This window comes from Falco biarmicus, chromosome 11 (genome assembly GCF_023638135.1).
Source record: "Falco biarmicus isolate bFalBia1 chromosome 11, bFalBia1.pri, whole genome shotgun sequence".
NCBI lineage: Eukaryota > Metazoa > Chordata > Aves > Falconiformes > Falconidae > Falco > Falco biarmicus.
The window spans coordinates 8,745,714-9,034,071 of NC_079298.1; the positions used below are offsets into that span (position 1 = coordinate 8,745,714).

At 40.7% G+C, this 288,358-nt stretch overlaps 2 protein-coding genes across 4 annotated transcripts; one reads left to right on the plus strand and one right to left on the minus strand.

Moving 5' to 3' along the window:
• The first annotated feature begins 3,296 nt into the window (after positions 1-3,296).
• GLIS1 (GLIS family zinc finger 1) lies at positions 3,297-214,398 on the plus strand. 3 transcript variants are annotated; one of them, XM_056356532.1, is made up of 11 exons: positions 3,297-5,841; positions 6,622-7,005; positions 100,956-101,154; positions 107,426-108,527; positions 171,484-171,645; positions 175,075-175,185; positions 179,007-179,139; positions 187,651-187,801; positions 202,643-202,827; positions 210,125-210,292; positions 213,871-214,398. In XM_056356532.1, the coding sequence occupies exons 2-11, from the start codon at positions 6,654-6,656 to the stop codon at positions 214,005-214,007; spliced, it is 2,700 nt and encodes an 899-aa protein (XP_056212507.1). In that variant the 5' UTR covers positions 3,297-5,841; positions 6,622-6,653; the 3' UTR covers positions 214,008-214,398. The 3 variants fall into 3 exon arrangements, with proteins under 3 accessions (XP_056212507.1, XP_056212509.1, XP_056212508.1); XM_056356534.1 differs by having other exon boundaries at positions 187,696-187,801; XM_056356533.1 differs by having other exon boundaries at positions 175,075-175,173.
• Positions 214,399-250,567: 36,169 nt separating this feature from the next.
• DMRTB1 (DMRT like family B with proline rich C-terminal 1) lies at positions 250,568-261,785 on the minus strand. Its single transcript, XM_056356192.1, is given in 6 exon segments — positions 250,568-250,674; positions 253,785-253,929; positions 255,574-255,806; positions 257,447-257,838; positions 257,840-258,038; positions 261,707-261,785. Coding segments are annotated over 6 exon segments (1,155 nt in total).
• Between the last annotated feature and the right edge of the window lie 26,573 nt (positions 261,786-288,358).

Genomic DNA, 288,358 nt, shown 5'->3' on the forward strand with positions numbered 1-288,358 from the left:
AGAGCATCTAGCTGCACATTCAGCAGTCACTATCTTCAGTGCAGTGGATATATGGATCCCCAGGCAAAATAACTGTGGGAACATGTTATAATGCTAGTACTGTAACTCATTTATAGTAGATGTGAATCAAGGTTGTACCAGCAGTTCTAGACCTGGCATGTCCCAGTGCTGAGGACTGGATTTTACAAGCTGAACATTTTTAAGTTGTGCTGTCCTGGGTTTTTTGTTTGTTTATTTACAAGTTAAGTTTATTTTACTACCTCTGTTGTGCATGCATGGTGTGAGAGATGAATCTGTTTATGGACTGATGCTGAGAAATAGTACAGATGAACTTTTGAAGAAGCTAACTGCAGGTGTAAACAACCATACCCTGAATGGAGGCTGGTCAAACCCTTCTTTAGATGTTGTTTTCCTGAGAGTTGTCTAGAAAGATCTGCCCATTAACTGGAGAGGCAGGAGGGAGGGACACATCTGTAGTGTTGCAAGACTACAAGAAATGACGAGCATCTCCAAAAGCCACTGTAAGAAAGACGAAGGTGGATTCAAGATTACCGTATGATTTTTCCAAAATGTGCTAGCTATTGAAAAGACACTTGTTTTTAAAAGATAAGTCACAGTGAGGAATTTCTTTTTTCTAACTACAAGAGCTATAAACAAATCTGTAAGTTATGAGGCAATAGTTGAGGGCATTGCTAGATAATGTGTGGTCAGTTTGACCCTGCTGTCTTAATTTAGGAGGTCATTTTAAAACCACTATAAAGAGGGACTTTGTGCTGCCTTAAAGGGATATAGGCAATCTCTAAGAAGCGGGCATACTTATGGAGACAATCCCTTTGGCTCAGTTTTTGTTTGGTTGTTTCTTTTTTACTATCTGTGGTGCAGTAAATTAAAACAAAAACAAGTCTGGACTTGGCATACCTTTGTAAATAAACTGCTGTGTGTGAATCGACAGCTTGTTTGCAACCAGGTTATTTATAACAAAGTTGGTTATTTCTCCCACTGGAGAGCTTGTTTTGCCCTGTATTAACAGAATGCATATGGTAACACCTCCCACCTCTGTCTATACTGCAGCAGTTAGACAAAGGCCTCACAATTCCAATTGTGTCCTTTTGAAATTTAATTTTGTTGCCTGCTGGAGTAGAAGCAGGGATTTCAGTGGGTGAACTAGAGATTTAATACTTCAACTCTGCTTGTTTGCTCTGTGCAGCTCACCTTACCTGTATCCGTTCTGCTTCATTCCTCTCCTCTCACGGAAGAACTGCTTGGGGAACTGGAGTTTTCAGCTTCTATGAGTTTCTCGAAGATCCGGTTTGTGACCAGCTATAATGCTGAGGGCAGTTACAACCGTCCATTCCTGACAAAGGTAAAGAGCACATTTTCAAGACTGGATTTGGTGAGCTGGGGTCCCCTTCACATAATGTCTTTTTCCCCTCTCCTGCTTCCCTCTCCCTTTACAGATGATCTCTCATTGTCCTCATGTGTATTCATTGCCCAGGCAGCATCATCTCAAAGCAGGACAGCTGCTCCTCTGCTTGTGCAGCTGTGACCACAGGGGCTCATGCTGGCTGGAACAAAGAGGCTGCATGTCTGCAAAAGCACCTGTAGACCCTGAGAAAATCACTGTCATGGTGATGACCTGATCTTGGCTGGTATCAGCAGGGAAAAACTGAAGTATCTGACTTGTTTCAACTTTGTTTTTCTCCTCACTGCTCTGTGAAAGGTTTGAGTTGGGCCTGGTATGATACAACCCTGTGTGTGCTCACAGCACAGTTATGCTAACTGTGCTGGTGCAGGACTGCCTGCCTTCTGTGGCTGACACATCCAGGAGGTGGTTTTGGTGTCACAGCCTTGTCCTACCATCACCAATGCCCAGAAAACTTGTAGATGTTTCAGTGCTGTCAGGCTACAAGACACCAGTTGGCAAAAGTAGCCCAGTTGTGCCAGCGACTGTCTGTGTCCTGGCTTTTTCTTAGTTGCTGTGAGGTTTGATTTCACCCCAGCCTGAGCTAGTCTTAGACTATTGTTTTCTCTTTCTTTGGTCACCAACTAAGAGTTGAATGGGTGGATGGGTAAGTCTCTGGTTACCTATCGATTGTGTCCTACTCACTTGACCCAGCAAGAGGATATTCAGGCAAGCAGTTGCATTCTTCTGGATGTTTTTTGTATCCCAGATTGCAACCTCACCTTTCATATCTGACTTGAAATGAAGCAACCCCCAGGGGTTATCTTCAGGGACTGAAGATGGCCTGTCTGCCTCAACTGGAAAGTCTGCTTTGGTGATGGTGACTTAACAGAGGGAAGAGGCAACTGGGCTAGCTGTGGGTCATGTTATGACCCCTGACCACAGCCCTTGGCAACCAGAAATGTTGAACAAAAAGGCTAATATGGAGAAATCTCTTCCCCGTTCTGCTAAAGGGAGAGTATTGCTGTCATGGGGAGAGAGGCCAGTGACTGGTATTCACAAGGACACAAGGAGGGGAGACACCTGTCTAGCTCATGGATGTAGTGACAACACTGGGTGAATCAGTATTTGTTGTACAGCTTGTGCATACAGCGAAGTCATGGTGACCCAGGGCATAAAACAGTCTTAGCAGCCACGATTGCACTTGCTTGGCCTTTGTTCCAGAACCAAAACATACCAAGCGTCTTCTGATTCAGCAGGGAGAGAAGGGGAACTGCTTAACTCTTTCATCAGTACAATGATTCAAGGGGTACTTGTTCCTCCCATGTCTGTGGGCTTGCTGGAGGAGCCAAGTAATTGCTTTGGAACAGCTCTAGGCGTGGTGTGTCTATCAGGCACATCTTAGATCTGGAGGAGGATGTCCATCCACTGCCTGCTTCTCTTGCTCACACCCAGGGATGGGCACTCCCAGCCAGATACTCCCAGCAAAGACAGGGCAGCTGCCAAATGCCTCACTCAAAACTGAGGAAATGGTGGTGTAAGAGAAAGTTTGAGCCCGTGGGGCCTCATTTCCTATTGAAGGAATGTAGGAAAGCAGCTTGAGCTATGCAGTCTACATCTCTTTGAGATAATCTGCCATGGACAAATCTACCTTGCTGTGAAGGGCCTTAATCCTACACACTATTGAAGCTTGGAGCTGTGATGTGCTGCAGTCCGAAGCCTTCCTGGTTTTGTGTTTGGTTTTTTTTGTTTTGTTGTGGGTTTTTGTGTGTGTGTGTGGTTTTTTCTTTTTTCTTTTATTGGGGGGGGGGGTGTTGGTTGGTTGGTTTTGTGTGGGGTGTTTTTTTGTGTGTGTTTTTGTGGTGGTGGTTGTTTTTTTTTTTTTTTTTTTTTTTGGGCAGCTCAGAGGGTGCCCAGAGCTCGGGGCAGGCTCTGTGCCCCCACCTGCCCGCGGAGCAGCCCAGCCCTGGGCTATTGCTGAGCGAGTGGCGGCACCTGCCGGTATTTTGCAGAATATGCCGGATAATGGTGATCAGAAGAAATAGAATTAATCAGTGTATCCGAGCAGGATGCGCCTGGCCTGAGATAGGGAATGCAGAATGATGTGGGGTAACGAGGTCAGAGCATCCGAGGTGCCGAAGCTGTCCTTTTTCCTGCTTGCTGTGGGAAGATCCCTAACCATGGAAAGAAAATCTCTCTAGGAAGTTGCACCATATATGCAAAACTATGTGTTTTCTAGGAAACCCCCTCTAGTTTAGATATTTGGGCAGTGCGTATCAATATAGTTGTAATAATTTGCACAAGATGAGCCCGTGTCCAGGATCCACCTAAACACTACTTTTTTCTTGTACAGGAAGCAGTGGGATCACCCTGGTTACACTGTGTTCTGGAATAATATTTCCTTCAGTAAATTTTACAGCCTCTTCACGTCACTGGGGTTTAGACTGTTACCACAGTGTATTTGTGTCTTAAACTGCTGTTTCTGGTAGCATTGCCAGGTGCCTTTAGCATTTCCAAATCAAAGAGAAAGAGTGGCTTGGTCCTGAGGGCCCCATAGATGGATGGGACTGGGGAATGGATGTAGGTTAGCAGAGCACTGAGACGTGTTGTGTGGCTGTAGAGAACAGCCATGCAGAGTGATAATGTATGCTGGAAACTTTTACTTTGTTTTTAATAAATCCCCAGGATATCACCCTTAAAATTAAGTGTTTGTGCCAGCTAGCTGATATTTAGTTTTGTTTCCAGTAGAGGTAAGGTGGGAATCTCTCCCTTGTAGCATTTTGCTCCCACTAACATATTCTGAGGACACTTACAGGTTTTCAACTGCATTTGTCAGAGAGCCATTACCTTCTGACAATTTAAGATGTGGCCTTAGAGAATAAAAAGACCCTATTACTGCCCTTGTTGAGGGGAAAGGCTGGCAAGCTCCTCCTTTGGTAGACCTCAGGGCATTCACTCTGGGCAGGAAGAAGGAGAGGCACTGCAAATGAGACTTCATTAGGACTGCTGCTCCCAGAACTGCTTGTTCCATCTCAAGGTCTTGTGTCTTTTGTGGAAACTTGCCTCCACAGCATTCATAGCATTTGCCAAGAAAAAGTCATGTCCTCCTGTCTTGACCGTTCCTTTACTCCACAGGGTGGCATATGTTATTAAGGGGTTGGACAGAACTGCGAGCGAGGCACTCTGTGCTGCATGTGCATTGCCAAAAGATAAAGATATCTGTCATCTAGCTGTGGGACACTACTCAGGAGGGGCGTAGCAAGATGCTAGTTCAGTAGCTGTCCCTCCTCCTGCTTGTGCTAAATCTCCCAAGCCTCTGCTGTAGGTTTGATGTGAACAGGCATGATTTCCAGCTGGAGGTAGGTCTCATTTAGACCTGTGTAAATCAGATTGTAAATCAGACAGATCTGATTTACACCTGTGGAAATCAGGGGTGACTCTCAGTCACTCCTATCTTTGAGCTGTCCTGGTGTGTTACAGAGCTGCTGTGCTGATGGCAGCATGTAGGGCAGCAGGGCGCAGACACCCCTGAGCCAGCAGAGAGTGGGCTGGTAAACCTCGCTGGTGCAAAGCTGCACATCGTAGCTCAGCCTGCATTTGCTTGGAACCAGGCCCAAGCTAATAAACCCAGCTAGATTGCTTCCAGACCTGAGCTGGCCCAGGAGGAGCCAGCACAAATGTCACTGCTCTGTGCTGCATGCTCTGAGCTAGCCTCATTGTCCCTGCCGGAGCGGGCCAGCTCCAGGCACCTGTGGGACAGGAAGGGAGTGATGCATGGCCACCGTATAGAGAACAGCACTGAATGCACCCCAACCTGCGTCATCCAGGAGCTGCCTTGGCCAGGTTGTACCCCCCTCTGCCACATCTCCTGCTTCCCAGGCCCTTGGCCAGGCTTTTGCGCTCTCCCGCTGCAGTTGCTGTGGCTTTTGCACAGGAGTTGTTTATAGGGTGCTGGTGGGTGGCTGGGTGTTCGCGGGGGCCCTGTGGCACCCCGTGGTGCCTGCCTGGCCCGGGGGCAGCCGGGTGCAGGTTCCCTGGGGACTGGCACTGAGACCCGCGGGGCCTGCGGGCAGAGCGGGGGAAGGGTCCGGGCCTATGGGCGGGCACGGCGAAGGTATGGGGTGCCCAGCCCGCTCCCCTTCTCCAGCTGGGCGAGGCCGTGAAGGCCGGGCCGGCGGGCAGCCCCCGCCGCGCCGCTGTCAAAGCCCCGAGGGGCGGCCCCGGCGGCACAGCCCTCCCCCTGCCCGCCCCGACTGGCCCGAGCGAAGGGCTGGCCCCGCCGCCGCGCCGGGGTAATGGCCCGGGCCGCCTTCACTCTGGCAGCCGGCCCTGCGGTGGGGGAGCGGGGCTGAGCCCATGAGCCCGGCGCGGCGGCAGGACGAGGCGCGGGGGCGGCGGGAGCCGGCGGCCGGCGCGTCCCCCCGGGCGGCCCCTCCCAGGTAGGAGCGCGGGGGCGCGGCTGTCACAGCCGCCGGGGCGCTGCCCGTTCACACGCGTCGCCGCGACCGGTGACCCAGGGGCCGCCGTGAGCCCCGGCGTGAGCGCCCGGCGTTGGCAAACACGCCCCGCACGGGGCTGTGTGCGCTGCCGCCGCGTCCGCGGTTGCCTGGGCGGCCGCTGCTTGGATGCCTCAGCTGAAAGGCACCGGCCTCCGCGCAGCCCCGGCCGTGGGCCGGGCCCCCCGCCCCTCCCAGCCCGGTTCTCCTTCACGGGAGCGGTTGGGAAAAGCCCGGCGGTGTTGCCTAGAGAGGGAGGGAAGCGGACGCGCGGCGCCAGCCTCCCTGTCCCTCACGGGCGAGCGGCCACTCGGTTCTAACGACCTCCACGGCACCCCCCCCCCCCCCCCCCCCCCGGTTCTTCCCGCTCCGGCCGTATGCGCGTGAGAGCGCGAGCGAGGCTGTAGGCGCGCTGCGCGTCCCGCGGGCGGCGGTTAACGGCCGTTGGCGGCGCGCGCGGGGCTGAGGTGAGCGGGGGCTGAGGTGAGCGGGGGCTGAGGTGAGCGGGGCTGGAGGTGAGCGGGGCTGGAGGTGAGCGGGGCTGGAGGTGAGCGGGGCTGGAGGTGAGCGGGGCTGGAGGTGAGCGGGGCTGGAGGTGAGCGGGGCTGGAGGTGAGCGGGGCTGAGGTGAGCGGGCTGGAGGCGGCGGGGCAGAGGTGAGCGGGCTGGAGGCGGCCGGGCTGCGGCGGCCGCCGGCGCTGACACCCTGTGCCGCTCGGTGCAGGAGAGCGGCGAGGGCCCTGGCAGCCGGCGGACATGCACTGTGAGCTCTCAGGGGGTCAGAAAGCCAGCGCCGGGCCGGCCCGCTTCGAGGGGACCGATAAATGCCAGGGAGCGTCTCTGAAGGAACTGCCGCGGGTGACTCGTCCCAGCACTGGTAAAGCTCTCTTGAATCCTCAGATGTCCTTTAAAATAAGTGTCAGCAACGGCAGTGACCGTACGGAGACTCAGCAGAGCGCCCCTGAAATGTCAGCACCTCTGCTAGATTTCATCCCCAAAAGACCAAGCATATTCGAGAGGATCCCAATTCTGCCAAGGGCACAGGAGCTGCGATGTGCTAGAGGCTCTAAAGATTATTTTCAGCAGCAGAAACATCAAAGCATGAAGGGTGAGTTTAAAAATGCATGAACTGAATGCTAACACCACCAAAAAAAAATACTTACCAACCGACCAAAAACGTGTGTCGTGTTTTTAATTCCGCACACACCCGCGCCGATGTTTTCTAATTTGTTTATTTAACTGTAAGTTTTAAAACTTTTTTTCTGTGCACTTTGGAGCAGAGGATATAACAGTCTTTTTTTGCCATGAGAAGCAGAGTGTTTCTCAATATTCTTTAAAAATCCCAAGACCCGATGTTCTTTAGTTCTCCTGAGTGACTGCTACTTGGTTTGGTTGCTTCTTGGAGGCAGTTGTTTTGAGGATGGTGCTGAACACTGGGTTAGTCTGTCCTGTGCCTGAGCGTGCGTGTGGGGTGTTTGTTTGTGAGTATGCCTGACTGACAATAAATGCCTAGTTCTTATTCAGCAGTTTCACCACGGTTGCTTGGATTTATAGTTTGTATTTCAAGGAGGTGTTACAAATGCTGGATTCAGGCAGTGGCTCCTCAGACTTGGGATTCCTGGTGCCTGGAAAGGCATGCCGTAAGGTCAAATTCTGCTAGTTAACAAATGCCTAATTTTCATCTATCCATTGTTAAAGAAGTGGCGCTGAAGTTAGGTTAGGAATTGCCCACTAAAATCTGTAAGTTATCTGTTTGAACTAGAACTTGTTAATTGGCTGGAATTTGTTAATCGAAATTTAGTTTTAAAATAATCCCTATAAGGTATCACTGGATGGGATCAGAGGGAATTCAAGCATTCCTTTATGCTACAAAGCCACTTGCAGAGACACATGTGCATCTAAGGTTATTAATTATTAAAGCAATGTTTTCTGTAACATTAAAAAGGTGGTTCTCTTTTTTTTCTTCTCAGTCCTTTCTCATTCTGTTTTAGAGATGTAGATGCTGCTATCTTGTTGGTGTAAGACAGTTCCCACCAGGATTTTTTCAGTGCATCCCTTTCTATCCATTCTTCTTAAAAATAAAAGTAGACTGCATGCCCTTGAACTAGTAACATTTTCTTTTGTGAGCTTGTTACCTGGGGCGATAGCACCTTTCATTGCCATGAAGTTATGTTAATGAACACCTCAATCTGTGCTAGGTCTGTCCAGCTAAACTGTAGGATGTGTTTGTTCATCACCAGTGAATAGAGAGTAGAGCAGCAGGTTATAAATTACCTTTTTTATTTTTCTGTTTGTTAATGCTGCAATTGTCCTCTCCTGATTTAAAAAAAAAAGGTTGTTAATGTTTGGCAAGAATGAAATGAAGGTCTGTTACACAGAACCAGGTTTGGAGGGGGGAGAAGGAGGATTCACAAAGTATGAAGGGACGGCTACGAGTCTAGTACTGCTGTGCTGCTGTGACTGCTGCTTGTAGAAGGGACTCATGAGATGTTCAAGCCCTTGTGGTACCATGAGTGAGGTTGGTGCCACTTGACTAGGGTTTGTGCCAGCTTCAAATCCTACTTGTGCATTGCCCTACTCAAGCAGACTGTTGAAGCCCTTTCCTCCACCACCCCCCCCCCCCCGCCCCGGCCTTTTCCCTTTGAGCTACTTAGTCCTCTCTTCATGCATATTCCTCTTGTGCAGAGGGCAGGGGTGTAGGGAGGGAAAGAAGAAAAGAGTAATTTCCATTCATTTGGGACTTTTGTAGTAGGTGTAGGTGGGTGTGGGAGAAAGTTGCTAATTCATCTTTCCTGACTGATCAATTTCCCCTTTTCACCACTGGGAAAAAAATTGTGTTCTAAGTTTTGTTGCTGTTTTTTGTTTAATGTATTTTCTGTCCAGGGTGTTACCTTGTGGTTGCTTCAGTGTATGGGTGACTTGAGTCATGGGTCTAAGTAGGAATTATCCATGGGCAGGATAGGGTTCATTTACTGAGCATGGTGATTTGATGGATAATGTTGGATTTTTCTAAAGACAGCAGCACTAGGTTTTTTTGGATGGGTTTTTTTTGTTTTCTATTTGCTTTTTGTTTCTTTTTTCACTGTGAAGATATTTTCAGAAGCTAGGGAAAGTAAAATTTTAGGCTAGAGTCTGATTTGAAATGTGTGGGCTGTGCTGCTTCTGACCTGTATGGTGTCAGCAAGTGCCTTAATGTCCGCTTGGGCATTTTGGAGTTCTCCCACTGACTGCTGCAAGCTGCCAGCCCCTGCTCAGCACCCTATGCTTCTGAGTCAGCTCCACAAAAATAACAGAAGTCACTCAATTGCTCACTCTGAGCTAACTGTAAAGTCAGAGCTCTGTGTATCTGAAGCGAGCTATGCTGCAGATGAGAGCGCTGCTGATCTTTCAAGGAGTGGTGTAAACCATCTCCCAAGAACCTTGGTTCTCTCAGGAAGATAACGAAGCAGGGACAGCTGTATGTGGATACGATATAACAAGGTATAGCTAAGAAGTGGGAATGAGGGAAATATTCAGATTTACCTAGTAAAAGATTTTGGGAAGGAAACTGATGACAGCTTGATTTCAGATCATTGTGCTGTGCATCCCCTGCTTTCCAGCCCCAGAGTACCGTGTACCCAGTAATTCCCTCTGCAATCTGGGTTAGATTACAGAATGTGCCTCCTGGTTTTGGTTTATCCACAGTTGAAAGCTGCAAATAGGGAGGGTAAAAGACGCTCTTTAACAAGAGCAAAACCAATTTTTTATAGTTGTCTGTAAAAAAACCCCTTTTTTTTCTGAACATGCCTTTACTATTTTATTTTTTTTCAAAAAGAATGAATCAAAATGATACACTACCCTACTAATAAAAAGGTCAGCTTTGAAGTGATCACAATGGGGAAAATGCATCCTGCTGTTGTAATGTCTCTGTGCTGTTACTCCACTGCTTCACAGTGTTTAAGTTATGATCCTGCAAAATGCTTCCGTGCCTGAGCAAATCTTTTTGCATGAACAGCCAAACAAAAACTTGAGGGGTGGTGGTGAGGGTTACTTCTGGGAATCAGATCATTTGGGTCTAAACTTTGCAGTATGGAGCTGTTGGTTGTTTACCAAAAATATCAGCATTTTAGAATTGTACTTCATGTTTTGTTCTGTTGGGGAGCTGTTTAAAATAAACACTCAGTTTTCACCCAGCCTCCCCCTTCTGGTATGATTGGTTGTGATACACACCGTGCTTTTCTTGATCATTGATTTCCCTGCGTGTCACACAGCAGAGTAGTTGCACCCAAACAGTGCTTCTTAGAGGCATTTGTGGTCTGCTTGGTATAGAATAACTGTACCATAAGGTATAAAGTCCATTTTACGTTTTCCTGGGATTCTGTGGTTTTGGTTCTGTTTTGTTGAATTTCATGCTACAGTATTACCATTTTGAAAGTAACACAGGGCAAAATAATTATTGTCAACAGGAAAGAAACTTTTGGGAAAGAAAGGTTTGGTGGTGACAAGAGTGATCTATAAAGATATCAAATATCTCAGTTTTTTAAATGACATTGATTATGGTTGTTACCAGGAAACGCTTCTCCTTTTCATTCTTTTCCAGTTTCGTTCAGTGTACCTAATTTGTGACTCAGTAGAAATGACGAGATTTATCCTGTTAGTTGTGCCACTGGGAAATCATCCAAATGGCCCAGACCTTTGCAGTAACCACTTCAGATATTAACTTACAGTGGGCAAAACAATAAGCTGTTTGGGTTGCAGTACTTGGATATTTTCTTGTTGAGAGTATTTTTTATTCAGACAAGAAGAAAGTGGGTTGGGGTTTATTTTGTGGCATTTTTTGTTGGTTTTTTTTTTTTTCAGCTGTAGCTGCTTTTGGCAAACATACAATGTATTGAGGTGTATTAATTTTCCTCTGCTGTTGAGGAGGGTTGAATCTTGCCATTTCAACCCTCTGTGACTATTCCCTTGGTTAACAGGACAGTCCTTGGATAAGTAACAGCTTATACTGTTGGGATCTTGAGCAAAAGCATATGTTTTGATTATATGACTTATTAGGTGTATAAACTGGTCTTGGGCCTGATTCTGCCATTTGCTTTCATATACCTTGTCTGTGTTCACCTGAATTATCCCACTGGAGCAAATGGGACTGTCTAGAGTTGATAAATATTGTATGGGCTGATAAGGAGACAGGGAATGGGCTCACTGGTATGGAGATCTCTATAAACACTCTCAATTTTATATAGAGCTGTAGTTAAGAACTTTTTTTTCTTTTCACTGTAGTTCTCTTGCTTGCTGCATTTAAACTGTTCACTATAGAAAGGAATTGGAAGGTTTATTTGAATAGAACTTGCAGTTACAGAACTCCTTTTTATTTCATGGTCTGGTTTGTTGTTTTTTTTTTTTTAATTTTTTTTTTTTTGTAAGGGGGGAAAGGAGAAGAAACTGCAGATTGGAGAATGTGTGCATAAAGTCGTTTGGGATAAATTGTGACTGTCCTGTCCTTCCTTAAACTGGCTAAAATACTTACTTGTCTTGAAAAGGAAAATAACTTTCAGTTACTTGCTGCTGAAGGAAGTTCTAATGATTTGTGTTGCAAAATCAGAGTCACTGAATTGAAGATGACCCTTTCATGGATTTAATTTAAAAGAGGTTTAATTGTATCTAATAATTGAATTCTTTGTTATTTAAGGGTTGGTAGTAGAGAATATTTAGTAAACACAAACCAGAAGATCTGATGATTGACCTGTCATATAAAGGTATTCAGTACTTATATCATAAAAACAAAAAGCTCTCCTTTCTGCTTCAGGAAAAAATTACAGCTACTGGAAAAAATGAAGAGAATAAATATTGTATCTATCTTAGTATCATGTAGAAGTATATGTAACAACATAGATTATAGGAAATAAGTCTGATCTGTGGAAGAGATTTTATAACTTCTTGAGTTTTACTTGAAGGAATAGAAGTAAAAAAAGAATTTACTTGTTCTGGCTTTAAAATGTTAGTTTAACGCATGAAATGAAAAATGAGATAATTATATACTCTGCTAAATGGGTTGTGAAGAAAAGTATCTTTTTTCTTTTAAAGTAAGAAAAAATTTAAGATCTAAATCTTTCAAGTGCCTAAGTATGCACATTACTGTGTTCCTGTCAGTAGTCTCATCAACTACAAATACTTTGGCCTTAGAATATTCTAAATTATGTATTCAACTATATCTAAATGATTATTCGTATGTAAGAGTTCAACCCCGTACACATATAAGCTGTTAAAGTGTATGCTGAGGGTTTTTAGTAGATTTAAGATTATATTCTGGAAGTACTTCAAGGTTCTGTTTAGTAAAACTGCTAAAAGTAAAGTGAGTGTCTTCTGGGAGATAGTAGTACTTCATCGCAACAAAGTGTTTTGTTTTTTGGGTTTTTTTCCACTTGCAGTGGGCAAAAATGCTTAGTATGTTGAATACGAGGGACAACATTTTACTCTAAATGATTAATATCAGTAGGAATCTTGCCACTAACTTTTAGCTGGGTCAGTATTTCAGTCTTACAGAAGTTCTTTATCCTGTGTACAGGGAAAAAAGTTGTAGAACAAATAACAAGCTTGTATTAAATCCATCTGTAAACTGGGAAGTGGAATAATATATGGACTATAAAGAGAAATTTGTAGTACTGTGAATATAATTTCCATGTTCAGTACCATGATTACCATTATTCTAGAAATGTGAACCTCTGCTGTTTAGTGATTTTAGAACTGTTGAAGATGTTGATGGCAGAGTAATTGGAGAGGGAATATAGATGTAAACCACTACATTTTGTGCTCCAGGTTTCTATCATTATATGTCAACAAGCTCGAACAAGGCATGCAATCTAGTAATCATTTCACAGTGCATGAAACTGCTTTTAATAGATTGTTTTTGTTTGCTTTTTTTTCTCAGCCACCAAATGTTGTTTCCTAGCACATTGATGTAACTCAGAGTACAGGGTTCCAAAGCAAGGGCAGTGCTCACTAACTGTGGTACAGTGTAATCTTGCCCTACAAATGTGCAAACAATAGCAAAAGTATGTGTTTCTGAATATGGCACAGCTGTTATCTTCTCCTGAGAGCAGGGAGCGTTACAATGACATAGACAGAATGACCAGCTAAAACCGCTCGTGCTGGTTTATTGCGTTTAAATGGGGCATGTAAAAAAAGCAAGGGCCAGTTCTTCCATTCAGATAACTATCAGTTCAGCCTACTGCAGTACTACCTTTCTGCACAGGCTTTGCAGAATAGGGGCAAAGAATTTTCCTTTTTTCTTCCCTTGCTATTACATTTCTGGCATCCAGTATGTGAAATCTCAGTTGGAACCTGGAACTTTCTGTTCTCAGAATCAGCGCTTCACTAGTAACCTGGAACAAGGACTTTTTTTTTTTTTTTTTTTAATTGAGGTCATTAGTTTGGATATATTAAATGATTGTTAATGATGATTATTTGTAGAAAGGAGACTACTTGAAAAACAGATGAGGCATTGCCAGAGCTGCACTAAGAAATAGATCCAAATTCTGTGTTTTAGATTATTTTAAGGTTTTGAGCATTTAGGAGTTATAAGGTTGATCTCAGTGAAATCATCACAAAGTGCTATGCTTGAGCTCAATCTTTTTCTTTCTCTTTTTTTTTTTTTTTGGCAGTCTTTTTGCTTTAATAATTATGTCTGACTTTTCTGTCATTATGTCTGAATGTATGTGTGACTATTTTGCATAGTGGATTGGTAAGGAGCACTGTAATTGAATCTACCCGATCAAATTTATTCTAAGGGTTAAATGAATGCAAACCATCTTAAACTGCATTTAATTCTGGCATTTAAGTGTGATAAGAGGGCTTTGTGAGAGCTATAGATTTGCCAGTTGTTTTAGAATGAGGGGAAAGCAAATACATTCTTATGTGTTTTTTTGCATATTTAGCCAGAGGGAAAAACGACACTAAGGCGACATCACCACATACTGTAAAACTAACTTTTTAATACAGATCTCCATTGTTGTTTTAAGTGCTTAAGGGGTTGGTGGTTTGGTTTATTTTGGAACTTGCTGAACTATATGAAGTGTGTCTCTAGGGGCCTGGTATTTTAATACCTAGTAGAAGGTTGTATAACAGTAGATGATGTATTTTGCTTGCCTTCCAATGCTGTAAATAAATTACACGTGCTGGCTTAGGAGAACATATCTGAGGTGTAAATCAAAGGCTAATATAAGAGGAAAAACCCCAATTAGTAATATCTTGTAACCAATTAGGGTTTTTTATTCATTTATCTATAATCAAGAGATATAAAAGCAGTAATGTATATAACAATGTTAACATAAGGCGCTTCCCAAGAAGATGTAGAGGGTCTATGATTATTTTAAATAAAGTGCTGTGTTTCACTGCTTTTTCACAGTTTGCTGTGGTTATGTCACTTAAATACTGAAGTCAACAATCCCCTAGGCAAAAAAAGATAATATAATTTTAAGCGTATTGTAAAAATTGAAATTTGATAGCTTCCACTCTATAATCCTAACTAAGTTGTGGTTGTATTAAAAGGAAAGTAGATACATGTGTCAGTTTTGGAACATAATATTTTTTTAAGTTTAAAGAATGATAAATGTGCTTCAAACAAGCAACACAACAGTTTATTGATGTTTTGCTAAATATTACATGCTTAACACAATCTCCATTCCTTTATAATAAGTTTAAATATTAATTCTTTGGAATGCTAGATGCCTAAAGCTAGATAGTAATGCTGTGCAGTTTCAGATATCTAGGAGTGGGCTTGTGAAACAGGATATTTAACTGCAAGAGATGAGTAGCACATTTCAGAGTTATTAGGGCAGAACAACAATGCAAGAGGATGACTTAAAAGAAGTTACAAAATTTTCTGTGCATGAGGCTTAAATACCTTCGAGTTATTTATTTGAAATACAAGAGTAGATTTCCTATGTATGTAAGTTCTAGATTGCATTTACTTACTATTATTTTGTTTAACTTATTTTTAGCCGCCTGCCCCTCTCTAAAGCAGCTGGCTTTGATTTAACCTGAATCCTTCACTGAGAGCAAATGATCAGTCACTTACTGATGACTGTGTTATGCTCTTTGAGGGTACATCTCCATAGTGGAAGACACTTAAGAGAGAAGACTAAATAGGACAGGAAGGGTGCTTGAGGAATGCAGCAATTTGCATTCAGGACTCATTTCAGTCTAAAGCAGCTCTCCCTTACTGTTTGTTCCTTATGTAGGTCCTGCCTACCACCCAACCCCTGCCATCTGTGCTGGACAGAGAAGAGAGAGTTAAAGTGAGAACAGATAAAAGAGGAAATTTCTGTTTTAATACTCAGTATTTTCTGGGAAAATCCCAGAAAGGATTTAACATGAGGTTTCATAACTCTTGCTTTGCCCTGCTGCTCCTGCTGAAATTGCAGGGAGTTGTAGCATTGACTTCAGGAGGAGGCCAGTACTGAATGTTTTTGAAAGTCCTACCCATGCGCTTCTGGGGCACAGAAGAGAAGATGGAAGTGTTAAACTCTCTACCAGAGAGAAAAATGTGCCAGCAGAAGCAGCCCAGTAGCTCACATGCCATGGTCAGTCAGCATAGCACGTTCACCTTTAATTTTTCTTCCTGTTCAAGATCCTGCATGGGTCTAAAGCTGGTGTGATCTGCCATCATACATGAAACAAGCAAAAATGGTGAAGGATTGTGCCAGCAGTTGACATGGCCAAGTATGTAAATATTCTGGATGAAAAGAGTTAGGATGCTTGAATTCTGTTGTAGGCTGTACTACATTTTAGAGTAAGTCTGTGTACTGTTTGTGATATTTCTACTGCAAGAATGTAACAGAGCGTGGTGTAGAGAAAGACAAGCCAGTTTTAGAGCCAGAAACAGTGCAGTTGTTGTGGTACGCCATCAGGGCCAGCTTAATTTTTTATGCCGAGGGACAGTTTGTTAGTTCAGGTGCAGTGTTTGGGTGAGGTGGCTGTGCTCTGAGATCTGATCTGGTGTTGTTGCAGGATGCGGCACTACAACTTGTGGCTGTATCAGCCTGGGGTGGCACTTGCTTCAGCGTGGCTGCACCCCCCTTACACAATGTGCATGTGGACCAGATTTCTCTCTTTGTTATGTGAAGTATGTGGTACTTGCCCTTGTTGGTAAGTCTCCTTGAGTGTGGGTGGTGAAAAGTGCAAAATACATATTTTTTTCTTTCGGAGAGTAAGGTTTTTAATGGAACATTTTAGTCGGGCTTCTTACTGCTTGGCATCTGGTGTATGCTGCCAGTTGAAGAATTGTTGCTGAGGAACAAATTCTCCCATTTATTTTAGTGCTTGACACGCTGAGGTGAGGGAAAGGAGGCTACATTAAGAGAACTGTGTTGGAAATAGCCATTAATAAGTACCTGTTGGGAGGAAAGTCTCCCTCATGGTTTGCTGGATGAAGCAACTTCAGGGTTGCCCTTGACTTCCATCAGATGGAAAAGTCTCTTACGGCAGCTGTTCTTGAGGCAGAAATCACCTGGTAGATTGTATGCCCCGTGGGCTTGAGGTGCAGGTAGCTACTATGAGGTTCCCGAAATCATCACTCTTGCAGAACAGTTTGCACACAGCTGAGACTGTCCCCCAGGACTTGAAGAAAAAGCACCACTAAATTCCTCCTTTCTGGATATCTGATTGTTATAATGTTTAGTTTCCTTAAAGTCATCAGAGCTGGTTTATATTCAACTGAAATGGAGCTGGCCTGATTCCATTATCCCTAGCTCTGGTGCAAATCTGAAGTGACGCCATTTTAAAACCAAGATGTGGATAAAAAGGAGGCAGCCTTGAGCCTTCCAGGGCTCAATGCGTATAAGTTTTTCCTGTAAATATGGACTCTGTTCACTTGGCAAAAGAAAAAGATGTCTCACATTTTTAATCTGAACAGTTTTGCTTCTTATTTTTCCTCTTGCCAGCTCGCCACAAATTGGCTTATATTCTTTTTGTTTGAGTTCTTGAGTTATTCGATAAGGTTTGCTGACTTGACATATTTTTGTGGGGATAAGCTACAGAGTATGTGTGTGAATGGTTCTCTTTTCAAAACAAAGATCCCCATGCATTTCAGCATCTCTCTGATTTGAATGGGCGTGCAGGAAATTTAAGGGGATGTTTACCCTTAGAGCCCACTTGCTCTTTCCTTGCCCATGAGTCTCAATAAATTTTTCTTCCTACTCTCTTAGCCTCCTGCCTCTGTCTTTTAGTTTGCGCAACTTTGCTGTTGGCTTATTTTTAAATATATGTAAAGGATTGTAACTTGTATTGTGGGCTAAATATGTGGAAGTATGGCAACTGGTGTAAATAGCTTTTGGTCTGTTGAATGTGTAAATACTCAAAATCTGCCAGGGTGATTTGGCTAGCTTTTATTGGAAACATTATTCATATGAGATCTCCTTTCTCTTACTGCATCCTGTCAGAAGCGGTTAGGCAGAGATTACTGGCATATATACTCAGGCTGCTTTGTCAAAATTTGCTTTTATGCCTATTTGCTTGTAAGTTTGCTGCCTCCACAAATGCTTTTACATTTGTGTAAATTTTGCAAGATTAGTTGTAGAAAGCCAATATATAAAGGGGACCAAAATCTAGAAAGTGAGGGCAAACTGCTGGAATGACTAATCGTCAACAGTGTTTTGAACCCAAGTCTATTAGTGTCATTAGCTACAGGTACAGTTTATTTGGAAAGTTTGAGTGAAAACACTGGTGATTTGCAGAGGCTTGCTGCTTCAGTGGTACCCAGGTTAAGTTTCTCAAAATGGGACTAACCTGCTTGGGAAACTTTTCTTGCTAAGCGTTAGTGTTAATGCCAACAATAGAGTTTTTATTAGCTGCTGGAGAAGTTGCTGGGAGACTTGAAAATTAAGAACAGTAAACATTAGAGGTGATAAAGATGTTTTATGCATGGGGTAGATGTTTCGGCAGCAAGCAGTCACTCTGAAGTGACACAGAGGCAGTTTCAGAGCCTGGATAATCTAAGACTTGAGAGGAAACTTGGTGAAAAATAGCCTCACAACCAACTAACATTTAGGTAAAAATGAATTATGATACTAATTACCGCCAGAGAAAACAATCTGTAAGATGTGATATGGCTTCTAGCATGAAGGCTCCTAACTACAGCATTTGCTAGTTTTATGAGCAACCGAGGTTTAGAATCTAAGCTAGATACGAGAAAGACCTTCTAAACATGGAATCCACCAATTTATAGATCAGAGTTGTAATTCACATGCATGGTGCCCACACATCCTTCAGATGCATCAGTCTTGTTCTGCTGGCATGGGAGAAAAATCTCCTTTCTGAAGCCGAGTGTGGCTGTACGTTTTCCCTGTTGCTACCGAGTGTGAAATGCACCTGGTATTCAGCACATTCTCTCTCTTCTACATTGGTTTATTCTTCCACAGAGATTATGTGGGCACAACACTAGGAAGGATATTAACTAGGAGTATGCTTAGCTTTTGACATGGTGCCCAAGCAGCCTGTGGGTTGTTTGTCACTGGAGTTTTTAAAGACAGGCTGGATGGAAATCCTACTGTGGGACGTAACTGTTTGGGCCTGACCATCTCTTTCCTGTGACATTTTTAATTCCCACACTCAACTGCTTCGGCACTACAAAGAGTTACAAGATGTCTCAAACTGCGATGCTCCAGCCTTCTGTCATCTCTGACTTACTGAACAAAGTTCAAATCCCTCCTTGTCTAACACTGGTGTTTCTGGCCACTCATTTGTTTGTCAAGAAAACGAGAAAGCATACAATAAAAACCAGACTGAGTGAAGGGCTCTAAGAGCAGCAGTTGGGAGAGCCAGTGGTGGGACAACTGGGCATGGAAAATGATTGATTTTTATGTGCAAAGCAGTTGTGAAACATTCTGTGGCATTCTGGGGACATGCCATTGCTAGCAAATGATTGCCTGTTGGGGATAGAAAATGCCAACCATTGTTCAGAAGAAGGAAATAGCCTTATTGATACTGAATTAGGCTCACATTGAATTATTATCATTATTATTCATTCACAATGCATCCTGTTTTCCAAATACAAAAATTAACTGACCATGCTGAAGTCCTCCAGCATTATCGGCCTTTAAGTTGTTCGTCATATCTGCATCCTTATGGTCCATGTGGAGTTTAGACTGCTTAGAACTGGGGATGTATTGTGGTGGAAATCTGTATTAACAGAGCAGCTGAAATAAGCTTGTTTGTTTCTTACAACAAGCCTGGAGTGAGGCTGGCAGAGGTAAACTTGCTGGTAGATTAGACTTAAGCTTCTGGAATATGTTTTGAATTGTCACAAGCAGTGTTGATGACAGAAAAATGGTGGTATAGAAAACAATAATGTTGCCTTTTGAATGGAGTAAAAACTGACTTATCTATAGAAATGGAGATGCGTAACAATAATGTTTTGTACAGTGACAGTATTTTGTATACAACTCTGAAAGTTTGGGTTTTGTTCCCAGTGTTATCTAATAGTTTCTACTGAAATTCTGACAGAAAATAGAAAAACACTGCCAGTAAAGTTTGTCTGTTGCTTCAGATTAAGGGAATAATGAGTAAAAATTAGGAAGTGACTGGCGTGTGGCATGGATTTCTTAAGCAATGATCAGGAACTGGACAATGAATATTTTCATATGGTCAAACACTATACCTTGGTATGGGGAGTATCAACTCTTTTTATAGATGGGAGGCTGTATTGTCCTGGAAAGCAGTGATGCTGAAGAGGATTGGGATGTCATATTCAATTGGTATGACAAAATAAATTTCTAATGGGGTAGAAGATGGTATGACACTTTATTAAAAAGCATAGAGAAGTGATGTTAGCTTTCTGTTAAGCATCACTGTAGTTGCAGGAAGACAGATTAAAGCTCAAATGGCTTTGAAGTATCAAAGAATTTGTGGAAGAACTGGAAGGTTCTAACTCATATGTGGTACTGCTGAACTAATGAAAGATTAGAGGCAATGTGGTGGTCTGCTCTGGAAGCCCACCAGAGGAGAAAATATGTGATACTTGAGGGTTCTTTTGAATGCAGATAAATGCAGAACAGCATCTCATGGATGGAAACTGAGAAAGATCAAACAAGAAGGAAGACTTGTGTTTTTGACTGCAAGCATAGCAAAATGTGATAAATCCTCTGGTATTTGCAGTTGCTGATCCAGGTTTGGAAGTTCCAATGGAAGAAATGATTAATTGCAACCATGGACAGTTGCATTCAATGGTGGAATCACTAGATGAACAAGCTGGACCATCCCAACAGCTGCCACTTGCACTCTGTAAAAAATGGGATTCCAGGCCATCTCCTGCTGCCAGAACTGGCAGCATGTTTCTTCATGTGCTTTCTGCATTGCAATCTTTGGGCCTAACACCCATATTGAGACCAAATCTAGGACCTCATTCTGGGTTTCATGACAAAGAGTAGAGGGCTGGGGAAAGAGGAGCATTACTGCACCACAGTCACAGTTTTGACAGTAATTATGGTAAGGCAATCACTAGCAACTAATGTTTCCTCCAAACCCGCCCTTTCTTTCCTCTTGTTATGTCTCTCTCTTCAGCAAACAGCACCACTCCTCCTTGACTAGACTAGCCTCTATTCAGAGATCTTGTGATGGAACCTACCGTCTCATAGGACCTGGGCTGAGACCAATTAAAACCAAGTGCTGGGTTTAAAACCTGGACATGTGGGGAAAGGGTAACAGCTGTGATCTTCCTTTTCTTACTAAGCGCTGATGATTTTCAACATTAATGTCTTCCCTTTCTTTGCTTTCTGAAATGAAAACAAAGGCTCATAGCCTCCTTACTAGCATAGCAATAGTGACATACTAACACAGTTACTAGAGCAAACATTGTGGCCCTCTCTGGTCATGATGTTTTCTTTCTGTGGGGAGACTGAAATACTAACTCACAAATAATGTCTTTAGAAGTCATATTAGTCACACATTTTTAAGACATTCCAAAATCATACCAACCTCCTTCTGAGCTTGTCTGTTGCTACCAATGATTCAAAGTTTTGAAAACTCTCCTTTAGTTTTGATTTACATTTTGGTCTTGGGCACTTGTTATTTCTGGCAAATGCCAGCTCAGTTTCATTAAAGAAAAATCTGTTTTACAGCCACACGGCTCAGATCTGCTGCGCTTCTAATAATTGATGGCTGGTTTCCTTATTTCCTGCATTGTAGAAAAATAAGGACCTTGTTAGACCCAAACAAGCCTGCATAAAGTCACAGTGTGAAACATCAGGTTGGGGGTGAGCAGAGCAGCTGTGGGCAGGTTTTACAACTTCAGGCCACAGTTGATTGAGTCAGCCAAAGGAAACTGAGAGATACCCATGTGACTAAAATTCGGCTGAGTTCTTTGGCTCCCTGGCCTGAGATTTATATTTGTGACACCTTCCCCCTCTGTCAGTCCCTGGGCCAGACACAAGTCTATGTCTGTATATGTACTTAGGGCTCCGCACACCCTGTGGTGTGGCCGCTGTGCCCGTTGCTTGCCATGCCACCATGGGACATGGCTGTTTCCAGTGTTGGCTGTCTTGCTCCAACAGCCCACAACAGTATGAGTGTGTGCTTTGGAAGAAAGCAGCTGCCATGTGGTGGGGATGAAAAATCAAGAGCAAACACTTTCAGAATTTCTGCAAGTGGGCAAATTAATTTCAATCCGAACTGTCATCACAAGGGCCTTTTTTTCCTTCCCTTTTCCTTTGGGTGGTATCTTTGATTTATATTTCCAAATGGGGCAAGTGATTGCCTTTTGGTGCCCACTAAGAGCATGTGCAGTTCAATCTCTTTATAGACTATCAGTTACAGAACCCTATCCATTTCTTGCTTTATGTTAGTGTGGACAGGTTTCTTGGTGGTTTTTTGTTTCGTTTTAAGAGCCAGTGAAACGGGGGGATGCCTATGTTAACTGAAAACAATCTGTAAATTTTAACAAGCAGTTTGTGTCTGTCAGATATTCTTCGACAATGTCAGATGCCTCGTATTGTGTTGCCTCTCCATAAGCCCGGTAGTAGAGACAGGATCCTGCCTTAGAGATCCACAGGGTTGAATGGCTCCTAGGAAGCCAAGCAGTGACACCTGAACAATGTTATAAACGGTGAGCTTTTTTTCATCTACTTACCAGATCCAGTCTGTTTCCTTTGAGAACTGGATGGTTATTTTCCGGCAAGACAAGGTGGTGAGTCTCCTAGGCATTCCTTTGAAGGACTTGCTCCTCAAAGGAGGTGCTGAAGAATTTGTAGGAACTGTAGAACTGTTGAAAAAAAACCCAAGCCTTAAAGTTTGCTCTGCTAAATGTTTGATCCAGAGAAGGGGTATTTAGGCACCTAACTCCCATTGACGTCAGTGGAAATTGGGTGCCTAAATACCTCTCTGGATCTGGTGTTTAGACTTCTGGCATTGAATGTTACATAGCTCATGCTTTCTGTGGGTCTCCTTTTATGGCGTCTTCTGTGAGTGGTGCAATAGTATTAATTTTGTATTCTTCCCATCGTGAGTTCCAGCACATGATGCAGGCAGTTGCCTAGAAAGCTATGCCATGTAATAATCTGTTCCACAAAGGAGTTGAGGCCTTGTAGGCAAGCAGTGGGGTGGGAGATCGACTTGGAGAAAATACACAGCTCTTTTATTGATTTTGTGTTACTGAGGTGGGATGACTTTGACCTTGGGGGACTTTGTTGAGGGGAGAACTGAAGTGACATACTAATTTGTTTGAATGAAAATCTAGGGAAAAATAGATTTTTGTTGGCATTTCCTCTATTTAGTGCTGATCTTATCACATTGGTTTAGTAGCAGAGCTCCTTTGGCTCCTTGCCAGGTGATACCATTGGGGTCCACCTGAGATGTGCAAGATAAAAGATCTCAGGAAATTACAAGAAAAGATAAAAGACTTTCCTATCAAACTGTTCTGAAGTGTAGTTTTCTGACCCAGAAAATGAGCTTTCTTTTTAAAATTTTCTTATTGGAAAAAAAAGGAAACACAAGAGCTGAGAAGTGGAACCTGAGGTTTATATGGGCCCTGAGAGCAGCTGTAATTAATGCAGGTTTTTGGAAGAGACTTGTTCCTTTGCTAGCAAAGGACACTGGTGTTCAGCCAGGTTAGATGTAGCTTGGGAGTAAGCACTTGTGAACTGTGTACCATACACCAATTATGTGTCTGGCACTGAGAACATGAAGTGTCCTCTCACTGAACATATAAGATAAAATACTTCATGTACTCCCAGTGTGTTCTGTGAGACGCTTCAGAGGTCTGAGTTGCTGCCCAGCCATTTCAGCTGGTTTCTAAACTCTGACTTGTGATGAAGGGCTGCATCGGGGTGCTGTGAGAGTTCCTCTGCTGGGTGCTGTGATGATTATCACCCTGCTGTCTTGTGGGTGCTGTCTTGTGGTACTGTGTAATTTACAGTTTTAATATGGGCCCACAGGTCTGATAGTACTGCCAATTGAGCAATGGGAGAGTAGTTCCTGTGGTGACAGGAATATCCTTTGTCAGCCCCTTCCTTGCAGAGACTCACAATAGTGGGCTGTCAATCTGTTTTGATTATTTTCAGGTAAATTCAGTAGTGATGCTGAGCAATACTACAGGAATTTTGTGATGCTGGAATGCCTTTATGGCTTTGCATGAGATGCCAGCCACATCAGCATCACTGGCTGAATGTGAGATTTGCTTGCCCAACTCCTCCTCCCTTGCCTGTATCTGCTGTCATTGTCGTCTTCATGTGTTTTAATCACATGGCCTCTTCCCATCCCCACAACACCCAGTCACAGCTTTGGCTGACCTACGCTGGGACTGACCTGCCTGGTACCAGGAAGCCATGATTGGGAAACTGGAGGAACCCATAAGAAGGTGTATATCCCAGGTGCAACTTCAGACCGGCAGTGCTGTGAGTGCAGCAGAAGCTGAGGTTTGCTTGCTGCCCTGCACAGGTAAGCACAGTGTCATAAGGCACATGGATGTTCTTTGGGCAGTTTTAGTTGGAACAAGGGAAGTGGACACTCCTGCGACAAGATGTAATTCTGGCAGATTATTTAACAAAACACGGTTGGCAGAGATTTGGGTAAGTGAATGTTAGACCCTGGTAACTATATAGAGAAGTGCTGTACCTTACCAGTTCCTGACTAATAGTATTACCCTGTAATTCCAAATGCAGTGGTAGAGGAATCAGAGAGTTACTCAGATTGTAGATATACAGCTCCCATTTTTCAAAGGTGAATGTTTGAGAAAGGAATGAAACCTAGAAAACTCTGTGTGAGGACTTGCATAAAACTGTTTGACATTAACTTCAGCTGTTCCCCACAGGAGTGAATGCTCCAACTGCAGAGTTGGGCAGGGAGAGGCAATGTGTTGACCCATTTCTTTCTGAAAGGTGAATGATGAGCAGGTCAGGACACCCAGACAATCTGTGTACATTGTACATGATCTGTTGGTGGCTGAAGGGTTGGGAGAAGTTGAAGGTGGGATTGGACATGGGAGGGAGGGAACGCTGGGAAAAGGCAGGAGGAACAGGAAGAGTTAGAAACCAATGGAGATCAACTACTGTGGACATGAGTATAGATCCATCTGCACAAAGAGGTCAAACTGGACCTGCAGGAAGTAGGTGTGTGTGTGATCAAAGTAGTCATTAAGGAAAAAAACAGATATTCTTTATTTTCTTTTTAAAGCTTCAAAATTGCACTATTGATTTGTAGGCCGCTTGTTCCTCAGATTTCACAGTGCATGAGAGGAAAATGTTTGACTTCTATTCTCAAGGACTCTAGAGCTGTTGACAGTCCAGTTTCCCTGGTTTTAGCCAGGAATCCATTCACAACTTTCTAGATCCTGCAGAAGTCAGTGAGACCTCAGGAAAAGAATTTTGTTTCAGGCAGAGCTAAATTGAGTGAGCCACCTAGCAAGCTGGCTGGCTCTAGAGCACAATGGGCAGCATACTGCACAGAAAGGTGCTGGGGGATGGACAGGCACCCCAGTGAAAACTCTGGCCCTTCTCATTGTGCTGCTCTAGAGCAGAAGGATAGGCAAGGAAGTTGTCTAATCCAAAGCCCACTGGGTTGGTAGGAGCAAGGGGCTGTCTGTCCCACCACCCACAAGCCACAAAGCACTCCCCAACAGCCTGTAACAAACTGACATCATTAGTGGAAAATACCAAAAGCCACAAACTGCTGTGTGCCATAAAGAGAGGAGAGGCTGGAAGCACTGACCATGGCCTGCAACTCTGGAAAGGTTGGGAATTTCCTTAAATAAAATTCCCAGATGACCTAAACATCAAATTTGATCATTGGTGTAAGTACCAAAACTGAGTACTTCATGTTACTTGCATACTTGGAAAATCAGAGGAAAGGTGACAAACTGGTGCCCACCAGTGCTGGAGTGGAGGGGCCCCGAGGAGAGCTCACAGGGATCCTGTGTGTGCTGTCTGGACTCACTGGTGTTTACAGCAACCACATTTCTATCCAGCGCACAAGAGAAGGTGCTTTCTCCTCCTTCCCCCCCAACTCCTTTCCCTTTCTTCCCCTCTCTCTTTTAATAACTGAACCCAATGGCTCCTCTGAGTTATGAGGGATTTTTACAGCAGAGTCGCATGGTGGAGAGACCTGGTTTTCATTGTGCAGTCCGGGATATCAGTTTTAACCCAGAGGCAGTGATGTTATTTAACAGGTGCCTTAAAGGCATAGTGCTTATTTAATCACCGTCTCCATATCAACATTATGTAAATTGAAATTGCTTAGGTATGCAATTAATTGTGAATGCTTTAGACATTTTTAAAGGCATAAGACAATACCTGAAGTTCCATTTTAAGAATATCCAGGTCAAAGGACACACATGTTTTTATTTTCTTATTTGAGGTATAATGTGTTCAAGGCAGATTTATGGCACAACCTTTGTTTATTGACTTGTACTTTTCCACATGAAACTAATGGAACATGACAGATGATATTTATGAGGCATGTGTTCTTGATTAAATCATGTTAGACATTAAAACCTGATAAAAGAACGTATTTTAAAGGGTGGATTAATAGAAAAGGAGGCAGCATTGATTGGGGAGTTTACACGGAACAAGACACGTTGGTCTTAGACTGAGTATTTATAGGTGAGATATGTGGTTATAAAACTTTAGAAGCTGAACAGAAAAAGATTAATAAGCTTTTGCTCTTTGGAAACTTTGAGTTTTGTTTTTCTCCCTTTGTGAGCCACCGGCTACCTCGTATTTCTGGTCTTTCAAGTGAATTTATTCAGTTCTGTTTAAGAACTTGTGACCCTTTATGGCCTACTGATTTTACTGTTGGCCCTACATGTGTTCTGTATGCTTCAGGATTCGCAGTCAGAAGATCTGTGCAAGCAGCCTTTGATATTGCTACAAACTTCTCTGTAAACATGCTCTAAATTCAGTTTATACGGGTGCAAACTGGGTAAATCAGCAAGAGTCAGATGGAACTGCTTGTCCCCACCTTGATATCTGGGGCTTTGCACAGAGTTCTTGCTAATAGGTTAGTAGGGAATCACCCTGTCTAGTATTTTGCATGTCAGTGTAAGAGTACCCTTGAAGTATTTCCCATGGAGAGCAATTAGAGGATTTTTGGTGAACATAAGAATTGGGAACAGCTTGAATTTGTTTTCTTGTCTTAACTGGATATTAAGTCTAAAGGGAAAGCAGATACCTGCATTCTGCTTTCAGTTACACAGGTGCAAACCTGGAATATTTCCACCGATTAAAACTACACAGATATATCTAAGGACACATTCTGGCTTGGTGCAGCATTTTCACTCCTGAGCTTTAGCCTTCTGTGGCTGAATTTGTGCTAACCTGGATCCTCCTCAAAGCTGCATCTTCTCTAGGACAGAGAAATGGCTGCATGAGAAGATAGCCGTGAGTTCATAAGTTGGTTTCTATAGCATTTTAACTTCCCATCAGCTTAGACTTTTAGAAGCACCATTCACTACAAATATAAGAACATTTTAAGTATAGTTTTTATGACAACAAATTAAAATTACATGTTGATGTGCAATATTCACCTCCTTCCTGTAACCTCCTTTTCATAACTGAAAGACTTGTGCCAAATTAATAGCTGTTTACTTTTCATCTAAAAGCAGTATCTTTTCTGAATGAGATGGTAAAAATGTGTTAAAATTATAGGTTTCAAGTATTTAAATGAAAAAAATGCTTCAATGTCTTCTACAGGAAGGAATGCAAATTATAGGCACATGTATGATTTGCTTTCGCTTGGACTTATCAGGGTAGATAACTAAAAATATTTGCAAAATAAGAAAGCTATATAAGAAATAGTTTTCAGTGAATAGAGATGTTTTTATAAATTGTGCAATTTAATTGGGTTAAAGCAAGACCTTACACCTAGTATCATCAGAGCAAGTTGTATTTGAAAATGTTAGCTAAAGTACACTCCTGCTTTCCAACAAATCCAGTGGGAATTCTTCTTTGCCCCCCCTCCAGCTTGCTCACTAAAACATCGCTACCTATGTGAGACTTTAGAATAAGCCTTCTTTCCCTTTAGAAAGTTAAAATCTTCATAATGCAGATGTTTCTCTATAGAGATTTCGGCCCTCCTTCCCTTACCATATGGCATAAGCCAAAACAACAGATGTTAGAGAAGAAAAAGAAGAGAATATAAAATAGTACTGAAAGTAATACAATGTTGTTATATTAATATTTTTCCTCCTAAAGGATTTAGCAGAATTTAAAGGGCTTCAAAGATGGGTTGAATACTAGATCAGAGACAAAAAAAAAAAAAAGAAAGAAGCTGAAAAGGATGGGAATGATTTTGTTGGGAATTGATAGAGATTAGAGATGCACAATGTTGGTGGGAAAAAAAAAAGCCCGGGGGGGGGGGGGGGGGGGGGGGGAGGCGAAAATGTAGCTTAATACTGAACAAAATGTAGCTTAGTCCCTTAGTCCTACATAAAATGGAAAAATGTATCACTTTTAGGAAGATGGTAACTTCAAATAGGAAACTGAATACTCAATGGAAAGGGCAGGTAGAAGAGTATTTCTTGTGTTTTGGCTTATACTAGTAATGATACCCCTAAGTTTTGCGAGGACATCACAACTCTCTGCCCTTGTAGCTGGGTTGTCAGGTTCTCCTGGAAAATAGCACTTTCAGTCACCAGTGAAAATGGCTGGTGATGATGGCCAAAACTGTAGAGACAATAGACATCCTCCTTTCCGCAGCCACAATCAATGCTCCCCACACCATTTCTGGTAGATCTTTGCCAAGTCAATTCTTACATGCCGTGAAGAACAGAGATTCTCCATCCCCTCTATCTTAATGCTTATCTGTCTTTCACAGCCCTCTCCTTGATGTTTAAATTGTCTCATCTGCGAAGCTTGACTTCTGTCAGCAAAATTCATTTTGAGTTTTACATAGTGGTGCAAGTGATAGGACAGAAACTGGATCCAGAAATCCTCATCTTGACTTAGATTTTTCTATGTCTGTAAGTTGAAGGAAACCCAAGTTCCTCCAGCACCAACAGATACTGCTTTACTAGGAAAACTAGTTGCACTAGTTTTCATGTCTCATAAAAGAACTGTCCTTGGAGTCAAAGTGTTGGTACCAGGCTGCCAGGCAGGAAACCCTACCTCTCAACGTGGATTCCTACTGGAAATGCTCTTGCTGGCTCCCCTAGCTGTCTACTTCCTTTGCTTTGTCCTGCCATACTTTGCCAGAGCATTGTTCCTCTTTGACCTGTTACTTTTCCTTTGCATAATTTTTTTTGTTTACTGCTGATTCATGTTTCTGCATGTCCTTGCTGTGAAGGATGCAGAATGATGGTGCTGGGGCATTGCTGAAAGAATCTAAACAGGCTGGGCAGGAAGCCTTTAGAAGATGCCTGTAAAGCCAAATCATACATCAGGATCTCCCTGGATGGTGCTTGGGAAGCAAGGATGACCTATTGGCTGTGGTGGTGTGTCCTTGTACAGAGAGGGTTCTTGTAAGAAGAGGACAGCTCCAAGGAAACCCAGCTGGTATGCAGACAGAGACAGTCACAGGGGGTGCTGTGCTGCAGGATAACTGAGCAGTGGGTATCACTGAGGTAAAGTCCATGTCTAACATGCATCACTGTCTTCTGTGGTGTGTTCTAGATTGTAAGAAACAGCCCTATTGGAGTCCTTGTTATCAAGCATGTTCAAGGCACTATGTTAGAGAGAGATGTATACATAAATATATACATAAGTACATATACATATAGCACTAGCATTATCCCAGCTGTCTGTGCTGCTGGGAGGCAACACTGCCTGATTTCCCACCATTAGAGCTTACTGGATCAAAGAGAACAAGGGAAAAATACAAAATCCAGAGGTTGTAAGAAGTTTGTGTTTGATCTGCATTTCTACTATAAACGGAAAGAAAAATACATTATCAGCTTATACTGATTAATTATATCCTTGTGCTAGTGGCCAAGAATGGAGAGTATCATGCCATATAGAGTATATACAGCGTGTTTTTTTTATGAATTGGCCAGGGAAGGCATCCAAGTTCTTTCAGTAGGTAGGGTAAAGGGTTTGGCTAATTTTCAGATTTTGAAGCCATCTGGAAAAATGTAACCAAAATTATCTGCCTTGTCCCAAGATAAGTAGTTTTCCTACTTACACAATTTTCTTCATTAAGCTGGTTAGGTTAGGGCTGATTAAACCATGGTAGTATAACTCAGGCTCTTATAGAGCATTTTGTAGATACAGTTTTGGTGGTGAGAGTGATGAGCCCCATTTGAGAAAAAAAACCAGGAAAAATAGTTTCATGGAGTGGAATAAACACTCCATGAAACAGAAACAATTCTGTTCCGCTCTGTGTGGTTTAAGACATTGTCCTTTCTGACAAACCTTTTATCTGAACAGTTCAGTGTATACTGTAGTACATGTTTATATACTTACATATTTAAATGTACTAAATATGTGTAATACAAATAACCTTTTTTGTGAATAAAAGATACAGAAGTATCCTACATGTTGTTGCAACAGTAACAATTTTGATAAGCAACAGCAGATAATTCTCTTAAAAAAGGGGCTTCATTATATTCTTTGTCTCTTCTCTGCATTCTGAAGTAACTGAGAAGCAGAGGGAGAAGGAAGATAAAATGTGAATACTGTTCTTTTTTAAATTTTAAGTGAAAAGTAGTTGACGAACCTGATGCTGTGTATGCTGTAATGCTGTGTAAATGGAGACATAATTCAGTGGATATGAAATGTTCTTACATTTAATAATTCACTGTGCTACTCTTTATTTCCAGAATGTTTTCTAAAATTTTCTTTTACAAGGGCGTGTAGTAATAGGACAAAGGGTAATGGCCTTAAGCTAGAAAGAGGGTAGCTTTAGATCAGATATTAGGAATAAATTCTTTACTGTGAGGGTGATGAGACACTAGAAAAGGTCACCCAGAGAAGCTGTGGGTGCCCCATTCCTGGCAGTGTTCAAGGCCAGGTTGGACAGGGCTTTGAGCAACCTGATATAGTAGAAGGTGTCCCTGTGCATGGCAGGGCATTGGAACTAGATGGTTGTTAAGGTCCCTTCCAAGCCAAACTATTCTATGATTCTATGAAATCAGTTATTTCAGTTTTGGAAAGATCAGTCTCATACTCCAGTACATTCATTGTCCTTATATACTTGAGTAGTATTGCTGACTTCAAAGGTCTGCTTGCACAAGTGTGTTATTAGTGAGCTTGGATTTACAGATCAGGGACATCCTTGGGAATGGCTCAGAGTCAGTGTTTACAAGATTGAATCCTTAATTTAGCATTTTCGTTTTGCCAACAAAGGTGATATATGTTGCATCCTAAGTCCAGTAAAATTTATTATGTATGCATGGTATATAACCCAACTGAATGACATCTGTCTCTGTTTACAGTGCTGAAGTCTAGTCATGTGGCTGTGTGTCAGATCTGAGTTTGGGGCCCAACTGTACCTCGTCGTTACAATCTCAAATGAGTTGGGCTTCTCCATACCTTGGGCTTGCTGCTTATAGAATGATGCAGGTGATACTTACCAGCTTTTGCAAAGTGCTTACTGACTGAGGATAGAATATGTGGTCCAAGAGCACTGCATATAAGTAAATACTGTAACCCAGAAATCCTTAGAGCTCCACTTTTTTAGAAGAGTGCTCAAAAGTAGAATTTCACTTAATGTGAAACTGATGAAGCTATTCAATGCAGCAGCCTGTAAGTGCAACCAAAACTATGTGCAGGGAGAAAGAAACTTCTGGTGCCCATTTCTGTTGATGTCAACCACTATCCATCCTTCCTTTTATTTTTATTTTTTTTAACTTTGTTATTCTTCTCCTTTGGAATGAGGTTTTTGAATGCTCAGAATTACTCAAAGCTCATAAAACGCAGGGCTTGAAGCTACAGTAAGTAGTGTTTCCAGGACACCCATTATCACTGAAGATGATGGTGGTGTGTGGGGGCACGTGTGTCATTGTAAAATACTAGGGAGTCTTACCAGATGGAAGAGTTCTCTGAAGCAAAGCTAAGCTGGTTGACACACACTCACTTCAGGCATGTACTTTAAACATCTGCTAACACTTTAAAACTTAATTTTTTTGTTACATTTGTGCCTTAGGATCTGTATCCTAATGCAATTCCTCTGAAATGGGAAGACAGACTCTTCTCAGTGCTGTTTATGCTTTCATAAAGAAAAAGAAACAGAGCCAACCCCCTTTTGAATTGGGCTAACAATCTTTTTACAGGTTTGGAGACTTAACACTTACTTTCTTAGTTGATTTGCCATTTTTTTTGAACAGAGGTGATGCATTGAGCAGATTCTCTGAATCTTTGTGGGGCAGGTTCTGTAACAATGTTAGGGTTACATTGTGTAGGAGGTTCGCAACCCAGGTGGCATGAGAAGGATGTTTCTCATTGAAATGTCTGTCCCTGGTGGTGACAGTAAATGAGATCAAGTATGCCTCCTGTCTAGGATGAATAGCTGCAAGTCCAAGGCACAGGACAGGCCATAGTGACTGGTAGAAGAACCCTGAAGAAGCTGTATGGTGAAAGCAGAACCCCCAGCTTGCAGTCTTTTTGGGTTCAACCTGGGGTTAGTTTCTGAGCTAAGTCTCATAGCTCTTAAAAAAAAAAAACCAAACCCATATATATATTTGATTGAATTAGAGGGTTTCTCATCTCCTTTTAGTCCAGCAGACACTTTGAAAGTTCACCTCATTTTACCCTTTTAATCCCACTTTGATTGCACTTCAAGATACAGATTCTTTCTCTTGCCTGAGATCCCTTGATGTGATGGTTTCATTTCCACTGCATGTTTGTTTGTACATTATCTAGTTCTTTCATGTAAGTGCAATCTTGCAGATGCTTCTAAATTACTCTGTAGGCTTGAGAAGCTGCTGTTATGCTCATAGAGCCTTCTGGTACCTGTGTGTAACTGCCATCCAGATTGCATAAAAACATTTAGAAGAGGCTGCATCTGTTCACACAACACCTGCTGCTGAAAGACTGATCTTGACCAGACCCTATACAGCTTCTCTAATAGTAGATTAAGTAGAGTGCCAGATCGTTAAAATTGCAGTTTTGGGGTTGTTTCTTTCATTCCACATAGGTTATTCAGGGTCTGATTTAGAAATCAGACTCTGATATTTTAATACTCATGTCTAAATGCTTACTGAACTCTCCCTTCCTTGTAACATAATCCCTTTCTTGTCTGCTGCTAGTACTTCTTTGTTAAAGTGGGCTGAGAAGTTATTTGCATTTGGAAGGGAATAAATAAAAACAAACTAATGTTAAGGTGTGGTTGCAAAATATTGCAGGCCCTTTGAATGCTGGCTGTCTGCTTATTTTGGAGTGTTTGCTGGGCTAAACATAACATGAATTTGTCTGTGATGTGTCATAGACTTATCAAAGCCAAATTACTCATTAAAACAATGCTGAATTGGAAACGTAATGCAGTAAACTAGCATATAAATAAAAGGTTAGCAGAAAGGTAACTTGATATATGAAACCATAAAAGAGATTTCAGAATTAATGAGGGAGACAATATTTCTCCTGTAGAGACTTTAAGATTTGCTTGAAACAGCGTAACAGCAACACATTATTTATTTCTCATGTTGCTTTATTCTTAGGCCCGTGGGACCAGACAGGAAGGAATTAGAGAGCCCTATATTACAATTTAATTGCTTGAAGGAAAAATATTATTTTTTATTGTTAACCATTAGCTGCTTCTAGTTTTATTAAAGTCATAATGTCCATGCTGTAGCACCAACGTTTGCAGCATGCAGTCAGGGCTAAGAAAGTTGTTCATTCACTATAAACTCAGCTTTGTGGGGAAGGAAAAAAAAAAAAGAAAAGAAAAGATGGAGAGTTGGAACTAGACCAGTGGCTGTTCAGGTTTTAAATGTCAGAGAGCTGCATTTTCTTCCGTTTAGAGCAGAGTTGTGAAGAACTAGTCCTGATCTTTCAATGAGGAAGGGTTCATGTGCTACACCCACAATGTTCATGGAGTTGAGCCACTGGGAGCATCTTGTGCTCTTTGTTTTTTGTTTTCTCTTCTTCATGTCAGCTTGGAATTTCGTATAATGTAATGTATTTTTGTCACTTAAATTGATCAATTTTTTAACCACAGGTTAAAACTGTGACTTTAATTGGCCAGAGACATCCCTGTTTAATATACAAGTTTGGTTTTTTGACAAATATGGGCTTTTTTTGCAGGGACAGGGGACAATGAAAGTCTTCTGCTTTTGTAACTGTTGTTCATTTTTGCAAAATGAAAATTCTTATGTGCCAGCTACACTGATGACTGTCCCCTACTGTGCTCTTGGCCTGTGGAAATGGGGAGACAATGCAACTTAGTTTGGCTTACCATAGAAAAAATACTTGAGAGGAATGATCTCACACCTGCTTCAGGCTAAAAATGCTTACTCTATGGACAGACAGAATGGCTCAGCTGTTAAGCTGTGGTGATTTGACCACATGGACAGATAAGCAAAGCTGAGATGTGTCTGTAATGCACAAAGCAGCCTGGTAATGGCAGTATAGCAGTTCGGTCTGCCATGTATCCACACAGAAGGTCTGACAGATCAATGCAGTAATCCATTGCATTTTTGCATAGACTCGGAGAATTTTGTTTCCCTCCTAGAAGTAGATTTCTTCCCATGAATGTTTCAATCCCTGATCCTTTGCTTTGGCTCCCAACAGCAACGTTGACTTATGATGTAGTGAACTGGGTCCTTTCATGGAGGTCACCAGTTAGAAAGGGACCATAGTATTTCACCAACTGGTTCCTCTTCAAGGACAGGTTTGTCTCTGAGGTAGGCTTAGTTCCTCTGATGACTGAGAATGGAATGACTTTCCAACCCATAGGTAACATACCTACAGGAGTATCCGCAGAAGTGTTGTGCTTTCTTGTAAGTTCAGAAAATTATGGTTGTCTGTCTTCCATTTCACTGTTAAATTCACCCTCATGGAGAGGTATTTTTAGCATCTGTGGGTAAACTGCAGTGTGAAAGGAGCTGGCTAGATTACTGAGATCATGGAACTGTTGCAGCTCAATGCTGGTGACTGCTGATACTACCTGCAGCTGGCTTGGATTCTGTTTTAAACCAAGAGAATCTTCCAATCCAAGAGTATCTTGTATGTACTTGAATACAAATCATTCCCTTGTTATTACAGTGAAAGACAACAACAAAATTGAAGACCATCTCAAGATCTTTCAGTGACCTGTAGATCCCGAGGTCAGTAGGTCAATTGTGGTAAGAAGCCACTATCTACTGTTCCAGCAGTGAAACAGGGCTGTAGTATTTACTCTGTCTTAGAATTGGGTTTTGTGGGCTTCGGCTCATGTTGGCAACCCATTGTATATACGTAGGTCTCCTGAAAGCCTTGAAAGTTTACGCTAGGTATTTCTGTATGTATATATATGGATATATGTAAAACTTGCAGGGGTTCATTTCTCCTTAAAGAGCTTTTTTTGAAGCCCTGTGAGCTAACACTTTAAGTTGTTTAGGAAACATGATCTGCCTGACCTTGTGAAGCATGGTTGAAATTTGAAATATATTGTGGACATTGTGACTGTAATTTTTTTTTTTTCTGAGCTAGAGTTAGCTTGTTGATTACCAGGGTCAGCTCTGCTTTTCTATGCTCTTACAAACATTCAGTGGGGAAGGTGCACTACTTCTGATGAATACTTCCATTGTTTGCCATGGACTCTGGGCAATAACTTTGGCCTTACTGGGAAAGATTCCCATTCTTTGATGCTCCGATTCTTCAGCCAACTCCATTCTGTTGAATATAATTTTTAATCAAGTTTTCCTTTTAACTTGTAATGTAACAAGTCCCTAAATGTGTTACTATCCACCAAAAAGGGTTTCTTGGCAGAATTTCCAAACAAAAACAAAACAAAAAACCTCTATTCAGCCAAAATAATCTTAACAGATGAAGAAACAATTACTTGTGGCTTTGTGAAAATAGACTATATATTGAATATATTGTGGAGCAAGAGACCACGATGTGTGTAGTGATGATTTGAGGTATCAGGAAATTAAGTGATCCATCAGTATTGATGCTTGGTGCTAAGTATTTAGTTCAATGCTCCAATTTTCTACGCAACTGAAAATGGAAGTAGGGTTTTCAGGAAAGAGGGTCTAGTGGTTAATGAACTAAGCTGGACCTTGGTAAGTCTGGCTTTAATTCCCAAGTCTCACCAGGTTTCTGTACAACTGCGAACACGTTACTTGAACTCCCTGTGCCTCAGTTTTCCTCTTTCCCTCTCTCAGACTTTTTTTTTTTTTTTTTTAAAGTTCCTTTGGGAGGAACTGTCTTTAAGCCTTGCATATGTTATCTAAACAAAGGGTACTGCATCTCAATAGGGGCCTGGAGATACTTTGACCATAGAAAGATTTGTAAGTGTTCTGACAGTTACAAAACTGTCACGTACATACGCATGTAAGGCAAGCTGAGTTACGTATGCAGTAACGGGAAAAATTAGCAAGCAGAAATGTCAACCATTACAACTCCATGTTTTCATTTGAACATCTTGATTATGTGACTATTCAGACCAACTGCACCCATCCCTGCCCTGGTCTGTAGCAGTACTGTTCCCCCTTTGCACATGTTTGGATGAAGAGGTATACTTCCTTAGGAACGAAATTGTCTCATCCTTTCTGTTCAGAAACCCTCCTGGATAGTTCAGAAAGCATTCTGAGGCATAACACAAGGAGAGGCAGCTAGAGAAGACTGTGAACTTGAGGGAGAGCATTATTCTGAACACAGTCCTACAACCTGTCCTGGACTGATTTACTGAGTCTCCTTCTTCCAGTCCATCATCTGTAAAAGGCAGGAAGTTATATCTATCCTGATACTACCCTGAACTCTGTGCAGATTTGTTGATGTCTCTAGAGAGCATTGAATTCTGACTTAATACTAGCTGTTGTATTCAGTGGAAGTTGGGGGCTTGAATAATAAAGGCCTCCGGTTGGGTCATTACTGAAGTGCATTTGCAGAAGTTACTTCAACCAAGTTACACCAGCCTAAGGACAGCAGGCCAGGGCTAGGGTTCTTCAGCAAAGCTTGAAGCTGGGGAGGAAGCTCCTAGAGGTCTTCTCTGCTCTGCTTCTTCAGAGGTTTTGGCTCAGTGAGAGTAGGGAGTAGAGCTGTATTGGTCTGACAGAAAGAGAATGAATGTGAATCAGTGCTCTTCCTGCCATCTTCTGTTTTCTACTTTTAAATGCACGTTCTGTAATCCTATAATAGCTGTTTCTGAGGATAAGTCCTATAACATTTCCCAGTATGAGAGCACCACTTCTTCATCTATGCTAATTTTGGCTGTTGGAATAGGTAAGGAAGCCGTTTCCTATGAGTATCTAATTCAACATTACAGCTTAATAAAGTCAGACCTCCTTTCTGAACACAAGTGACACAACAGACAGATTAGCTAACTTCATTCAAGCTAAGGATTAACTTTTGGAATTAATTTTGTCATCATTAAAATGGTGGCAGTAACTACTTTGCAAGGCAATATTTCACACTCAGCCAGTGGGAAGGCAGGATTGAGTGTCATGTTTTGTTTTCATTAGCAGAATATTTTGTCATTGGACCTAGGCCTGAACAAGGCAATGATAGGAGAGCTGTTTATCTACAAGTAGGTTAGACATGCCTTGCTGAACATATGCATACCGTACGCCATGCAATTGCAGAAGAGTTTGAAAGTTGCTCTATATCTAGTGTTCAAACAAAGATTTGGCTGCTGGGGTCTAGACCAAATTACATGTGCTTGGAAGGCAGCCATTTAAGATCCCACTGGCAGACACCTGTGGAGCTAAGGCGATTAGGCTGCCTATGGTTACTTCCACTACAGAAGGGAGAGTTTTGTTTTGTTTTCAACAATGGGTAATAAGATCTCTTGTGGTGACTCCTGTTTCTGGAGATCTGAGTGAGCAGCACAACAGTGACCATTCATGAAGATCACATGAAAGTCTTTAAAAAAATAACCTGACAATCTTAAACCAGACTAGCTGTATAAACAAATTGTATGATGCTGGAGTGAGCTTTATTGTCCTTCCGTAAGGAGGACCTTTCTGATCTACTGATGGACTTTTACTATAGATCATCAGCTCAGTCCTTGTCTCTGAAGCATAAAGAAATCTCCAGGTTAGACCCACTCATAGTTTGTTCTCCCACCTACCTCTCATGGTAGAGTTAAATGACATTTTGGTCCATAGAAGGCATGGTAATATCACAAAGAAGGAAAGAGATGGAAAGCAGTGTTTTGTTGGACTTTCATGTCTTGATAATTGCAGCAATTCCTAGCTAGCGATCATCTTTGTATTTTATTCAGATGTGCAAGAAAGTAGATATACAAGCCCCATTAAGGAGGAATGAGATTTTAAGGTGTTCTAGGACTTCTTTCTAAAGGTGGAGTCCATGAGGATTATGGAAAACCTACTTTTCTAGAACGATATTGTACCAGCAGCCACAGTAATGCATACTACTTGCTGCCTGAATTTAAAAATGATAACTTGCAAATAAATACTTTAAATTACTGCTAGCATATTAAGGGTGGGAATAGAAGAAATAGATGTTTTGCAAAGTAAACATTTGCATGATCTTTTTTCAGATGCAGACTCAGAATCTGCTTTTTATGTGTGTATACGTTTTTGCCAACAAACGTCTGTAAGATTTTAGAATGGTCAATTTACTTCTTGTTTTTTAAATCTCTGTGGGAGTTATCTTGATTTCCAGCCAATAGGATCTGTCTGGCCCACAAGACTCTTCCTGACGGACAAGAGTGCTACTGTTTGCTTATAGCTGCTGAAAGAATTGTGGAATTGGAAAAAATACTTCGTGACAGAACTTTCATCTGCTCTTGTTTGACGCTTCAGTTAATGAATGTCTCATGTCTAGCCATGCAAAGAAGTGATGTTTGAAAGCCTAACCCAAACGCTGCATAAAGTTTTTCACAATTAAGGCAAAAGCATTATCTCATTGAGGACTGAATCTTCACACCTTGAAGGCCAAGTATGATGTCAGGAGTGTAGCCAGTTTGCTCATGTAAATACCCTAACTAGACTTCTACATCCTCAAATACTCAGTTTTCATCTGCATCTGACACACAGACAGGTGTGTGAATACAGTGACACATTTTGTGCATGGCCCCCAGTTTTGTCCTTTGAAAGCCCAGCTTTGAATCTGACCTTGTATGAGAGAGACTCAAACTGAAGCTTTTTGAATTGAAGGTACCTTATAGCAGAGGAGTGGTCCACCTCTCTGAAAACTCCTAGACTGTTGGATATTACAGATGGGTCAGGTGTCATGAACCAGATGGTATGAAATTTTTCCATTGTGCTGTAGTTCTTCAAAGCCAGCAGCACCAGCACAGTTATGTGCCGTACAGATGTTTTTGGGTGGTTGAAAGCACCTGATCTGTACCTTGGGTAATGCCTGATTTAAACACATTTCAAATGGCAGGTTATGGCACCAGCTCAGTCTGTAGCTAGGGATGTATAGACTGGGTTTTTTGGCAGGAGCTGTCTAACTTTTGTCTGTAATACATAATAAGTCTTTATAGTGTTCAAGACACATAAATCTTATCTCCCCCCAAGCTGTCAGTAGTTCATTTCCTTCGGGGATGGGGGAAGGGGGAAGTCCAGGTAGATGGAAGGACAATTTGAAGAAGAGAAGGATCCTGTGAAATCATTTGCGCATGAAATGTTGGATTTAAACAATGAAGTAGCTTCCTTTCCTATTCTATTTATCATTTTAATTGCTTAAAGCATATTTCTTAGAAATAGTCAAAATACAGACTCAGACATATTTATATTTTATGCATCCCTGCTGTTACGTTTTTTTGGATGTAAAATGGATCAGCAAAGCCCATGGAGATGTTTATACAGAAAACATAATATAATGAAAGTCTTACTGTGAATTTTGTGTTGATAGCATTTGTAATAAATCAGGAGAGTCAATTACTTTACTCTGTTATATGCACAGTAACTACTGTCACATTGCATGAAAACATTACTTATCTACTCACTGTAAAGATGCCAACTGTCTCTGGATCAAACTGTGCTGAACTATGAAGTCAGACTTCTTATAAGGAAGGAAGACTTGCAAATCATAGGAATATATGTGCTGGTGATAAAGCCAAGGCTTTCTGACAAACTGCTTTATGAGGATTTTTCTTATTTGTTGTTTTCTGTACTAAAATGGGAGAGGGAACACAAATCAGTTCCTTCAGTTGTTTATGTTGAAGTAGTTCCTATGGGACACAGAGGGATCAGGCATTATATATCTTAAATATTTACTGTTTGGCAAGCAGAGTCAAGGCATCAGTCTAGCAGGATGTCCTACAGGGAGAGAAATACTGGGTAGGTAATGGACACTCTTATTTTTGAAACTCTGGCCTTTTCTCAAAGTTTCCTCTGGTGTCAGGCTGAGCAGGGAATGAGGGACTCAAGACCAGTATTTTTAAACAAAAATGTCATGAAAGATGTTCTCATCTCAGCTTTTGAGCAGTCGTTGTAGTTCTAAAAATAGTAATACATGGCCTATAGACCAAATTGAGTATCTCAATGCAAAATTCAGGCTGTTAATTGTAGCTTTTATAAGAATTGAGGAAATGTCCCTTTCACAGTATGTGTGAACTTTAAATGCTTTAGCTGTAGAATAGAACCAGCATAGGCACGAATAATTTGAGGTTCTGAGGCCTTTAATTGTTTCAGAAAAAGGATTATGATTATAACCTAAGGAAATGCCGAGTTTGGAAGGGAAAGCTGTCTGTCTCGATAGGGAAGGGACTAGCCCTTTATAGCTCAAGATAGTAATTTGAGAGCCTGTTAATTTAGTGAAGACACTTTACCTGTCCCACTTACACAGGCGATAAATAGGGGAATGTGAAGAAAATGCTTGAAGACATTGTTGGAAGAAGGGAAGGCAGAAGAAACCTACGCCTTTTCCTGTAAGGTCCTGGGATGAGGCAAGGTGGCAAGGCTCCCGACATGCATGTGGTAGATGTTTAGAGAAAAAGTTGCCATTCTGAACAAGTACCTGTTTGGGTCAGGTGATTGTTTTGAGTGTATGAACTTCTGGAAGAAGAGGAGCCTTGTCTTACAGATACATGCTTGGAATAGGTTATTTCTGAAAGCTGGAGGAACAGATGAAGCAACTGCTCATAGAGCCACCTGAGCCTATGAGGAGGCACATCAGCATTGCTTTGTGAGATGACAAAAGGCTGTTTTTAAAATGTGTATAAAAGAAATGCAGGCCCCCAAAAGTTCTAGTCACCCATATTTGCCCTCCATTTCTTGGTATATTAGCTCCTCCAAAACATATGTAAGCTCTAAGTCATAAGTTCTGTTCTTATTTTTAAAACCATACAACACAAGAAAAAACTCTGTCATCCTGGATTGAAGCTGTATTTTTAATATGATAGAGAATGTTGAAACTGTACTTGCTTATAGCACTGATGGCTGGTGATATAAACATCAAAATTATCTTTATCAATTGTGCTTTTCTGGAAGCCAGCCTTGGCTGAGCCAGCTAAGATACTTCTGAACTGACTACAAGGACCTTTCTGTGAGCTTGCAGTTGGCTTGCAACAGAAGAGGCTGAGTAATCGGGCAATTACAGCTGAAATCAGATTCAGCCACTTGAAGCTCATTTTGGTTTTGTAGTTCTGTTATGTTTGGAGTTGTTATGTGAGTTTAAAGATCTTGAATAATTTTCTAAGCCTGTGCATTCAAACTGATTGAATACTGGATGCTATAAAAACAATTACTTCAGTACAGATACACAACTCCCTTCTAATTTTTGGTAACTGCATTCAGGCACTTCAGTAATCTTTGGTGAAAAGCCACTGGATACAAACGTGTTGTAACTTTTATCCCAGCTGGCTGACTGAAGGAAATCAATGTCTTTGTGTAGGAAAGTAGCCTTCTCTATTAATATACACAGCCCTTCCAGGGCTGTGAAAAGTTTGGTTGTTTACCATGTCTAGTATTCTTTTACTTACTTCAGTACCAAAGAGGGTATTAGTCTTTCTCATCTGAGCTGCTGTGCTGTAAATTCAAGATCTTGCACTATACCTTTTACATCCTCCCAAGTTTCACATGTGCAAAGCAGTTCTCAGAATATGAAGCTGTTCCTCTTGCTAGATAGGACACAGATGCTAGGTGATATATGCAACATATCCTTGTTAGTATGTTTTATCCCTTTTGGGTATTTCCAAGAAAGTTAAACATTTTCAGAAATGTCTGTATAGATAAAGGAAAATCCCAAGTAGTGAGTATTAATGACTTCTAGTTTTTCCTTTTGGAGTCAGGCTGATGCAAAGCTTCCCATTTTAACAGTGCTGTTGTAGCATTATCCATAGCATTGGATGTCCCGTAGATCTGCATGCAACATTCTAATTATTGATGGAATTTTGCCACAAGTATAGAATGGATTGCAGAATCTGGTGAACTCTGTATGAATGTTCATGCTGTCATCCACATACTGCAGACATAAAACCGCTAGCTGTCTTTTGGAGAAATCCATTGTTTCATCATTCATAATTGTACAGCACTTTCCAGAAATTTTCTCAGAAGCATCCCTCATGAGTTTTAGAGCCATAATTTCCATTATCTCATGTTGAGTAACTGGATTTGTGAATTTGTCTTGAGTCATTTTCAGCTACTTTGAAATATGAGGATGAGATTCCATTCGCAAACAAGACAGCTAAGATTGATTTCAACTTCATTCTTTGCTAAAGGGTATATTTTCAGTTTCTTTAGTTTAGTGGTCTTGCAGTGCAAGCCTTTGTCAGGCATGATAATATCTCCCACTTAGTGTTTTCATGAGGATCTTCCTGTTTACTTTTTTCTTTAGAGAGCATTGAAAATTTAGCGTTTCACCCACATGTTTGTGGTCTTTTGAACCATATCAGCTGCTTTGCAGTGATCTCGGATGGATTTTAAGATTGTTTTTTCTCCCAGCTGGAAAACATGGATGGCATAACAGCTTCATCTGCACAGTTAGTCAAAAGTTCTGGTTTTGGGTACAAGCTACAACAGTAGAAACCCCATGATCTGTGATCTCCTTGAGAATAGGAGAACTATGAAAAAGCTTCAGATTAGGGAGTTGTGCACACAGTCAATCGGATCAAGGAATTCTGGTTTTCTTGATGAGCTGTAGTGAGCTGTAGTTGGATTCTGCTGCAGACTATGTCAGATATAACTTTAGCCAGCAAAAGCTGAATCACATATTGCTGAAAGTTTGGTGGTTTTTTTCTCTCCCTTTTTTTCTGCACACACACACACCCCCCAGCAATCAGAAAGCTTTAAGTCATTTTCATTTTGGTGCCTGGAAGTTATACTAATTTTGTACTTTGTTCAGTCACTACTGACACAGTGATATAGTAAATATTAGGTTGTTTATCACTTAGGTAATCCTGTCTGGAAAAATGGAAGTTTTATATAGCTACTGCAGTCTTTGTAGAAGGAGAAGAACAATCCCTGTCATTTACAACAGAAGAACAAAACATAAGTGATGGGCTGGTAGTTCTTTGGATTTTCCTCTGGCATAGAACAACTACATTTAAGAGAGGAGCAAGAAATCCTTTGACTTCATGGGTATGGGGTTTCAAGCTGCAGGAAGTCTACTAAAAATCATGGTCTTACTGTTGGCTATCTGGCTGCTTATCATGCAGAGATAATTCTTGAAAGTTGGTGACGGGAGAAGAGAAAAAAAAGTCAGAGCAGAGAAAGTTGTCCAAACCTACACCATGCTTCCTTAGATAGTGGGTATCCTTGTGAACAGTGAAAAACAAGCCATTTTTGAGAGAAGCAGGGCAATAGTATAGAAGAAATGGGAGAACCAGAGGCAGGTAAATTTTAGCCAGGCTCAAATGGGAAGGCCATGTTGGGTTATTCTTCCAGCAGAAAAGGCCCATCCATTCACCATGGTTTTCCAACGGCCCCTTGACTCTGTGGGAGAAGCAGCAGCTGAGGCCATTGAAGACCTATGCATTTGAACTAAAGAAAATAGCAAACTGCATATCGAAGTGACTGATCTTGCTGACAGTAATAGAAAAAATGGTTTATCAGCCTTCCTCCTCAAGCTGTCTCTCCCCACTCCTCTACTCTATTTCACATGGAAACAAGTGTCTACACCCGTGGCAAATGATTTGCCTTAAAAGGAACACGTCAGGACCTCTTGCAGCACTGCTTATTCAAAGCAGACAGATTCTGAGGGCCAGCCGTAAGAAAAATGCTTAGGCACCTAACATGCCTTTTTGGTAGAATTTAGGAGCTGATGCTAGAAGGCTTTGTTGGCTGACTGCTCAAGTGGTCAGAGCCTGGAATTAGAGAAAAGCCAGGAAGAAATGTGCTTTTGGAGTGCTTTCAGTGCACTCTGACTCTCCTGAGGTACATAGTATCAATAGTGCAAGCTGTGGAATCGTTAACTCAGAACTAAGTATTCTATCGTAGAAACTTTTTCATGTGCTGAAATGGCACATGCTGATCCCAAACGTTAGAAATAATCAAAGCAATGCAACAGCTAGAAAACTTAGTATCAAAAGGCACAATCTCATCTGCATGTTACGTACCTTTTGAAAATGCAGAATCAGGGAAAAAATATTTAAATGGAGATGTCATTTCTAAAGTAAAAGTACAAAATTATGGATAATATAAGAGAGTAATGAGATGCATTTGGTTTATGTATTTTATGCAAAAAATAGAATAGGCTAGATCCTACTAACTGCATTGGCTAAAACTGTTATCTTGAGCTGACTGTGTACGGCGATGTGAGAAAATGAAGTATGGTCACTGAGGGGAAAATGACATAGATACAAGGTAATTTCAAGGAATATATATAGGAAGGAAATGGTGGATGTGAGTTGCTGTGTAGATCTTCATTTAGGCATGGTACTATGTAGGTGTCACTTTATTCTGAGTTCTGTCCCCCATTACAAATAAATGTAAGGATGGAGAGAGGAGTGTTATCAGTGTGATATACTTTTATGTCTGCACAATATGAGAGGATGAGATGCTATTTTCTAGTGTCTGGTGTGCCAGCCTTGTTGAGGGCGATCACAAGAAGAAAAAAGGGAATGGTTTGTGAAGCGAGAAAAACTTATCATTAATGTCAGTGGCCACTGATGTTCCTTATGGATGGAGTAACAGATCCAGCAGTGAGCATCCTTTTGGAAACATGTAACACATTCAACAACTCCATCTGGTAGTAAGCCTCAGAGTTATCATGGAAAAATGCAAAATGTCTGAGAACCAAAGGAAAAGAGTGCATCCTTTGAGCAAAGGGCATGTTCTCTGCTGACATAACTCACTGAAGTAGAGAAGTGCAGCATGAGAGAATTCAGTTCATACATATTCAGTCCCCTGCAGGGGCACAGGTCTGCCACTGTCTTTGACATAACCCTGGTCCCTTTTAAATAAATGTTTTGGGGAGTAGGCTACAGGTCTGGGAATCTGTAAGTAGCTTGTGTCAAATGACCCTTTATCGAAAGAGAATTGCATATGTCCTTACTAACTGTAATGTACTCTCATCGTCAGCCAAGGGATGATTATGTTTATGGTGCAGGTGGTGAAAGCTCAGTTTTAGCCAATACGTTTGTCAAGACTTACATAGTACCCATGATCCTACAGTGATCCATCATATGGTGATATTGTTGAAGCTGAAAATGGACCCTGTTGATTGCAAACAAATAATATATTTTTCCCAGCTGTACTTGACAGGATTATTTTCCAGTAGAAAATTTCAACTCGGCATTTTATTTTTGCATTACATCATTCCATGATAAAGAGGCCTCAAATCTATATTTGTGGTATATCTAGGTAACATAGGGGTTTGGGCCTATGTTCGAAAGGAGACTGTAAAGATGTTTTTATGGAAGTCCTGTTCTTTTTCTCTTCTAGATATATGTCTCAGGAACACATTTTTTGAGAAAAACTCTCGAATCTGGGTTCAGATTTTTGGTTTTCTTGCTGTACTAAAGGCAAAGATAAACCTTACCTAAAATTGTTGAGATGCTTTCAGGCCTCCAGAGAGTTGAGGTTTAGATCCCAGGTTGATTTGATACAAATCAAATCCTCTTGTTAGTTTTCCACAACACTGAGTGATTAGTAATGCTTGACTTCAAGATGAGGGGTTGATATCATGTAGGTGTGGTTTAGAACCTACCACTTCCTTGGTGTGAGAGTCAGTACATGACTGTGTGCCTGTTCTGCTTATGTCACAGTGTAGATGAGGTGAAGTTTCAGAAATGCACAGCCTTGATTTACAAGCAATATAAACATTTAATGCCATTGTGCTACAGTATTTCCCCTAGATTTGAAAGGTAAATTTAAGGATGTTTCTGTCAGTAAACATGACTGCCACCCACAATTACCGTTCATAATAATAATAATTTTAAAATAAGTTGGTGAGATGGTTGTTTCCTGATTTTTTATGTAACAAGGAACAAGATTTGACTGCAGCTTTTCTTGTTAGATATAGGAGGCAATGCCTAGCTACTTAGTATAAGATGATAGGCATGGATTTACTTGGGGAAGGAAGACTGTAGAAAGTCTAGCTCTTGGCACCATGATATGATATAGCTGAGGCAGAGTTGTATAGATAACATCTCAAGGAACCTTCTAATCTCTCTTCCATGAGACTGATCATTTTACTTGGTCCTTTCTGATGTGTGAACATCCATATTGGAATAAACTCCAATATTCTGTATCTTATTGGAGCTGGGAGCAAACGCTGAAGGAAGAGCAGAAGGGTGCATTCATGTAGTCAAACTTCCTGAATATCTTCTCCCAGTTACTAATAGTGTGCAGGCTAGGGACTCCTTTAATTAGTACCCATGTTACTCTGTTTTCTAGACCTTGACCAGTTTTACTGTCACAATTTTTTCTAATAACTTTTTGAACATATGCATTCACAATATTCACAATATGCTCTGATGGTAAGTCTCATAACTTAACTATATGGTAGTTAACCTCCCCATTAAAAGCTAAGCCATTCTGATTATACAGAAACTGCCACATGATGTTTTCATTTGACACCTCCTCTGCTTTGCACTTCATAGGAGAGTGAGTGGCATGGTCCATAATCCCAGTGCTGCTTAGTATTATTTTACTGGATGGATTGCACAATATTTAATGACATGTTAGGGAAGGAAACTTGTCACAGGATTGAACTCAGTTTGCTGGGTATAGACACACACTTGAATTTTATAGCATGACCTTTATGGCAGAATGAGATAATTTTAAAAGGCCATCTTGCTACAGGGGAGCCAAAATGGAGTGGGAAATGAGGGGAATCATTAAAAACATGAGTACTAAATTGTTTTTGCGCTGCGTTAGGCTCAGATATTTGTCCTAACATCTGGTTTCTCTACCACTTTCATCTTAAATCTAAGCTGGATTTTCTTAGTAAACAAGCATCAAATTCATCACTGTGAGCTTTCTAAAATGCGTTTTAAGTTATTTTAACTATCTTTTAAAATTTTATTTTAATTGCAGAATAAGCTTCCATTCATGACTAAAGATGCCTGCTGGATCAACAACCATTTTTCTTTCCTGCATTTCAGCTGTGTTCTGTGAAATTGGATCAAAAAATCTGCTAAATTAGATACACTAGTAGGAATTGATTCTGAAATGGAGAAAAAATAAATTATTATTCCTTCTGATATTCATACAGCTGTGAATACATCTTGATTCAATTTGTACCAAGTGGGGGGAAAACAATTTTTGAACAGTTTGAAAGCATTTAATAGTCCTGTGATGCACTGTTGATTTACAGCTGAACTGTACTGGATTTCAGTGCCATGTGTCCGAAAGTTTGAAGGTATGATATGGAAAATTATTACCTTCCCTGTTACTGTGAGTAATTGCTCTCTAATGGACTCTTCCAGCTTTGAGACTGTTTTATTGCTTAAGGTAACTGTTAGCTGATGCCAGTTAATACTGCTGATTATACACCAGCTCCTGGGAGGATATTGTCTGTTCCCTAGGTGACAGAAGCCCTGTGCTCTCTACCCCTTTTAGCTTTGCATTGCTTTCTTAAAACAGTTATAAACCAACTCAAATTTAAAAAGAAAAGCCCTTTCCTTGTAGGAGTGATAACTTACAATAGCAGGAACAAAGGACTTGGCCAAGAGATTTGGACCATTGACCCATCTAGTTCAGAGTCCCATCTTAGGTAGTGGTGAGTCCTGGATGGTTCAGAGGAAGAAATACTGCAGCAGGGTGGTTACGGGACAGTCTTTTTCTACTGAAGTTTTGTTGATCATCCTCTTTGTATGATAAGAGGAGGTTAGAACTAACTATTCCATGGTTAGCTTTAGACTATTTATAATGAACGTAGCTCGGTCACCTCCTGTTTATGTCTGGTTTTGAGATAAAATTCCAGATCTCTGCGGGATCTCTTGAGTGGAGGTATATTTTCTGCTTTTGCTCGTCTTTACCACCTGTGTCTGACATTCCTGCTGTTTCTACAGTGTCCCTTTTGGCTTGAGTGTTAACTATTTTCTTGATAAAAGGCAGCCATTGATACTTTAAACAGAGATTTTTGCTATTCTGATGTGTTCACTACCCTTAAGTGCTCTTCCAGTGGGTTTGTAGCATGGTGATGTGCCATCGGAGATTCCTTGTATTTACCAGTAGGACTAGTTTTACATACTTGACAAAGGAATGATTTTTGGGGGGTCACAGTTTTCTCCTGACTGGAAGTGGAGACTGTTCACCAGTCATAGATGTTAGAAAGTCATTAGTGTGGCTTGTGGCACTGTCGGAGTACATGGGAAAATTGTGCCTTGGATGAGCAAGTATGCATCTGAATAGGTACTTAGTTAAACATGCTTTTGTGCACTTATTCCATTCATACCTCATCCATCCTGTTCCTTCTATTTTCTTTTAGTCTGAGTGAGGAAGCAGATTGTTTCAGGTTGAAACTGCATGGGAAGAGAGAGGAAATATTTTAAATAATTGAGAAATAAGGTAGCTACAGCTAAGCTATGAATTACTGAATATGGCGTGAAGTGCTGAGAGAAAGAATAAACTGAGACTTCTAACATCACACAAAAACATCTGGAAGAGGAGCCTGATTTCATCACAAGGTGCTGAAGCAGCTGTGGAGGGCAGGTGGCAATAGAAACGTGTGGACATCAGCAGCAAAATGAACTCTGAAAATGCTATTGTTACCTGTATCTTTTGGAATATAAATGGTTTTGATCCTGGCAAAAAGGAATTCAAAGTGGCTTATCAATCACCTCTAAAGACTGGTGACCACTGATTTCTCAGCAGAGGAGTTCAAGTCTGCTCTGTGCTACCTAGCAGTTTTCCTCAAACTGATGCAGAGGTTTCCAGAGGCTTGGTGTATCTTACTTTTGGTATCTTACTCTTTTCTCATTTGTAAGCTCTTCATGGCAGGACATACTCCATCCTTACATAAGTCACCTCATCCTTTATAAAGCTACTTTTTGACTGCTCTTTGTTGTTCAGATGACTGGGCTTTTCTTCAGGAAAGAGGTAAGTTTCTGACAAGAATAGCTCAAAGAAAGGAGGTGGTCTTCAAGTTATTTATGAGCTGTAAGCTTGATTTGCTTATGAGATGATTACCTTGTCTCCAGAAACCTCTTCTGATTAATTTGAACAGACGGAATAGTTATCTGAGAGTCTGATCTTAGCACCACCTTCTTATTTCCCTTTTTTTCTTTAGGACTGTTTGGTATGAAAGTACTCCTGAGAAAAAGTACCCATGTAGAGTATGCTATGCAGGATGCAGTTGAACTATGGATTTCTTCTCTGGTTTAGTAAGGATGCAGTTACTAGTAAGGGAGTCTCTGGTTTAGTAAGGATGCAGTTACTAGAAGGCAGACCAGTTTGGGCTGGTGGTGCTGAGACATGGCTGAGCAAGCTGCAGTGTGGGGAGCTGTGGGCTTTTGGCTCTGCTGTAATCCTGCTGTGCAGGAAGGAGCATCACCTCTCAGCAACATCAAGGGAGGCCTCAGATTAAAAGCTAAGGAGAGGCAGGATGGGCATCTCTGGGATCAAGAACTGGCATTTTTTAATTGTTATTTTTGTTTATTTATTTGTAAGACTAATGAGCTGTTCAGTCTAAAACAATAGTTGTGGACCTGTAGGGACCCTCTCAGTAATGATTGTGGAGATAACAATTGAAGATCCAAGCATGCTTATTTCACTGTACTTGTGCTTGTGCTGTGATTAGGCTCTAGCTCGCTATATGCATTAAATGGGTTGAGATGTAATGATTTAACATACATCAATGGCCAGTCATCAAAGTGTTTCCCAGTACGGATGGTGAGAAGGACGGGCAGCTCTTTCTGCTTCAGAAGCAGTGCCTTTGACAGTGTTGGTGGTGGTGCAGTCCCATTCCTGTGGCAGTACAGGCACTATACTTCCCAGGCTTCTCCAGATCAGGCTTTTATCCCTGCTTTTTCCCTATTCCTTTCCAGGACATTTGTCCCAGGTAGAAAGATGGGAGGCTTGTCTGAGGCTTCTAGAATGCTTTTGGCTATTTAGTTGTCCTGGCTATCAGACATACTCAGAGAAGTACTACAGAGCCTATGATCAGTTTGTCACACTCTGGACATAACAGACTCGCTGTGTTTGAGAGTTTATGTACATGCGTTGTCCAGTGTGCAGGCACAACGTGGGGAAAATCAGAGGTGCCCTTTTTCTGAACAACTGAAAGAACAGCCAGTAATTCTTCTACAGGGGTACATAAATGCCCAGGGGCCTTTGTTGTGGCTTATTCATGTCCCATACCTAAGACTTTGTTTCCTGGATAACTTAATCTGCCTTAGGGGAATTCAGTGGCCTTTCTGAGGGGAGATAGGACTGGTGTGCAGGTTGGGAAGCAAGGGAGTTGAACTGCAAGGAAGGAGCTGCATCATGCTAAAGGGAAAGAAGAGAGAAAATAATGATGTTTTGAAACAGGGTGATACACATCTATAGAGTGATGCTGAGAATGGGGAGGAGTTTAGGGGGAGGGCAGGTGCTGTCACTGAATGATCCAAGCCATGGGAGACCTATCTAGTTAACAGAGCAGTAAATCTCAGCTTTCCTGTGTATAATTATTTTCACGTCACAATCTGTTTAAGCAAGAAAAGCACATTCTAATTGCATTCTAAACAAGGATTTCTCCTTCAGCATTTTACAGCTGTTTCTTGTATGCAGTGCCAAGCTGATCTTGGTGAGATGTTCTAGCACAACATGGACATAAGCCCAGTGGGCGGATGTTTCTTTTGCTGTGTTTTCATTCACTGTTTCAAGGGGCAGTTGAGAGTCTGTTTTCCTCCTTCACAATAGTTTATAATTCATGAAGCCCGTTACTGTGTACAGAACACTACATCTGGCATAGAAGCACTCTGGTGGCCAAAGAATATGCTCAGCAAGAAATAAGATGCTTTTGGAGTAAATGCTGCAGCTTGACTGGAGTTAACTGCATTTAAGACTAAAACCCAAAGATAATAGATAAGATAGTGGCTGCTGGAAAGGTGATACAAGGAGCTGAGCTGAGTTACAATACCTGTGACATCTCAGAGCAACGTGACATGCTTTGTGCTGTAAAGCTCTTGCATGCAGTTATAAGATACATGTGCAGCTGTGACCTAATGATTTGATCCTGCTGTCATTGAAGCTGGTAGGAGTTTGGCTAAGTGCAATGAGAGGATAATTGGATAATAGGGACAATTTGAGCAGAAATTAGAAATTTCTAACTTCATTAGAAAACTTGCTTTTCTGTACCTTCTCTGTAGTTATGTTTGAGGGTTCTTTGTTTCCTGGATTCTGAATTCAGAATGCTTCTGAAACAGAAGTCAAATCCATTTTATTTAGGAGCTGACATTGTGTCTAAGAGAAACTTTCCCATCAGGCGGTTTGAAGTCTTGAAATAGGAAGAAGCAAGAATTTGTACGGTGAAAGCAAGCCGAATCCTGCAGTTGTGTGACATGAGCCGAGAGCAGCCCTTTGACTGGGATGCCACAGAGCATGAGTGGAAGTCGCTGAGAAACAGCTGTGCTATACCTTCTGCAGCAATGCAGCTTGAGCAAGTCCAGTCCTGTGCTCGGTTGACTATTGCAATGTCATCCCACTAGAGGGATTTTTTCACTTGTTGAGCTCCCTCGCACTGCTCTGCACTCGTGCACAGGCTGCTGGTAGCTACAGCTGAGGCACAGGAGGCTTCTTCTGTTGCATACAGCAGGTTGCCTGCTTTCCGAATTGTCTAAAGTAACTTTTAGCAGTGAGAAATGGCACTGAGGCTCGCAATTTCAAACCAGAATGCAGTAAAGTTACATTCTTTGTCTTCATTCATGCACTTATATGAAAAGCCAGCTTCTTGGGAAGCAAAATTCTTTACGTTTAGGTGCTTGTAGGTGTCTGCTTGCAAAATGTTCATTTGAAAACTGTAGCCTATATTTATAAATTAAAAAAAACCAACAACCCAAACCGGTGATTCTGGAGATAAAAATAAGAGATCTATTCCAGCTGAAGAATCAAATACACTATAAGGTCCCTCTGGACTAAGACATCTTACTAGTGGCATCCCAGCTAAATTTAGACTTTCAAATTAAAACCATCTCTGCTGAGAGGCCAAATCTGCAGTCTTGTTCTGAACTTAATGAAAATACTTCCCGAAGGTTGATTTAGCCATCTGAGATCTGGAGTTGCACGTATATCTCTGCTGACTTTCATGCAAGGCTCTGTTGGTCCCAAATTAGACAGAATGAATTGCAGGACTGAATTTAAGTGTAAAGTTTTGGGTAAGCTGTAGGGAATTGAGCCACAGATTTTGATTAGCTTTCAAAAGAGGGTGGAGCCAGCCTGGTACTTCTCTGCACAAAAGGACAGATACAGATGAGTTATGGACATGAAGAATCTCAATAAAGGCTGTGAGGAAGTCCACATTAATCAAAACTGGCTTCAAAAGTTATTTTTCTAAAGTGGAATGGTATGGATCCCACTGACTTCCAATGGACGCTATATTCAGCTTCCTTCTGTGATCTATTGCCCATAGTATACAACGGTTCCTATACTTGTGTTTCTTGAACTGTCATCCTGATCAGTATGCTACTGCGGACAGCATCTCGGAAAGCCTTGCTCATTTAATAAGAAATTGTACAAAGCGCGTGAATGACAGCTCGGGGGAGGGGTGACAGACAAGAAGTTAGATGCTACATTTATCTTGGGAAGTGGCATCATTTGGAAGATTCACAGACTAGCTGCAGTGCTGACTATATTTTAGTTTTAAGATCATAACACACATACAAGCCTGAAGTGAGTTCTGTATGCAATATTAGGAAGACTAGGGATTCTTGTCAGAATAGCCTGACAGGAGATCCCCAATGGAAACTCTGGAGTATTCATTAATAGCTAAATAAAAGCAAAAATGAAACTATTATTTTAACAAGTTTCATCAAAACCAGGGGCACTGTCCTCTGCCAGTTCAATTGGAGGAGTTGTAAGAATCAGGCTGAGAGAAGACCAGAGGGGAAAGAAAATATACTTCAGTGGAGTCAATCATAATGCCATTTTATGGATGCAAAAAACCATCCCATTTGCTAAACAACAGATTTTCCTGCTTTGCTTATTTTCATGTTCCCATATCAGTCATCTACTGGCCTATTACCTATATAAAATTTTAGGTGTAAAATTGCCTTTCATTTGCTCTCATGGTGTGCACTGTATTTATTCTAGTTTCAGTTAGAATGAGAACAGAATGTAGCTGCTTTGTCGTGTAACAAATTAGTGTTCTCTACTTCAGCCTAGTAAGTACTTATTTTGCTTTATTTAAATATTATCATTTTCTTCTCCTCTGAAAAAAATGCAGAAGTTCTTTTGAAGTTTTGACTCACACCCAAGGGCTTAGTAAAAATGGAATGTGCAATTAACATAAAACCAATTCTTCCTATCTGAAGTTGTGGGGGAAAATGCAGAGTTGATTCTTGATGTCTCTCTTGTGCAACCCAGCATTCCCTCAGAGTAGCAAGATTCCAGTATTAGTGGAAAGCATTTTTGTAAGACATCCCAGCCCATGCCAGCATGGCATGTAATGCACACCAAACAGGCTAGCTCATGAAGAAAAACATGTTTACAGAAACTGAAATGACTCCTTTGTTCTTTAGTCGTGAAAAGGAGAATGGCGTCAGTAGTACTTCAAGTGAGAATCTAGCATTTGAATTACGACTGCAACAGCGTTCCACTGTGACTAGGCAGAATTTTCATGACCTTGAAACTGTTCTAGGAGCTGCTGAACAAAAATGCCCCATCAAGCAGTTGATCTGTTAAGCACAGAGAGAGGCAATGTCATCTAAATACAGGGTTGTACATACCGTGCTGCCCAGTCACCCCAGGGAAAGTGACTCACTGTTCAGTAAAAGCAAATGCTGCTCCATAACATCACCTACCTTGACAGTACTTCCAGAGTCTGCTGTCGTCTTTTGCTGATGGATCAAGCTCACTTGACTATTTCAGTGCTTCAGCATGTGCCTGAAGTTGTCTGAGATCATTAGTAATGTGAGGGTTTACGTGCAACGATGCTGCTTATGCTGATGCACACTGGCCCTTTTACAGCCCGTTGTAGAAATCTTGCTCCCAGTTACAGGATTTTGGAATTCCTCTGGTTATTTCCTGTTCACTTTTATCTGCTCCCCCCCAGGGATCTGTAATTGCCCCAGAATTGTTTTACCTGATAGATATGCATCATCAGTACTTGTTAAAGGGGTGTGTGTGTGTTTGTTTCTTTTGCTTTGTTTTGTTTTCCCTAAAGACTGATTTGTAATTCATGCAGTGGAAATATCTTTTGGCTCCAGGGTTGAGATACTGGAGATCCTACCCACTGCGGGCGCGGGCACTGTTTCATCTCTGTTCACCTGGTATGGAAGGTGTTAAGAGTATTGCCTATACAGTCGATCAAATTTGTGTCCTTCTGTTCCAGTAATAGCTGAGTGTTTACCAGGGTTCCAAGATCCATGGGTGTGCTGACAGTATATGGGCAGGAAGCAGCGCAAGGCAAGAGAAGGAAAAAAACCTGATGAAATTAAAAATACTGACCATAGAGGATGCCGAGCAGTAGGCTGTAGAGGATGATTTTACCTTCACCTCTTCTGGTAGAATAGCTGCCCAATAGAGCTTCCAGCTAGATGCTGGTGGAGAAGTTGTCACCGTGAGCAACATTAGTGGAAAGTATTTGTGTTGTGAATGTCCAGCCAGCACAGCTCTGAGTGAATTATTTGTGCAAAGAGCAGTACAGAAGTACATACCTTTTTTTTCTTTCTTCTCTCTATAAGAAGTAGGGAATGGGGAGGGGGGTGATTCACACACAAGTTAGACATCACTTACTGTAAGTGTGTTTCCCTTAAAGAGCTTACTCAGACAGTTCTGCAAACACAGCAGTGCCCTTGTAGGACTTGTCATATGATTTTAAGGTCCTCATCCTTTCATTTTCTTTCTGCTCCTGGGTGGTACTCTCTTGTCTTTGTTCCTCTAGGTTTTCTCCCATTCTCCACGGCATTCTATACTTTTTACAGCATCTTCTGTTACAGGCTCTCCTGGTTCTTTTTAAAGTTTACATTACTCTTGTGGCCTGAAGTTATCACTGTTTGTAAGAGGGGAAACAGGCACTGAGAATCACTCCACAGACCTCTTAGCTCTTCTTGGTGGGCCTTATATGCAAAGTTGTACAATGTGCCCTATGCTAACTTCTGTCAAAGAAAGAACCAAAGATTGAAGAGTTTGGCCAAATGTTCTTCCTCCTGCCAATGTGGGGTTTCTCTCTGTACTGTAGGTTTACTAGTGACTTATCCATATGGCCAAGGAGTGCATTTTCTGGAGAAACTTCTGCATAGATCTTCCTCATCAGGCTGCGTTTTCCTGCTTTCTCTCCTTAATTTCATCCCGTGCATTTATCTATGCTTCCCTCTTTAAACAACAATTATCAGTGTGTTCTGTAGGAGCATAGCTGTTCGCTTGCCTTCCTCCCTCCAACCACCTTCCCAGGATGTGTCTCCCATTCTTTCTCCCCAGATTAACTAAGCTCTGCTTTTCCAAACCAAATGTCAGATTTTTTTTTTTTTTTACTTTCCAGGCCTTTCTTCCCATTTCTTGTTATTTCTCTGACTAGCTAGAGTGATCTCTTCCTTCTCCTGGTGTCTACTCTGAAGACAGGAGCTACTCTGGTGCTTTCTCTGCATCAGCAGTGGGAAGTGAGTGACTGGATAATCATTGCCACATAGCTGTCTTGTGCTGCTCTCAGCATGGCCAGGAGACAGAGAGACTGGGACAAAAAATTGCAGGGATAAGATAGCTGGGTGCATGGGGGAATGTGAGCGTGAGTCACATGGGATCAGAAGTGTGACACAAAACGGTGTTGCAGCAGTGGCAACTGCTTCATCCTCAAAAGCTGATGGCTGATGGCTCTGTGGGAAGTAGATTGCATGTGACTCAGTTGGCTTTGCTGACTCCTGCACAAGTTTGAATGAAGCCCAGGCTGACCCCAGAGGTTTGCAGTGAGTTCATCCTATTGATGCATACAGCTGTGAGATGTCTGAATCCTGTCTCTGGTTGCAGTGTTGGCAGGAGTTCAGATTACTGCAGAACCTATGCTCGGAGCAGAGAGCAGAGCATGGGAGAAAGAGTCTTCCAAGGCTCACTGTGAAGCAGAGCTTCAGAAGAAGAAATTAGAGTAATGGGGATTTCTCAGAGCTCTCCTTATCTTGTTAAAATAATTACACTATATAGCAACCAAAGGATAGCTTTCCTGAGGTGTTCAATAGCCATGATAGGTTCTGATGGCCCCAGCTGCTGCTGCAGTATGTTCCCTGGATATTAAGCGGCTATTGACTGAATGAGTATGGGCAAGACACACACTCCACTTGTTTTCTTTCCCTCCCTCTCACCCCTTTTCACCTATCTTTCTGTTTGATCAGTGTGGACAAAATCAGTGGGTATGTGTCTTGTTTCTGGCACAAAGGAGCCTTGACTACCATGAATGCTGTGGGAGGCTGCTGCTATTTTGCATCACTAGAGTCAGGTCTTTGCTGAATGGCTCTACGGTAGAATAAGCAGGCAGCACAGCAGCATGGCTATTTGCTTTACACCTCAACCTTTTACTAACAGCATCACTGTGAAGCGGTAGCATGAAGTGGATGTTGGACTAATATAAAAAATGAACAAATAGGGTGGTGGTGGACCAGTTAGTAGGACTTCATATTTGGCAATATAATGGTTTGATGAAGTATTGAAGGATAGGCATGCAGTTAGTTTAGCATAGCTGTAAGGAAAGTGCATCTTGTCCGAGAAATCTGATGTCAGATTTACATGAGGTTATGAGGTTAATGCATTGAGGTTTTCTTAAAAAAAATCCTCAACAATCAAAAGCCAAAAAACCCCAACACACATTATATGATAGTGCTGAAATGTTTACTAAACAGATTAAGTACTGGCTCAGAGTAGCTGACAGTAGCAAGTAGAAAGTAGGTGGATACAGTGGGTTTGCATATGGGGTGGTTAGTTCTTTTTTCTATTTGAGGCTAGAGCTTTTAAACCATTGCTGATAGAAGTTTGTGCATGATGTGAAGATTGATCCAATGCCAAATAATGACAAGAGCAGAGTGGTGCAACAGCTAGATTGTCAATCACTTGACAAGTTGGAACCCACTGAGAAAAAATGATTTTTAGCACAGCTTGGTACTGGGTCCTGCACCTGCTGGGGAAACAAGACAGGCAGGCAGGCAGGTGGTATCTTCAGGAGAGGCATCTTGTCCTAGAAAGCCTGAACTCTCTAGGGGGTTCTGCAGCTGTGGGGAGCAGTGGTGATACATGGAGTGAGGTGTTGCATAGTGTTATGCTGCTTCCAGTAGAAATGATGACAAGTTGGAGAAAGCACATTAAAGAGGAAGAAACCTTCCTGGACTTGAGGGCTTTAGCTTCTAACTTAGCTTTTTTGGTAAGTAACTTGATGACAAGAAAACTCTGTACATTAAAGGATTCTTAAGGCAGCAGAGAAAAGCATACCAAAAACTGAGGGCTGGAAACTGAGATCAGACAAATAAAATGAAAAAAGTAATAAATTTGTAATAAAAGATGTAAAGAATCCCTGGAACAAGTGAAGGCTCTTGGCCTCCTGAAATCAAGACTGAATGCTTTTTTGGCAGTTCTGTTCAGAACATGAGTTTACAGGATCAGGGGTAACGTGAGAGGAATTCAGGGTTGGGCAATGGGATTCAATGGGTCTAGCAGTTTTTGGTTTTGTTTTTTTTTTAAGAAGCTGTGAAAAATTGTATCACCTAAGGCATTAGGGTCAGGTGCAGAGCCAGTTTTCTCTTGTGGATGGTAAAGGCAGATGCTAATCATATCACATTCCTGCTAACCTTTACCAGATTTTCTTTGTCATCCTTAAAAGGGTCTGATTTAGCTCAGTGGGAGGATTTTCATTGGCTTCAGTGAAAATGAGTGAGTCAAAATAGCATTACTCCCAGATAAGCACTCTGATTTGGTAGTGTTCACGTCAGATATCAAGTCCAAGGGATTCACTAACACATTCTTATACAGGCAGCCCTTTGCAGTTTTAAAGTGTTGGTATATAGTTACTTGACTGATTATCTTTCCAAGACCTACACAGACATTAGAATTTGGATATTACATTTTGCAGTGTCATTTGATAATATTTGAAATAAATTTTATGTATTCCTATGCATACAAATTCACTAAAAGATCAGAATCAAGACTTGTTTATATTTGCATGATTCAGTTGTAATTGCTTTTGTGTCTTTACTGTTCTTTCCATGGAGATCTCCTTGGGTTTTTGAGTTTGAAGAATTATTTTGAAAAAGGAAGTGCAGGGAGAAGGGGGAGGATAGAGGCAGAGAGAGTCAAAGCTTGTCTGCAAGGCAGGTTTTTTTCCAGGCTCGACAGTTACATTAAAAAGTACCTGGAGACAAATAAAAAGAAGAGGTATTCCTAGCCCCAGCACAGAAGTTACTGTTGCTCATAAATACGGCATAGACGGTGGTGCCTAACAACATACTTGGGCAGCTCTTGTTTGAGCATTTCACCAGGTTATTGTATAACGGATTATCCATGCTGTGTATCTCTTTCTGCCTGGAGGAGAGTCTGCCAATTCCTGATCAGAGTCCAAACTCCTGCTTTTGCTACCTGTTTCCCAGTGACTGTGAGAAGAGATGGTATTTCATTTGAAAATAGATTGTGTGCATTTGTTTGTTTTGCGTGCTATTTGGCGAGTATTCTTTGCAGGCCTCAGCAAGGATCTCTGTTTTCTGTTCGATGTGCGTGCAAAATTCCCATGAAAGCTAATGGATATGCCGTAGAAGAGGCTGGGGAGGGCTTTGCGGGTCGGTGCAGTGAGCGAAGGGACTGCCAAGTTTCTGTCTGTTGCTGTGTGCACAATGCACACTGCAGCCAGAAAGCAGACATAGCGTGCCATGAAGGCTAGCATGAAGTCTCTGCTGCCCTATCTTGTCTTAGTAGGAGGGATGTATTAGGAATTGAGGGGAAGGAGCTGTATTCCTCTAGGTGGTGAGAAAAAAAGCTGTATTAGGGACAGTGAGAGGAGCGGTAGGTACCTAATGGGCAATATACCTGAGCCTCATAGGCTACTGCCTCCTGGGAAATGGAGCCACAGGCTTGTGCTGGTGACTGCAAGGTCCCAGGCAGGGTGTTCCTGAGAGGCAGGAGTGCTCTGTGTGGTGCCCAGATGGCTTCCTACAGCTCTGTGAGAGAGGGAGATCTTTACTTTTTGTTTCTTACTATACTCCTGTTCCCCCAGAAGCTGCCACATTCAGACCAAACTTGGAGTTTGTCTGCCTTGATACTCTGAACGGAGAGGTGCCAGCAGAGTGATGGAAAGGAATGGGAGTTAAGCATGAGAATAGAGAAGGACAGGAGAGAAGCTGTCAGTTTAAGAGAATACCAGGAAAGTTGTTACGGACTCCATAGGCTCAGGGAAGTGCGATAGGGCTGAATGGATCATTTCAGGTGAACGTTTGCATGGGTCACTTCAGCTCTTTCTGTCTGTCTGAACTGCCTGGGACTAGAATTTATCCAGAATTTCACATACATATTTTAGTGTACAGGATCTACCTGCACACTCTCTCTTCAGCAAGGTCTTTCCATATTTCCTGGTGTTGGTAAACTGCGTGATGATGTTTCTGTCTTTTGATTGGCTAACCAGAGTACCTGTAGCTACAGGGCAAGTAGTTCACATGAGTATTGACATAATGCGTATTAATCCTGAAAATTTGCTAGAACAAAACAAAACCAGAAGTAGTAGCAGAAATATAATGTGTGCATGCTGCCCTTCAGAATTCCCTGGTCACCTGGATTTGAGGCAGAACGAAAGGAAAGAAGATGACTATTAATTTCCTGTGATTCATGTTGTTGGGATTTGTCTGATATCAGACTGTGCCTTTCTGTCCTCGGGTTTTCACTTGAGTTCTACAGCAGACACACAGCAAAGTATAAATTCCTCATGTTTCAGTGAATCAGGATTTAGCTTAGTCCAGCCACCAACATGTAGTCAGTCCCTTCGGCATGGAAACTGCTTCACCTTTCTCCTCATCTGAGTTTGAAGCATTGTTGTAGTTTGTCCAGGCTCCATCTGCATGTTGCCATGTATGTAGCACATGCTTTTTTGGAAGGGCACATAAAGATTAAATTAGTTTGTTAAATGACAAAAAGAGTGACATCTTCTGTCACTGAAAAAATGAGAAGAAATTATAGCAGTACAAACAATATTTCTCATGTCTGATTTTCTGATACAATGACAAAAAATTTGAGTCAGCCCTGCCTGTTAATTACACTAAACAAATCAGTGCACAGTGGGGTCTAGTGCAAAATTAAATGAGCTACAGTCTTACGGACAACCTAGAAATGCATTCCTCGGTGTCAGAGCCATCCACTGGTTCCTCCAACCTATTTTTCAACCACATAAGATTTAATTGTTGCAAATGGAATACTTGTTCTACAGAAGTCCAATAAATCTGCAGTCTGTCTTCCCAGTAATCAATCACAGATTGTGAATTGCATGAGGAAAAATCTATAAGATATGTTCTTCATGTCTAGTATGTTGGGTTATTTTCATGTCTTGTGGTTTGAATTTGGCCACTGTCATTTTAGAGGAATTTCCTGCCATCTGCATTCAATTGAATTTTCTCACAGATTTGGGCTTGCTTGTAAATACTGGGATCTGGCAAAAGGAGTATCTTTGTTCTTCAGGGGCATATTCAAAAACCGTTAACATGGTGTTGGCAGTGTGCTGGGTTAGGGAAGATCCAGGAGATGAAAAAGGTATAAATTCCTCCCTCCCCCTAACAGCTGATGATTTGTCTGGGAAGGAAAAAGAACAACGAGTGCAGGAGTTTGTGGCAGTGTTTATCTGGAGCTATCATGGTATTTGTAGTTTGCTTATTAGTAGGGTGTTGGTCTTACTGCCTGCTTGTGACCATGTACACAGGCAACGGATTGAGCAGCCAAAATATTACAGTGAATTCCTGGGGGATCTCATTGCACAGTCCCAAACAGATCAGGAGGCGATTTGCCACAAGCTCTAATTTGTGTTTTGGCTGTGGATTTTGCATTACGAGTTAATATCCAAACAGCGAGCATTAGTATATGTAGATTCTTAGAAATCATATGTACCTCCAGTGACACTGGGGCAAAGGGGCTACTCCATCCTCACTTAGGGCATCGCTGCAGTGTTACGAAATTCAAGGTAATCTCATCATCCTAACTGAAAGCTGGAGAAAGCCCTCTGCATTCCTTTCTGAGAAGAGTGTGTATAATCAAATAAAAAAAAAAAATCCAAATGTTGAGGATCAAGTTTAAACCAACAAAATCAAAACAGAATGGAGTTTATTGCTGTCTTGAGCTTAACCTCACAACGAGAAATAATAGATAAAATGGATTTACATGTGTACTCCACTGCATTACTCACTAGAGATGGAAGAGGTGTCCCAGCTCAAAAGGAACCTGTTTTAATTTATCTCATTTTGCATATTTCGATTTGTCAGACTTTGTGTTGTTTGGGCATAAATCAGAGTCACTTCCAACCTCGCTATGAAAAGTAGGTCTGTGAAAATAATGGCAAGGGCTTCTAGATTTATCACGTCTCTGGCTGCTTAACAGCTTATCCATTTGTAGATAGAAAGATGTGTTTTCTGACTGCCTGTTTCTCAAACTAACCTTGATCTTTAAGAATGAGTTATTTCATCTTGTATGTCACAGGGCCAAGATCAGATCTTCCCCAGTTCCTTTAAACAAGCATTATGCATTTAAATATGTGCAACTACCTGGAATTCAAGACAGTGGTCTGTTGATAATGTGGCAGAGGGAATCCTGCTACTGCTCCCTTAGTTCTGCAGGAAGTGGAAAACCAAGAGTTTTGGCCAGTGACGTCCTTAGAATGTCTCGGTATTGTTTAGCTTCTGGTTTCTGTAGCAAGCATTTTCCAAATTCTGTCGGTACCTGAAAACAGTCCAGTCTAAAATGTTAAACAACAGCTCTGGCCAGGGAGCTATAGGGTACATTTTTTGCATAATTTATCTTTTAGAAGAACTGCAGCATGAGAATCAATGTGGTGTTTTCAGTACTGCATTTTCCATGTGTGTGTGGAAATAGTGCCTATGAGGAGACTCCTTGCAATAGCTATGGACATGCTTAAAACCAGCAGGCTTTCTTACTGCAACCTCTGCTTTGCCCAGGATCACCGAGATCTGGTGGGAACAAAGCAGTTTGCTCTTAGTGGCATGAGCAGCTGCACTTGCATTTATGTCTCTGGGTGCTTTTAGGACAGACAGCTTTATCAACGAAGAATTGTTTATGCCCCGGTTACATGGGAAGCTTGCTGCTTCAAATGAATCCTAGGGAATATTTGGACTTCTGTGGTGGGCAGGCTGGCAGTGTGAGTAAATGGACAGAATTCAGCTGAAGCAGGTTGATGTTGTGTGGTTCTGCCTTGTGCCTTTTGGGATGCCAGCATGTAGCCCTGGCTGGCATGGACCTATTCATTGCCTGGGAGGAACCTCTTATGTGGAATATTCCCCCAAGGTTCAGCATATGTCTTAGCTCATCTTTCCTAAGATTTGAAAAACCTTACTGAGATTTTGGAGGGGTTATCCAGTTCTTGCTGTGCATATTTTTCTTTCCTCTTGCCCTGTTTCCTTATTTTTTTATACTAGTCTTCCTATCATAACATTAGTGTAGGTGTTTGTCTTTTTTGAGGCTATTTCCAATGATGTAACTGTATTTTAACTCATATTTATAATACATTGGTCAGCAGTGTTCTGGCTTAACCAAGATGCTGAGGCCACCGTTGCTTTATGAATAAATAGATGTTTATTCACTACTTCTATTTGTAATATGGCATGTCTATATTAGCAAAGATTACCTATTTGATCTTGACAGCAAAGCCCGTGCTAAACATCTGGAAACACACCTTCCAACAGGCTTTAAGCCATGACTCTGAGAGAAGCTTCTTTATTTAAGTAAAGTTTCCAAGATTCTCTGGATCACCAGTTTAATTTTCTTGTTTACCAAACAAAGGGTTGCATTTTACACAAGCCAAATGAGCCTGGCACTGCAAATAAAAAACAGATTACATTCGTTGCCATTAGTCACTCAAACTTAAAGGGCAGCTCCTCCCTGAAAAGCAGCTCTAAAAACGGCATTGAAGATTTCCATGTTTTTTGTCCCTTAATATTTCCAAAGCGTATGCACTAAAGCAATACTTTATTTTATTGTGTCAATCTTGCACAATTCTAGTGTGTGATAGCTGTGATGACACCTACCTTCATTTTCTTGTTTGACCTTGTACTAATAAAATGTTTTCACATCTGACAAGCCTGTCTCCTACTCGCTTATGCAGTCCACTCTGTCCACATTTTGTCCCTGATTATACTGAGCCCAATCTGGGTTCTGTTGCACTCGGGAAGAGTGGAACTGCTTGTTTTTCAGTGATTTTTTTTTGGGGGAGGGAGTGGATAAATGATGGGTGGCATAAATTTTCAGCATTTCCTCCCAGTGATTAGATCATATTGTGTCCTGAAAGAATCCTGCTGTTGGCTTTCAATGTTCCTCTGCTTTAGGTATAATACTTCTTGCCTTGTCTTCAGGAAAGTTGTTAATTTGCTTTGCTCCTGATCATTTGTCTTCACCACTAATCCTGTTACCCTCTTACTCACTCTATGGTGGCTTCACACATTAGGTTATTTTCCTGTGTCTGAAACAACTACCTCCCTTCCTTTAGATGGAATTCCCAAACACATGCCAGGCCATCACTGAATTCATCTACACGATGCTCTTCATCTGAGTCTGTGCTGGAGACCAATAAAGCCTATAGGGAGTTAGCTGACAAAGCCAATTGTTATTGTTATTTCCTAAGAAAACATGCTTGCATTTTCTTTTTCTTTCTCTGAATAGCTAAATGATCTTAACAATAGTTCTCTTGTTCTTTCTCCTTTATTCGCTTCTCCCTGCCATTTTGCTTCATGAAGTTAAACTACTGATAGATCTGTGCTGAAGAGCATCTTTTAGGCTTGCCACAGTAAGAAGTATGTCATGGTGAGATTCTAGGTCCTTCTACATAAGTTTAACTCTGACCTGCAATACATGTGGTTATTCTAGAAAAAAAGAGCATCACATTAAGACTCTGTATGATTCTAGCTTTCATAAGAACAGCATGTTTACCTTATGGATAGTGAAACATTCCTAATGGTCTTAATGATCCAGTCCGGCTTCCAGATGCTTGGGTTTGGTTGTAATTGTGGTACATATATAATTGTTGCTGGGAAGCTTCCCTGGATGGGGTCATTTCAATTTCATTTGGATCCTGAGATGTATCTCAGTAAGAATATAGACGATCCCTGCTGAGGTATTGTGTCTGAATGTGCATATGTATAGATACATATATACATACATACACACACACACATATATATATATGACTCCTGGGCATTCTCCAGGCAGAAGTTCCTGGTGTCAAAGGCAAGGTGGCCCAGCAACACGGAGAAAAATAATCTAGAGCCTTGCCTTAATCTCCCACTGCAAACGTTATAATTGCAGATGTTGATGTCCCCGTGAAATACTCATGAGCTACCTGATGAGATCAGATGAGCTGAATACAATTTTACACTGTTATCCAAATTCTGCATTTGTTCAAGCCAATCTGATGAATATTCCATTTCTTTTCATGTAACTGTCTGGAGAGGTTGCTGCTGTGTCATTGAAGGGATCATGTGGCTTAGTAGACTGAGCTTCAGAATATGTCATTGGAGACTGCTATGTTAAAACCTCCTGTAGTAAAAACCAAGACTAAAAACTAACATTCCTATTAGAGATTTCCACAGATCCTCACCAAAGGTTTCTATTAAAGGTGGCATAAATCTGTGTGCTTGAATTGCATTTACCTAGCTGAAATTTTGATCCGGGTGGCACTGATTATTGGAAAGTACATTTGCATTGCACTTACCTATCTTGTCTTTTAGAAGGCCAAATGCTTAAGTGCAAGCAGATGAGTAATTTAAACCATTGTGGACTACACACAATCCAGTGAATAAACAGCTCATTAGATAGTGTAAATCAGCAGTGAAGCTGTAGAAAAAAACATGCCAGCTAAAAGATTTGATATATTATCCTTATAGTTTTCAAAGACATGCACGTTTCATCCTGATACAGCCATCTTAATTTAAGCCAGAATTTGTCTCTGAACCCTGAGAGATAGAGGAGATGTGGGAAGCACCATTCAAGAGCGTGAAAAACTCCACAGTAGGGTATCTGTGAGTGATGCAGGGATCTCTGACTTTGGCCGTGTTATTACTGCCTTTTATGATGTGTGACTTGTGCTGTAACAGATTAGAAATATGTTGCTGGAAACTCAAAGAGGCATAGATAGATACAAGTTCTATGAAAGTGTTTAAAAATATGAGTGACATTTCCTAATTATATGCATTAATTTCTTCTAAAATTGTTGGCTATTGCTTTGTTATGTGGCTCTTGATAAACAATTGGTTTTATTTAAACTGAAGGTCTGTTCTCCCTAAACCCTCAACATCCTTGTGGGTTAGCTACACAACCCATCATTTGTGGCCTCACACAGTCACTGTGGGGATGTTCAGGAATAATGTTATCACACATGCTTCTTGGTGTTAAGTAGAAAAACTGAAGAAGCAGTTGAGGATAAAAGAGAAAGCGTGTATTCACAGAAGAAACTTATAACTTCACAGCCAGCACCTTTGCTTTGGAAAGATGAGAACCTCCCCAAAAAAGCAGTTAAAATGCCTGGTTAGGTCTGTATTGTAAACTCACAACAGACTGCAGAAAGCATGGGGCTGTTTTGTCTGTCTCAGCTCAGGACAAAAGCTCAGTCGCCCTGAAACCAGTGAAGGGGAGCCGAAGTCAAGGCAAACACCCAGCACAGACAACCTTTCGGATCTCATGCTTTGGCCAAAAGTTGCTCTGGGCTAATTCCCCAAGTGAGGCTGATACTGCCAAGAGACAAGAAGGCTGTGGCTGTTCCTCCTCAGCTATTAGTATTAAACTAGCATGACTGTGGGAGAGATCAAATTGTATCTGCTGGGAGAAAACCCTCTGGCTTATGCTCCCTTTGTGCCTGCTGGAAGATACAGTGTAGGGCTGCAATATTTGGGTAGTGAATGTTGCCATGCTGTCTTGACTTGCAAGCTCTTCCCATGTAGAGGTCCTTGGAAACGATGTGGTTAACAGTATGTTTGTTTAAGAGGTAAGGGGGGAAGGGAAATTAGTACCAGGTAAAAATGTATATATATGTGTGTATATATAAATTCCCAAAGCATTCACAGCCAGCTACTTAATAGTTTTCATTGAATCAATTTTAAAATGAGAACCTTGTTTCCTTTATTTAATAGAACAAAACGACTTCCATATTCTTGCCTGTAACTAGCAGGGTTTATATAGCATTCTGAAAACAAAGTAAGCATTAAAGTCCCTTTTGCCCATCTGTGGATTGAATAATTTTGTGCAAAGTATTTATTATAAGCACACTATACACTTAAACTTTTTACTGTAGTGGTGACAGATCCAGCACAGAACTGGATTGTTAAGTAGCAAGCACACCACACTTCTATACTGTATAAAAATTTACCAACCTTTCTAAAGGCTCATGAGTTCAAAGGAAAATGTTAGCTCACTTGGCTAACGTGGGTGCTACTTAAAATGATTCTGGAGGTTAGAAGTAAAGCATAAGAGGCTGTGACGAGTTTTAGTTAGAATTGCACAACTTCATGAAGGTGAAGGAAAAGGGTTGGGTCTGGTACACATGGAGACTGGCCACCTGCCTACTTCCTGGGAAATTGCACTAGGCACCAGCTGGGTACCACTGGGTTAGATACTAAAATGTCCTTGGGAACCACCTTGGGAAAACTTTAAGATTTCCCTGTTATTTGGCAGAAGTTGGGACTAACCCAGAGGTGACACGTCACAAGTACCTCCCTCTAACGTAGGTGCTTTTAGAATGATTTACAATGGGTTGCTCTAATTTATACACACAACAGTCATATTATGCTGTAAATTGAAGTAGTCTTCCCTTCTTTGAGCTGCACTTTTTTTTTTACATTCCGGGTAGTTGGTCCGAGAGTTGCACTCTTCCCCCACTCTAGGATTCAGTATAAGCTTAACATTCAACTTTCTTGTCAGATCTCAGGGTTTGGGCTCATCCTTCATATGGGTATATATGCAAAGAGCCAAATTCAAGGGGTGGGCTATGCAGGGTACGAGGATGTGTGAGTTACCCACAGGTAAGCATACTGGAGGGAGTCTGAGTGGAGATGATGCATAGGCCAAGGGCTCTTGGAGGTGATGTTAAGTCACACCACCATAGGTTTCCTGTAGCCTTGCTTATACTCATCCCTGGATTTGGCCCACTGACTCTCTGACGTGATCTCTGCAGAATGTCTTGGACGTGGCAGTATAGGCAGCTGTTTTAGTTTGTCTCTCATTGTACTGGTATTAATGATTGGAGAAAAAAAAAGAGCCAGGTTTAAGTTAAAGGTACTTTAAAATATATTTCAAATGTTTCCTGGCAGCCAAAGCACCAGACTCATTTCTCTTTATCTCTTCCAATCTGCTGCCCTCACCATTTGGAATGAGCTGCCTGCCATGCCCTTACATGCAGTCGCAGGGCCAGTCTTGTCTCCAGCAAACCCCCTCCCTCATTTAATTGAGCATCCCAGGGATGAGCATTTAGGGATAAGCATCTCAACTGATGCCTGAATATTTGCCTTTCTCCATATATCTGGTCCCATTTACAAGTGCTGTTTTCTGTTTGGTTATTTGAATCATATCTGCAGTCGGTGATAGGGAATTCATGCCACAAACCCATCATATATCACATCCTTTATTATCTTGATAGGGCTGATGCAAGTTTGCTGTATATTCTGCCCTCTGAAGTGAGGTTGCTTGTCACTGACATTTCATGTGTGAGGAGAATGTCTCTGACTTCTGTGTGGATATGTTCTGACTTTTATACTAAAAAAATGTCTCCTGGTTTTGCTTGGGTTGGGTTATGTCTGCTGTCTGGAAGGGCTTAGGCATGAAGAATGTATCCTTCCACTTTTCCAGCTATAGCTGGTGGTGGGTTGGCCTTGCAGCTATTCTGGAAAGCAGCCTTCTGGACATACAGCTTGTGAAGCAACTCTCAGAATAAACAATTCCTTTTTGCATCTTTGAAATACAGCTGAAAATCAGAGGGGTACACATGTGTGATAGAGGATAGTTGTTGTCCTTTATATGCAACTGCATTCTCTCACGTTATTTTTTCCCTCCAGATTATGGTTAGTAAAGAAGGTCCCCGGAGCCCTCTTTCTCACTGTTCAGCAGGAATGCTGCCTTTTCTTTCAAGCTTTGCTTCATGTAGTGTTCTCGCTATCATTACTGTGTATATAATGCTGCTTTCAGGAGAGATTTGCTCCCATCCTTGCCCAAATTGCAGACGGACCTGTAAGAAAGGTACAAAGCCAGAGGAGTCCTGAATTCCTGTATTCCCTTTCTGGATCAGAAGAGTGAAGAAGACATTCCTGAATGTATATGTCTGGATTAGGTTTCTGTTGCTCGTAAGTCTTTGAGCTTGCATAGGTGCTGGTTGAGCTAATGCAGCAGAGGGTAACTACTTCCCCAACATGTGCAGTTTGTCAGATTTCCTTGAAATCTTGTGATCGGTTTTGGAGAAAGGCTGGAATAACAGCTGTTTTGCTATGCCATTTCCGAAGTGTTCTCAAGAGTTACACTCTGCAAGGTTAGAGGTGTGGACAAATGTAGGGAGGGAGGAGCAGTGGGAATGTTTCATGTTGTTGTGAGTTTGGGAAAATGTCTTTGGTGTGCAGTTGGAGTTTATTGTTGTAACCAAGAACAATAAACATAATAACTGAGAATACAAAGAAGTATTTCAGGATGTTACAAAGTCAAAAAAATAAAATTATTTGTCCTATAAAAGCCCCCCCCCCCCCTTTTTTTTTTCCTGTTGGATAATGACCTAAACCCTGTTTATTTCCAAACAGTCAATTTGCACATCCGTTCTGATGTTACTGTCTAGGTTTGTTTGCTATTATTCTTTGATGGGAACACCTAAATTATTTACAGTTCACAGCAAGAGCTATTTAGTTGGGTTGGTTGTTTCTTCAGGTGTGTAAGACATTCAGGAGTTTGTTTGATATGTGGATGAGGGGAATCTGATGAAATACTATATAAGTGGTGAATGTGATTTTTACTTCTGTTGAATCTTGCACCTGATCCAATGTTAGCTAGAGTTTTAAATTTATAATGCTTGTGTCAAGGAGAAACTTGAAAATAAATCATGTTTTATAGTCTCGATAATGTGGTGTCTGTTCCAGCTGATACTTCATTTCTTCAGTCCTTTGATTCTTTCCATATGAAGGCAGCAAATACTTCCATCAGGTTGATATGGTCATTTCTTTTCTTAGAAGTTGGATACCTTCAAAATGGTTTGAGCAACTGCATCTCTAAAATTTGCATAAATAAATCAACTATGTACTGTGGCTTTTGTGATGTTCAGTGTCTTTTTATTATTTGATGATTAAATGTAATGCAATTTACTAATGAAGAGATGTATTTTGAAGAGCAAAGGTCAGGGCCAGATTTGAAGACTTCCATTGCCTGAAATGTCTAAAGTAATTTTAATCAGGGAATTTACTTGCCATCATCAAAGCACTTTTCCTTTCATGATTTGAAAAAGTCTTACTGCTGATGTTTATAATTATGGAACACCACCATCAAACCCTTTACTCATCAAACTTCATTACAATGATTTATTTGACATGCAGCGATACTTGTAATGCAGAACAGAAACAGGGCTATTGATTTACCAGCAAATTCATTAAAATTGTGTAAGTATTATTGCCAATAGATACACAAGGAACATAAATTATTTTATTCCAGTTTTTGAGTTAGAGAGTCTGTCAAGGAGTTCCATATAAAGCAGTGCAGAAAGCTAACATTTGTGTACATGAGCAGATACTACTGGAATAGCTTTTCATAGTTCAAGAGCTTGTACTGTCACATTTTGCTTAAGAAGGTATTTTGTTTGGTGCAGTCCTGTCTTGCAAGGACACATATTTTATGACCTGTAATGAAGTCAAGCATATGATGAATGACATATCAAGACTATTCTTTAGATACTAAATAGATGACATAATGGTAAGAAAAAATCATTTGCATTTTTTTGCATCACAAGTTTTGGGTTGATCCAGAAGCTACCATCCATTTGCTGGTATAAAGGATCCTTAAACTTGTTTTTATTTATATTAAAATGATTCCAGAATTGCATGGTAGTATGCTTGCTTGTGTTTTATCTCCAGACTGTTGTTTGTTTTGTATCTCTTAGATTGCATAGTATGTTATATAGCACCTGCTCCAATGGAGCTGCAATACTGACTGGTTCTTAACTGACGCGATCTGCCAGGAATTGTTGTTACTAACTTTCATCTTGTCATTAGTAAGTGCTTCAAGTTGTTAGTACTGTGCAGGTTGAAAAGCACCATGCTGTTATGCTGGTGATGGAACTATTTGGAGAAACGTGAAGACTTAGTTGGACTCCAGAGTGAGTCTGTCTCTGTGGAATTTTTCCAGTGAAAGTCAAATGTTTGAAGGGACTCGTGGTGCACTTAAACTGGGCTGACTTTAAGGGCCCATCTTGTTCTTTGTGTGTTTTACTGCTTTCCTTGGATTTTTTTTACTTTGCCGTTTTCTACAGGCAGCTCCATTTTGTGCGTATTGTGGTTCTGCCAGATGCCATACTAAACAGTATGCTTCTTTCCCCAGTACAGAGCATCTACACCACTGTTGTTTGGTTTCCTTGCCTAGCCTCAGGCAGGATTTGTTTTTTTAATTACAAAGTTAATTTTTTTCTTTGGACACAATTCAAACAGCTAACAGTAATGCTCATATATCCCCTAATGCCTATGACAGGTTTTCCGTGTAAACAAAAATTGCATCTGTCCTCAGGGACTAACTTCTATGAGTATATATCATGAAATGTTGGCTATTTTTATAAGGTATGTAAATGAAAATGGAAAATACTGAGAGGCTGTCCTGGAATGTGAAGAGCTTATATTTCTGTCTGAACTTGGGTAAGCAAACCTGTCCTTGCCTTTAAAAATGGTTGATTTATTTGATTCAGGACTTTGTTTTTGGCCAATTGATTGTATGTGGCCTTTCACCTCAGGCTGTATCTAACAGACTCCAGTGCAATCACAGAACTTGAGCAGTCAGGCGTCACATGAGACTACATGATAAGCAGATAGAAAGTATAAGCTGAATTACTCGTTAGTCCTAAAATTGAGTGTTCCTGCAGAAGGAACTGGATTAAATTTGTGGGAAAGGAATTAGGTATTCCAGAAACAGTTTTGTTTCCTCCACACCCCCCCCATCCCCTTTTTCCAAATGTAAAATCTGTTTTTCCTAGGAATTTGAAAACAGATATGAATGGATCCTTTCTCCTTTCCTTCCTCTCCTCCCTCGGCATGTGCGATACCAAGTTCAGTGTTCTGTGGGAAAAGGAAGACCATCGCACATTTCATGGCCAAGACAAAGTCTGCAGGAATAAGGGATCATACAGAGCTTATTCTAACCATCTGGATGTGGCATACATTAGTCAGTATTAGAAATGGAGCCGAGTCTCTGGCTGATGTGAGTTGTGGGATGGATATGAAACCTTATGGTTCTGCATATAACATTTAAGCAAAGGAGATAGGAAAAGATTATTTCCTCATTTGTAGTTTCCAATTTCCATGGTTAAGGAGCATTTCATGCCTCATCAAAAGCCAGACAGGTCAGTCCTTCCCAGAATAGCCACTGTAGCTATTTCCATTCATTGTCCAGGCTTTGCCTGAATGCCTAGACACCATAACATTTGATGTAGAGGCAGAGCAAGTCAGCGTAACTGTTTATTTGCTTTTCTGCAGTTGTGTGAAGCAGCTACATGTTTTTTTTTCAACTGATAATTCTTAAGCATTTCAGTGCAGTATTCTAAGAGATGCGTCTTTGCCAAACAACATGTCTCCTCTGTTTATCCAGTTATTTAAAGCAAAAGGGAATCTTCTCCCATTAGTCTCTCACTGCTTCTATAGAAGAAGGTATGGCAGGAACATGTTTCATGCAGTCTCTCACCTCATGCTTGGATGTTGAAAAATAATTGAAACTATTTTCTGAAGAGCAGAAAGACTTGGTGGATCCATTTAACCCATGGATGGACCATTTAGTTGATGATGTCTGCTTTTAGGTTGAAAGTGCTCTTTAGTCCCTATCAAGGATGTAACAGCTCAAATTCTGCCCCCTTCAGCTACACAGTGTTTGCCTCTGTGTAAAATTACTGTAGTTCACTCATCAAAGAGCCTGACTGAAGTAGAGGGAGTTTTGATGATTTGCATGAGCTGAGAACTGGTCCCATGGTCTCCTTGCAGTAGAATGTGACTGTGCTGTGCATGCATGTCTGTCAATGGAGGACAAGTTAGGCACCAACAGCAATTATGGGGATGTGTATTCTGATCAACTGGTAGGATTAACAGAACCATCGCGGGCAGGTCAGGCAGTCATTCATGGCACTGACAATATTTTCTTCCCAAGACTTTTCCTGAAGTTTACAGGTTTTCCAAGAATATCCCTTCCTTGTGTACAGTCATTGCTTCTGAGGTGCATAAATGTCTCTGATTCTACTAGGAGACAGATTACTGTTGTGTTGATGTTTCAGCTCTTTTAAAGAGCCTGTGGATAGGAGCAGAGGTGTTCATGGAGGCACTGGGTGTCAGGGCTTTGGCATCAGTATAGGTTGCTAGAGAGTAACAAATCACTGTGTGTCAGTTGCTCAGTTGTGGGTAACCATATGCACACTCTTACCCTGCTGCACCTCCTTGTCAATGGAGGGTACTTCAGCTCTCTTTTCCTGAAGGAAAGCTACCTTAAATTAGGTTATGCTTACTTAAGGAAAGTGCCTGTACAAGACAGTATGAAGTGGTCGGTAAGTAGTAGCTTGGCACCTTGCAGATACTTATTCTGTGTGGCAGAATTCTAGACCTATGAGTTTCTGTTTCCTTTTACTTCAACTATAGCATTTTTTCCCCCCAGTTCACAAAGAAATCAAACCCAATTTAATCTTCTTCATCTTTTTCTGACTTCAGAATGTGTTTGTATTTCTTTTCACTTTCCTTGGAAGTTCAAAAATGCTCTTGATACTCCACTGAAGAAATATCCTTCCTTAGAGGATTTCAGATAGAATAAAATTTTGGACATTTAATTTTCACTCTCTCCCAAACCACAGCATCCCCCTCAGAAAAATCGTCCTTCTTTTTCTTCCCTGAGTGCTCAAACAGAAGGAGAAAAAATTAGCAACTACTCCTTAGGTTTGGGCTTTATTGACTGAATTGGCTGATTTCCTTAAGGTCTTTCTCCAGACGAACATAGGACACGAAACTCAGTGTTTATCCCAGAATTGCACAAGTGCTCTGAACAGAAGGAAGTGAAGGAAAGGAACTGAGATGGGAAGAGGGTTGTCCTCCTTTTAAAGCAAGTTATTTCTCACAGTTGTTTTTGTTCCATGAGCATTACCAAATCAATCCAGCAGCAACACCTGGAGAAAGCTCTTTTCCACCTACCCTAATGTCAGCAGTTTTGAAGATCTGTATACTCAGTCCTGGTCAAAGACTTGTGTTTAAGTGAGGCTGAGATGCTTGGCTTTCTTCTTAGCTAGAATCTAGAACAGTAAATCATTGTCGGGAGGTTTATGATTAGAGGCCCTGGCCTGGGTATATTCTTAGTCTGTGAACAGTCATGGAGCAGAACATTTCCTGCAGCCATTCCTTCTTCTTGTGAGTGTCTGCTAGCAGCAGTCATTTTGATGGTCATGGCACAAACATACCATAGTCCCAAGGCAGGCTGGAGGGAGAGATGTGATAGTTTGGTTCCCTGGTGATGACAGGCCTTGAGGCCTTGCAAATAAGAGTGTGAGGGCTGGGATGATCCAACAGGGAACAAGCTGGGGAAAGGGAGGGAGGAAGTGGTGACAAGGGACTCCAGGGCTCCTCTTCATTCCCTTCCTTTTGTCCCTTCCTATTGTTTTACCCTGTGGATGCAGCTATGAAAATGTGACTAGGCCACAACTTAAGGTGAAAGGGAAGTTACTGAAATCTGATGCTACAAGAAAATGTGTTGGATTATTCTCTTAAACTTGACTTTCACATAGGCCCAGATCTCAGATTTGATTGAGCCTTGGGGATAACTGCACTGTGCCCCATTTCTGACTGCTCCTTGGCTTGAGCTGTTATTTTGCCCCCATCAAAACCCTAATTCCCAGAAAGCATTTCTCAGTCTTTTCTATCCTCTGATCCAACTTACTTGCCCTCAGTGAAACGTGCTTCAGCAAGGTTCTGACAAGCTGTCCTTTCGCTAATTGGTAATCTGTTGGGGAATGGTCCTTGCAGCACACAAGGCAGTGCAGTCTGAGCTAATTTGCCAAAAATGAAGACAGATTGTAGAAGGTATAGAAACCTACTCTAAAGAGCTTACTTTCTCCCTTTTTTTTTGCTTTTTCATCAGTTTATTTGTGATAGGAGGCATATCTGTGGGGGATACTTGCACTGATGTTTCCCTGAGATGCTTCCAAAGATCCTTACTTCTCCTTTAAAATTTACCATGAAGGTTTCTCCTGTCTGGCAGTGACAGCAGAGGCTTAGGAGGTTCAGGCTTAGCTCCAGTGAGTATCCCAAAATATATATGTGTATGCAGTTCTGGAGCCTGTTCGAATTATCCATACTTCTTCCTGACAAAGATCATGCAATTCCCTGTGTGCTCTCTGGCTATATTTTAATATACTTTTTGTGAAGGCTTTGTATTAGGTCTTGCCAGCAAATACATAAAGCATTGAAATGGAGGTGGCCAGACAGCAACAGATTGACAGTAACTTCTCTGTACAGGGTGATTGTATGGTCCTGTAGAACTTGGGTGTCTCTCAGCCTTTAATATATTTACTTTATTGGTATCCCTATAAGATACAGAAGTACTGTTACTCCCATTTTACCAGAAAGGTGTAATGTGCAGGCTGAATTCAATGACTTGTATGATGACCATCCAAAATGTGAACCTGTCAGCTCCAATATTTCAATCTTCGCTGTAATCCAGGGACCGTCCAGGCCTTCAAGTGGACATAGGCAACACAGTGTTTGAAGAGAAATCATATACTGTTGGTGGAAAACCTGAAAGTGCCCTAACTGTACCCTAATTAAGGTGTCCTAAGAAAACAACAATAAAAGACATCAGCTGTGATGGAAGTGTTGAGCTTGATAGGGAGGCCTGAAAGATTCAAACAATAAAGGGTTATTTTTGAAAGAACAGTAAAATAGATGGAACATATGGCAGATTAATTCCATTAATCCCTGAAAGCATATCAGTTCTATCAGTCATTTTTGTTAGCTGGCCATGCTAGTGGTTTCTGCATCAAGGTGATCCAGTAAAACTTAGAGGAATTTGTAAGGTTTATTTCATGTTACTGGAATCTGTCTAAGCTGGAGTTTGTACTGGACATCGACAGAATCTGCAGTTTAGAAAATCTGTGCGGCTTCTTGGTTTGCCTGTTCTGTTGCATATAATTGACCAATAGAGAGTTGTTTCTGCTGTAATCTGACATGAATTGAAGTGATCATAAGGTGACTTTTTTGTGCATGGTTGTTTTGGTTTTTTTCCTCTTATAGAGGAGTGCAGTCTTCCTGCATTGCAGTTAGTAGCTCTTGTTAAAAGATAATTTGCAAAAATAGTACTTAATTGTGTGTGTATGTGCACTTAATTCATATAGGCAGGACCTCTGTTTGCTATATAGATTAAGAATCGGTATCCTAGCAGCTAGTAATACTAAAACCACCCTGGAGCATCTGAAAGGCACTGATTGCAGCGGAACATGCAGCTTTCTAGGTGTCAGAAGCACTTTCTGTAGTGCCTGAGGCTTTCATGGACACTTCCCACCAAAACCTGACTGTTCAATGTTGGTTTGCTTGTCAAGTTCAAAGCATGGGTTCGTGTGGCAACAGTACTGATGCATCTGTGGAAATTCTGGCTGCATTAGCTTTGGCAAAGAATTATGAGTGGTTTTGAAGATTTTAAAAACATTTGGGGAATTAGCAGTCATTTTTCTCCACATAAAATATCTTTCAAAAAAAATATCGACTGTGTTAAAAAAAAACTTGGTCTCTGCTGAATTTCAACTGAGTTAATAAAAAAAAATAATCTTAAGACTTTTCCAAGCTACTGAAGTGTTGGCAAGATGAAAACCTAAGGAAAAAGAAGTAATTCCTGGCAGGATGCACTCTTTTTGTTTTGTGTTTTGTTACATTTATCCATGAGTCCATTGTTGCTACTTGCTTTCAGTAAAAGGCAGTTGTCATATAAACCTTACTGTGATCACTGAGCCAGCCAATCTGTAATCATAAAGAAAAGGTTAGAGTCAGGTAAATCAATTAACCTTATTCAGCATAGACTGTTAATGTTTAAGGGTTGCCTTGACTGACTGTAAAGTTTTCTTCCAGAATCCTTATTAAAGAATCAATAGAGCAACCTCGAGCACTATACCAGTAGAGAGGGAGAATTTAAAAAACTGAGTTGGTAGTGACTGTTCTTGCTGTATAATTAATACAGACTTCTGTCTCGCAGATTTTTTTGCATAGTTCTATTTTAATAAATGCTAATGCTTTACTGGAGAATCATTAGGCAACTTTCAGCAGTGAAATGCTCAGAAATGTGCATGGTGCACTGTTCATTCATGGGAAGTTAGAGCCCCTCTGCTAAACCCTATAAACTGTATGTAAAAGTGTATTGTTTTCTTTAAACTGAGGCCCCATCATTGACTTCAGCGTACGTCACATTGCAATAAAACTGTGGCCTTCAGTATCTTCTGAAAGCATCACTACTACAGAATTACACAATAGATGTTAAAACTTGATGGCTGGAGAACAAGATGTAACATGCCTTAGAGGGGCAGGGTCATAGTAAGTGTCAGATTTAGATGTAATGTTTCCTGGCAGGACAGCAAGACTTGCCATCCCTTTGGAGCAGGATGAGAAGGGACATTTATAGGTAGAGCGGAGCTTATCCTTGCAACAACAGTGCATCCTTTAGGGCTAGGAGTGGTGTATTTCTGTTGGCCAGTTGCACAGAGAGATTACAGGAAGGTAAAGTAATGTTTCTGGGATGTGGCCAAAGTTCTGTGATAGGTGGAAGTGCCAGAAGGAAAATAGTGGCAATTAAAATAGGTACAATTGAGGTAAAACACAAGAGTGAAATCCTAATACCCATACTTCTTTCTGATTTGGTTGTTTCTTAGGTAAAATTTTGTAGGCTTCAAAGAAGCTTTTGGCTGCAAGGCCAGGATTTGGTTCACTAAATATTTTAAATTATTCTTCGTAGTTAGTTTCTAATAAAAATGTGGATGATTAAGTCTGGGAGAGCTGTGATTTTAGACCTTGATTCTGCCTCACATTCTTGTCTTTCAGAGGGAACTTTGTCCAGTGTTTCTCATTTATAACAGTTTAGTACCAATATAGTTCTCATCCCCAGATGTCTGTGTATCTCTGAAAAAATACAGATGTGTCTGAGATACCATGTTTAATTTTATAAAAATTGCTTTTCCCTTAGTACAACTCTTAACTGCTTGAACTAAAGCAACTCTTCTAGGGTTCTCTAAATAAAACAAAATGTTTTAACTTTAAAACTTGAACAGACAAGGAAGCAGTACAGCAGGGTGGTGATAATGAAACACAGTGAAGATACTAAGAATAGACGTGTATATATGTATATATATTCTATAAGAATAAAGAGTGAAGATACTAAGAATGCTTCAGCAGCATCCTGTAAGCTGTCAGGTACCACTTAGTAGAGAGAGTAGCTACACCTGTGTGGTTTGTTTTTTTCTAAAAACAAAGGGTATGTTTCAAGGAAATATATTTATTCTAGGAAAAACAAATAACTGCACTTAAATAACAAACTAAAACAAAAAATTATTTTATCTTTGTGTAAGGTACGTTATTATTCATATGCATTTGTATCTTTTTTGGTCTCCTGTACATCTAAGTTGTCTGGGGGTAAGGCTTGTCTGTCTTGTTTTGTATTTGCACGTTACTAGCAAAAGGAAATTCACTTTAGGACTAGAGATTTCAGGCACTATGGCAATATGAATAATGAACAAGTACTGAGTTTCCTGTCTCCTTATCCCAATTGATCATGTCACTGTATTGCTATGAAGAGGAACTGTGTGTATGGTACAGTGCAAATTAGGAAACTGGCCTCAAAATACCTTTGTGTCTTGTGCTGAAATCCCATACTGACAGGCCATGCTGAATTTAGAGTGCTAGGTTATTAAAAATACAGGGTTTCTAAGCAACAGTGTTTATAGAAGGAACACTTCTTGTTCCCAGTTTTGCCTTTGACTGCTGTATCTATAAAATAGCTTAAACCAACAGTACTGAGGAGGTTTCAGTGTTGCAAAACGATTAATTTTGATACTAATGAAATGGGGCCCTGCTGCCTTCCTTGTGCTCCAGTGTACTTGCGCTGTTTATAGGCACGGTACAGGATCTTGCACTGAGTGAGTTGCTTTGAGCTCCCTCTTTATTTTACAAAATGTATTGTTTAGGTTGTTTTTGTGAACAGCAGTTCAGTGATCCATAAAATAACATAAATTATCTCGTAAGATAAGAACTCGAAAAGGAAAACCTTGCATTGACTAAAATCCTAGTTTATGGGATTTTATAAATACAATATTCTAAAGAACAGAAGAATGTGGTACTACAAAGTATGGAAAATGCTGTTTTACAAAGAAAACAAGTTCTGCTTGTCTTGGTGTTGTGTATCTTTCCCCTTCTTCCAGATGATTTATGTAGTGACTTTCACAAGCCTTATGGCATGTTGTTGAATTCCAAAGGAACTTTACTTATATAGAGATGTGTGTGATAGGATTAAAACTCAAGTATCTGCCATTTAAATGCTAATATCTCATGATTAGGAGAATTTGGCAGTAATTACCAGAGCCAGTGATGGTGCATACTGATTTGAGGTAATCAGTGATGTTGAGTGCCCTATGCTGGGAGTGGAACCAACACTGTCTTATGTCAGGGTCAAAGCAAAGAGAGATGTTTTTAATAGATACTGGCTATGGATGACTTTGCATAGGATGCAAAGTCTGTTTGCATAGAATGCCTGCTTCTTAGACCTTTGGTGTTGGTGAAAGGCTTTTCACTGCTGTGTATGGCTGAGCCCAGTGCAGGGTGGTGACAGGGTGTCAGCCTGCAGTCCTGTGAGAACTGGCCATCCTGTTGCGTTTTTGCCATTCTTTCAGCTGTGCAGTGGTGAGATCAGGCTGCTGCATACATACTATTTTATAAAATCAGTATGTTTATAAAATTTAAGTAAGAATAATGTATGAGATCACTTAAGAGGGGTACTGTGATCTGAAGCAGCTGAAAGAAAATGATGCCTGTTTTAATTCAAAATGGTGATTTCAAAGAGAGTCTGGTGAGATTTCATGATTATTCCTGATTTTGTTTCACAAATGAACTAAAATTTGGAATAGTTTGTGTTGGTTTTTTTTTTTTGAGAGAGAAATGGCAGAACAATTTTCATGAATCAGTATCAAATTTATTTGAAGAGAATTTTATTTCCCCATATGTCAGGAGTATCATAAAAGTATTAATCTCTCTGGAGTGTCCCAAATCCATGCAATATTCCCAAATGCTAATGTTTGTATTGGCACTTACATGTTTACAGATGTATGTGCAAATCCAGTCTTCTCCCTCCTGATTTGGTAATTTAGAAGGCTGCTGTGACAGCCATTTCTCCTGCAACCTGTGGAGGCTTCCTCATTTAGCCCTTGCCGAATTTACTGTCAGGTGCTATGATGATTTTGAATCATCATAGAATCATAGAATACCAGCTTGGAAGGGACCTCAGGGATCATCTAGTCCAACCTTTCTTGGGAAAAGCGCGGTCTAGACAAGATGGCCCAGCACCATGTCCACCTGAATCTTAAGTGTCCGATGTTGGGGAATCCATTTTGTCTGGACCTTGCTCTCTTTAGCGAGGTCATTGATGTCCAAGCAGAATGCATGCCATCAGATTGTGGAATATAATTTGTAATAAAATAATAATAAAAAAAAAGCCAAGAGGTGAAAGTTGTGGTATTGTGTGCAGATTTCTTAGGCCTTTTTTTTTAATTATGTATTCTGTAGTAACTAATTCCTCCAGGATAGTTTGTATCTAGATTTGTCCAGCTTCAGTGGGAGCGTGTTGAGTGAGCATGGAACAGAGTGCACAACACACAAGATCTAATCTAGCAATGGCATGTGTGCAAGCAAAACTTTGCATTCATGCGTTGCCCCAGGGATTTCACTGGGGCTCTGCCTGGGCACCCAGTCCTGCCTACATGGAATAAATGGCAAATAGGAGTCATGTGTCTGAAAGCAGCACAGAACTGTCAGATGCTTGTTTTAGCCAGCCTTTACTATTTGTATAAACACTGTAAGCACTCTGTTGCAAAGCTTGGAAAACATTTTGCTCTGCCTTCTTTGTTTTGGTTTGATTTTATTTAGATGCATCGTTTTACATTTTGAAGAAATTAACCCAATATAACCAAACAGATTGCACAGAACGTAGAGTAAGATTTTACAAGCAAAACTTGTTTCCTCGTGTCCTTTCTCTTCTGGAACATAATTTTACCACCACCCCACCCCACCCCCACCCCGATTCGAAACAGACACTGATTTGCTCATAACTAATGTTAAAAAAACCCCATATCCAGATATCCACTGGTTTGTGAATGCAGAGTCACACTTTATTGAAAATGCACTAGGCTCAAATGTTTATTTTAGACAACAATTCTGGGAAGTTATGTGTCTTACATACAAATATTAGGCTTTCATCTGTCTTCAGAACAAGCAAATACTGAGAGATGAACTTGCTCATACTTTCACTGCCGCTCGGGTGAAGTATTTTAGACACAGAGGTACAAATTTGCTTTTCATGTTGGCTTGTTTTTCTGTATGTCTTTGGGATAATAAATACAGAGGAAAGATAGATTCATTATTAACTTCCTAGGGACTGGCCATCTGATTTATGGCTTCAAAGTGTCTCCATTTAATCTGTCAAAACTGATTTTAAACTTCATTTGTCTTCTGTTTTTGGCAGCACATTTTACCTTGAAATCAACTGTTTGACATGCATTGTACCAGAGTCACATTTTAAAAACATTTACAGTATGTTGAAAAAAAGAACAAAAGTTTCAATTTGGTACATCTGCTTTCAATATTATGCATCTCTAAAAGTGAAAACAATTTGAGAGTTGGCATTGGAAATGTTCTTATTGTAGCTGTGAGCACAGCATTTAGGTAACTTTTATAAGAATAGAGTAATAATTACAGAAAATGAATTGTCACTGAATAAAATTCTCCTGTGATTATCACCAATTACAACTAACAGCTCCGGTGGCCTGCTGATTAGATGCAGAGAATAGTTTCCCCAAACTGAAAGATAGGCCATTTCTCAAAGATTTTTTTTAAAATTGCTTTCAGAGACTGCATTCCTGAGCATGCGGCATTAACAGGCCCTCAGGCTTTGCACAGGCACCTCACAGTGTAGGCTACCTCTTCCAGCAGGAGAGCCATCTCTGGAGCTGATAAAACTCTTCCTGCTCCCCCTTCGCAGTAAAGGAGCAGAGCCACAACTTTGAGCTTCTCTCCAGACTCTGCCTTTCAGGCACTGATCACCACTCATTCCTGACTCTGAGCTGTGGAGTTGGAATAGTGGGAGAACAGTGCATTGGAGGTGGAGGCGTGTGGTACAGCAAGAAGGAGTTAGGTACTTGGTGGTGAGCCCTACAACAGTGTTGTAGCTTCACTGAGTTGTAAGAGAAAAAATCTTTGGCAAGTACACGTACAGCTCAGTGTTCCCCTGCAGTCCTCATAGTTTTTAATCATAGCTGCATAGGCTTGTTTTTATGAGAACAGCCTTTCCCCATCTTGCATTTTTTCATCCCTACTGTCACTGTATATTAGTTGTTTCCTGCACTAGTCTGGATGATTATCAGTAGGGGAATAAAGAAAAAAGGGAGTAAATATCACATGAGAGGGTGTATTAGCAATAGAAACACAGGGTTATGGGGAGCTGGATGGATGTGCTGGCAGTGAGGTAGATCAAAAATACATTGTTTTAGGAATATTCTGCAGAAGGGCCTGAAAGTGAAGTGAGGGCTGAGAGTTCCAAGTCAGAGGTAAAACCTATGTTATGAAGACCTTGTGGTAGGGACTGTTCAAAGTAAGAGTGAGAGGAAGAAGCAGCCTGAAGGTGCAGTGGTCAGTTTTTTAGCTGGATGGAGCTACCTTTGATGACTTATCATCCATGAAGTGATATCAGAGACTGAATTTTTAAGTGGTGGTAGACAGACAATAGGGAAGACAGGGTGGTTATGCTTGGTTTTATAATTGAGATTATCAGTGTTAAGGTGAAGAGGGAGGAGAGAAATAAAGGACATGAAATTTTCATTGGAAATTAAGAGGACATGAACAGGATCTGTCCTCTGAACAGCTCACTGGAGTAGTCTTATCCCTGTGCATCACAGGGGTTACTCGTGTTTCCCACTAATTAAAACAGAATAACCTGGTGTTCATGTATGCAATCACCAGTTCAGAGAAGTCTGCTGGGGCTGAAGCTCCTGGCTTGCATTTGCCTTGGACCTGCCTGGTGTGGCATTGGGGGATTATTGCCTGTGTTCTCATCAATGTAAGGAAGGATTTAAGCAGTTTCATTTTTTTCTGTACGTGCCTGATGCTGAGCCTGGGGTTTTTATTCTTTCAATTATGCTCTGTAGCACTTGGAATGCTTAACTGAGCCAGGCACAGGCAGTGCATAGGGATGAGAGCACTGGAATAGAAAAATAAACAGCGGAAACCCACAGCTGAACTACCAGATGCTGGGGTTTGTCGAGAGTTTCTTATAAAAAACACAAGGATTCTGACTGGGGTCATTATCCCCACCAGCCACTTGTCAGAATAAGTCCCTCTTTTTTTTTTTTTTTCTTCTATCTTCACTCCTCCATGTAAAATGTTCCTGTCCAACCATGACTGAAACAACTGATTAGCTACTGCTTCCCTGGCAGAGAGTACTCACAGTGCCCACACACACAGGGGTGTGCAGGCCACGTGTCACCTCTGGAGACGTTGCTGTGACACAGGACTTGCCTTAGACTATATGAGAGCAGAGGGAGACACAGGTCACCAGATGATAGGATGTTTAGGAGGGACTTGTTTTCCTGCTTTACTAAAAGCACTGATGTGAGAATGTGATGGGTTCCCTATCTGGGAACCATATGTCGTCATACTGAGTATATGAACTGGGGGAAGAAGAAGGCCGGGGGGGGATATTTGTCACTGTGGCATTTGTCTTCCTGAGTATCTGTTACACATGATGGAGCCCTGCTGTCCTGGGGATGGCCGAACACCTGCCTGCCCATGGGAAGTAGTGAATGAATTCCTTGCTTTGCTTTGCTTGCATGTGCGGCTTTTGCTTTACCTGTTAAATTGTTCTTATCTCAACCCCCAAGTTTTATATTCCTTTTCAATTCTTCTCCCCATCCCTCTGGGTGAGGGGGGAGTGAGTGGCTGTGTGATGCTTGGTTGCCAGCCGGGGTTAAACCATGATATTCCCTTAGCACTAAGCACGAGTTGCAGGGACAGAACATGGTGTCTGAATGTGTGAGCTCTCTCCCTGCCTCTTCTCATGGTTCCACCCCTTCCCTAGTCTCCTGCCAACCATTAACTGCTGGTCTTCACTACCACAGCCTAATCCCAGCACCACAGTTGTTTCTATTGCATGTCAAGAGGTTTGACATGCTGTGCATGGCCTATGATGCAGACAAAAGACATAGAAACCTTAAGCTACAGTTGTGCCAAGGCCACTGCTGCTGTGCTCAGTGGCAGTGGCTCATGATTCCTTTGTGCTCTACTGCTTGTATCTGTCGGTCTCTTAGGCTGTGAACTTTCTGAAGCAGGAGTCATATTTTTCATTATTCCTGTGCAGAGTAAACTGTAATGGCATTGAAGTCCCTTGTACTTTGGCAATATTAATAAGAAAATAAGAGGGCATGCTGCAGAATTGCACATTTCTCACTGTATGTACAAAGAATGATCCCTTTTCCAGTGCTGAGTGGGAAGGAAGGGAGCAAGGTTCCCTCACAGTTCTGCCATGGCATGTGTTTGTGTTTTAGACAAACACTACCTGTGTTATAGAGGTAAAAGCTGGGGGCAGGTCCTTTGCTGTGGCTACACTGTGCGGTGAGGAGAGAGGCCATAGATGATCCCTGAGCAGACCACAGTAATTTTGATGCTCAGGCCTCTGCTAGGTGGATGTTTTGCAGCAAAGAAAGTTAAGAAATATCAATGGGCATTAAAGGGAAAGCAAAACCAGAGCAGGCAGTACATGTGCCTGACAGCAACTATAATGCGTAGCAGTCTGAGCATCAAGGGTCTGAGTCCAGAAGAAAGGTCAAGAGAGACTCCTACCAAAGCCAGTAATTGTTTGGTTTGGTTTTTTTGGTTTTGTTTTGTTTTTTTTTTTTTAAGCTTGTTTATTTTCTATGCAGTTAGCAAAACATGACTCTTCATTATGTGTGGTGTAACCAGTCATTAGCTGTATATACATGGCTGGGATTCAGTTACACAGAAACAAGATACTTTGCTTTTCCACATTGACTGAGAAGAGGAAAACACACTGACATACGGGGGATGTAGACCTGAGCTTTGGGAAGTCACTCTTGCTTGTGTGGGAGTAGTTGCTGCAGCATACTGGTGTTTCTGTAGAGCTTAGTGCTTTCTAAGCATATCCATGGAGTAAGCGCATGTGGCCAACAGCACAGCGCCTGACATCTGGGCTTGCCTTTGAACCAGACTCTGAGCAGTTTTGCCAGCGCTGCCCTGGACCCAGGCAAATACAGCCTCTGGAGACAGCCTTTCTTTCTGGGGGTTGGGATCCCCCCGGGTGTTACCCTGCAGCGTGAGGACTTGGTAGCTTAAGTCGTGCCAGCTTAGAGATCCCTGCAGCATGCTCTGAGGTGGCCCAGCTTTGCTGTTGCTGGTCCCTTCTTTTCCTTGCTTTGCTTTTTGGAAAACTACAGCTAATGATTTACAGTGCAAATAATGCATGATACTCGCTTCTGTCATATCACATGTAGTGATTTTGGAGCTTTGCTGCTCTCATCTTTTCCTTCTTGCTGGCTGCCAGGATCTATGCAAATGAAGGGCTATGACAATGCAAAAGAAAAATTCCTTGGTTTTCTCTTTTTGGGAGCTTGAGGTTGCATTCCTCCCTCTTCATCTCAGCTAATTTCGTAGTCGGCGTGCTTGAGATCACATGGATTTCTGCCAGGTAAATACAGATTTTTGTGAGCTGTACCCTGCTCTGTCGGCAATCATTTTAGCTGTAAAAGGCCATGGCTCAGCGCGGGGCTCAGATGACACACATGTTCAGCTTCCAGCTCCTTTATTTTTCAAATGGCTTCAGTTACTCCCTCTCTACTGTCTTTTGCAAACCAGCCATAGTGTTTAGATGTATTCTGCAGAACTTGTGCTAAACCAAACAAGGCAAACCTAAGAAAGGCTTAATTAAAACAACAGAAATCTCACACTCATTGACTCTATTGCTGGAGCCCTTTTTGCCTGTAAACAAAAAATTCAAATGGCTGGTTTTCCCCCCTCAGTTTCTTAAGTGGTTACTGAGCTTCTGCAGTTGCTACATTCCTTAAAAAGTTGTTATTTCTTTTTTGGTCACACACTGGGAGACTCCATTGTTTTCAGTGGTGCCTATTGAGTTAGGCCCATCGACAGCAGAACTCATTCTGGGTCATTAAGTTTGGAGGCACAGTAGTATAATTTGGTGACTTTATTCTGTTTCTTAGCAGAGACTTGTATTAAAGTCATGCACACACAAAACCACAATAACCATCCTCCTCCCTTCCACCAAACTCTGAGAGCGTTGAAGGACCCAGCATGGCAGTCTCAGGTAAAACACGAACAATTTGCTGGCTCAGTGAGAGTTCCTATTCTGATGCTACAGCACAATAATAACTAAAGAAAAAAAAAATGGAGAGCTGTATTTAGGCACATATCAGGCAGAAGTAGCAAAACAGCACTGCTGTCTTATGTTATTAATGATTCCAGTACTGTACTGTTCTGGTGTTGACAATTTAACAAGGTTCCTTGGAAAAACTGTCTGTGTTTAAGAGAAGATTCACACAAACAATTCAAGGTCTGGAGAATATACTATACTGTGAGAAAATGAGGAAGACAGCCAGTTAGTCACTGAAGAAAATGTAGGAACAAAGTCTAAAGTTATCTACAGAGGGAGAAAGTACCAGGTATGTCTTGTGTTTTAATCTAGCACACAAAGGCATAATGAGACCCAGTGCCTGGGAACTGAAGTCAAACAAGTTCAAACTATATAAAATATAGCTGAGAACCATGGAACAAACTGCCACAGAAGCAATTCTCCATCATTTAAAGATTCCACTTTGAGATTTGATGTCTTCCTAAAAGATACACTCTAGATCCAACAGCATGTGGTTAAACTAGATGCAGATATCCCACAGGAAATAAAACGCACCAAGCACACTGGCATTCTTTCAGGGTTCAGCCTGTAAACTGTGTGGTCTTTGGAAGTTACTTTCAATTCCTTTGCTATGCCTGCTATTCACGAACTCGGTCACTTCACCATAGGGTCTCCATTTCCCACTTAGAAGTAGTAGTGCTTATAGGGCACATTTCTGGCTCTTTGGTCCTGGCATTTAGGGAACCTCGCACACCTTTTAAACACACTTTACCTGCTATGGGAGCATTTCCATCTCCACAGCTTTTAATCTGGCATTTTTTCCCAGCACTAAATTCACATAGAAATGCACATTCCAGATACAAATCCTCATCCCTCATTATCAAGGTTAGCAGTGTGCCAAGGTGATGGGAAAGAGGAAAGGAATGGGATGTCTGCCCAGAGTTGTAACAAGCTCAACTTTCTGAGTCTGAGGCCCTCAAATCTGGTCTGACTAGAACAAGAAGATGATCATTCTGTCTGTGGCTCTCTGCTCAGTTTGGTTAATCAACAGTATTTACTGAGCTGCTGGCTGCAGTCTTTATATCTCTATTTGAGCACTGGAAGCTTTTATTAAATTGGAGGTGTTAGAATTTGCCCCTCCAGTGTGCATCTTTAGATACTCAGTTCTAGAAGACTTTGTAAGTCTGAGCTTGCGCCTTCTAGTTTTGTAGTACTGTTATTTCACTGCCTATGGATGTGAATCCTGATTGACAACCAGACAAGAACAGAACTGGACCTGGTGACAATATGATTGATGAATTGCTCTCAGTTTCACCGGGTCAGTTAGATCATTGTGTTAGAACGATTTCATGCCCTTCACGTATTCTTGATGGTGGGGACGGTCAACAGAAAAAGTGCTGTAAATCTGAAGTCAGCCCTACTGCAGTTTTGAGAATGCCATAACACTGGGATCTGGACAGTGTGCAAGTATGTGCACTTTCCTGAGAGTTTATTTCTAGTGGTTTATGCTGCTAAGTTGAATGATGGAGTGATGGGACCTTGGTGGAGGTAACCTTTACCTCTGCATGGATGTGTTTGGTAAGTTCTATACTGAGATTTCTGGGTATTTTTCGGAGGGCAGTTTAATGCAACAGTAAGAACCAACGGGAAGACTGGGTCATACCAAAGGTTCATTAATGTCATTATGCTGTGTCTTATCCAAGAAAAAAGATAGAATAATTCAGATGAGATTTAACTACTGGGTCTAACTGCCATTGTGCTGCTTCCTTGCTGGCTCACAGTGAAGGAAGTGTGTTACCTGCTACCATCTGCAAAGAACAAGATCTGATAGTGTAAAATGTAGAGAGAAAAAAGGGTAGTATTAAGTACAGAAAAAGGTCTGCTGGAGAGGGTTCAGAAGAGAGACAGAGGGAAGAGATCAGAGCTCTGGAAAACATGATTTATGAGAAAAAAATGAAATAATCAGGGCTGTGTAACACTGGTGAGAGAAGACTGAGTGAAGAAAGCCTTCAAATACACAAAAGGTTGCTGTGGAAGGCAAGAGAATGGACTCTTCTCCATGTCCAGTTTAGACAGGACAATATGTAACGGACTTATTGTGCAAAGGCGGCTTTACTTAGACATTAAGAAAAAAATTTCTAAGTGAAGTGAAACAACTGAATAGTTTGCTGTGAATGCTGGGGAATTGCTGGAGGTTGTAAAGGACAGATTGGCCAAACATCCCCTTCAGTTTGTGAGATTGGACTATGCTGTAGGGACACAAGATAGAGTAAATCACCTTCTGAAGATTCTCAGCCCTGTTTTCTGTGATTGCATAACATGTGTATCAGAGTAAAGAGTTTCTCATGATTACAATGACACTTATGTATCTGTTTCTTCACTGGAATACTCAGCTTCATGTAATCAACTGAGATACCTTATTCTCATGGCTTCTGTGGAAAGTGAAGACTCATTTTACAGAAGGATATAGAAGGTAGCGATGATAAATGAAAGTAGAGTGTACTCCATATACCTCCTAATCCACTGCCCACTACCATCACTGAAAGATTCACAGAGGACTTTTAGCAGGTGCTAAACTTATTGTTTATTCAGTATTCATGTAAGCCAGTGCAATTCATTGAGAACACTTTCCCTTTTTGAGCAGCCCTTGTACTCTTTAATCTTTCTGCATCATTCTATTTCTGTTTTTCTTATTCCTTGTGCCTTTACCTCTTCACAGGAGATTCCACAATAGCCTCATTCGTACCGTGTCTCACAGTCTGGTGAAAAAACCCCACAGAAGAACAGGTAATGGTGAGGGTGGCATGGTTATCACCAGGATCTGACTTTCTGAAGAGATTGGTAGAGCCAAGATGTTTAGTCCTCCCAGTTCTTGTCTGAAGCTGCCCCATTTTGGATAGACACCTGAACTAGTTATATTTAATTCCTAGAGGAGAGTTTTTCTTCTTACTATGTTACATCGCATATAGATGTTTATTGCACCAATAACTCGTATGTTTGACACTGGTGATGACATTAAGGGGTATGTTTAACATTGCAGTTACAGATAACTGCTATTCTCAGACTTCTGTAAAATTAGGGAGAGGTGCACTCTGTTGCGGAGAGCCTGGAAGAGGCCTCTTCACTGGCAGTAGGCACAGAAGGGTAAATAGAATTACTCCCAAGCATAGTTCTGGTAAAATAGAAAACAACATTGCAAATCACTTGATGTTAAATATATTTCAAATCAACCCTTGAAATAATGCCAAAATCCTGGCAGAAAGAAATGTCAAACAATGAAAACGACAAATGAATAGTAGCAGGGATGGGCTGTTGCTCTTTGCAGCATATATTGGGGAAACAGTTTGACTTGAATTTTCTTTCTGGCAGTGTTAATTCTAAGCTGCAAAGAAACCATTACTGTATTAGGTATCAAGTGTTAAATGATCAAGGACTTGCGTAGGTGAAATGGTTGCCTGTTTGTGGTAGCAATTCATTGTAAAAAATTTTACACAAGAGCACAAAGAGGTCGATAGCAATGTAGGTAACTGTGTAAGCAGATTGGTGGGTGTGAGAGATCAGCAGTGAATTTAGATGGAAGTTGTGTATGTTTTAATTAAATTAATTAAAATGTATATTTTAATAAGAGAATGAAGAAACCAATGCAGGTTGCATTAGGAGAATGTGCAGTCTTCAGCAATCAAATACCTTTTCACTGTACTTTTCATCACTCTGATACATAAAGAACCAGGAAAAAAGTCTGGAGAAAGCTTCTATAACAGCTGAGCTTGGAGCGAAGATATCAGTGATGAGGAGAGACTCATGAAGTCTATCATAGGAAGGGAACTGAGTTTGTGCTTTTTGGAGGGCCAGCAAATGGAAGCTGATGTGCAGTAGAGGTTTACTGACTCCCCTCCATTGTCTTGCCATTACATGTTGGAGCATTCCTATCACATAGCAATATGGAAGGTTCTTTCTAGATTCCCAGTGCATTTTGATTCCTATTATGAGTCATTTTCTGTCTCCTTTGACTATGAGTAGAGGTTTCCAAATATATGGATCCAAATTAGGTTCTTAAGACTAGAATAAAATAAAATAAAAAATATATATGCATCCCACCAGACATTTTCCTCCATCTAGCTTGCATTGAAAAGAACAAAATACTTTTTAATTACCAGTTTCTGCCTTTGTTTTAAAGTTTACCTTTTTTGCAAAATCCTGTGTGATTCTGGCTTTGTAGCAGTTAGTTTCTGTGGCTTTTACTGACTTGGTGACACTTACAGGCTTCTAAATCTCTGAGCCCAACATCTTGATGGAAATATTTTTTGTTGTGCCCTGTTGAGTGGTGGGTTTTTCCCTTTTTAATGTATATAGTGTACTGCTGAGCCAGGCAGACATAAAATTCCTTCTTGGGACATAGAGACATAGATGTTTACACAAGACACGTGCAAGGTGCCATATGGCAAAACCCCAGCTTTCATTCCCTGCACATCCTTGTGTTTCAGATATTTGGGAGAGCATATACCCCTGTGGAGTCTTTACATGGTCTGCTGGCTAGAACTTCCATGGAAAAGAGAGACTAAATGGACTAAGTAAAATATAGGGGACTGGAGATCTGGGAGTTTAAAAGTTCAGGGTTTAATAAGTAAATGGGAAAGCAATAACACACATGCAGTTCATAGTAGGCATGCTCTGGCTATTAGTGAATTAAATGACTTAGAGGAAAAAAACCAAAGGAATAGATTTCCTCAAACTGTGCGTGTATGGAAAGAACCTGTCTTCTCAATGAAGTCATATAATTGATGATGAAAGCATGTTATAATAGGAACAATTCAAGTACCCTCATCACAAAATGTGTGAACTACTGTCTTGAAAGAGTCACTCTGGAGTTCTTTTAACCTACAGGCCCTGTCTAACTACAGGCTGCTGTGAAAACCCTGGTGGTGTCCATTTAGAACAACAAAAAAGACAAACCAAAGGGGACAAGGGCAGGTGAGTGTGTATATAACCCTAAACAGTGTAGAGTTGTCTTATACCTTACACCAATATGCACAACAGAATTTATTTTGTGGGTGTGGATTGATTCATCCTGGTTCAGCTGGTCTCTGAGAGCACAGGTTGTTGATCAGTCTCATGTGTGAGAGCAGGGAGTTTAAACCAGCGTGGTGGGTTGACCTTGGCTGGACACCAGGTGCCCACCAAGCTGCTTTATCACTCTCCTCCTCAGCAGAATGGGGGGAGGGGGGGGGAAAAAACTCTTGTGGGTCAAGCTAAAGGCAGTTTAATAAAGCAGTAGCTAAAGTCTCACATGTGGAAGCAAAGGAAAACAAAAGGTGTTATTCTCTACGTCCCATCAGCAGGCGATGTTTGGCCACTTCCTGGGAGCAGGGCTTCAGTATGCACAGTGGTTGCTCCAGAAGACAAACACCATAAATAATGAATGCCCCCCTTTTCTCCTCCTTTCTCTTGGCTTTTGTATCTAAGAAGACATCATATGGTATGGAAAATCCCATTGGTCACTTTGGGTCAGCTGTCCTGGCTATGTCCCCTCCCAAGATCTTGCACACCCCCAGCCTACTGGTGTGTGTGGGGGGAAGGTTGGAGAAACGTGCAGCAGTAGTCAAAGCACTTGTGTGTTACCACACCAACACTATGAGGGCTGCTGTAGGGCTCAGCCAGACCCAGTACAACCAGACAGACTGACAACAGCTTCTGTATGTTATGCATGTTGCTCACATTGAAAAATACAGTTGTCTGGTACCCAGGTAGTGTGACCACCTTCAGCTAGGGTTAGAACTTGTGCATCTCAGTAGTACAATGGATTTGGTAGAGCCAGATTTCTATGGTGTGGCAGCAGTTGTGCATCTAAGGCATCCTGGAACATGTACTGGAAGGTGAGAGACAGGTTGGAGAGGGTTAAAGATGGCAGTGGAAGAGAGAGTCTTAAACTGAGCTTAGAAATGAGAGGGAAATAGAGATGAGTGGAGAAGTGGGAAAGGAGAATGAGGTGGCTGTATTCCCGTTTCCTTTCAACATGTTTACTCATAAGGTGGCAGAGGCACCCCTATTCTCCTGTGTTTAAGAGAATCATAATGATATAACCTACTTATCACAAATATTGAGAATTAAACCTATTCCAAAAACGGTCTTCTTAAAAAAAGAAAAAGAATACATCAAATTTCATTGCACTGAGCTTATATTCTCCAAGTGCCCATTAGGAGGTTTTTAGGATTTCCATTTAATTAAAATAATGTTTGTTGAGCTTAATATTTTCCTAAAACATTTATTTTAATGTCTTTTCCCCCTGTTACTAAAAATCCAAGTAGTGAGGAAAGATAACTGACCACAAAAAAGGCCAGATGTGCTGAGAACAATATTTTTCAGATTGCCTGGCAACAGGCAAAAGGTGATTCCAAGCCGAGGAGACTCTGTAACAATGAAAGTAATGACAAGACCTGTGTTTCATCAGGCTGCAAAAGGTTTTGTACTGATTGCCACAAAAGAGGGTAATGGTCATCTTCAGTCTGCTCTCAGCTCTGTTTAGGGGCATAATTTAGAGTTCTGAGATCAAACAGGAAGCCAAGAATGTTCAGTTTCAAGTTTGAGTGTAGTGAAAGACTCCTTGTGATAGTAGACAGTTATTTTATTTCTCTGACAACTTATTCACTGTTGCCTAAAATGGTTATATTCTTTATGCATCTAGAGCCTAACTCAGAACATCAGCTAAGGCTGTGATGTCATTGAAACCTAAGCACCTGGCATGTGTTTTCCTGAATCTCAGCCATACTCACTAACTTCAAAAAGTGTTGTGAAGGTCTCAGCTGGAAGTCTAAACTACATAATATTGCAAGCCATTTTAGCAGTGAAAGATGTAGTGTGTTGTTGCTGCGTTCTTCACCTGCCTGTTGGACTCCAAGATTGCCTTTAAAATATCATGAAAAAGTCAAAATATGGGAGCCATATCTATCCACAGGCTCGAAGGTGAAAAGATTACAGATCTCTAAACTACTGAAATATTTTGAAATTGTTTAAGTTAGGCCGATATAAAATTAACCATGGTTCTTTATTTAGTAATGCCAACCCTACTCATTCACTTCTAAAATACTGTGTGTAGTCTGCAAAAAGAAGTTCTACAGAACAGAAATAAAATGCAATCCAAATAACTTGTTTTAAAAATAAATTGAACATGAAATAACAAATATAGGTGTAGCCAACACTTAGGGTCCAGAATTTACTAGAAAGACACACATGGGTTATATTTATCTTTCACAAGTTTCCAAGATTGATACTTGACAGTTTATTTCACTAGCTATGTTGTTTGAGTTTACAAGAGTTTTCTTAGCCCTTCTGTCTTCACTCATACATCAGTGTAAAAGTAAAGAAATAAGTATTTCTGTTACAGGATTTTATAGCATCGTTCAAAAAAATTTGGAGGAAAGAAATCCTTCTTTTTTTATTTGAATCTTATTGAATGCTGTTGGTTTTAACCCTGATCTTTTATAGATTCATATCACCTGTATCTATTTTCAGATAGGCAGAGGGTCTGCCACTTCTGTTTTGATACACAAATGTAGGACAATTTGGATCTTCACTTGACTCTCACTGTACAGTATGGTCTGCTCTGTAATTAAGAATCTTTTGGCTCTCACTGTGTTTTTATTAAGATACTGTACAAGCAGTATAAACAAGCGAAGCCAAGTCTGTAAAACGTGAACAGGCTGTAAATGATACAGAGATCTTGGGTGAACGTGGAATGTGGTGTGAGGTGCTTCGTTCATCTTTGAGATATGAACTCTCGAATCCAGCAGTGAAAATTTAGTGCTGCTCTTGTTAACCACTTCAGTCCTCAGTTAAGGACAAACAGCAACAAAAGGGACTCAGAGATCTCTTCTTCTGGTGCTTTGGAGAGAAAAAAATTGCCTGCCTTTGCCAGTCTAAATGAACCAAATGAGCTATGGGTGACAAATGGTCATATTGAAAATCAATGTTTGACCCCACGGGCTGCCCAATGTGCTTAAAGGACTGCACAGTTACATTTGGGTTGACTTTGTTTAGTAGTCACTAGTTGTTTCCTCAGCATGATGTTCAGATCCTGCATTTACTACCTGTGCATCACAGAAGACTCAGATAATTAATGGAACAAGGAAGGAATTCTGCCACCTCAGTGAACTGCTGTGGGACTGTTCATCTATAAGGGGTTTCTTGTCACCTTCTACCCCAGGAAAGAAACCTAGTGGTGCACAATATTGATAGCACACAGAGATGAAATCAAAACACAGAGAGGACTTCCAAAAATACACAGGGAAAAACTTAGCTTGTAATAAAAAGTTTTCAAAGCTTTGTGAGAGTATACATTTACATACGTGAAGAGTCATGGCTGGATAATCTGGGACCATACCATCTTTGTGTGATTTTCAAAAAATAATCTTTCATAGTCAAGCATTATTGGAAGTCTTCTGCTGAATTAGAAATTACTGCAAAGATCTCTTTAAGTGCAGAACTTCCCTCTTTCAGGTGGTAAGAAGCCCAAATGTCTAGAGGTTTGTTGTGTACCAGATAGTGCAAATGACTGCAAAGAGGTCAAGAAAAGATCTGAACATGCCCTCTTTTGGGTCTCCAGGCAAGATCTGGCAGTCCACCTTTAGGGTATCTTATGAGCTTGAAGATCTAAGTGAAAACAATGTTATGGTTCAGGAAAGTTTGCTTCAGTCTGTAATGTCATACATGGCTGATCACACCAGCCTACTAAAGTGTTTTTCCTTCTCTTAAGCTGTGTCCATAGTAGAAAAATTTAGACCCAAACTCATATCCCTTCTAATAGTGGTTCACTATTTTTTTTCTCCTTTCTCACTAAAGGAGAAACCATGTTTTTTCACAAGGTATAGGAAATCTGTCTACATGATCACACAGTTGAACTTGCCTTGTAGGAGGTATAAGAAAACTATAGTGCATGTTTTCCAGCCTATATGCTACCTTTCTGTCCCTTGAGCTTGGTGTTGCAGGGTTAAGACAAGCCTTCCCATTCACCACAGAGAATGGCATGACAGGCATAAAAACTTTGGGAAAGTTTTGATTTTGTTGTTGTTGAAAATGTTGAAAATGCTCTATGTTCATGAATCATTTTGAAGACACTGTGTTTTGAAGCATTCAGTTCATTCATTGGAGCCTTCAAGCAGGCAGCATAGTGCTGTGCATCTCTGTTGATGCTCTTAAATTACTGACCGTACAGTTGTGGCAGTCACTGCAGCCATACAGTAATGGAGATTATCCAGCACTAGTTATATGGAACAGGTTGCTAAGGTACAGTACCTTCCCTACAATACATGGCTTCACTGTGTTGGCACCTTTTGAGTTAATATTTTCTCTCAGTGGAGGGCTTCCATGCCCTCTTCCAGTGTGGATGATTTTCACTTGTTTGAGAAAATCTGGTACTGTTTGGTCTTTCACTCATCTCACGTGACTCATCCAGCTGCCAGTAACAGTGCTCCATTTCTCAATGCTGTCGTGGTAAATTTTGGATGTTGCGTCTAAACAAAACCAAGAATGGCATTTTTTTTTTTAAAAAAAGAAGTAATTAAAGAGAATGAGGCAGTAAAAAAAAAAAAAAAAAAAAAAAGGCAAATGACCTAGTTTGGTCTTCGCCGCAAAACACACAATGCTCTGGGGATATCTAACTATGTTAGGCAAATATTTCAAATCTATCTCTATTTTGAATGTGAGTCATTTCAATTATACATCATTTCAGTTATTTTCTCATTGGCTTTAATTAGGTAAACTCCAAAGCAACATGTTTATTGTTGAATAATTACCCTTTTGGTAAGTTCTTGCTCTTATCTTCCTAGCCTCAATAGCCAATTTTATCAGTAAGAACGAAGCCTTCCTGAATGGTAAATGAGGTGTTCCCCAGGGAAGACAGCTGTTGTCCTTTCGCAGGGTTGTTTTAACTTTTGATCTCAGTGTTATACAGACAGGTTTCCCTTTGTGTGAGGAGATGTTCTGTTTTCCTCTAGGAGAATTTACCCCTAGCAAGAAATGTAGGGCTGACTGCAGATCCTGAGGATGTGAGCCATCCTTCCTAAGGCATATAGCCTTATCACAATCAATGGGACCAATTCTCACATGACTTAAGCTGGCATAAATCCAGAAAAAACTCCCCCAAAGTCAGTTACACCAGAATGAAAGAAGCAAGATATCCAAAATTGAACTAACTTGATTACTCATATGGAAGGAATTGCCTGATTGCAGCCTTTGCACACTACTGTATCAACCTCTTCCGTTCCCTTCATGAGCATTTAAATGTAAAGATATAAATCAAAACTGCAGGACAGAAGAAGGGAAAGACAAAAGTTACCTTGATGGATTCCACTTCCATGAGATCCTTCTGGAAACCATTCTGCTTTTATTAGATTTACTCTTTGTAAATTAGGATTAGTTTTTTATATGGATTTATGAAATAGCTATAGTTCTACTGAAAGCAGGGTGAACCCTCTGGTAGAAGGCAGGGAGTATGTGCTCTTTTCATCTGTTACTGTTAAATTACAGTATGTAGGTTAAAGGCCCCTTGATACCAGTGAAAGAAGAGATCTAGTTCCAGACATGGAAAATGCTTAAATCTTTTGTATGCCAGCCAGTGATATTAATATTGTATAAACCAGCCAGTTGTCAAAGGGCCAGATTCTGTTCTCAGGTTTTTTTCTGACTTTTTTTCCTTTCTTTCAGAGGCAATGGATTTGCTTTCACCTGTGCTTGAATGGTTGAGTGTGACTCTGGTTGTCTGTGATGAGAGACAATCTCTAGATTCTTCTTTTAGTTGCTATGAGGGGAAAAAAAAGTGAGCTGCTGGTGTTGTTCCTTGTCTGTCATTGTTCCAACTCCCATGTGGTGGGCACATTTCAGAGGGCTTTGATGCAAGTGCAACTTCACTCAAGGCACTGTTGTGCAAGAAATTTTTAGCTCTTGCTAATAAATCTGTAAGGTACTTTGTGACAGCAAATGTATGGTGAATTGGCTGAAACATAATTTCATGGATTTAGCATAAGTGGTCTGTTCCTTTGCAGGGAGAAAATGTATTTTCTGATTTGACAGCTACAAGAGAAGATGATGATTTCTGACAACCCAGGGATAATGTTCATGTTATTCTAGGAAATATCCATCTTCACACAAATAGGAACTGGTGTGTGCTACAGTTGGTATTGCTGAACTTTGGTGGAAGCTTCAGGTTTCTGTGTTTTGTTAATATGATAAAATTGATAAAATGCATATTTAGAAAGCCCTAATGAATTTCAGACTTGTGTCATTTGGGGAATGAAAGAAAGTGTTTTTATTATGAATCCAGTATAAATCTTAAACATTTTTAAAAAATCCACAGTATTTTGGAGGGAAGATACACCTTGAATATATTCCAGGTAACATTGCTGATGGAAAAAGTGAGGAATTGTGAACTGAGTATTGTAAGTGTGACTGATTTACTAACTTCTTGGTGGTGTGGCCTTTAAAAGTGTATAAAACTTACTTCACCAGTGTTCTACAGTGTATTTACATACCCTTTAAATGTGATTTGTCTATACAAATTAACAACCACAAGTCTAATTATAGTCTTGCTAAGGTAGATACTACCACTGAAGTGAGTTAAATTATGATGGGATGAAGCCAGAATAGGAATGGAATAAAGCCTGATGGAGCTGTGGACTCCAGAGGATATAATGATTATTTATGTCATGATTACAAGCAGGGCAGAGCCAGTTGTGGCAGACACCCACTATAAGCTGAAAGGCATCCAAAGCTATCTTCTTAAATGCCTTGGTCCAAAACCACCGAACACAACTGACTGCCCTGCACAGGCCAAAAGATGCTGTTTTTGTACAGCTTCTTACTTTCCTCAGTCATTCAGAACAATCACATAGTATCACTGAATTCAGGTCTCTGAATATAAATCTGAAATAACTAGAACATATATATTAATTACCATGAAGAAGGCTAATGGCCTATGTTGTATAGTTTAAAAACAAATTGGTTTCTCTTTAAAATCTCATGTGACATTCCTAAAAAAAAAAAGTATGTGGGCTTTTTGTTTATATAAAATAATTCTGGCCTATACTTCCTAAGACTTACTGTATGCCTTGGTATTGTGATGGAGCTGGATAGGAAAAACCCAGTCTTGTTTTTCCAATGTTAAAGATTCTGACTTCTTAAAAAAAATAAAAATCAAATAAATAAATGGTCAAGAAATGTAGTGTATCAGCCAAACACTGAAAACTTTTAACTGGAAACAGGAAATTCTATTCTGTAAATGTCACAATAATGCCTCATGAAACTTGTAATTTGGGTGTCACATGTACCCACTCTTTTCTATGGGTCTGGATGCTTGCCTGGACTACGTCTTCATCTGCTATGGTCTTTCCTAATACAATGGTGCCGTGGAGCATGACGGGCAAGCTGTGGAGCCCAGCCAGTGGAGGAGAATGGACTTTTGTGCTGTGATCCTTTTCACAAATTCTCCAGTTACCAAAGACTTTTTCTGCTTTCCCTAGTCACCTGTTTCTTCTCATTTATACTTACCAAAACTGTGAATGTGATTCTCATTGCTTTCAAAGCATTCATAGACTGTAATTATAGAGGACCACAGCAACTCAGACTCTCCCACTTGCCTTTCGTTTACTGTAGGATTAGAATCATAGAATCATTTAGGTTGGAAAAGACCTTAAGATCATTGAGTCCAACCGTAAACCTAACATTGCCAAGTCCACAAGCATTAGCAGTTGTCCAAAAGAGGAAATGGGGGTTCATGTATGTTAAGGGTACCTTTGCTCTGAGTTACTGTGCTGACTAAAATGAGCACAATATCTGACTGGAACTTTGTAAATGATGTGACAAAACGGCAGCAATTGCAAAATTTCAGGAGTACAATTTTACTTACCCTTATATAATGAAAATATAATTAATGAATATTGTGGTATCTGTTTAATTATGTAATACATCTATAAAATATAGAATACCTGTATTATATAGGTATAAAGCTTAGTACAGACTGGGTGATGATTTCATTGAGAGTATAGCCCCACAGAGCAGGACTTGGGTATTGGTGAATTAAAAATTTTATATGAGCTGGCAGTGTGTGCTTGCAGCCCAGAAGGCCAACTGTGTCCTGGGCTGCATCAAAAGCAGCGTGGCTGGCAGGTCAAGGGAGGTGATTCTGCCCTTCTACTCTGCTCTCCTAAGACCCCACCTGGAGTGCTGTGTCCAGGTCCAGAGCCCCCAGTACAAGAAGGACATGGATCTGTTGGAGTGGGTCCAGAGGAGGCCACAAAAATGATCAAGGGGCTGGAGGACCTCTCCTGTGAGGAAAGACTGGGAGTGATGGGGTTATTCAGCCTGGAGAAGGCTCCAGGGAGACCTGATTGTGACCTTTCTGTATGTAAAGGAGGGCTTATAGGAAAGATGGATAAAAACTTTTTACTAGGGTCTGTAGTGACAAGGTAAGGGACAATGGTTTTAAACTGAAGGAAGGCAGATTTAAATTCAATATAAGGAAGAAAATTTTTCATGATGAGGGTGGCAAGAGACTGACATGGGTTGCCCAGAGAAGTTGTGGATGCCCCATCCCTGGAGGTTTTCAAGACTAGGTTGGATGGAGCTTTGAGCAACCTGATCTAGTGAAAGACGTCTCTGCCCATGGCAGGGGGATTGCACTAGATAGTCTTTGAACATCCCTTCCAACTTAGATAATTCCATGACTCTCTATCAGTATATACCTGCAGATATATAGACAGCAAAACTATGGTGAGATGAATCATGCCTTGTGATATGTTAATAAAGGACAAACCTTGATGCTTGTGAGCATCAGTGATTTGCATGAAACTGAGCACAGGTTTTATCTTTTTTGTCACTTTGACTGCAGAATTTGTTTTCTTCCTCAGTGTGCAATACTCAGTGCCTCCGTAGAGAATGGGCTAACTACAATGCAGTCTAGTTCTATAGTACCCATCACCATGAGCATTGGGTACAAGGGTGAAGGAGTTACTTTCTGGGCTCTGTATGAAAACTACAGAAATATGCTTTCCATTAGTATCTGACACCATTACATTTTGTCTCCATGAAAAAAACAGATGAGAGGGAGTTCTAGTATTTTAGGAGCATGTTTCATATACAGTAGTGAAAATGACGGTGAATGGCTATTGTACTTTTTTAGCTAGCCTCTGAAATACCTCTCACAAATACTTTTATACATACTTATCCATGAGTATTTGACTAGTTCACTACAGGTAAAGAACTCAACTATAGTTTATGCTTTAAATGGAATTGCTAGTGTTTGACCAATGCAATCAAAATTCTCAATTCCCTCGTTGTCCTCTCTTTTTAGCTAGATTATAATTTGTGGTTATATATATATTTCTAAAGATTATTGCTATAGCTCTAGTCTGTTTTTCCAAGTCTAGTAAAATTAATATCCACTAGAGCAGTGTGTATTATTATTATTAGTATGAGCATTTTGTAATATTTTACTTGGAAAATACGGTTTAAATATATACATCAAAACAAAGTTAGTTACATTTTTTCACACTGTTGACCTGACAGTAAAGTAAAACATGCCCATCTAAAGTCATAATCACAGAGATAATTGTCTGCAAAGAAAAACTTGACTTACGTCACTGTTTTCAGAGAGCTTCTCTCCCTGAAAATAAAGGGACTCTGAAACATCCCTCTCCAAAATTCAACACAGGCAAGACTCTACTATAGAAATACACAGAAGGAAAGGAAGCTATTAGACTAAGTTCTTCTGAGTTAGATTATGAAGTGTAAAATAGCCACAAAACTTAAAATGAGAAATAAACAGTCATAGTTCACAGATCCAAATTCCTTTGCAGTTAGTTTTTGGTTCCTTGTGAAACCTTGCATTTCCACTGCCACGTCGTTTACAGGAATTTTGCAAGGAGATTCAAAATGAGTATACAAAGCAATAGTCAGTGTAGAGGGTTCTTAGTCAAAGCCTTAAGGTTTTGTTGCTTTTTTTTTTTTTTTTTTGACAGTGAACGGTGGCTACAATCATTGTAATTTGATCTCTGAGAAGAAGAACATGATGGACATGGAGATGACAAGTAGCTCAGTACCTGTCTGCAGACAAGGTCTGTTCATCCACACAGGAAACTCACTTATGCGAGACCACCCACTGTCCTGTGAGAGACTGCTTCATGTTGGTCAGCTGAACTTGACACACTCGGATATAAGGTATCCCTGCAAGTTTTATCAGTTGATATACTTTGCTCTTCTGGAGTGCTTCTGTGTTGCAACTGCTTCCTGATAGCCTCCGTGGGTGCTACATTTATAAGAGTATTTTTGGCTTTCACTTCATCTTGGAAGTCCTTTGGATGCCGATTTAACTGCATTGCTCATTTGCAGGTTCGCATTGCACATGAGCACAGGCAACTGTCCGAGGCAGTGCCAGGAAGAGTCACTGAGTATGAAGCCGCAGCCCCCTGAATTGAAGTTTAAATACAGCTTCTCTGGGGGGGGCTCTTCCAGCATGCCCAAAAGTCAATGAGAGTTTCGCTAGGGGCTTAAGTAGGGTCACACTCGCCTCCTCTATACCTCCACCCAAATACCATGTTGTTTCCAAATTGCAGCCTGGAAGGCAGGGATGATACTTACCCTCAGACCAATGTCTCCCATATGGCAATTTGGCGTGCCACCACCAAACCTGCAGGAAGCCAATGCCACTTTTATTTCTACAGCCTTTCCTTTAATGAAGTATTCTCAATGTTCCCATACAGCCACATCCTTGGTATTTGCTTTTAAGGCCCTAATGTGAAAATTTGGTCTCTGGTTTTGATATACACACTGTAGTTGGATATGCTATGAACAGAATATCTATTTAAACATTTGCTATAAATTAATTATATGAAAACACAGAACTCCATTATTTTTTTGTTGTTGTTACAAATTTAACATTACCAGATTTTAAACAAGTACCCTAAACAGACATCCATTGTGAATAGAAGCCTGCTACGAATTAAAATCTGTCCATCTATTTTAATTACACTGATTTTTGGCAGGGGATGTAATATGGAATAATCCTGACGTTTTTGAAGAGCTGTAGAAAAGAAAAACCTCAATAATGTTGCAGCCTTTATCTTAGATACTTGGAATAATTGGCACTCTGTGCATGGAACTATCTAGCCCAAATTCCATGGTCACAACAAGAGGAAATACGGCCTATAGCTTGGTCTTGGAAATCTGACTGTTTCTGATTTTATGCTACGTATTTATGTCTTGTTTCCCCTTTTTCATTTACTGGTTGGGTAAGAACATCTGTGTTTTCAGGAGGAGGAGGCACGGCAATATGACAAGCAAGTGGAAAGAGCTTTTTGTTTGTTTGTTTGTTTGTTTGAAAAGGGCATAATATCCATGCCATAAAACAAAATATTCTGCTATTGCTACAAAGATTTGTAGATGCTTTTTGCAGCTGGATATAAGTCTGCTCCTCCCTAGCTTCTTTATGGTTCAACGTGGGACGGGCAGTTATCAACCTTTTTTTATTCTGTCAGTGAAGTCAATTATGAAACAAAGATAATTAGGGAAGGAGCAAACAAAAGGAGGAAGAGAGTACTCTGCTTAGATCTTTTTGAACCTTTTTGTAAAATCTATAATGAGGAAATGATAGACACCTGCATACCAGGCATCACAGTACCCACCTTCAGAAATATGAACCCCTTCCGGCCCCCATTTGGAAGAGGATTCCCAGAACAACATAAAGGATTGTCTGCTGCATAACATGAGAAAGTAGCAGGTGATAGGCCTGATTCCCTCCCCTTTGCTTTGTAGCATGGTCTAAAGCCTTGAAGCTCTGCTGTAACTGTTTGGAAATGTTTGGAGAATATCTTGAAAGACCCTTCCATTCCTTTATGGGTTGTTTGTGTGTGTCACTGGTCATGCTCTGCTTGTACGTCCACCTGGCTAATACTTTTGTCTGCACTGGATTTGCAAGGTAAAGCCAATCCCCACCTCTGCTCTATGGACCTCATAGGCACAGTGTCTAATTTTGTCACTGTGTACTCACGAGACACAGGTACAGAGCTAAAACTTTGGCATGTGAGAAAAGGTGGACAGCATTTGGGACAATTTCTGTTCATGGAGTTTATGATGCTAAAGGTTCTTGACTTGACAAGCAAGTAACAGAAAACATGGTCTTTCCCTGAAGATCTGAAAGCAGGAGAACATAACTGAGGTGGTGGTGAATGCCACCAGGTTCCAGTGAAGTCAATGGGAGCCAAGAGTGCTCTGTGCCTCCCCAGATTTCACCCTCCATTAGAAAATAGGTGAGAGAAATAGAGCTGGAGTGGACAGACACTGGAGCGCACAGAAGTCAGGGCAAACTTTATTTGGTTGTTCTGTCTGGCTGTAATGACCAACACAGAAATAAAGGGAGGTACAAGTTCAGACAATCTCTCTGAGCTGAGCTTTGAACCACTCTGCATTTCTAGGATATGGAATGCCCAAGGAAAACCCAAACGAACCAGAGAGCACCTCCCCTAGCAATCCAAAATCTCCCTCAGGATTTGGGGTTATGATTGGCTTTGTCCTTTTTTCCCTCAGTGCACTGAAACTTGTTATCCCCTTCAGCTTCAGCTTCTCCTTGAATCACTTTCTCTGGGAAACTATTCTAGGGATGACTGCCTTAATCCAAGAATCACAGTCACTCTTCTTCCTGGCCCCTTTTCCCCACTCAGTTAATAGTTTTTAAGTTGTGCAACATAATTGCTGCTACATGGTATCTGTGAATGCAAAGTGTGTGGGACTGGAGTCCTAATACCTTCCTTACCACAGTTGGAGTCAACTCACAGCTACTGTTGGCCTTTTGTCAAATAATCCATTATCAGACACGACAAACCTGCCCACACTGTGCTCAGTGCTCGGCATATAAAACCCGGGGAAGACATGAGAGCAGTCAGATAGTGTTGCAAAATTTCCCTGGATGTGCAGCAGAACAATCCCCTCCAGCTTCTTAAAACTGTCAGTTATCACTGATTGCACATTTACAGTGGCAATTGAAGGCATGTATGTTTTGTAAATAATCTGGAGATTTCAGATACAGTCGTCTTTTCCTCTGAGGGCAGTTGGGAACTGCAGTACTTCTGGCATGGTGCTACTGGCCTCGTGCTCTGGCTCCAATTACCACGTAAGGGAGTCTCTTTGGAAACACTGCCTTAGTATCCTCTGAGAAGCTGCTGTTACTCTTCAAAGTCCTCACACTCAGCTTTCATGTGCTTAAGCAGCAGTTCTGTTGCCTCTGACTGTCCATCCTTGGTTACATGGATGTTCCCTACAAAGAGAGATTTGTGGGTTGTATTCTCCTGCTGACTGCACTCCCTTCCAGGGTTGCTCATCTGGAAGCCTCTGTGAGCTGCTCGTGCTGATATGCATGTCCACACAGTGCTCTGTACACTGTCCTGCTATCCTTTGTCCCTCTTGCTCTCCTCTTGGCTGTTTGTTTCATAGGTATTTCTATTTGGCTACTGTCCAGCAATTGTAAATCCTTACCCAGCACTGCCTGTGTGTACCAGGCCTGGAACCTGATCCCGTAGTCAAATGCGTATAAGAGGAGTCACCCAGCAAGTTGGATGCCAGACACCTTGTTTCCCTCTCACATCAGTTTAGTTTCTGTGCCACTCCTCTGCCCCCATCCCCTTCCCCCCCGGCCTGGAAGGAACGAGCAGGGCTTTCCCTAGAACAGTGATGGCAAAATTCTGCTGGGAATACAGGAAGTTTGCATTAATGCAACCTCGACATTAAGTACCCAAACACTCAAACACTGGGAAATTGAAAGCCAGATTCTCCCAACAGAGTTAACTAACACAGGGTATATAATGTATTTAAATATACAGTGCTACAGAGAAAAATGCAGCTCCTGGAAAAGACTTGCTTCTGACCTGCACAACCAAGCCTGTGCTTATCATTATGCAAGCAGAGCATGGATAAGACATGGCTGTGGGAATGGCAAGCATGAAGTCAGTGCCTTCATCTCATTTGCTTTTGAACCTTTCGGTTCAAAACTCCCCTCTTGTGTGTGTCTTATATTCTGCACTGCAGCATCACAGCAATATGATCCTGAGTAAGATCTTGCGCTGGAAATGCAGATCAATGTCCCTTGGAGTTTTGGGAACCTAGTATTTCTCAGGACAGGGATGTTCATATCTATCCTGCAGGTACTCTGCTCTGATTCCAGCTTGAACTCCTCACCTGGATTTCTGGCAAAATGGGAGTTTTACGTGAAGCTTAATAATATGACACCAGTTATCACAGGCTGAAATGTAAAGCTTGGTTTAGCTTTATATGATGTAAGAAGTGTGTTGTGTTTACTTTAGCCTGAGGCTTTGGGACCACTAAACTGTGATACAAACTGAATTATTTAGAAGAGTTCTCATACAGAAGAAACTAAATACTAGGAAATACTGTGCCTGGCATGGTATTCTGTAAAACCTTTCTCAGAATGAGTTCAAAACAGCACACTTTCTACTGAGCAATGAAGCTACTAGTAAGCAGGGCAGGGTTTCCCAAACATGTGCAATAAAAGGTTTTTACGTATGCTTATGACACATACTTTACAGACATATGGTTCTATAAATATTAAAAAATAATGTATGAATACTGTTTGGTTTGTTTTTTTCTTTAAATTTACCATCTGCAAAACCAGGTGCTTTAAGTTTACCCTGAGACCAACTGTGCAAACCTAAAGGGAGAAATTATAACTAATGGTTTATGGAAACCTCTAAAATTTTGCAGTGTACTCTTTTTAAATTTCTGGTGGCAAATGCAAGATCTGATTGTTCTATAGCAATGAATGGTGGGGGATTTAACTTCTCTCATGACATTAAAGTTTGGGTTTTTTTATATCAAGCCCTACTGGCTGCAAACCATTTGAGCTCTAGAAACCTGTCACTAGTGAATGCAGTGTTGCCAGTTGTGTGCCTCACACAGGTGTCATTTTTTGACAACCTTAATTTCACGAGAAATAAATCTTTTTGAGGATTTTTCTTGCTGCTTTGTTTTTTATAATTGCTAGTTCTTTGAGAGCTGTTACCAAGGAGGTGTTAGAAGCTGTCCCAGCTTCCTGTCTTAACGTTAGTGGTGGATTAATGGAAATAATAGTGATAAAATCATCTAAGTTGTAAAATAAATGTATGTTATTGAGCATTTTTATTATATAATCAGTTTAATGTATCTATGTGTCCAAAATAGCTTACATATCTGTGTTTCATGCTTTAAAATGTGTTAGATTTGTCTTAGCTGCTGTGTCACACGCAAGCTGCCAAATGGCCAGGTTTTCTTCAGCTTTTTCGGTGCTAGCATCAAAAAAGCATAAAATTCATTTAAGTGGAACATGTCAGCAAAAGAGCCATGGAGCGCCTCTCTGGAGGGTTTATTAGTTCACATACAGCTTTCTTGCACACAGATGTACTGTTTCCTTTTCTCGGTCTGGCACATCTCTGCATGATGAAGCCATAGGTTAAACCCTCCCATGCTTTAGGGATATGTAAGAAACACCCTCTGGTCCTAAGAAAAACCACACAGTTGGGTCATCCACAGTAAATGTTTATAGCTGAGATAAAATGTTTTATTTTAAGGCATAAACCAGTTGCTAACTGCTTGGAAGAAAATGTTAGGAGGAAACATTTCCTAAAGGCATTCCCAAAGGTTTTTCTGAGATGTCTGTATGGCGTTCCTTGAGGTTCTGCTTCCTGAGTGACTGGATTCAGTGCACACCAAAAAAGATTAAAAATCACTTCTGCAGAACAGTCTTTTGATTTGCAGACCCATGTAGACTTTAATACGAAAAATGGAAATGGGAATGCATAGACTGCCAGTTTAAATCTACCAGTTGTGAACTTTATTTAGTTATCTTTTGCAGACCTCTTAGAAGTAAATACTCAGCTGATCTGTTATTAACTCTGGACCACTGCTTGAAAGCGAGCTGTTCTCTCTTTGTATTCCTTTTTCCCCCACTGATCTTTTTCCCTGTTTAATTTAGTGAAGGAAGGCATCTCTCTGACATGTAAGCAAAGTTCAGCTAGCCTTTTTTGATTTGTGTGAAAAAGAATGCCAAGGCATTTTCCCAGTGTGCTCTGAGGAAAATGCCGATATTTGAATAATTAAAAAATGCCCAAAGCTCTCAAACTTCATTCTCAGCTATTGTTTTGCCCGATCTATTATGCATTGAAAACCTAGATTGTGATTGATTAACTGCCTGTAGCAGTGGAGGGAAGATTGTCTGTTCTGTGCGTAACCCAGTGTGTAAAATTAATCCTGTGTAAAATGATGCTGCCTTTACAAGGGTTGTAGAGGAAGCACTGCAGATTTTTTTGGTTTAATTGCTGTATTAGACAGGCAAAATTCAGCAGAGAGCAAGTGCTTCCATTCTCCAGGGCTTAACAAGTGTTGTGTCTTATACAAAAATCATAAATCCTGTGGTAGTTAGTGATGTTTAATGAACACTGTATTACAGGTCACCCAGGTTTCAAGACTCAGTAGATTCTGCTGCTCCATGCCTGAATGGAAGTCACCCAGCTCAGCACATTAAACAAGAATGCCCGAGTGATTATAAGGTTCTGTCTGAGACTTCCACACATAGGAGGATTACGGAGGGGATGGAGCTGAGAACCTCCGGTAGTCTGCATCCTGAAATAGACCTAATGAATAATAGCTTTACAAATTCACTTTCATCCTACTTGTTTAATAATGAACATAGCTCCTCCCTGAGTCCTTTGTCACTTGGCACCCCTCAGCACTCAGCCAGGCTACAAACAAGCAATCTGAAGAAGAGATGCATCTCTGTTGTGCCGTCTTCGGCTGAAGGAATTGATATTACAGCTATCATCCGCACATCACAGACGTCACTGGTCACCTGTGTGAATGGACTGCGAACTAATTCAGCTGGCATTTCCTCTCATCCAGTGGAGATCAGTCATCACAGTGCTCAAAAATCCTCTCGGCCCCAGTCTTGCTCTCAGCCTGGAAACCCTTGCAGTATTCCCTCCCCTCCAGCATGTCTTGTACCTGTTTCCACTGAATGTGACAGAAGTGACTGTGAGCAGATACCAATGCAGCAAGTTGAGGAGAATGGAAGCCTCAGCCTTATGATGAATGGTACTAGCATTCCTCATCAAAACACTTTGCACAGTACCCAGAAGGTGAGTTTCTTAAAACAAGAACCAGCTGATGATTATTCCTCTGCTGCTGATCTTTTCCGACATCATCAGGGGCTGCCTCCGCCTTACCATCTACACCAGCAACTAACCCAGACTCAAGGGCCACTGCCTCACTTACACGCCTCTATGTCTCCGAAGTCCCTTCAGCCCAGCGATGGGGACGATCAGGACCTCAGCAATGGCAAACAGGTCTGTCAGTGGATTGACTGCAGTGCCACTTACGACCAACAAGACGAACTGGTCAGACACATAGAAAAGACCCACATTGATCAACGGAAAGGAGAGGACTTCACTTGCTTTTGGGCAGGCTGTGTCCGCCGATATAAACCCTTCAATGCTCGTTACAAACTGCTGATTCATATGAGGGTTCATTCTGGAGAAAAACCAAACAAGTGCATGGTAAGTCTGGAATATATTTGTTTGAATAGAAACATACTGCTCTGCTCTCTTTCTTGCTCTCTTTTCAGTCTTATTCCAACATAATTGTTGTGTTTTCCTGTAACTTAGTCTGCAGCAGGCTGAAGGGGAATTGGAGAAAACCTTAATCTAGAAGGAAGTGTTTGAGTAAGAAATACTGTAGTTCTTGGAAAAGAGATTCAGTTTCCTTATTTGAGAGCTTAACTTTTAATACAGTGCTTTAGTTTTTTTAATATTCATTAAAGCATTAATAAAGTGATGATCAAAGCACGCAGCAGTCATTTAACGTAAAACAAAGTCACTGAGCCTCGGGTGACATTTTTAATCAAGAAACATAAAACACATCTAATGAAATTCTTTTCATTCCTTCAGCTGAACAATAACCCATAGAGTTATGAGTGCAAACTTTTCAAATGATAGTTTAGAAAAGAAAAAGAAACTTGTTAAAGGATTTTAAACAGTTAAAAGAATTAAAGGAATATCTTTAATTACATTTTCAAAGGTTGTTAGGGGCTTTTTTAATTTGCAAAACAGAGCTTTAAAAATATGGAAAACCCATTGTTCTCTTCTGATCAAGAAGATGTAAACAACATCAGTGTTCCAAAAAGAGGATCTTGGGAATAGCACCATCTCTGCATCTGCCCACCATGATGACAATATGGCCAAATTAAAATAAAAGTTAATTACTTCCATTAAGCTTTCCACATGTTTGAAACAACAATGATATAAGACCCTGACTGAAACAGATGAAGCAAAACAAGTTTGACATAAGCTTCCAAATTGGGCCATGAAATTTGGAAAGTCTTGTTTGTAACACCCACATGCGCACGTGCGTGCATGCACGCACATACACACAAATAAGTACAAACAAAGGGAATGGTTATGGCAGCAGGTTGTGGTTCTTGATAGGCAGATTTTTTTACTATATGTCTATTTTATTGTTTTGATCAGAGAATAGTATAATGGAAAATGCTTGTAAGGAAGTTAGATGAAGACAAACTTTTCCATGACAAGCTGTATCTTTCTATGGGGGAATAGGACAGAATATTTATGTAAAAAGCTTACTTTTTTCCATTTAGTCAAGAAAAAGCTTGCTGATCTGCAATGGTTATGGAAGGGAGAAGGAAGAAAACAACAGTATTCAAAATGTTCTACAGAGAAAAATTTTCTCTCTAAGTGGTCATCCTGATTATCTTTTTACTTCTGTTGGATAAATGAAGAATGATTATCTTAATGTTCAGTGGGTGTTCCCTAAAACAATACTGGAAACAATGCAGATATTTAGAGAACACCATCGAGTTGTCCAAGATAAAATGGAAATACTCTAAGACTTACCTGTTTCTTTTTCCTTTGAGAGAAAGAACTGACTTGCTCATTTCCAGAAATACCTCAATCACAATTTGTAAAAGTACAAAGGAATTTAACTTCCTATGTATATCTTTTATTTGGGCATAAATCATCAAAGGATAATGCAAGTTACTTGCTTCTTTCCAAACAAAAGCATAAGCAAGCTGTGAAAGCATACTCACAGGTTTTATTTTAGCCTACTTTTTGGTTTTAGTGTTTTTATCATGTGGAATGAGGTCAGTCTTCTTCCCACTTTGATCTCACACTTTTAAAAAGAAATACTTAAAATATGAAACCCTGATTAGCTTTACTATGATGCTGAAAGATTCAGCATTCCCTCCATGGGTGAGGGAACTTTTGTCTTTTTCTGCCAAATGCATATTTGACAGGTATTGTATAGCAGATTTCTAATGTTACATTCCCATTTCTGCAGGAAACTGGATAAACCAGAGACAGTAAATCATGTAATATCTTAGCAAATGCTGAAAATTTCCAACTTTCAATTATTTTCATCTGCGTTAAAGAACTGGCTTTTGATAACATCTCAAGGCTTAATATTGTGAATAGGTTGGAAAAACCTTTGCACCTGATATTGCAGACAGCCTTCATGGCACATGTATATAGCCTTGGCATATAAGTACATAAAGATCTGTTTTGTTTGAGCAGATATTGTAGTTGTTCCCATACATGGAATGGCCCAATCAGAATTAGGAGTTTTACATTGCAGAAGTTGCAGTTAACTCTTCTATTCCCAGAGTAAGAGCCTTCCACTGTCAGCTGAGGTATCCATGTATTAAATGTTACAACCTGGAATCCTATGTGAAGTAAAGCTGGATCCAAGGAAGCACGTGAAAAATATGTTGTCTTTACAAATTTAGTTTTCTACCCTGGAAAGTCCTTGATCTGGCAGGGACAAGATCCAAAGCTGCAACACAGCTCCTTAAAGTTATTAATATCAAGTAGGGATTATTTGCCCAGTGAATTCCATTCCACTTTAAACAAGGGTTGCTGTGCAGTGTTTCATTGTGCAGTGATGTCATGTCATTTTAAATGATGGTTTTTCTTTTGATGTGGTAATAATTGTGCTATTATTCCTGCAAATTAGGAAGGCAATTCATTCTCTGTCTATAGAGGTCTGAGATTTTGTTTCATTTTTGCTGTAGCCCTGTTAAAGTTACTTTACATCTCTTGGTATTTGTAGTGGAGATTTTCTTTCTCTGTTCACAATTACCCATTGTATTTTCTTTTTAAGCCCTTGATTTTGTTCCCCTCTGTAAGATTACTGGCTGACTATGTATTGAACTGCTCAGGAGAAGCTAACAGTGAGCAGCACCCCACCCTCATACATAAAAGTACTTTTCCATGTAAAATTATTAATTTCTTATGACAGGCTTTGCTACTATGTACTGTAATAGACAAAGGAATTTTGGAATTCAAGCTACTTGAGAACAGGAAATACATGAGACATTTTGATTGAAAAGTAAATGGTTCACTAAAACTGCAGTTAATCCTTTTATTATCTTTCCAACAGCAGTTTCCACAATACTTTCATGAGGTAAGCTTCCTTCAGTCCAACTGTAACACTCTCATCGTTACAGCTGGTTTAAATTTAGCTAGCCTGCTTCTTTCTTTACTACGAGTCGACAGGCAAAACAGTATCTAGTGTAGAGAACTACTGATGTTTTGGGTCCATATCCTGCTTGCTGTGTTTCCTTGCCAAAACCGGTACTATGAGTATTCTGTTTTCATATTCTGTTTAATATTCTAATTAAGTGGTGCCTTCTCGTCATTGTGTCCCTCAGTTTGGTTTTTCCTTGGGTTCTGCAAGTAGTCTAAAGGAAACTACCTAATCTCTTTGCAATATCCTGTTATGTTTCATACTTAACTCATGTTATTTTAGTTTTATTAAATTTGGGGTTCATCTGCATTATAATCAAAAATATATCCAACAAAAATAATGATGCAATGCCTTTAAGACTTTAACTTCTGAAGATTAATTTCATGCTTTTTTAGATTTGATGTCCCAGACAATTGGAATTTTGATTGTCTGAGACAGCAAAAATTAGCAAGCTTAAATGGTTTTATTCTAAAAATATATATATATTCTCATAGATGCATCTTTTTCTATCTTTCAGTTCTTCCAATACTTTAGTGGGTAGAACCCTGCTGATCTCTAGATATTGCATCCTTAGTTTAAGCCTCTGCTTGCAATTGTAAATATAGAGCTGTTCATTTAGTTGTCTGGAATTGTTTGATTTGGGCAAATCCATACTTGGCTTAATAGTTTACCCTTTTGCATTCTTGTGGCTTCATAGGGAGTAGAAAATTAAGTTCCCATCACTGCATGCATATGTGCTCAGGGAACCTATGTTGCAGGCCTCCACAGACATGACTGAGATAAATACATTTATCTGTACATAATTCTACATATGCAATTAGTGTTTATAGAAATTTGGTATCGTAATATGTGTGATATCCATGAAGGGAGATCGACAGTGATAATAGCCATTGTTCATGTCTCCAGTTCATGTATTTCAAAGAATCAAATGCCTCCTGAGTATATTCTAGACCTGTCTGTCACATTGTGTACTTGCCTAGGTAGTTAAGACTTTGAAGCAGAATCTTTTCTTGTATATTTGCAACATAATCAGTTTGGGAATAGCCTTGGTGCAATGATTTGGATGCTGTATTGTACAGTGAAATTCGGCACCTGTGCTGTTTGTAGTCAGGTCTTTTGAATCCCTAAGGGCAAGACGCTATAGGTACTGCATTACACATGGGGAAATTGAGACATAGAAGAGATAAGTAACTTGCCTAGAGGCACCTTTAGGCAATTCCAGCATTCCAATGCAGATCTTGTGTTCAAATCACTACATCGCACAAACTAACCATTTGCATTTACCTATGAAACAGATTTCTGTACAGATTACACAAAAGATAGCTGTCTGGCTGTACTTCCTCTTATTTTTACTGTACATCTCTGACGCAGGTGGTTTAACATGTCATAAACCTGTGAAAACTTTCATCAGAAGGCTCGGCTACATTTGTAAAACTTCATGGGCAGCAACCTGAACATTACAATTACGGGGGAAAGGCGCCTATTGAGCAGATTAGTAGTATTGCTTCTGCTGCTAAGGAAACCAATGCGGAATCTCTGTTCTCTGTAGATAGCAAGTATTATGCTGTCTGTGGTCAGTGGGGAGCATGTGTCTAGCAATGCATGGTGAGTAATGAGATCTCTACAGGCTACATCTACAGATGAGTCTGAGGGACAATCCTGCATCTGCAAGGAAAATAGGTCTGCATGCACCAGCTTACATGCTTTTGAGTTACTTCACATAAACAATAGGTTTCCATGCCTGACTCAAGGGAATGTTGTGGAAGTCTGGAAAGTATTTTCAGCTTTTGGAGTGGAGGGTGTCATGCACTGATGCCAAAGGAGTGCTTTAAAAAACCAATAATATTGGCCTCACTTTCTTTCCTTTGAAGTCAATAGTAGGAAACATCCATTCTATCAAAGCTGCCTCACCAGAGATCTCTTTTTATTAGGTCTCTGATGGCATTTCCCGATACTCTCAAGGAACTGCAGCATTAAAACCACTCTGATTAGAGAGGGAGACATCAGTTCAGCGGTTTTGTGAAAATACAATGTTTGTTTGTTTACAAAAACCACGACAGATTACAGGACAGTACAAATGGGTTTAAGCATGCACCAGCACTGGAGGGCCTGCTGGCAAATGGCTTTAGGCTTGGCACTGTGTCAGCTCATGCCCAGTGGCAGCTGGTGAATTTGAACTCTTTGTCTGTCCACAGGAGAGCTCTACACCAGCAGATCTTGCAAAGCAAAAGCTGTAGAAATTATTTGGTCCAGATTCCACTGTGGCTGGGATTGTCCTATGTTTCAGTGCAGTAGGACAGAAATGCAAATCTGCCGTTCTTAGTGGAGACAAGTACAGCGCAATGGTATGGTGCCTTTAGGGGCCTCAGACATGCCTTCTTGGGCTGAGCTGCAGAGACAGTAGCTGCCAGGGTTTTCCCTGAGAGATTATCAGCTTCCCAGGAACTGCTGACCTTCGGGACATTCTGTGAGGTGCATCTGCTTTATCAGGTTGATAGAAAAAGGTGTAGGATGCTGGGCCAGATGGACTTCTGCTCTGACCAAGTGGAGTCAGCTGTCTTTTTGTTATTTTCCAGCGGTTTGATATGGGTTAGGTCTGGCTGGCATGCTCTCAGGATTTTTTGTTCGCATAAATCTGAATAAATACAAATGAAGTAAATTCCAACTGTTGCTGCCAGCACTGAGAATGGTTTTCAAATTTAGTAGTGTGCCTTAAAAATGTTAATACAGGACACTGAAGAGATCTGATAAGTGGAATATGGGAGTTAGAGGTATAGCATGGAACTTCCATGGAAGGGAGCTTTCAAATACATACTTTTTTATCCTACAAGAGCGTTTAATTCCACAAGGTTTTGTTTCATTTGACGTGATTAATTATTAGGTAGTTCAGGACCTGTTTAAAACGTAATTATCCTGAAGTTTTCCTGGCATATTTATGCCGAGCTGGTCACTGTGTGTAGATACTGCTGCTCATTCAGTCTTTTAAGTAGGAAACAGAGTGGGATAGTAACAGTAATATCACCACCACATAGTGGGTACTCACCCTATGAAACTCACTGCCATAGGATAGAAGGTAATTAATTACCACTATTATGGTCCTCAGTGTTGGATAATTTCACCTAACAATACTTAGTATCTGCTGAAGGTAAGGTGATAGGACTAAGCAGACAGTGGTTTAGGGAACAGATAGCTTTGTGACACAGGAATGGATATTCATTTCCATGTTCCACATTAGCAAATATGCTAGGTATTCCGTGCCAGTTTTTTCAAACCAGTAGTAGTATCATTGTAAAACAGAGCTTTGAGAAGAAAACTATTAGTGAATCTGGGTCACCTTCAATTTGGAAAACAGAGTGATGGGAGGACAGGGAACAGGATTGGAGGTTTTTGCTACCGTTGGCATTTTCTAAACAGTATACTATTTTGGAAATAATGAAATATATTTTAGCCCATATTTTTTTTACTTTCCATTTCAGAATGAAAAAGCATTAAACAAAAACTCTTTTTTTGTTGTTTAAAAGCTCTCCCCATTTGATTTATTCGGTGTTTTTATTAGTGCAGTCCCCCAAACAATTATATTTCAGTTCATCCTGGACTGATTTCTCTTTTCTTCATTCTTTGGTGTTTTGATTTGACTACTAAAATATACATATTTTTTTACAATTCCAATTGTGACATGATTTGAGAAGAAGGAAAATGATCCTTTTTCCTACAAAGCAGCAGGTATTTGTCAGAATCCTAAACACTCTGAGCTTTTGAAAAATTCCTAACAGTGGTCTGATTGACAGAGAACATCTAAAAGGAAGGAAACATTTTATTAGAAGGTTCTCCACAGTGACTATTCTGTCTGGCACCATTGTGGCGCGTAGCATAGAGGTAGTCGTGTCAGAGCTCCTCCACACCAAGCAAAGTCATTTGTGTTCTTTGTCAAATAATATAGGCTAAAGTATGGCCAGCTTAGAAAAGTGAAATTTATTAGTTGTGACCTATGTCTGGTTGCTAGACAGATTTTTAGGCATGTCTCCCAGGTCTTTTGGAAAATTTCTGCTAGGCTTCTTTCCCTTCCTTTTGCCCAGTTTGCACACAAAAATTATATCTCGATACCATGTTTTTATCTTTATCCTCTTGTCCCACAGAATTCAGTAAATAGTGATTCTTTCTCATTTTAAGACACTCAGAATTTTTCCAGCTCTGCTGTGGCCTGGCTTTGGATGATACTCCACATGCAGATTTATTCAAACCCCAGTCTCAGCACAGAACTATAAACCTCTCATGGGGCATCACCTTTTGAAGATACCTTGCAGGCAGCCTCTTAACTCCCAATTCATTCCAGCTGCACCACAAGATCACTTTCTTTGCCATACAGATCAATGAATTCTATCAAATAATCACATGTGAAGATGCAAAAAGGGGAAGACTTTCCAGCCTCTAAGCACTGGGTTTGTAATAACTCTTAAGGATTTCTGTAGCTCGCCATTTCCCATGTAACAAAAGTGTGACAAGATTTCTTTCTCACTATATATCCTGTCTGGGAGTGAGTTGTCCGTCACTTTCACTATATGAATCTGCACAGTAGTAAAGTGATAGACCCTCAACTAGTCAGATGCATTCTCCACTCCAGTCATAAGTTTTACAGAGCAGTAAATATAATAGTGGGCTAACTGCTTCCTGTAGGAATGTCTTAATACACCTCAAGAATGCCTCAAAGATGTGTCCAGCAGTTGAGTCCTAAAACTATCATTCTGCAGGGTCCGGCATCATTTTGGCAGGGTGAGTTGTCTTCAGAAGATCTGGGAAAGAAGGCTGCGTTCAGTGATTTGAAGGCTGTCTGCAGTTATTTAATATCTAAGAGCAGTGAGAGAAGAATTTTTTTCTCCCTGAAATATCTTTTTTTTTTTAAAAAAAAATGCATCTCAATATTATTTGCCTTGTCATTTAGAAGGTGGGAGCTTGAAAGTTCTAAAATTTTAAACAAACCCTTTGTGATTGTGTTCTTGAGGTTAAGTGCTGGGCTTTATTTTATTTCTATGTATGTGTTCTATGGGGATTATTAAAAACAGCACGGAACTGTTCTGAACTTTCAGTGATTTAGCCTTTCTGAACAGTGATTAACCTCAAGAAGGAAAAATAGTTTGAATCACCTGGCAGAAGGCTTGGTCAAATTAAAAAGCAGTAAAATTAAATATTGTTTAAAACTGGTGCCAACGATATACTCATTAATGTTTCTTATTAGGCCAATACATTTTAATACTCGGTATTAGTGAAACATGTGTCATTTAATAAAAATGTTAATCTGCATTTGCAAGCAATACAGAGGCTGTATAGTATAGTCCCAGGGGAGAAAGAGGAATTTAGTGCACATTAAAAACTTTATACAGTCATTTATGCAGTTGGATCTCAGTTCTAAATGTGATGCATTTGTTTGTTACTTGGGGGCAAACCAGCAACAGTTAGCCTTTAACAACTAGGTGAGATACAAAAAAACATCTTTCCACAGCGCAGGGCGTCTGTGTTGGTTTGGGCTTCACAATGGGCCAGATTCTGAAACCTTCACTCACTTGTTTAGCAAGTAGCCCAGCGGGCCTTGTAAAAAAAATAATGTGCTATTTAAACTAAATGTATCCAAACTTGATCTTCTGGCGTCTGACAACTCACACTGAGCAAGATCTTCAAAAGCAGGCCCTGGTTTTGGCTAGCGTTATTTTCGTGGTGCCCCACTGTAATAGGGCACCTCTGAAGTTGAGGTCCTCTTCTCAAACCAGACAGTGTGTAACTGAGTAACTGAAATTTCATCAGCACTTCTGGAAATGTTGACCTTAGATCTCCATTTCCTCACAAGTACAATGAAATAAATCTCTCTGGAGCACAGTGAGGGTGAATAATCACAGTGAGGTAGTGAGGCCAGTAACGTAATGCATCTATAATGCGATTTTGCATCTCTAACGTTTCTTTCTGCTGAGAATCTCAAAGCTCCCTCAAGCTTCTGCCTCCCTATGCCATTTTCTGTGTGGTTAAAACTCTTGTGCCCAAGTTCCAGATACAGTTGGGTTAAGGCAGATTACTCCGCTACTTTCTGTCCCTGTTTACACTAGGGTAATTGTAAAGAAACCTTGAATTTACACCAGGGTATGTAAGCCCAGAATGGTTCAGCCACAAAGTGCCAAAAGTCACACATCGAGTGCCTGGCAGAAAAGGCAAGAAAAAGACCTCCTTCCCAAAGTGTTTTCTATTCCACCTATTTATTAAAGTCAGCATGAGACTATGCACCTTTGCTGACCAGAAAGTCCCTTCTACTTCAGAGCATGATTCCAGTGAGTAAGGGTATGCAATACAGTGATTTTATTCAGCTCTGCAGTTGCTTTCGAAGAAAATGTTGCCATTACAGAGTATTCAGCACCCTTTATTCTGTCTCAAGGACACCTGTATTTTCTGTGTTTGGGTAAGTCAAAAGTTTCAAATAGCTGTGCACTTATATCACAGACATTTGTCGTTGCCTGACTTTTCTGTTTCCATCCGTGGGCTGATCGTGGAATCAAGGAACAATAGGAGTTTTATTTCAAAGTCTGCTTTTGTTGTCTACAGTAGTGTCTTCCCTCGATCTCCTTCTTTTATTGGTGTGTACAGATAACATATGTGCGAAGAGATCCTACACTCAGGTACAGTGTAGCTGCAGTGTTAAATAATTGATCTTGATCTGTCTTTTGAAACTGCATCCAAAGCATTTAAAAGTGGGAAATGGAAAAAGCATGTTCTCATAATCCAGCTCAGTAAAGTTTGCACAACTGCTCTTTGTTTCATCATGCCTACAATAAATCTTTCATTTTTGCCAATTGAGAATGCCTACTAAATCTGCAAATGATTACTTCCCTGAATTGTGTTGGGATTCTTGCAATACATTTTTCTTACATGGGTAATGATAAAATAAGAGTCCATCAAAAATACTTTATTGCCTGGCAGAGAGCCTTTTATGAAATGGTTTTGATTCAAGGAGATTCTTCCAAGTGTTTTAGAACCATTGCTTACAACTTTCCTTTAACCCTTGCGTGGAGGGCTGCCAGGCCCTGGGAATGTCAGAAATAACGTTAGTCAGTCAGAGGCTGGTAGGATGCAGGGCCTGGGTATCAATTTAACCTGCAGTCCTTGGGCTCAGGCTGAGAGCATGCTGCTTCAACATGTACTTGTAAAGGGTATTGTGTTACTATTAGATTAGAAAGCTGATGAATGTCAGACTGGTGGGAACCTTGTAAAACTAATCTGCTGTGTCCATGTTGATATGATTTCACTCTGTTGCAGCGAGAGAATGAGGAAGATGGAGTATTACAAAAAGGAAAGCACAAGGCAGAACTAGTAGGGCCATCTGGGTCACTGAGCCCAGCCTCTGCGATCCCAGGTTATCATGTCACCTCACTATAATGCCTTCAGAACACCCAGAGGCACAGACATAAAGGTTTGAGAAAGGTGTGTCGTCAACACTGTGACTTGTAAGTCAGGATATTTCAAACCCATGTGAAGCAAATCCTGCACTTTTTTCCCCTGATTTCAAAATGGGTACAACTATGTTTGTCTGCCTTTGTGCAGGAGCTAGCCAGCTGTAGGAATTGCTTTGCTTTCCCTTATAAAGAGAGAGTCTCAACCCATTTACCGGAATGATCTCGAGCACACCATCTCCAGGTAAAACAAGGCTCAAGGGGCTACTCCTAGAATGGCATAGGTCGTGATGCCTGAAAACACATTCTAGTACTGCAAGGAGAAGGGATCTGGCAAGAGACCTACCTTGTGATACTTGCTTGCACTCACAGAAAAACAGCAGTAGACCTGACTCAGTGTGGGGTGCTCTCAACAAAACCACATCTGATGCTTGACACATTGCCCACTTGCCTCCATGCAATAAATTGTCTCCTCAGACAAGACATGGGGAGAGCAGAAAAAAGCAGATTATGTGAAAATATTTAAAAGTATCACAGTTATTTGCAGACTTTAATCTTCCTGCATATCCTCAAACATAATGACATTTTTAGTTGCATGGTTGTGGTGATCTGAGAGTTCACTGTTTACAATGCTTTGGTCTAACTAAACATTTTTAGCTTGTGCTTTGTCTTCAAGGCCAAGGAGTGAAAAGATGACAGCAAACATAGAGAAACCAGACATATGCGTCAGATGCATAGAGCACACTAGCTTAGCTAGTGTAAGTCTTTTAGGCAGGTAGATACTAAATAGCATGCCTTACACTTCAGATTGGCAGACCTTCTGTTGTATATATCTTACTTCTGGGCTGAAATGATATGCCAAAGTTATCTTAGATGACCATTGACCATTTTTGTTCAGATTTTGAAAGGAGGCAATCAGAAGTACTTCCAGGTGTGAAGAGTGCTGAATTTAGAGGGAGGGATATCGGAGGTATACAGTGAACATCACAGGAAAGGCCAGGTGATGAGTTCTGTATCATCTCTCCTCACAGATGATATTGAAAAGCAGCAAATTTAGGACTTTTTAAGGGAAAGACTTTTTAACACCAAGCAGTTAAAGGGATCAGAGTGGAAGGAGCCTTTATGAAGCATGGGTGTTCTTAACTCTAGACTGGGATATCCCTAACCTTCCATCAGTACCGCTTAAGCAACTTGTAGCTGGGCCACTAGAACTGACAGCATGTTTAAAACGTGAATATTTGTAGCTGCATTACTTCATTTCTAGTGCTGTAAAAATACCATTCACATAATGGGGTAATGGCCTGCAAGTTCTCATGATTTCAGCTGTTCTGGAGTTACATGAGTTCTGTTGCTGTACGGCAAGCAGCCATTTCTCATTTTTGCATCTTTGGCACTCTCCTAAAGGATGGGAAATAAAAAAAAAATATTAAGGGGACAGAGAGACAGTCTTAATGAAAGATTAAAGGAATTAAACAAGGGCTGGGGTGGGGAGAACAAGGAAAGGAAGGGATTGTTATAAGAGAATAGAGAATAAGTAGGGGTGATCAGGCAAAATCAAGCAAAGGAAAACTTGAAGCTACTGTTTCAGTAGAAGTTTCCTAAAAATGATGTGTATTTTAGAGCGGAATAATTACATAGTGGAAACAGAAGATGCCTGACTGTATGAATAATACAAGCTAGACTGTCTGAAAAACTGGAAAATACATTGTAGATAATAATTTTGAAGGTAAACTGTCTTATTCCTCATTTCTGCCATTCTGTGAAAATTGATTGCTTCATTAGTCATAAGACAAGGACCTGCATTAGCAGGCGCAGGAGTACAATTTAAGCTTCAGGTATCTGTACTCTCAAGATATTATTTGTATATTTTGTCCTCCTAATCTCACTGTGAGGTAGCTGGGGATAGTCATCATGCAGAGAGGTGGTGCTCAGCCTCCCCAGAGATGCAGGCCCCACTGTCCTTCCAGGCAAGACTCTCAGACCATTTCACAAATGGATGCTTACTTTTCACACTGGCAAGTATGAAATCAGGGATGACTAGCTAGAACAGTCAGTTTGCCAAGAAAGATACCTTTTGTTTTGCTTTGCCCTTACCAGATTTGACCTTTATAGAACAAAAAGTTTCTCCTCGCTGTGAATGAAAGCTTCGCTTACTGATTCCAGTGAATACTAAGGTACTGCATGGACCATTGTGCCAGAAATGACTGTGCCATGACATATGAATAATTTATTTCTGCTGTGATGTTGGGCAGGTAGACTGTTGAACACAGCAGCTTCATGTGCAGATTTCTGGTCCAATTTCCTCAAAATTCAGGCAGTGAAATTCAAGTTTTGGACCAAGCTTGTTTGGTGTACGTTGATCAGTGTCCCAAAGCCCTGGGGACTTGTCTGTGTTTGGCTGGGGAACACGGCTGCACTGGGGATGTGGGAGCTGTACAGATACAGGTTCACAATCAGATAATGCTGAGCAGAATCTGGGGAGAGTGAAAGCCAGCTCCTTTCTAGACATCTCCTCTGCTAAATCTGTACTTGGGCTTATGTTTGTCAATTTTTTTGGCATCGTTGAGCATGATAGACATGGCAGAAAAGGAAGGTAATGAGAATCGTGATGCTGCTGCCTTCCTGTTCTACATTTGGCATGTACTGAGATTCCTTGCAAAGGCACTTGCTGATCAGGAAGTACAGAGCATGCCAGCTCTCTATTTGCTCTCAGTACTTGCACCGGCCATTTTGAATTAGTTGTTCCCTTCAGCAGGTGAAAGCACCCCCATTAAGAATTTGTCTAATGGTTATAGGTGGGAAACAGAGGACTATCTTTGTGTAACACCAGCGCTGCAAACTTAGAAGGTAGAGTAATCTTGTTTTGAATATTTCAGCTTGTCAGATATAGGCGTTGATATGTGTAAATTGTTTTAGGAAAATCTATGTTAGAACACATCTCTCTGAATGGCAAGAGAAAGAAATGGGTATTGTAGTCATCCCAGATACTTTCAATTTCAATTGTTTATAGCAACGCTGACAGAAACTAACACTATACACAAAACTGGTTTTGAAACTGCCCTTTTTTCAGAGTTAATGACCCACAGGCTAATGGAAATTTGCCAGTTTTTACCAGCTAGGATCTGCCCTGATTTTGCTGGGAAAGGAAAGTGCAAGGCAAAGAAACCATTTGGATTTTTGAAAGTCTGTGATGCTTGTCTTCTCTCATTATATAGCCTTCACTCTTTGGTATGTTGTGTTTATAATTGACCTGTACTTAGCAGAAATGTTTGCTTTGTCCAATGACAGCATACCCCAATCGCCCAGGAATTCCCTTTGACAACTGCATTTAGATCCACTTCTGTGAAAACTCAAACCCTTCCCAGTCAGTGTGAAAGGACTTCAATTAAATCATGGCTTTGAGGATCCACTGACACAGCTCAGCTGCTCTAGCTCTATCCAGTAGAGGGTAGTCATATGCATTTTATGATACGCTACTTCATTTATTGCACTTGGGTCTTTCCAAGGCATTATCTGGAGTCTTTTCACATGATAGGCACAGCCAATTTGGCTCACATAATTAGCCTGGGAAAGGCAGACTGTACCTGAGTGCATTTCTTTGTAAATTCAACGAAAGAGGAGTGAGGCATTTATACTAATTATATATATAAAAAAATGATCCCTAAAGGCAAGACTATATAACGTACATTATGTTCAGGCAAGTATGGGATCATTAGTGTCATTCATAATAATTTGATTTACCCCCATGGCTTCTAAACAATACATGGCTTGTAGCCTTGTGAATTGGTGTATGTTAAGAATTGCACAGCAGCCCTACATTTTTAGAAGGAGAGCTCTTAGGTCTTACTGTGACGAAGGCTCTTTTGTTGTAAAAGTTTCTTTACTAAGATAGATATTACTTTAGTTCACACTAAACAAATTGACTCTGGAGTTTTGAGTCTCAGTTTGCCAGAGACAAATTGTGAAAGCATCTAATTGTAGCCTAAACAAAACCATATTTTCCTTAAAAACATGACAGCATATCATTCTAAATCTACAGTGCTTTGCCCAGGAACCATTTCAAGCAAAAAACCCCTGTGTGCAAAATAGCCACCTTAGACAAAACAAACTATCAAACCTATATATTAAATCGAGTGCTTTTGATTGCAGTTTTGCACTGAAAATGTTGTCGTTGTTTCAGCTCTCTGTCCCTCCATACAGTCAAAGACACCAGTGTATACTTAAGAAAATGGTAAATATGGAATACTGGCAAATGTAGCTTAAATACAGTTACTAGTAAACAACCATAGCTGGACTGTCTAATTTCCAGGACTGATTGCAGCCATTTTTAAACCTACATTATGAAAGATGAAGAACAAACAGCCTTTGAATCCTGCTTCCCAGTTCTTTACAACATTTATCAGTGTACAGTAGCTTTATTCATGACCTGAGTCTGGTTCTGATAACTTTTGATAAATGTTTCATAATGTTATTGTAGAAATTATAGACAAATCATTTAGCTATCAAGTTGTTGGGTTTATATGAGGGGAAGAGAGGTTGATGGGAAGGGCTGAGAGCAAAGGGGGTGATTATTCTGCTAAATATGTAGAAATACTCGCTGATGTGAAGGCAGCTCTCTGCTGTTAGATGCACTGAAGCAGCCATAAAGTGGCCATTGCAGCTTCCGGATGGGATTGTAGCTAATGCTGCTCTCCCAGCCTCCCATGTACACCTTGCTTTGGCCTGTCTGCTCTCGAGTAGCCAGTGACCATGCTAAGCTGTGAGGAAGAGACACCTCTGCTTCCCCATGGTGCCCCCAGCTGGGGTCTCCCCAGGCAAGGCAGGGTCTCCATTCTTTGTGCACCTGCACGGAGCCTTCACAGCTGCAAACTAAGGCTCTGCCAATTCCTAAAAGCAAATTTCAGCTGTGCTGAAAGCAGGGGCAAAATTCCCACTGGCCTTAAACAAGCAGGAGCATAGCCAAGGCTGGAATGATACAAGCTTAATAATCAAGCCCCAGTTCACAAGATGCTGAGTGCTTCTGCTGCAGATGTGGATGGCTTTCCCTGGACTTTGCTGTACTGCACACAGTTCCATTGTACAGTACCTCCAAATGCTGCTCTCCGTAAGTTGCTCCATGTGTTTGAAAATAGGGTGATTTAGTTGGGCGATTCAGTTTGGGAAGCTTTGAAGGTTTTAGCTCAGGTTTAGGGAAAATATGCAACGTTAATCATCCAGAGACTTTGTTTTCTCAGTGAATTCTATGGTAGTTGCACATTAGAGCAATGTTTAGGGCAAAACAGTGTAAGACATTGGAGCCTTTTGTTACAGCCAGTCATATCCCACTGAAAGCCAAGCGTTCATCAAATTAAGCAGACAACTCATGTCTGACGGTCCTTTGGGGATTGGGGGTGGGCGGGGTGGGGGCATGTCTTATTTGACTGTGTCAGTGCGCAGTGCTAAAAGGAGAAGAAAGGGAGACAACTCCTTTATCCTTTCTTCCTTTGTAAATCTGGCCCTCTCTGTTTCATGGTGGATGCAGAATTTTAACTTTACCACGGTAGTGATTGATTTAATTTTTGATCTTGGGGTATCCAGGAAACAAAAAATTAAGAGTTAGCGGGGAAAGGACCATTCATTATTTATTAGCACAGTGTATCAGTTAAGTCAGGAGTTAATAAAATTGACAGCTGGTAGTATTGCTTAGGCGACTCGTTAGTTGTATCCCCTTTAGCATGCTCCTGATGGTATCGAAGTCAGGCCTGCAAGGTGGCTGCAGCACAATGAGCCAGTGAGCATCCATAAGGGGCAGTCTCACCTCTGTGCTGGTGTGGGGAGACCTTGTCAACTGCCAAGGTCAGCAGAAAGTTCAGCTACCCCTTTTCCACCTGTCTTCGATAATGGTCACTCTCTGGAGGGAGCTGGTTGAGAACAGGAAAGGACCTGTGAAGAACACCTGCATTTATAGAAGCTTAAAGTTTTCTCAGTCCCTGTGGTAGTAAGACACAGACTTGGAAATAACAGAGACAGGGTAGATGAGGCTGGTGTTTGGCACAGGAGAGGTGCTGAGTGTGTTTGGGTTCAGGAGACAAGCTCTATTTCCCCTTCAGGAAGGCAAAAGGTAGTTGTGTGAGAGTCCTATGGCTCAGCTGCAGTTCCTGCTTGTGTTTTCTTTGGATGTTTCTGATCTCATTACCTCTTTGGTTGGTGCTTTGGGCTTTAGCAGCAGTGTCCTATGCAGTAGTTACTCCTGTGTTTGTTCCGGATCTATTCATTAATAATAATGCAGTGTAAAATCCTAGCTCTTTTTTTGAGTTATCAAAATAAATGCAGTCTTTGTGACCAGCTTTAGTTATATGTGGCTATATGATCTCTGTTATTTAAATATTTGCTCATTGCACTACCTTCCTGCTGCCTTATTAAGCCTGCTAGAGCACTTGATGCAATGAGGAATTAAGTTCACTGTGAAGTGAAAGAGTTTCTCCTTTACTTCCAAAGCTACTCATGATGCGTTTGGAAAGATACATAGAGTATGCAGACAAAATGTGACGAACATGTATACAAGCTAACCGTCTCACAACAGGGAAAATAAGAAAATCAGGGGTTACATCATATTATTGTAAGGATACATTATTTTGTTTGCAAAACTGTTATTCAACAGCGGGATGAATCCTTGAGTCATTTCGTGTTTGGACTTCCAAATGGCTTGTGGTTGTTCCATCGTTCTTCTCACACAATCCCCAAAGACACAAAAGTTAGAGGCAATGATTAATCTTTCTATATTAATGGCCTCATCCAGCATTTACTACTGTCAGGAGAAAGCTCCTCATATACATCAACAGACTTTGGAGCAGGCTGGTGATATTTAAATATTATGCATAAGCAGCAAATGAGAAGCAAATTAGGAAAGTTTTCCAAGTCTTGTAGATGCAGTAGAATACAGTAGAAACTGCTGTATTCTATTGTAAGACTATCTAGGAACCCTAAAATATACCTACAAATACACAAAGCAAGGCTTATAATTCATTGTAGTCACTTCCTACCTTTGATCTTTTGTTTTACTTAACATCACTTGTGTGCATATGTGTGTATGTGAGAGTGAATAACTTTATCCTAATTGTCTGAAGATATACTTATAGACATATAACAAAAAGTATTGCTTATATAATGCCATAAATTAACATAGTGTTTTTGTGTAAATTGTATTTATATATAAATTTCCTACAGTATATATGGCCAATATAAATAAACTCTTGTCACGGCAGTGGTTTTATCTATATATTTGCCTTATAAACTAACAGGTAATAATTTAATTCAAAAGGTCCTTCCAAAAATGCAATTAATGTCTTTTGTTATAGTTTCCCTGGGTTTAATAATCCACTCTTCCAGATTTATATTGGTTTCTGGAAAGTAATGCTTATTAGAGTGTTTTTCCAAATTGGCCACAATAATCCACTGAAATCTGCCAGCTGAATCATTGCTATGCTTGTGAAATTGCCAGGATCGCCTGACAGTTATTACTGGGCTAGAAGGGGAGGGGGAAGGGGAATGAAAGTTTCATAATATGTCACTGTTATTGATACCTTGGCTATGGGTCTTAGATTTGGATTGATATGTTTACCGAATTCTATATGAAAGAGGGAATGCCTGGCAGTAGATTGCAGTGCTGCTATAATGGAGACAAAATTTAGTAATTTCATTAGATAACTGTATTGTATTCTGGGCATATTTTAAAGCATAGATATTTTTTTATATATATATGTGCATGCATGCATGTATGTATATATATATGTAAGTATATATGTGCATACTCCTTCCACTCCCTTTCCCCATCCAGGCTCTTGGAGAAAGGAAGGGTATATATATATATATTCCCTGAACTAGGGTCATGCTTTACATACAAAATCCCACCGCCTGTGCAAAACATGTTACCAACTCACAGTTAAATCATTCACCTGCTGCCAGGCATGTTTAACATCTCAGTGTGCCCGTTCTCTTCTATATACTGCAGATGAATGCAAGAGTGAGAAAACTGATTTTACAGTGTCTGAGTTAACCTTTCGTGTGAACTGCTGCAGAATGGTCCCTAACCCTTGTTCTGAGAGGGATTTATATCCCTAGCAGCTGCTAATAATGAGACGCTAGATCCTACTGCTTACCTGAAAAGATATATAGAAGAACAGCAGGGCTGTGGCCTTCCAGGGCTATGCCAGAGGGAGAAAGAAAAAATGCCTCCTCCCTTGCAAGCCTTGGCATCACTGCTGGGACAGTCCCCATGTGGAAATGAGTGCTGCAGGCTCTGGGTGTCTGGGATAAATATTGTGTCCAACAGCCATCCCTGGTGAGACTTTGCTTAGGGCAGTGCCCACCCCCAGTGAGCATTTATGCATGAGTTTTATATCCTGCTGATGTAAATACGCTTTTGTTAAAATAATCCATCTGACTAACGGGCAGGATGGGAGGTGTAAGAACGAGTAGCACGCTGCTGCATGGGCAGCTGGGCTGTACTGCATGATTATCTGTAGACATGCTTACGTGTAACAAATGGCATACGCAGGGCTGTCATTGCCCTGCTCAGGTGTAGCAGATCCAAAGTCTTCCTGATATGAGGGCTAAAAGCCATTCTGGCTTGGATTTTTCTGTTTGTGTTGTTGCAGCTACAGCAGCTTTATTATGAAAGTTTTGCCTTTTTTGTAGATTATGGGCTGAATTAGTAGGTGCCCACTTCAATACAGCCAGAAAAATTAAGATTCTCAAACATTCTTTCATTCCACAAAATGTGCTTAAAGTTTTGTTTCCATCTCAGCAGACAATGTGCAAAATGATGCTGTAAAGCAATACATTTCCCCTAAATTTTCCTCGTGATGAGGGTATGTTTCTCTTAAGTACCAGCCAGTGCAAAAGGCACATTGCTTTGGGGGTATCTTTCTGATCATTTCTGCCCCTGGCATTGCTCATGGGGTCAGCTCAGGTGCTGTACAGTTTGAGGAAGCAGCCATGCAGACATGATTCCGCCTTACATACATTGTGATCTCACTGTGGCAAGCCTAAGTGACAGGCAGCATGTGAAGAATCAGCAGCGCTGTTTACATTTGAACACCAAATACTGAAGTTAGCACAAGCCAACTGGACTGCAGAAACAGTCATCTTCAATTTTTATAGCCTTACAATTTGTAAGACAATTTTTATTACTCCGATTGGAACAGAGATGATGTTTGTAATGCCTGTTTATGCCATTTCAAACTTGAACATAAATCTCATTTTTAAGGGGATTTTGTGGTTTTCTTGGCTTTATGGATTTTTTTTATCCTTCTTTTATGCATTCTGCTAAATTAAACCAAAATAAACCCGAGGAAAAAAGTGATTTTTTAAAACAAATGTATTATTTTATCCCTTCTTTGGACAGGAATTTTCATCAGGAGACAAGGATAGAACATTCTATTCAGCCTTTGCCTGCTGATTTACGCTGCCGTCATTATAAAAGCCATAATGATGTCCAATAACTAGGAACAGTAACTGTAGGGAAAAGCTTTGTAATACAACACAGCTCCCCTTTTTTCTCCAACAGCTTTGTTGGTGGTCCTAGATGTAATTCCAAAATATGTTAGATGGCTCTCAGAGAGGGGCATACAGCTTCGTTTCTTTTAAGAGAAGTCTGGGCCTAAGATGGCATCATGTAGGCTTCTGCCATGGCTCTGAAGTGCAGTGGGCTTGCTGTAGAAAGCTGCAGATTAAGGAATGATAGCTGTTATTTTTCCTGCAAAGCAGACCTCGAATTCTGGTGGAGTAGCTTATAGTGGATGCTTCTAACAATGCTATGGGATTCTGCCTTAAGTATTAGGGATAACATTGAAGATTAGAGAGTCTGTACACAGCAGTATGTGCCTGCAAGCCTGATGAATTGCTAAAAGAAACCAAAGATATTTCATAAAACCATCAATGGTTTACTGTGAATATGTGTTGATGCCAGCAGTTTTGTTTGACATGCATAAGTACTTTTAAAAGATAGCAAGTGCTATCCAGCTGCATATCTGTTATAAAAATATCAGTTTGTTGTTGCAAGGTAGTAAGAATCAGTTGTTACTTGAAACGGAACTTGACAGCATCATTCAGAAGGTCCCATTCTGAGTATTGCTATGATAGTAGAGCACAACGGCATCAAAGAATAAGGCTTTGCCAGCAGCTGCCATAGAGCAGCAGGTGAGATGTGACTGATTTTTCCTATGCTTATACATGATGATGATGATGATATAAAGCTGGGAGGAGTGGCTGATACACTAGAAGGCTGTGCTGCCGTTCAGCGAGACCTGGACAGGCTATATAGAGTTGGGTGGAGAGGAACCTAATGAAAAGTAAGTGTAAGGTCCTGCACCTGGGGAGGAACAGTCACATGCACCAGTGCAGGCTAGGTGTTGACCTGCTGGAAGGCAGCTATGTGGAGAAGGACCTGGGGGTTCTGGTGGACAGTAGGTTGCCCATGGGCCAGCAGTGTGCCCCTGTGGCCAAGAAGGCCAGTGGGATCCTGGGGTGCATTAGGAAGAACGTGGCCAGCAGGTCGAGGGAGGTGATCCTCCCCCTCTACTCTGCCCTGGTGAGGCAGCATCTGGAGTGCTGGGTCCAGTTCTGGGCTCCCCAGTTCAAGGGAGACAGGGAGCTGCTGGGGAGGGTCCAGTGGAGGCTACGAAGGTGATGAATGGACTGGAGCATCTCCCTTATGAGGAAAGGCTGAGAGAGGTGGGTGAGAAGAGAAGACCAAGAGGGGGTCTTGTCAATGCATACAAGTATCTTAAGGGTGAGCGTCAAGAGGATGGGGCCAGGCTCTTTTCAGTGGTGCCCAGCCACAGGACAAGGGGCAAAGGGCACGAACTGAAACACAGAAAGTTCCATCTGAATATGAGGAAAAACTTCTTTACTTTGATGTTGATCAAGCACTGGGACAGACTGCCCGGAGAGGCTGTGGGGTCTCCTTCTCTGGAAACCTTCAAAACCCACCTGGATGCAATCTTGTGCAACCTGCTGTAGGTGAACCTGCAAGGTGATCTCCAGAGATCCCTTGCAACCCCGACCATTCTGTGATTCTGTGGTAGAAAATGAATGTGGTAACCTTGTGGTATCTGCTAGCAAATACTGACTTCTTAATGTTTCCCAATAGAAGTAGCTGAAGTTTTATTTGCATTACCAAAGCTATTTTGTTGTTGGTTTTTTTTTTAATTTCAGCTGTTCATTATTATGGTAGTTTGTTGTTAGTCAGAGGTTATTTCCGTATGGGTAGCCAGAGGTTGTGTGTTGTATAAGGCAAAGTTGGTTGTTTCACCTAGATAAGAGTGTGTGTACAGTACTTGGGTTTTGGTTGGTTGTTTTTTTCAGATTAAGATTTCTTCCACTGCTTTTCCACTGCAAAAAGGGATGCTGGCATACCATTGACCGCAAGTGAACTGCACTTGTTAAATTTTTAGATGAACAAATGACATCTGCAATTAAAAAAAATAATCTTCCATGGAAAATTTAGGCAAAAATGTTTCTGCAAAAAAGTTTTTTTTCCCTGTCTCCCTATTCTAAGTACCTCTAGCAAAGTCTCTGTGACTGCTTTGGTGTAAGTGAGATCAGAATCTAGCCCCTTCATGACTGAGATCCTTTGATTGACTAGACAATGCAAAAGACACATGCAGCATCAAGTTGTTTTAGCAACTAATATTTGACAATTTTAAAAAGTTTTCTTTTAGGCTGAGTTTTATGTAAAGCTGTTTACATTAAAGTGACATCCAATTAAAGTGTATCATGTAACCCACATCACAGTTCAGCACACATTTTCTGTTTTAACTGACATATGGCCCTATTTATGAAAATAAAAATCATCATGTTTTGATGATATGTTCACATAATTTATGTGGAAAAGCAGGGGGAGAGAAGCAGGGAGAGGGAATGCTTTTACTGTGTAAAGCTGTTATTTTCTGTGATTCATTAAATGTCTTTTAACCCGTGTGCACAGGCAAATCTCTCCTCTCTCGATTCCTGCCCAGCCCCCGCCCTCCCCGGTCCATACTCGACAAAGGGACTTCATAATTTTTATGGGCAAAGACAGTAGATAGAAACACTTTGTACAGTATCATCCCATACCACAGGGATTTTTACAGTAAGGGACTCTTTAGTATTCTGTAGAGGAGATAAATTAGTTAACCTAAAACCAAGTCTGGACAGAAGAGCTAATTAAGCCCATTTTCCTTCGGTTGTCTCAAGGCTAAGTGCCTGTGAGGATTCTCTGATGTCTAGGAAAAGCTAGTCTCCTATTGAGGGCTTTTCTTCAGCCTCTCTCCTGCTCAGCTGCCAATTTTCATAAAAACTAGTAGGAACTTAATATCTGCAACCAGCAATCCTCTGTTAAAGTTGCCTGGAATTTTCTCTCTCTACAGAAAAGTCTCGCACACCTAAGTGTTTCAGGAAAGCCAGGTTGCTTTCATTAGGGTAACCTATTGGTAAGGAAAATGTTTTCTTTTTTATTAAGTGGTCATGAGTCAGAGACATGTCAGCACAAACTTGGGTATCTCAAGCCATCTACAGCCAAGACTGGAGGTTTGGTATTTCTCTTCATGCTCCGAGCCCCACTGACACCAACTCCCTGCAAAAAGGAATATGGCTCTAAGCTGATTTTAATCTACTTAAGGCAGGATCATGGCAAAACATTATTTAAAACTAATCTTTGCATTTTTCCCTTCAAACAATTGCATTTAACCCTCAGGCCTTAATTTTTTTAAATGTAGCAGCACATCAGTGGAAGAAAAGGCTCTGCTAACCAACAAAATCACCATCTGCAGAGGAATCAGCAAGTAAGTGTGCAGCGAAACCTAATTAATTCCTGTCATTTCCACATATATTGGAAGGTAGAATTTACTTTAAAATGTAAGCAACATAACTGCAGTGCATCCTTTGTTTATCCACTGTTTTGGGACCAAACATTGGGGATTATTGTTTAAATGGTAACTGCTGCACATCAGTGCACAAGACATGGTGGTGGTAGTTGGATTGTATAAATCAGTATGCCATCTTCTCCTTGCCAATGTAAACTAGACTGTACACCTGGAGACTGGTTATTTATAGCATGAGACTGACAAATGAAACCTTTAACCCGTACAATTTTGGTCGGTAAATGTTTGGTCACTGTCACAGATAGCAAATGAGTCATGTCCTCTATGAGTGGACTCTCGAATGTCTTACTACAAAAAGCTTCAAAGAGACATCACCCAGACATTAAATTTGGACTGTCCTGTTTCTTGTACATGTGACTGTGAAGACTCACCAACATTTTTTATTTGTTAGAGCAGGAACAGAGCCTTGTCAGTTGTAAGGTACTGTAATCACGCTCCATTTTCTGCTTTCTGATGACATTAGAGTCATCATTCTTGACATAAGTTAATGCAAAAAGGAAAAAAATCACACCTCCTTATTTGCCTCTAACAATGGCAAAACCTAATAAAGCTTAATGATTTACCATCTAAAGTCCAGTGGGATCTAAACTGCTGATGATAATATTAAATCCTGAGAAATGTACAAGTTCCAATTGAATATGGCAACCTCTGGCAGAACCTTCTTTTTCTAATGAAGTATGTGCATTATGTGTAGTTGGATGGTGATCCTAATCAGGGTAGTGAGATCTGTGCACTCTGGTTTTGGTCATTATTACCAAGATTAAGTAGGCATAGAGCCAAGATGTTGCAGTACAATAACCTAGGAGTCGAAGAGGGAGGAGAGGGTGAAGCATTATTTATTGGTTGGATAAATGGGGTTAGCAGTTATTGAATGTAACACAGACTTATTTTCCTTAAGTCACTGACCATTTAAACAATAAAGCTTATGAATGAAGAATTTTTGCCAATTTAAGAAGTAGAGACAGTATCATGAGTGAAGGAGAAGGCTAAAATCAGGCCCTTCGAAGTAGTTTTCAGTTTTCAGATTTCTAGAAAATGGTTGAGTAGAATTGCAGACTTGTGTATAGTAAACATACGTCCACTAGTAATCAGCTTTTGTAATTATGTTTTACGGCAGTCTTGCAGAGAGTTAACCTTAACACTTTGCAGACCACAGATGGAAACACCCATTCTTTTTCTTTCTGAGATGGCTGTGGGTTTGTGCATAGGAGTTATTCAGCAGTAGGTAAAAGAATTATTTTCCAGCTTTTAAGAACACAGAAATCCATTACATATACTCATAAGCTTCACTTTCACCAAGATCATTAAATACAAATAGAAGTTCCCTCCTCAGTGCAGAATTGTGCTGTTTCCCATCAACTCATCACCTCAGAGAGGCATTCAGGTTGCCTGAGTAGGCAGAGTAAAGCTGGAATTGTGACGTCTGCTTCTGTTCTGTAATTTGATTCCTAGAGTTTTGGCAATTTCTTTAAGGAAAACAATTTTACAGGGTTGGGTTTTTTTGGCTTTTTGTTTTGTTTTGTTTTTAATTAAAAAAGTCTGAAGCTTTCATCAGAGAAATTTCTGTATCCATCCAAAGGAGAAAAAGCCCGCAAAACTACCCTAAAAAATTGTTCTAATAAAAATTAAGGAACAGTTAGAAGGAACAGAGGTTAATCTTCTTAAGATTCTGGCTTACTCTGATGTGGCAGTTAACAAAAGCTAATGGGAATGTCATGTGTTACTTGGGGATAGTCTAGAACATGCGCATGCAACATGCACATGGGAGATCTAATAGTTGATTTTAAAGCACTCTTAGCAGACTCTTTCAGTTTGCTTTGAGAGCAGAGTTAGTGGTCAGTGCTGTCAGGATATCCTGTGCAAAAGAGGCATTCTTCTAAGTTCCTGCTATTTCTCTGCTCTTTTGTGTGCAGGGTTGCTCAGCGATTTTACCTGACCTGGTTTTGAAGCAATTCTTTTAATAATTTAATTGGAACCTAGCCTCACTGGTGTGCTCAGGTGGTCAATAAGAAAAGGAAAGTGTTTATCTTGACAGGGAAGACATTGTGATTGCTGTACCCCAAAAAACTGTTAAGAAACAACCAGTGAATCATCAGAAAGCGCTAAGGATAGAGAAGACAGTTTTACTTGAAAACAAAGTATTTCAAGTTGTCTGAAATATGCAGTCAGCTTGAGTCAAGAGAGAAATGGTGTCTAATGAAGGACACTGATTTTTTTCAGAGGTGCAAAGTGCTCAGCACCTTTAAAAACAGACTACATTTAAAGGTGTTTAAATAAGGATTCAGGTGAAGAATTTGGCTTAGTTTCAGTTGAAAATAATGATTCTCTGGAAGCAACGTTAAACAGAAACACTGGGATTTTCAGAACAGCAGAACAAAAATAAAACCATCAAATGCGGTTACCTGGAAGTTTGAAAAAATGCATCGCAGGTGAAGTTTGGATGGTGCAATCTGTGGCTGTCTAAGCTTGGTTTTAGTACAGCAAATTCTGCTCAGTGTAGAAAGGTTATTTGCCAGGTATAGTAAATCTTTCCTCTGCTGCTGAGATGAGAGCTTCTCAGAGTGTGTTTGCAGCTGCCCATGTGATGTGAGGTGGCTACAGATTACCTTCCAATGAGGTCTGAACTACATATGCTTGCCTCCCATCTCTATGTGCCTGGTCTGTCCTGGGTTTCTGGGGGTTATGAAGAACACATGTTATGCTCAGCTTCATAAGAATGTGTTCTTATTTGAAGCTGGTGAATTCTCTAGTGGAGAAAGTTATCAAGAAAGGATGAGTCATGTCCTTCTGTCCACATCTGATTTTGTCTCACTTTTCTTTTATGATCACACAGTAATGATTTAATCTAAGGTTTCTGCCATACTTGCCCTGTTAAAGGTTTCCAGTTGGCATTTTACACCAGGTCTCAAAGGACTTGTTTTCTGTTCCAGAATAATTCCCAGTTCTTCTGGTCAATGGGAAACGCCTCCAACCTGAAACTGAGGAAAAGCTCCAAAAAGCAGCTTTTCCCACACTGTAGTACTTCAGCCAGTCATTCTGGGAGAGACAAGGTAGTGTCATGGTATCGTCAGTTATCAGGAGGATGCTAAAATGTTGATTTTGAATATTAAAGATTTGAGCCTGGACAAGGTGGTCAAATCAACACAGAGAAATTCACCTTTAGTCTCTCTGCCTGGCAGTGCAGTTTGATTTTTGTCTGCCATTCCTCTCTGACCATGCTAGATACATAGGTTTTGGATAAAGCTGTGCTACTGTTTGGTGGTGGCAAGAAGGCTACAAGCCAGATTCCATGGCTGATGTGCCTGGAGCGCTGTATTTTTAATCATACATTTTGAGTTATCTATGCTGCAAGACTGAACCTGGGTTAACCCTTGATGGCGAAGACTGTGGTTGAACTTGTGACAGAAATAATTTTCAGGCCCTGCATTAACAGTGTCATAGAATCATAGAATGGTTTGGGTTGGAAGGGACCTTAAAGATCACCTAGTTCCAACCCCCCTGCCATGGGCAGGGACACCTTCCACTAGACCAGGTTGCCCCAAGCCCCATCCAGCCTGGCCTTGAACACTGCCAGGGATGGGGCATCTACCATCTCTCTGGGCAACCTGTGCCAGTATCTCTCTACCCTCACAGTAAAGAATTTCTTCCTAATATCTAATCTAAATCTGAACTCTTCCAGTTTAAGGTACAAGCAAAGTGGAGCTTCCAGTGTTCTGCTGCCATGCAGACAAGTCTTGTTTGTCAGGGGCATTCACAGTTGTGATTTGAGGTCAGTGAATTTATGGGAAAGGAATTAAGGTGGTCATAAAACAGGACTTAACCATACTTACTCATCTGCAACAGTGCAAGCACACTGCTTCTGTTTTTTCTTCTGGAATCAAGTTCAGTGAACTCTCTTTAGTAACCTGGCCAGGATGAAAGGTTAAATACGTATACCCTGCAGAGCTGCTGAACTCCAAGACCTTGGGGACTTTTCCAGCCTAGAGGATCCATAGGCTATCTGAGACTATTAAAGACCTCTTCTGCTCCAACTGGCTGTTAAGACATCAAAATTACTAGGTAACCTGGTGAAATGTACCACAACCATTCCCTGAAGAAGAAGAGGTGGAAACATGCTGAACAGATTAGAAGGCTTGTCTGACAGTGAGTCCTTGCTGAATGGTATTATCACAAAGTGAATACAGCTTTTAAATGTGGAACACATGGCTGCTGTCTTGGTGCTGTGCAGGCTGACATTTGAACAGCATCACCATAGCAAAGGCTACATTATGTTTTTTTAAAATAAATAAGTAAATAAATAATATGTAGAAAATCAAAATGAGAAATCAAAAGGATTTCCAGAGATTTGTAGCACATTGTCTTCATAAGACTTAAAATAGGCATGAATTTCCTTTCAATGGGGAGAGAATGAAAGATAGACTTCAGACTTGGCACTGTTGAACTACATGGGCCACGTTACATGTTCTAAGAGACCCAGTTTTTTAAGTTGCCTCTTTTTCATGCCTTTTAACACACAATGCTTTTCACTCTGTCCATATTGCGATAAGCTCTAAGGCCATGGTGAACAACCGGTGTGTTAACGTCCTTACCCAAGTAATGAACCACCTTCTCTGTACCTTGGCTGCAGGATTGATGTATACGGCCTGGCCCCTCTGTGCTCAGCAAGCCGATCCCGTGAGGCTCATAGCTTCTGTTGAATGTTCTCCACTCCCGTGGACTCTGATAGGAAGTTGAGGCTTTTGGCACTTTCTGTCAGACTAGCAGAGTTCATGAAGCATCATGTCCAATAAGCATATTGATTTACGTTGGTGTTTGTTGCCCAGCTCCCTGCTCAGTGGTGAGTGCTGTCTCCGCTGCCACAGGTGCGATAAGAGTGGATCAAGGCATGTGGAGGAAAAACAGTTTGGAAAAAATAATTTTAAAAATAGTCTTACATAACAGCTCTGGATTCAGGGCCTTAACAACTTCATAAAAGCTTGTTGCTGGTGTTGTAAAACTCTAATACACAAGTTCGTTCCACATAAGAACACGGCTGTAAGTTTTTTAGCTCCAGATGCCAAAGAGTGAGCCCAGTCTGTTTAAAACGTGTTAAGCTGCAATATGCTACGTAAGTTAATACCAGCTTTCTACTTTTTACCTTTTCTGCTTGGGGCTGTGCCAGTGCCAGTCACTTACATACCCCTTTACCTTGATTCGCTGTAGGAGATGAGGCTGCCAAGCCAGATATTTACCTTGGGAACACACATTCTTATCCTGCAACGTTTCATCAGCCACAGCTAAAGAAAAGATTTATGGACTTTGTAACACTAAGATTATTTAAGTCACTTGTTAGCCAAAAATAATGTAAAGACATACAGTGCTTGTTTCAAAAAAAGTTTGTAATTAGGAGCCCATACTTTGCTCTGATTTACAATATAAGCTTGGTATCCAATTAGCAATAATAGTGTTCTTTTAACTAAAACACATATCCTTCCAAAATTATGCAGACTTTCCAATTACTGTGCTATGATGAAATTATAGCTAGAGACTCATAAAGTTGTGCATAGTTTATAAATGCAATATATTCTTAACTACCTTGCCGTACAGTATATACTAGCAGGGCTCATATGTTCTCTGTGTTATGGAGGCTTGTTAAAAAGCACGTATAAGATTATTGAAAAAGTATGTCAAATAATATTTATGTACTTACTACCACTGTGATAGGCTGTTACTATTCGTTCTGATTAATACCTCTGGTCACATACAGGATGATCGTGTGACTCAAGCTCTAAAATTCAAAAGACGGTTTAGAAACTGCTCTTCAAAGCATTGGAAATTTAAACCCTTGAGGGTTACTGTTTGATTTCTTTTTTACCTCGTCATTATGATATCCGCTTTATTTTGCATAAAATGAGAAAAGATTTTGCTCATTTTTAGAAGCAAATTTGTATAAAAATTAATTGCAGTGCCTCACCAGCTCATATCCAGCGTCTTCCTCTTACTTTTCTCGTAGCCAAAGACAGAGCTGCAGCCATTTTTGCTGGTGTGGGAGCTCACTGATAATCAGAAGTGATTAAATGTTGTTGTATAGTTGAAATCACCACTAAGAGAAAGGCTTCCAAAGTGCAGAATAACCTTTAGTTGCTGCCTGACCAGTGGGAGAGGTCAAAGGGGAACTGCTTTCTCTGCTCATAGCAATTCCCTTCCAGCCCTGGCATTCTGGCACTTTTGCAGAGGGTTATTGATGAGAAAACCATGTCTTCTACAGGAATGGGTGAATGACTAAAGCCTGTTCAACAGTGTGAAAGTGTTGGTAACATTTAACGAGATGACTAAGCAGACTGCTTCAGGGCTTTTGCAATTTATTTATTATTCTTATTTATTACTCAGAGTTTGCTGAGGACTGTTAGTCCCAGAAGGAAACTCCCATTCAGCTTGCAGAATAATGCTGGGGAGAATGGCATGGATAAGGAGAATTAACGGGAGAGTGTGTGCATTGTATTGTCTGCGAGAAGTATGACCTCTGTGTGTGTTAGCTTGTATTATTAGACTAATTCAGGTTGGCTATTACTGTTCATTAAAAATTATTTCAATTTTGCCAAAACCTTGTGAGCTCTTTGAGGTGAGAGTGGACAAGGAGAGGATTCAGGGGGGATGACTCAAGCCGTTGTCATCCTCAGTCATCCTGTGACCTGTCCTATCTCACCCTCCTCTTCCCCAGCCCCTTAGCAGGGCCTGGTGTGGGACATGCTCTGTGTCACATCTTGGGGAAGAGGCATTTAGCCATGGGGGATGGAAAAGAAAAAACAGATTGTTAGGTGGTGACAGCGCCTAGCCCTTTATGGTACCTTCCCTACCCACAAAGAAAGAAGGAAGAACCAGCTGCCCTGTTACCACCATAGTGAAAGCCCCTGCCTTGGGGCAGCTACATGGCTTTAGAATGTAACATGTAATAAGAGATTAGAATAAAAAAGAAAAACTTGAGTAGCATATGAATCTCCTAAAAGCTTGCTGTTTCTTTAAGTCTGTCCTTATTTTTACAGTTCTTCTAACCTAATAAATGAGGCATCTTCTTTAGTGTGAGTCATTTAGGGGGACAGTTTGGGTTCTTCAAGTTTTGAGGCTATTTTAATTTCTCAGGCTATTCATTGTCTGCATTTGCTTTGTTTCATTTGGTTTGGTTTTCCTTCAAGCTCTCAGTTCTATATAATATAAAAGTACTCAGAGCTGTATAAATTATGGCCCAAGATGCCTCAGGGGACTTGGTAGTGAGTTCCAGCACTGTGTCTGCATACAGTGTCTCAGCTGCTCCGATTTACTGGTCCAAGTGGAAGGAGGCTGAGAATCATTACAGCTTCAGGAGAGCTTGACGGCTGATGGCAATCGGTGCATTCAGTCAATAAATCTGACCTCTGTAGACAGGGATTCATGCTGCCAGACTGCTTGGCACACCCACTTGAGGTGTAGGTCTGATGGACATGGAAAACTTGATTGCAGCATTTCAGGGTAACCTTAAGAATGGTCCATTTTTTTGGCTCTGTTCCAAAGGCTTGCCTTGGCCCTGGGGCGGCTGCCTCCAGAACCATCCTTTGAAATTCTGGAATTGGCAGCCAAAGTCTCAGTTGTTCCCAGTGCCACCCACTGCTCAGCCCCCTCCCTGACCACCCTGGAATTTGTCTCTGACTCTCTCTGCAGGTTTGGCTCTACCGAGAAAAGGGACTAAATTGAGAAGTACATGCTTGGGCCATGTCTGCTCTACTGTCAGCTGGCCTCATCTTGCCCGTTTAAGTTCTCCGATATACTAGAATCAGAGCAGTGTAAGCAGGATGGCAGAGAGGCAGAATATTCAATACCAGGGGAGCAGTCAGGACAGTGCAAAGGCAGATTTAGGGTAGGTGGGGTGCACAACAATGGATGTCCAACAGCTGTGGAAAACAATAACAAATGGATAAAAGAGAAATTTATGGGAAGATGGTGTGTGCAAACTGAGGCATCAGAACTGCACTGGTTCCCATTCAACTATCTGTTGAAAACCTCAACAAAACAAGACAGCCTCTCACTTCAAAGGGCTTATGTCAGCTGAGGAGCCATGCTCTGTGGCCTGTATCTGGAGAAACTGCAAAGACTTAGGAGACATGCTAGCAGCTGGTAATGTGTCTGTAGCTAACAGTATGGAAGCACTTTTATATTCGTGTGTTGCAAATATTTACACATTAAGTCATGGCAATTAGGAATAATTGGAGTGGAATGTACCTTGTATTCACAGAGCCAGGAACTAGGCTCATGTCATAAACGCGGAGTTCATTTCTGTTCAAATTTGACAGGGTGGGACGCAGAGCCTTTGGTGGCTTCCCAGGGCTGTGCCCAGTGCTGACACAGTCCTGTGTTACAGGTGGCGGTGGGAATCTGTGTTGGGGGTTTAAAGCATGATTGCAGGTTTGGGTCTTGAGCTATGCAGTGTGACCCCTCTCCAAGGCTATTGAATGGCTGTTTAATTTTTACATCTTACCAAATAATTCATGGAATAATATCAAGTATTCCCTACCAGCTACCCAGGAGCAAGATTTGTCTTCTCACAGCAATACATAGTAAGAAGCCTTTCCACCAATACTATTCCTTCCAGCTTTCACAGAAGAACTGTTACAAATCAAAGCCAGTCTTTGTTAAGAATAGAAGTGTCTCTTTGGGAAGTGGAGGGCATTTCTCTACTGGCTAGCAAAGGGCCCGGAGAATTACAGTGACTAGTTCTAGATGAGCTTTGAAAGTGAGATTGTGAGTGGCCACGAGTAAGGCACTTAAGCTGTTCTGTTGTGGGAAACATATCCTCGATACCTATTTGGTATGTTTTGAAATTGGATTGCAACATGAGTAGGAGATGCCACCTAATGCAAATCCAATTTGTAGAAGCTATTGACATCTCTAGCAGCCAGGAGTAATGATGGGATTCTTTTACTTTGCCTGTAGCACAGCTGTATTGTTATTTCATAGTGTTGTGAGGGATCATTATTTATAATTGCTCCTAAATGTGGTGATTAAAAATGACAGAGCACATAAACTACTTTTTAATACTTTGTATTTTTACCAAGCTATTTATTAATTATGTAACTTCTCAACTTATTACTTCACCTTAATTGGTGTCTGGCAGTGTGTTAATCATTCTGCCACACCACTTTAGTGCTGTCTTCAATTGCCATTGGCTTTCTACCATGTTTGCTATTAGCATGTGCTTGATGATCTCTTTGATTTTGGGGCCCAAGAGGACGGGATGTTGTTGAGTAGGTTAACACGATGTGTTTTGTGGACTCTCAGCATTTGTGGGAAGCTCTGTGCCAGTACAGCAATTGTGAAGATCACCAGACAGGGTGAGAAGAAGTAGAGACATGTCATATCCTCATCTGCAGCAGAACTGACTCAGCAGCAGTGCGAATACTAAACTAGATTAGCCTAACCCATGTGCGTGGAAGCTCAGTATTACCTTGCTCACTGGAGGAATGATGGCCTGGGGCTGTGCAGCTGTGCCTAAAGGGTGACATTTAACAACAGGATAATCAAAATCAACTGTGCCTTAATACTGTAAAGTACTTTCCTGGCTTGAGGAACATATTGCCAGCTCCTCTTAATATTAGGTGTGTTTTGAAGTTGGACAGTGATGTGAGCAGGCTGTGCAGTTTTAAAGTGAATCCAGTCTTTAGAGATACTTTAAATCTCCAGCTACCATGAAATATGTTGTCACTCCAATTACAGTTGCAAGTACCTCTCTCTTATTTGTTTCCTGTAATACCAGACAGACTAGGTAAATATATATCTTTTTTAATGAAGCACAATATAGTTTTTAAATGGTTTATATCAAGTTGTTTCCAGTTTCTTATAAACTCCTGATTTCTAAATATCCTGTTATTTGTTCCATATGTTTCACTGAAGTCATTGTTACCAGTACAGCAGAAAATACATAAATAATCTGGTAATTTAACATAAGTTTGTGATTTTTCTTAAGTTACTGTCAATCAAATATCATTAGTATAAACTGAAATCAAAGCAGAGCCAAAATCTGTAATTAAATCATGGAGGATGTACTGAGACAATGAGAAAATAAGGAGTGCTCTCGTAGGCTGTGCTGTGTACAACTGTCATTGTGTTTGTTAGCACAGAGACCACAGAAGTCCTGAAGGAGGTAGTTTTTCATGACAGTGACTATGCTTTTGTCAAACAGGTTTTAAAGTACAGTCATGACGGTTGGTATTAATCCATTAATTGTATTTAGTTTTCACTTAAGCTAAATATACCATGCTATGTGAGGGAATAAAACCAGCTCATTGTGGTGACATAATAGGACAAGTAAAAAATGGTTGTGGAAGATGCTCCCAACTTGCTGTTGAAGCTGATGAGAATAGGGTGATGTTGTAGAAAGTTTCCCTTCTGTGAAAAAGGAGGTCACAGATTGGAGCTGGCAAAAGAGCCAAGTTATGCTTCATGAAAAAATTTAGCATTTCCTGACCAAAAAATGTCCTGATTGCCCAATGCAAAATACAGCTTTTTTCGCTTTGTCTCCCCTCAGTCCCTTTTCAGTAATGAAAAAAGGAAAAGGAGAAGGAGCAGATCATAAGAAGAGAAATATGGAAGAGGAAAATGGGAAGGAAAACCAGCACAGAATATTTAAAAGTTTGTGGGAATCTTTTAGAAAAATCTAAAACACATGAACATTTTCAGATACAGGAAAATGTCATTTAAAATTAAAGATGGAAAAAGAAAAAGCAGACCGCTCCAGGTCCTAAAAAATTCACTTCTCACAACAAATGCAAGATATTATTGAGGAGAATTATTTATGTGGCCAGTGTGACTTTTTTTCCCATTAGATAGTTTTTTTGTAGACTTTGATGGTGTCCAGGTTAATAGTGCATAGCTTTGTCTAACATATTTTCCACCTATCTTTGTGTCAATACATCAACTAACAAACCACATGGTACTTCTGAATCTGATCAGCAGGTCCAGCTGCCTTTAAACCTGCACATTTTCTCCTCGTTAACCCGTGTTGTTGCCCTTGTATCCATCTTTGATTTTGATCAGTTTAGAGGTGTGTTTTCAGACCTGCTGTGTAAGTAGAGATGATGAAGTCTTGCATTACTTTCAGTCTGTGGCTGGGAACCCAAGTTTCCCTTTCCCAGTTTTCAGGGAAAATTTGTGACGACAAGGTTCTACATTCAACTCAGGTGAAAATCCTATTGGGCAAATTTAGTGTATTCCCATTATAGCTTTTATGTTGGCAACTTCATGAAACAGCCAATTTAACTACACAATGAACACCCATCTGTTATTTGGTTGCTCACTTGTTACGCTTTTCTTCTTTCTGGAATGCTCTTTCTCTTCTGAATTTCCACTTTTGTTTATATACCCTTGCTCTGAAAATGCTAGTCCAAAATTAGCCCTATAGGCAGTCAGTGATGCATGAAATAGAAGCACATTTACTCTGCCAAGGTAGAAAGCGAGAGGCCAACAGTAGGCTTTAGCTTCACAGGGTAAACCACAAATCTGAGAGGGAGATGTTCCCTAAGGATAAGCCACAGAAGTCAGTGTAGAGCAGGGTGCGTAACAGGACAGGTAACGCTTTGTGTTTCAGTGCCAAGAGCAGTGTGCAGCAACGAAGATGGAAGATACAGCCGTTTCAGAGGTGACTGCTGATTTCAGTCACCCTGGGAAGCCATATCGATGTTGAAGAGGAGGAAGGGATGAAGCTAGACTTTGCCAGGCAAGAACAAGCAGCATGTTAGGGCTGCTGCAGTGATGGCTCTTCCAGTGTTTCTGCTGTAAGCTCCATTTTTCAGGGGTTTATAACTTGCTCATAAAAATTTACTGCAAGCTATAATTTGGCACACAGGGTTCCAGCCTGAGAGCATACTGCTTTTCTTATTTAAGCTACATTTGGTTTATTGATGGGCCTGTTTTCAGATTGCAAGAGAGTGACGAGTGAAATAGAAATCTAATTGTTTCAGAAAGTTGTTTTTTTTCATTTTTTAATACTCTCTAGCCCCAAAACAGCTTTAAACATCTACTGGTGCCTTTGAGTATTACAAAGAATTAAAACTAGTTAAGAAATCAGTGTTTAAATAGTGGCTACTGTGCATATTGAGTAATTATACTTCCAGCGTATAGCATCTTTCAGCCTGAATAATCCCAGTGCAGCTTTCCAGCTTTCTGGGTACAGAAACACAGCTGAAACAGGTATCAAGCAGGATAAAGTGAAGCAGCTAATGCAGAGCTATGCAGCAGGACTGATTGTAATTTGGACCAGGCCATTCAATGTAATGCATCTGCTCTTGCAAAAGACACCAGAGATCTTGTGGATCAGATTTTCAGGTACAGCCTTTCTCATGCGGAGAATACAGGCAGGAATGAAAGCAATTCTGCAGCTGCAGTTTAAGCCATCACTGTATTAAAGCTTCTGACCTGAAAGCTCAGTCATGGATACAGTTTATTGACTGTTCAGAGCTAGTGCTATGGTTGAGGAATTCAGCCTTTGCAGATCGTGATCATGGTGTGGCGTATCTGTGAACACTGGGAGGCTAATTCTGATCAGTTAGCCAGACCCTGTCCACCTGCCAACATCCTGCCCCTTCCCTGTCACCCTTCTGCCCACCGGCTGACAGCCCTTGCACAGTTCTTAACCCAGCTTTTTAAATACCATAGAAGAAATGCTGGAATTGCAAAGCAAAGCACTTGGAAATTGAAAAAATCTTGTGCAAGATCTATCCTACTCTCCTACTCTCCTATGCATGCGTAATTCTGTGGGATGGAATTACATGCACTGAGCTTTTGAATTCTAGTTTTATGGTGAAAGTATCACAGAAAATACCTGTACTTATTTTGTGCAAACCAGTACACATTTTTTAACCAGCTTTACTTAATCCTATTAAGTAAAAATATGCTAAATATGTGTCCATGTTTGAGAACTTGAGCCTGAGCAGGTTGATGTTGCACATACAGAAGAACATTTTCCTGCCATGTCTGAGCACATCATTTGGATCTAAGCAAGCAAAAGTGTTTTGGGCTGGTTAATTTGTTCTTCGGTATCTAAGTATATGTGAAGCAGTATCTTTCTTGAAAAATACCCTTCTGAAAATGTATTTGGAACACTGTGTTAATGTCTTGCATCCATACTGTGGTAATGTGAAAGGAGGGGAGATTGGCACTTTATGAATTCAACTGCTGGGGACGTCCTACGTGTTTCACTGGACCTGTTGAAAAGCAGGTTGTATCTCTTCCTGTCATAATGGAGATACTAGGCTCAGGCTCACTAGGTAAATCCTATTTCAGACTTGAATTCTTTGTGTGGAATATCACCAAACCAAAGCACTGTAGCAAGGTGTCAGATCTAACTCTTCCTCCTTGGACCCAGAAAAATAAATTTTACAATCTCAAAAGGTGCTTTTACTATGACAGGGTATTTGTACTGTCATGAAACTGTACTTCTTGTACCTCCCACCCTGACTGATCTCACCCTTTTGAGATTTGTCTTGGCTAATTCAGGGCTTCTATTGCACCATTGGGGATACAACTTTGAACACTCTTTTAAAGAAAAAGTTTGGCTGTACAGGTACATACCAAAAAGACCAAGCAAAGGAATTTTTAGACTGTGTGTGGTCACAGTACTTCAGCAGAGCAAGTGGACCAATTACTCTACTGCCATATCTGTTTCTCTTGGCAGAACACTGACAGTCTTCTGGCATCCCATTGCAACTGTCCTTCACTGTGATCAGACCTCATTCTGCAGATTGTGTATGTGTGTGTAGGGATTTGCCATGCTAATTTGCATAGCTAACATTAGAGAGGCTCTTCTTGAAAGGTAATAAATTACAGGTGGTGTAGTCTTCACAGATGTATTTGGGATTGATCAGCATATTTGCCATTTCTTCCGCTCAGGAACTGCTACTACAGAGAGATTGCATGGACTGAACCACTAGCACTGGTGTGCTGGAGAGAGGATGAAAGTTGGTTACAACTCGCGCCATGGGAAGGATTTTGAGGCAGCACAGCTACTGGGGTGAAGCAGACATGGCACAGGCAAATCAGCACAGTTCACTTGGGTTTGCCTGTCCTACTGAGGAGTATCTGCTCTTGCTTCTCTGACTGCTCTCATGAAAAATCAGAAATGTTCTCCAGACCACACCACGCTTTGCACTATTTCTGTGCTCTCTCCCAGCTCTGTAGTCTCTTTGGGGGAAGTTGCTTGAGGAGGGAAGGTCAAGCAGCACTGGAGAGGCAGAGAAAAGCAGAGCAGACAGACAGAATGGGCATTGTGTGGCTGGGGCTGTCGTTGCCGAGGGGTTGAGGGAGTGTAGAGGGATAGTGAATGAGTGATGAGAAATGATTGTTTTAAAATCAAAGAAATCAAGTGGCACACAATTCTGGTAACACAGAGTTGAGATTGCCCAGTGGCTAAACTTGCACCTTTGAGATTTAAGACATGAGGAATTCTGGCACTGATTATGCCTAGTTCGCTATTCTAAGATAACACAGGAGAGGACAGGGATGTATAGAAGTTACTTAGCATTATTGATCTCTGTCTAGCTACAGGAGAGACTTAACTGAAGATTTACATGCGAGTCTCAGCTGTTTAACACCTCCCCCCATTATTTTATTATCAAACAGAGCAGAACTAGAGACTTGCCAGTCCGAAGCTTAGTTAACCTGGAGCTAAAGTTACCTACTCACAACTTACCCGTTCTCTTCTGGAATATCCAGAATATTCAGGTAAGCACAAGCATCTGGAAACCATGGAACAAAGAGTTAATGTAAGCCAGACTGAGAAAATACATGGTTCACACAGACTCCAGTGCAGCCTCAGCTGTCCCGCAGGAGCTGGCAAAAGCCACTGGGCATTGTCTGCCTGCCTTCTCACTGCCTTCAGCACCCTAAGAATAGATGACAAACTGAGAAGGGCCATTCCCACAGTCAAGGGAGGATGTTTGAAGTTACCTTTGCCAGCCTCTCATCTCCTCCCCTCCCAGCGCAGCAGTGGAAAGAAGGCGACAGCTGCAGGTGTTCACAGGGTTTGCCTCATTTCAGTGTGGAGCTGCATGAGCAGGGATACCCTGGCCTCTTCTTACCTAGGATGGTCAGCATGGGGGCAACGTGTGGATGTTAACCTGCATATCAACCAGCTGCTTAAAAGAGCCCCGTTGGTATAGGCACAGTGTTTGAGAAATTATGGTAAGGTGACAGGGTTCGTTTTCACGTCAAACCTTAGCCTTTGTGTATATGACAAGTATAGGTGACTTTTGTTTGTTGCAGCTCATCTTGTTGCAGCAAACCTTACATTTGCTGTATCAGAAAAGCACACATTCTGCACGGGTGCTGAGTGGGACTTCCAGTGTTGTGGGCCATTGCATAGAGAGGGCAGAGACAGGATGGCTTTGCTGAGCACTTTTTTTCTGGTTTTCCGAGTGTGAATTATGACCCTCTTTACATTGTTTTTTCCTCTCAGCTTTTGGAAATTTGGCTTTGCTCTTTAGGTGATACTGAGGAAGAGAGCACTAAAAGGTTCTGTCAGCAAATACTAGGGGCACACAGAATGCTGTTTGTCTGCAGAGATTTAAGTCAGGATAATCAGATGCTCTCTCCCCCTCTGTTACTGTGTGGAATGACAAGCATTATCGAGACATATTCTTTAAAAATGTAGCAGACATTTCCCATTGCACCTACTAGAGGATATGATGCCTAATGTCTGTGTACCTGTGAAAATGTAAGCTCTTGAAAATGCGTGGAAATTCTGACAGTAATAACCACTTATATTTGTATAGAGTCTTATTTCAACAATTCTAAGATTGCTTCACCAAGGCATAGGTCAGGCTGCTCGTCTGTGGAACACTGTTTGCAGGGCATGGAGACTTCTGGCAGTTCAGGGTAGGAAGAGAGAGATCGTACAGAGCTAGGCAAGGATAAGAGCAGTACACTGGGCTGCAGTTTTACTGTATGAATGATATTTACTTAAGAGGTTGGGAAGTGATTCTCTATGCTTTTGATTAGCGCCCTGCAACCTTGGCGGGGCTAGTCCATTGCTACTTCAAATATAGCTTCACAGTGCATGGGGTTTCAGCAGCAAACGTTGTTTAAAAAGTTCTCCCCTGGCTGTTCATTCATGCACCAGCGTTTAATTGTTCCTGTCCGCTCTTTCCATTATTTGTGTTTATGGGATCCACAGTTTGAACTGAACAGATCCTGATGAAAATTAATATTCTTAGTTTTCCACTCTGATAAAATCACTAGTCTGGTTCACAGCATGGCTCTGCAAACACTTGTCTTGGCCAAACTGAAGGCAAGTAAAACAAAGTAGGAATGAGCAAAAAAGGGTAGAAACCAGTGGCAAGAATTCCTTAAGTCAATGTTGGTACAAAGTGCCTACAGAGTTCAGATGAGATGACACATGATGAACACACCTACAGTGGGTTTTGGTCATACTTCCTATATGTGACAAATATAGTTGCCTTTTGTTGATTGCAGCTCATTCAAGTTTCATTTGCTCTAACAGAGAACTACCCATTCAGCACAAGTGCTGAGCATGACTTCCAGTGTTATGGGACATCACAGGGAGTGCAAAGATAGGATGGCTTTGCTGTGTACCGAATGAAGTAAGAACAGCATTATTTGTTAAAATGCAATATTCTGTACCTAATGCTCTATAAAGTTTCTCCCTCTAGAAGCGAAATGGAAAGAGGTCTTTATTTAGTGCATCTTCGTGTTCCTTTAATTGTGATGGTTAAAATAAATTAGTGTATGCCACTAAATCTAGTGATTATAGAACAATGTTGGGGTGCAGCTACATATTTTGATGCTATCTCAAGTAACCAGCCTGATGTTCAGTATTTAATTAAAAGCAGAAAACCTGATACAACTAAAAGACAGGAATCTGAAGCCCTAGGAGTGGTGGCCAGCCTGGTACTTCTAACAGACTAACTGATAAATCGCTTTACAGCTGCATCTGGGACCAGTCTTTATATGTCCTTTATCTCTTTAATTCCTTTTGCATAGAACAAAACAATTTGGAAATGAAAAACACTGGCTTATTGTATTCATCTAAGGACATGCTAATTGAAAATGATTGCTTCATACTGGGCTGGATTCAAAAATATGTACATATCTCTCTCTCTCTCTTTTACACATAAATCCATTAAATATTTGTATTGAAATAGGAATTACTGGGTCAGAGGGAAGTGAGATAAGTAAACCAGATACAGGCACTTAAGAGGTATTCGTACAGTGGGCCAAATTCCTATGGCAGCTCCCAGATCCTTTGGCATGGCTGTGATTGCCAGAATCTACATTTTCATTAAAAGCAAAACAAAACAAAGGTTTGAGCTTTTAGACCCACAAAGATAATTTGGAAAACAAGAACAAGAAAATACAGTTTTTTAAAAAAGAAAATCTTTCTTAAGCACACTTAAATCTACTAAAAAAGAAGTGTGGTGTGGTTTTAGGTTAATCTGGAAGAGGATTTGATGGAAGAATTGCTTGTGCTCTCTTCAACCAGTTCAGTTTCTTTCTCAAATGAACTTGTGGTAGAGAAAAAGGGGACATGTAAAAAACCTTAATAAGGAGATCTTTAAAAAAATACTATTATTTTTAATAATTATAAAATCATTATCCAAACTTTGGACTAAAATCCAAATGGAGTTTGTTCGGGTTCTATTACATGAAAACCTTAGTAGAAAGACCTTCAGATTACTTAATGTTTAGGACTTTTTTTGGGGGGGAGGGGGCTTTGATACCAGGTGAAATGTGTACCATGTATGCTGCATGCTGATAGTGTCAATTCGAAGGATTAAAGTAAAATAAAAGACCAGTTAATATTATAAATGAACCAATGTACTACATCACAGAAAGTGTACGGCCCTTGTGTTATAAGAGCACACGCTTTTCCAGTTAGCAGCGCTCTGCGCACAAACAGGGTATAAAGTCCCATATGCAACAGTAGATCAAAGAAGAGCAGTAACTCTTATGTTTCAACTGAGAACTGTTTCTGACAGATCGCAGATGCGTAGCAATAAGCTCTGTCGTGGCTAAATTGCCAGTTACTGAACAGTGGCCAACCGCAAAAAGTGTGTCATAATTACTTTTCTTTAGAATTACGTGTTTTTATCATCACCATTATTACATTGACATTTGTATCCTAGATCACCTACCCAGCATTGGAAGGGCATGAAATTTGGCCAGCAGTATGTTGTGCCTAGGGTTTAGAATTGACTGTTTTTTTCCAACTTCTCAGCTGGCATCAAAGCACCAAAAAATAAAGTTTTGACATCCTGTGGTCCCTGCCTCCCAATCTCCTGTCCTCCCATAAATGTTAGCATGCATTTGGAGCTGGACTGTTGCATTTGGCATAAAAACTTTTTGGTTTTGTTTATTTGTTGTCACTTTAAGATATCAGATGAAGTGCCACTGGGTTTGCATCTGGGACAGCTGTGTCAACTTTTTGCTAATAGTCCAACCCTACAACTTAAGGGGAGAAAGGCAGGGCATCCCAGGTGGGGTGGTGGGAGCCGGGCTTTGTTGACATTGCGTGTGGACCCCAGTGGACTTTGCATTTTTACAGTGCTCTTCCTGTGCTGGGCTATTTGTCAGGGGGGTTACACACAAAAGAGAGCAGTCCTGTGAGTTAGCACTCAATTTGTTTTTGTCTCTCTGAAATGGGACAGCTGAGTAATTTGACTGTTTGAACAAGAAAGGAGTCACAAAACTTGTTTTGCTAAAAAGAAAAAAAAAAAGCGACTTTTCAGAACAACCTGCAAATGGATACAACAGTTACATGCTTTTGGTAAAAGCTAAATCATTTCTTCCTGCTATTAAACTTGACAGCACACTCACTCTGAACTGTTCCTTCTTCATCACTGTGAAGAAAGTTCTCTTGGTGAAATCAGACCAGCAGCTACAGCTGCCTGATGCTGCCATCAAGCTCTGTCTGCCTTTGAGGTCCGTGGGGTGAGCTGGCTTGCCTTGCAGCCGATTGCCAGGCCATTCTGAAACCAGTAATCCAGGTGGCGGGAAGTTGAACATGGTGGTTCTACACAAGGAGCAGTCTTTGGAGTAAGATGCTGCCATTTCCAGCCTCTGTTTTTTTAGAGTTGTCCTGTTTATGATGACTCTCCAGAAAGAGAGAAAGAGGTCAGCATTCTGTCTGTCAGCCCTGTCTGAGGCAGCATCACAGAATAGCTCTGAAACAGTCTTGGGGAGAACAGTTTTCTGTTTTCTTTTGCCCCCTGGAGTAGGTTTGTTGGGTTTCTTTTATTATTATTCTCTGGAGAAGTGAGGCTCTCAGCCAAAGAAATGTTTTTTTGACCGTGGTCAGTATTTTACATGTTGTGGGACCATACCATTTAGTGCCTCGTAGGATAGAAAGATGGGATCCCAACAGCCAGGGTGGTTCAAATTCATAGTGATCCTGGGAAGACAGCAGAGAGCAGGATAGCGTTATAGTAGGCTAGGTGGATAGCCTGTAATGCCCAAATGCATTGCATTTTTGTGGGTCAGTTTAAGAGGTCACAGCTGAGGTTGTGAGCAGCCCATCAGGTTGGCACAGTGTCTCCAAGGCAACTAGGGATAATACAAAATATTCCTCACAGATGCTGCTGTGGGAAAGCACCCTTTCAGCCGTGGCTACAGGAACATACTTTTTCCCTTTTGTTTTTCAGCCCTATGCCAAGTATGTTTTATACGCTGAGAAAAATGATTTTAATGCAAGGGGAAAGGACTTTAAGAAATGGTTGCAAGCTTAATTAAGGCTTGAACCCACTGATCTGATTCATTTGTCTTGCAGTGTGATGATTCAGCTGATTTGCAGGGAAGGCCAGCCTAGGGGAGAAGGTGATTTTACCCGGTGCTCATAGTCGTTCTCCTCAGCTGGCCAAATCTTTTCTGTGCCCTGATGAAGGGTCATTTCCTGGTGTCATTGATGTTTGCCAGAGTTTGGTAGGTGTGGCTTTTAAGGGTAAATGCACAAATGGGTCTGTAGTAATCTGCTGGCGTAATCCTTTGTGGCTGAATATGTCCTTCATGTCGTTGTTGTGCCAGGGTGTGCTTTAACTCGGAGAGCCTGCGGGCTGTATTCTTATGTTTAAGAGCTGTGATTTTGTCATGGTAAGCTTTGAGGGAAAATCCTGCATTAGTTATGGTAAAAAATGTCAATGGAGAACCAAACACAATAACAAAAAGTTGGGATATGTTTTGTACTGGCTGACATGGGGTATTTAGGTATATGGACTTGGTTGATCCTAAGCAGAACTAGGTTCACATGTCAACATCAGTAGCATCAGTAAACAGGATTCAGAGGCAGGAGGAGTATCCTGTACCCCTTTTATGATTTCTGTCATCCCGACCTTGGGCTCTAATTTAAAAATTGTTTCTGTTCATTGGGGACAGTCTGCAACACAGGTTGGCTCAGCATTTGTTCTGCTTCCCCTGTCTTGCTTTTCTGTGCTGCTCTGCTTTTCTTGGTGACCCCACAGTGAAAGCAAGTTAGTGATTGCAGGTGACTCTGTTGAGACCCAAGGGCTCTGTTTGCTTAGCTGAAATCATTAGATTTTATCTTCCCACACCCTGTCTTTGCCTGCCCTCCAAGCCAATCAGACTTTGCTCTTGCCCTCCCAGAGGTCATTGTTCTCTTCTTTGTCCTTCCAAGCCTTATTTTCTCCACCAAATTGAGTTCAAATTTTGTCCTGCCACCACCAGCTGTTTGACTGGGAGGTGCCACAGAATTCACAGTGGCATCTTGTTAGCCTGTTTGTCTGTTAGGCGTTTTAAGCCTTACCTCCTTAGGAGCTCTCCTAATTATATTGTTCTCTTGATGGTCCGTAAGGAGGAATGTGGTGGCAGTATATCCCAGCTGTCTTGGACAGCTCTCTGAGGATTTTGGGGCTCAGTCACTTTCTGGAATGCCTTTTTGCCTCAGTGTTAATGAGGAGGGTGTCAGTGACTGAGACCACTAGCTGTTTCTTGTCTGAAGTGGGTAAGAGGCGTCCTCCCAGAATGGCTGGTTAACATGAATTTGGGGAGTCTGTGATCTTTAAAATGTTAAAGCTGCCTCCAACCAACAGTGGGTAAGAAGCCCAACAGTACAGCAGGTACCTAGATTACAACAGGTGACAGTGGCCAGCAGCAAATGCTTTACAACAGGTATGAAAACTGGAATAAACAGGTGTGATCACATAGTACTCATTTAAGTGTTAGAATGGTGGTAGGCCTGGAAGCAGGAGGTTTAATATCCTTTCCATACTGTTTGAAGTTTGACAGGTCTGAATAGTCTTGCATTGGTCCAAGGGTTTTCTAAATGTCACTTTCTCTCCACACCAGTTCCCCACAGCAACAAACTCTGCAATCTTCTGTGTTTGGTGAATAAGTATTCCTTTTCCGCAGTTTTACATTTGCCATCTTTTAATTTCATTGCATGCCCTTTTGTTCTTCCTGTGCCAGACAGAAGATCTCATTATATTTTCTCTGAGACCTTTTTTTTTAGAGGCCATTCAAGAAGTTACCTTTTATCTCCTTAAAAACAGTAGTCCAGCTTTCTCAAAGTCAGTGTTTTCATCTACCCTGCTGCATTTAGCTAAAGAAGCCTCACAGAAGTTAACCCTGACCCTCAAGTGTATAGAGGCTCTTAGGTTGTCCCATAGTGAGTTCTGGGTAGCTCTTTTACTTGCCTGGCTTGGTGGAAAATGTTAGGAGATTGATGAGGTGAATTATTTGCTGTATCCAAGTACTGGCTCCTGGTGAGGATTAGGAAAAGGCATTCTAGTGGTAGTGAGCCATTCTGAACTTCAGAAGCCCATCACTCTGGCTAGGCTTTAACGGCAGATAAGCTGAGGTCACATAGCTGAAGTAGTTGTGAACACCTGTAGGCCCCCTGGCCTCGGCAAGGGATGGCATTTGTGCTATCTTGAACCCCAGTCCTCTGCGCTTCTGTAACAGACTGCCAGCCAGTAGCTCAAAACTCAGCTTTTAAGGCAGTCTTCTATAAAGATTTTCTACTGAAGGGGGCAAAATAGTTGCCGTGACAGTTCGAGTGAGTTTAACGCATGCATGCATGCATCAGTAGTTGTGAGTGTGGTCACACGTACGAGGGCTCTGTAACCTGTTATGTTTCTCGTTATTTGGAAGAAGCACGATCGTATGTGAAGTCCCTGTTTCAGGTTGTGCAGAAGGCTGATACTAGCAAGCAGTTTCAGAGATAAATTTCTCAGGCCAGGAATGTTTTGAAGACAGTCAGTGCAGAGAGAATGAACCTGTTGATGTCATATCATGTAATTGGTGAGGTTACATGAATATAAAAATCATGAAGACAGGAAAAACTAGAAGGCCCACCACTCGTGCCCTTTTTATTTTCCTTGCATGCATTTTTCCAACTGCACATTCACTTGCTTGCTCTTTATCTGCTCTGTAATTAGGGGCTAATTAAAAAGGCTCCAGTCTTCAAGATGAAATTTAGAGTTCTTATTTCATATGCTTATGTTTGGCAGTGAGAAAAGACACAGAAAGCTCACAAGGAGGAATGTGATTTATTTTTTTTTTCTCTACACAAAACATTGATCCAGGATTGTTTGGACAGAAAGAAGGGCTGCATCTCTCTATTCCCAGGGGCCCTGGCATTTCCAGGATTGCGACCAGTGGGAGATGAGTTGGAGTAAGAGGGATACACAAAATTTCCTTCCCGGTCCCAAGGGTAAAAAGTAAAAAAGAAAGGGGAGCAGTGCTAGGCAGAGGCTGTCTTTACATGGCCGCCTGCTTTCAAGGCAAGGCATACCCATTCCACCCCAAAGGATGGCTGTCAGCAGTCATCTCCCTGGGCCTGCGTCATGCCTCTGCGCTATATAGTGCCCATTCAGAAAGCTTGGCTCTGGCCTGCTCCACAGCTGGAAGCTTACTAGCCCAGCTGTGGTGGCCTGAGTCGGAATTAATGAACTGTTCTGAAAGGCAGAAGTGAGCTCATGCCACTCGTTGTTCAGCCTAGTGTAGATATGCCAGAAAGACCCCCTTGCCCGTTTGACTTCTCTTTGTAGAGCAGCATGGAAATTTGATGCATGTATCTTTTCTCTAGTCTCTGGCTACAGTTCTTTGTGCTCAGTCTGGAGAGAGTTTTACATCCAAAGAAGGGCTTTTGTGCTGAAAGCCTGTCTATCTTTTCAACTGTATTAGCTGATCTAATAAAAGGTACTATTTCTCCCAGCAAAACTTTCCTCACTGTCATTAAAATATGTGCTTGCATATGGAAAGCTGAGGTTGTTTTGGACAATCTTTTGGGGAGGGAGAAAAGGGCATGACTTTAAAAAAAATGATGGTAGCTTTTGGAAAAGTTCTAATCATTCATTAAATGCAACAGTTAATTCTTTTCAAAGAATGCATTGCGGTCACTGCGGAACTCCTCTCTTACACAGAAAAATAAACACTCTCATTTTTTTCTCCATTATGAGGTGACTGGAGAAGAGACACAAGAGGAAAGGTAGGGATTTAAAAAAACGTGCTATAGATTAATTCCAAGTTCTCAGGCTTTATTCACATAGAGTATCATTTGCAAAAGTAATGGAAGTGTTTATCAGAATTCTGTGTGAGTAAATAGTAGGCCAAACCGGGCTAAAATTTTGGAATAAGAAATCACCTGTGAGGTTCTGGTGTGAAGGTACTGGTAGAATTGGAATAAAACCAACAGAATCTTTTCAGTGTTTAATAATAGAGACATGGAAATAAAGTTCTCTCCAGAAGAATCACAAAGCAGTGTAGCCTTAGACCAATGAAAATTAGCTGTGCAGCTGTATGAAGAGCAAGATTGTGACTCCTCTTGCCTGTGGAGTGCACACTCAGTGCAAACATCTCAAGGTGCTTTAGAGAATTAAAACCCAATGAATTAAGGCTCAGTACAATCCAGAGAAACACAAATCTATATCCGCATTTTCTAGATGATTAATGAGTCACAAAGAGGACAAGTGTTTAAAGTCTTGCTGTAAGTTTGGAAATGCAGTATTGTATGTTCAGACTGGAGGCTGTACATTGCCTGTGCCCTTGAAATAACCTTGTTCATCTGCACCTGGAAGTTGTTCTCCATCCACAAAACCCAGTGGGGCTATTTAAAGCCAATTCACAGGTGTCTTGAAATTTTACATATAGAGGTGTGTGACTATTTGAAACATATGTGCAGGTGTTTACATTGCAAAGTGCAGGAGCAAGTCTGTGCACATCCAATTTAGGTTTCATGTTGAAAGACGGAGCTACCTTAAAGGACGGCCATGAACAGGTGGCAAGGTTGGCACATTCCCAACTATATCAGAAAGGAGATAAACCATGCTATAAAGAACTTACTTTTATGCTTTATAAAGTAAATGGTGGTTGCTTATTTGACGTTCTTTCTTTTTCAAACATCTAGGAGAATATTTCAAAGCATAAAGGTGCTGCATTAGCAAACTACCTGAAGATCATTATGTCTGGCTTTCTCTCCAGTGCTACGGTTAGTGATCTTCTGGTGGAAGGCCTAATTCTCCAGAGCACTGCTCCTAGCTCAGTGGCTTTATACTAGTGGCTGCTGAGTTCAGGATGCTCTGATAGTACCTCATGAGGCTCTTGGCGTTGCATAGTCCCTGCTCAGCAGGCATTTCGGTGGTGAGAAAGCACGAAGGACTCAACTGTGCACAGGAGATGAAGGGATTTGCTTAGAGTCACGCAATCGTAGAACTTAGTAAAACACCAGATCTCCCACAGCTGAGCACCAGGTCATATCCGTTGCATGGAACTGTATTTCCAGTTCCACACTTCCTAGACACCCAGCTGTTGTTGTTAACGCTATTGGGCTGCTGGCAGATCTGAAGTGATCCCTTAGGTAGATCTACAGGCAGACAGGAGCAGTAGGGGTGCTTGGCATGGTGCCAGTTGCAAGCGTGCCTCCTTGAATCAGGCATGAGTGGTTCAGAGATGTACTAGGGATGTGAATGGCTTCTGGCTGCAGAGTTTTTCAGAAATGTTATTGCTAGTAGCTGTTTTGTCTAGTTGGAGATAGACAGTTTTACAAGCCAGTAACTTCCGAAAGCTGTGTGAAGCAAAGCACAGGAATAAGAGATCTAAAAAGATGTCCAGGAAAAAAGTTAGTTCTCCCCTGAAATTTGTTGTCTTATCAGTTGCTGAGCCTGGCAACTTGAGGAAGCAGAAGCACTCCTTTCCTGCTTCAGAACCAGAGTGCGCAGACCAGGTATTCAGCTGTAGCAAGCCCAAAGCTGAAGGCAGCTGCCTTTCCCCACAAGTGACTCCAAGGACCCAGTTGTGGAGGAGAGTGATTATAGGGACTTACAGCCCTATACGCCTCCTTTATAGTGGTTAATCTCTCTAGGAAGCGAGAGAAAGAGCAGTACAAATACTTGATTGTCTTATGTGCCTGGAGTTTGCACGTGGAAGAGATAGGAGTGGGGACAGAAGCTTTCTTTGGGTTTGGAAATAGGTTTGTGATAGCCTACTGCACAGCATGTGTTCTGAAACAAATAGGGACAGGTCCCACCAGGAGCAGAGTCTTCCCTCCTTTGCTTCAGTAGGAGCTGGGAGAGTTCAGTTGGCCGTATCAGACCTCACGTGAACGGAGTAGCTTCAGCAGCAGCAGCCAGGAGGAGCTCAGGATATTTTAAGAGAGGCCTCACAAGGGCTTGAAGTCATCCAGCACCTTCAACACATCAACCCTGGATGCTCTCCAAAGCCAGAAAGTGCGGAGTCAGCATATGAATGTAAAAACGAAACGTATTCAGGCCCTGGGAGGTTTGGCTTGGGTGTGGTCTGAGTTCTGCGTATAGTTTTGGGTTGTTTCCTCTTGCTTTACCCAAGCCGCTTTGGCTCACGCTTGGCCTTGGACTCCTCATTCTGAAGATCCAGTGCAGGACTCGGGAGCACATTTCAAGATACAACTGTTCTTCCCAGTGTTGTTTGCATAGATCATATCTGGGAGTGTTAGGACTCCAACAACAATGATAGGAGGCATAAACAACTTTGAAAACAAAATAAACTCTTGCTATCAGAGTCACAAGGCGAGCTGTCCAACACAACATTGGTCTCTGATTTTATATTTAATTTTAGAAGCTGAAACTAAATGTTTTAATTTTATATTATTCTCAACATAATGCTAATTTGCTCCAGATGTCCACTCAGTGCTGAACGCTGCCATTTTGCATAGAAAGCATGTGCGTCAGTGATTTATTCCAAATAGCTTCTATTTTACTGCATTTCATTTTATTCTCAATGAAGTACTTAACAACATGTTTCTCTTTAAGAATCTTACTTAATCATATGGATATAATTTCTTCAATTTACGTTTTCAGTTCTTTAGTGTGGTGGCCACAGGGTGTTTCTTAACCTAGGAAGATTAAATGCACATGTTGAAAGCTGCTTATATTTGATTTTGGGGCACTTTCATTTCAAAGTCCTTCACGTAAGGTACAGAAGTGATTGTGGTTTCCTGCTAGGTTATGGGATGGAGGTATAACTCTCAGGAAAACCTTGCAGATACCTTCTAAATGTTGGATAATCATGCATGACAATAACATAATTTCATTTCTTTCAAAACTGTGGTCTACCCAGAGTGTTTAAGACTTTTTTTATTGGGGTTCAGGAGAAAAAGAGATTTAATTTTGTTGTCATTTCTGGGCTACAGTTCAACATTTCAATTTAAAACCTATTTCCGTTGAGTTCCATTTCCAGTTTTCCCTAAAAGTATTATCATAGAAAATGTCTTTTATTAAGTTATTTATTTATTTATTTAGCAGCATATTAAAAACTATGTGAGACAGCTCAATGTGGAACCTTTGTTATTTGAGCCTGGCTCATTCAGCCATTCCTGTACATGGGCTTCTATTGGTCAAGTATGTCAGGAATGTCCTTTGGCAGCATCCTTGGGAGCTACGTCATGTGTGTAAAACAGCCTGTATGAAGGAGTCAGCATGGATATGAGGCTGATCTGAATCTAGGAAACAAAGTCCAGGAAAGATTCTCACTCTTCTTTCATTTTAAAGCTGACCCTGCATGTGTAGTTTGTGGTGAGACAAACTGCTTCTGCAGTGGTTGTGCAGTCTAACACACCAGGTTCCTCGGATACCAAAACCTGCTCTTCTTCTCTTTTAGAAATAATTTCATCCATTTAATCACTTTTCCTCTTAGGCTTCTAGATGGCAACCTAGATAAGCAAAGAATCTAAATTTTGTGAGGTTGTGTCATTTGCAAGGCTGGTTATTCCCACCTGAAACACTGTTCATCTGTATTCATTTGCATTTTCTTGTTGCATTTTTTTTAATCTTGGCTTTTCATTTTTCGAACTAACCTTGCTGTTATTCTATATTGTATTAGTTTATTACAGTGAATTGTTGACACAGCTGGTAGGGAGCTAAGTGCTGTGGTTTCACACAATAAAATTTCAGACAATATGTGTAGCACTTCTTTTTCATACATATCATTTGAAAGCCATATGATTCACCAATATGTGTTATTGTTATCCACCCATGTGGGATACAATCTATTTTAAATTAGTGAAGTGACTTGCTAAACTCCCTGTAAACAATAAGACTGTGGGAAAACATTAAGTGCTATTGAGAAAAGAACATTGCTATACTGCCTTTTATGCAAAGGATCCCACAGTGCTATAGAGAACGAAGGGACCTGGCACTGCTGCCATGCGTTCTGCTCTTCAGCAGAGAGCTCATCTTCACAATAGACTTTAGAAGGCAACTTCGCCACTTAAAACTGGAGCAGGGTTTGGTGAAGATTGTAACTACCCACACTAGTTCAGTGTGCTAGGATGTAGTAAGTCACCATGAGTGAAAAGTAGCCATAGATTTGAGGTGTCCATTAGCGCGGTCTGGATTTAACCTCTCCTTTGGAGGCTTAGGCACAGAATCCAATATAATTGCTTCACAGGTTGGCGTGCATCAGCCAGTGCAACTGTTGAAGCGCGTGCAATTAGCACAAGGAAGTGTGAGGTAATAGGAGTGAGCTCAGCCTCTAACAGAAGGCCTTATGTTTTATTGGATTTACCAGAGAGAAGGAGATTAGGTATGGACCATAGCTGCGGCTGAGCTGAAGCATGGTAGTCATTTACAAAGTACAAAACCAGAACTGTGTTACCACACTCTAAACCGTGGCTCTTCCAACAATGCAGTGCCCAACCAAGCCTAGACACTGATTTGATTTTGGCAAAGCTGGAAAGCTGACTTCCTTTTAAAGAGGTGAGGTCTCGGAGCCATTTTCCTCAGAATACATCTCACCAGTTTTCTTTCATGTAATGAGCATGGCTACACAAGATGAAATGAAAACACTGCAAGACTGAAATTAATGACTTCGGGTGAAATGAGGAGAAGTTTCTCATTTGTAGGGAAGAAAGCCTGTTCTCTCAGGAAGAGAAAATGATTCTTCTCCACGTTGTTACCCTCCAGCTCTCCCAGTGTAAAGTCACCTTGGGGGGTTCTGTTGTAGCGTGACTGCAGTGGGTCAGTGGGTGAAGGAGGAGCCATGTCTCTTGAGGTGCTGCTCCACAACCAGGGGATGAGAAAAAGCAGAATAAAGTAACAGCCCTGAGATGGTAACAAGCTCCCACCACATTGTGCAATCTCTCTTTCCTGGTGGTTCACCAGTAGCTCTTGTAGGGCTTTTTGCCAGAGCTCAGTTCTACACGTGAGAAAGCATTGGGCATAATCACATACGTCTTAGCAGATCCCTTGCCTTCCTTGGATTGCAGGCTGAACCTCAGTCTTCATTTATGGATAATCAAATTGGCCCAGCATGGCACATAAAAGATCAGGAGCCTTCTGAGCACAGAAAATCCCACTGAGTTGTCTACTCCCTTGCGAAGAAGAGCCCTGGAGAAATTTGTATGTCCTTCTTACCACTTTGTTTAAAGATTCCAGCGTTGAACATTTCATGCACCTTTTTGCAGGGAAGCTTTGTTCTTAGCTGATCTTTAGAAACAACAATTTCAGATAAAAGCTCCAGTATGTGCAGTATGTGCATGTGGAAATGAATACAGGTAGAGTATGAAGACAATACCTTTTAAGATAAAAACCCCCACCCTATCTGAAACAGAAGAAAAACCCAGCAATAAAGCTATTCACTTTGTGAAACAGATTTTGTGAGGAAAAATAATGATCTATGTTGAACCACACACAAAAACTTATTTGCAACAATAAACCACATAGGTAGGTGGAGAGTTACCTTGCTGCTAATTTTCATCTTTTCTAACAGAGAATTTGGTTGTGGTTGACTGGTTTAGTGAGCTGTAGCGAGCAATTTCCAGCCGTAGATCAGTTTTCACCCACAGGATCCTCCTGTGTTTGATCTGCCAAGGACAGGAGCCGCTTTGTTAGCTGTGATGATGTGACAAGCCATGACTCTAAAACATATTTATTTATTGGCCTTGACAAAGATATAAGCTGGGTTTCCCAGGATTAAAAAAAAAATAGTAGTCTGGGGACAAGTGGGAAATTAGGATGGACACTCACTGTTGCCAGATTACACCGTACTTTTTAACAGACAGGGTTTGGCACATGCTTGTCTCAAATCTTTCTGACTGAGGACAGACACAGCACAGACCTAATCCAGGATGTTCGTGCCTGTGGCGCATTGGAAACCCTTCCTGTTCATGGACGCACTGTGGGCATGTTATAAAGGCAGACTGGACTATGTGTGGATCTTTCTCTTCTTTTACTGGTTCATTAAAAAAACCAGAAAAATATGAAAAAAGAGGGAAGTTTTTCATTTTGCTTTTCCATATAATGTTTGTTAGTGAATACATTCTGAGTGTTTCAGTTACAGTTGATTCTAGTGCCTGGTGCCAATATAACAGCTTAAGATTGTTTGCTTAATTCCTGAATGTGTGCATTGTTTGTAGCAAACATTTTTCATTTACATGTTTGTCCTGCCTCTCTTCAGATCTCCCATTGGATTCAGAATATAAGCCAGGACAGGCAGTTTTTCTGCCATTCTCTTTGCAGATGTCTCTCAAAGATCAGGAGCATAAAGTGCCCCTACACTGGGTACAAAAGGGTTGATGAATTCCCCAGCATGCATGAATGTTGTACGCTGATAGAGAGTGCTCAACACATAACAGAACAGCTTACAGAAGCAGGGTGTGTAATTTTTAATAACTGGGATAAAACCCCTCAGTGACATCTTTAAAATATAAATGCTTTTTCTTGTTTCTTTTATTTCTCCCCCCTTCGCTTATTTTGCCTTTTCATCTCTTCTCCTTTCAGTTCCATTAAGCTTCATTGTACAATAATGTATCACAGTGGACTTTTTTCAATTACGTTTTTGATTTTTTCCTCCTTGTTACTATAAAACTCCAGATGTTTTGAGACTTCATGGTTCTCTGGATATTTTTTCCTTTATTTTAATCTTCTTTTGTAACATGCCACACATGTGGTATTTTGGCCTTTTAAGATGCTACACTATGCTAATCAGCCATAAGTTTCGGGGTGGGTTTTTTTTTCCTTTTGTAGTGACTTTTTTTTCTTCTTGCTGTTGTCCTCTCCTTAATTCTTCTCCCCCCCCCAACTGGTTAGTCTACATAAACTATAATGGATTCTCCCTGTGTCCTGGGGCTGCATTCATTATCTTAAGCAAATTAATTCTTCACTCCTAAATTGCAAACTCTTACACCTCCAAGTAAATTATAAGCACCTATTCCATCTTGCATGTCAGTGAGGTGCAGTCTGTATAGAACTGTTTTCAGTGTAACTTGCCTCCCAGACCAAAAGCACAGACTGTTAATTAAAAATGTGACTGAAATGTGGACCAGAATGCAAAGACGTAGGCAAGAGCGTAGGACAGAATTACAGTGATGTTTCAGCTGAGATAGGTGTAAATACGCAAACTGGAACTGAAATGTTTCCTGGGAGAGTGAGGTAAGACAACGACTTACTGGTCCAGAGGAACAAGTTTTTGAAGTATGTGTAGTAACCTATACTTTTTGTTAAAAAAAATTAAAAAGAACTGGAGGGAAGCATTTTAATTTTATTTGTGTTTTTTTTGCTGGCACAGCTGGGGAGGGTTTTTAATTGATTTTCTTCAATCTTCATTTTGTCCCCAAAACAAGCAGATCTGGCTTTAGATACTGGAGCAGCAAATCTTGGATTGTGTGTTGTCCTTTAATTTCTAATAGCTTGCAAGCTATTCAGAAAATCCCAAATAAATAATAATTTCCCAATTACATGTGAGGAAATAAAGGGACTGACATGTAGATTTCAGGAGGGGTGTTGTCTTTGCTTACTACATGACCATATGAATTTTACATTTTGTTTTTTACAATGTTGCTCCATGCAATGTTATTTTTGCCTGCAAGCCATAATACTGCATTCAGTCCAGCTGTAATGAGGTTTCAGAAAATTGTTTGGTTTCCAAATGACATATTTAGTAAAACCTTATGGCAAAATTTGTGGCTGTCATGCTGCCGATAGTAAGATATCCCAAACTTTCCTGCTTCATTGTTGTATTTTGCAGCAAATAAATGCAAGTACCCCTGTTCTGACAAATGTTGATGCTTCTACTTGATTAAACAAGGATTGCTAAAAAGAATTTTAAGACTAACAGTGAGGACTTGTGAAAATGATAGGATGCTCTGATAGTTTCCCGGATATTTTGGGGGTTGCTGGAAAATGTATGGAAAGCTCTGTTTGCTCACTGAAGTGGTAACTGAAGTGCCTGACCTACTGGTATTAGAAGAAATAAATGTATGACTATTTCAGTGCTTTGAACAACATTTAGCCCTTTGTTGGACAGATGATAATTTACAATTACGTGAGCAAGACTTTTGAGAGTGAAAACATGCCAGTGCCACTTAGAGCCAGGCTAAGGCTCAAGGCCTGTCCTGCCGAGCTGGTCCTCTGCACTCGGTATGACAGCAGACCTTGAGTGATGATGGGCAGAGCTCACGTGTAATGCCCGCTATACTCAGGAACAACTATCTTGAAAAAGACAAAGCCCTGAAGTCAAGTCTAGGCTGCCTCTGTAGCCGGGGAGAGGGCCAGGCACCTGCCAAGCAGGATGCATCCCGCTGAGCTCTCCTAGCTGCCGACCTCATGCTGGGCTGACCTGCCATCCGCTAGGACTCGGGGAGCTCAAACAAGGAGGACGTTCATTTTTTAGACAGTGCAGTGAGAGTGGAGGAATCCCATCTCAGGGGATGTTGGCAGGCAGGTGGTTGGATTTTGCAGTCAGAGTAGTCTGTTTGTGTGTGGAAATTACCTCGTATGCAGAATCAGACCTGGTTGCTCTTGAAAGCCTCATGACTTAAATGAGTCTGTTGTTACACCTTTAGTGGGCCAGGTCTGCATTCCTCGCACACCCATAACTCCTGGTACTGCCAGAGGGGGGGTTCAGGAATGCAGACTTAGGGGCTTATAAAATTCATAAAATTGAAATAAAAGAGACAACCCAAAGTCTTGTTTAATTCAGTGACATACGCAGATCAAACACCTCCTCCAGGATTTTCAGTGTATTAGCATTTCCCAGTTTCATGTTAATTAGGAAACATGCAAACTGTCTAACAGCATAAAGAAAAATGGACTGCTGGTGTACAGCGTGTTGCTAACAAATGGTAGCTGCATTTGTACTGTGGCTTACTTTTCTAGATTTTTTTCTTTTTCCTGTTCTGAACCTTTTTACCTTTTCTTCTTGTACTCACCAGCAACTGTACAATAGTCTGGCTAAAGCCTTAAATGCTTTTTTATAATAGAAATAAAACAAGTACAAGCAATTTTTCCCAGGACTCATAATTAATATCATGTAGAAGTGTCACTTTGCAAACAAATTATTCAGACTTTAAAAAAAACCCAAACCCATAGAAATGGGCAGGTCCTTTTTCTGTTACAGGTACCTTTCATTCTTTTGTTACCACAACAGAAAAAAAGCAGCTTCTAACAATTTAAATCTGTAAATATAAGTCTGGCTATATGAACGAGGATTCTTTAGGAAGTTGAGCGCTCAGTCCTATGGGTTGCTTTTTGTGTCCACAAATAGTTCTGTTGAGTTTAATAAAACGCCTTGCATGAGTCCTGTTAGTCATGCGCAAGTATTTGCAGGATCAGGGCTTTACACTGTAGCTACAATAGAGAATTAAAAACTAATCCGATCAGGAGTTAGCTAGGAAAAACAAAGCACCAAATCAGACATTTTGGTTCTGTGTTGGGTAGGACAACTCATGTGCTTAAGCTACTGACATTCATAACAGTTTGGAGCCTTGTATGCTTCCTGCCATGTCCCCAACATTAGACTCAGTGTGCTATAAAACACAGATGCTATTTAAGAGCAGTGTGATTATTTCCTCCCCTCCAGAAAGGATACATATCCGTACAGGATCCTTTTTCTCCTAACATGTTTTTCAATAAAATGTTAGCGATTTTGTAATCAGTTGGGAAGAAAGAACATTTCACAATGTTCATAAGGCTTGTAGATGTTTTGACCAGACATAAGATTTCCTATTGATAGTATTAAATGCTTTGGAATGAAATGTTTTGGGTTTTCCATCTGTAGGCTGTCTGAGATGTCAGCAGCCAATATGACCTGCTCTTTCCCTTTTAGGTCTATAAATAAAAGGCAGCTTGTTTAACTGATCTTGCAGCAGAGAGCAGAGGTGTATATTAATGAGCTTTCTCTAATGGCACACTGGACCTATTTAGCACTACAACTGTGAAGGCTTCTCTTTTTCAGTCATAACTCATTTCCTAAGAAAATGTCAGTTATTGCTTCACCTTATGGTCTGAGCTGTTTAGTTTATAGTTTATTTCTTCTGATCTGTACCACTGACAGATATTCTAGACATGACTGTGATTAAATATGCTTATGAAAATGGCAAACATTTGATAATATAAACTCTCATGAGAATATGCTGTTATTTCTGCACGGCAACATTCTCAGGTGCATTCAGAGTATAATGTGGAAGCAAAGAAAAAGCATTTTAAGCAATTACAGTTGTTGAAGTGTTTTGTTAGGAAGTTGTGATGTATTCAGATCACTGTGAGATAATGTAGTGTTTTCATAAATGTGCCTTTCAAATGCATGGTATTGCTGCAGTTACACTCCGGTGAGATTTTAGTGTAAAATAAAGATAACACGTGTATTTCCATATGGTAGTCAACTAATTTAGTCCCATAAATTTCCACAACATAGTTTTTCCTGGTAGAAGCGCTATTCTAAAAGCGGCAGTAGTTATAAAATCCAATAATTGCATCATGCTATTTACTGTAATCATGTGGCATTGTTTTGTGTCTGCGCTCAAATCTGTGTAGCATAGCAGTGTCTGAAGCACACATTAACAATCTCACAATAAATAATTGTAATATAATTATTATTTTTATGATGAACTTGTTTAAGAGCTCTGTTGACATTTACAGACTTTGAGGATCATGCAGCGTTTGTTAGAGTTATCCCAGGCATCAAACGTCAACAAAATGTTTAAGATTGTAGGATTAAGCAGTGACACATTGGGACCAGATGTCTGGGAGATACTATAAGTAGCCTTCTCAATTGATCAAATAGCTCTTACCATCCTATAGCCCTTTTGAAATTGAACATTTGTTCTTTGTAGTTGAAGCTGAGACACTTGTGGGATTGATGGGTCTTTCTGGAGGTTATTTGAAAAGGAGAATGAGCACCCCGTTTCTCCACAAGTACTTTTATTTAGTGTATATATAAATAGAAATGCACTCCAAGCAGCAAGTGTAGGTGGAAGGGTTAAAAGTGTTGGTGAGTAGCCATGAAGCCCAAGCATTACCTTGCAAAGTCATCCTAACACAGTCTCTCAGCAATCCAGTTTAAGTTATCTTGTCCTTGTACAATCTGTACAAGGGAGACAATTCCACTTTAGGGAGGCAATGCTGTTTCCTCATGTGGACTTGTAGGGAAAAACTGCAAGGGACACAGGCAGCAGATCCAGCAAGAAGTAACAGAGTTGGAATAGGTTTTCCTGGAGTCATTCAAAGTAAAGACCTTTCTGCCGCTCTGGGTGGATTCTCCCAACCCCATGCTTCTCAGCGCTTTGTACCACCTCCTTTCCTCCTTCCCTCTCAGGCCTTTCACCTTCACCTTTATATCTCACCTTCCCCCCTTCTCATCACTTCCCAGCAAAGTTCTTGACTTTTCCATTGGTTTTTTTCCTGTTTAGCCAACCCTGCCTCCTTGAAGATAGGAGCCTTGGCACCGTATCATTCTCTTTGCCAGTGCATTCTTCCACCTTACATGTTTAGACTGAATTAATCACAGCATTGTAACTGTCCCACTATCTGTTATCTAACTTAATAGAGCTCGATAATATAAATAATATAAATTAGGGAATAGTATAAATAAGAAGAGCCTTTAAAGTCCAGGCATCAGTGGTATTGGAGGAACTTTACTGCTGAAAGCATTAGACCTTTGGATTATATGTTAGTACCAAAAAAAGGCTGTTGACCACAGTAAAAAGATAATAAGTCCGTATTTGTTTGAGTCTTGGTGCTTACATTGTAGCTCTGAGCATTTATGGTAGGGCCTGTTCCTTCTCTTCCTAAAGTCTCGATCCAGCAACTCTTAAACATATGTGCTTTCATGTGTTTTAAATTAAGCTTATGTTTAGATGTTTTAGGACATTTGCCATTGGAATTTTTGCTACTGACATCAATGAGAATGGAGCTGGACCTTTAATTAGTTTGGATTATTCTGCATACTTTCCTACTTTGCATTAGGCTGTAGATATGAAGCTGAAGACTGGTAATCCATTAGAAAGAACATTCTGATGGTCAAGATCCTTCTCCCTAAACTGGAGAGATACGGATTTGGTGGGTGGACTATTCAGTGGATGAGGAACTGGTTGGATGCTCGTATCCAGAGGGTAGTGGTCAATAGCTTAATGTCCAGCTGGAGGCTGGTGACAACTGGTGTCCCTCAGGGGTCTGTACTGGGACCAGTACTGTTTAGTATCTTCATCAGTGGCACAGACAGTGGGATCGAGTGCACCCTCAGCAAGTTCGTAGACGACACCAAGCTGAGTGATGCAGCTGACACACGCCTCAGGGACCTAGACAAGCTCCAGAAGTGGGCCCGTGTGAACCTCATAATGATCAAGAAGGCCAAGTCCAGGGTCCTGCACCTGGTTAGAGTCAACCCCTAATATCAGTACAGGCTGGGAGATGAAGGGACTGAGAGCAGCCCTGCCGAGAAGGGCTTGGGGGTACTGGTGGATGAAAAGCTGGATGAGCAATGTGTGCTCGCAGCCCAGAAGGCCAATTGTATCCCGGGCTGCATCAAAAGCAGCGTGGCCAGCAGGGCGAGGGAGATGATTCTGCCCCTCTGCTCCGCTCTGGCCAGACTCCACCTGGAGCGCTGCATCCAGTCTGGAGCACTCAGCACAGGAAACACACTGACCTGTTGGAGCAGGCCCAGAGGAGGCCACAAAAATGATCAGGGGGCCACAGTACTTCTCCTGTGAGGAAAGGCTGGGAGAGTTCAGCCTGGAGAAAAGAAGACTCTGGCAAGACCTTATTGCAGCCTTTGAGTACATGAAGGGGGCTTATAAGAACGATGGGGTCAAACCTTTTATCAGGGTCTATAATGATAGGACAAGGGGTCATGGTTTTAAACTAAAAAAGGGCGGATTCAGACTAGATATAAGGAGAAAATTTTTTACTGTGAGGGTGGTGAAACACTGGCAGGGGTTGCCCAGAGAGGTGGTAGATGTTCCAACCTTGGAAACATTCAAGGTCAGGGGATGGGGCTCTGAGCAACCTGATCTAGTTGAAGATGTCCCCGCTCACTGCGGGGGGTTGGATTAGATGGCCTTAAAGGTCCCTTCCAACCCAAACTGTTCTATGATTCTATAACTCTGTGATCCTCCATTTGTGCCTGAATGGCTGAGAAATTACTTCTGTGACCTAGCAGATCTTCAGACCTGAGACAACATGGAGACAAGAAGGATCTTGTGGAGTGTCACTGTAGTGATTCTGGTGCCAGCAGGGTACAAAGTGTCCTGAAGACCCAATAACAAGGAATATTTATCATGTCCTTCTGGGCTGGGTTTTTTGATGCCTGTATGTGAGAACCAGAAACTCCTTTACAGAGGGGAGTGGAGCATGTAAAAAGGGCTCGTGACAGAGTCAGGAGAGAGTCTGCTCAGGTAGGCGGGACGGAATGGGAGCTATGAAGGGGATAGCATGAACAACTGAAGGGAAAAGCTTGGTCTTCCTGCTAATGTGGGATTTAGGTGAATGAAGTTGCAGAGCTGAACTGCAAAATAATTTTGTAGACTCTGGGTCTGATTCTCACCCTACCTTGTGGTTATATATTGGTAATTAAAACTGAGGAGAGATGGTCTGTTGCACTGAAAATGAGAAGGATAATAGTTTGAAGGGGATGATGTGACATTTTGGACACAACATTAATCAAAGGAGACCAAAGAAAGGTAGGGAGAGGAGAAGAGAGGAGAGCAAGCAGGGGAACAGAGAAGAAACAAGTGGTCTTTAGGAGCTCAGAACATTCACTCCATTTGCCAGAGACTGGCTTTATGGAATGTCTTATGAGAAGTAGGGATTTGCCAAACTGCTTTATTTTTCATGGACTTCAGCATATTTGCACATTTTAGATTGCTTCGTTCTGAATTCTTGCCAGATTTTTAGTGATGATCAAGAAGAAAGTTTGCTTATTTTTAAGCCTTGGTGGCTTGATCACTTCCAAAACTTCCCTGCCTCCCTGCACCAGCTCAAGCGCTCAGAGGGGAGTCAAACAAATGGCCAAACAAACTTCTGAAGACATAGACTGCATGTCTCCAGGTCACTCTGTGGATCTATCACAATAGTTGTGATGGGGAAAGAGGGAAATATATACATATCAGATAGTTGTCTGCACACATAGACCCAAATATGCCATTCAGACAGATCAAATATCTGCCCAGGCAGTAAAATGTTTAGGGCAGTAAAAGCCATAGTGATCTTTTCATGTGTGAGTGAGTGAGAAAGGCAGAAATTTGCAGTCTGCCAGGAAACCCCCTGTATGTCGGAGTGCGATGGTGTGTTTAATTTGTAGTGCGCAGAGCTGATCTGCATCCGCAGACGGAACATAGCCTGCAGAATGAAGTGCTAGCTGGAGAATCCAGATCACTTTGTTCACTGCGTTGAAGTACTTAAAACACACTTGTCTGAGCAGGATGTGATGCACCTTTTCCCATCAGTAGTTTTAATTGCCTTTGTCAGGCACCAGATCAGGTTTACAGCATTTTCTAGGCTCCATCTGCATCTGCTCTCCCTTCCCATCCCTCTGCCTGCAACGCTGGATGCAACAGCTGAGTCAGAAGGTTGTTACACATACACCAATGTATATAAGAGGTATATGTGTAACAAATAGAATGTGTCAGGGATTGGCAAGAGGTAATTTCTGTGATGCCATCTGAGAAACCACAGCTAGAGAATGGAAAGCTGCTGAACAAAATCTTGACTCAGCAGAAGGAGGTGACAGAGCATTCGCTAATTTTGTGAGGGCCAGGATTTCACTTCTTACATACAAGAATCATGCAAAAAAATCCGGCTTCCAGAAGTAGTGGTTTGAAGATACAACTACCTTCTTTCAGAGTCGTGGTTAGTGTTGATATGAAGGTGAATTGGGTTGTGTTTCTCAAATACATTTTTGAGATCTTGAATCATAAAGGAGTCAGATTTTTATCTGTATAGAGACACCAGAAGACCTGCAGTGCCATGAGGCTGCAATGTAGAGTGGGCAAAGCGTATGCATACTGTGAGTATGTGTGCATGTAGGTATTTGTATAGTGTATAGTGAGTGCATTTTAGGGGTTTGCTAGTGCATGAATTTGCACAGGCATGTGTTTGTGCTCACCTGAGTTTGCTCCCTAAGCCCGTCCTAGAGACAGTACCTCCACTGCAGTCGCCTGTTGTCTGTAACACTGAAACTTATCAGTGAGCAATACGAAACACCTTTCCCTTGGCCTAGTAGCTGGAAATTTCATTTATTTATTTATTTATTCCAATTTAACTTGAAACAGTGACTTGTGTTATGAATGCTATGCAGCATTTTATTACTGAGTTCCCTAATGAAACGGGTGCTTAACAAATCAGAATTGCTCAGGTTACTGGCTGTATAAATGCTGAGAACAGATCTGAATGATACGGCTAGTAAAGAAAAGGGTGCAGAATAACAGCAGAGTTCCTTTGGATTGATCTTCAAATGGATCAGGTCTTCTTGTAATAGTCTGTGCTCATCTGCTGCGGTGTATAGTATTTCAGACATCTGAAACCAGGTTCTAACCCGCCACAAATAGCTTCTCTTGCTCTCCGTCTGTAGTAGCTAATTGTTATTGCCCACAGTGGTTCCTGTGCCAATTAACATCTTAAGAGAACTCATCAGAACACTTGTTCTTTAGATTTTCTGTTCTGACACCATGTCTTTTAAGCATTTAGTACTTCAGACAGAACATGTGAGATATTTATAACCCTTGTATTATTATTGAGCTACACACCATGTCTTCAGTGACAGATTAAATGAACAGCACAAAATGTTGTGTTTCATCCATAAATTTCAACAGATGTTTGAATGTTGGTTGATTTATTGCATGTCCAACTTGGATCTTACACTGTTCTCATTGTGGCTGTACATGGTTTATTTAATAGTACTTTACAACAATTTTTTATGACATTTTTCAGTTTGAAGGTTGCAACAAGGCATTTTCTAGGCTTGAGAACCTTAAGATTCACCTCCGGAGTCATACTGGGGAGAAGCCATACCTGTGTCAGCATCCTGGCTGCCAGAAAGCTTTCAGCAACTCCAGTGACCGGGCAAAGCATCAGCGAACACACCTGGATACCGTAAGCATGATTTCATACTGAGAGTGGCACTGAGTTTTCCAATGGTCCTTGTACACAATCAGTTCTGCAACTGGAGGGTGACTTTTTCTTTTCATAAAAAAAAGCCTTGGAAAACTCAGCTATAAGAAACTGTACTTCTGTTTTGAATTGTATGTGCTTTGAGAAATGAAAAAATCTTGATCACAGAAAAGCCAATTCATCTGTCTCACTCATGCTGAGGAATAAGTTGCTCAGGAGCAAGTTACTCAGCAAACTCTCCCATTGTTCTTCTTCCAGTAAAAGGAGGCAGTAGTAGAATAAGGTACAGTGTGAGTGAATGCTGAGTCATTGCTACTGTACTAAATGTGTGTCATTGTCCTGCTTCCGGTCCTGTGTTGCTTCAGTAGCGTCTGTTCTGAATGCAGTTCAGACGTCTCAGTGGAAGGTAAATGCATCTCAGTTTTGGGTGTAATTTTGTAAAGGTAAAATGCTTCTATTTCATAACTATATGAAATTTGTTAAGTGCCCACTATCAGAATTAACTGTAAGAAACAAATTCTTTCCTTATGTACAGTTGGTAGATTCTGGCTTAACTGTACAAGTCTTCTCACTTGCCTTGCAGAGAAGATGGGAGCCTGTCTCGTGTCTTTGGCTCCAATAAAATTAAATCACCCTATTATGGGGAAGGAAAGTAAGTACACAACTTTGCAGACCAGTTAAGTCCTCAGCATAAAGCTTCTAAAGAATAGCAGGCAGACTTGTTCCTTTGTCTTTTTCAAAGAAGTGAATGTATGGTTTAACGTTTGGCCAAGTGTTTATGGGGCAGAACTTTTGAGTTTAATTGATATTTACTTTTTAAGCAGTTACACATTTCAGACAGTGCAGCATTAAGGAATGTCTAATGTACATTATGCCTTGCAAAAACAAACAAGTAAGAGAAGCGAGTCAGTCACATTTTCCAAACCAAAGCACACTTACAATAACAATGTTTTATTTATTTGAGAGTCAACCTGAGATATTTGAATTTGTAATTAGTTAAAAAATGCGTCTCTTTTGAAAGTGGATATACTAAACTGGGTGCACAGTTTTGAAATTTAACTGCTTGACTCTAATAGATATATATTTTGTATTAGCGAAAGGCACAAATGGCATCCCGTTTATAGTTTTGGAGGAGAATTCAAATGGTTACTCAAATAAGTAGAAATTCTTATATGTGTTGATCTGTGCATTATTGAAGACAAATCTCTTAACTTTCTATTTTCTTTTCCTTTCCCTTTATCTCTGTCTTTATTGTCTGAAATGCTCATAAATCAGGAAAAAGGTACAGTACTCATTTTCTAACTTTCTTAAGTGTCTAAAAATAACCTCCATGCTATTCTGTTGCAGGTTCTTTAAAAATGTTTCTGTAGTCCTACAACACAGTAACTAACTTCCACTTATCTGGTTTAATTGAAGTTCTGTGGTTTAGCTTACTGTATGGTGTGCTTACGTGAATGTGAAAAGGAACAGAGCTGCAGGATGGTGCTACTGTGCAGACTGCACGTTGTGTTAGCTCAGTGGACAGAGTAACTGCCTGGAATGTCAAAGCAAACAGCCACAAACCTTTTCAAGGGCAGTCAGATTTTCGTCTAGTTTCCCTGTCACCAAGTTGAATGATTCTATCACTAATTTGAATGACATCAAGGATGTGAAAAATACTCTGCTAGTTTTTCTGCTAAGGGATTTGTTAAAGTTTTCCATACTTTTTCCTCAGGTGTCAGTTCTCTGTGTTCCAGACACTCTCAATAAATCTGCTCTGCCCTGTAACTTTCTGGGTAGGTGCGGTGTTAGCCTGTAAGGTCATGGATTGGTGAATGATTTTATTATTCCTTCAGAAATTTCCTGCTGGCTGGACAGAGCAGCAATACTTATCCTCTGGAGGTACTTACAAAGAAAAGGGGTTTATATAGACTGCTTATTCCTTATTGAGTGCATTTGGAATTGGTTTTAAAGCTGCTCAATGTAGGTCACTCCATCATTTATCTTCTCCAAAAGGAGAATCTGCAAATCATTTCAGAGACTTACTAGTGTATGCTAGTTTGATCGAATCTCTACTAAATCATCTGGAAGTAGATCCTTCTCCTGGGTAGACGCAGAACAAAGGGAACGTGTCTGTCCCTGTGGTAAAAAGGGCATGTCATCACTCCTCCAGGAGCACAGCAACTTGTTTAAAGGACCTCTCAGTCACTTCCCCCAAAACTGGTGGGTTTTTTTCCATTTTGTGCATAGTCTTTCTGAAACCAAGTTGGGGATTAAAGAATGTGGCACTGAGGTCACAACAAACCAGTTTTCTACTTTGGTAAGACTCCAAAAGGACTTGCTAGTCCAAGTGAGAAGGCTAAGGTAATGTTGACAGATGAGGCAAGAAAACAGAAAAAAATAATGTTCCACTTGACTTTAAAACTTTGTGAGCTTTGACAGGCAGCGCTATTTCGCTATCACTGAAGTCGACGGCTACTTAATAACAAGCACCAGAGCCCCTTCGCTGCAGTTGGTAATTGCACATTCATTTGGTGGCTGTACTGTAACACAGGGATAGTGTTTCATTTGTTGGGAGTTAGGCATAACTAAGAGAAGAACTTGATGAGGCTTTCAGTCATTGGGACTCCAGAATCAGCGGTTAAACTGGAGCATCCTTTTTTTATTTTTAATTTTATTTTCCTATGAGAAGAGAGCACTGGAACTGCCTGCCTAGAATCAGATGGTTTTCCCAGGAGATAGTGCTCAAACTGTGCTACATAAAAGTGGCAAGCTCTGCCACATGCCAGAATCAGCTGGAAAGTCTTCCCGACAAAATCAACAATAGTGGATTTTTCTTTCTGTATTGATTTGCTCAGATGTTAATGTTTGATGCAGGTTGTTTGGTTAGGAGTTATAAAAAGAAAGACGTTGCTGCTGTTATTCAAAAGAGGGGTGAGGTATGAAGGAAACCAAATGTGTGCTATGCCACAGGTTTTGCTCTGCTGCATATGGAGCTGTTGTAAAAACTTCGTAAATCAGAACTCAAAACCAGAGCTACTATATTTTTAACTATACTGGGTGATCTCATGATCATTTTGTCTACTGTAAAATCTAGAAAAAAAAGTAATGCTCTCAAACCCCATCCAGTTACATCTCTAGCATTTAACTCAGCCCAGTAATCTATATCCAGCATGCCGGAGTATAGATGTGTCAAGTGCTCTCGGTGCTTGCACGGAGCGCAAAACCAGAGCTATCAATGTGGTTCTTCTGTTTGCATCAGGTCTGGTTGCGTACACAGAGGAGACAGAGCAAATGTGGAAACAGCAAACAGAGCAAACAGCACAGGCTTAACACTGCGTTTCACAGAAACTGCCATCCTTCGGCGCTCTGTGTGCTGATCGTAGGGATGCAGAGGAATATGAAATCTTTTCCCTTTCCTCACATTTACAGAAACCCTATGCCTGTCAGATTCCTGGCTGCTCCAAACGCTACACTGACCCCAGCTCTCTGCGCAAACATGTGAAAGCTCATTCAGCCAAAGAACAACAGGTGCGTAAGAAGGTAAGACCCACTAGTCATCTCCAGATCTCCTTGATACAGTTATTTTGAATTTACCTTTAGTTTATATATTTTCAAATCAGAGTTATTCTACAATATCACTAGAAGAAAACAAGTTGAGCTAATTTTCCTGTTGTTTTTTAATCACTATTGTTAACCAGTCCATCTTACACTTAGCACTTTCAAGGCTACCACCCTGGTTTTGGTTTGCCCCCCACTTTCTCTCCAAGCATTTCTTCCCTGTTCATCTTTCATACGCAAGCCCAAATTCTGCTGTCATTCACATAAACTGGCCATGCATTGAGTCTCTGCAATCAGCTAGTAAGTACATGTTGGCAGATCATCTAAAACACAAATGGAACTAAACCAAGATACTATGGAAATGTCGGGAAAGGAGCACTTGTAATAGTTGAGAATGAACCCCCCACACACTTTTCCCACCACATCTGTATTTAAAATGCATTTATAAATCATTCCAAACCCAGACTGGTAGTTATGTTTTCACTAGTATTAGATTCAAATAAGTATTTTGGTTTCTGTGGGCAAAATCCTGAACTTATTATTAAATGGGGATGCTCACGGACACCAGCCCAGGATCAGACACTTATTTATTACACATTTGTACACACAGTTTGTAAATAGATGATTGGGACCCCACAGAGCTGGTCTGTGACAGAACAGACCATGAGCATACTTCAAGCCCAGGAGTGGAAAGGAATGCAAGCCTTAGTGCACACTTACAGTTAGTTCAATAAGCAGCAATGATGTCTTCCCCCAGCTGCCTCGCCACTACCAAGAGCATCACAGATGAGACAGCAAAGCATGTTTAAAGGATGGAGGACAGAGCAGAAATGACAGCCTGGCAAGATAGAGCTAGGGAGCAGCTAGTTTGAAAAAATGTCAAAGGTTGGAACCAAAGTACCAGAGAGCAAAGAGAGGAACATGTGGAGAGAAGAAACAATAAGAGAACACAGGTGATCTTAGTTGCAGAACTTGGCATGAGCCATGGAGGAGTAAGAAGGATGTCAAAAAGGCCTAAATATCCTGCTGGAATACAACTGTGATAAGTTCATACTGATTTGTCCAGCCATACCCTCTGTCTTACACTCCTTCCCCCCTGCTGCCCCTCTTCTACAATTTTCACTTGGCTAGATTCATCAGTCTGAACTTATAGTCCACTTTCCTAGGACAGCTGTCTGTCCCCCACTTCTTCCTGTAACCTTCCTCTGTGTCAGGTGCATGCAGTCTGAGTAACAGTTCCTACAATATCAGTGTTCAGAATTGTGCACGTTATTTCAAATAGTCAGTCAAGAAACACCCATTACATGCTGAGCTTTGTGCCGTGGAGTAATATTCATGCCTAGCACTCATCCAATGCCCGCACCCGTCCAGTCTGCTGCTTCTCCATATATTGGGTCCAGTCAGAACTTCTCTTTAGCTTGGTAGAGCTGGAAAGGACTGCCTAGTTTTCAAGCCCAATTTTGTATTATCTGGCCATGTGGTTTCACTGCAGCTCTCTATTTTAGAACGTTCCACAGGGTGTGCTGTGCACACACCTCCCACAGCACAGGTCACAAAATTCCCAACGCTTCCCTAGAGCAACCTTTAGATCTTCATGAGAGTAAGAATCAGAAAGCCATAGCAGTAATTGGCCACAGAAAAAAGATTGACTGTGGCACCAAGTTATTTTGCAATAGCAAGTTCTTTGTGACAGGAAGATTTTGTTACGGGAACTTCTCAGCTGATTGTGGAAAGTGGCCATGCTCCCTATGCCAAAGGAGAGAAGCTCCCCATCTTTGCTTCCTGTGGTTGCTGATGTACTTCTTGGGGGAAGAAAGAGGGAATTATTTCCTAATACTGAACATGGGTATCATTTGTTCAGCTTGTATACTGCGCTGAATGCATTAATGTGTTAACATCCTTTACATCTGGACAAAGGAACAGTCCCCACTGTTATACCGTCACCTGCTGAGGCCTATTTCCAGTTCTATGAAGAAAGGTGGGAAAAAAAACCCTAAATCCAAACTTTGTCTTAAGGGGCACAAAGTTCTTCCTTTGCATAAGCAGCGGGAGGCCTTAAGCACAGAATCAATATAGAACAAATGCAGTACACACCAATTGCAAACTTAAGCTGCTTGGATGTACCAAGACATCAAATAGCTGGGGTTTCATATCTCTTAATCTCCTGGCTTGAGGAATTTCCCTCCATGCATATATATACTCTCCCATAGACTTATCAAGTCTATCTTAAAATAATGTTAGTTCCTGGCCTCCCACACCTTATTTGGTAGACCAGTCTAAATCTGCACTCGTCCAGTGGTTTGAAATCATCTTCAGATTTCCTGTCTCACTTATCCATGATAACATCATGAATACTTGATCCTGTGTCTTTTTTCCTTGAACTTAAAAGGCATCTGAAAAAACAGCAGATTTAAAGTGCATTTAGATGAGGCTCTCTTAAAAGGGACCAAAGCAAATCTGACTCATAAAGAATAATACACACACACACACCACCACCACCCCCAATTATTTCACTTAAATGTATTATGGGGGAAAAAAAACCCTTTCACAACTAAATAAATCTTGGTGTTATTGAAATGGTGACAATCTACTTTGGATTTCAGGTTTAGGAAAAAAGGGAAAAGACTTTATGCTCACTTGGTCATTTTTGGTTTAACTCAGAAGATGCAACTTGTCTGTTGGTATCAGCTTCCCAGGAGTTCTGAGTGGAAATTACTTAGCCAAGAAAGAAAAATTGACAGGCTGCTCTGCCCACATGTCTTGGTTGAGAGATGCTACCAAAATCTGCCACCTCTGATATAAAATAAAATGCCTGAACTTAGGCTTACATCAAAAGAATCTTGAATATTTAGTTCATAGCTTAGAAGATGACTGCGGTGATAATATTTGGGTTGTTCTGAAAGGCTTTACAAGAACAAAATAGGAGAAAGTTAGCTGTTAATTTAGTAGTAGTTTAAGTTTAATTGGCTGCAGATGCACTTTGTGGTCCAAATGTTAGATGTTTATCTTGAACCAACAAATGGCTGTATAGCAGAATTCTAAATAGGTTTGCCTGGACCTTTTATTTAGCATAACCAAACCCAGGGGAGATTGGTATGCAAAACTGTAAACGTAAAGACAATAACTATTTATTAATGGCTATAGAATATGATGGCTGTTTGTGTAATGTGAGCACTATATTATGACAAAAGCTTGGCAACATCAGCATGTTTGAAAGAGAATTAGAAATGCTTTTCTTTCTTAATTCTCCTCTCCTGCTGTTTTTAATATGATCGACATTGTGGTTTGCAAGAGTTTGCTTCAGACACTTCTGCCAGAGCTTTAATTTACATGGAGAACAGCTGACATATCAGTGATACCTCTTACACGTTACTGACAGCGCATTATTCCACCAGTTCTAATCTGATAAGCACAAACGCTTTTCCCTATCGAATGTCTTTCCAAGTGTCACAGTTACAAGGTGATGCAATCCTTTTGCCACAGAACCCAAGAAACTACAGAAAGCCTGAAAATATGCAGTTACATTACTCAGGAAGGTTTGAAGAAACACAGGGTACATTATTTTCTGAAGCAAATTATTGTTGATTTAAGATTAGCACACTTGTGCACTTAAGAAAACCAAAAAAATCTCTAATTAAAAATACCAAATAATAGATACATCCTCAATTACACCAAGTTCCTAAGAATGACATTTTATTCCTTCCTTCTATGCATAATCTCTAAGCAAAGAGACAGATGAATTTAATTAGAAGTTACTGGATTTGCTTTGAAATAAACATGTTTGTTTTGTCCTCTTCTTGTAGCTAAATTCATGTACCGATATTGAACAAGATGTCCTAAGCGAATGCTTAGCTATACAACAACTCCACACATCTTCACAACACATTTTGGATGGGAAATGTGGTAGATCTGTAGGCCACCATGATTTAATTACAGGTAAGAATACTTCTAATAAGTATGGTGTCATATGTCATATAATACAGGATTTAAAACAGAAAAAGTTATGGGTCTAATTTGCTACTATGGAAGATGAAAAAAACCCACCAAAACCAATAAAATGAAGTAATTTTGTGAGTTGTTTGCTACGGCCTGACATTTTTTTTTCAGAGTTAGTCAGCCCAAGAGCTCCTATTAATGTCACATGAAGGAGGTAGCAGCCTTGCTGAAAGTCTGCCTTTATCCATTTGTTCTCTTTTTTAAAAGTTTGCCTTGGCTTCGGCAGAATGCAGGTGCATGAGCTTTGCTAAAGCCAAATGAGTTCTCTAGCAAAGACAAAAGCACGCAGCAGTAAGGTTTTCCAGCTCTTTGGGAGCTGCAAAGAAGTTGATGAGGCCGTGTATTATCATGCACTGTGTGATTATAACAAATAATATGGTGATGTATGAATGGAGCAAAAGCTTGAATTTCAAATGTCAAACATAGTGTTTTAATTATCTTTGCTAGTATTTCATCTTCCTTTCATTCCTTCTTGTCTGTCTTTTCTTTCTTTCTTGTGGTTTCAACAAAAGCTGGCCCCTTTCAAGGATGTTAGACTGTTCTATGCGTTTTATAGGAAGAGAAAAAATGCTTCCATTCCCTTCTGCTGAAAATGAGATCTAGATTCACAACTTTTGAACCTCAGTAGAGGATCCTGAATCAGGGGTGTAACAACCTCAGGTTCTTGCTTAGCCAGCAGAGAGAAAGAGGAACTCTGGAAGGTCATCAGTTTAACTGCAATCTGCTTCACGCTGTGAAGGCACCCATATCCCCTCACTGATTCTAGAGATTAGAGTGGGGAACCTTTCACTTAGGTGTTTTCACTCTGGATTCTGTCTGTCCATGTAACTATTTAGCCCTTTTTCTAATTTTCATATTTATTTTATTTTTGGCTTGAGCAACATCATGTATCAGTGAGTTGCAAAGCCCACACTTCTGTGAAAATAATACTTCCCCTGGTTAATTTTGCATGTGCAACTTTCAGATGATGTTCAATGAAAAGAATATGCACATGGACTCTAAGCTGGTCTGCTTCGGTGGAACCTTCTTTGGAAAACCATTCATGTTGCTGCCTTTGAGAGTCCTCTAACTCTGTAATACCCATTTTGGGATGGGGTAACCAATACCATGCAAAAAAATCCAGATTACACCATTCACTTGATTTATAAGCTGTCATTGTCGTGTTTCCTTGTGTCCTTGTCTGTTATGTTACAGACCTATCCTAATACCTTACTAATTTTTTAATGGCAGTTACATATTAGAAATGGGATGGATATATGGCAACATGTTATATCTAGCACTTTGTATGGTCTGGAGAGAATCTCCAGAAAAAAGATGTAACAGATACGAATCACTTTTTCATTCTGTAGTTCTTTAAATAATAATGCATAGTAAACCCAGTTTTGGATAGACTGTTCCTAATTTTAGGGCAGGAATGTGGAGTCTGGTATACCACATGCTGTGCCTGAGAGTGGAGGACAGTCTGAATCATAGAACAGTTTGGGTTGGAAGGGACCCTTAAAGGCCATCTAGTCCAGCCCCCCGCAGTGAGCAGGGACATCTTCAACTCAATCAGGTTGCTCAGAGCCCCATCCCCTGACCTTGAATGTTTGCAGGGCTGGGGCATCTACCACCTCTCTGGGCAACCCCTGCCAGTGTTTCACCACCCTCATGGTAAAAAATTTTCTTCCTTATATCTAGTCTGAATCCGCCCTTTTTTAGTTTAAAACCATGACCCCTTGTCCTATCGCTACAGGCCCCGATAAAAGCTTTGACCTCATCTTTCTTATAAACCCCCTTCATGTACTCAAAGGCTGCAATAAGGTCTCGCCAGAGTCTTCTCTTCTCCAGGCTGAACTCTCTCAGCCTTTCCTCATAGGAGGAGGTGTTTAGATTGCAGAACAGAGCCAAGATGAGACACAAAAAGGGAGGGATGCCATTTTTGAAGACTTTACTCTCAAACTTGGTCAATATTATAAAAAGTTCAGTGCTATTAAAATCCAAAATTATTCCTAAAATTATTTAACTTAAAGCAAAATTAATCTATCTTGTTTTAAGATGCACTTTATCTTCTTTCAGTTCCACTGTGGAGGAGAGGCTTGACTTGGTATTACTAAATATGTTTAAAATCGATTTAGTAACTGAGTACAAGCTTTCCAGACAAACCCTAGCTTGTTTCTGTTGAGGCTTAGAGAAATCCAATTGTAAATGAGGATTAGAAAACAAAAATGCCTGGTGATAATTCCCCTGCACCCAGGGAAGAGCTGATGCACTTTATTAATACATTTTGCTTTGTAAAAGCAAAGTAATAAATTACTAAAAATTACTTAGGCAAGAATCTGCTGGTTTTTTTCTCACTCCAAACCTTAAAAAGTAAAAAATGCATCCTGGTTGACATGTCCTATTCTCCTTTCTAGTTCAATTTATGCTAAAATGTCAGAATATGACTTGTTAACAGAACGGAGTAGAAGGGGAAATAACCCATCATTCTAACATTGTTCCCCTGGGAGTCTGCACTCACGGTTTATACCTAGCTCCTCAAAAAGTGGCAGAAAGCTGGAGGGACTTGAGGGCATTATTTCCATCCTCTGTCTTTGTCCTCTGCACTCTTTAAGATCTGTGAGAGCAGTCCGTGGCCTCAGCTCTCCACCCTTGGCAGTCCAGTGTAGCTGAAGCATGGCTTGGCGTCTCGCTTCCAGGCAGGACAGGAAAGACAGTGACATTTCCCTCGGAACAGTCTGCACTTAAGAACCTCAGAAACAGCCTCAGATTTCAAGTGAAAACAATAAAACAGGAAAAGAGTTATTAACTTACAGATAAACAGACCAGCCCTAACCTCTCTGTGTCACTTCTGAGAACCTCTTGTGAAATTAAGGATTTTATCTATCAATAATACTGGCTTTCTCTGATATGATTTCTTTGCTGATTATATCAATCCATCACCAGGATGTTGTAAAAAAACTAGTAAATCATCCCTGATACTTCCATCAGGTCAACCAATGAGACCCCATCACATGCACAGTATGAAAAAGTGCCAGGGAAAATAAATCAAGATTTGAACAACTGTTTTACAGTGAAAAAGAAGTTGCTTCATACTGTGCATAGTACAATTCCATAGGCAAAACTGTTCCTCTGTCATGTTTTAGGGCACATAAGCTAGAGCGCTGATCCTTACAGAATCAAAGCATAAGGACATTCTTGCTGCCACCTATAGTCTGCAATCATTGCACATAGGCTCTTTCAAATAAGCAGAGGTAATATTTCTGGAGAAACCATCTGTAACACTCTATATAGGATATACATGGATCAATACAGTATATGATGTCCTCTTGATTCCAGGTCAAATTATGAAAATGTTCATGGTTTTGGCTTTTGAGTTTGGGTTTCCCACCCCCCTCCCCCCCCTTTTTTTTTCCCTGAAGAAACCACATTATTAATGTGCAGAGCTCTGGGGTTTAGGGATCGCCTGGATTCCTGGAGAGTTTCAGTTTTGTCTTTCTCCGAGTTAAAGCACATTTTAAATATGTCAGGGATGAAAGCCAATCACCGAAAAAAATGAAATATTTAAAAAGCTCTCATTCCTTGTGTCTGACTTCAAAGCAGGTTTGTGCTTAGGACTGGGTAAGACAGTGAGCAAAAGACTGTTTTGCAGTCAGAGGAACCCATCGTTAGCTTAAATCTTCCTCCTTTTTCCCTCCTCATAACTAAGATGCTTCATGGCTGCATACATTCAACTCTAGCTGTGCCCAAGAGCTCCTATCACTCTCCCTGCAAAGGAAGCGTCTCCATTTAGGTAATTCCACTCGGGCATCTTCTCTGGGCACATTTTATTATTGTTTTTCTGGTCTCAGCATAGAGCTGGGGGAAAAAAGTTGCTAGTCACAGATGTTCAGAGTACTGTTTTGGCAACGGATGTTAAGGTTAAAGGCCAAGCCATTTAAAATATTGATTGATGACATATATTTACAAGCTAAGATGGTCAATGCGTGAAGAGGCTCAAGGTGCACAGTCCTGAAGTGGTTGCACTTGCAGGAGCAGTCATTCATAACAGCTATAAAGGCTTCTGTGTGGCTTCAAATAATCAGAATATTATAGCTTGCTGCTGGAAAAAAAAAAAAAAAAGGAAGAAAAACTGTAAAACGAGTGAAATTTTAGAAGTATTGAAAATTATACTGAGGCTGGACTAGCAACTGCTCTTCCCGCCTTGAGTTCTTCTACCACAGAGGCACCTAGTTTCCTGGGCAAAGGGATCCACGCAGCAAAGGCAGCATTTCTCTCCCTTCGAAAAGATCTTCCTTTCCATTAGGGCTTGGCAGTGGGAAGGATTTCATACACCCTCATATCAGCAGATACTTCCTGCTTCCCCGAACGAGGCAGTTCGCACTCTCTCTTTCCTGATAAACTGCCACTGCCAATATTTCATTCTAAAAGCACCATCTTTGGGCTTAACACCCATGAACATACCATTAGGTAGTCATGGAATCACAGTGACAGCAGCTCCAAACTCTGAGTGCCCTTAAGTCTGGAATAAAATACGTCAAAATGAATGCCGGTAGCAGAATAAATGGCTGGTAGCTGATAGCATTCATAGTGCCTAGTATAGCACACCCTGCACAGTGCCCACGGCCAGAGAAAGGTCTGTCCCTCTGAGGGAAGGGAGGTTTATGTTCTGTTGGAGTGCCCCTGTTTTGCACTGTGTGAGATAAATAACTTTAAACTTAAGTACCAATTTGGTCCTCAGTGACTCAACAGAAATGACTAATGTCTCATTGCAGGCTCACATGGAATCTTGTAGTAAATCCCATCTTCCATTGTCTGTGCCACATGGCCCTCGAAGTACTCTTAATTATAGGCAGACACGCCATGCAAGCAAAGCAAGTGAACAATAGGGTCGATTCTTTGTCTACGTTGGCTCGTGTCTTGGCTTTCTCACTATCCAGAAGCTTCAGGAGCAGATGCAGCCCTCATCCAAATGGTTGGCTGTGCAGTCTCAGAGCCTCACCACCAGGCCCAGGAGCACGCATCGCCGTGTCTGATGCCAGAGCAGCCTCGCAGCTCCCCCCACCCCTCCCCAGTAGCCCTGTGTCTGAGGGATGCATGCTGCACAAGTCAGGGCTCCGGGTTTAGTTGTGCTTCCTTAGGAAGCAAGGCTTACGTAATCATTTTGCTCGCCTCTCTGTCCACATGTGTGGCAGTCCCCTTCCCCACAGTATTTTCTTAAATCCATTAGCCGAGCTCAACCACATTTGACAAACGCCTCAAAGATAATTGCGCTCTGACAAGTTTCATGAATACTGGCAGCTGGATACCAGAGAGTGGCACCCAAAATTAGTGTTCCCACTGTGGGAGAGGCGGGCAGGGCTCAGCTGTGACACATGCTGCTTGGCAGCAGGCAGCACACGTGTAGCGCCACATTTGTCTAAGTGTCGCAGAGGATATGGGGACAGCTGGGTTTACCCCAACATGCTTCAGCCGACGTTGCGGTGGGCTGCCGATCTAGCAGTGCCGTGGAGAGGGGGTGTCAGTGCATGGGGAGCCAGTGGCTTCTGGGGTGAGGCAGCACAAGCTGTGGTGTGGAAGCGGGGTGGGGGGATGTGAGGACGAGAGATGCCGCATGTCAAACTGAGCGTGAGCGAGGGTGTTGTGGTAAGTAAAGATGCAGGAAAAGGAAAACTCACTGATGAGCAAACCCTACAAGCCTCAGCACATGCGTTCCCCAAGCAGGGACCTTTTCTGCAGAAGGTGTGATCAGTAAATCAAAAGATGGATAAACTGAGGGTAGATGGAAGAAGGCCCACTTTACCTAGGAGAGCAGGTCCACAGCTAGACAACTTCTCAAGCCCAGGAGTGGGAAATGGGTGTCTACCCTAGTAGTTCCACAGATGATTAAAGTCCTCTGCATAGTGGTTGGCTATGACAGAAGCTCAAGGTGACAGGGATTCTGGTTTCATTTCATTTTCTGATGGGGCAGGTTTGATACATGGGATCATACAGGACTTGGCTCCTGGACATATGGATGTGTGGGGTGTTTTTTTTAACATTTTCTTGCTTCTCTACAGGGGTATGCTGATTGGAGGCACTCTGCTACTCTGTCTTTCTAATCCACCTCAGGCAAAGAATTGAACTATCCTCAGTAGCTGAGACAGTAAGGAAGGGGCCAGGAGAGACATATTAAATATTCATGAACTGTTCAGGGGTGGGATTGTGAGATAAAACATTGAGTGTGTTTACTGGCCACCACAGTGCTAAAACTACTTTTTGGGGGGTTTTGAGCTTTTTGTTCAAGTTACTGACAGGGGCCAGTAATAGTCTGCTAGCCTTAAAGAGCATAAACGTCTCCTTTTATGTTCAGCAGTTTCCTCCGGGCTGTGCTGCCGATATACCTGAACTGCATGTTGTAGGAGATACAGCTGAAGTGTGAAATGACACTACACAGTCAGGGTCAAATTGGTGTTTGGCTCATCTTCCAAGCCTGATAATAAATGTATAAACAGTAAGGATCTGGGGGAAGTGAAACCATTGTATTATAAAATAGACTGAAGCCACCAGCAGAAAAACAGTGGTTTTGCAATGTAGCATTCTAGCTACTGACTTATTGTTATCAGAAGAGGCTTTGACAAATAAATCCTAGCATCACCTGGGAACATCTGACTTCTTTAAAGCCCCTTCTGTCTGGCTCTCCGTGCAGAAAGCAAGTTGGTTTCACTGGCTGGTTGACAAATGTTCTGTCTAGCAGGAGACAGAGATGATGTGGTTCATTTTTGTTGCTTTAGATCTGTCAACAGCTGAGGAGTCATTGTTCATGAGAGGTTTTTGACTCATCTGAAGTCCCTGACAAAGGTGGCTGGAATCTTGCCTTAGTGGTTCTGCTGTTCAGTCACACAGAAACAGATGCTGACATTCAGCCGTTGCTTATCTGCCCAGAGGGCTGTCACATTCCCCACAGCTCCAGATTTTCATGTTGCTTTCTGCTTGTTCCATGTCACTGGGAGGGTCTGGGAGCAGTGCCATCCAGAACCCTGTCAGTGACACGGGACATGGCCAAACATAGCTGACACAGTTCTGTCTTCCTGACTGTGTAGCTCTGCACACAGTGAGTGGGAGAGGAAAGATGAATGCTACAGGAGCAGAGGAGGCAAAGAAACTACGTCTTGGAGGGAGCGTGAGGTCTTCTGTGCTGTATAGCTGGACACTGTGGGAGCTGGCAAACTTCATTTGCTCCCCACAGCCTTCAGAACACAATGTCGAGTGGCTGCTCTAGTCCTCCTCTGTGTTCAGATTCCCCGGGGGGCATGCCCTGGTGGGCCAGGACGCTGGGAGATGTCTTATAGGCAGACTTTAAGAAGAGGAGGAGAAAGACAGAGAAACTGAGAACAGAAGGACTAGACTTTTCCAAGAATTGCATCTAGGAGCCAGTCCTTTTTTCCCCTGCCATGGAGTAGCGTTTGCAAACAGCGTTTGTACCTCCAGGCAGCAAGCACTTCTGCAGTCTCCCCTCATTACAGAGACCTGCCCTCAGTGCAGCCTTCATGCTAAAAGTCAGTGCCAAGGCCCTGACCCCCAGACAGCCCAGGCTCTTTTAGTGCATGGCTTACTCTTTAGAAGGAAGGCTGTAAGAAAAAAACTTAATCCCAGCATCTTAGAGTGCTGGGCAAAGCTTCCTCAACAAAGTGTGTGCTTGAGGATGTGGTGGGCTCTTGGCTCTTGGTGTCTGACTGTCACGGTAGAGGAGAGTGGCCAGAGTCCCCAGAAAAATGGGACATCCACACTCCTTCAGTACCTCTGTGTACTAGTAAACCTTTTGTTTTCATGCTCTTATTAAAAATTTCTCCTCACTCCTCTTTGGATTTAATTTATTGGGGTTTCATTTGTACAATATTTGCTATTTTTGAATTGTCTGGGATGTCCAGCAGCATACTAACTGAAATTCAAATTAAAAAGTTTGAAATTAACAACGAAAAAACCCAGGTCCTGGTCCCCCTTATGCAAGTACAGTTCTCCAAGTTCAATGTCTGATGTAATGTCGGCAAGGTATCATGTACTGTTCTGCTGTCAGTATGAGCTCCATTGTGCTGCAAACAACTGAGCACTACGGGTTCTCCCTCAGAAGTGTGGTAAAGGCAGGGTGAGAGTCCTGCCAAGGCCTGCCAGCTGTTAGGGGGAGCGCTTACAGGTCTGCTGTCAGAGCACGGAAGAAATGGACCACCTGAGAGGGTTGGAGGGGAGATGTACATGTGTCAGAACACACTGATACAGCTTTGAGTGCTGTTCCAAGCACAGCAGTGTTTGCTGATACTGGTTCTCTGGGTAGGTGACTCCCCCTGGCAGTATGACTCCCCCAACAGAAGTGGGCTGCTGTGTGGTTGTGTCTCAGTGTTCGGTAGAGGAATAGGGAAGGAGTTGGGGACTGTCAAGGACTTATTTGTATGCTTCCTTGCTTATTGTATTTTGCAAAATGATGTGTGTTCACAGGCATGTACAGTGGTTCCAGCGCTAACCATAACGGTCCCTCACCAGGTATATTGCCGCCTCCTCATGACATCCCTTCAAGACATCATCCACTCGACTCTACTCTTTCCAGTCCACATCACCATCAGTCACCGCTGGAGAGTGCGAGGGAAGGGTACGTGTGAGAAACATGTGCAGTCTTTGTCTGGCATGATAATGAATGATTAATTGTTTATTTTATTTTGCATGGGTGCTGTTCAAGTGGAAAACACTGGCCCAAACTAAGCAATTTTGTTTGGTTTAGAATCATAGAATAATTTAGTTTTGAAGAGACCTCAGAAGGTGATGTCATCCATCCCCTGTGCAAAGCAGGTTGTTCAGGTCCTTGTACTTGTCTTCAACAAAACACACTGAGTTGTTTTTCTTCATAGCACTTAGATTTTTTTTTTTTTTTTTAATTCCTCCTTGATGACTTCTTGTAGGTTTGGATAAGTGCAGAGAACATTTCTCAGCAAAAATGAGAAATCTCACAAAGGGTAAAAACCCAAACTATGACTCACTCAGGAACAAGGGGTGTTTGCCGTAGCTAAGACTTAGGTAGTGTCAGAGTGGCAGGCTTTCTCACTTCCTTGCTCTCTGATAAGATTTTCTGTAATACATGTCTCAGCAGCAGACATTCACTAGCAAGATCCTAATCAGGGAAGAATATATTATCCCACTGATGGTATAGATTGCATTGCTACAGTATGGATTGCATTGCATTGCTACAGTACCTGATATTTCTAAAGGACCATTTGCTCAAGGATCTCATAACGTCTTCTCAACAGTAAAGAATGTTCTGTAAGCCACAAATTTCTGCACTAATGTTTTTGCTCAGATTTTTTTTGGTGCCTAGCCTCATGCAAATTAAATATCAAAGTTACAGTTTTAATTCCCACACTTTGGGCAGGGAGGGGACTCCGATTTTGCTTTACTGATGGGAACCTGGGATAGAGAGATTAAGAGATTTTTTTTCCCCTAAAAATATGTTGGGGTTCTTTAGCAAATACAGCAATTGAATGCAGAGTTTTCCCATCCTAGTCCAGGGCTGACCTACCCCTTCTTTTATATGGGGAAAGAAAAGCCCGGAAATTTTTTAATTGTATGCTTTAAGCAAAAGGCCGAAGGCAGAATCTATGTGGCATGGAAGGGGCATGATAAGGAAAGGTGCACCTGGAGTAGCTGAAGAACAATCTATCTGATTGAGCGAATTCAATTAGGAACAAATTACTCCATTTTTTTTCTTAATTGGGGAACGAATGCTGTAGCAAGCTTAGCTTCTGTACCCTGTTCCTCCTTCGACCATCTCTTCTGACCTATGCCAGCAGCAGGTACCAGTGCTCCCTCCCAACGTATGATGCATATCTGCCCATCACGGGAATAGACTTCTGTCCCTGTCATGAGATGCCTGTGCCCAATCCTCTGCCTTCCCTGCCATGGCACCCACATTCCCAACTATGTGTTTCCTGTTGGCAGACTCATGCCTGTGGCAGTCACGGCATTTTTGTAGGCACTGGGCATGCTGATTTAGATGGAAGCTACACCAGATAAACAGGAAGTTTTCTGTAGCAGAGAAGGCAGTGAGCGCAAATAGGAAGAAAGGGAGACAGACAGTCCAAAGTGAGGGTAATCCATGAGCAATTCTTTCCCTGCAGAATGGGACTACTTGAGCCTGGGGGAGTAGGATCCCCTCCTGTCACTGCTCCCCAGTGTGCTGCTCAGCTGTTTCCTCTTTGAGTTGGTTCCTAGGGGAGGTAAGGCAAAAAGTCCCAAACAAGAATAAAATGAAGTAAGGATATACTGTGGGAAGGATTTAACAGGCTGTCAGTAAGGTGGCTTTGTTCCTAAGGCACTTCATGTTCTGGTACTGTTGATACGAAATGAAAGCAAAGACTTCAGCAGAATGAGGGCAACAGACAGTTTTTCAGTTTAAGGCTCTGAAGCTCCCAGAGGAATTCTCCTTGCTGCCCCTCATGTCTCCATTCCAGAGTACGGCACTCATCCCTCAGCAGAAACACAAAGCCGAGTGAGCAGAGTTGCTCACGGAACTCCTTCTACCAACATTTTGGTCATTTGCTTAGGCCACAGTTACATCAGAATTGTCTCTGCCGTTTTCAGTTCTAGATGCTTATATACCTAAGTAATGTAAAGTCTTTGCAGAAACACCGTAGTTAATGTGCTATGACAAAATGTGAGATGATAACAGATTTCTAACCATGAACCAAACATCAGGAAATGGAAAGTGGAATGTATTTTTGAATAGTTATTTTAAAACAGGCTATCTAGTTTCATGACATAATTACTTGGAATTTTTCAGCATCTCAAATACCATTTCCTAAACTCAAAGTAATCTGCATTCAGCTTTGTCAATATCCAGCCCAAGATCCTTTTGCTAATTAAATTAATTGTTTATGCTTACGATATTAAGGACTCCTGAAATACAGCCCGTATATGACATTTTAATTGCAAGTACAGAAACATAATGGGAACTAATAGGCCTTGAATTATACTTAGCACAGTTTTGTTTAAAGCATTCATCCATTTAACTGGGCAAAATCACTTAATAATCTAATGCTTGGAGCCACTGAATTATAGAACTGTTACACCTTTGCCAGTTCATAGCAGTATGGCATTACTCATATAAAATATATATAGTTTACAATAGGAAAGAAACACCTAACACTACCTTTCCTCATATCAACCGCTCCAGCTTTCTGGCACACATATAATGTTTTGCCTCATTTGTCAGCTGTCGCAGCATTCATGTTTAAGTAAATGTGAAGAATTTCTATACTGTGAATCAGTACGATGACAAGACTGGATTGCATAGTTTAAGTCTGCGGCATGAACCAAATGATTACTATCAAGAAATCTAATTACTGAGTCATCAAATATGCAAGATGCCAAAAACTACATGAGGCGGAGTACAAATAGTCTACTCAAGTTTGACATAAGATTCAGAATTTGATTTAAGGGCTTTTTCTTTTTTTTTAAAAAAAAGCCCTATGTTATACCATCCTTTGCCAAAGTCAATACCAAGTGCAGCAGTCAATTTTCCCAAATGGTTTGCTAAGACATTTAAATAGTTTGACAAAATTATCTAATTCACTTGAAAATGTTCTAACAAAATCTGACTTCATTACCAAATGTATTTATACTGGCTTTATACAATCTGGAGACTATTTTTTCAAATTCTGGTATGAAGTGTATGCTAGACCAAAAGATTTTACTTATATTGATATTAATTAAACTAAAAGTGTGTGACTGAGAAATATTCTGGCATCCAGAAAGTGGGCTTGTTGTGATCCAGGTTTAAATATGTATTTATTTTTTATTTCAGGTCGCAAAGGTTTATTTTAGCATTTCTTGTAGCATATGCCATGTATAATGTCTACCTTGGTTTCATTTTGCCCATTGCAAAAATAGTCTATTTTGATTTGTAGCAGAATGGAGACAGAAAAACAGCTTTTAGTATTACATCTGAGGTGAATGTTGCACTTGGCTTGCTTTCTACTATTTTTTTAGCTGTTATTATCTAAGTAATCTAAAAATGTCATTAGTTTCACTTGTAAACTATCTCTGTGAATTCCAGTTTAGAATATTTAGTGTGATAAATTATCAGCTTAAATGAAACCGATATGACTAAAGTTAAATGAGTTTGAGTGGTGGCACCAAGTTAGGGATTTGCACCAATTTAACTTAATGACCTAACAAGGTCACTTTGTAGGATCTGAACATGGTCCCTCTATATGTGACTGTGAGGCCTTCTGTCACTTGTGTCACCCATAACAAACAGCACTTATGTTCTCAAAAGAAGCTGGGGGTACTGACAAATAATAACTTTATTGGGAAGGTGATGTGTCTCCAAGGGAAAAGAAAGTGAAACTATTTTTTTATATTCCCTTGGTAATTTAGGTCATTTCTGCTCTGTAAACACAACAGTAAATGAAGAACTAGTGGAATTAAGGCACCTGTGATGTCCATAGGTGATGATTCATGAGAACTCTGAATCCAGTCTTGTGAGCCCCTTTAATATAAAGGATTAAGTAACCAAGGTTAGAGGAAGGAGCTTGCCTGGGCTTCTCACCAGCTAACTGCAACCAGTTCCAGACCTTCCCTGAAGAGCCACTTACCCATACATCACAAGAAACAGGACTTAAAAACAGTCAGGTGAAAAGAGACATTTTAATCAGGCTGCTTAAACATCAGAATTTTTGTTTGCTTGCTTCTTAGCACCTGCTAATTCAAACACCACAGAAATACTTAAATGTGAAGGTTCTCTGTTGAAAATTTAGTCCTTCATTTTTCTTTACGTGAGGTAAAACAAAGTACACAGAGCCTCTCTTCTTGCTCAACCAGGGGACACCAGATTTGAAATTCTTGATATTTTAAGATTGAAAACAAATATGCAGGATAAAATCTTGTGGTTTAGATTTGTATGTGTTTGGCAAGAAAAGAGACTGTAAGCCCTGTTACATACATAGCCAGGACCCTGTCAGGTGCCTCCACTTCAGATAAGAATCTGGCCCAGCCCCTCTACCCGCTCTCAGTGAGCTGCGGAGCTGGGAGATGGCACCCTCGATCAAGCCCACATCTCTTCTCTGTGGGATTGGTTTTGGCTTCAGCGTTACTGGTAGGTGGTGGTGGTATACAAAGGGTTTGGTGGGTGCTTGCTCATCAGATGGGACCAGACTCACATTCTGGCTGTAAGAGTTTTAGTGGTGTTTGCAAGCAGCTAGTTTTCTGAAGCATGACTGTTTCTGGGATAAGTTTTAAGAAATTGCCCCAAAACCAATAAAAGAAATGCAGGAGGCTTTTCAATCCGTTACGCTATCTTTTTGAACTGTTGGAATCCCGACCAGGAGGTGAAAATGCATTTGTGTACCTAATTCTCATTACTTCAAGAGACAATTAGGTGTATTAACTACTTATGTCTAATTTTAATTAATATTTTAGTTTGTGAGCTCACATAAATAAATTGACTAGGAATGGGCATGTTGCTACAATCTTTGTAGGAAACAAAGTTTTACTCCCTAGAAGTACTCTGGAGAATTAAATACCTACACAGTTTTTATAACAGTTCCAAGGACCAAGGAGATACATCACTCATTCACTGTGGATTCCGCTGGAGAATACTCTTCATTTATAATAGAATACACAAGTCGGTGTTTTAGTCTTTCTTTCAAAAGCACTAAAACCAATAACAAGAAACAGATATCTCTGACAGCTGAAAACATTTTCAATGCTGGAAGCCAAGAACCCATCATAATTTATCTCAGTGTTATGGATCTGAGCACGCAAAAGGGGCATCAGTACATCTGTCCAAAGAAAGAACAATGTACAGGTGCAGAGCTGAGTGAGGTTCATGTAACAAAGAAAATTGGTAATTAAAAGCATCTGGTTTCAAATCCCAAGTCATTTATCTCATTGTAGAAAATGTGATCAGAATTCATTTATAATCATGTCCAGATAGGCTTATACAATTCCCGCCCCCCCCGCCCTTAAAGTAAAATTAGCACTAGCATAGGCTTATTTCAACAATGTGTGGTTAAGAATAACTTAGTGCTTGATCGCAGGGTAAAATATTGTTTGGCCATTCATAGAAATAGGTGGGCATGTATTTAATTTGTGTTTCTGAAAGGGCTGGGTTGACACTCATTAGGGAGCTTTCATCAGTGCATCTCAAATTAAATGGTATGTTACCTGCCCAGAAGAGACACTGTAAGCAAAACTATCTTAGAGTAAGAAATAAGAAAGTTATGGGAGAAGGTGGGAGGTTAAAGGACTTGGTCAGAGTAACTCAGAAAGCATTTAATATGGATTCAACCACAGGTCTTCTGCATTCTATTAACTGTTTTAGCCATTACTGGTTTTATCTGTAGTTAAATTTACACTTAACATCTGTAAAGCTGATTTTTGTTCCTTTCCTTTTCAAATTTCTTTTTCTTTTTAGCAAAATTTCTGCAGTTAGATGTAAACCATATATGCCAAACACAATAATTTATCAGGGTATAACAAGTGATTAAGTTATCTCAACATCTCCCACTGTATGGTATAGTGGCTTTTAGACTGTAAACTTGAAAGCAGACATCAACTACCTGTACAGAATCCACCTGCACCTGGAAGCATCTTGCTGCATACTTGCCAGACAATAATGACCTTAAATGACTAAAATAAGATAGCTCAGTCAAGCATGCAGTACATGCTGGATAATATTGAGTGTTTGATTGCGTGTCTTTGTAATTGACTTCCTGGCGATTACTTGAACCTAAGGCAGTGCTCTTTATTTAAATATGTTTTGATATTTCTTTGACCACGTTAATAAGGATTTTTTAACTTTTGAAATATATTTTCCTGGTAGATTATTAGCAAGATTAAGTTTTCAAATTTCCCATTATGTGTAGTGGCTTCCACTGTAGTGATTCATCAGCTTCATTTCAAACCCATTGAACAAATGCTTATAAATAAAAATGTCTTTTAGATTGGCACAGTTCCCATCATGATTGCTATGATTAACTGCTCTGCAGAAATTGCACATATTAGGTCGGAACAATTGTGAGATATTCATTTAACATAGAAAAAATGTGTTTGCGTGTATGTGTGAGTTTGTGTAGGTAATGAAATGCATTAAAAAATACTGAGTTATGCTTTATACCAAACTGAGACTTACATGCGTATTTGTTAGAAAAGACTGTATTTCAGTACGTCACTCTGTACCTGAAGAGAAGGCCCACACAGAAAGCCTTTGAGTGTACCAGGAAAGGGCTCCTATGGCTCCTGTGTAATTTTGAACCCAAAGCTGTTTTCCTATCACTGTTACTGGTATTATCAAAAATATTCTAGAGCAATTAAATGACCTAAGACTCTTCAGTCACATTAAAGGTCCCATGGGTGGTGTTCTCCATAATGTTTCTGAAGCCCCTCTTACTCCTCACAGCTAACTAGCTCCTGCACTCTTTGTACAGGCAATTGTTGTCATCACTGCTCAGAGTGTGGGTGAGGGAAGATGCAGAGCTGGATTCAAGTAATCCCAGACAGTATTCTGAATGAAAAATATTATCTGGTATTTCTAGGAAAAGGCTGACAGTGCCTCAGTCCTACTTTAAAGATGTTACAGAGAGAGGTATGTCACACGCTGTGTTAGTAGCAGAGCCAGGAATAAAGCCCGAGTCTCTTACAGTAGCCACCTACTCAAGCTGGCCACAAGCACAGTGAGAAAAGAGAAAATCAGAAACACAGTGTTATATCTTGCAGTGAAGGCCTTGTAAGAAGGGCACTGTGTCACAGCCCAGTAACTTGTTTGCTCATTGTTTGTAGAAAAGGGTAATAAAATGCAGTGATGCCCAGCAAGGTGATCTGCACTGAAGGATTTATTATATATCAGGGGAAGGAGGGGGAAGAGGAGAAAGGAAGAAAGAGGGAGAGAAGGAAAAGATTCCTTGCATTCCAGAAACCTAGCCAGAGGCACCTGGCAGTGATTAGTGCAAAGGTTCACCAAACTTCAGATAGAGTCCGCCTTAAAAAAAAAAAAAAAAAGTGAACGGTATAACTGTTTCCTGAGCATGTGCTGACAGAAATTCCCGTAGGGCAAGACCCAGAACAGAAACACGTGGCAAGAGATTGGGCGCTATCCAGAGACCAGATTAGCAGAGCTTTACACATCATTTTTAATATTATGGGAAGAGATGAAAATCAGTGTTAACTTTTTTTTCCATTAAAAAAAAATAATCTCCTGGTCCTGGAACTGAATTGGACTTTCTCACAATATAAGTAACTATAATGCTTGGGGGAGAGATTTTATGAATGAAATGGCTGGCATGCTGGATTTTAGGGTAGAACCTGCTTTCATGGCAAATCACAGTTTTTTAACTAGCTGCAATACTGTACAAGTCACTTAAGATAAAACATGGAGCTTCTTTGCTTTGTGCTTCTTACTCTGGTGCTTTATTATATGCTTTTCTTCATATTAATACGAGTGAAACGTAATTCTCAAAGTCAAGATTGTTTGATATGGCTATATGCTATGCATGAGAACTTTATTACAGAATGGTCTTATAACCCAAAATATACAAAAAAATATCTGAGATAAAGGACAGATGTTTTTCAGTCTGGATTTGGTCCTGTTTCCACTGAACTCAATGGGATATGGGTTGAGGTTCTTTGTCTAGCTGAGGAATCTGCCAATCAAGCCATCACATCACTAAAAAAAACCCCAAACCCAGACAGTTTTCATATTGGAAACATCCCTACCTTAGATATTTCTGTTTTGCTGTTACACTTCACTTGCTGTTACACTTACTATTCAAGAATCTTAGTTTGAATTTATTTTCATTATTTTTCTATTTTCCATTTAATATTTACTAATTAAGTATACTGCTTATAGGTTTTGGCAGTCAAGAGATGATCAACTAGATCATGCAAAAGCTCATCTTAAAACTGCTCAGAATCTGGCTTTACAATTTCTTACCCTGTGTTAGTTTGTCCAGGAACTGCTATTGAACGAAGGCAGACTAAAGTGTGAATCTGTTTCTTACTCAGAATAAGTACTGTGGATGAATATAGAAAATATGCGTCTAGACATCTTGACAGAAAGCTCAGAAAGAATCAATATTGATATGTATTTATTTTTTGGTTCTTTATGTTGCGATAATATTGGGACAAGACATTTGGTGGTGTGTGTTCTGCAAGTACACAGATTCTTATACACCACTGCCTACTTCAGGAGGCTGAAAATGGAGGCAGGATAAGTAATTCTAAAACAAGGCAGTGGTACTTGTAGCCTATTAGATGTCTTTTCTATAGCTCAGCTAGCTCATAGCGTACCTAGATAGTTCCCTCACATGGGCCTTACTTACAATTAAATATAAACTTTCACCATCCAAAATTGTATTGTTAAAACATGATCACAAAAAAAAATTATGTGAAAGTCTTATTGGGATTTATGTTTGTTTCCTAAAGGTATGCGCTTTTATAAAATGAGAGAGAAGACAGGTTAATATTGTCTGTGTTGTCACTTTTCATTTTCTTTTTTAAAAAATCCTGTTAAGATGAAGATTTTTGAGCATTCCCATTGATGTGTGCGACAAATGCGTTGCAGTAGACATGAGGAATTGGCTTGTTGTCGATGTCTAACATTTGGTTTGATGACTTGGTGGGAGGTATCTCATCTAACTTAAAGAGCTTCCCTTAGGAAAGGCTGTGAAGCTGAGTTGAAATTTTAAGACTGTTCAGCAAAGTGCAGAAATGTGCACAGTACCATAGACAAGGGATGTTATCAAGTTAGGATCAGTTCTTCCAGTAGTTTTCTCTTGGTTGTGTGGATGAAAGTATTACATAAACAAGATTTTTCTGATTAGCCCTTTTACTTAATTGTCTGCTGATGCATTCTCAGGAGAGGAATGCATTAGCTTTGCAGCTCCACCTGAAATCATAGGTCCCTCAAGACTAGTATTATGTCTTCAGCGCCATCCTACACATGGTGCTTCAAAGGGAATTTGAAAAAACCCACAATACCTGGTCAATCATACAAAGTTGAATGATGAGTGAAGAGAGAGAATTCCTCTCTGCCTCCTTGGGTGATCAGTTTACATCCTGAAGCACAAGATTTGATTAGCCCTCGCTTAGCATGGAAATGTTGGTTTTGCCCATTAAATTATTAAGTCCCTTTTTAAAAAAAACAGGCATTTTGTTTGATTCTGTGACTTCCTGTGGCTATGAATGCCACAGGCCAGGGCATGCTGTGTGAGCAAAATGTTCCTTTTGTTTTAAGCCAACCTGCCTCTCTCTGTGGTACAGGCCCTGTTGCTCCTGTGTCTTGGACAAGGTGGAGAGAAGACTGGCTTCTCCACTGCACCCTTGTAATCGGAAAAAACTGCATTTTAAATTCTGTTCTTTCAATGGCATGCTTGTAGTCTTGGAAGTTTTACTTACTATTCTAGTATATCTTCAGATATTTTTAACTCCCACAATAACTTAATCCATCAAAACAGAACTGGTTTTACCACTGTTAATATATGGTCATTTATAAGTAGATTCTTACTGCATCCCACTGTGTAATCCCTTTCTGTTATTATAACTGCTCAAGAAAGTTGCACAGCACTGCCATTCCCAAAAGACACTGAAAGTTCAAAACCAGTCAACACGTGTAAGGAACACAGACCTTTTGGGGACTTGATGATCTTAAAGGTCTTTTCCAACCTAAAAGATTCTATGATTCTGTACCTCTCTGTGTGACAGGGATTGAAAAGCACCTGTTGTCATTAGGTCTGAAGTCACCAAAATGAATGTTCAGGTGAAAAAGCTTTCCTACTTGCATCATATTTTGCACACAGCAAAGTTTTTAGCAGGAGCAGTTTCATCAGTAGACAACTGGAAAACTGCTGGATTCAGAGAGGGCTTGCTAGTCAACTTCATTAGTGTCTGCTGCAGGTAATGGCTAGAAATAAGGTAAATTATCTTTCACGTAAGGGACATAGGTTTCTAACAATGGAGTAGTAAAACCTTGCAGTGGGTTAATTTGTTGCTTGAGTTACCATCAAGCATCCTTTAAGACAGGGTACACCATTAACAGCCAGACTACATCATCAGTGGAAGCAATCTAAGAACCATTGATTCTTCTTAGCTTTGTCACAAGGTTTATGGAGATAGCAAAAAGATTTACACTCCTGAACAGAAACATGCTGCATAGCTAGGAGCCCTCAAATGTAATGAACGAAGGAAAGATAAGGATTTTTTTTTACATGTGTGTGAGAGTATTTATTTATGTATCTCTATATATAGCTATATATAGGCACAGGTATATATTTAAATGCCCCGAAAGGACCTGCAAATTTACTGAATTATACAAGTTACAATTAAAGTAAAATATATGGTATATATTTATTATTAATATCCAAACCAAAGCAAATTGTGGTTGTAGTATGGTATTAACAGGAAATGTCCAGGCTATTAGTTATTGAAACATACACGCCTGAGCTACTGCCTGGGAATTTTTAATGTATCCAGCTGAGTTCCTGGTGTAAGTAGTTCAGTGTTTCTTCTTCCACACACAAGGCATCTTCTTTTAAGCGCTTTTCTGTTGCTAATGCATTATCTATTTAATTTGTATCAGGAATGATTCTGGTTTTCTTTTAACAGCCTCAGTATCACAGCAACCTAATTACTAGGCAAATATTCAGGAGAGAATTAAAAACACGGCACTTGGAACTGGACAGTTAGCTGATGAAAATACTCTCCTTGAGCGTGCCAGGGCACATTCCCCATGCATACACACACACAAAATAATATCTTAGGGACCAGCTCGAGCTTCAGGCATTGTGCTGAGTATTTTATGGAGACAAATCCCTGTGTTGGCCACTTGTAGCTAATATAGCCAGTTTTTTCTGCTGAGCAAAGCTCTTTCCTAGCTAAAAACTGTGCCTTAAGTTATGGGAAAGATGTTAAATTCCCTTTTGGGGAGAGACTGAGCAGAGCATAGTAGATTTTATGGTGACCAGCACAATTGCATTGAAGTCTCTCTTCATGCAGAGGAGGCAGCGATGGTCAAGTGTTACACGGTGCTTCCACGGTTTCAGCCCAAGTTCCTGTGCTACAGTAAGTTCCTAGGATACAGGCTGCCCGCAGACAGCTATGTGTGCTGAGCTCCAGCACGGTGACAGCAGTGCCCAGCGGGAGCAGGGAGCTGGCAGCTCTAGCTCTGTGCAGCTGCTCAGCTTGCCCAGCTGGAGCAGGGCCCGCACCCACCTCTACCCATGCCCCCACCGCACCCCCCACCTCCTGCCCCGCATGAGGAGTCTCACCTGCTCTTAACCAGACATGTCCTAGGTGTCGAGGCACAAACGCTATTGCAACTACAGGAAAACAGGCGTACAAAAGAGTGAATGGGAAGAAGCGCTGCTTTTAAAATAACAGCAAAAACTGTTAAATTCTTCTCACGTGGTTAAGATTTAAATAGCATCTAGGAGCAGTTGAAAACTGGGTAGGGAAGCTACGTTTTTCAGTATTCCCACAGCTGGGCACCTTAAATGTACCATTTTTGTTTGATGTGCAACATATTTGCATGTAATTTAAAAATCTGATTGCTCAGCCATCCTAACAAAGCATTTGACAGAGAGCAGCCCAGCAGGCCTCTATGGGGTGCTACATTTCCCAGCAGTAGCCAAGACAAGACATTTCAAGAGAAGGCTGAGGAAACCCAACACAGACAGTTGCAGAGTGCTGGCTCACCAGAAGTATTTTCCTCCCTCATTCAGAGTGGTTTCTGGCTCATCCAGGCCTTGGAATTTTTAGTACATTTTTTGTTTCTCTTTTAAATGTGTGTGTGGTCATTAGCCATATAAATGTCACTATCATGATCTCTTTTAGCTATTATCTTTCCAATGAAAACAACTGCAATCTTTTAAATCTCCGTTCAGATAGAAGCATTTCCAGGCTTCTAATAGCATTTCTGGCATGTTGAGACAATGTCTCCATGTGTGCCGTTTGAAGGGGCTGGTGACCATTTTGTAATTTGTGGTTGTGCTTTGCCAGCACTCGCTTGCAGCCTCGGAAGAGACCGTCGCAAAGGCCTTTCTGTAGGTCCCAGCACATAATGTCAGCCCCATCTTCATGCAGTAGTTCACCACAGACAAGCATTTGAGAGCATTTACAGAAGATATGAACTTGTAGCTGGGCTGCATGACAGCTCATTTGTGTTAAACTATTTCTCTGCTGAGACATTTGAGGAAAAACTACAGCCACATGGGAGCTGACCTTAGTGTTTAGCTGCTTCTTAGCAAATAAACTCGGCATTTTCCCCCAAGCATCTGCTCTTGCAGCAGTTCAGACTCCAGAGAGCATTTTCTGTCTCTGACCTGAAGAGGGCACAGGTAGCCCCTGCCTTCCCCACGGCCCTTTTTTGCACCTCTGCAGCCCCAAGCCTTTACCCTCGGGTACGGGAAGGGCCGCCCCAGCTCTTTTGCTGAGCTCTTTTTAATATGCACTTAAAATAAAAAACACATAAGAATTTTTTTTCTTTGCATGTTGGCTCTTAAAATTCTACTTTAGTCTTCTTCGGTTTACATATTACTGTTCATCGCTTATTGGGGAGGTGGGGTACTGTCATTCCCACAAAAAAAATTATTTTCCAGTTCTTACATATTTGGCTTGAAAATATCTGTGCCTTCACCCATTTAACAATACTGGTTTAATTCTTCAGTTTAGTTTTGGGATATTCAGAGTCTCTGTGGTTTGTATTATATGCCTTATTTTCCTGCTTTGGCAGATGGAATTATTTCAGCATAGGATGGGCTTTGACTGGGGTTGATTTATTTAAAACCCCTTTTAATAGAGTGTCACTGTGACAGCTTTTGGCAGTGTTTCTCTGCCTCTCATGTTAAATTTGATTAAGCTGTTGTCACCATTAATTCACAGTTCATCTATATTTACCTCTTGAACGCTCCCATGTAGTGCTTTAGCCCTAAGTCAAGCATAGGATTCAACTTGGGGAGTGAGGCTAACTGCTCCAAGAAGCAGTCGTGTAAACTGGTGAGGATCTGCTATTGCAAATCATAGTTTATGGTGTTTGAACGGCTTGTGCAGTGGTAGAAGACGGCACCAGTGAGAGATTTAATTTGGTTTTTAGTTGATTCTTTGTACACCTGCAATGGTTTGTGCTCAGTATTTTTTTCCAGTTGGTGACATGTATTACAACCTGCAGGGGTATTTTTATTTCTATGCCTCAGGACCTGTAGCTGTGAAGTTTCAGCAGGGTGGCTCTCAGACAGACAGGTGGTTTTTCTAAGCATCTGAAGGTTCTAGTGCTGCTCAAATTGCCACTTCTTATGTTTAGGAAAAGCTCCAGAGGCAGCAGAGAGGATATGGTGTACATACGGTCTGTACAGCCTGCCCATTTGACAGCGTAGCACTGGGCTATGCAGCAAAAGGCCATTTGTCACAGCTACCATAGGAGGGTAAAAGATCCAGCTTCTACCTATTTACTCATTTACAGTTAGTTTAAAGCAGCTCAAAAAGAGGATTGTACATGCATGGCCAAGTTTTGGTCCCACCTTATGCACCATGCCATCCTTCTGGCTGTAAATGGCCAAAAGGCAGTTCTCTGGCAAAGGGCTCGTCCCTTCTGGGCCAGCTGCTGTACCACCCCTTGGTGGGATGGTCACGTTGCAGCAAGGAGGAAGCACTGAAGCTTCTCTGCTCTGCCAGTGGCAGAGGATGCCCAGGGACTTCATGGAAGTGAGTTAGGGAGTTTCTTCCTCAGGTGCTCCAGCTCCTGGTGGGAGCACTGGGTCAGGGTCTGTTCCCTGAGCAGGACTGCCACATCTCTCCTGTGCTGGCCCAAGTCCCAGACATCTGGGGGAATTTTCCACCTCTCAGGTATAACCACTTCTCAGTCTTACACTGAGCAGTGCCGCCACAAGCAAACACTTTCTCAGATTTTTTCTTTGAAAGGACAGTACCATCTGTTGCAGTTAAAACTGTATTTCTAAGTCTAAAAAATTGTACATGAGGAGTAACTGAAACTAATGCTTTTCTTTGTCTTGGCTTCAACTTGGGTGTAAAGCTTTATCCTGTTGCTGCTACAAAGGCACTTAAACAATTTACTTGCATTTACTCACTTAACTGCATTTTCCGCTTCTGTATTCTGGACAAGAATCTCAACTTACAAAATTTTAAATTAAAACAGAGCTGTGTTTAAGTTGCTAACCAAGGAGTGGTGTCATTTTGATCCTGTCATGGCTACTACAGGAAGTCAGTATAGAGGAATAGACATCTTTTTCTAAGTCCCTTTCCTCCTAATGAATACCTGAAAGCAGCACTGAATTGGTTTTGTTTGTTTTTGTTTTTTTAAACAATGTAATTTCTACCTGCAAAATAAACATTTCAGTAGTTTGGCCATTGTGGAAATAGGGCCTTTCAAGTATTTCATTTTCCCATATTGTGATGTGATAGGTGAAGTTAATTCTGTCTTTTCTTTTTCTAGGCTTGCCTCCAACATAATCTCTCCACTTGTCAGCCCCCTGAAAGCATTAGTTCCACCTTCCCTATTGCAGAAACACGGCTCTCCGTCATCACACAGCCAGTCACCAAATGGGCAGCAATTTTCTGGAATACCAAATAAACCATACGGTCAATTTCAAAATCAGTCTGTACAGCAGGGATCTCAAGGTAAATCTTCCTGTTTGTTTTAATTGGTTTTTTTAAAACTTTCCTAATTCCTAGCTGGGGAGAAAGAATTTATTTCAGTTTTTGCACGTTTGGCCAATACTGTCTTAGTAAGGGACTGACAGCATTTCAGTAGGAACTCCAGTTTTTAAAGTGGCTTGATATATATACAGAGCAAAATTTTCAGAGCAGTTCATCCTGTGATATGTTATCATAATGGGGAAAGCTATCACAATGGCAGATTTATTGCATTTATTCAGGTTTTCAGTAGATAGCTAATAGCTATGCACCTCATCTGACTGGTCATCCAGCCTTCCGTCAGCATGGAGAGGGTGACCTTGCCAAAGCAAGAGCCATCTAGTCTCAAAATACATGGGCTGAAGCACACCTTGGCTCAGTCCACTGATAGTGACTCACTGGACATGAGTTTAGACAAAGAAAAAATGTTTTGCTCTTTGTTATTTGGAAGTTTGGCATCTGTAGTATTTTATACAGTAATATGCAAAGGCACTCTGTACAACTGTAGAGTGCTCGTGTGATTTGAGGACAGGAATGGGAGCAGCTAAGCAGCTGTCCCATGGCTTAATTTAAAACATTTTTTGTTTGGAATTACTCATCCTTTTTAATCGGGAGCTTATTTACCTATTCTGGAGTTCTGTGGGAACTAATTAATGTTTCTGCAATTTTTGAGGTATATATTAGCAAGAGATATTATTATCACAGATTCTTCCAGTAACAGGAGCTTGCATATTTAAGAAATATGTTATATAATCCAGATGGTATGCTGCTTGAGTGTGGCACATATTCACAATAAAGAAGTGTGCAGGACATCTGTCTGGTTGCAAGTATAACCAAGCGTGTAAGTTTATACAGGCAGATAACCAGCTTTTTGAAACTCGTTTCACAGCTGTACTATCATTTGTATAAGATCATTTTTGGCTGGCAAAGTATCACGTGTAATCAATTTACGAGTGGGCAAAATAGGAGGTTTGCTTTCCCTCAATATGTGCTAAGGTTAGGTCTGAAACACAGGAGCTGAACACAAACCCCATGAGCAACTCACAGCTGTAATGGGGTTCAGTACCCAACAGTTCCCTCTGCCCTTCATTCTCTGAGGAGTATTTTTGCTCTTTGGTCGGACTGACTTAGACTGAAAAGTTAAAGCATATTATGTTAAATGATTTGTGCTGAAGGAAAAACTAACTCAACCTGATGCTCAACAGATTATTCAATTTAAAAAGATTAACTCTGTAAGGGAAAAGTGGCAGATTTATGATAGCATATAATGATATATGATTATGTTACTATAATGAGCTAAATAACTATAAACCACAAGAGGAAAGTTTAGCAGCTCATTACTATGGCAGAAACAAATGCATAGACAGAACAAGTTTTGAACCACTTAAATAAATTGACTTTATTCCTTAAGAAAACCACATTTCCTTTTGAATGAATTGTTGCTTTCTAAGTGTTATGTCGTGTGGTTTTGAAAAAGCAATAATTTTCCACTTTGGCCAAATGTTGAAGTATTATTATAAATTCATTATGGAAATGGTCGTTCAAAAATCAATTTTGATTAGCAGCCTTTGAAATCAATTGATCTGTAACCTGTACTTAGCTGTACCTACTCTACATCTTTTTTTGCATCTCAGTTCATTAATAGTAGATTTTTCTAATGGAGTCTGTCGTAATTTGGGAGTTTTGAATTTTTGCTGAAAAAAAGAAACATTATATAAACCTAGCTGTAGAACTAGGCATCTGTAGAGAGGCATATAAACATTGTGGATGTGAAATTTTTAGAAGACAGCAAGCTTCATCAAGCTGGTAGCAGAAATATCGATAATGAAAGAATAAGCTGACATTATTTATATGTTTAAACCTAGTTGTAGTAAGATCACATGGAAATTATTACATGCTGAAAGAATTTGGCAGGCAATGGAATCCTGTAGTTATTTATACCTGACATGATTTCTTGTCAGAAATTTTATGGAATTTGAAAAGCTGAGATTTATGTGCACATACATGTAAATGACATGACATAACAAGATGGCATTTAATAGGCATATTCCAATTATTTGCTCATTACATCATACATTTTAAAGCTGCTTGAAGTTTTCTAGGTTGTGCGTTAGAGGAACAGAGGCAGCCAGTGCACTGTGTGAAGTGGCTAACTGCAGCTTTTCTGTCACAAATTATTTCAAAGCAAAATTTTAACTCAGTGTTATGTTTGGAACTCAGTTTATTCCCTTATTAACTGTTATATTTCTACATCTACTGTACATAAAACATTTAATAGTGATCATTTAAACTGACAGGGCATTTAGTAAATTCTTCATTTGAAAATTAACCTCAGAAAATTTTTGATTTAAATCAAAGCTAAAGGAAAACCTGAAATCCATGTGGAAAAGAAAATATTGGTGAAACACTTCTTGCCAAATTGGTACTACACTTCTGCTCTCCTAGAAGGAGCAGGGATGTTTGCACCAAGCAAGCCTTCTTGCTTACTTCATATTTTAACCACTGAAGGGAGTCTTGTTTTAAGAACTTGTAACAAATGCTCCATGTTTAGTTTACTCTAATCAACCATATGTGGTTGTTAATTGAACCATTGGTTATGGGATTTTAATCATATCTTAATTCTTAATACTTTCTGTGTAAAGCATTTTAAAAAAATCTAAAGGAACCACAACTAAATGGCATGAACCAAAAGCAGCTTTGTTTCATACAGCACATTTTAAAAATGTATAAATGCAGTAAAGCTCTGACTTGTATTGCGTTGACATATGCAAATCAAACATCGTGTTGCCTGCAAGCAACAAGTTTCATTTCCTGTGGTTCTGTAAAATGAATGAAACTTTATCTGGCAAGAGCACCCGTTGTTACAAAAAGTCCTTGTGGTTCTTTTAACTTATGTGGCCTTTCCACCTCTTGTCTAATTACTTTGGGTTTTGGGAACACTTAGCATTTAAACAAGCTACCAATTTTCCCTTTTTAATTGTGTAAAATATGTGTGAGGCTCAGATACTGTGGAACAGACTGACTGGCCTCTTGAGCCATGCGAGGCAACTGAAGGCCCTCAGCAAGAGCCAACCTACCTGGTACCAAAAGAAACTCTCCAGTGGTGCCTCTGAAGCAGTTGGTGGGAGTATAGAAAATATATATATTAAAAAAAAAATCTTACTAAAATAGCAACTCACTGACAGTCCTTCAGCCTGGAGGTATGCAATTTCAGTCACTCCTAGACTCATGTCCACCTTTCAAGTTTAGCATTCAGCTGGCTACATTTTGAAATACAGCTTTTAATACTGCAAGCGCAATTCTTCCTACCCAAGCGTTGTTTCATCTCCAGTTTAAGTGCAAGGAACATCACCAAATTGTTCCTATGCAGCCTCGTAGTGGAACTGCAGATCAGGCTCAGCAGCTGCAGCTTTAGTCCTTTTTAGTTTCAAATACAAGGCCAGAGTCCTCCTGAATAAACTGCTGCCACTGCCACTCCCCATGAAACCTCTGTGCAGTCACGTGAGAAGTTATTCTGACGATGAGTCATGTGAACACACAGAAGAGGAATACAAGTGCTTGCTGACAGGTCTCCAACAGGCCGTGAACTGTCTGATGCAGGATCCCTGCATAAGGGATAAAGCAGGCACTTAAGTTATCTTCTCAGTGCTCTTGTCTATGCAGAATTGCTGTCTTGAGTCTCCACCTCTTCCTCACCTTTTGCAATTGCAAAAGCTATTGGGAGTCTTTGTCTTTCACCTTTCATCCTCAAGGAAGCACCTACTTGCCTTTTAGTCCACTCCTCCCATAGCCATCCCTGTGCCTTTTTCCACACACAAAGAAGAGCAACGAAGCTAGTGAAGAGTCTAGACCACAAGTCTTGTGAGGAGCAGCTGAGACAACTGGAAGTGTTTAGCCTGAAGAAAAGGAGGCTCAGGGGAGACCTTCTTGCTCTCTACAGCTACCTGAAAGGAAGTTGTAGCGAGGTGGGTGTTGGTCTTTTCTCCTAAGTAACAAGCGATAGCACGAGGGAAAACGGCCTCAAGTTATGCCACGGGATGTTTACATTGGATATTTGGAAAAATTTCTTCACCAAGAGAGTTGTCAAGCATTGGAACAGGCTGCCCAGGGAAGTGATGGAGTCACCATCCTTGGAGGTATTTAAAAGACATGCAGTTATGGCACTTAGAGACATGGCTTAGTGGTGGACATGGCAGTGCTGGGTTAATGGTTGGACTTGATGATCTTGAAGGTCTTTTCCAACCTAAACAATTCTATGATTCTGTAAAGCCTCTATCCCTTTCCTATAGGGTCCCACTGTCTCACGATTTCTAGGAAGCTAATGAAAAAGGAAGTAAGCTTTCTTTATACTGCTCAGGTCGGAAGGGATAAAAGTCCTATTTTTAGTGTCATGGTTTGCTTTACCTGACCAGTGTTCCTGCTGTAACCTTCCCCTCCCTTACTCCATCTTTTTTCTTTAATTTGCTACCTCACATCTGCAAGCACAATAGAACAGGAATGGTGTATTTCTTTGTCTTTTCTTTGGGAAGCACTTAGCAGAAAACTCATCCTGGTGAATACAACACCAGTGTTTTCCTACACCATGTTGCTTCATTGGCTAGTTCCAGTAACGCTTTTTGTGCTGCCTTTTCAGATTCTCACACAGTGATGCTGAGGGATAGATACTGCACTCCAAGGGAGAATTTGATTGTTTATGGCAGTTCTTTTCCAGACTTCTGATTCTGGGGCAGTTCTCTGCCTCAGGTATTTTTTTTTGACCAGCTAGACAGTGTTAACTTAAAACACTTCAAAAGAAACCTTTACCCACAGGTCTTGAGAAAACCCTGGATCCAACTAGTTTCAATCCAGTTCTGTCATGCTTGGCTGTTCTCTGATTTTCTAAGCCACTGTGCCAGCCCTGTAGATCATAAAGATATTTAATTGATTTAACAAAGGCAAGCCTGGGAGCATGACGAAAGGGTAGCAATTACAGAGACAGAGAAAATACACGTCATACCTTCCCTAGAAGTGATGTGTATAGCAGAGATTCTGGAAAAGGTTCATTTTTTTTTCTCTAGCAATGCATATAAGTGCCCTCTGCAACCAGGTACACCTCATCTGAAGCCAAGTCTCATTTTTTTCACTGCTTATCTGAAAAGGATATATTTTTAGAAGGCTTACAGCTTCTGTTTTGTAAACAGAAAAGTCAGGATAATTACCAAATGCCAATCAATAAAGCACTGTACCTAAAACCACATCATAAGATGGCTTTGCTACTTCTCATAAGAGCTCTTTGGTTTTTTGAGCCAGACTCTCCAGGCACTAAATAGAGGTGGCTGTCTATTTATTCCGAGGAAGGACATGCATCATTTAATCCTCAGCTTTCCAAATTTCTGGGCCTTCTTCTACATAGCAGCAAATATGAACAGCTTTGGTACAGTGTGCATAGTGTCTTTATCTAATATAGTTATCCATTAGTACCTCACCAATCATGGATATCAACAATTTAGGTATTTTGTGGTGGAGGATCATAGGTTCTCAAGAAATGAATCACCTAATCCTTGCAGATTCTGCCAAAACACATATTAAACTGTGAAACTTCAGAGCACATCTTTCAGCACTCGATGAGTTCATTGCATTTCTACTAGAGAACTGCCTCACTTAGACTTATTTATGACCACCTCAGAAAACACGACCAGAATGAACAGACAGACCCTCAGCTTTGCCTGATACCATCTACTTGGTCAAACTTTGGTAGTAATGGGAAAATGTAGAAAAAGAGAGGAAATCATTCTTAACAGGAAAAAGCTTATATACTGCATGCTTTGTAAGGGACAATTTCCACCCTGTACAGCACCCAGGTGCTCTGGTGATAGGCGGAGGTATTTGATTTCTAAACAAACAGACCGAATAGCTGCACAACTGGCCCAGCAAGTCAAGGCTTCCACTGGTGAGTGGAGCTGTGCTGACTTCTGTCAGCTGAAGTTCTGGTTGTGTCTGTGTTTGACTGAACTACCTGGAGCTTTTGCAGTAGTTCCTTAGGAAATGTTTCAGTCTGAGTAAGACTGAGGGAAGAAAGACGACAGCTTCGTATTTTTTCTGGCAATTAGAGGATGATCCTGATAGCACATTCTACTAAACTTTAAGCCTGACTTGGTTGACTTCAGTTGCATTTACGGGAAGGAGCATTATTTCAGAAGGGACTTTCAGAGAAAGTAGGAAAAGGGATCATTAATATGAATGTGCAATCAGTATGCAATGCATCTAGAATCAGGAAGAGGTTATTGAGGCAGGAGAAGGGAAGAGAATTAAATCAGGCCATGGTTGGTATAAATCTTGTGGCATGCTTTGAGGTCATCCTTATGGGAGCAAATAACATTTTCTTTTAGGATGTTGGCACAAACTTGGAAGTCATAAAATCCCTTCCTTGGCAATTTGTTTGTTCTTTACTGCTAAGTATCTTACTTTGTTGTGTACAACTCATTCACAACTGCTGGCAAAAACTGCTGGTCCACTGCTAATACGATACTTTAAAAAAATAAAAAAGGACATAAGAAATGTAGAGTATGTGGGGGATAAAAGTCAAACATACCCCAAAAGCAGAATGATGGAGGCTGCCAGAGACCATACAGATTTATCTCAGTACTTTTCAGAAGCAAGAAGGGCCTCTAGCTGAACTTAGTCTTCACCTGATCTCCATCTGGAGTCAGTCCTGCACTTCTAGTTCAGTTTTACTTGGAGGCTGTGCCCCCTTTGTTCAGTGAAAGGGGTTTCATTTGAAATAAGAACAGTCTGAGAAAGGAGAGGTGTAAGGTACTCTTAAAGGTATTTCAAATAAATAGTGCTGTCTCCATAATGCACTGGATGGGAAAAAGACTTTGCTCAACAGAAAACAAAGCAGTGCTGTTCATTTAAATATTGCATTATTGTATTTAAATTAAAAGTAATTCATTATAGATAAATTCCTCTAGGAACTGAGCATCCTGGACCTGATTCAGTTGGCGTGCTTACTACTGAGCTTTGAACACAAGTGGGCTGCTGACTGCATTCAGCCAATCTATTGCTTGAAATGAAGCACATCACTGAGATTTTTGCTTGATGGGGATCACAGTCCACAGCATGTTGCGGGACCAAGTCTGATGTAGCTTTTATATTATTACGCCTTATAGAATAGCATGATCATTTTTCCATAGTTAAAACTGAGGAACTAAAAGCCCCCACAATAGTAATGAAATACCGTGACAGAAATGGAGCTGATACCATTGCAGTAGTGTTAAAATGTGTGTGCAATATCTGTTTTCAGGTTACCAAGGCAGCTTTCACTCAATACAAAACTGTTTCCACTATGGAGACTGCTACAGAACAATGGACCAGTCTGTCACCAGTGATGTGCTCACAGGGGAATCCCACTGCTTTAATCCTCTGAGACAGAATGGCTATCACATACTCAATGCACCTTTAGCTTCAACAGGTAATTTATTCCACCTATAAAGAATTATCCATATGATATTTTTAGCAGGAGGAGAAAAGAACACATTTTATAGTCGATGTTATTACAAAAGTATGTTTGCATAAAAAGCTCAGTTGCTGAAATTCATTTGCATCAATAAAAATCCCAGAGGAAAGCACATTTTCTTTAATCCTGCCATATTTGATTGATGGACAAATTCTCCTTTTGTTCTGCTGGATGTCATAGGCAACATACACCTTCAGGAGAGCTGACAAACAAGGCACTTCTCACATTTATTGTGCGGGCTATTCATTGTACATCTCTTTAGGTATACCCAGGCAGGCTTTTATAATCAGATCAAAGTTAAGAAGATAGTTAACACAACTCTGAAGAAAATAGCAGCAGCAGGGACTTCCTGTCTGTCTAAGAATAAAAGGATGGCTTTGGTTTGCACTACTGACATTTACAAAATGGAAAGGCACTGCTTTGATAAATTCAGCTAAAAATATTAGTTTGTTTCTGTTCAGCAGTTCCTTTGTGTTTGTGTTGTTGCACATTCATGGCAATTGTATTTTCCCACTTATCTACATCTTTACATAATATAAAATTTGGAAGAAGTCATTATAGCTAGATTATTATAATACTTCAATATTTATGTATTCATTTTTATAAAGCATTTTTTTCTACTTTTAAAGACACAATTAAGAAGTGACAGAATTGCTGAAATCAAAATTGTATTGTTAGAGCCATGAAACACTACTGTTAACTACAATCTTTACTTACATATCTCTAAGAAATTTTTCTTCATGTCTGAATTCAGGAGGGCATCTCAGTTAAGGACGATACTGAAAACATATGTTTAAATGCTTTTTGAAATGGGGCCTGAGTCAGACCACAAAATTAGAGTTGACTTTCCTGTTTGTTTTGTATTAAAGGAGACTCTGTTCAGAGAGAGCATGGATGCATTTGTCTGGTGTTCCATACTAGAAAGTATATGCATCAGTAACAAACACAAGGGAAAAGTTTAAGATTAAATTTCAACTTCAACTTTGAATTCTTTTGTGTTATTCATAAGTTTGATGTTACCATAACATAGTTTTTTCATGTTAACATCAAATTTCAAGTTTAGATTGACAGCCTGCAATATTTAAAGAACAGACTAAATAAACTTTCCAAAAGAAATTGTAGGAGCAAAGAATAATACTATGGCAAGACACCAACTTCAACAACAGTTGATTTTTCTGTCTGGGGCTAAACTATTATGAAATGTTTCTGTGTAATATTTTTGTTTTTAGAGTGGTTATTGAGGTATGCAAATACTTAAAAGGCTGGAACATAAATCTATATGAAATATATAAATCTTATCTCATCTTTTTGTGCGTAGAATAGAGCCATTCAGGTTTGCAAGATTCATCAAGGCTATGCATTAATTTTTTTCAGGCTTTTATAGCACCATTAATATTAAATGAGATCTCATCTCACAGGAATGCCAAATGTGACTGGCAAACAGCTGTTCCATGAATCACATTAACAGTCAATAAATTTTTATTTTCTGTTCAGGACTTTGGAGAGTTTACTCTATCTGGAATCTAATAATGATTTCTGGGGTGTATGCTTATCTTGGGTTTTGTCCATTTGTGGTTGTATATCCACCCTGTATACAGGCTCATCAAATAGAAATTAGCATAACATAAACACTCGCAAAACTTATCAAAATACTGGTCACTCCACTTAGACTGACGCACCACAGGGCAGATAAACAGGCCAAGTTCATTTCCAGAGACTTTGGAAATATGCTACACGCCAGATTTCGGCAGGCAGCAGAATTTGACCTGTAAACTAACAGTAAATTAATACATCATAGGAAAATGCAGAAATGTAAATAAGTAGAGAATTTGGTCTCAAATAATAAAAATATACCTAATAGTAAAATGCTTATAATTAAATTCTAAGGACTGAGCCGACGGTTCTTTCTGAAATCAGGACTGGCTGTGTGAGTGTTTGATTCAGCCATATCTAGACATGCTTGCCTGCAGAGTTAAGCAGGCAGAAGAGATAAGAGAAAGGCTAAAGAGAAGACCAAGCCTCATTTTTCACATGGGGAACAGGGGCACAGGGAAGCAGTTGTTTCCCCATGGCTCCACAGAGCTCCTCCATCAAGCAGAGGATGGAGCTAGGTCCCAGTGCTTTAACCACAAGGATCAGCCATCCACATTTGACTTGCAATTCTCACAAATGTGATTTGTAGGCGATTTATTTTCTACATCAGGCACGTAGTTCACAGGCATGTTCTTAACTAGAAGAATCTTGTTCCATGTGTTTCCTCAGCTGACTTGGTGCTGATGGTGGTTACTAAAATAGATAGGTGGGGTTCTGTGGGCAGGATGCAGGGGTCAAAACTTTGCACTGAAGCTCACACAGATGCTTTTCTGAAGACCCAACCCAAATCAGGTGGTACAGGGTACAACAGAGTATGTATGTTATAGGATGAAAGTAAGGCGTTTCATGCAGGAGTTTGGGGAGAGAGTAGTGGGGTGGGTTAAAAAACTGTTGAAGGAGAAGGCTTAGGAGGTTACCCAGCCCCCAGGCAGACAGCAGGGCCATGGGGCAGATACGAGAGTCTGGCTGGTGTGAGAAGTGCAGGCAGAGGGACAGATGTAGAAAGAAGGGCAGGGCAAGGGGTGAACACAGTAAGGGAAGAGCTGGACTGCAGTAAAATGAATACGTGCATGTGAGCCTTGACTGGCCAGTTGCAAAAGCAGGTTGCAGTGGGGCATAACAGGAAAGGTTCATGTCCTTTGGGGTAGGCAATAAACCTTTTGTTTCAGACTTCCTGGCACTCCAGCTGCCATAGCGCCTGGTAGCATGCAAACCTGTTCCTTTCCACAGGGATGCATAGCTCAGGGAAGCTTGTAACCGCTGTGGAAGTTGTGCATTATAAGTGGAGGACAGAGAAATTCTTCCCTACCACAGTGGCTTTCTGGTAGCCTGGCGAGCACCAGCCAGCTCAGCCAGGTGAGGAGCCAGCAGCATGGTGGGCTTTGGTGGGCTGAGAACAACATGGCACACAGCTCCTTCCACATGTCCTGTGAGCCTGACCCAGACAGGCTTCCACAGACCTCACTTCTGCAGTATGTGGGCATCCAATAAATTTAGGATCCAGATTTCTTCTGGATCTTAAGAGCAGCTGGGAGACACATGGAATGTTTTTCCTAAGTGCCATTAAAAGGAAAAACACACAGAACAAGAGGACTGCATCACTTTTAGTGCGCACTTACTAGGATCCTTGCCCACTCATTGTTTTGACATCCTATTCAGATAATGACTGTAAAGTCCCAAGAGAGTCATACTCTGATACTTGCACTTCACTTGCAAGTGGGTAGCTCTCCACAGAAATGAATGGGAGCTTCATCTACTCTGACACAAATGCCCACGGAGATTTAGTTTGTATATCTCCTGGGTAAGGCTTTGATGGTAAACCCTATTGTCTTTTCATTAACGCTGTGCTGTACTGTATAATCCCAAGCCTCAAACTATGCTTCCTTCCTTATATGTACTGTGGTACTAAATCATGTCCATACAACTTGTCATGCTTTCAGGCTATGATGCAATCTCTGAAGCGCAGTGTGTATCTGAAGACATGGTCTCCAGTGGAACTGATGAAAATGGATTCTTCCAAAACAGCGCCTTTGATCACTGCTTGAATCACATTCCTTCCATCTATACAGATACCTAAAAGCAGTGCTGACCTTGTTTCCTTTATTATACCTATAACTGTGTATGTAATAACAAAGATGTTGTTCAAGTACTTTTATTTAGTCTGTATCCCTATATGTGCTCATTTAAATAAACACCTCACATTTACCAAACCATTTTATACATGAATAGTCTGTATAAGGTAATATTGGAACCTGTTCCTTTGCTGTGGCACTTTGAAATTCATGCTTTAAAGGGAATGAGGAGCATTTCAAGCAGCTTGTTTTGTAAGTTCTCTCAGTAAAGTGTAAATGTAAGTTATATAATAAACTTGTAAAGAAGGGGTTTTTTTTCCTGAAAAGTATGTTTCACTTTGAGAATGTTGTTCCTTTTAATCAGTTTTCATTTAACTCATTGGTCAATTCTTTTTTTTTTTTTCTTCCTTTTTTTTTAACTAAAAGGATTTTTTTAATCACAGACCTCATGTATATAAAGATCTTCATTTGCTCGGCTGGTTTTTATATTTTCAGTTTTACAAGAAAGCATTAAAAACTGGAAACAAGTGTACTGTCATTTCTTAACACCATAGGTCTGCCTGATAAATCCTAATATTCTTAAAATGCCTGAGGGTGATTTAAACAAAGCAGTAACATTTCAGTAACTGTGAAATTAAAGCAGCCCAAGTGTACATGAAGAAAACCAAGGGACCTGCAGACTTCCAGTGAAAGGACCAGAAGCCTTCCAGCATGGGGCAGCACTATGGACTGGCTTCCCAGCACTGCACACCCACCAGCCTTGCACCATCACCCAGCCTTCCTGCTGCCCCTGCCATGGTGGGTACACCAGCACATGCAGCTGTCTCAGTAGTGTGGGTGAAAATTAAATACGGCCTCATCCCACGCGAGATCAGTGGCACATTTACACTGCACACTCAGTGTGGGGCTGGTCCATTCACAAGACCCGGCAGGCACTCTGAACTGAGAAGAGCAGGACACCTTCACCTTCAGAGGGCTTTTGTCGATCCAAAGCACTTGTCATCAGTGGCTTCCAGAGGTCACCTGCAGTGGCTTTGTTCCCTGTCACACAGTGGCCCTGGCTCCACTGGGCTGCATTTCCCAGCCTAGTCATGATTCCTGGGAGAGACAGGCATCCTGCAAGTGAACAGGCACTCCCAACGTGTGCCAATGCAGGCACATTAAGATGTGAGCTCTTGAAAATGTCCCATGGTGGTTTGAGAGAACAATAAGGAAAAACTAACTAAAAAAAAAAAAAGTTCTTATCTGCAAACCATTGCTAGTTGGGCTTAATAAGGCACCCTAGGAGCAATGTATGGTTATCTGAAAGGCTTTATTCCAAATACAGAAACCTCAACCCCAGGAAATGCTGCTGCATGTGGAACCTGCTGACCCGAAGGTGTGGGTGCCGCCTCACCAAGGAAAAAGAGGCTGGAAGTTGGGGTTAAAGGATGTGCCACATCCCTGGGAAGGTACTTAGAACTGGCATCAACTTGCTCTTGGACAAATGACAATAAATGTTCTAGCTACCCTTGGCAGTGTCCAGCTGTGACTGGCTGTGCCTCCTGTGCCTGATGCCAGAGGGCTCGAGCTTGGTCACAGGGTAGAGCTCTTGTGAAAAGGCTGAAGGACATTTTTACAGCAGGTCTGAGAGCAAAGTCTGCAAAAGGATGCCATGCCCACACCAAGTTCCCATACCAGTGTGCCTGCAGCAGCAGAGGTGCCCAAGGAGGCTGTCCTGTGCCCATCCAAGTCAGGGCTGCACACCTGAAATGCCACTGACACCTGAGAAGTTTTTCACCACCAGGCAAATCTTCACAAGCACCATTCACTAAAGGATGCCTAGACTGAACATCAACCACTGTCTGGCAAACACCCCTTCATTTATAGCTCAAAGTTACTCAAGCTACCACGGGGCACCACTGACAAGCTCACCTTGGGCTGAAATCAGTCAGTGACTGAGGATGGTACTTTCTTTTTTTTTCCTCTCTTCTCCCCATTAGCAGGCTCTGCACAGCAGCAGTATGCCCGTGCCGTGCTGTCAAGGTCCTTCCCTCGTGCCAGGTATGCCAGTGCCAAGCCCCCATATTTTCAGTTGTCAGGCCTGTAATCCAATTAGGTGCTCCCCAGAGAATAACCTAAAACAAGAAGCAGCTGCTGGAAGATTTCTTGCCTTCCCCCACCCCACCCCATGGGCCTGGCAGAAAAACGTCAAGCACCTGGCTTCAGCAAAATAGCAAGTTCCACAGGAAAAAAAATGCTAAATTCAGTGGCACGTTAAGAAAATACCACATTTTGCAGCTGCATAATCCGAATCCACAGAGCAGGCCTCAAGCTGAATGGGGTGATTCTTTGGCAGCATTTGCAGAAGTGGCATTACTGGGTCCACAGGCCAGCGGTTCCCCTTACAGTCACAAAGTTATACAACCACAATGAACATATATATTTTAAAGCACAATTTGGTGGCAACGTGTGAAGCCAGCAGTCAAAGTACTGGGGAAAACACAGTAGCAGCATAAACTTGGAGGTCTCCAGTGCCCCAGCCACTCTATTTACGTGTCCTTTGCAGCACTAATAGGGAATGCCAGCTATAACTCTTGACAGTTTCCAGCTTTGGCGAACATCTTGTATGGGATCAGACGGGTAAAGCGAAGGTGTCCCACGCTTGCAGACAACCCTTGAATGGCAGCTTTCCTGGGGGACCAAGACCTTGCCCTCTACCCCAGCGGCCAGTCAACAGCCTGAGGCCAATGGCTCCTTGCCTCTGTCAGGCACTTCACACAGAGGTGGAGGTGGAGCTGGAGGGAAACCTGGACAGGGCAGCAGGGGAAATTACTACAAAGGAAAGTGCTCGGGTGGCAGCTGAGAAAGAAACAAAAAAATGACACTGAAGGAGGACGACCAGCAGTCAGTCACAGTCAAAGGCTCGTACCAACCTGCCCTGAGACACGGGACACTGTCAGGTCCACCACGGCACCTGGTGCCTCAGTCTCAGGACCCAGCAGCCCAGGGGTCTGCTCCTGCGTGAGCACTGAACACCTCAGTGCTACTGTGCCTCCTCTCCTCAGCCACGGAAGCCTCTGCAAACACGGGAAAAACCCTGGATGCCATGCTATCACAGCAGCACATTTAGCACCGCTCTGAGGATAATCCAGGCTAACCACAAAGCCTACAGGGATGAATTTTCGTTGTTTCTCCAGGGCCTGGTTGCATCTTGTTAAGAGTACATGAAGGTGCCTCTGTATCCAATTTAGCTTTCTGTCCTCAAGAAATTTGAATGAAACTTAGACATTCAGGAAGTTTTACAGTTAGTCACTGCAGAACAAGGTGCATGTGGTTATATGACCCACTCTTGAATAAACAGTTCCTCAAGATCTCTAGCTCTCAAGGACGCTCAATCCCAGTGCAAACCTGGTGATTGTGGCTACCCTCCCTGGCCCAAGCAGTCCCTGGCAGCACTGAGTCATCATTCCTCTCCTAGAATTAAAATGCATAAAGGCTCCAAATTGTGCTTTAAGACTACACAATGGCTTTGCTCTGATCACTGCTGCATTTGGCTTTCTGTCCTGTTCCTTATCTACTCCGATGCCTCAGAATTTTGGGTTTTTCTGGTCTCAGACATAAGCAGCCAGAACTCTTTCCTAGAACATTAAACAAGGAGGCAGGTAGCTTAACAACTACCAAACAGTAAAAAACTCTAGAGCTTTTGAAGGAGGACTTAGAAAAAACATATCCAAACCCCAACAAAGCTATAATGGCTGAGAAAAACATCAAAATAATTCCTGTGCTTCAATTAGTTGGAGACATTAAAAGGAAATCGTGCCTTAAAACCATGATTAATCTCATTTCCTAAAAATTAAATAAATCCTTCTAAAAATGATATTTTTTTAGTTAAAAATACAAGCCAACCAAACCTTAAACATATTTGATCAATTACAAAAATATTTATGTCACAACAACCAAGCTGTTCAAAACCACACAATGATTCACAAAGGTCTGGGAAACTTAAAGCATAGCAGCTGGAGTGATGATTTAATTCCAGAATCTGTGTGAATCAGGTTTTCTGTAAATTAAAAGGATAGATTCAGAGAAATGCAAAGGCACTCATTTAAGTCTGTATGGTTTGGAAAGTTATCCATAATAAAACCATTAAAATACACAATAGCACAAGTTAATGGTTACTTGTGTGCTTGTGTACTTCATTATTTCCTTTTATTACATGTAAGTAGGGAAGTATCTCATGTAAGCTTTTCCTAAAGACACAAAGAAACCTTTCAATGGAATTTATTGCTTGGCAAGTTTCTCGTTGTGGTGCTGTAAAAACCCTACCAACTAATACGTATAATAACTGGAGTGAGGCTTTATAATAGTAGAAAATTATTACCCTGTGGAATTAAAATGGAACTGCTGGTTCCAGTTGACTGTCAGATACTTTTTCAATCTAGGCAACAGAATTCAAATAATAAATTACAACACTACTTTATAAATAGCTACAAATCATTTCCCCAGTGAATGTAAACCCCATTTACCCCATGTATGTACTCTGTGTGTATGCAGGACACTTTAGGAACGAATGAAATAAGATGACCTTCAGTGGCTGATCAAGCTGGGAGAAAGAAAATTAATTTCAAGTTGACACTGAAGCAGCTATAGCACTTCTTTGCACTTTCCACCAGCTGGGATGCAAGCCAAACATTCAGCAAGACTTCTAAATTTTTAATATAATCAAGCTCAAGCTTTTCATTATATAAAAAACCAAAGCTTGTTCTGTTCCTGTTTACTAGCTACATTCTTTCACAAGCTATAGAAGTAATCATCCTTTCAGTGCTATAGAAGTGCCTCTGCAATTGAGCAAATGAGATGTACATATGTGACATATCGTGACAAAATAACACTATTTTGGTGCCATAATTCTGGTGTGGCAACGTAACACAGGAATTTGCAAGACCAGAGCCTCAGGTCTGCAGTAGGAATGGTTATAGCCTATAGCAGGTATCAGATATGCTCTCATGGAAGGAATACAGTCGGTGAATACATTTTCAGATCATGTTTTCTAGTTACATACACACCAAACAGCAGGAACAGCTGCTGCTTGTGGAAAGGCTTCCCTGCCTGCAATTTTCCTTTCAACTGGATACATTTTCTAAATGGTAGAAGTCCAAAAAAACAAATTCCAGAGCACATTAAGAGCACCGGTTTGATACTGCAATAGATGTCAGTTACGCAAGCAGTGCAAAAAACCAAGCGGTTAAAACAACAACCAAGTATGTGAAAATAAACAGTGACTGTAAATTGAATTTAAATTGCATAAGAGTAAAAGATTTCAATGGTTTTTGTTAAGATCTTATTAAAACCTACATGAGTTTAGTTCAGTTCTCCGGTAATATATTTGTATTAAATTAGATCAGCACAACAGAAGAAAAAATAGCCAGCCTATATCACTTAATTCACTGACAGCAAAAAGACATTGGAATATTCCCTTCTGAGATCTGCAGTTAGACTAAAAGCTGTTCTCTACTTAAATTTCAAAGCAAACTACCAGGTCCCTTTAAGTGATTTGGAAGTCCATGGCCCAAAGTCAGCAGAAGAAGAGCTGTAGATGTCTAGATTGTCAAAGCCTTGCAAGGTTGCATGTCTTGGCTCCACTCATAGCTGCAAAACCAGTCAAACCATGACAGGCATTTTTCTTTAAAGCATCTAAACCATAGAAAGTACCAATCTAGTTAAAGCCCTCACAAGACTGAGCTTTCTACCTGGTTTCTACTGAGATGAAAAGAAATTTGCCCATTCCCTTGGCAAAAAAGATTTTTGTAGTGGTGGGGAAGCCAGAAAAAAGATCAAATAACTCTGCTGTGCAACACAGATTTTCTGGCCAGAGCCAGTAACTCTCATTCAAAACCAAGTGACTCAACTTTAAAAGTGTATTTCTGGCCCTGTGTTACATAGTTCTCTTCAATTAATGAAGGACACCAAGAAAAGCATGATGTTAATTTTCAAAACTTTTGCTAGTTTTGGGCTGCTTAATTTCAAAGGATTTTCTCCCCTCCTTCTGACAGAACCCTCGAAGTGTGCCTGGGTGGCAAGCAGCACACTGGAATGTGCTGCTGGACACAGGGATGATACAGAAACATGGCAGGACATGGGAATACAATGGCCAGGGACCGGGCTAGGAAGGGAGTGCATTAAACTGGTTTATTGGAGGATTAGATCCACCCTCCCACGCTTTCAGGTTTCCTTTTTTCAGAAGGGCACCATAACACCACTCATCCTCTAGGCAATGGCAACCAAGAGAGCCCCAGTGCAGCTCTTCCCCTCCTAGCACCCAAGTTCAATATGTGGTTCAGACAGCAGATTCAGGATTTTCCTCTTAAATAACTAACGGATGGCTTCATTTCACCCTACTCCAGGCATCCATGAGTTCTCAAACCAGCACCCTGGCTTCTTCTCAGGTGCTGGGAAGGGAAAGATGGCTCCAAAGGGGGAGTCAACCTGTCTCAGGAAGACAGTGAGAAGCCGCAATCTTCACTGATGGACATAACAATTTAGACAACAGAAACCCCTCCCAGCATATGCCATGTAACAAGGAAGGCTGAGCCTGCAGTGTGCCACTGTCCTACGATCTCTCCTAAGCAGCCAGTACTCCTCTGCAAAACAGAGCGTGACCCCACACATGACAATCTGCACCACCTCTTTGAGCGAAACTGGTGACCACTGGCACCAAAAGACATCCCTCTGAGTCAGCGTTCGCCCTGAATATAACCCAAAACAACATTGCTGATTTGCAGCGGGCTGAGGGACAGATTTTTTTAAAGGTGTCCAAACACCTAAAGATGAAAAAAGGGCATTAAGTGGGATTTTTCACAAGTGCCTTAAATTGCTTTAATTTAATCCCCAGGTTTTTAGTTCCTTCTGAAAAATCCTTTTAGGTGCCTATTTGCATCTTTAGGCACATTCTGCAGATCTGGGCTATATCTCTTTGGATTGAGAACGACACATTTGCCTAAGGAATTCTCTGTGGAGCTGAAATCTGTTAGGATTATAAATATAGGCTGAGATGGGAACAGGCTTTGGAAACTGCCATGAAGACCATGTACAGAAAACAGTGATTCTAGTCACACAAGATACCTGATATAGTTGGCAGGAAGGCAAAGCTAAACAAATGCAGGTTTACATTTTACTATTTAAAGAATAAAATATTCAGCTTGAGTTCCATTAACACCTGTCAGGACTTTGGTATATACTCAAATCCACATTTCTAATTTTACTGCTAAATAATCCCAAACTTGGCAGTTAGAAGGTAAAGCAAAATACCCAAGCTAAACATCTGAAGCAAACTGTAGCTCTCCCGAAGAGCCCTTCTGCTGTATAAATGAAGGTCATATGTATAAATGATTAGAAGCTTAAGGAAATATGTCTTCTGCTTTTCTAAATTGATAACACACACATATTGCATTAATATTCCCACATCAATTATTGGACATGTTCCCTGCTGTAAGAAAAACGATATTTTTTTTTTTTAATAATCCCTTGGAATAATATTCTTACACTAGCACAATTAACTCTTGCAGTGCAGAGGGAAAAAAGGTTGATTTAATAAACTACATCCCAGAAATGCAGTGCATCAGCCCCTGGAGATGCCACCACCTAGGTGCACCCTGGTTTTGGGGGCGGTTGACCAAGATGCAAGAGTCCTCCTTTCCCTGGTGAAGAAGTGCCAGAGGTGACAGGTCCTCATAGGGATGGGGTAGGGGGGAGCAACCCAAATATCTTGCCTTTAGTGTTACAGCCATGGCAGCCACACTGATGACAAACCTGGGAGCTCTGTTTGTTTATCAGCAGCAAAATAAACCCAACAAACATTGCAGAAGACTCATTAAACACTTGCTTTCTCTCTGTAAGGGGCAACTCATGCTTGGCAGCAAGCACGGGGCAAGGTCTCGCCCCACCAGTGCCCAGGCTCTTTTAACAGGCAGACTTCCCAGACCCTGCCACGGGATGCACTGCTGAAGTCAGGGGAGGGTCAGGGCAACTGTTGTCGGTGACCATCACCCCTCTGGCTGCTGCTAAATCACACTTGCAAGAAAGAACTCAATCCTAGGGCCCATAAAAATACTTCTGAAACAGATTTTTTTTCCACTTTGAAGTGCACCAGATCCCACTAAATACCAAGTATTTTCCACAAATGTTCCCAGGCTAAAATACACCTGGAGCCATCTATAGATGGCTTCGTACCTATGGCTATTGCATACATGTATCCCATTATGCCCTGATTGCCTGGGGCATGGCCAAACACCCCCTATTTCAAAGGGAGGTGGTCTTGGCACAGACACGAGAGCGCCCAGCTCTGGTGCTCTGTGCAAGAGAAAGGCAGAAGAGTTACCAATTTATCACAGCTGATGCTGAGCACAGCAAGCACAAAAATGCAAACAGTATTTATCACTTCTGACAGATTCCTTTATTTTCTGCTTTTTATTCGCTGACATAAAGTTAGGCTTTTTGTCAGAGACAAAAGTCCTTAAAATGGGGGGGGGGGGGGGAGGGGGGGGGGGGAGGGGGGGGAGGGGGGACAGACATGACAACAGGAGAATTATTTCCATTGAATATTACTTCCGTATTTTTATCAAGCATCAGAACTCTGTGATAGATCACGGCTATGTACAAATTATAGTGCCAGTTTCAAATTTTGCAAGACCATAGCCACAAATGCCATGTTTTCTTGTCCCAGTGGATGGAAGTATGTACAGACTTACAGGAAAAGCTACTGGAAATTGCCTGCCTATTGAACACCACCTTCCCTGCACATTTCCAGTTGATAGTCCCGCACTTTTCTGATATTTCTCTTTTCTCACAAGAGGGAGCTCTGGCTCTGGCATAACGGTATGAAAATGTCCTGCCCAGACCCTGCTCTGCTGCCTCTGAAAGCATCCATCTCCTGTCCAAAGTCAAGCTTATAGGGTTCCTTTTGCAGTTAAAACCTCATCACCAAGTGCTTGAATCTCAACATGAATTTCAATGATCAAAAAGATGTCGTAGTCGTAAACTTGCCCAGAAATTTTCCAAGCAAGTTTGATGTTTTTGAACAGTGCCAGAAGGAGCAGTGACTGTATAATAATTTTTTTCCTTAAAAAACAGATGGGCATTATGGCTGAGCAATGAAATCTGATCAGTCAGAAGTAATACAAGGGCCAAGGAATCAGACAACAAGAGTACCAGTAATCCTTATAAGGTCCATTATTGCTATTTTTCTGATGCAAAGACCTCCCGCAAATCCCAGCTAAAGTAACATTTTGCACAGACTGCATAAACCCTGTGTCAAGATCCACTCCTGCCTCCTGCTCAGGCTCATGGACACCTCCGTGGCTGGCCATGCTGGGCACAGGGCAACAAGCGCACAAGCACAGCCACTGCTCTCCTTCATGGCTGAGTGAAGGAAGAGAGAAAAGCCTCTGTCCCTGGGTAAGGTTAAACTGGAGATGCAATCCACATACACAGGACAGCTGCAAGTCTGCCTGCGATTGGACTGACAGCCATGGAGGGAGCTTTAAAAAAACAACGACCACCCAATTTCAAAGCAAAGTTATGAGCAGCTACCATGGGTTTCCGTGAGAGGTATTTAGTAGGGGCAGGATTTTTGACCCTTCTGTCTGTGGAAGATTGTTCCACACCTTTGCTACATCGGTGCTTAGTGATGGTCTGCTCTGTCCAATGGGCACAGCTTTACACTTTATATTGTTGCTTTTCTTCCCCGCTTCTCTTAATGTACACGGCAAGACCAGTCAATTTTTCCTACGTGATTTTTCAGTCTGAACTGCTGTCACCAGAGCACTGTGTTAGCACACCCTGGATTTCTGTGCTGATCTCATTATTAACAATATTAAGAAAAAAGTCCCTTCACAACTGAGTCTCCCACTCAGCTCTCTTCTTTCCAGCACAACCCAGGTGGCCTCACAGAGCCACTGCACAGTTTGGGGGCTTAAAAATAAGATACTGCAACACTCAAGGGCAGAGTTTATGTCAGGAACACTTCAGCATCCAGGAAACTTGAGTTGGTACGAAATCCAACATTGAGACCGCATGTCCTTGAGCTCCCTCTGCTGACCCCATTATTACTTACACATACAAAAACATTAAGTGCTCTGCTTATCACTGCAACGTCAGGAGTATCTCCAATAACCCAGAGAAATATCCCCAGGCTGATACCAGGTGCACAAGGCTCCTTTGGGGCAGGGAGCAGAGGAACGTGCTAGACTCCTATCTTCTAGGGAAGCCAACCCAGAACAGGCTCCATACGTGGCCCAGGCACAGGCAAATACCCTTCACTAATTGTAGAAGCAGGCAGCAGTGGCTGGGAGAAACGATTGTGCAGCCAGAGGCCCACTGCCCTCCTGCAGAGCACTCTGCATCAGGCTCCCAAAACTGGGCATCCATCCTAGGAATTGCCAGGCAAAGCAGCACATGGCTGGGCTGCAGGGGAAGATCAGTTCCTTCTGATTTACACTAAACAACAAATCTGTCTTGAAAGTATAAATCTGCAAGGATTTTCTGTGACCAGCAACCAAAAGAATTTCATATTCATCTAAGCTTAAAGTTAAGGCGGCATAAAGGCTGTGTGACAGCTTGGCTGTGGGGTCCACATGGCAACTGCAACAGCCACTTTCCAGTCTTGCATTTTATCTATTGCATACTGAACTAAGTTGGAGTAATTAAATGCAGTACATATTTGTGACATAGTGTGAACAAAAATATAAAAAAGATTAAAAGGCGACTGTGGAAAGCTAGCGTGCTCCTCACATAATTAAAACAAGTTGTTCAATGACTGCTGCTTGCCTGCTAGCACAGAGGCTATGGGCAGATTTGCAGGCTAGAAACAAGTCCTGGCCTCAAAACAGCTCTGCCAGAGCCACCAATGGCACCTGGAGTCACACAGGGTGATATTTGGGTCCGGAGCATCTCTCTGCCTTGCCTTCTTTTGCATATCTCCATTTTGCAGTCTTGGTCTGCCTCAGTTTCCCTACATGTAAAACATGTTATCATGCTCACTCCCAATTTTAGAAAGTTATTTTATATCTGTGGATTAAGGATTTTATATCCATGGATCAAGGTCTGAAATTATCTCACTGTCTTCCTATTCAGCTCAGCTTTGTTTAATTAAGACTATGATTAACTGTGAGAGAGAATGAGAACTTGGTTCTTCCAGACAATGATAAAAGTCTGTCTTTACAAATATCTGTTTTGCTCACAGTCTAGTGCAAATACAAATGCCATAACAGTTTATTTACTACAAAATGTTTTTTGAAGCACTATTAGCAACACATAAAACCTTTACTCATGCAATAGATTCCCTCTAATCCTATTTAATTGTTTCTATTATAAGCTATTTATATGAAATATTTATTATACAAGAAATACATAATAATTCATTGCAGCAATATTTCTCGACTGACATTTATATTATACAGTATCAAAAACTATGATCAATATAAATACGTTCTATATTCAGATTGTGTCTGAAAAATATTGATTTAAAGGAACTTTAAATTTTTTTTTCTGTTTTCTCCAATAAAACTAATACCCTACTTCCTTTCTCAGATCCATTTTAAACACCCAGCAGATTCCAATAGTTGCAACTTAAACATTTAAAAAACCCCAAAAGACAGAATTTGCCATATCTCCAAACTTAAGCATATAAAACCCACACGTTGACATCTAAATAAAAACTGTCAAATGTTGAACTGTTTGGCAAAGTGGTTCTTTCAGTTATATAAAATCAAAGTATATAATAAGGGTAGAGCTCATGATGGGGAAAAAAAAAAAAAAAGTTCTGCAGCTCTAATTGAGTCATTTTTTTCCACTCCCAATTTGAAGTTTTAAGGAAAAGTTGGCTGGTTGCACTTGATGAAGCAGCTACCCAAGTTGAAGTCAGCTCTGAATTGAAGATCCAGTGTATTTTAGCCAGAAAAATTCCCTAACAAAGAGATCTTTTTGTTCATATCCCAGCACTTTGCAGCAATGCCTAGGCCTGTATTTGCAAGTCACGTTGCTGATCTGTGCTGGCCATCCCCAGCAGCGTCAGTGCTCTGCACACACCAACCCATGGCAACTACCCTTGCAGCTGCAGGCCCAGATAGATCTGCACCATGGCCAAGCAAACTACACCTTTGTTTACTTAATGGTGCAATGAAAATCAAAGGAAAACTGGCAAATTCAAACATGTTATTCTGGGAAATTCTTGATTTTCTAGTATGGCTGAAAGTATCTGAAACAATCTTAATTTAGGGATTATATTGGTGGAAATAACTGCTCCCCAGGAGCAATCAGGAAACCTTCCTGGCCAACTCTGTGGACTTCATAAGTGGCAGAGCCTGTTGTGTTGTGTTTCCACTTTTTGCTTTTCCAGAGGTGGAAATTCACCACAGGCAACATCGAGAAAAAGCTGGTGGAGTTCAAGGACGACTGAAAACACAGCTGCCACCTCTCTGCCAGTAAAGCCACTGGCCTTCATTCTTCTAGCCAGAAGAAAAGAGACTGAAATGTGCAGATAGGTGGATCTGCATCAGCTGGTCTTTTGCTTGCAGGACTAGATTTCTTTATGCTAATGTGCAGTTTCCCATCTTGTAAGCTGGCTGACTTGACTGCACAATGAGTAACAGGAGGCAGTGCCAAGCATTTCCCTTCCAACCACCATCCTGTGACAGCAGCAGTCAACATTTGCACTGGAATTCAGTATTACAGCAAGAATGGAAAAAACCTCGTCAGGGAACAAATTAGCTTCACTGAAGAAACGTCCCTGATCCATTCACTGTGCCAAAACAACACAACTTTCTGATCCTCTGCATACACAGTCCTCCCATGAAACCTTGTTTTAAAATCAGCCCAAGTGGGACACAGAAGTTTAGGTGCTGATGTTTTTCAATTGAACTGCTTAGCAAAGTAGCTTAGTTTTTCAGAAACTGGTGGAGCAGAGATGAGATCAAACACAGGAGCAAATTATTTTTAGTGAAGGAAGCAATTAAGATTGTGAACGTAACCTACTGCACATGTGCATTTCTATATTTCTGTTCCTTTTTGTACCATGCAAAAGTTATGCCTGACACATGTATCTTTAAATTAAATGCTGCATTCTTTCTCCAAAAGAAACCATAATGGTCTTTTGTAAATAATTTTATCTACTGTTCAGCATTTTACTAGTCTTGCTATGTTATACTATAGCATTCAGTATTTTACAAGTGTTTGTGTTCTCTGGTGGGAAACCCTGTAAAAAACTTAGAAACTTAAATAATTTTTTTCATCTACTGAATTTATAATAAACATGGGACTCAACAGACAGTTACTCAAACTGTAAGCCATTTGGTTTGTGTCAGGGGAAATGCTGGTTAATCAGGACAGCCTGCTGTTCTGCACTGGCTAAACTAAAGCAAACATACACAAAGTTAAACCTCTTTCACTCTATATATGGGATTTTACAGCTAATGGAGCCTAGCAGATTGCCCAGCATTCCCCCAAACCTCCTGGCTGATTCTGTAAGGATCATGTCCTATGAGAACAAGGATGACAACCCTGGACAAAAGCATTTCTCAGCTCCAAGGATTTCTCCAAAAGTGTCTGCAAGCTGCCTAGAAGTCAGCCCTGCTCTGCAACATCTCACAAATGGGATTTGCCTGGACTCTGGGGGACAGTGCAACATATTTCCCCTAGCCCAGGATGGCCCAGGTCGAACAGTTCACAGCACTGGACAGAGCTCCTAGCACAAAATACTGCTTACAGTCCGATAGAGATGTGTGTCACTGTGTCACAGCTCAAAGTCAACAAAATAATGTTTCACTTTTTCATGTACTTTTAGAGTACTCAAGCCTAGGGCTTTTTCTTCTTTGAAAACTAACAGATACTTATCATTTATAAACTGCAGGTACTTCCTCCAGTACTTTTGGCATTTTTGTATGCTGTTCACACTCAGATGGCTTACTACTGTTATTTCTTCTACTGTTTTCTCATGTTTCCTCTGGGTTTGGTGTTCTGTGTTTTGGGTGTTTGGGTTTTTTTTGGTGTGGTGTGGGGTTTTTTTGTTTGGTTGGTTTGGTTTGGGGTTTTTTTTATCTTTTCCCTGCACTGTGAAGCCAGCTACAGGCTTCTATTATTGCTTCACCTTTTGGGTATGTTCTGCCCCCAAGGCGCTGGTGGTTTAAGCTCCAAATCAGCAGAAAATGTAGCTCTTGGAAGAATTCACAGATCTTGGACTCTAAAAAATGCCTTTTTGTAGCAGCATGATTTTTCATTATCACTTTTAAGGTTCGTTGTGCCTGCAGGACAGTGTCACAGCAAACAGAAAACAAAAAGGTCACAGCCCATCTCTGCCAGAGTGAAGGATACCAGGTATCTGGAGATACCTGGACATCGTACTTGGGAAGCCTCACTAACAACCAGAAAAACTCATTTCAGTTTTTGGAAGGTCATTTTTCCCTCCTGGATCTTGTCAGTAATGTAGTTGGTGAGACATCTGCCTTGCTCAAGGGCAAGGAACAGCAGACCAGGGGCTAGAGGACGGCTCGTTCCCAAACCCAGGGCTTGGCATGCAAGCACAAGCATATGGGGGTGCAGGGGTTCAGACTGAGTGCCTGAAGCATGGCCCCAAGCAAGGATTCATTTTTAATCTGGTTCTTTGAAAAAGCTTAATTTCTTGTTACTATGCTGCCACAGGGGGGATACACTCCCCCGCCCCACCACTCAGCAGTACATATTTGCCAACATTTCATCAACTTCCTTTCTGAAATAGAAACTGTCATTTTTATATGATCTCTCCCAGTATTGTTAATGAATTACCAACACTGATGCAGTATCTTACTGGTTATGGTGCTCATTACTAAAGATTTCAGATCTGATTTTCAACTGCCTGCTTATGCTTATTTAATTAAAATTATGGTTGATTTCAGGGTAATATTTGTTACATGTTATTTTCCATTCACTTTTAGGTATTTTGGTAATGAAAAACACATGACATTCATGGTGTGCATTTCAGCTTTTGCTTATCCCATACAATACACTATACTTACTTCAGGTTCATTGCTTTTAATATTCATGTGGCCCTACCTGAAGCAGAAGCAACATTTTAGAAGGCTGAACACTCTTAATGTGAATAATCTTCCTCCTCTACACCAGCAGGTGTATTTGTGCAGGTTTGAAAAATGGGTAACACTTGCAGAGATCGCTTTTCCCCATGTAAATTATTATTAATAAAACCAATACTTATTAGCATAATGACTATTTAAAAAATAAAAAAGCAACTCTGCATTACTTTCCCATTGGCCCTGGAGGGATTTTGGCACTCTCCTGATACTATGACCAGGAGCTGCAGGTCGGTGGTCCCAAGAACATTGGGCAATGCCCATTTTGCCAGCTGGGGACAGAAGCCGGTCTGCAAGGTAGTTCCCCAGTGTTGTGCAGCTGCATGCACTTCTGATATCCCACTTTTCTCACTCACTAGACATTCAGTAAGGGAAAGACACGGTAACACATTAAAACACTGCAGGAGAATAGCTGTAATATTTGTCTGATGATTTAAGCATCTGAAAAATTGGTTTTCAGCAATTGTTTTAATTAATAACTTCTCTAGATGTGTACACACACTGTCTAGGATCACTTTCCCCATCATTTTAGATTACCTGGCCATGTCTTTAAACAACCACCTAAAAAACCCAGTAACATTATTCAAAATAACACAATCTGCAAAATAGATAACTGTAATGAAACTAATTAGCCAAATAGTTTATTCCTTTCAGACTCCAACTCTCCTTTTCAAATAATAACTTTGCATGGATAGAAAAACGCCAGCATCTCACCTCACCATACCTGCCTTCTAGTATATTAAACCTTGCTTCTCAGAGCCTTGTGCTAATGAGAAGCATGGACTAATTACTTCCCAAATTACTGGCACACTTCATCAACCAAGAAAAAATACTAGTAGTCATCTTGTTCAGCCTGCAAGCATACACCAAAACAGCACCAAAAGCAAATTTTGAATGGTCATCTCCTGAGAAAACACAAGATTGGTACTGGGGGTAATGAAAGAGATAATTAAAGGTAACGCAAGAAAGATGGGGGGAAAAAGGATTACAGAGGCCAAGGGAGTATAATCAGGAACTGATATGTGGGAGTTTATGATGTCTAGCTAATAGCTTTCTTTAATGAATTAGACAACATTTAAACACAACTTAGTAATAGCTGTATGTCAGAAATTATCCTAAAAGCAATGGCTTCAAGTCTAGCAAGTTAATATTTAAGGCCAAAACAATGATGCATGAAGGTTTCCAGAGATGTTGTGGGAAGGTAAACAATATTGCTGAAGCTATTTTAGTGCTGTGATACTCTTCTAAGTTTCTCCTCACTGGAGAGTCTTTGAAACAGTTAGAAATACAATATGGCAGCTTAAAAATGCTGCTGCCAGACTGTGTTCCTTCAAAGAGAAAACAAAAGACACAACTTGAAAAAGATGAGAGATGCATTTGATACTTTCATTTGTTTTCACACTGGCTTCTCAAACTACCTCAGCAATAATCACTAGATTAAGTAAAGCCTTACAAGTGCTAAAACTGGAAGGTTCGAAAACCAAAAAGAAAAGGAAGACAGTTTATGTCCTCCAGGCAGAGTTAAATTCTGGCAGATAAAACTGGAGTGAAAACATCTTGCCAATTAATTAGTGCCTTTATTATTTTAACTGACGTTATGCTGCCCAGTGACCTTTTGTTGAACATTACGTACTAAATAAAGCTATAAATACCGCTGGAAGTTTTACTTAACAAGATTAAAGCTGAATAACACAACATATGATTGACTCTGCATGCTGGGACTCAGCATCCCAAACTGGCTCATGAGGCAGTTTCCAGTTACACACACATCATCAGTACCTTTGCAGAATAGTCAGCAAATTATGCTATCAGCAATATTTAACACAGCCACAGTCTTTGCCCCTAGCAGCAAGTTTTTCCATCTATGAGAAGTGATGCAAATGAGGAAGCATTTCCCAGCAGTACAGACTGGATGGATAAAGAGAGGATCCTGGGGCCTCACCCTGTGAGTTGTCCCCAGATGCTCCTCGAACTGTGAACAAGTTTAAAAAAAAAAAGTTATAGTGACTACTGCTATGCAGGTTGCAGAGTGAGGCCTCCAGTGATCAATATTTTTTAAAGGCCAAAACAGAAAAGTGAAGCCCCTCCCTGAAAACCTCGTGGGTAGATTCAGAGAAGAAAATCTGATGTGCTTGAGATAAAGCCACAGAGGCTGCTGAGCACCAGTGATTCATGGGGAAAGGAACAGACAGCACTGGACACGGAACAGCCAGTGCAGGACATGTAGGGGTTGGAAGGAGTGGGACATGCCAGAGGAGTCATACTAGCAAGGAGCTACTCTTCATAGGCAGGGGAAGCTTGAAGCGACCCATCCCAGTGCGGAAAGGTGAGTGGTAAAGTAAATAGAAGCAATTGGAAGGAGCCAGAACAAGCAGAAATGTAGGATCTGAATGGGAATTGTCCAAAACCTGAAGGTAACAGAATCGACACTGAGCCATATTGTACATTACTGTAAGAACAAGAGCTAGAATAGCAGCAAGAAAGATGTTTCTACAAAGTGGGCATCTGAAGAGCCATTCTGAATGACTCATCTCTGCTTCCCAGTAGAAGTTAGCCTGCAACAAAGGGCTGTGATCAAAGATTGGGGTTTTTTGAAGTTTCTTTACTTCCAAGCCGTTTTCTTCAGTTTGTTCAGTATGTGCACAAAACGCACCCAACACAAGAACCCTCCAGAAAAGAAAAGGCAAGTTCTGTAGGGGATTTTTCAGAATATGACACTCTCCGTCTCTGTTAGTGTTGAACTAATTCCCAGTTCGGTGCTGGGGAAATAGAGCTGCTGGAAAGATAATCTTTCATATAAGAAATAAAACCAAACCCTTGATTATTTATTATTAAGTGACTACCTCATGACACTTTAAAAGAAAGAAAGAAAGAAAAATTTTAATCCTAAGGTCTTGGCCAGCTTGCATTCTTCCTCACCAAAAGTTTCAACAGAAGTAATTTCTCATCAGCTGCTGGATGTGTCAGGCGGGGAGAGCAGCCAGCCCCTGGCTGGCAGTGATGCTCCCCTCCACGGCAATTTGCCCCACCCTCAGCAGTTTTGTGCCTCTAAAGTGAAATGAATCAGCTGTAAAACTGGTTTAATAAACTGGATAAACAGGCTTAATGCTGCACAGACACCAGTGGCTCCAGCAGAGTCACTGGGTGCTGACAATGCCAGTAACAGCCTAAGAACTGAAAAAGACAGAAAAAAAAGAGATGTATCTGAAAGCCAAAGAGAAACTGCTCCGTAATGTAGGCTCCTTGCTGGCACCAGTTCTCCCTGGAATATGCAATTTGGATGCAGCACTGGTGTTTGGAGCCAGGGAAAAGCAGGGACACAAACACAAGCTCTCCTTGAACAGCTGCAATGCTGTTAGAAGCTTGGGGTGAAAGGTGGTGACACAGAGCTGTCTCACAGAGGAAAAGCCAAAGGGGTGAACCCAAAATACAAGGAAATGCAGCATCAATTGTCTGACCAAGGCTGGCAGCAGATTACTATGTGGATGCTATCAAAAGTAGCAAATTAAATATTTTTCATTGAAAGCAATAAACTGATGAAGAACACCAAGGAAGCCTTACCTCCTTCCCAAAGCAAACTCCACAAAACTGCACACAGAACAAAACTCAAGGTGACATCCAGGCCGACAATAAACTGCATTGGCTCTCAGCATCCTGCTCTGAGCAGATCTGGGCACCGAGTGCTGCCAGAGATTCCCCTCCTGTTACTATGGGATGGTCACATCCATTTAAGAAATTTCTCATGTCAGCATAGCCTCATTGTTCCCCTGGGTACCACACTAGGTCCCAAGGCTTGTCTCAACCTACACACCCTTACTGGCAAGGTCTGGATGGAGCCCGAGCTAAGAAGCAACACAACCTTCACTCGGAGTTTCCCAAGTGCAGAGGATGCTCCAAGCTTTGCCCTCTTTACCAGAAACACATATTAATGGTGACACACAAAAGACAAATAAAAAACTTAAGATAAAATAGTCACCTCACTAAGTGGAGTTTTTGATCCCAGGACAGACTAGGAGAAGACACACCATATGACCGATGCCAGCTGTACCATTTAATGCACAAGTAAATGCTTAGATGCTGCTCTAACAAACCAGATGCTCAAAAGACCAGCTGGGCTCAAAGGTGGGCCAGAGAACTTGGAAAAATTCTCAGTTAAAAAAAAAATCCACTTTCTAAATCAGGAGAGAAGACAATGTGTTGTCTCTGTATAGGCTTGCTGTTGTGCTGTGTCCAGCCTGAGCATGCTTCTTTGGATTATATGGTATTTTTAAAAATATTTTTTGTATCTACAAGTTTTGGTTCCCATTTGTGTCTAGTTCCAGTTCCTTTCTTCAGTCCTCTGCTGGTTTTCTTCATTTTGCCTATATATTTTTCAGAGCAAAAGGATGGTGTTTTTGGAGCTGTGGCTTAGCTGGGTCTTGAATTTGCTCTCACTGCACACTAACATAAATAATAATCCATAATAATGATATACAAGTGCTTTATGCATGATACGTTCCTGGCCAAAGATGAGGCGTAAACCTCCATTTTCAGGCTTCCAGATTTCCTTGTAGTACTTGATAACAGTGGGTGATGCAACTGCCTTGCCTTTCATATGCCAGAGGGATAATCTCTAAAAAGCCCACAACTAACTCACTTTTGACCATCTGAAAGGGTTTTTGGGTTTGGTTTTGGTTTGTCTTTTTACTGTAAATGACGGAGAGCTGGGCACATAGGCAAGACGATGTGCATAAAGGCTGGGCGGCACAGTGACATAAATGAAGTCAGAAGTTCATAGAAACTTCAGCAGCTTCAGCAAATTCAATATCTGAGCCTGACTTCATTCAGTGTCTGGGTACAGTTGCTACACAAGCAGACAATCAAGTGCAAACATTAAGCTGTAAAGTGTTTCACTACTTGCCAGGTCTTCCCACTATGCAAGAGTTTGCATTACAGAACATTTTATTACAGTGTTTTGACTAGAACCAGCTTTTTCCTTTCACCCAAGCAGAAAAGTAACAGAGTAATTAAAAAAGTAATGAAAACTCAGTAAAAATTCCTTAAACCAAAGACCCACGTTGTTGCGATTTCAAAGAGCATATGTCAAGGAAGAATCCTGCTCACTGTCATTTAGCAGGTTGTTAAAAAGTTTCAAAAACGAAATAAAAGTTAATACAAGTTATAAGATTTTTTTCTTTTGTCTCAATTTTTAACTATCTTTTCTACTCAGAGCAGATATGAGAGCACAAATCAGTCGGCACAAATCAGTCAGAACAGTAACTTACAGAATTTCATCCTATGACTTACAAAATTCTTTCATGCAAAGAGCCATGTTGGCTTTAGTGGAATAATTTGCACAGCCAGTACATGTAGGTAGTAGAACTCTGGCCCAAAGCTTTCTAATATTGATTATACAACAGGTACTTGCTTTACAGAAAAATCTTCCTAGGAAGTGTGGCTGATATTTCAGTACACCAGACTCATTCCATTGAAAACCAGTGAAGAAAGCTTTCTTTCATGGTATTGAAAGGTGCTGAAAAGATGATGGTAATTTAAACCATCATCACAAAATACATCCAGCATTATGCAGATAGTCATGTGAATATACTTTTGCCATCAAAAGCTTGTTTTTAAAATAAGCCTTGACTTAGGATGGCATGTAAAATAACATTTTAGAAAGCAGTATCTAGGCAGTAATCAAAGTCCTATTCCTCATTTGCAGTCAAAGTCACAGTACTTAAAAACATTAATTTAGTGTAGTGTTTGTTTCTTTTTTTTAATGGGAATTTATAAAATATTATATAGGAGAAACATAGCAATCAGGCTTAGCCCAGAATATAATGGGCTTTTAGATCCTCTAATGAGTTGTGTAAGAACAGCGTACTAAGAAAAGTCATGCATGTCATACATCTCTCCCTCATTGTAAAACATTGTTCTTAGATTTTATTGCAGCCAAAACAACCTTATCTTTTTAATTAAAAATAAAAAGAAAAAAAGGTATCCAATGTCACTAAGCTTATGCAGGAAGAATATGTTTTGAGTTCTTGAAATCACATTGCAACACTGGTGGATTAAAAGAGGCAGGAGTTCAGGTATATGGAAGGGAGAAGCGTGAGTAAGGCTGAGGCTACCCTAGTGCTCACTGGTGCTAGCTGATGCTTTCTCATGGACGCAAGGGAACCAGAATACCAGAGGGTGGAGAAACAGAGATGATGGCACCTAACACTGGGGCAAGGCAAGATTTTAGGGGAGACGATGATCAAAGGGGAGCACAAGCTAACAAGCTTCACTAAGTCCAACTAAATCACTTTGCTCCCTACCTGGGGATGTCAGAGCTGCCATCTATAGGTCAGCATCAGAAGACACCCAGCAGGAATGGCCCAGAGCTTACAGGAAAAATTCACCTGTGCAGACACTTGGCTCCAGCCCCGATCTCTGGGAACATCCATTTGTCAGCACTCTTGATACTTCTGTTTCTCTGAAGGCAGTGGGTTTTGCTGGATCTGACAGTCACGTCACAAAGTGTCAAAACAAAGAATTATGTCAAAAATATAAAATCCCATCTTTGCCAGGATAGTAAACACTGTTCCACACACCTACTAAGTGCCTGGAGGAGTGTGCTGTATCCTCAGCGAACAGCCCATGCCTGTCATCCCCTCCCAGTGCTGAGCATTGCTGAAGCTGTGGAGGTGACTTGAGCTTTTATGCATTTTCTATAGCACAAAAAGAGGGTCCTCAGTAGCTTTACTCCCACAACACAGCAGAGCTGCCCAGCTTTAGGTAACAAAGCCACTTCAGGTATCAAACTCCTTTGCATTCTCACACTTCATGCTAAAAGTGTCTCAGCTATTTGGGACATGGGGCAGAAAAATGGCATAAAATAAATATTTAGGATGTGTTTAGGACTGTAAGACTCCAATTCTAGTTACCACCAAATAAAGAATAATTTTAGTTTACGATTTTGCATCTGCTCTTAGAAAATGTGAATTTCTGCCCATTTTGTTGTGGGGTTTTTTAAGATTAAGTGATGAATACAGCAGGTCAGAATCTGAAGATATCCACAGACTATTCCAAGTAAATGCTACTTCAGTTAGTCAGACAGCTGCAGTGAACAGCTTTTTCTAGCAGGGCTGGCTTCAGACACTGCATACCTAAAACAAACTAAATCCTACCATTAAGAGGTTTAGCCCAGCTATGACTGTCAAAAGCTGTCTATCACAAGGCCGATTTCTCCTGTGTTCAGAGAATTAACAATGAAAGTACCTTTTGACATGCTAAATGAGATTTTGGGACACTTAACAACAGTTGGCTCAAAAGTGCTACCTCAAGAAATATAAAATGCCAGCAATGTTGACATTGTATGACAAATTATATGTTCCTTAATATACTGTGTCACTCCATTCAGTTTTATAATTGGCACTGACTGTAGCTGAAATCTGATCCAAAGTATACAGAATTAACTGGCACTTGTTTTGTCCCTGTTAGCATTTTCTAGGCTACAGATCTTTGTAAATATTTACATAACAGGGTGGCATACTAATTTTTCCCATAAAATATACATGTCCATATCTGTAATGATATAATTAATTTTTTTCTGTCAGATGATGGGCTAGCTGTGTACAGCAGCTTAGACTGCAAGTGATGGGAAACTGCCTTTTGAGTTCAAGCAAAGAAAAACCTATATATAAAGATTATTGTACCCTTTGACTTGTGCCAAACTCATTAAAACTATTGAAATTACAGAGGTTAATAGCCAGCTCATACTTGCTCAGCAGAAAGATTTTCAAGGAACCATTGTTCCAGGGAAAAGTACTGTCAGCATTAAGTCTGGGAATGCACCAATTAAACCTCCTATTCAGTACCCTGTTCTCCTGCCCTGGATGGTGCTGTATAATAGCCCTCATGGGCCTCTCCCCATGATTTTGTCCAATTCCTATCAAAATAATTTAGTCTTTTTGGTCTTGGTAGCATTCTGCCACATAACAGCATGTGTCCTGGGGTCTTCTTACTTTTTGCAACTGAGTTTATTTTGCATTTGCTGACTCTCTGGTGATTAGGATTCTGTAAACCTCTGTTACCTCCATTCCTAAATCTCTTTGAGGACTCAAAAGTCCTAATCAGCTTAATCTCCCCTAGCATGGAAACACCTCAGTTGTGCTGGCTACCTCTGCCTCTCTCTGGGTCAGCCTCAACTCAACAGAGAGGAAGAGTGTCTCAATCCCTGGAGCTGTCCTGGCTCTCTCCAGCTCTCTGTGCTTGGGGAAGAGTTGCAAAGACAGGCAACCCAAGTGCTGGAAATTCCCAGGGATGTTGCAGGGATCAGAAGTCAGGACACCACCTCCCCACCCCACCCCCATACCCTTCCCCTAAACAAATCCACATCTGGACACAAATGATCCACTAATCCTATTAGAAAACAACATTTCAGACCCATGCTGTAGTCAAAGCTCCATCTGCATTCACAGTAATGTAACTCAGGAATGACCCAGATTTACAACAGATAGAACAGTGACATAATGTTAGTACAAGACGAATTACATTCTCATATATATATATACACACGCAGATAAATATATATTAAAAAACCCACATTTATATTTATTAGAGAACATAGTAAACTCCCCAGATTGTCTCCTGGTAGCAAAACAAAAGCATGTAGCTTGTACTTTTCCGGAACATTAAAATGCCATTTCCTTCTAAACAGAAGAAATTCAGACTATGGTTGGCTTTATTTTCCCCAAAGCTGATCAGTCATTGCAGAGATTTTCAGAAGTCTCGGAAGCACAAAGCTCTCACTGGCACACCCGCCAGGATCGCTGCTTGCAGGTTTGTAGTCAGACATTACTTTTAGAAACATTTCCAAGGATTTTTTAACTGGGCCTGAGGATGTGCCAAACAAGTGAAACTTATTACAGAATCAAGCTCCTAGCATGAGAATTACTTGAAGGGGAGAAAATTTGCTCTGTTTTTAATTTACAAAGCACAGAAACAGCATTTTGGTTTCAGATATTTTCAGGAATTAGAATTATTCATATACACTTGACCTCTAAATGATGCTGGTCTTGATGCAAATGACAGCTCTAATATGACTTAAATATCATTTTCTAAGACAATGTGTACTTATTTCCTCAACTATTTCTCATGCAATTATTTGTCACTAACATTTTCTGGTAGCGCCAGATCTGGCAACATTTTGAGGGCAGCATGCAATAATAACCTGAAAGACACAGGCAGCACCCGGGTTGGATTGTGTGACACCCAGCATATGCATCCAGCCACATCCAGGACTTCACCCCAGACATAAAAGAATCAGTTGAAGATTCCTGGGCTTTGCTGAAGGTTCATCTCCTCCTACAGCCACATCATGCCATCACTATCTTTATTTATTTTTTTAAACCATAATCACTTGGGCTTCCGAGTAATTGGAACAATTAGGGTGATTAATTGCATGTTTGCAATAAAAACAGAAGACCTGGGAGGGTTACATTACAGGCTAAATATTTTCAGAAACCTCTATCAGCTGGTAGACATAACAAATGCGATCAGTCCAATGCAACATGAAGCTGCGTACATTGTGCAAACTGGTTTGCTCTGGAACTCAAAACTCCTCAAAAGAAGCCAAAGTGTTTAAAAAAATAAACTCTGTCAGAGTGCATAGGGGGAAAAGAAATATTGACATGTGAGGCTGCTCTACTTCTAACATAAAGAAACATTGTTTTCCCTTTGGTCCTTTTATTGTCTAAATAGAAAGTGCAAAGCACAGGAGAAAGCTCACAACAAGGCAAAGTGCACAAGTGAAGGTCATTAGCTTTTGCTGGGAAGCAATGAGTTACACTGAAAGGAAAATTAGAAAAACACAGAGTGGGATACCTACAATACTGGCACATTCCTTAATGACAGCAAGAAGGCAAACTAACCTGTTTGCCACTACAACTCAAACACCAAGGGTCTTGGAGAGGGAGGTTAAACCCAAGATCGGAAGATACTCAGACTGAAAGTTTCATTTGTTGAATCCTTGTGTACAAATCTCGGCTCTCATCTTATACTCATTGGTACGCTATTGAAATGCTTAAATACAGCTTCAACCAATGTCTCTTTCTGGATTTCTTTGCAACCACCTGGTCTCCAAAGATCTACTATAGCTAAAAAGAGCATGAACACTTACTCAGATACACTTACCGAAGAACAAGAAACTTGAGTCAAGAACAGGCATTGCCCCATCCCTGCCATTAATGATGTGCCAGTGTATGGCACAGTGCAAAATTCCCTGTAAAGGAGAGAATGTCCTGGATCTCCCACAGCCGAGCCAGGCATGGCTCATCCATCACAACATTGTTATCGTGGCCATCATTTTCCTGGCTGCCTTCTAAAGAACATGACTGCTGCCAGTGTTGTGTGATAAAGCTCAGGTGTGCACTGTAGAAAGGGCTGACAAGACAGGGCACAGCTCCTCCCCGAAGTGGGCAGAATTCTGTCAGCTCATAAGCCACAGCTCTTGCCATCATCAGCAGAGAGCTGTTTGCCCCATGCTCCACCCAGACACACCCTTGTGCAGCTCGGTCCAAACCAATCTTTAACATCAGTGACTCTACAGGACCTAGTCCATGGTGCTCATCAGTTAGTCTTACCTTTGGCTGAGCCTTTACCAGGCTACTCACTGAGGTACGCTATAAAATTTCTACACAAATAAAAAGCCAGCTTCTTATATTGCCCACACTATCACATACTTGCTTGGAGAAAGAAGCGAATAAGGAAAGGTTTTATGTTGCATTGGTATGATTGGAGACTGTGCTTTAACACAAGCACTGGGGTCACAGGGCAGGAACATGGTGTTTTCTTTCCAGTCAGCATGAAACTGACATTTATTAGATGAGTGTTGTGTTCTATTTGTTTTAAGTCGATTACATTTTAACTCAGTTCAACAATGCTGGAAAACCTTACAAAATATTCCAGAGTGTTTGATCAACATAAGCACAATGGACAAATGTCTGAAATTTAAAATCAGGGTATACTGCAACAAAAATATGTTCTTTACACCAGTAGATCTGTCTTTTTGATTCCAGTTGCTGCCAAGTGTTTGTGTCTCGGCATTTGGGAAATCTGTGTTCAACATTTCTCTTTAGTTGAGAAAAGTGCTCAGAGAAATGCCAGTGTTTCTTGAGATTAATTATTGAAGAAATTGTTGGGGTTTTTTAATTTAACTGTGAAATTTTTGTCAAGTTCATTAAACCACCAAGTCCTCACCTATTTAAGAGAATAAGCAACATGAATGCATAAAAGGAGTAGAGGGCTGTGGAAGAGTGCTGAGGTACACACCAGTAGTATTTCTGTACATTCCCTCCAGAAGGGGCCTGTATTTTCTATACGTGTTTTCATGTTTCATCACATTCCAATCAAAAAAAAAAAACCCAAAATTAAAAGACTGGCTCTTCTGCACTCAAATGCAGAATCTATTATCAATCCCAAACAGGTTAAACACCAAACTTCTGAACGCATTTTCCGTCCTCTGTTAAAGCCTCACTTACTACACAGGAGCAGGCTTCCTCTACCTCCTCATAGCTGCATTAGTCCCCAACTACATGGTGATTCAGTGCTGCCACTGCCTTCTCTGCAGTGGGGACATGAAAGAGCTGCTGTGGCAGCTGAGACCACCAAAAGTCACTTCTGCCAGCACCTGGGTGCAGCCTGACTGGGACCAAGGCTCTTGGAGATGGAAGCTGTTGACACTTGGGCACAGCTCAGTGCTAGCATCCTTCTCCATCTTAGACCAAGCTTTGCATCAAATATCCAATTTCTTACTGGGATACTAACTACAGTTTGATCACTGCAAAAAAGGCAAAGAGAGTCACCTTGAGAGCCCATTTCAATGGCTAAGTGACTGTACAACAAAATTAATGTTTCCATTGTCATTTTTGTCACTATCACTACTCAAGAGAAAGCATATGCTTATTCCTTTAATATTCACCTGTTACACAGAAAAGTATTCTGAATCCCATGGAGCTCTAACTTCATGTTTAAACCAAGGTCCAGAAAAATTAATATAAAACCAACAAGCACCACTTCAGTGAGAACTTCTGCAAGCATAGGAAACATTCATGAAACAGTGACTAAAATGAGTATTTTTTAAAAAATGTAAAGCCATTTTAATTCACTTCTCACATTATTTAGTACACTACTCTTAACCCATTCACATCTTGTAAAATACTCCTTAAATGGAACAGAAAGATACCTAAAAATTCTTTTTCTGAAAAGCCTTTTTTTAAGCTGTAAAATATACAGTACCTCTGTTTAATGGGTAGTATTCTAAAATAGTGAATAAAGCTGGCTAACACATACAAGAAAATGAACTACCTATTGGAAAAGATCTTATTTTCCCAGTCAGGACACTAAAAACAGCCTCTCCAACATGAGCTTGATTATGTTAACACAACCAGTACCTAGTCATAAGGGTAGTATTACCTGAGGGTAAAGCACGTTGCTGAGAAGACAAAATGAACTTCTGATGATCCAGAAATTCCCCGGAGAAAGGCATGAGTCTGGTTTCTTCATTTCAGTCACTGCTCAGGTTGAACAATTCTGTCACTAGTCACTCAAAACCTACAGATCATCCCCTCTCAAAACAGTTTATTATACTTGCTGAAACTTTGCAGTGCATTGAGATTGTAGTTTCAAGCTTTTTTTACTGCCAGGGACAGAAGTCCCAGTGAAAGTCTTGCTTTGAGCCAAGTGGTTAATGTTATGCTCAAACTCCAAGTTAAGGAAAATGCTTAAATGACTGTGAGTTAGGGAACTGATGCCATGTAGAGAAGCTCACATTAACCAAAGCACTGGAGGCAGTTTCAGAATACGGTGACTTAGATTTAATCTTCTTCTTGGGTTGATCTAACAAGGAAAGCTGCACTGTTGTAATTCAATGACTTCTCATATAAGATGTAGCTCACTTACACCCAAGTCAGACACTTCTGAACTGCATTAGTTCTGCATGCGTTCTCCAAAGACTGATGCAGTCCTTCTCCTATTAAGAAACTGTGCCTCAACATCATGCATGTTTCATGCTTTTAAAAGGATTCTATTGAAAATGATAAATTCTGCTTTGGGATTTTCATTTCAGAGTAACACTGGGTATTCTAGCTAAACATCATACACTGTCCTTTGCCAGAGATACTTACGGTTTTGCATTCTGGATCACGCTGCTTTTCTTCCACAAAATGAACATATTTTGTAAGATTCTGAGCCTGCATTCTGCTTGTAGTTCAATGTGTAGTTCTCTTTGCATTTCTCAGAGCTAGTCTGTGTTTCTGTTGCCTCTGACCACACATCCCTCTAAAAGGAACTAAACTCACTGGAATAAACACTAGCACTCCAACTGCAGTCACTTTTTTGCATGTATCCAGCTTCAGATTTATTTCTCTAGTGACTCTCAATTAGATATAAAAGCATTTATATTTGAAAGGAGAAAGTCTTGTGCCTAGTACGGACAAAGTCAATATTCTAGAACTGTTGTGCTTAAATGTATCAGAAGATAAAACGTAGGAAGTCAGGCTTGAAATACATGAAGTTGAAAAGTGAACTGTGACCAAATGTAAGTAAGGTTGTGCAACTGCTACAAGGTCCTCATTGGGTCTTTTTAGGCTCTGAGCCAGTGTCATTTCCAATAGCTCTCCCTGCTTGAGATCCCACTCCATTGTGATACATTCTAGAGCTTTACCTGCAAAGGTTCTTCGTTTCCTTATTCTCTCACTCAGGTTTGAAAACAGAATGCCATTTTTCTGGGACAGAAGTTTATGGTACTTTAGAATTGCCTTAATTATAATCTACTGCTCTAGAACACTAGCACAAGAGATACCATACAAACCAGATCTGTACACAGGCTGTACTTCCACAGGTTTATATTATACAATTTGAAAATCTTGCAGACATAATTTTGCTGCAAATATTTCAAGTCCAAAGAAGGTCTGTAAAACCACTGATCTGACGAAACCAGGATAAGAAGAGAATTAACTGCCTGACTTTACTCAGTAGGCCTGAGGTCAGGTATTGAACAAAGCCTTCCTGACTCAGCTTCAACTGCTATACCACCCTGGTTCATGAATCATCTACCAAGAGCTAGCTTATTTAACATCTACTTAAAAGCTCTATGATTTAAACACTGTAATAATCACTAATCACTTTGACAAGCTTGAGCTTAGAGGGGGAAAGCTAGAAACTTGGTGTAAAAATATCTTTGACCAATCTTTTCCTTACAGTTACACAAAGACGTTTATATTACTATAGAAGTATATGTAACTCTCATGGAAAGAGGTCCTCAAAAACAGGGTCTTAATCTGAAGGTAACACAATATAGGTCAAACTGCACCAACCACCACTGAACATGCTCTAGAGTCTGAATACCACTGCTTGCCATACTGAAACAAATGGACAGTCCTCACACCACATTATTCTCTTATAGTACTAGGTCCTCTTAGCAGGAAGGTTGAGAGTGGCCTACCCCAAGAGGCAAGTGCCCTCCTGAGCTGCAGACTGTTCTATGGCACCAAGAGCAGTCATTATCCTCTGACCTATCCATTGCATGAGACAGACTGCATTTAACTTGGATTTCTTCAACACACCCACCTGCAATTCTACTAGAGAAGCACGCTTACTCATTTTAGACTTAGAGTAATGGAAAATTCACATCACCCTGTTGGTAACCTGTTCCACTGGTTAACTGTCTTCTCCTGAAGTTTCACTTTTGAACTTGGAAGCTGATGTAAACAAACCAAGTAAGTTTAGCCAGAAAGAAGCACTGTAAAGACTTAAATTGGTCTGAAGGAGTCAGATTTTGTTTGACCTTGAATCTTCTTAAGACTGAAGAAGTTCAACGTGAATAAGCACAAGTCTCACAGGGCTAACATTAGGGCTAAATTTAAGTCCACGGACTCCAAAGCCACAAATAACTGTTGAATTACTGTAAAAATACAGGTATTTTGGCTTGTCTTAAATATCTCCCTTCCCTGTTTTTAAGCTCAGGGTGGTGTGTTTTTTTTCTTTTTAGACTTTTCAAATGGCAAAAATACTCTGAAAGCATGACATTTAGAAATGGGTATGAAATGTAAAGCTACATCAGGTACTGGTACCACAAGTTCCAGGCTTGATTTTTACTGTAAAAGGCAATGCCATATATGCCTTACAAAACTTGGTTTTAAACTGTAGTTGTTACTTTCTGTTTAAGCAGTCAGACAGACAACTTATAACATGACCTTGTCCTTTACATGCTAGTAAGGAGTTAGATATGGTAACTGACAAAAGTTGCACATTTATGAAGTTGCTAGAGATGTCCAACATGACGTACCCCCAAGCCTTGCTGTCCAAGAACTGTGGCAAACATCCAGCCACCATTACCCTCTCAGTGCTGGCAAACACTTTTCTTGGAACTTTGTTGGAGAGCTTGCTGTTTGCTCTTTACTGGTGAACACACACAAATGCATCAATAGATAACCTTCTTAGTGGACCATTTCCCCCTTTACACTACTAAGGCTGTAGTAAGGCACATTCATTAAAGGGTGCCAATCAGCAGCCCAACCCGACCACAAAGCCACCATTTGCAATCTATTCCTTTGCCAATGCAACACACGGAGAAATTTTACATCACGTGTGGCAACAGGAAAACTGCAAGGGAATCGTGACCTCAACCCGAGAACGCTTGCATGGTTGAACTACGGGAGTAAGCGCACGTCTTATTACGCCCAGGGCTGAGGTGGGCGGCCCCCTACTCACCGCAGGCCTCCTGAGGTGCCGGCCGCCTCAGCCCGCCTCACGCCGCCAGGCGACGCTCGGAGGCGGGAAGCGCGCGGTCCTGCCGCCCGCCAAAGCCGCCGCCCTGTGTCTACCTCAGCGCGCGCGCCCGCCCGCCTTCCCTCTGCCGGGCCTGTGAGGGGAGGTGAGCGTAGGTCGCTGCGAGGGATCCCGCCCGGAAGAGGTGGTCGTCCCCTTCCCTCATAGCCTGGCGTCCCGACACTACTCAGGGGCAGGGTGTGCTTCTGTGCGGCCCCAGGGCTGAGTGGAGTGTGGCCAGGGGTGTCCTAGCTGTGCTGCTGGGGCTCCTGGTCACCCTTTTGCTCCAGGCAGAAGTGACAGGGTCAGGTTGTGCCTCTTGCCGTGGGAATGGGTGTAGTGATATGGCCTTTCTTTTACAGACTCTTAAGTATGCGTTTGCTGAAGTGTATTGATGGCACCTTGGTCTTCAAAAACAAAATTGTGAGGCATCTCCCACTATATGAAAGCAACCATTGGACTTACCTGGATGCTGATGATGGACAGGTGGCTTTCATCTCCATAAGGAAACATGAATCCAGGTTCTGATTTTTCCATCTTCCTCTACAGTATTCCCTTTGAGGGTGCCAGGTGCTTTGCTTCCTTAGATGAAAATTACTTTATTATTTCCCTGTATTTTTTTTTACATTTGTTTCTCTGATTCATTTGTATGCCATTATTGCACTGGCTGCCATGAAAAAGAAAGTGTTTTGAGGAAGAACAAAACCCAGCTGCAGACTCAGTAAAGACAGTAAATTAAGCAGGTGTGGCTTCTGCAGGTCTCTCATCAAAGCTCGGCAATTTTGGGGAATGGGATTACTAGCCTTGTGCATGCTTTTAGAAAGACCAGCAGGAAGATGGCCAAAATGCCCAGAGACATTTAAAACCAAACTTGTAATCCCAGGACTGAGGAACGTCAGGAAGTAAAGAACCATTTCATGATGTGAGACAGTCCATGAGGAAGAGAATGTGAAAAATTAACTATCTACAGGTACGTCAGACTTTTGAATTACTTGAATGTAAGTGTGTATTTACTGTTGGAAGAGCAAGAGAAACAGACAATTTGCACCTTGATCAAAAGAACACATTTCTTAATGGGAAACAGAGCCTATTGTGGAAAAACTAGAAAGGTTCTCCCAGGGAACTATGCATATAACTGTTATTGAAACCACATTTTGTAAAAAGAAAATGTTTTGTATTGCTCTAGCTTATGTGGCCTGGACGCTTTTGAGTAGACTGTACCAGCAAGACTATAAAACTCTGACAGTAATTAGTAAATGAAGCCAGAAGTGCCTTCAATAAATCCAGTTGTGTAAAATAAAAGTGAAAACAGCATAAGACCACAGCTGGCCTATCATTAGATCCATAGGGGATCACCTTATGAAGCCAGTAGCAAGGTTGCCACTAATGTTGCCCAGCTGAGGACAATATCTAAAGAGCTAGTGGGATAGGCAAGGAAAGAGAAACATGTTAGCTGCTGTAAATAAAAGTAATACCAAAATAAGCCTGCTGGTTCGGGTGGGGGCTTTTTCAGAAATTTCTAGTTTAGGCTTTTCAAGCCCAACTCTTAAGACATGCCTGTAAGTAAAATGCATAGGTGGGTGAAAGGTCACCTGTGGTGGATCTAGAGCTTTCTCAGTGGCCTGGGCTACAATAAAACATGCAGTGACACTCTGATTTCAGGAACAGACTCCACAAAGTTTTTCTTTACATTTGGATTTCTCCCTTATGTTCTGGCAAGCTAAAGAGAGACATAACTCTGTGACTAATGCTAATGTTGCAGTAGTAAAATATTGGGCAAAAAAATAGGAAAACCAGACCTGCCTGCCCATAAGAATGATTTAATTAAAGTTTCCACTCTTCCAGAATAGGTATGTTTCACATCATAAAGAATTTTTCTGTCATGAAAATTATTTTTTTAAGGGGAGGGAGAATTTTGTTTGCAGCAAGCTGACTTTATTGGTAGGCAATTAAGTATTTCTTTGGATTGCTGTTCAACATTAATTACTCATTAATGTGGAAAAAACAGCTATAGTCTTGCTGTGGATTCAGAGGTTTCCAACTGGGTGCATCTAATTCCAAGAAGAAACAGGAAAAAAAGACCTAGAAAGAGTATTATAATTACTGTCATACAAAAACCTGCTTCAGTCCAGATGTAGAAGCTGATACTGCAGGAAGTGTTAACATCTACCAGTTTGCTGCAGGGCAATGACAAATGAATCTTGCATATGTTTGCAGAATGAATATATTACGTGATCCTTCTAGAATCCCTTGGGTTTGTTTTCTTTTTTCCAAAGCTGCTACAGAAAATGCAAATCTACAATAATCTGAGGTTTTGGGCAGTGTCATTGACACCTCTATATAAAACTTGGATTCTAAACTTGCATACCTAACCAACGTTGTCAACTCTGTACCCTCACAAATAATTCCACTGAAAGTAATGAAATTAGCAGTATGAGTAGATTTTAAAGAACTGGTTCCTAATTTCAGGTTTTTCCCCTTCAGTGTACAAAGCTTGCTGCTCTGTGATGACCTAGGGGTTTGAAGTGAGGACAGAGGATTGACAGAAGTGTCAGGTGTTAGGAATCACATCTTCAGAAGTTCAGATGTATTTAGCAAGGAAGTCACTCCTTAGAAATCAGAAAATAATGATAAATGTTACGTGCAGAATTTCTACTGCAGTCAGTAGCAGCTTGCACGCAGAAAGATTTCAGAAGCGGGTATCATAACTAACTTTCTTTTTTCTGCCCAAATTTTATTAATTTGGCCAAAGTCTCTGTGGCTTCAGCCTTAATAAAAACCAATAAAATTCTGGGATGATTTAGTCTGGAACAACCTCTGAGTGACTTGTCTAATCCAAATCATTCCATTTTAATCCAAATTGATTTCATTATCCCTAAGTCATTTATTTAAATAAATGGAGTCAGAAGAGATCACAGAGTTTAATTATTGGAAACATTGGTTGGCACTAAGTTTGGAATTAAAATTATTCACTTTGAAGTCCTTAAGTGCACAGTATGACAATACCAGTTGTCAAGCAACATTTTTTCCTTGGTTAAAAAGGACAAGCTGAGTATAAAATGGAAGAATGAAACCTTGAATTATCCACGTAATTCTTCCTGTCAACTAGAGAGTTACTCACTTCAATTCTCTTACCAAGTCATTTACTTTTCCATGCAGAGATAGATGCAAGGAATTGGGGAAAAATTTCCTAACATGTAAAAATCTGAAATGACACAAAAAGAAGTTTGACTAATTGTGCATATTAAATAGTATTGGCCTTACTATTGATGCTCTAGGAAAGCCAATTGTAACTGTTAAGACTTTAGACTGCAGTAGATGCCTGTCATTTCCTTATGGAAGGCAATAAGGCTGGTCAGATGTCATTTGCCCCTGCCCGCATCACCTTCTTGTCCTTCATGTGTATGGACGTAGCAAGGTTTGGTAATGGTTTTTTGCATCTATTTTGCCACAGCTGACGTGACGTTTTAAAACTGAGCCGTATCCCCCCTCAACTTTCTTCTCTCCAAACAGAAAACTAGTCTATTTTTAGACTCCCCTTGTAAGACAACTTCTCCATCTCCTTGGTCAATTTAGAGTTGCCCTTCACTGGCTCTTTAAAGTTGCTACACTCCTCTGGAGATGAACACTGGTCTGCAGCAATTTAGTGAGAGATATCCTGCTGGAGTACCATACCATCATTCAAACAGCCAAAGTAAAGGTTTTGGTTTACTCACTGACAGTTCAAAAAGATGGAAGGAAAAGAAAATAAGGAGTTTGGCTTGGCAATCTGGAAGCAGTCATTGGCACAGCAAAACAGAGAAAATAGTACTGTGTATGCAGTATATCTGCAATGACTGTGCATTACAGTCAGTGAAATGGGCTGGAGTCCATCTTACTTTGAGATTTAAGGAGTAATACAACACTGAATATGTCTAAAAAGTATCTGGGAAGATTATTCATTTTGTACATTACTATTTCCTTAAACCATTATATTATGTATATAAAACCCCCCAACTCGCCATCCACAGAGAACCTGCTTTGTGGGTGCCGCTGGTGTTTCTATTTGTAGATTTATTGTATTTTGAAAAGAACTTTGCTCTATCCAGATACCTTAAAGAAGTATCCAGATTTTCCCAAGCAGACAGCAGTTTTAAAAGCAGGTTTAGGACAGTCCTGGGAGCAAAGATCCTGTTCTAAGTTAGTATATAACAAGTTGTATATCGGATTATTTGCTATAGATACATGTGTTTTTCAGTTTTTCCTCTTGGCAGTTCTAAGTTTGCCACTTTCACTTTTGTCCCAAATCCCTGTGTGCTGGAAAGCATTCCAGCAAATCATCTACTACATAAAAACAAAAATTAAAAATTAGCTTATATAATTTCTTTACATTTTGCACTGTGCAAGGGATTACTAGTACAAGTAGCAGAAAAAGAAGGTTTATTTAACTGTGCTTACCTCTACTGCAGCAGTGAAAAAGTTGTAGAAGAAAAATACTCAAGCCTAAATCTCTGTCTGTTATACAGTCTGTTATACAGAGCTGTTCAGGGCAACATCTGACATTTGGCTAGAAAAATTATGTGTAGATATGCAAGCCTCAAATCATCAAAACCATACCAACAATCTAATTATTTTTTTTAATTATACAAAAACCTTCCCCAAATTACTCAAGCATTAACAACTGATCCACTTAATACAAACCAAATTCCTCTAGGCAAAGCAGTAGAGGAACATACTTTTCATTTTTAATTAAACATTTTTATTGAAAATGGTAATATGTATGGGTTTAATTATTATTCTAAACGGTGTTTAGTCCTAGTTTCCTAGGCAATCTCTCCACACCTTTGATACGCCGCAGTGCACTTCCAATACACAAGTATAAAGCTGTCTACACCAGACCTTTAGAAACAAATAGTACTCTTTAGTTCAGCTGTACTGAGTTAAACAACACTGAAATTATGTATAAACCACCAAGGACATTCAATATCCTGAAGCCTGTGTGACAAAAGGCAATTCCAAATCAGTCTGTCCCAAACCTGAACAGAAGGTGCCTTAAAGGCAATTCACCCAGAAAACAATACAGAGGGCACTGGATTTCAGCCTATACCAAACCTTTCTGCAAATTCCTCCCATGCCCTTCTTGACAAGCATCTGCTGTTCCCTTACCCTGCTGAATCCAGCGAATCAGGTTCTTAAGCAGCCAAGTAAATCAGCAACCCAGAGTGTCTTCCCATCCTCTCTCACTCAGTCTTCAGGCTCCGTATCACCTAATTTTTCCATAATACTCAGAACTAGGTTTCCTTTAAAGCAAATCATATACTAACATATTTTTTACTACTGTCGTGAACATGAGAAGGCTACAGAACATACGTGGCTCAGAGACTTCAAAGTCACAGAGCCATCTAACCTCAGCAAAGGAAACAAATTCAGAGTCATAATAATTTCCTGCTTCCACCTGCTTATGGGGGAAGGGATTTACCATGGCTCTAAAAACCCTCTTCTAGGAACACGGGCTTTACAGTGCTAGGGAGGCAGAGCTGTGAGCCTGGTAGCTATAACATGATAAAGGGAGGCAGAGGAATCTAATCCCCTTCTTATAGCTGTTGTAACTACTCAGCAACTAAATGTCACTCTATGAAAATGAATGAAATAAATGAAAGTAGTGCTGCCTGCTACTCAGCTCTTCTCCAGCCCATTTACTGTTCAGAATATACAGACTGGTCTCTGCTTGTTTCTTCTGGGGAAGATGATGGTTGGCTAGGTTCACAAACCACCCCTGAATCCTGACTGTCAGCTTCAGTAGCTGAAATAAAAATGAAGAACAGAAAAAGGTCAGTTAAACACAAACAAGCCCCAAACCCTGTATTTCAGTTTGCATTACACCTGGTATCAATCACATTTGCAGAGGTAAATTCTCAATGCAAAATTATATTTGTCAATCCAGTTTGTTTTTCAACCTAGTTAATTGAAAGGTGCTTGACATTAAGAGCTGTAGCTCTCTGAACTAAGACACTGCACTGCAAACAGCAGTTGATTGTTTCAGCCATGCTTAAAGCAATATAGCAAGAGTGCTTCAAGACGGCAAGTGTTTATACTGCACTGGAAGAGAAGTATGAGGCAGACTCTTTTGCCCACTTAACTGCAGCAAATCTGCCATGCCTTTCTAACACTCCTGCAAATTCTCAAAGGCCTTGACAGACTGAATAATTCCTTCTTCAAATCTAACTAGAGATTCTCATTTTATAAAGTATTTACTTGCCAATTTGCATTAAAAGCTCCCTGATTTCCTCACAGGCAACTTGGGGTTTTATTTTTCTGTGGCTTGCTCTTTTAGAAAGCCAACAATCTGCAATCAGATTCTGTCCTCAGATGCTGTACTGGCTGTTTTACTGGACATACCTTGTGTTTGTTTTGTCAAATTTCCCCAACATTACTAGTCAATACTGCATGAAATTGTGTAACAACATGGCCTATACTTCACATCACCATTGAAAACCTAACTGGCCTCAGTCATTCAAATGCAGTCAACTTTTGACTCAAATATTTCTGGTAGCAGCTTCTAGCCTTGGAAAATCTTTTTCAGACAGGAAGATGTCTTCATCTCAGATTCTGTTTGGGGCAACAGATTACAAACATTTCTTGTCACCAGTTGTCCCCTGCTAGAGTTTTCTATATCCATTTTTCTGCAATAGTTTTGCCAGAAAGCCCGTTTCACCAAGTCTAAGTACAGGTTTGAGTCAGTTCCTTTCTTGGGAAAAAAAAAGACATGATGCAATTCTAACACATCCCTGTGCACTAAATGTTACAGCTTTTCTCTTTTTTTTCAAGCATCTTGGATACTAGAATCAAAGAATTACTAGTTTCACTGTAGCTTCCCTCTACATCTGCATCTTCTTGCTGGCAGGCTGTTTTGTGTATGACCTCATGCAGAAGTATCCCCCCCTCACTGGGTCACAATTGCAAATTCCTACATATCCTGGAGCATAAATGCTATGTAGTGCAATTAATCTGTACTTTCTCTGTAATACTAAAAAAACTGGATTGTTCTCCAAGCAGCACAATCCATGACGCATTGTTTCCTATGGCTTTGTGCCTGGGTTGTGATTTCCGTAGTGTGTAATAAGGGCTGAGGTAATTGGATAGCATTGTGTTCTCTGGGGGGGTGCTCTCATGACCTCTCTTCCCTATCCAGTTGCCTGTTTTCATGATTTTTTGGTCAGTACAACTTCACTCTACCAATACAGGACTGGATTTCCTGTTTTCCTCATGCAATACCACTACTGGTCTCCATGTCCCCCATGCCTGTCTGCTACTCCCAGTTCGTTCCCATTCCCACATACTCCAACAGAATAGCTGCAGCTCCTTGCATGTTCTCTGCCACTGCAGTATCCCCCAGATCTTTTTCCCCTCCAAATCACAACACCCATTAATCCTCACTTTCTGGTTTGCCTGCCAGCCCTTGTTTTCCTCTCTTCCCCTCAAGCTCAGCCTGTATTATTTCACCTCCAGCACACTAGTATCTCCTACATGCTGCATGGAATGCCTTTTGCAGTATCCTAAAATAACTTTACATTTCTATGATGTCTGTATACAACCCCCACTGCCATGTTCTCCAGATTCCCCTTGTCCACAACATCTCCTGCTTACTTTTCTTTGGCTTTCCAGCCAGACAAGAAGCAGGTACGCTCTGATTGCTCTGGAGATATGTGCCCACTGCTGGGCTGAGTGGCAGGCACTTGGTTGTTGGCCAAGTTACACACATGTCAGTCGGGAACTGAGTGCAAGCTGACAGCCAGCCAACCACCATGACATGGCTGCAAACAAATGGTTTTGTGGCAGGCATCTGCTTCCCTTGCAGATCAATATTGTGTAGGCCTGTGATCACAACAGATAACGTTTGGCTGAAAATAACTAATGGGTTGAAAAGTTATGAGAGGACTGACATTCACAGAAAATGAAACTGCGCAAGCCTTATGTTGTTGAGAAACCAGTCCAAAAAACCCCCCACCTTACTATATTTTGTCCCTTATAACTACCATCAACCTCTTTTCAATTCAAATGAGTTAATTAGACTCCTCTTTTTCTCCACCCAGTTATACAAAAGATTTCATTTTTCACTGGGTGGTTATTCTAATTTTTTCATAAACAGACAGATTAACAATTTTGTATTCTCATGTTCAAGAAGAGAAATAAAATTGTATTTATCTGCATTTTCAAAAAGATTTTAAAATAAAACTGGCTATTCATTCATGCAGTGCTAGTGGTTTAATTCTCTGAGCAGCTCTACCCTCTTGTGGTCACAGCTAGCTGCAGCCAAATGAAAAACATGCAAATATAATCACAAATGTCCACATGTAGGCACAATACATGAAAGAGACACAAAAGAGGGGGCAGGAAGACTTAACGTATGCCAGAAATTTAAAATCCTGTGAGATTCAATAAAAGAACTTGAGATTTTGAAGATTCAATCTTTCATTTACAGCTATTAAAATGTAGAATTTTCAGATGAACAAGAAATTTCTTCTTTTCATGCTGTTAGTCTGCTTTTTTTTAAACGTTTTGTCTAAATTGCAACAGAGCCAAATAATTTTAAAAATATGTCCTGCAAACTAGCTATTTAGAAAATTATTTTCATTTTGAGAACATCAACAATTCATATTCTGAAATAGCTCTGAGTCCTGGGGCCTTCAAATGTCTGCATGAGATGCTTGTCAGCTGGAAAGCCCAAGCACGTCAGTCTGCTTGTGCTAGGTCTGCCCTTTGCAGATCCTTCAGGATCTCAGTCCTGGCTCCATCACAGGGATCTGGGAACCCCTGTAAACTAGTTAGAATCAGGGTCTTGGGATTTCCACCTCTAGACACTGAAATCAAGTTAAAACTGTATCTCCCAGGGCCCATCTCATACATCCTTACCATGTGCTTCCTTGGTGATTTCAGCTGACGTGTTCAGTGGAAGGGGAGGTGGAATGTAATGAATCCCTGGCAGAAAACTTGGTGGGATGAACTGAGGCAGAGGAGTGTAGTATCCTTGATGGAAGTTTCCACCTCCATCTGGAATCTGCAGCAACACAAACAGTAAAGCATCTTCCATCTAAAGACTCTCTCCAGGATACATCTGCAGTATCAAACGTCTGTTTCAAATTTTACCTGTGAATATTGCATGTTTTGTCCATTTTGTGGCCATACGCCACCACATCCATGCATGTATTCGCACATGCAAAGCCTGTGCATAGTGTAGCATGTTGAAGCTGAGAAGTAGCAGCTTCTCAGACCATATCTCAGCTGAAATTGACCTTCTAAGTCCTCATCACCTGTTCTGGCATCTCATTAGAGCAGTTGGTTAAAACCAGGAGCAGCTCACCTTCAGCACTGACCTGGTGCATTTGCCACTGAACAAGTCTGGAAGTCTGCATGCAACAGAGTGGCAGTCTAGGAAAATGCTCCTTCCTTGCTACCACCTCCCTGCTAGTCTGTAGAGGCACTCTACCTATGGTGAGGGGCTGGTGTGCAGCACAGGGTGCCCTACAGCCCTGATCTTCTGTGATCACCAGATCTGTTAGTGCATGATAAAACTCATTCCATGTGCAAGGAGGCATTTCCATCCCTCAGAAACACTAGCATCAGAGAAATCAGAGTTTCTTCTCTGGGATCTGGCCGTGCACCCTGCTACAGATAGAACTGGTATGACAACTTTCCACCTGTTTAAGGACAGTTAAAAATTAAGTTCAAAACTATATACAGTGATGGTCTAGATAAAGCATTTCCCAACCTGTGTATATCCAGCCCACCAGGGTAATATGTCTGGACCTAAGACTGCTGCTAGCCACCCTCTTTCTCAATAGCCCCTAAAATATGATGGGGAATTTCTATGCAAGCATAATAAATCTAGAAGTGTTAAAGAAGGTCACTCTGCTTTAACCTGAACTAATGAATTGTACTCCATGCAGACAGAATAGCGCATGGTAGCTGGAAATCTGATAATGTGCCCAACTGTGGTACAAAAACTAGACACCACCAGTTTGAACCAACATGACTGACAGCACTGAAAGGAACTGGAAATGCCCACACATACCATTACAACTGACAAGCAATTTAGCATCTTGTTTCTTACCACGTCTGTGTGGTTTGAAGGTGTGGGCCCTATGATGCTAAACATAATTTTTCATCTGAAACTTCTGTTAACCACAGAATTTTCCACTGTTTTTGAGAAACCAAATGTCTCAAGAAATATCCAACCATGCTGATTCTTTTCCTTGTGGAAGCCAATTTTCCCCTGTTCTTCTCTGTGACTGTGGTGCCTTGGCCAAGCCCTGACACTCTCCCTCCCCATTAGATTTGTCCTGCATGAGAGAAGAAGAACCTCTCAATGTGTATTCTGTGCCATCTGCATTGGCACAGCATGACCATATTAAGTGTCCAACTGCCATCATTCCAAAAGGCTGATGCAGGTATTAGCAGGATGTGTAAGGCCCCAAACACTTCACAAAATCTGTCCCCTTGCAAGTGCATGGGTTTGCTCTACTGGGTTTAGGTCAGGCTATTAACATCACTGTTTGCTGATGTTTTCTTCAGCATAATATAGCAAAATGCTGTGAAGTAACTGATAAGCAGGATAACTTTTCATGGGTGCTTTAGCAGCAAGAAGGCAGCTATAAGTCAAGACAGTAGTATTTCTGGAGCTGATTAAAAGACTGCTACTTACCGACACAGAAGCTGCATTCCCTGGCCCGTAGTTGCTAGGAATGTGTCGGAAAGCTCTCTGAAGTGATATCCCTGGAGGTGATGGTGCTCCTCTACCGCTTGACTCATTGATGGCAAATCCCATGGGAAATGGGTGGTAAGGATATACCCCAGCATGCCCAGGGTACACTTTTGGAGGTTCTTTCTCTCGGCATTCTGGGTTGACCAGGTATTCTGGAGGAACAGCAGTGTGAGCTAGGAAACAATGAAAAAAGAACACATAAAAGTATCCATGTAATTCTACTGAGTTCATTAGAAGAAGCTGCAGCAACAAATTCCACTCTCAGACAGGAGAATCTGGCCCTTTGGTTTCATGGTTAGCACATTATTTTGTGATTTTTCTTTTACGGAGCTATGGAAAGGCACAGCAGCAGATACTGTAACACAGAATAATCTGCATTTCTTTCCTGCCTTGTGCATTGTGAAGCTAGTCCTTAGTAAAGCACTTGGCTGCAGAATCTTAATTCAGTACATCAGCAACAACAAAACGACCTTCCTTAAGACTTTGAACTCTAGCAGAACTTAGAAATTTACAGAAATAATAGAGGTCTAACTTTAGTCCTATCCATCACTTCTCAGTTCACAAAGGTTTGGTTTTAGGGACATATACAGGCAATTTCAGATGCAGGAATCAGTTACTTCCTTTGTTTCTTATCTTGCATCTGGAATCCTCTGAAGTCTTAACAAAGAGGGTGGTAATTTGAATACCGATAGTGTTTTTCTTGTCTGCACATCCTCCTGTTGGTAGAGAAGTGGAAAAATTTTCTTCAGGAGTACAAGTACTAGAATTATACAATTTGTTCCTAAACTTTTTTTAAATTGGCCAGCAGGTTAAAAATGTTATTAAGGGAAAGACTGGCAGGCCCAGGTACAGTTAGTGTCATCCATAAACATGATTTTCTTAGGAAACAAAGCTAGAAAAAAAAGGTAACAGTTATTGACAGATTAGGTGGGAACTAGTGGTGTCCAAAATGAGTCTTTCCTCTGGGATTCTCAGAACAGCATTTTGTCTTGCAGGCTGCCAACTCTCCATAGGCTCTGACTAAATGACTACTGCAGTCTCTAGGGTTTTCCATAAAATTACTATAGCAAATAGTAGTAGTATGAAGTTACTGTAATAAATGCTAATAAACTAGACAAGTCACATGGAAGACTCTATTAAAGGAAGCAATTTAAGAGGTGATAGACCATACAACTGTTCCACCTGCAAAGCCTATGCTCTGCTCTTAAATACCAAATGCATTTTTACACAAGCGATCCCAGCCAAGTTCAGTCTTTGCTGCAGGAATTAAGGCCAAAAGGTCTCTTTCTTTTACAGTGCTATCATAAAATGCTCGCTTCAGGCAACTGGAGCAGTAACTTCCCCATTTACCTGCCGTCACCGAGTTTTTTTAGCATTTTTGTTGCTAGATGCTTGCACCTGTGAATTTATAAACAGTGAGACAGCACTCAGAGAAACATGCATGAGCTCCTGCAGTGCATAGTGGATCACAGTTTGGTTTCTCTCCGGACTAATTTCCCGCTCAGAGAAAAGCCACTTGATAAAACTTGAACTTTGCAATGAGTGGCAAGGCTGAGCACATTGCTCCTGCTGCTGCAGAGCTGCATGAGTCGCATTGCAGACCCTCCAAAAGGGAAAATAAATGCAGGATTGCACACTCAACATGCAAGCTGAGTACCGGTGTCCACTGGGGAAGGAAAGTGGGAGACAGCAGGTATGGCTCTGCAGGCAGTTGGAGCCTGAGGAATCGGCAGGTGCAAACTGCACAAGTGGCAGTGTTTGGTGGAGGGAAGAGGAGTAGACAAGGAAAGAGGGTTTGGGGACAGACCCTTACCGTAGTCCCAGAAAGGAGGGCTGCTGGGAGGTGGCGGCAGCCCCCTGCACGTCATGCCTTTGCTGCCGGTAGGCTGGGTATCCTTCACTGCTTCACGGACGGTCTGCCTGGAGGCACTGGCCACCCCAGGGCCTTCGCCTCGGGGAGCGGGCCCTGCAGCTGCCCCAGCCGGGAAGTCGGGCATCTGCTGCCTCAGGGCCTTCTGGGCAGCCATGATCTTCTGGCGCTCAGTGATGAGAGCGCATTTGTCACACCGGCAGAGCTTCCAGCGGCACTGGCCGGCATGGCCCTTCACTGGCACCACGAAGCCATGGTTCCGGCAGCGGGAGCACTTGGGTGTCCGCACTGCTGCCTTCGCTGCCACTGCTGTGGCCTCCTCAGCCTCCATGGCACTGGTTAATTACCCTGGCACAACTGGGCCAGCTCCTCAGGGCTTTTATATAGGGCACAGTGTCTGTTGCCCCAACATGTAGCAGCCTGGGCAGGCGGGGCAGGAGAGCCCACCGAAGTGGGTGGGGAATGCCCTGCTCTGGGGAGCCTGCAGCACCCTCCTCTCTCTCAGCCAGGCATGGCTGTACCTGCCCACCTCCCCCTGCAGCCCCTTGGTGCAGGCTGGAGCCTCAGCCATGGGGGGCTGGAGAGAGAGAGAGAGTGAGCAGGGACTGTGTCTGCAGGAGCAGGGGAGAATGTTCCACACATTGGAGTACATTTCCCTGAGCTGGTGCATGCAGAGATGGGGTGTTTTGGATGGGTGGGGTGTGCATGGGAGAGAAATGCAGTGTCTTTTACAGTACTGCCTTAAGTGATAGCTTTCCCTTTTGGCATTTTAACATACACAGTCACTTTCATACTTCTCATGCATTCACCTTTAATATGCATAAGATTTCAGTTCCGTTTTGTTTCCAATTTGCAGCATGCTTCTCTTGATCAGGAGTGACTGCCTCAGGAGAAAAAAAAAAACCCACTTTCATCATTCTGTTTTTCAAAACAAGATACTAAGATGAAGGCAGAAAGCATATGTCATTTGAAAGACCTGTCTCCTTTTCTTGGAATTCCTTCTCTGGAAACAAAAGACAGGCTTACAATTAGAAATACAGGAGTGCTCCAGTTCCAGTATTGCTTAGAAAGCACTTGTTATTTGTTACTGCTGGTAGCTACAAAACCATAGTTTACACAGTAGCCTATTTCCAGGAGAAAACTCTCCACTTTGATATTTCTCACATACACAATAGCTAATTCTGTTTTAAAATCCTGAGATGCCAACAGCCTCTTGTACATTAACAAGAATACCATAAAAATAAACTACCAATTAGTTGTGAAGTTTTTTACCAGTTAGTTTCAAAAGAACCATGTAACATCTATATGCTGCTCTGAAACAATTCTAATATGCAACAGTTTGTTTCACCAGCAGCCCTTCCCATGGAGCAAACCTTCCTGCAAGACTTGGGTGCACCCCTTAACATCTGTGGGGGTGTGTGGGTGTGGGTGCATAGCAGGCCCTTTAAGAGATTTGGCAACAGTCTAATTTGCCTTTGCAGTGGGCAGCCACCCCTGTGCAAGCCCCCGAGGCTCAGCCTAGTTTCAGGCTTCTCACTTTGCAAAAGACCCAGTAGGACTTTGCATCTGAGTCCTGCAGTTTTCCAGTAGGATTTAATCTCCTGGGGAGATGTTTTCCTAAGTGCAATGCCAGCATACAAGCCCAGACTTGCTCTTGAAAGCAATTCAGACCCAAATTCTCAAATGCACACAATCCCTAGACCACCCAGCACAGCTGCAGTCCCAGCCTGCAGATTTTGCCATCCCAGTTGCAGGCTGGGTGTTTGGTAGCTGCTTTTGCAAGGGGCTGTCAGCCACACCTTTTCACCCATGCGTTCAGGAATCCTGTGCAGGAGCAAGGCCAAATCTGCCCAATAACAAAGCAGGTCAGGTGGGAGAGAGCATCGCAGTGCTCTGTAGAAACTGGGTGCTGAACTGCATGCACAACAGCTGCTTTTGTGAGTGGGAGACAGCAAAGCACACATGCAAATGTCATGAGCTCCCTGTCCTCACTTTCAGACCATTTTCCCCAGAAGAATTCTACAGTCTAGAAAGCCAGTTTCATGTGTGTGGGGGTGTGTGCATGGTGGCTAAATATCTCTGAAAATTTGACCTGAAAGTGTTCCCATTCCTTTCTCGTTCAGAAAGGTACTTGGCTGATAGGCCTTTAATAGTAGTAACTCTTAAATACAGTCTTGAAGTGGTGCTCACTTGTGCCAGGGTCGTGATGTTGCTGTAATCATTCAAAACACTGACTCTGTATTAAATATAGACAGATAATATATTCCTAATTTTATGCTCTGTATTTTTGCTGTATGTTAAGAATGTGCATATTTAGCTGTAGAATTAAAGAGGATGGATGACAGATTGTAAAAAACTGTAATTATATCTTTCCATAGATACACAATCTGTGTTCATTTGGATGCTTAAGCAGTGGACAAGAAAGGTAGGCTATGTACATTTTCCCCAGTAATTTTCTATTCTGAGTCACATAATACTATTATTCAAGACATTTACTCAAACATTAAATGTAAAAAAACCCTTAAATCTATCTCTCTCCTCGCTTGAAAAAAGTATACCAGCCATGGGCTGTAGAAGTTTCTCAATTAATAAATTATTTCTTCCAAATTCATATGGATTTTTCTTTTGAACAGTTTTCACCTAAGCATCCAGGATTTATTGTATTCTGGATATAGTTTGTTTCAAACAGAACTAGTCTTGCTTGTTATAGAAAAGTGACCATTTTACTTTGCTTGTGAGGTAAATGTTTATTTCTGCAGACAGTTCAAAGAACTCTGCTATTCCAATCCTGTTACATGTTTCTCTATAAATTTCAGTTAGCTTATCACACACTTTTAGCAAGACAATCACACAGAGAATAGAGAAATAAATTTTTGGAATGAGATGTAGAATTGTATGTGGATGCAGCTTGAGGTCTATTATCATTTCCTTCTTTATTCATATTTGAAAGAAAATGAGGTACAATGAAGACTTTTCTCTAAAACTTACTTGGTTTACTGTAGTGTTATATATAACATATGGTGAGAGTGTAACATAAAGTGTGTGCAGACAGAGTTCTGTATTAAAATAGCATTTATAAGAATTACTATCTTGCCAAAATGAAAGGAAAGTATCCTGCTGATTTCATGTTATTGAAATCAATAGCAATAATGTCTCTACTTCTTTCAAACCTCTGAATCATATAGTGTGGTTTTGGTATACAGTTTGCTTTGTATGTGAAACAGTGAAGAAAAACAATGATTTAGCTGAAAGGGAACAAATGAAAAGACTGTCTGACTTTAAACTGATTAGCAGAAAATTGGGGTTTGGGTTTTTTCCCTCTTTCTCAGACTTTGCAGCTAACATTTTATGCAGTAAATGTTTTTTGGCAAGGAAATTGTTCTGCTTAGATCTGACATTTCACAGAGCAATACCAACATAATCAAGAAATTTGTTTAGTCTGAGATCTCCATTAACAAATATTTGGAAACTCAGTTCAAAATAAATGTTTTCTTATATGTAACAATCAAGAATGTATTTTATATTTTTCAGACATCACATACGATGATAAAATCTTCTCTTAAAAAATTATCTTATTAGTTTGGAAGTGTTCATTATGTACCACCATAAGCTGTTATATAAAAATTGATATAGTGGATAGTATTATAAGCTTTTCTACATTATAACTGATGAGTCTCATGTTTATGGCTATCTGTTATACTATAATAAACATATAAATGCAGACATTTACCTGCACAGGCAGAACTGCCCAAAGAGGACTAGACAGACTTCAGATGTTCCCCACCACACATGCAATCCCTTTCTGTTTATGCAGTCTTAACAAACACCTTGAACTCACCTGTGAATTGGTAACTGATCTCCTGGCACCACTCACTTTTGGGTTTACAGGGAGATTACTGTGGCTTCCTGCACTGGCTGATAAACTTGCAAGTTAATTTCCAGTCCCTTACTGATCCCTATTCAAATCAGGTCTGGTCCATAGGCTGGCAAGAAACCTCTAAACTGCCAGAGAACACCAGTACTCCCTTCCCTGTCTTGTTGCTGGGAAGACGCTGCTTTCTCCTCCTTATGTGTCCCTGGTATATTTGTTCATTAACATATAGCTTCATTATCTCCACACTTCCCTTTCGAAAGGGAAGCAAAATTCCTTTCATATTTTACCCCCTATCAGCTCACATTCACTGTCAAGATGTGGACTCTCACCTTTGCCTGGCCCAGAATGTCCTTTTACTAAGTAGCACTGATAGCACACCTTCATGCTTTCTTCTGTAGTCATCCTCATGTTTAGAAGCTCCTTATAAAAAACATGAAAGCCTTTAAAACATCCTCTGAGTGACCTTCATTATAAAATCTCCCTTTCACCGCTGAGCTAACACTAGTGCATATCCATCAGTGATACCGGTCACAGAATTGCAAGGTTCAGATATCTACTGACATGCTTATGAGGTTGTCTAATCCTGCCCAAAGCAAGCCTACCTGACAATGAATAAAGTTCTTTGAGTTGCTTCTGTAGACTGTAATTTCCACTTTTCTAATCACTGTGAAATTGTATTGTGGTATACATCTTTTTAAAATGTGAGGAAAAGTGCAGTATAGAAACAGTTCAATATGATTAGATCATGATAAATATGATTAGATCATATTTACCTTAAGATTAGAAATGGCTAAAATGTGTTTGTGTTATACCATTTTTAAATTGGTCCCAGTTAAGTTGTTTAAATGAATATAAAATATTTACCCTTTCAGTTCTCTTTCAGTGCCAATTCCTTTACTTTAAAATGTCGTGTTCAGTAGTTCAAATGGAATTCCACCGGGGTGATTTTTTTTTAATTGTTATTCAAGTTTTAAATGGAGCACAAATGGATGTTGATTTTCATCTGCTCTATCAAAAAGGTGAAACTCTGCTATGATCAGAGAAAACTGGATGGAGTTCATACATAAGTTTAAAATCTTAAAAATTTATAAAAGTTATATAAAGCACTTCTGGTTTCTTTAACAAACACAACTAAAATAAAGCTTGTGTACTTAAAAATGTGGATCTTTTTAATATATAACAGGAAAATTTAGTTCTTAAATATTAACAACAGAGACTTTATTAGTATGACTGCTGTTTGTTTATTGTAACAAGATCTTTAAGAGAAAAGCAATAGTGATTAAACTGGAAACTCTGTGTTCTGCTTATTTCATGAGTACCAGAAGGGCAGGGTGGACTGGGAGAGAAATCAGCCCCAGCAAAGAAACAAAACACATAATAGTTCTTATTCTGCATTAATATATTTCCCATATAAGCAGGAAATAAAATGCATTAAAGGGAAAAGAATGAGACAGACATAAATATACACATGCAGTGTTTCCCAAATTTCCCCAAATAAGTGATGGAGTGTTTAAAAATCCCTATCTAGAAAAAAATAGCTGTGCTAAAAACCTTCTGTGGAAGATGTTCAGTCAGTTTGCAATAAATAAGGATCACTATACTGTTGAAGTCTGATTGTTTTCTTATATTCCTCTGTTTAAGAAACTTAATAATTATCCTTTCAGGAGAAATATTTTGTTTCTTTAGAAGGTCACCTTTGTAGGCATTGATAAAGAAGAGAAACTGAACACCCAGATAGTCTACTCTGTTAGTGCTATGGCAGCTGCAGGGATGCCTTAGTTACAACACCATTTTACTTTAGAAAGCTCCCAAATTTAGCGGGTTTTAGCCTGGATACCACTAGGCTTGTCAATCGGTCTTCTGCCTAAAGAAATATACACATTTTTAATCCGGAGTCCTCATTCTCCTTCCCCTCAGCTACAGTTCCTGTCGTATGCTCTTAGACACAAAGAACACAAAATTATGTTTGAATTCTCCCAAACAGCAAAAAAGGGATTTCATGCAGAAACAGTCACGCTTACCACACTAAGTACATAGCCCATTTAGAGTCATCTTTGCTTAGCACCTATTTTGTGCTGAAATTGTCATATTACCTTGTCAGCAAGCCTAAAGCAATGCTAATAGACAGATAAGGCAGGAGACAGCTGAAAGACTACTACAAACATCAAGTGTACTCGCTGTGGGCAGGTTTCCATTTGTGATTGTCAACATTGGTATATATCCCACGTTTTCTAACCGCATTTCTCCACCTCACATCTGAATTAGATTTCAGAGTATCTTAAGTAGCTTAAACAATGCAAAATAAATAAAACCAGCTGTATGCCATAGTTTCTTCCTCTTCAGCCTGGACTCTTCACAGATACTTCAATGAAGCAAATAAAAAGACCAAATAGTAGTTACTTATCAGCATAGCATGAAGAGTATCATCAAAATGTTTACCTTGTAGTGAGAACAGAAAAGAATAGTAAAGATTAACCTCTGGCATGCATGCTAGTATTGTTTTCTGGTATTCATACCAATAACACATAATCTGCTCTTTAGGCATGATTCTGGAAATTGGTAGACTCAATATTCACCTCAGTGTGATAAAGCTTCTTCCTGGCTCCTTAACCCATATGTCAGAGGCAAACTGTGGTTTGTAGTGAGAAAGCGAAAACAAGCACTAGCAGTGATGGATTTGCATTAGCTGATTCCAGCCAGGTATACTGAAGGATGCTGTTCAGAAGCATTCCTTCTATGTTATTTCCATAAAATTCTGCTGTGGACAATGACACAGAATATTTCCAATTTAGTCAAAATTAGATTTTATGTATGCACACTAAATGTATATGTACATATATTCAAGGTATATTTTCACTGGAGGGGACTTCTGCAAACATAAACGTAAAAACACGAGTTGACAGAATGCCTGTCTGTCTGCAGCTTGAGGAAGTAAAGCTCTCCTCCCTTGACAGACTTACTTTCTTGCTATGTTAAGACAACTTGCATTTTTCTCTCTTTCCAACATGAAATGTGTTGATGAGCTACCTCAGCTGGCTCCTGGCACTTCAAAGTCCACTAACACAATGTAGAAAGTAAAAAATGGAATAGAAAATAAAATTAATGCATCAGTAGGTCATCCTCCTCTTCTACTTCCTTGATGCGGTCATTTAAAAAAGCAGAGACTTATTCCACAGTGAACAGCAAATCACCTGTGGCAGCAGAGATTACGGACAAAGATGGCATGAAAGTAGCAGAGGGCTGACAAGCAGCTTTGACAGATAGAATGATAAGAGGATGCTGGTGTGAAGCCATACTGAAGTATTTTCACTGTGGAAGCAAGAGGGAAACCAAAGAGGCCCATTTTCTTGGCATTTCATACTTTATGAACATAAAATCAGACTGTCTTTCATCACAATAAATGGAACTATTTGCAAGACAAGTTATTATGAAGCATAAAAATAACATAATCAGACCATAGGATGTTAGCAGTATTTCCTTCAAATCTAAAACAAAACTGATTTTAAGTCAGGAAAGTTTAGTTTGATCAACTCCAGAAAACAAATAGAAAAAGACACCAAATCATCTCTTCAATTTCCCTGAAGCTGTGGGACCTAACTGTCACAAAGGTTGCCTTTTGCTGCAGGGTTGTGCTGTTGGAAAGACTGACCTACACAGCAGTGGCTCCTCCAGGCAGTCTCCTCTTTAGCTTTTTCCTCAGCAGTGGGCTGTTTCTCTGGGCAACTGCTTTGCTCTGAGATCCAGCTTCTCTGAAGTACCATGCTTAGGGCAGCCATGGCAGTCATCAACACACTCTGGCTCTCTACAACAGCAGGAAGAAATCAAAGGGCAGCTGAATGCCCAGCAGCAGGCCATACAGCCTTCACCATCCAGTACACAGACGTAATGTAGCTGCTTGAAACCTTTCAGACTTACACTTATTCCCATGCCTGTTATATACATATGAAATAAAAGGAAATACAATGTCAGCAGTGGTGGGAAGTCATTGCTACCTGATGGCTGATGGTGAGCACCCTGTTAGTGATCCTTGGTTTTGGCTGAGTAACAGCAGTCCTCTGTCTTTCTACATATGTATCTTCACCTTTAAAATAACAGCACCAGCAAACACACACATTTTCATTTAAAATAAAATACTGGAGGGTTGAAGTCTTACCAAAATTACTTCCACTGCACATTTAAACTGAGGACAGGAGTTGCGTTTCTGGGAGGAGGTGAGGTATGCCTGCTTTGACATATCAGTACAATAACCCCAGCATGAGGAGTATATTTCATGCACAGTATTCCATTTGGGCATAATGTGCTGTAGGGTATGCTGAGCTCTACCTCAGGCATCCTTGGCATCTACCACCAGAAATGTCTTTATTCCTTAAAGACAGTTCACTTTCAAAATAGATTGAGCCCATGGATTTCACACTTTAGTCAATTCACACACAACATTACTGTTGTCTTAAAGTTTGTTAGGACTCTAGTTCTAATAACATGTCTTACCACGACTCCTGTATTCCATGGACAATGAATCTGAAAATGTTGAACTGGAACATGCTGTAATCCAATACTATAGTAAACATTCTCATAGATATTTAGCAGAACATTTATCTTTCAATATTTAATGGAATGAAAACACTAACATGGCTACACGTAATAAAGTTAATTAATGAATTCACATAATGATAAGTGTTCCTGACTAAAGTGCGTATCTATCTACGCAGTTTGTTAAAACCACATATTTACAATATTTGTATTTTATTTTAGCATTCTTTGTGTCAGAGCTCATACAAACCCAAGCAAGTTTGATATTTTTTGAGCACACTGTATTCTTAAAGGTTGAAGTGTTAATGGTAGTTACTGTTATTTGCAGTTGGCAGAAGTGTTCACAGAATATTTACTGGAAGACATCCAAAGGTCTCCTTGCTCTTTAACAGAAAATCTGTACATGCCTGTACTGTATTTTAAATGATTAACCGGGGATAGAAGAGTAGATATAATCTATGCACTAATTAGACACAGTATCTGTCTTTTAAAAAACCACAGCTTTCTAAAAGTACAGTTTTAAAATAATGTCATTAATTTTCTCTGATAAAGGAATAAGGCAACATCACAACTAAAATAAAATATTTGTGTACATTCTTTATTCAGACAAGCCCTACTCAGTACACATATCTTAATCCTTTCTATTTGTTAAGTGTTACAGTTTTAAAAACAAATTGTTAAAAAGCAAATAAAAATATAATTAAGTATAGGAAATTTTATACATACAATTTCTGATTACTGTAAATAATAGAGATTATAATGAATATTTGTGTTCTGGTAGTAAATGAGGTATGATATGGGTATTTATGGGTGATAACAGAGGACTAAGAATTAGACAACAACCCTCCCAAAATTATATATTTTAGACCTGATGTATTGGCTACATTATCATGACAATAATCTATCCAACAGTCTTGTGATTCAAAATGCTGAACAGGTGAATATTATAGTTTGCTAGTGACTTGATACTAAGCCTGGGGAAAGAAGCTGAACTATCTTCATTATCTCAGTAAGACAAGTAGCAGTCTTTTCCACCTGTCCTAGCACTCAAACATGGAGAATAAAAATTATTTTTCTTGAGATTTCAGGAATGCCTTGTACAGTGGTATTATTTTCATTTATCTACTAGCAATATCACACCTAGAACATTTTAAGATCGTGTTTAGCTTTTCCACACATGTCTTCACAGTAGTGACTCATAGGTAGCCTGTGTTCAACTAACGTATCTCTTCCATGTTTGGTTTCCAGTGCTCAGCTCCTGCTATTGGTTTTTCATACAGTCATTGTATGCTGTTAAATTTCATTTAATTTGTCTTATTCCAGTTGTCACAGCATCTATTTTTCCCTATATGAGCCTTTAATCCTCTTCAGTATCAGTAATATCTCTCAGTGTTTGTTTTCAACAAAATTTCATTAGCATACTCTTTTTGTGTCACAGTTATTACTGGAAATGTTAAATAAGACAGATTCCAATACTGATCCTTTAAAAATTACAATAATACCCTCCCTCTAGACAACAGCTCTTCTTCAAGCACAACTAAGAGGTTTTTCTGCTTTAACATTTTATTCACAACTTAATTTACAAAGGCCTAATAGGTGGTATCTATAGCACTTCCTGCTGATTAAACCATCAGTTACAATCAACAGAAATATATTCACTCAACCTGTTTTACCTTTGGTAAACTTCATTGCATTTTGTCCCATTTTCCATTTATGTCTACTTACACAGATGTTTTTCTTAAAAAATACCTTCTAGAGCCTTGAATATTGTTGAGGTCACTCGTAACGTTTTCTGGTTATCCTTTTTTCTCCTTTCTGAAATACAAGCAAGAGGTCTGTTTTTCAGTGATGATACGCTACCAGTTGTTGGCTTTATTAACAATCCTTGCTGCTGGACATGCAATTTCATGTGCCAGTTCTCTCAGAACCCAGGGACGGAGATTATCCTGTCCCTCAAATTTCAGCGCTTTAAGCTCTTTGAGTTTTTCTTCTACCTCACATATGATAATTTCCATTTATATATCCTTATTCCATTTACATGTTACATTTTTCTTTTCTGGATAGCTTTATCTTTAATTACAAAGTGCCTGGCAAAGCAATTCTTATTAGGATTTATTTTCATAATAAAGGTCCTTCAATAAATCACACTTTGATGTGAATTATTAGGCTTTGCCACAATAAATAAAAACCCCATAGTTCTGGGGTTTGTGCGGGTTTTTACAGCCAGTTCTATATATAAACTTTACTGTGAAAGGAAAGAAACAGTTATGCATCCATGCATGTAATAGTGCTATGACAATGTTACTACTATCAGACCATGCACTGTTTAGAATACAAATACATCCGAAAATAACTGGCTTTGTGAAGTGTGAATGGCAGAACTGAACAGAGAACAGTGCAATTAAATGACTTCCAGGATGAGAGATTTCAGTCTGTTATCAGGCTATTTCATTCATGAACCTCCACCGCATCCCTCTGAGCTCCACAGTTACTTTGTTCGGGAATTACAAAACTTCATAGTCTAAAGTTTGGTGGCTTCTGTACTTCCCAGAGTAGGGTGAGTTCCTGTGGGCTGTTTAGGAAACGGTTATTATTACTTCTGAGGGTTTTCCAGGGTAAGGCTCCTAAGAGTCACTGGTCTAGAGCTGTGAATTAGGACAGTATAATTTTTAGTAATTTATCCTAACAGACAATTGATAAATGGTCTGTTTCTTTTGTATTTGCCATATGATAATTAGCTTGCACCTTGAGTTACCTGTATACTAGCCCTAGATACTCAGAAAGTGGTTGTGGGCAAATGGCTACTCCATCAGCCTTGGGTTATCAGTGAACCTGATGTAAAGAAAAAATTAAATACAGGCCTTATAAGAAGGCCCTGGTATATCCTGATTTGTTTTTCTCAGATTGTGCCTGTATGCAAATTATTGAGTAGCTGTAATGGCATGTACAAAGTCTATGTGCTGTGTACCTAATATCAAGGAAATAAGGAAAAATTGCAAGGCTACATTGCCTGGCAGAAAATTACACTTAATTCTCAAAGTAAGATCTAAAGAAATTTCATTAAAGAAAAAAAATTATTATTTTTCTCAGTTTGAACTCTGTGCACTTGTGTATGAAAAAGATGAAGCAAAGTGTCTCCCTTTTACACTGATTTCCATGATGAAAGTGGGGTTCACAGGGTGAAAAGCATGAGAACAAAAACATGACGAACAGAGTATGTGGTGAAGAAAGACAGACTAGAAATGGAATTAATGAGAAATAATTTAGAAAGAAAATGTATGCCTGAGAAAAAAATGACAGGGAATCAATATGTATGGGAGCAGAAAAAAGAATGGAGGTTAGATTTACAGAATTAAGTGGAAATGTTGTGATCAGGGTTTTCAGCCTGATTTTGATCAGTCTTACATTAGATGATTAATAGAAAAATAAAATTTATGTGGGGCACTGAAGGAGGAGGGAACTTATATTTTTAATTTCTTTATGCTCATAATAATGCTTCCAGAATATAGCAATGTATTATTAACAAAAGTTACAATAGATGATCCTAATTCATTGGGCAGAAAGCCTTTGCATTCATCACATGGAACTGTATAACAATACAAGCATTTTAGCAATTCATGAAACAATAGACTTGTTTCTCAGAAAGAACTCCCCTGTAAAGCGTGTTACCTGGTGTCAAAACAGAACAATCATCAACGTAATGGTATATAACAGTTCTGGTGCTGTTGGTACTTACACATGGAATTTAGGCAGTCTTCAACCAAGCAGAAGAAGGGATAAACTGGTTGATATGCATCCTTTCAGTAAAGACTATTGGAAGCAAAAATAATTAATGACAAAATCTGGCCTTATTTATGATCATTTTAGACTGACAATGCAGAAGAGTCTACTCTGACTTTTTACTAGAGTAAATAAAAAAAGCTCTACTTAATTTAATGAAATTACACTAAATTGATATCAGTATAGTCAAGAGCAGAGAAAAACTCATAAAAGAATCATACCAATGTGTTTTTCCAGCAGGGCAGAATCTGGTTCACAGATGTTCACGTGCAGGCAGATGGCATATGTATGTAGTACATGTAGAGGACTAATATTCAGGCATATATAATGACTTTAAAAGCACAATTGGATTTCCCCAAGGGCTTAAAAGGAGGGTTTCAGTATTAACTCAGATATTTTTTTCCTGAACTTTGGTGCTCCCAAGAAATCTTTTCAGGCATCAGAGTGATGACTGTAAAGACACGGAACATCCTGAACTGTGGCATTACCTGAAAGATAAGCCTCTTTCTATGTAAACATGAAACTGGGGTACAGATTATCTGGAAATTTTAGTCAAAATTCGATGGAGGGAACCACAAGTATAGCTGACTCCTCAAATTCAGCCCCTCAAAATGACCAGAGGCAAGCAGAGCTCCTGCCTTTCATGCCGCTGCTTCGCTGACTGGGCCCCTCACTCTCCTCTGCTCTTTGTGTCTAAACAACAAAAGACTAGAATGAGCAAATACAGTACTTCCATTTAAAGAAAAGCACTGTAGCAGCAGAAAGCTCTGCCTGCCACCCTGTGCCCCCTGGTCTTCCTCATGGTGCTCCTTCCCTGCCCTGCAGCACAGCAGCCATTTTGCTGTGCAGAAGGAGGTATGATGATAGAGTAGGTCCCCATGGCCTGCAGCTCAGTCCCTGGATCTAGAGGCTGGCGTGTTCCTCAGGTCTAGGCGAGGGAGATTTTCATGGCAGCTTTTGTGCTTGTGTGTGGGTTGGAGCTCCTCGGGGTCCCTGTATACCTGCCTGCCCCAGCGGGACCCTCCCTGCACCCAGTCCTGCCTCTGCACCACAGTGAAGGGGCTGAGGTGAGAAAAATAACGTGGCCACTGCAAGTGGAACATGAAGCCCAGTGCTGCTGCTGGGGAGAATAGGTGTGTATGGCATCCCTGAAAGTGAACAATGCCAAGGAAGAAATAAAGACACCACAATATGGGGTATCCAAAGTGGGCATTACATGGTGGGGAGCCATTATTCACCCTCCTGTCTTTAGGCCTTGTGTCTCTGCCCTGTGCAGCAGGGGCAAGAGACCCAGCACGTCAGGCAGCAGCTGCCATTGCTGGAGATCCTCACGGGAAGTGTTAGCCCCTCCTTCAGGGAGGCGCTGCCCCAGGAGAGGCACAACATGGCAGTCCCTGAGGTGGCAAAAGAAGCACTCTCACCAGCCTGGCAGATGGTGCAGGGCAGCAGTGCACGGGATGAGCAGGCACAGCGCTGGAAAGATCCCAGGCCTCAGGAGGACAAACTGCAGAGGAAAAGGTTAGGGTTTTTTAACTAAGGAGGTTGGTTTGTGTCTCTTTAGCATTCCGAGGGACTCAGGTGTGGCTAAGAACTTGGCACTGTTATGGCACTGCCTGTTTTTGTAGTACCTGGGGCTGTGGCAGCAGCTGGTGGCTTCTGTGGCTCATTCTGACAGAAACTCCGGGGCAAAAATACAAGTGGGAGAGGAAGGTGGGCTAAACCTGGAGGTTTATATTCTCTCAAAAAATAAGTTTCCTAGAGCTGTCTGCTCTGCAGTCCTTCCTTGGGCACAGAAGCTGCTTCAGCTTCCTTAGCCTGGCACTGCAGAGGTTTTATGTGCTGTGATTATAAACTTAAAAGGGCAGGACGCAAGGGTAGTAAAGGGCTAACAGGCCCTGGCACCACTAGCCCTGCTCAGGAGTCTGGCGCTAACAGCTTCATCCATAGCATCACCTGATTTTTTTTGCTGGCTCTGGCCCTCCTTGGTTGGAGCTGATGTTCTGCCCCTCACTGTCTCTTAATAAAACTCATGACAAAATTTTGCTGTGTTGCAGGTAGATCTAGATAAAGAATTCATGAAGAGGGTTTGGGGATGTGTCTGTTTTTTCAACAGAGTGCTGTTTCTAGAAATTGAAATTAAAATAGACAGTTCTCTTAAGAAAATGTTCTAAGCTTCTGCTAGATCTTATTCCTTTATGCCAGGCATTTATGCTTTGTTTCTGTCACAGTGAAAGGTGGAAGTTTCGTATGGATAAAAGTATCCCTGGCAAGGACTAATTAGCAGAATGTTATGGATTAGGTGGTGTTCCCTGTGCAAGGGTAGAATCAAGGCAAAACTTGTGAGGAGAAAGAAAAGGCTGCAGTGACGAATTTGTACTACTGCCGGTTCTGTTCTTAGTGACCTGTAAAATTAACACAACTTTTAGTGTTTACAGTGCTTTGGGCATATTATTGAAGAAAAATGTAAATGTACATTACATTTGGAAAGAACTGAGTTGAAAGCACTGTTTCAGGAAGTGCAGCCAGGTCCAGAAGAAACTGCTGCACTGTGCATGCATGCTCTATGTACATGACCCTGGTTTTCACAGTATGTACGTATGCCTGAGGGGCCCGTGATGTACTGCATTCTTGTGACGGTTGAAAATCATCTAGCTAATGTCATTATTGATAGAAAAGGAAACATACTTAAATTGCTCTTCAGAGAGAATAAAGCACATAATTAAACATTTTTCAGGCTTCTTTTAATTATATGGGGTCTACTTTTTATCTTCTACTTAAGCCCTGGATGTCTTTGTCTTTGGATAAACAGACAATATGATTTTAATTAATAGCGAGCAAAGACCTCCGGACAGAAATGGAATCCTACAGAAAGAGTTCTGTTGTTGTGCTTTATTATATGAACAAATCTCCAAAGGAAACTTCTAGTGTCTTAATTTTTCTCTTTGAATATTCTTATTCCTCTGAGTAGACTCCAGTTTGGACAGAGGTCAGTGCACATGTTGTCTATCTGGGTCATTTTGCTGTCAGGTGTGACTGCACTTGCCTGTAGCATTCTTTCTCTCTGTTGGTAAAATGGTGTATTTTTGACCCTGCACATCCCCTTTTCTCTCTGTTGCCAGCAGGCTGTGTGCAATGCTAGCTCAGCGAGAGTAATTCCAGAGGTTTTCCTGCAGTGAATTCCTCATGAAACTCAAGGAGTTCAGCAGTGCACCCCAGGCTATGGAGTGAAGTATTGCTTCTCTTTCCTTGTTACCTACCACAGTGATACATAGTCGTTTCTGGACACCACTCTTAGGCTGTGAGCTGTGTTTAGGATGGCAAAAACCTAAGTATATTTGAACATTTTCCTGCATGTAAAGCTACAGGGGCACAAACAAATGAGTTGGGGAATGGAGCAGTTCTCAGAATGTTTCATAGCACTGCTAAACGCCAGTTCAGGGAGGTACAAATAACATCTCATCCATCCTTTCTCAAGAAGAGGGAAACAACAGGATAAAATCAGCCCCAAATCTCAATACACAGTCACTGCTTTGTCTCCACATGGTTAATTTTATAGAAAGTGTTTGTTCTGCCTGCATTGTTTCCAGTGTTTGAAATTTTAGATGCAGTCTTTTTCCAAATGCCCTGTTACTCTTCATACAGGTTTAATCTTCCTTGGTCTCTCTGTCAGCAATCTGGTGTAGTTATTTGAAAAAAAAACCCAAAATAAAACAAAACCAAAAATCCAACTCAGTTATTTTTAAAGAGAGCTGGCATTAAACCTATTTTGAATGCTTTTCAGGCTGAATACCCAAGATGATGGCTTGCGTGTTTTATAAAACAGAGTGCTGTATATCTTTTATGAAAATGATAATGGACCAAACAACAATGATTTTACTCTGATACATCTCATTTAGTCCTACTTAAGTGAAGGTAGGACTGAGTAAAATCTTATGCAAAAATATTTGGTTTTCTACAGAAAGAGGATTTATTTGTATTCATTTTCTAAAGATGCATGACAGTATGTGACATGCATTATTTCAATTCTAACATGCTCAGTGTGTGCAGTGCTTTTCTCAAACATGGGGTGAGGTGGGTATGTGTGCTAGCTCAGGAAAAGATTGCCTTCATCCCAGAACGTGGGACCAAAACAAGTCAAAATTTTCTGAATTATGCAAAGCCTGGAAAGTAGCTTTGCAGTTGTGACTAACAGTATGGCATCGGGAGGTGTAAGAACTGGGCACGTGCAATTAGGGAGCAGAGAGTGCTTGTGCTGACACGATAGAGTCAAACTTGTCAAACTACAGCATTAGTTACAGCAATGAAGTTCAATATAGCTATAGCCCTGCTGTACGCACCAGACTTGTTTATTTGGCCCTTCTTACAGCGGGATATACCTTTGTTTGAAACAGCTAAGATCTGCCTGAAGGCAGAGCGGGATGGTTTCTGATATGCCGTGCCAGCTTTGAATCAGTAGATGGAGCTCCAAGACAAATCGTGCGAGCCCTGAAGCATTGCAATCAATTAAACATACAGCTGTTAAGAGACGACAGTAATTACAAGACTAAATGATATCCTTGAATAATCACTAGGGATTTATACATCTTATTCTAAAAAACTTGTCATACATACATGGAGGTTTATTAGAGAGAGAGAAAAAATAATTTTTTACTCTCTGCAGATCTCTCTGGTGTCTTTCCAAGTGTTTAGAAGACTGAATGATAGCCAGTCATACATGTATGTACTCTTGGCATCAGTGCTTTTTCTTCAACTGCCTATTGCAGTGTGATTTGTAGAAGTTTGCTTATGATAATATGCTTTAATTTTTACACTCTTAAATTCATTGTATTTTTCCCTTATAATATGAACAGTTAGTACTGACTTCCATGGTTTCTCCACTTTACTATTTTGGCCCTTGGTCTCCTGAATTATGGTCTATATTTAGTGCTGTAATAATTGTTCAAAAACCTGACCCTCTACTTCAGTGCACTTTTAAAATTGTCTTCGACATCTGCTGTTCACATATTTGCTTATTGTTCCCACTGTTTAAATACATTACTTAGAACTTAGGGAACTGGAGACGGCTGAGTGCCTGATTAAAAAAATGCTTTGAGTAAAACAGCAGAAACATCAACAATAAGAATTAACCCTTTAAACTGTGTTGTCTATAAAAGATGCAGTTTTCTGACAATATTTTTATTGTGGCAGCAGTAAAAAATAAAGTCAGAGCACAATTAAATGATCTTAAAGTTATTAATAAAATGACTGAGGATATGACAGGAACGACAGTTGGTTTTATGAGAATTTTAACTTCAGCAAAATAATTTTCAGAGAAACACAAACCAATCAGAACATAGCAAGAAGATTGCCATGCAGCTTCTTTCCAAGTAAGTGAAATTGGGAAGAGTTAGAAGGTTATGAGAACAGGCTCATTTTTTGGAGATGAAAGACAAGATAAGGATTGACTCTTGTAGGAAACTTGGATTAAATCTGAATTAATGTCTTCTTGTTCACAGTGTGGGATGGGAAATGCTGCTGGTTTTGTCTTGTGTTTGGCAGTCTGATAATTTTGTGAAGTACCGGTGAAACCAGGGTTACTATACTAATTTATTTGGACTCTGGCTGCATCCTTTTAGTTAAATAAATATGTATTTGCTTCTTCTGATGTGTGAGAAATCCACAGAGAAGCATTAGCAATATTATATATTAATGTAAAATGAAATTAATAGTGATGTGAGCTAATAGGCTAGACTTTGGACTTTGGCTGCAATAAGGAAGATTTCTTGCTTGATCTTACATCTCAGATAGAGGGATAGTAATCTTCAAGTAGGTGATAGAAAGATGCTGGGACCTATCATTGCAAATCCTAGTAACATGAATTGTTGGAGATGATGAATCACACACCTTGGGGACCTGTTTCCATCTTCACTTTCATTCCTGCTCGTGATTTTCTCAGGGCTGCACCTCACACAGCATCCCAGCTTACCTTCCTGTACCCTTGGAAGAATGAAACCCTGCTTTGTGAAAAGAGCAGATTGACAATGAAAATAATCAGTCTGCTCATCTCATAAAGCTGAGATACAGATTTATTGTGAATGTTACTTGGAAAAGGCATTCATTAGAGCTAGAGTGCACAGCTGACAGTGAAAGTTGAGATAATGTTCCTTCCCTTGGGAACAATGCTGAGACAGAACTCCTTACTTAGCTCCCTGCTCCACCATGCTGCAGGCCCTGCTGCAGGCTAGCAGGAAGATGCAGATGTGTAGCCTTCTACGAGTCTCTGCTGCAAAATGGCTGTGCTTTAGAGGACCAGCTCCCTCCCCTTCCAATGACCTTGGAGGATACAGTAGAGCATGTGCATATAAGGAGCTGGGTCTAAGCTATGTTTGCTGGAGTTTTGCAGCAGAAATTTTCTCTCAGGTTCTGCAGTGTTCCCCTGCTGCAACCTCCTTGCAGTATTTATGAATATTTTTGAGTAAGCTTGTGAGCCCCAGTAAATACCCAAGAGATCTGCATGCAGGATTTCCATTGATGCCACTTGCTGTTAACTTTCACCAAAATCCTTGAGTATCAAAAAAACCCAAACCCAGACCTCAAAGGGAAATCCTTTAAAAAAAGGAAATTAATTAGCTGGGAAAAGCAAAACACTTTCCCCTGTTTGAAAATTCAGTTCCATGTAACTGTAACCCTTGGTACTCAGAGCAGCAAGTTTAATCAGAACCATGGCTGATTTTTTTAGCTATGTTTTCTACTGCAGTCCAGCTTTGCTATTAAAACTCATTCTTCTGTTATGCCTTGAAGGAGAGAGCGTTCTGTTGGGAATAACACAAAACATGTATATTGGATTTCTTTTTTTAAAAAAGAGGTTAAAATAGCAATAGCAACCTTGTCACACAACACTGGCTGAGGAGCAGCTTGTGGAAGCTAATAGCCCCTGGCCTTGCCTTCAGTGATCCAGCCTCACAAGTGATTGTCTGTCCATTGAAAATACTGTCAGTGTTGATTGTTATTTTTAATAATTAAGATAAACATTTTAAGTTAGATAAGAGCTAAGAAGTATAGCTTTTCAGTTAAAGTAATATCTGAAATATATTAATGGTGAAATTTCCATCTTTTAAAATCCTTTGGGATTTTATTGAAGGAAAGGAAAGACAGACACGTATATGATGAAGTTTAAGCAGAAAAGCTGTAAGATTTTGCTAAGAAAGTGCTATGGAACACAACCTGAATTCTTAAGCCAGGCACAGATGAATTTGACCATGAACTCCATGATCAGAGCTACTTCAGTCTCCATGTACCTACTGAACAGCACCTGCAGGGAGAAAAGTAGATAGTGAAATGCTTTCTATGTAAAATATTTCTTTGTATTCCTTCAAGTTGACTCTGCTTGCATGAAGTGGAGAAGTAAGCTAAATGAGAATGTTATCAAGAAGTTTCACAGGAAAAAAGGAAATGTAGGATGAATCAAATTTTTGGCATTTCCCTTTCTGCCTGGCATAAACCAGCCGAGTAGCAAGCACTCATTATAAGCAGCACTCTAGGAGAAATTCTCCTGGAAAGATACTGAATGTTCATTTTTTTCATTGCACCACCTGCCCCAAGGCCAAACCTGTCCAGAATTTTAAACAAGCGGTCCCAGGCAAAAACTATTAAAACAGCTGTAGCTTATTTATTTTTTCTTGAGTAAGTACAGTTTGTTCACAGACACTGAAGCTTCAGGGAGCTTGCTCTTGTGTGCTTGTTAATGTGAGTATAAAATATAGTACTGAGCCAAAATACAGGAGCAACAGGAGGGAGAGGTTAAGGGGAGGGGACACATGCTACTGATAGAAATAAAAACTATGCTGTATACCATATCCTTTCTTCTACATCCTATCAGCAGGACCCGCAGACATTGAATGCTTTCTGGCCAAAAGGCAAGAGAAGCAAAAAGAGCTGTAGCCCAAACCAGTGTAACAGAACTGTTGCTCCCTCTTAATGCTTTGTCTTTCTGCAGCCTCTGCCTGGGAATATCAGTTCCTCATTTATCGTCCATCCTTCAAAACTGCAGTCTTTCCCTGGAAAGGTTTCAAAGGAATTAGGGAAGAGCAAAGAAATAAGGAAACAAATGTAGCAACAGAATTCCATCCTCTCATAAATTGCTTGCTGGTCTAAGCTTTAGCTGGAATTTCAAGGCAGATGTTAATGTTCTGATAAGACTTATAGTCACTGGATTTTTTTTTTTTAATAGAAATAGCATTGATAATACTGATTCAGTATTGAAAATAATGATTCAGGAAATGATCCACTTCAGACTAAAACCTCAAAGATAGACAGGCTAGGCTCATTTACTGGAGAAACCGCCCATGTAAAATAATACGCCTCAAATCTCTCTGACCAGGAGACAGCTTATTTCAGAGACAGTCATCCAAGACCTCAGCTAGTGTAAATCAGCATAGCTTGACTGATTGAATCCTGTGAAAACATAATTGTGTAGTGTATCCCCTCCACTCCATTTCTTGGAGAGAGGTAAGGACAGGCCCAGTTCCTGTGGCAAAGAGGAGAGAAGCTGTCACCAGTAGAAGTCTACAGTAGTGACATAAAGAAAGAGAAATAAATTTGTCTGTCAAAGGATTCAAAACAGTTTGAAACAATAAAAAAATGCAATATAGCTGCTCATTTTCAAGAAAGTGTCATAAAAAGGCTGATCAAAAACTCCATCCCACTTTGCAGAACAAAAGATTAAGTAAAATGATACCATTTTCAGTGGAAATTGTAGGGAGAAAAAAGCAAAAGATCTCAGCTCTGCAGAGTAATTACTAAGACATACCTAGTCAATAGCTTTGTTCTGTCAGAGATCATGATAACATATACAAAGATAAAGCCAGACAGTCTGTTTGGCTAGACATCTCCAGATTCCCTCTCCAGATACAAATCTGCTAATGAATCACAATTCAGTTATATTCATAACCAGGATAATGTCTTTCAAACTGTATTTTAACTGGGCAGTATTTTGCTTCATACATCCCACAGACCAATTAAGCATTTTGTATACAGCTATACTATAGATAATGAATGTACTGTACAAAAATGCTTAATTCAGTTTTTGAAGAGAAAAACAGCTTATGTTCGGCTTGTTTTAGTAAAAAGCCAAATGGGATGATTTGCGGGACCTCTCTAAAATGGAGTTCTACAAAGAAGAGAGCAGGGCAATTTTAAGTCTGGGTAGCAGCATGACAGATAGCAAGATTAGCCATTGAAGAAATTGGTGCCTAATCTGATTTTGCAGCATGTCAGTCACAGTATGCTAATATCACAGTCTTTAGTGAGCCTCCCCCAGAGATAGATTTGGCCCACTTAATTTAGCTAGGTCTACAAAGGGTGAAGTCCTATCAGTAAAACATGAAATGGCTGGGAAGCATAAACTCATCCACTAATAGAAGGCAGGACTTTGTAACTCTCTTCTCTCATCGCAGCCACATGGATCTACTCTAGGCAGCTTTTTTTTTACCAGGTCTGAACTCTGCATTAAAATCTTCAATGACTGAATTTAAATTAAATCCTATCCATCCTTGCAAAGAGAAATTACAGAGGAAATCCTAAAGCAAAAATATGCATATGGTTCAGAATCAGAATAGAATCCAACCTCTGCACCAGACTTCAAACAGTGAACTATTTTAATAAATAGAAATTTGCAGGAAGATCAGTAAAAAGCTTTCACAAAGGTTGTCTTTCTCTCCACTTCTCACAAGCCACTTCAGTCACAGAAGAATCATCGTATCAGCATCTTAATATTAGGGTTTAAGTAACATCAGACCATTTATTAGTCCAGGTTTTCCCCCAAAGATAACTGGGTTTATCTTTGTCCAGTAAAGATTAAAAAGAATGTATGCGACAGAAAAAAATATCTGTGAAGACCTTTTGTTGTCAGATATTTTGGAGCATCTTTTAGGCTGTTCCCTGACGGCTTGAATTCTGATTACTTATCTTCAGTAAGTCAGTATGATATTAGTTCCACTGATCTTGTTGGCTTTGCTTTCATGTGCAGCAGGTAACGCTGGGGAAAAGCAGAAAAGGTGGAGTCATTATGGATTCTGAAAGAAGTGAAAACAAACACCCACCACAGAGCACTTTGAAGAGCATAGGAAACCCTGCAGCACAGTTCTGCCATAACAGCCACCTCATCCCCACAAGCTTTATCTTTCTGAGTGGAAAATTTGCATGGCAATACAGACAAGCTTGTGTGAGAGGTGCAGGCTAAGCCTCAGCTACAGGCAACTAAGAGTGCTTTCCAGCAAAAGAAAAAGACAACTGGGAAATGCACAGTGCTGGACAGAAAATCTTGATGGATTCCAGTTCCCTGATCTACCCAGTCTTGAGGGAAATAATCACTCTACGTAAGCATTAGTCTCTGTCCCTGTGTACTCAGTCCATATTTGAGTTTTATGAATCAGCTGTAGAACGGGCGAGGTTTGCAGTGGTATTTAGGTGCTGGAAGCTGCTGCTAGGTAGATAGTACATTTTTTCCAGATGCCCAGAGAGAGGAGATACTTAGTCCCAATAGAAGTCAGGCAGGTCTTTCCTACTAGGAGAAGTATGATACTAGATGCATATCGCTGTGTTCTGAAATGATTTTGAAGGTTTGATCCTTGTTTTGTTTAGCTCATGCTGCCAGACCCCTTGTTCTAAACACTGCAGCTCCTAGGCTGGACTAAGTAAAATCTAAGTTAATCAAAGTTGATTAGTAAAGTGGTCATTAGGAAATACAAAGCAGATACACTCCCTCGTATTCCCACACCTCTCATATCAGATCCACACACTTATCTACATGTCTTCCTTATACATATGTTCAAGGCACAAGGAGATACCTCATCTGGACATGTCTGGGATTTTGCTTCCTTATTATGCAAATAATGTAGCATGTAGCAAAGTTGATCGTTTTCAACTGTGAGCTCAGCACTGCAACTCCTTATTAAAGAATAGTTCATCTTTCCTGAAGCATGAGAAGGTTCTTGTCTGTAGTAAGTTTTTTACAAATTGAGGCTGCTTTGTATTGCAAAGGAAAATCTGTTTCGCCTGGTTTCTTCTTCAGCTTATTTGTCATATGGTAGAATTGCTTATGTAGAGTGCAAAGAAGAGAACAGGAGCTCTGGTGCTCAGGGAAGAGCATGTAGATGACCTTAATTTGGCAGATCCCCAAGGTATCAATCAAATAAAATGCAAAGGTTTTGCAGCAAAAACCATGGCATACAAGACTAACATATCAATTGAACCAAGGTGAACAATCAAACTGTTATTAGATAGTTTTTCCTATGAAGTGCTAAAAAGCTAAGGCGCTGCCGCTGAAAAAACAGGGAAGTCAGAGAGGGAAAACATGCACACACATCTATGTGTATTTCAGATGGTGGAACTGGAATATTTTATTCACAGCACATGCTAGTAATTGCTATTTTACAGCACTCCAAACTGCATTAGGGTTTGCATTGATAGATTTGCACATTGATAGCTTTGCACTGACGTCCTCTCAAAGCTGCATTTCCCCCAAAAGCTAATACTGAAAAGGAGAGACTTGCTGAGCTGTGCTAATACATAGCTCTGCAAACTCAGATGCTGACATTCATATGACCCATTGATGATCTTATTGGCTAAAGTGCCATGTTAAGAGATTGAGTGTCGATTTGATAGAGCCAGAAGATGAAACCACATGTCCAGGCTTTGATACTTGTACTTGACAGCTGGATTCATATCCCATCACAAAATCTCTCTAAAGATATCAGTGTCTCCCAGTGAAGCAAAAACCCCCAAAAGACAAGGGCAGAATCTTCATATGAGAGGAGAAGGGTGAAGCAAAGACGATAAAATATTTTGCCTGGCTAACATACAGATGCAGAATAATTAGATTTGAATTCAGAACGACACCTCTAAATCCAGGATTGAATGACCAGGTATTTTGCAGGCTGACTTCTTCCATCCCAGCTTGTCAGAAAGGCTGAAGCAGACGGGCAGGTGTATGGTCATACCTACCACTGCAGGTACAGTAGCTATGAGGCAAAACCTGAATTTGTGTTGACTTGTATTTACTAACCCTTCCCCACCTGGCAGGGTTCCCCTGCTGAATGTAACAGGAATATTTTTTATTTCCTCTGAGACATGATTTAAGGCTTCTGCAGAATTCAGAACAGCTGTGCAATGTGAAAAAGACAAGGGACTGTACAAAATGCAAGGAAAAGGCAGAGTAAGTGAAATTAAAGCTAAGTGGAGTGACAGTGGGTAATATAAGGAAATAAAAGCATGACCCTTGCTAAGGCTGCAAGCAAGAGCTTATTAAGTTCTACAGATGTTTTCCCTTGTATTCAGTGGTCTTTTAACCAACTCCGTATCTGAGATTAGGATCAATAGAACTTCTTTTTACCAGTTCCCCAGTGTATAAACACTACTGGTACTAAGAACCAGAAATGGAGGACATCATAATGTTGTTCCACTCACAGAGGACTGCTCTGCACCACTGTGGAGAGCTCATCAGTCTACTCAAGGTGATTTGTAAAGAGATTTTGTGTGGTGTCAGCCTAGCTGTGTCAGGGAACAGAAGGACAGAGTGAATTATTGAAACAAACAGGCAAAATTTGCATGAAGATCTAACTTAACTACCCAGTTAGGATTTGTTATATGGCAGATATGCAAAACTGAAATAGAATCTGGAAGAATACTAATAAATTGATAAAATAAGGATTTTTTGATGGGCACTATGGATCCTCATATCCTCTACCTTATCCCACGTACCAGATTAATCTATCTTCCTGTGAAAGAGCCACAGAGAATAAATTGAGAGATGCAGAAACTGCCAAGATAGGACTTGTCAACTTATGTGAAGGGGCTTTCTGATTGATTGAAGATTTTTAGCAAAACCAGCACATGCTTTCCTGCCCTTGCCCAGGACAGCTTCTGTAGAAGGAACTATTAAAGACAAAGATGATGCCTGATTATTTTCAAATGGAGAAATACTTTTATTAAAGGGGGCATATAGTTCACAGGCAATGTTATGACTTAATTTTTATATGCCTCATGAAACTCATAAATAGTAGTTTATCGCAGCAAGTAAAGAACTGCACTAGGGAAATCTTCTGCAAAATAAAGCAACCAAACCAAAACAAAAAATTGCAGTGTTGTATAGCAGCTCCTACAGGGTACTGTCACTGTGGTTATAGTCAGACAGATGGGACTGCAAAACACCTAGAGCTTGACTTGCACATTTAATGTTCCTCTGCTCCAACACAACAGCAATCTTGGGGCCGAGCCATCTCAGGGCATCCATGGCACTGGCTATGAGAAGAGACATTGAGTGACAGGGAGGCATTTGCTGCAGAAGTTCCCAGCATGGTTCTAGCCAGTCACCCCTGGGGAAATAGGCACTCTTACTGTAAGAATAAACTTGCTAGATTGCAGTTGCTAGTACTAGCCCCTTTTCACCAGCCTTTCCTTAAAACAAAAATGACAGGCAGGCAGCCTGGCTCTGTATTAGAAATTAGTATGGCTGAGGAAAGAATGTTTTCTAGAAATTAAAGGGAAGAATAACTAGAAAAGCTAGTCACCAGTCTTGACTATGCTTTTGGCCACCAAAACAGCTGAATGTCCTATATTAAGTTCTTTCTGTAGTAGTTATAGACAACAGAGAAAGAGAGAGAGAAGAACTGAAAAGTCATTCCAGTTGTGATACAATGATAAGCTGATAAATCAGTCCATGAGGAGCAGAACCACAGATGTACAATGCAAAACTGTATATGCTACAGTGCATCTGAAATTACATTATTAGAGAGTAAATTTGGCCATGTTCTGCACAGCAGAGCCTGAAACAGTCAAAAATCTGTTGTAATTATTCTCTGTTTTAGGAGTAGCATTAAACATTTTGATGTGAGATTTAACAAGCAGTATTCTGTGAAGGAAAAAGATCCTTCAGTAGTGTGCTATCTGGGGAAGAAAGTTAATAGACAGTTCATAAGTCATGTGGCAAAGGCACAAGTGGCTTACATACATACATACACCTTTTAATTCAGTGCCTCTCTCTGCTCATTTCTGGTGTGACCTTCAAAAAGCCATGACAGGTTGCTCTGAGAAACCTGTCTTTGACTAGCTGTCGCAATTCCTCCTGGATGTGCTCACATTTACTCCTATCTGCCTCATCTGAGAAGACTGAATTCTCTGAGGTTGGAGCAGTCACAGTGTCTACATACTTCGCTTCCCATGGTAGGCCCTGATCTCAGCAGGGGCTTGACGTGTCACTGATAATGAAAACTGTAGCCACTACCTTTGGGGAGTGTATGTGGGAATGGTCTGACCTCGTTTCATCCCAAGGCAGGGGTGATATTCAGTACTTTTCTTAAATGCCTATGATCGAGAGGCAAGTGGTAACATGAATTTACTTTCCTTTGGAGAGAAGCCTTGATTTTTCTCTTCTCACAAGAAGCATTTTTAACAAAATACAGACTCCTCAATCATGTGTGTCACAAGCTGCTGCAAAAACTGCTAGGACTTCAGTTTCCAGGAAAAAGAGGCTGCTTTTACTGAGGCAGACTTAGGTGCACAGGAATTTCCAGGGACTCGTGTCTTTCCTCCTGCATTTTGCAGCCTCTTTTCACTACTTTATTGTAAGTTTGGACTGACAGTCCACTGGAGTAGTCTGGGGAGAGTTTGTCTGCACGCAGTCTTTTTATCTGAAAGACCATCATGTCAGCACATCATTTGCAAATGTTAGTGCAACAGGAATTACTTGAAAGGTGTTCATCAGTATGCATACAGCAGCTGCTGTGCACAAATATGTATGAAATTTTGATCACTGGTATTGAAATGGTGATCCTGAATATAAATTAGGAGGCTTCTAAATGTATAAAATTTCAGTTAAATGGGAACCAAGTAAATACTGCATTTTAAAATTATAGACATCTTCCATTTTAAAAAGGGAAATCTGATGTTAGTTCTTTCTTCAGGCTAGCTAAAGACCTTTAGGGGATGTAAAAAAAATAATCCTTAAAATAGTACACACGTTTAAATTTGAAAAATAATTGCCTAGGCATAAGCAAGACTTTTATCATGCATGTGAAGCTTTTAAATCTTTAGATGCTGTTGAGATATGAAAGATAGTACACAAAAATGCTTACCTGTGCAATACCTTTCTATTATCTGCTCAGGGAATAAGTTCTCAAATAAATTGATTATCCTAAACAAACAAAAAACCCCTCTAAACAGAGATAGAATGTACTGTATCTGGTTCCAGCTACCACTTGTGAGGAGTTTGCCTTTACATCATGCTTACTATGGCAGCTCTCTGAAAACCATTAAATCATTGGTCATCTTCTTCCCCTAACATTAAAGAAGAAGAAAGAATTCTTATCATTAGAGATGTAGAAAAGCCAACTTCAAATTTTCTTCAACTCCCTTTGCACAGGAGCTGAAATCCACCTTCCTTTTGTGTTGTCAGCTGTAATCGTGTGAGCAGCAGTTCATACAGTCAATACAGAACCTCACATAGGAAAGACAGCGGTAATTTTTTCTTGCTTTACCAGTCCTTGTCTAGCAAACCCTATTTAATTACCTGTCTCTCTAACAGAGGCTTTTAATTCAACCTGCGAGAAACACCTTGCATCAACAGTGCAATCTTTCAAGTTTGTAAACAGTACATTTATTTATGGTTTTGAGGCAAAGGTTTTCTATCATCAAAATACCAAGAATTACCTAGCAAGATCCCAGTGCTTCTCCTTGTTTAGGAGCTGTTACTGCCTTCACGCCAAATTGCACTTGAGGAGCAAATCTGCTATGTGATAGGACTTGCTGTGTGTTCAGTCATGTTCTGTAGCTTCTGTGCATTTTCCTTGTGCAAGAAACACATGGTATGTTAGTACTGCACATGTTCAAATCACCATGATGTAAATATTTAATTAGTTATCTGTTTGTCTTCAGCCAGTCTATGCTTAAGACATCAAATAGGTATGCTTTAATTTTGGAAAAAAATGAATGCAATGAATAGTAAAGGAAATAATGGGAAAGGATATAAAAAAATCAAAAATCATTTGGGAATAACAGTTCAGAAGGCAGCACATTACTGGTAGACTATTATCTCAGTCTCCAAAATAGCATTGGTACAAGATGCATCTGTGTAATAGAGCCACTATCTTTGTGGTGAAACATTACAGTGTAGCATTACTTGCAGTATATTAGGCATGCTGTACAGCATTCTGTCCTGCTGCTGTATGTTTTGGATTGTGTACAAGCTGGACTTCTCCAGAATGTCAGGACGGGAACACAAACACTAATAAATCCAACAACTGTAGTTATCCTGTTTTCCCTCAGATACAGTCCATGGATCTACGGAGGACAATCCTCTGCTTTTAGCCATATTCCATATTCCATCCTGGAAGAAGGAGGAGTGAATGCATTTTCATGCTCTGCTGGGTCCACACTTTCCTCTTATATTGCATATTACTGTTGTCACCCACTTGTGTTTTCTCTGACTTTCTGCAAACTCGTTGGGTCCTGAGCATATTGTTTGGTGCTCACACATCATGCCATATGTGCTGCCACATGCGTGTATTGCACACTAGGCAATGTGTGTTTTGTTTTCTGATACCTCCAACGTGCCCCTGTTTTAGCATTTAACTGTGAAATTGCAGCAAAAGGAGGCTCCTCGTTTTTGGTTGCCTCAGAAATCTAGTTGTATAGGTTTAATCAATAAAGGTAGTCAATCAATGACTTGACAACTCTCTGTCAACAGTTTTGACATGACAATTATTTTTGAACCATATGGAGATGAGTGAAATTAGTGCTATCTTATGTATCTTCGACTGTCCTCCCAAATCACCTTCATCAGATTTCTGCATAGCTGTCCACACCAGTTATATTGGAGACTGTGTTTTTGGCCTGACATCATCTCCCATTTTATCCCCACCACAGCAAGTTACAAACTATGATCCTGACAAACATTCTGCCCTCACTGCAAGTACAAATACGGCACCTGAGTTTCCTCCTTATTCATTGGTATAAGTGGAGCAACTCCACTGAAATCGATGAAATTATGTGACTGCAAAAGTTGTGCAATATGATAAGTGGTTTGAGAGCACTGCAAAAAACAAAAAGCAAGTTTTTCTTAACTTGATACACCTGCTTAACCTCATGCCCTGCTGTATACTAATGCATGGCTTTGCCTTTCAATCAGGATTGTTATGTACAGTGTAATTTCCAAACAGAAGTCCTTCTTAAATGACACGTAAATGAATTTTCAAATTTATTAATTCTGTTTTATGACAGACTTTTATTTCTGGCATGAACTAGACTTCAAATAAAACTTTACCTGAGGCTCTGAGGATTTAACAAGTAGCAGGTTGTTTTTTTTTGTGTATAAGACTTCTACAAATCAATGAGGCTGAGTTCTGATCTGGAGTGTCTGGTCTTTGTGATATTTAATTTCCCAGTATTTTATGACATATTTCCTCTTCCTAGTTGGAGTATGTGATTAGAGGAAAACACATTTTGAGTGGGTGAAAATCATCCCCCTAAGAGACAAGTACTTACAAGCACAAATCCTACTCATGCCCTATTGAAAATTAAGAACACTGCAGACACTTTGTGCTAGCCATAGGAAAGTCATCTGATACATGCTTCTGTGTGGTTTTTTTTTTCTTTAATGATGATAATATTTATGCAAACAGTAAGCATATATATGAAGAGAAGGCTTGGAAAAAAAACCCCCAGCATTTCAGTGGAATGGCATTTCCAATTGCATCTAATATAGTTAATGTTGTACTGATAAAATGCAGGTCTTGCTGATTACAATACATATCCTTTACTTCATTTCCTTTGCAGGCAGCAAGAAAGCTATCATTCAGATTTTTCTCTTAGTCTACATCTGTCTTAGGCAGTATTCTCAGTGTATAGTACCGTAACAGCATCATGTAAGTTGATGGCTTAATGCCTGATCCTGTTGTTCAAGCCATTTCAGTGAGCAGAAGGGTTCCACAAAATTTGAGAGTTGCGTGAACATCTGAAACTCTTAAGTTAAAGAGGGAAAGCTGCTGATCAGCTGCAAAAGCAATCAATTAATTTTATACCCTTTCCCTCTTCTTGCTTACCACAGTGCAAGAGTGAAGTTGCAGACTGAACAATGATACAGGCAAAAGAAATATTCATGTACAAAGCGAAGTCATGCATCTTTTCAAAGGTGCTAAGATGGAAATCTAAAAACCAATAAAGTACTGGATTCACCATCTCCAGTGAGTTGGCATCTATTCACTTACAGTAAACTGCACTTCTGTGCAAAGACCTATGCACTGTTTCAGTATCATTTGAGCTCAGTATTGCCCCTTTCAGTGGGAATATATGTGTTCTTTAGTACACTTATTTTCATTCAAATTTATAATTCACTGACTCGTCTCACTGGTCACAATCATCTTCTTTCTATCTAGGCATCAGAACTGTTCCTTACTCATATGACAATCCTGTTAACTGAATCTTTTCTGCAGTAATTGAAGAAAATAACTTGTTGTTATTGTAGTTGATGTGGGCATAAAGAGAAGCTTGACTTGAAATACAACATGGAAAGCTGGGAATGGAGACCTAGAATTTTGCCACTGATGGGTAACTTGATGAAACTGCTCAGTGGATTTTTGTATTTGTTTGTATCCCTGTCACTCTAAATCAGAATTGACAATGGTAAATGTACAGACTCA

Excerpts from the sequence above, each read along its gene's own strand:
- GLIS1 (XM_056356532.1), top strand. The coding sequence starts at position 6,654 with ATGCACTGTGAGCTCTCAGGGGGTCAGAAAGCCAGCGCCGGGCCGGCC. Across the intron at positions 179,140-187,650 it reads CCACCATGATTTAATTACAG|GCATGTACAGTGGTTCCAGC; the intron begins GTAAGAATACTT and ends GTGTGTTCACAG. Across the intron at positions 187,802-202,642 it reads CTGGAGAGTGCGAGGGAAGG|GCTTGCCTCCAACATAATCT; the intron begins GTACGTGTGAGA and ends TTCTTTTTCTAG.